This window comes from Chelon labrosus, assembly GCF_963514085.1.
Source record: "Chelon labrosus genome assembly, chromosome: 9".
Classification (NCBI taxonomy): Eukaryota; Metazoa; Chordata; class Actinopteri; order Mugiliformes; family Mugilidae; genus Chelon; species Chelon labrosus.
Window position 1 is genome coordinate 16,635,457 of NC_140359.1, and position 288,358 is coordinate 16,923,814.

The 288,358-nt window shown below is 40.4% G+C and overlaps 15 protein-coding genes, 2 long non-coding RNA genes and 2 pseudogenes across 24 annotated transcripts; 12 read left to right on the plus strand and 7 right to left on the minus strand.

The window, feature by feature from the left end:
- Positions 1–2,523: 2,523 nt before the first annotated feature.
- LOC311493214 (beta-1,3-galactosyl-O-glycosyl-glycoprotein beta-1,6-N-acetylglucosaminyltransferase-like) lies at positions 2,524–4,966 on the plus strand. The gene is made up of 4 exons (XM_084551774.1): positions 2,524–2,727; positions 3,631–3,724; positions 3,894–4,298; positions 4,420–4,966. Exons 1-4 carry the CDS (start codon positions 2,561–2,563, stop codon positions 4,903–4,905), a joined length of 1,152 nt encoding a protein of 383 aa, XP_084407900.1. The 5' UTR covers positions 2,524–2,560; the 3' UTR covers positions 4,906–4,966.
- Positions 4,967–6,154: 1,188 nt separating this feature from the next.
- On the minus strand, positions 6,155–7,364 carry LOC311493215 (uncharacterized protein; the record flags this gene model as incomplete). Its single annotated transcript, XM_084551775.1, has 2 exons — positions 6,155–7,173; positions 7,310–7,364. 2 exons carry the CDS (start codon positions 7,362–7,364, stop codon positions 6,155–6,157), a joined length of 1,074 nt encoding a protein of 357 aa, XP_084407901.1.
- A 2,540-nt stretch (positions 7,365–9,904) lies between these two features.
- On the plus strand, positions 9,905–13,233 carry LOC311492506 (beta-1,3-galactosyl-O-glycosyl-glycoprotein beta-1,6-N-acetylglucosaminyltransferase-like; annotated as a pseudogene). The gene is made up of 4 exons (XR_014699955.1): positions 9,905–11,355; positions 11,443–11,536; positions 11,708–12,112; positions 12,645–13,233. The product of XR_014699955.1 is annotated as a beta-1,3-galactosyl-O-glycosyl-glycoprotein beta-1,6-N-acetylglucosaminyltransferase-like (transcript).
- Positions 13,234–18,595: 5,362 nt separating this feature from the next.
- Positions 18,596–19,212, plus strand: LOC311492522. The gene is made up of 3 exons (XR_014699214.1): positions 18,596–18,688; positions 18,860–18,922; positions 19,134–19,212. It is a non-coding gene; the product is annotated as an uncharacterized lncRNA (long non-coding RNA).
- A 426-nt stretch (positions 19,213–19,638) lies between these two features.
- Positions 19,639–30,122, plus strand: LOC311493412 (beta-1,3-galactosyl-O-glycosyl-glycoprotein beta-1,6-N-acetylglucosaminyltransferase-like). 2 transcript variants are annotated; one of them, XM_084552061.1, is made up of 5 exons: positions 19,639–19,820; positions 27,034–27,649; positions 27,737–27,830; positions 28,001–28,405; positions 28,533–30,122. In XM_084552061.1, exons 2-5 carry the CDS (start codon positions 27,351–27,353, stop codon positions 29,016–29,018), a joined length of 1,284 nt encoding a protein of 427 aa, XP_084408187.1. In that variant the 5' UTR covers positions 19,639–19,820; positions 27,034–27,350; the 3' UTR covers positions 29,019–30,122. The 2 variants fall into 2 exon arrangements, with proteins under 2 accessions (XP_084408187.1, XP_084408186.1); XM_084552060.1 differs by lacking the exon at positions 19,639–19,820 and having other exon boundaries at positions 26,883–27,649.
- On the minus strand, positions 21,035–24,133 carry LOC311492466. The gene is made up of 5 exons (XR_014699211.1): positions 23,855–24,133; positions 23,283–23,359; positions 22,375–22,526; positions 21,826–22,037; positions 21,035–21,336 (listed from the first exon to the last, which is right to left on the minus strand). It is a non-coding gene; the product is annotated as an uncharacterized lncRNA (long non-coding RNA).
- A 65-nt stretch (positions 30,123–30,187) lies between the features above and the next one.
- LOC311493415 (beta-1,3-galactosyl-O-glycosyl-glycoprotein beta-1,6-N-acetylglucosaminyltransferase-like) lies at positions 30,188–40,333 on the plus strand (annotated as a pseudogene). Its single transcript, XR_014699956.1, has 4 exons — positions 30,188–35,981; positions 36,069–36,162; positions 36,334–36,738; positions 37,030–40,333. The product of XR_014699956.1 is annotated as a beta-1,3-galactosyl-O-glycosyl-glycoprotein beta-1,6-N-acetylglucosaminyltransferase-like (transcript).
- Positions 40,334–40,402: 69 nt separating this feature from the next.
- Positions 40,403–50,228, plus strand: LOC311493411 (beta-1,3-galactosyl-O-glycosyl-glycoprotein beta-1,6-N-acetylglucosaminyltransferase-like). 4 transcript variants are annotated; one of them, XM_084552058.1, is made up of 5 exons: positions 40,403–40,496; positions 43,286–47,339; positions 47,427–47,520; positions 47,693–48,097; positions 48,225–50,228. In XM_084552058.1, the coding sequence occupies exons 2-5, from the start codon at positions 47,038–47,040 to the stop codon at positions 48,708–48,710; spliced, it is 1,287 nt and encodes a 428-aa protein (XP_084408184.1). In that variant the 5' UTR covers positions 40,403–40,496; positions 43,286–47,037; the 3' UTR covers positions 48,711–50,228. The 4 variants fall into 4 exon arrangements, with proteins under 4 accessions (XP_084408184.1, XP_084408183.1, XP_084408185.1 ...); XM_084552057.1 differs by having other exon boundaries at positions 40,417–40,496; positions 42,145–47,339; XM_084552059.1 differs by having other exon boundaries at positions 40,436–40,496; positions 46,658–47,339.
- A 1,438-nt stretch (positions 50,229–51,666) lies between these two features.
- LOC311493414 (beta-1,3-galactosyl-O-glycosyl-glycoprotein beta-1,6-N-acetylglucosaminyltransferase-like) lies at positions 51,667–54,241 on the plus strand. Its single transcript, XM_084552063.1, has 4 exons — positions 51,667–52,817; positions 52,905–52,998; positions 53,170–53,574; positions 53,704–54,241. The coding sequence occupies exons 1-4, from the start codon at positions 52,516–52,518 to the stop codon at positions 54,187–54,189; spliced, it is 1,287 nt and encodes a 428-aa protein (XP_084408189.1). The 5' UTR covers positions 51,667–52,515; the 3' UTR covers positions 54,190–54,241.
- Positions 54,242–58,046: 3,805 nt separating this feature from the next.
- Positions 58,047–66,907, minus strand: LOC311493413 (protein prune homolog 2-like). The gene is made up of 9 exons (XM_084552062.1): positions 66,040–66,907; positions 64,528–64,616; positions 63,995–64,216; positions 63,576–63,749; positions 62,903–63,002; positions 62,484–62,615; positions 61,277–61,363; positions 60,854–60,952; positions 58,047–58,186 (listed from the first exon to the last, which is right to left on the minus strand). The coding sequence occupies exons 1-9, from the start codon at positions 66,216–66,218 to the stop codon at positions 58,159–58,161; spliced, it is 1,110 nt and encodes a 369-aa protein (XP_084408188.1). The 5' UTR covers positions 66,219–66,907; the 3' UTR covers positions 58,047–58,158.
- Positions 66,908–72,715: 5,808 nt separating this feature from the next.
- Positions 72,716–86,821, minus strand: LOC311492467 (protein prune homolog 2-like). Its single transcript, XM_084550759.1, has 5 exons — positions 86,407–86,821; positions 85,853–86,019; positions 83,942–84,076; positions 82,090–82,178; positions 72,716–73,278 (listed from the first exon to the last, which is right to left on the minus strand). The coding sequence occupies exons 1-5, from the start codon at positions 86,646–86,648 to the stop codon at positions 73,093–73,095; spliced, it is 819 nt and encodes a 272-aa protein (XP_084406885.1). The 5' UTR covers positions 86,649–86,821; the 3' UTR covers positions 72,716–73,092.
- Positions 86,822–98,261: 11,440 nt separating this feature from the next.
- foxb2 (forkhead box B2) lies at positions 98,262–99,215 on the plus strand (the record flags this gene model as incomplete). Its single annotated transcript, XM_084550619.1, has 1 exon — positions 98,262–99,215. One exon carries the CDS (start codon positions 98,262–98,264, stop codon positions 99,213–99,215), a length of 954 nt encoding a protein of 317 aa, XP_084406745.1.
- A 9,475-nt stretch (positions 99,216–108,690) lies between these two features.
- On the plus strand, positions 108,691–109,941 carry LOC311493664 (C2 calcium-dependent domain-containing protein 4C; the record flags this gene model as incomplete). Its single annotated transcript, XM_084552404.1, has 1 exon — positions 108,691–109,941. One exon carries the CDS (start codon positions 108,691–108,693, stop codon positions 109,939–109,941), a length of 1,251 nt encoding a protein of 416 aa, XP_084408530.1.
- Positions 109,942–110,800: 859 nt separating this feature from the next.
- vps13a (vacuolar protein sorting 13 homolog A) lies at positions 110,801–144,615 on the plus strand. 2 transcript variants are annotated; one of them, XM_084551501.1, is made up of 76 exons: positions 110,801–111,075; positions 111,980–112,023; positions 112,114–112,156; positions 112,292–112,387; positions 112,813–112,914; positions 114,060–114,169; positions 114,370–114,429; positions 114,569–114,628; positions 114,909–114,989; positions 115,233–115,290; positions 115,572–115,699; positions 115,860–115,966; positions 116,049–116,220; positions 116,751–116,813; positions 117,269–117,401; positions 117,478–117,572; positions 117,689–117,831; positions 118,431–118,632; positions 118,717–118,831; positions 119,320–119,456; positions 119,571–119,703; positions 120,042–120,159; positions 120,788–120,926; positions 121,241–121,352; positions 121,479–121,654; positions 121,954–122,110; positions 122,227–122,306; positions 122,407–122,466; positions 122,681–122,873; positions 123,097–123,213; positions 123,341–123,444; positions 123,887–124,054; positions 124,203–124,510; positions 124,642–124,789; positions 124,896–125,067; positions 125,179–125,303; positions 125,437–125,606; positions 125,772–126,028; positions 126,251–126,435; positions 126,525–126,668; positions 126,827–127,039; positions 127,185–127,328; positions 127,491–127,592; positions 127,856–128,008; positions 128,102–128,360; positions 128,620–128,780; positions 128,888–128,991; positions 129,115–129,427; positions 130,055–130,191; positions 130,326–130,620; positions 130,826–130,930; positions 131,034–131,180; positions 131,450–131,581; positions 131,795–131,928; positions 132,490–132,558; positions 133,858–133,990; positions 134,420–134,477; positions 134,668–134,839; positions 135,064–135,217; positions 135,433–135,579; positions 135,709–135,790; positions 135,879–135,948; positions 136,048–136,162; positions 136,271–136,384; positions 136,591–136,736; positions 136,852–136,933; positions 137,055–137,168; positions 137,325–137,400; positions 137,839–138,002; positions 138,090–138,135; positions 138,350–138,473; positions 138,877–138,991; positions 141,902–141,987; positions 142,571–142,694; positions 143,128–143,202; positions 143,401–144,615. In XM_084551501.1, the coding sequence occupies exons 1-76, from the start codon at positions 110,976–110,978 to the stop codon at positions 143,449–143,451; spliced, it is 9,831 nt and encodes a 3,276-aa protein (XP_084407627.1). In that variant the 5' UTR covers positions 110,801–110,975; the 3' UTR covers positions 143,452–144,615. The 2 variants fall into 2 exon arrangements, with proteins under 2 accessions (XP_084407627.1, XP_084407628.1); XM_084551502.1 differs by lacking the exon at positions 132,490–132,558 and having other exon boundaries at positions 143,401–144,614.
- A 159-nt stretch (positions 144,616–144,774) lies between these two features.
- On the minus strand, positions 144,775–154,305 carry gna14a (guanine nucleotide binding protein (G protein), alpha 14a). Its single transcript, XM_084551504.1, has 7 exons — positions 153,906–154,305; positions 147,661–147,845; positions 147,003–147,157; positions 146,184–146,312; positions 145,966–146,095; positions 145,716–145,869; positions 144,775–145,366 (listed from the first exon to the last, which is right to left on the minus strand). The coding sequence occupies exons 1-7, from the start codon at positions 154,027–154,029 to the stop codon at positions 145,176–145,178; spliced, it is 1,068 nt and encodes a 355-aa protein (XP_084407630.1). The 5' UTR covers positions 154,030–154,305; the 3' UTR covers positions 144,775–145,175.
- Positions 154,306–155,050: 745 nt separating this feature from the next.
- Positions 155,051–178,366, minus strand: LOC311493015 (guanine nucleotide-binding protein G(q) subunit alpha). Its single transcript, XM_084551503.1, has 7 exons — positions 176,079–178,366; positions 166,934–167,118; positions 164,203–164,357; positions 163,934–164,062; positions 162,162–162,291; positions 161,252–161,405; positions 155,051–160,325 (listed from the first exon to the last, which is right to left on the minus strand). Exons 1-7 carry the CDS (start codon positions 176,212–176,214, stop codon positions 160,135–160,137), a joined length of 1,080 nt encoding a protein of 359 aa, XP_084407629.1. The 5' UTR covers positions 176,215–178,366; the 3' UTR covers positions 155,051–160,134.
- A 5,002-nt stretch (positions 178,367–183,368) lies between these two features.
- Positions 183,369–188,606, plus strand: wdr31 (WD repeat domain 31). The gene is made up of 9 exons (XM_084551258.1): positions 183,369–183,434; positions 183,695–183,827; positions 184,383–184,457; positions 184,581–184,725; positions 184,972–185,072; positions 185,233–185,300; positions 186,269–186,410; positions 186,822–186,984; positions 187,075–188,606. The coding sequence occupies exons 1-9, from the start codon at positions 183,388–183,390 to the stop codon at positions 187,275–187,277; spliced, it is 1,077 nt and encodes a 358-aa protein (XP_084407384.1). The 5' UTR covers positions 183,369–183,387; the 3' UTR covers positions 187,278–188,606.
- A 2,168-nt stretch (positions 188,607–190,774) lies between these two features.
- bri3bp (bri3 binding protein) lies at positions 190,775–197,110 on the minus strand. Its single transcript, XM_084550702.1, has 3 exons — positions 196,675–197,110; positions 194,851–194,953; positions 190,775–194,390 (listed from the first exon to the last, which is right to left on the minus strand). Exons 1-3 carry the CDS (start codon positions 196,849–196,851, stop codon positions 193,969–193,971), a joined length of 702 nt encoding a protein of 233 aa, XP_084406828.1. The 5' UTR covers positions 196,852–197,110; the 3' UTR covers positions 190,775–193,968.
- A 2,049-nt stretch (positions 197,111–199,159) lies between these two features.
- Positions 199,160–247,636, plus strand: stpg2 (sperm-tail PG-rich repeat containing 2; the record flags this gene model as incomplete). Its single annotated transcript, XM_084551776.1, has 14 exons — positions 199,160–199,619; positions 199,905–200,008; positions 200,259–200,426; positions 201,771–201,929; positions 204,921–205,036; positions 206,980–207,091; positions 210,934–211,041; positions 216,186–216,345; positions 217,912–218,072; positions 218,237–218,329; positions 236,236–236,401; positions 238,283–238,398; positions 246,870–247,039; positions 247,615–247,636. Exons 1-14 carry the CDS (start codon positions 199,514–199,516, stop codon positions 247,634–247,636), a joined length of 1,761 nt encoding a protein of 586 aa, XP_084407902.1. The 5' UTR covers positions 199,160–199,513.
- Between the last annotated feature and the right edge of the window lie 40,722 nt (positions 247,637–288,358).

Consider the following 288,358-nt stretch of genomic DNA (forward strand, 5'->3'; position numbering starts at 1 on the left):
TGCTTGCATTTCATAATGAGGTTGCCAGTTAAGCCCGAAGGGGCGCCAAATAGGTGCAAAACCACGCGTTTAAAATCCCCCACCTTAATATAGCTTTCTGAGAGAGGTTTTTAGGAAGCTTCTAAGGCATTACAGACCCAACCAAAATTTTGTTGTCTGCATGTCACATCACAGATCAAGGATAAATACCCCGTTCAATCATTCTATGTCACCTTTAAGATAAGATAATCCTGTAATTTTTCCCATAGTTTCACCGATATTTAAGATAAAATAAATAAAAAGAGACTTAAACTGCTGTTTAATATTATACTTCAATGAAAAGGTTAAAATCATTGTTCTGAATCTGTTTAACTGGGCATGAAAAAGGAAAACCCGGTTTAGTTGGGTACGTGGTGTAGCAGTCAGTTGCAGGCTGCTGAGAAACTGAAACAGTTCATCGTCTGAATTTCAGGAAATGTTTTATGCTTTAACCAAACTTCCCATTGTACAAAGTTGCTTAATTTACAATTATTGTTTGTATGTAATTCTTTGGTGGGTTATTCAGTTGACTGACAGCATTCAGTGCCAATAGTGTTTCACAGTGTAAATGTAAAAATATGAAATGACGAGATACATTTTGATAGGCAACAGATTTAAATATGAAGTTCTAATCACTACTATTTCCCAGTTGCCTTGTTTAAAATCTACTTTACTAAATGTTCAGTTATAGAATGGAAAACACATTAGGAGCATCTGGAGTTAATAAGCACATGTCATTATTATCTACTGTACATGGAAACATAAGGTTTTGCAGTATGCTTAACTAAATAATAATAATAAAAAGAAAAATCGCAACAAAATCAATAGGGATCCTGCGACGTCATTACATGAACCCCTAATAATACACCTTAAGTCAAAGTTCAAAATACCAGCTGGTCTGACACCATTCCAGTAACAGTTACGCAGTAACTGTCTGGGTAGAGATTATCAGGTTGTTCAGGTTCAGGTATGTGACTATTGCTTTACCGTAATTTCCTCCCAGTCTCTTTTGAAAATCAAACAGCAGGAAGGAACACAGACAAAGAGGTAGAGGACATTTGGATCAGATCATCTATTTACAAAATCTCAGGTAAGAAGCATTATAATAATAATAATGATAATTATTATTTCATGATTTATACCTGTATGTTGCTTAAATTTTATGATGTGATTTTGCTGCAGATTTTCCTTTAATTTAGTCGGATTTCATTTTATTTTCCACAATAAAATAAAACTCTTATTACATATCTGTGATGATTCTCAGTCATCCAGATCATAGTGTGTTTAAAAAAAGATGAAACAAGAGTTTGTGGAGTTACATGAAGAGCCGTCACCACTCATCTAAGTAGAACTGAAGGAAATGCTTGGATGAGTAATGTCTTCAACAAAGTACAGTTGCTCCTGTCTCAGATTTGGTTTTGGATATCTCTTCTTACATATTAGCTGCTAACATTGCAATTTCAACTTTATATTTGTTTTGTTTTAATTAAGATGCATTGAGGGGAGGCACATTATTACACAAAAATAACTGCATAGAAAAATTTAAGGTTTAAGATAAGTTAAGATAATCCTGTAATTTTTCCCACAGTTTCACCGATATTTAAGATAAAATAAATAAAAAGAGACTTAAACTGCTGTTTAATATTATAATTCAATGAAAAGGTTAAAATCATTGTTCTGAATCTGTTACTGGGCATGAAAAAGGAAAAACTGGTATAGTTGGGTACATGGTGTACCAGTCAGTTGCAGACTTTTGAGAAACTGAAACTTAAACCAGTTCATCAGCTGAATTTCAGGAAATGTTTTAAACTTTAACCAAACTTCCCATTGTACAACGTTGCTTGATTTTCAATTATTGTAAGTATGTAATTCTTTGGTGGGTTATTCAGTTGACTGACAGCATTCAGTGCCAATAGTGTTTCACAGTGTATAAAGAATATTACAGCTTGTCAATGTAAAAATATGAAATGACGAGATACATTTTGATAGGCAACAGACGAAAACATGAAGTTCTAATCACTACTATTTCCCAGTTGCCCTGTTTAAAATCTTTTAGTTAAACTCGTTTAGTTATAGAATGGAAAACACATCAGGAGCATCTTTAGTTAATAAGCACGTCATTATTATCTACTGTACATGGAAACATAAGGTTTTGCAGTATGCTTAACTTGGAATTTTACTTTACTGAGAAAGGTGCTGCTAAAGATATGAGGTGTTCATATCATTTGTCTTATCTTGTTTCCAGGAGGGATGGACTAATCTGCCTGGCTCCATAATAAGAGGAACTCATCAACACATCGTCAAACATTACTCAATGCACTTTAAGCTTTAAACGTGTGCAGTCAAGCAGAACGTAGCAACAGTATATAGCTTGTAAATTATCAATAAAATTCATAAAGCAAAACTTGGTTGGTCATTATCCTCTCAAATAATGCGTTTACTGAAACAAGGTTGGCTGCTATTGAAGCTCATTGTTGTACTGGGATCCCTGTGGATGCTGTTGATACTCAGTCAGGTGAAAACAGGCCCGAGTCCTGCTTACATGTTCAGGTACAGGTGGTTTGAGTATACAGATGATGATGGCATCCCAGAGAAAGTGTGCAACTGTTCAGCAATCCTGCGGGGAGAGAAGGAAGCACTGGAGCGTGCCAAATTACTGACCCTCACTAAAGAGTTCAGCAAGACCATTCAGATCCCTGATGAGCAGGGGCACCGAAAAGGGGAGGTAAAGGAGACGGATTCTAGGGGCCCATGATTGAGGGGGGCCCAGAGAGGCCCCTGATGATGATGAAATTATAATACAGAAAAGATAATGACACTAAGTTATTAACTAACATATAATCACAAATGTTTTATTTTCAATGTCCTGGTAACAATAACTTTATTTGTTTTGGAAACTTCAACGCCTGCAGGGCCCCCCTCTATTTATGTAAAATGGTTCAGTCCGACTGGATCAGCTGCAGGTAGCGCACCGGCGGTTTGTCACACAGGGCCACAGCGGGCAATGAGGAGGAGACGGCAGTATGCCTCAAAAATCAGGCAGCCAAAAAAGAAAAGAAAAGAAATTAAGAGAGGAGAAGGAGTTGAAGGGTCGACAATATGTCACCCAGTATTTTTTTAAAAAAAAGGTGGGTTTGTTAGTTGTGGTGGAAAGTTATGGAATATTAACTTTCTCCCAGTCTGTGGTCTATAAGCTAGCTCACTTTTCTCACCATGTTAGCTCAAGAAAACTCTGGATTTTTACATTTTACTGCTATATTAGTTAAATAATCAATCCAGTCAAACATTTATCAAGCTGTTCTTATTCAATAATAGTTGATCTCCCCTCTGTCAAAATGATGTCTCATTGGTAATGGTAATGATAGTCAAAAAATTACCATTAAAATACATAATTATATGTAAAATAGCATCAAAAAAAATCGTCGCTGTGTTGGGGGGCCCTGTAAAGATTATTTTCATGGGGCCCAAAATCCCTAGCGGCGCCCCTGCTGATGAGTATTATATAAATGCGACCCAAAACTGCAGGTGTGTTGCTCTAACCCACAGATTTCAGTTGGTGTGTAACTCTAAATCATAATTTAAATGTACGTAAATTTGTGTATTTACAAACAGGAACTTCAAGTTGAGCAGAAAATACTTAACAGTGCCATTAAGCAAGGAGGAAGAGGACTTTCCTCTGGCTTACTCTATGGTTGTATATCACAAGGTATGCACATTATAAAATTAAAACGCTTTACGTCAATCACTAATTAGAGGAGCACACTTGTCGTAGTGTCCTGTTAGTGGTTAAAAAAATAAAGCAACTACCTTTAACAATGAGTGTATGAAACCTAAAGAACAGGAATTGAAATCTCTCTTTTATTGTATGTCTTTAGGTGCAGAACTTTGAGCGACTACTACGAGCGATCTATGCTCCCCAAAATATTTATTGTGTCCATGTGGACAAAAAATCAGAGGCCTCAGTCGTTTCTGCCATCAAGGCCATTACGTCCTGTTTTCCAAATGTCTTCATGGTCAGTAAGCCTGTGAGTGTGGTCTATGCTGCCTGGCCACGCGTCCAGGCTGACCTTAACTGTATGGCTGATCTCTACAACACCACTACAAAATGGAAATACTTCATCAACGTCTGTGGCCAGGATTTCCCCCTGAAAACAAACTTGGAGATTGTAAGGATGTTGCGGTTGTTGAATGGTGGTAACAGCATGGAGTCAGAAACAATGGTCGAGGGGAAGAAGTGGAGGGTAAAACAAGCTCACCAGATAGTTAATGGGACAATCCAGGTACACCTTTTAGAGTTTATTTATAACCTATTACGTAACAATATTTAATTCAATGATTGACAATGTTTTCTGACCTTAATGACCATAACCATCATATTAATTTATATCCCAACTGTCTCAGGGGACAGGAAAGAACAAGGAGCCACCTCCCTTCAATTTGCCCATTCTGTCAGGAAATGCCTACTTTGTGGCTAACCGAGGTTACATCCGTAGTGTGTTGGAAGACAACCGGATACATGCGCTGATTGAGTGGGCCAAAGACACCTACAGTCCTGATGAGTTCCTCTGGGCAACCATTCAGAGAATTCATGGTGTTCCTGGCTCAAAGAGGCCCCACCCTAAATACGACACGTCAGATATGAATTCAATTGCACGGCTGGTGAAGTGGCAGAGGCATGAGGGGTCACATGATCCACTGGGTGCAGTGTACCCAAAGTGTCATGGCAACTATGTCAGGTCAGTATGTGTGTACGGTGCTGGAGACCTGCAGTGGATGCTTGAGCAGCATCACCTCTTTGCCAATAAGTTTGATATAGACACAGATCCCATTGCTGTCTACTGCTTGGAGAGATATCTGAGACAAAAGGCGCTGGCTGAGGTACATTAGGTGGAGGTTTTCCATGAATCAAAACAAAATATTTCTTTCTTACATGTATTCCTGACCTGTCCAGGGTGTACCCCCGCCTCTCGCCCGATGACAACTGGGATAGGCTCCAGCAGACCCCCGCGACCCTTAACAGGAATAAGCGGGTATAGAAGATGAATGAATGAATGAATGAATGTATTCCTATAGCTAGATAGATAGATATAAATCTTGTATATTTTCATTGCAATGTAATGAGTAAAATGCAAATGTAATTGTTCCATTTGATAATTTCAATCATATAAACTGGGTCAAAAGCCCTGTAGTGTATGGATCTATTTCTTAAGAGCAGTAATACACTCCTCTGTGTTCCCGTAGTTCACCGTATAGGTAATGCGCATTGATAGGAGATGCTCTCTCTCCAACTTCATGCTCAGAAATAAAGCAGTGTGTGAACCGGTGGCTTTGTTTCTGTGTCTGTTATTTTGTAGATGTTGTAGTTACAAACACAACAGACTGGCGACGAGTACGAACCGTACTGGGAGTCATACATCGAAAGGATTTAGCTGTACTGTGTTGCAAATGGTTTGGAAGATGAGTTAAAAGTCCCCACACTCCTCAGCCTCATGGGCGCTAGAATTTACCAGCTGCTACATAACTTATTAGCCCCCCAAAAGCCTGCTACCCAGACTTTTAAAACCATTGTGGAAACATTAGAGAATGCCCTGGGCCCTGAGCCCCAAGCCCCTTCTCATAGCAGAGAGATTTAGTTTTCACAACAGAAATCAGTCTAAGGATGAAAGTATCTCTGATTATGTGGCTGAATTGTGGAAACTCACCCAGTTTTGTGACTTTAATAATGCTCTGTGTGATGATTATTGTTATTGATTGAATCAGTTGTTATTAATCAGTTCATTAGATTAGATTAGATTCAACTTTATTGTCATCGTGCAGAGTACAAGCACAAAGACAAAGAAATGCAGTCTGTGTCTAACCAGAAGTGCAAAAACGCAGAAAAGTGCAATGTATATACAAAGTATAGACAGGTGGTGCATAGACAGGACAAGAAATATAGTGCAGTGTAGACAGTAGTGTACAGTTGGTTCACAGAAGGTGGTTTAGTATGTTACACATACAAAAAAAATAAAGGATGCATCATTTTGAACAAAACTGCTTTAATTGTTCATCTAATGTTTTAGTGAAATCAGTCACATTTCAAGAGAAAAATATAATTAAAATAATATTCATTATATTAAGAATATCACAATTATATTTAATGTATAATGTATTTGCACTCTTCAAAACTAAAAGGTCCTTGATAATTTGCTAGAACACAGCAGTTAAGCCAGATCTGATTCACACTGCCAATCAGTGTGAGCGGCACGGGAGAGTCCCAGATGTGAAAGGACTTTATCCTACCGATCACTCTCTCCACTATAATTCTGAGGCGGGCAATGGCTTGGGTTTGTTCTGTTTCCTCTTTGCTGAATTGAGCTGAACGCTTAAAAGGTGGAATAATGAGCTTAGCTCCAATGTCAGCAAGGAGGTCTTGAATGAGGAACCCTTTGTCTGCCATGATATCATCTCCTGGCTCCAGCAAGGGAAGGACTCCACTGATCCTGGTGATCTCCTTATCTGAGATGCACCCAGTGTACAGGGGTGAGACGAATGTCACCAAACCATTGGGAGCAACTCCAATCAGCCCTTTCAATGTTGTCCTGTTTTTGTAGTTTGAAAATGTTTCTGACTGTAAGGTCAGGGATGAGGCTGTCTCCAGGGCAATTTCTGTGCAGTCCAGTATTACTCTGACATTGGGATAATACTTCTGGAATTTAAGGGGCATAGTGGACTTAACCTTTTCCCTGCTTATCCAGATGGGAAGTGAGCCTAGCATCATAAAAAGATAATTGGCCCAGGTGATGGTAACCCTGCTGACCCTGGCAATGCTCACATTAAACATGTCAGCAATGAGCTGCTCCTTCATGCCAACAGCAACCCGCACGGAATACATCAGGAACTCATCGATTAATGGCATGCTGCGTGGTGGGCTGGGATCTACGCAACCTTCCTCTCCTGCCCTCTTTGCTTTGGTCCAGTACACAAGTCTAAGGGCAGATGGTGCAATCGACTCGCAAAAAATAGTAAAAACCCTCTCGGATGGAAATTTGGTGAAGAAACGAATTTGGTCGTCCGATGAGCAGTATCGGCTGAAGAGAGTAGGGGGTGGTAGGTCAGTCTTTTGCAACCTGGCTTCTAAGTCATGGATGTAATCTAAAGCCTCATCCAGAGCACCTGCAAAGAGTTACAGATGTAGGCTAACGTTAGTTGAATTTCATGATATAGACATATGAAGTTGTTCAGTTAGAATTGCATTTATCCATTAACGGTACACATAGTAGCCTTTGCCTACTGTCATGAACAATCTTACCTGCAGGTGGGTGTGTCACGTAGTCGTGATCCATATTCACTGCCTTAGCCACCATGTCACTATCTTCACAGGGTAGTTGCATAGACTGACGTTTGAAAGTTCTGTCATATACTGACTCCCTCCTCAAAGGAGCAGTAAAATTGTTCCAAGGGAATAGGCTTGGGACAACATCACTCTTCAGGCGACGAACGATGCAGCCACCAATGTAATCATCCGTAGCGAAGTGCCGGCTGCAGACATAAGTGCTGCCTCTTTTTACTGTAAACTTGTTCCCTTCCTCTCTTCGGATCGCCTGTATCCATTTGGGTTTCATGTTTGGATCCACAGGAAAAGAATGAAATGAAAGGTAGGGCTGTTTTTGGGTGGAAGACGAACAGCCTGTAACACAACAGAAATTGCGACTCGTAGACTCTGCCATTTTCCGTATCTGCCGCTAGCCCGCTACGATAACAGGAAGTTCTACAACGCTACAATGACATGTTTCCGGTCGAAAAATGCGGAAGTGCGTAAATTGGCTAATTGAGCCATGCCTCTGCAGAAAGGGAGACTGTTTGGAGATGTGTCTCAGTGATGTTCAGTGATATTGTGTTTTTTCGAATCAATCATTCTCCACTTAAAACAACATTTTTCTTCTTGTTCTACAGTTGAATGTTTGACTTTCACTGTGCAGAATGATGTAGCTACAGAGTTTAACTATAGAATGCCACATTATGGCTCATTTTTGGTGTTTTGCTGCGTGCAGGTAGAGTGGATCAAAACCAGTCTGTTCACCTGGTAAATTCCCCCTACATGGGAAAAGGACCTCTGGCATTTTTTTTTTTTTTACATGATTTCTTTTTGATGTATTGCAAAATGAGGCCATTCAATGACCTTTCACAATGTGTCCACCCTGTTATACCCAAGGTCCACCCTGTTATTTTCATGATCTAAGAAAATAAACAATTTATTTTCACAAGTTACCAAACTCTTTGTGTGATTCCTTTATAAACAAGTGAGGGCCAAATAGTATTGTTTGAAAGTTTGACCAGATATCTTTGTTGTTAGATTTTATTTAAAAAAGAAAGTGCAATTCTCGCTGATTTTATAGAGAAACAAATAGTTTGCCCTAATTTCATTACTATCCAAATATTTTTCCCATTAACTAAAACATAGTGTTGAGAAAGGGACTAAATAGCTTTCTGAAAATATACATTTTATAATCGCTATGTAATTACAATGTATTTATTCTACTTTGAAATTGTCAATGACAGGGTTGACATATTTTGCTGTTTGCGTGTATTGTCTGCTTGCAGTTAACTTATAAAAAGTGTGGGAGCTGAACCAACATGCATTTCTAACAGCATAACATCTACTTAATACAATAAATGTGAAGTTAAATGGAAAATCTCAGCTTTTTGGGGGGGAAATTGGGAAATCTCAAAGGCACCTTATGGTGATATTGACTCGTCTATTGACATGCGACTACTCGCCCTAACCCAAACAATCATAATCTAATCTGCATTCCGGCCCCTGAGCAGCATAACAACCCCCCCAGGAGATCGCTGCAGTGAGACGCTCTGTCCTATTCCTCCCTCCCTTCCTTCACGGACACCTGTTGATGGTTGACTCCGTCTGGGACCCGATCATGGACGCCTCCATGGCAACCTGCTGTGTTTTCGCGATGACATCCTGCGAACTGAGGCACTGATTGGGAGGCTAGACGAAGCGACTCTCCAGGCTTATGTACACACACGCACCCACGGACACTTACACACATTCACATATGCAATACACCTTCCTACCCCCCCAATCCCACGCCTTCGCCGCTTTCACCCCCCAGTGCGACAGGCGGGGTCCGAAGGCGGCGCCGTAGTTGGCTGAGGCCGGGGGATGCCTGTCTGCGCTGGAACACCTCCAGGCCCCTTTCCCCACTCCCCTGGTGCAAGTTGTTTTTGAGTTTTTAATGTTGTAAAGTGTGCTCATATGTGCTTATGTTGCTGAGGTTTTTTCCCCGGTCCCACACTGTACTCCCCCAGAGGAGTGTAGTCTGGGAGCTGCTTTTTTTTTTCTCCTCTCCTCTTCTCTTGTTTTTTCTTCCCTTTTTCCTCCCCCCACTATTGTAATTTCCCCATTGCAGAATCAATAAAGGTTTCATTCATTTATTCATTAAGTCAAAGTTCAAAATACTAGCTGGTCTGACACCGCGCCAATAACAGTTACACACTAAATATAAAGACTGTCATGCAAGGCAAGTCATGTATTAGCAGATTATTTCAACAGTTTGTATGAGTATGCAAAGAATTTGTTAAAACGTTTAATTTTTCTTCAGTTCTTATGTGTGAATATGTTCAGATTCAGGTGCGTGATTAATGTTTTGCTTTGAAAAGGTTCCGCCCATTCTCACCTGAAAAGGAAAGTGAGTAGATCACTTTCCTTTTCAGGTGAAAAGGAAAGTGAGTAGATCACTATTATCAGATAGCAGGAAGGAACAGAGTCAGTCATGTATAGAGGAGACTTGGATCTGATCATCTATTTACAAAATCTCAGGTAAGAAGCATTATAATAATAATAATAATAATACATATTATTTCATGATTTATACCTGTATGTTGCTTAAATTTTATGATGTGATTTTGAGGCAGATTTTCCTTAATTTAGTCGGAAAAGATTTTATTTTATTTTCAACAATGAAATAAAACTCTTTTATTACATGTCTGTGATGGTTCTCAGGCATCCAGGTCATAGTGTGAAAAAAAGCTGAAACAAGAGCTAGTAGAGTTACATGAAGAGCCGTCACCACTCACCTAAGTAGAACTGAAGGACATGCTTGGATGAGTAATGTCTTCAACAAAGAAACAGTTGCTCCTGTTTCAGATTTGATTTAGGATATCTCTTCTTACATATTAGCTGCTAACATTGCAATTTCAACTTTATATTGAGGGGAGGCACATTATTACACATCTTACAAAAATAACTGCAAAGAAAAAATTTACATTGTTAAGATAAGATAAGATAGTCCTTTAATTTTTCCCATAATTTTCCCAGGATTCAGAGCCAATAGTGTTTCACAGTGTATAATGAATATTACAGCTTGTCAATGTAAAAATATCAAATGATGAGACACATTTTGATAGGCAACAGACGGAAACATGAAGTTCTAATCAGTACTGTTTTTCAGTTGCCTTGTTTAAAATCTACTCGACTAAATGTTCAGTTATAGAATGGAAAACACATTAGGGGCATCTTTAGTTAATAAGCAGATGTCATTATTATCTACTGTACATGGAAACCTAAGGTTATGCAGTATGCTTAACTGTGAATATTTACTGAGAAAGGTGCGGCTAAAGATATAATGTGTTCATATCATTTGTCTTATCTTGTTTCCAGGAGGGATGGACTAAACTGCCTGGCTCCATAATAAGAGGAACTTGTCAGCACATCGTCAAACATTACTCCATGCACTTTAGGCTTTGAACGTGTGCAGTCAAGCAGATTGTGGCAACAGTATATAGCTTGTATATTATCTATAAAAGACTTGATGGGTCATTATTGGCTAGGATATTAGATTTAAAACAATTATAAAACCCCTTATTAGCCTTCTGTACATGTCATGATATGGTTAATATTGAATCATTTTTGCCACGTAATGTTTCTAAAATGTAAATGAGTTGTTACGTAAGAATTGCAAAGAGTAATATAAGTTCAGCTAGATTACGTTCAAAAATACCACAGTAGTCACTGTTGTTGAACTCTTCCTCTCAGATAATGCGTTTACTGAAAAGACATAGACGGCTATTGAAGCTCAGTGTTGTACTGGGATCCCTGTGGATGCTGTTGCTACTCAGTCAGCGGAAAACAGGCCGTAGTCCTGTTTACATATTCAGGTACAGGTGGTTTGAGTATACAGATGATGATGGCATCCCAGAGAAAGTGTGCAACTGTTCAGCAATCCTGCGGGGAGAGAAGGAAGCATTGGAGCGTGCTAAATTACTGACCCTCACTAAAGAGTTCCGCAAGACCGTTCAGATCCCTGATGGATATTATATAAATGTGACCCAAAACTGCAGGTGTGTTGCTCTAACCCACAGATTTCAGTTGGTGTGTAACTCTAAACCATAATTTAAATGTACATAAATTTGTGTATTTACAAACAGGAACTTCAAGTTAAGCAGAAAATACTTAACAGTGCCATTAAGCAAGGAGGAAGAGGACTTTCCTCTGGCTTACTCTATGGTTGTACATCACAAGGTATGCACATTCTGAAACAAAAACACTTTACTTCAATCACTAATTAGAGGAGCACACTATTGTCGTAGTGTCCTGTTAGTGGTTAAAAAAATAAAGTAACTACCTTTAACAATGAGTGTATGAAACATAAAGAACAGGAATTGAAATCTCTCTTTTTTTGTATGTCTTTAGGTGCAGAACTTTGAGCGACTACTACGAGCGATCTATGCTCCCCAAAATATTTATTGCGTCCATGTGGACAAAAAATCAGAGGCCTCAGTCGTTTCTGCCATCGAGGCCATTACGTCCTGTTTTCCAAATGTCTTCATGGTCAGCAAGCCTGTGAGTGTGGTCTATGCTGCCTGGCCACGCGTCCAGGCTGACCTTAACTGTATGGCTGATCTCTATAAGACCACTACAAAATGGAAATACTTCATCAACGTCTGTGGCCAGGATTTCCCCCTGAAAACAAACTTGGAGATTGTAAGGATGTTGCGGTTGTTGAATGGTGGTAACAGCATGGAGTCAGAAACTATGGTCGAGGGGAAGAAGTGGAGGATAAAACTAGCTCACCAGATAGTTAATGGGACAATCCAGGTACACCTTGTGGAGTTCATTTATAACCTATTATATAACAATAGGGCGGCACAGTGGCGAGGTGGTTAGCACTGATGCCTCACAGCAAGAAGGTCCTGGGTTCGAATCCATGGGCTGACTGGCCTTTCTGTGTGGAGTTTGCATGTTCTCCCTGTGTCTGCGTGGGTTCTCTCCTTGTACTCCGGCTTCCACCATCCAAAGACATGCTCATTAGGTCAATTGGTGATTCTAAATTGGCCGTAGGTGTGCATCTGAGTGTGAATGGTTGTCTGTGAATGGTTGTCTGTCTCTCTGTGTTGGCCCTGCGATGGACTGGCGACCTGTCCAGGGTGTACCCCCGCCTCTCGCCCAATGACAGCTGGGATAGGCTCCAGCAGACCCCCGTGACCCTTAACAGGAATAAGCGGGTACAGAAGATGAATGAATGAATGAAGTATATAACAATATTTAATTAATTGATTTTGCCATTGCCAAAGTTTTCTGACCTTAATGACCATAACCATCATATTAATTTATATCCCAACTGTCTCAGGGGACAGGAAAGAACAAGGAGCCACCTCCCTTCAACTTGCCCATTCTGTCAGGAAATGCCTACTTTGTGGCTAACCAAGGTTACATCCGTAGTGTGTTGGAAGACAACCGGATACATGCGTGAAGTGGCAGTGGCATGAGGGGCCACAGGATTCAGTGGATGCAGTGTACCCAAAGTGTCATGGCAACTATGTCAGATCAGTATGTGTGTACGGTGCTGGAGACCTGCAGTGGATGCTTGAGCAGCATCACCTCTTTGCCAATAAGTTTGACATAGACACAGATCCCATTGCTGTCTACTGCTTGGAGAGATATCTGAGACAAAAGGCGCTGGCTGAGGTACATTAGGTGGAGGTTTTCCATGAATCAAAAGAAAATATAACTTTCTTACATGTATTCCTATAGCTAGATAGAGAGATATAAATCTTGTATATTTTCATTGCAATGCAATTGCAATTACATGCAAATGTAATTGTTCCATTTGATAATTTCAATCATATAAACTGGGTCAAAAGCCCTGTAGTGTATGGATCTATTTCTCAAGAGCAGTAATACACTCCTCTGTGTTCCCGTAGTTCACCGTATAGGTAATGCGCATTGATAGGAGATGCTCTCTCCAACTTCATGCTCAGAAATAAAGCAGTGCGTGAACCGGTAGCTTTGTTTCTGTGTCTGTTATTTTGTAGATGTTGTAGTTACAAACACAACAGATTGGCGACGAGTACGAACCGTACTGGGAGTCATACATCGAAAGGATTTAGCTGTACTGTGTTGCAAATGGTGTGGAGGATGAGTTATATATCTTAAAACAAGTTGTATAGTTTCTATATTTTATTTTATGCGTAACAACACCAAAGCAAATTCCTTGTATGTACAAACATGCTTGGCAGTAAAGTCTTTTCTGATTCTGACTCTGATTCTGAGTTAAAAGTCCCCACACTCCTCAGCCTAATGGGTGCTAAAACTTACTATCTGCTACATAACTTAGCCCCCCAAAAGCGGGAGAGAGATGCCGTGGGCCTGAATTGTGGAAACTCATCCAGTTTTGTGACTTTAATAATGCTCTGCGTGATAGGCTGGTATTTGGCATACATAGCCGGAGCACACAGAAGGGACTTGTCAGAAAAAGACCATACACTGGAAAAAGCATTGTCTATTGCAGTGTCTATGGAGACAGCGGACAAAGATGCTCTGGAGCTGCAAAAAAAGGGCGTGGACAGTGGTTTGCATAAAATATTGTTGAATGATAAAAATGCAAAATGCAACGCAAGTGTTACAGGTGTGGCAAAACCTCACATGATGCAAATGACTGCTGGTTTAAGGATAAAGCCTGCAGGAAATGTAACAAACCAGGACACAGACAGAGAGCACAAAGAGAGAAGCCACCGCGTGCTAAAAAGTTCAAATATAAAGCCAAACATGTCCAGTATGTCACTTAAGGTGAAAGTGGATCAGAAACAGAGTAAAACAGAAATGGACTGGCTTCTTTAGAGTTACATAGCATAACTAAAGACGAAGACAGAGAAATAATCTGGCTCACTCCAGAAGTGTTAGGTGTCATATTAAAAATGAAGCTGGACACAGGATCAGCCGTATCTGTCATATCCAGTGCTGATCAAAAATGGCTTTCCCCTGACCTACTGCTGTTAAAGACCTCGGTGCAGCTCAAGACCTACACAGGTGAAAAGATGCGACCTAAAGATAAATTGAAGGTAAGAGTAACATATAAAGGCAACACACGGCAACTCAAACTGTATGTGTTGCAAATGGAGGACCACAACTTTTCTCCCGAGAATGGTTGAGGAAACTCGACTGGCACTCCTTTAAAGCGCTACATATGTCACCAGCAGACAGCTCACCAGCAGTGCAACACAGAGACTGGAGGGAAAAGTTGTCAAAGATTGACTTGGCAAATGGAGGTTGAGGAGTCAAGCAGGAAGTTCCTCCTAAAAGGACTGTTTCAGTACAACAGGCTTGTTTTTGGTGTTTCATCAGCTGCAGCGATCTGGCAAAGCGTGATGGATCAAGTGCTCCAAGACATTCCAGGTACACAATTTTACCTCGACGACATCATCGTGACAGGCAAGAATGATGAGGAGCACCTTGAAAATCTCAGTAAAGTGCTCACTTGGCTGAGTGAGTACGGCCTGCATGCTAAATGAAGCAAGTGTGAGTTTTTCAGGATTGAAATTGCATACTGTGGACACGTTATTGACAAGCATGGCTTACACAAATCACAGGAGAAAATCGAAGCTGTGCTTCAGGCACCAAGACCAGAGAACGTTTCTCATCTGAAGTCATATTCAGGCCATGTCAATTACAAATTCCTCCTAAACCTTGCCACGGTGATGCACCCACTGAATGCACTACAGCAGGTTGGAACAAAATGAGAGTGGACCAAGGAATGTGAGAAAGCGTTCAACGAAACAAAAAGACTGATAACGTCAGATGAACTACTCACTACGACCCGACACGACCCATCAGACTGGCATGCAATGCTAGCCCTTACGGGATTGGTGCTGTATTGTCACACGTTATGAAAAATGGATGTGAACGCCCTATTGCATATGCTTCAAGGTCACTGACAAGTGCTGAGCGTAATTACGTGCAGATAGACCGTGAGGCCCTCAGTCTGGTATGGGGTGTCAAAAAGTTTCACCACTACCTCTTTGGGCGACAGTTTACACTTGTTACAGATCACCAACCCCTCGTGTCGATCTTCTATCCTCGCAAGGGGATTCCAGTGACGTCAGCAGCCTACCTTGAGCACTGGGCACTGGGAGCCCACAGTTATGACGTTGAATTCAGGGACAAAACAACACTGCAATGCTGATGGCTTGTCGCATCTCCCATTGCCAATATTAGAGGAAAAAAAGTTGGCTTCCCTGGACCCAGTGGAAGTGTTCCATACAGCAGTGGTGGACGAGCTGCCTGTAACAAATGCTGAAATTCAAAGACTGACCCCAAATTGTCAAAGATCTATGAAATTACAATGCAAGGCTGGCCAGCACACGGTAATTCCATGTTTCAATAGTTTTCAGTCAGGCGTGACCAACTCTCAGTATGTCAAGGAACCTTCGTGTGGATGGCGTGTTGTAGTTCCATCAAAACTACGCACCAGAGTATTGGAGACTCTCCATGAAGGACATCTGGGCATGGTTAAGATGAAGAGTCTAGCCCGTAGCTACGCCTGGTGGCCGGGTATAGATAAGCAAATCAGAACCAAAAGCTGCCCAGGCTGCCACAAAGAGCAGAATGAGCCTCCACATGCACCTCTTCATCCGTAGGAGTGGCCATCTGTCCCCCTGGCAAAGAGTTCATATTGATTTCGCAGGGCCATTCATGAACTCCATGTTTCTGATTGCAGTTGATGCCCACTCCAAGCGGCCAGAGGTGATACAGACGAAGTCAACCACATCCGAAAAGACAATAACTGCTCTGAGGTCCATTTTCTCCCGAAATGGCCTACCTGAACAAATTGTGAGCAACAACTGCCCACAATTTAAATCAGAAATTCTGAGTTCTGTCTGTTCACAAGAAGACATCAAATATTTCAAATCAGCACCTCATCATCCAGCAAAAAATGGATTAGCTGAAAGGTTTGTCCAAACTTTCAAGAAGTCCATTAAGGCTATGGAGAGGGACAGGTCACTTCAGCACAAAGTTGATAGTTTCCTTATTAGCTACCGAACCTCAGTTCTTGCCACAACAAACCAAACCCCTGTCATGTTGTTCATGAACAGAAATCTGAGATCTCGCATAGATCTTCTGAAACCTGACCTGCGAAGTCAAGGGCAAAACTAACAGTTCAGCCACTGACTACCAAGGTGACAAGTGGACAACCTGGTAAGATAGCCATGAGAACAGGGCCCTTTATGTACACAGTGGATGTGGGAGAGCCGGGCACCTGGAGACATCATGTGGATCAGATCCTGAATGCACAGCCCAAGGCCAAAGCCTCTCCATTAACAGAAAAGCCTCCCAGTGTTAATCAGGACATGAACAAAGACATAACTCGTACATCAGACACTCTTGCCCCTGATACGAGGCCTACTACCATTGAGGCTACTCCACAAGTCCAGAGGCGTTACCCTAACAGGCACAGAATGCCCCAGACAAGACTGGACTTGTAATGTTCATATGGACTGTTGTAAACTGTTGAAACGTAACCCAAATGAAACAGAACAGTTGTTTTGAACTGTTTCGTTCCATTAAATCAGTTAAAAAAACAAACAGGTTTTGTTAATTGCATGTAGTAGAAAATGTTGTTAATAAGGAAACCTGTGGAAACCTCTAACCTGTGCCCTATCTTTGTAACACACTATTTTTCCTTTCCACTCCCAAACAATCTTTCTTTCTCTTACACACAACTCAGATGAAATATTGTTAAATATTATCATAACAGTGGACAGTTCTGCATTTGGGTGAGGAATTAGATCAGACTAACCTTTAACAACTGAAAGCATGCAACACATTACTGCAGTTACTGCTTTTTTTTTGCTATATTTTCACAATGGCACATAATGATAACAGAACAGACTACTGATACCCTTTTTTAAAGATTGGACGAGGCACTGAACAATATTGTGACACAGTGTTATACCTCACTGTGACAGGAGGCGTCTGCAACTGTTCACAAACAGCTTGGTCACGCTGTTTCCTTCCCGTACAGTAAGGCTTGTAAAGTACAAAGATATTTGCATCTTTTTGTGTGTGGAATAAAGTTTTGTAAACTTTGATGACCTTAAATTATTGTCTAAATAGAGATTCACTTAACGTTAGAGAGCTACAGTACAGTTTCGTCCAGAGAACAGAAATGCTTATTTGTGAGAACATGGGATGGAATACGTCTTCTGTTTGCATGTATTTGGTTATAAGTTAAATGAATCACGAGCCTCACATTACCCATACCAACTTTATAGTTAGCAATATCATGGGTTAATTATTAATACATAAATACATTCAAAACCGAAGAGTTAACCATATCCTATGCGGTGGGACCATATAACAAGTATTGAAAAAGGCATAGTACGCAATCACTACCTAATAATGCATAACATTGTACATACAACATTGTAGTTGCTCTTGCATTTTAACATGACCTTTTTTGTTATCTCTTTCTCTGGTAAAATTCACAATGCTGATAATCATGACCTGTCCTTTCCTCATTAATGAACTTACTGATTTAAAGGTCAGTCTGGTTTGTTAGTAACTTATTTCGGTGTATGACGAAACAAACCACAAGAGGGCGACAAAACCACCGACTTTCCAGACCACAAATAAATCCCAAGAACAAATAATTAATTCATAATACATATTCCCTGTGACTACTATTCACTGTTTACATTTGCACTTTAGTCACTTTACTTATACAGTCTGTTTACATTCTCCATGGATATTTTGGACAGTCATAACATTTATGGCATGGTAACTTGTATTATATACTTTGTATTTTGTATCTTGTTCTGTTTCTGTTTTTTTGCACCTTAAAATGTCTGTACTTGCACGTTAAGCTGTTCACTTGTGCCTTAAATTGCTCCCCGGGACAAATAAAGTTTTCTGAATCTGAATCTGAATCTGAATTCATTCATTTACCACAGTAAAGTCAGTGTTGTCGAACTCTTCCTCTCAAATAATACGTTTACTGAAAAAAGGTTGGCCCAGTGGAAGTGTTCCCCGGCCCGAGTCCTGTTTACATGTTCAGGTACAGGTGGTTTGAGTATACAGATGATGATGGCATCCCAGAGAAAGTGTGCAACTGTTCAGCAATCCTGCGGGAAGACAAGGAAGCACTGGAGCGTGCCAAATTACTGGCCCTCACTAAAGAGTTCCTCAAGACCATTCAGATCCCTGATGAGTATTATATAAATGCGACCCAAAACTGCAGGTGTGTTGCTCTAACCCACAGATTTCAGTCGGTGTGTAACTCTTAACAGTAATTTAAATGTACATAAATTTGTGTATTTACAAACAGGAACTTCAAGTTAAGCAGAAAATACTGAAGAGGACTTTCCTCTGGCTTACTCTATGGTTGTACATCACAAGGTATGCACATTCTAAAATAAAAACGCTTTACTTCAATCACTAATTAGAGGAGCACACTATTGTCGTAGTGTCCTGTTAGTGGTTAAAAAAATAAAGTAACTACCTTTAACAATGAGTGTATGAAACATAAAGAACAGGAATTGAAATCTCTCTTTTATTGTATGTCTTTAGGTGCAGAACTTTGAGCGACTACTACTACTACGTTTTCCAAATGTCTTCATGGTCAGGAAGCCTGTGAGTGTGGTCTATGCTGCCTGGCCACATGGTCAGAATTTCTCATTGAAAACAAATTTGGAGATTGTAAGGATGTTGTGGTTGTTGAATGGTGGAGTTTATTTATAACCTATTATATAACAATATTTGATTTAGTGATTTTGCCATTGTGAAAGTTGTCTGACCCTAAAGATCTTAACCATCATATTAATTTATATCCCAACTTTCTCAGGGGACAGGAAAAAACATTGAGCCAACTCCCTTCAACCTTCCCTTTTGTCCGGAAATGCCTAAGGAATGACAATGATCTCTCTCTTGTTGTATAAGGAAGAACATTGTCATACCCTGCTTCACGGGCATATTGGAGGAACTCAGGAAATTTTTCAGGAAACACAGCATTGTGGGGTTTTTTTTAAACCAGGGAATACACGTAGGCAAAAACTTGTCCACCCTAAAAACAAAACACTCAGGTTAAAACAGAGTAATGTGGTGTATGCTGTTCAGTGCAGTGAGGAGTGTACAAACTTGTACATTGGGGAAGCCAAACAACCCATCCACAAACGCATGTACCAACACAGGAGAGCCAGCTCATCAGGAAACGATTCAGCTGTCCACCTACACCCAAAGGACAAAGGACACTCATTTGAAGACAACAACGTCCAAATCTAAGCCAGACCGATGGTTTGAAAGAGGGGTAAAGGAAGCCATCTATGTCAGACTGGAAAAACCATCTCTAAACAGAGGAGGTGGACTAAGATTTAATCTGCCATCTATTTACAATACAGTTTTAACTTCTGTCCCCAGAAGTTTCAACCCCTTTCACACCTTGACATGGGAGCCTCTGACGGACAAGTGTCATTAGAGCAGCATTCATAGGGAAGAGGACAGGGACAAAACAGTCCCCCTCCCCCAACTTCAGGTAAGTACCCAACCGTTAATAGAAATTAGCTGCACCGGTTACTTTAAGCAGTGGTCGTGTTAACCGGATATATCTGTCACTGACCATTTTTTCAAAAGGGTGACGAAAAATGACATTTTGACAGATTGCAATTTACACCCCAGACCACTTTGTGGTAGGGTTCTCAGTAGAGGGACTGTTGCAATGGAAGATGAAGGACAAACTCAGCCCTCAGTGAAGCGAGCAAGCGGCAGAGCTAATTTTTATCATATGCTAATTTGTACACTTTTGCTTATACTATTTTTTCATTTTATTTTACTAGATTTTATTTCATTTTATTTAATGTTTCTTTTTTGTGTTTTTTAGTTCTGTGGACTGTGTATTTAGGCCACTGCAGGTGAACTGTTCATATTTTTAGTTCAATCATTTAATTTCATTGTTCGTATGTAGCTACTGGGGCCACAGTCATTTGTTTTTGTCACTGCGGAGAAAAAGTAAGCCTACATATATTCATCTGCTTGATGTGTGTATCCATGGTGTGGATTCTCTGCTCAGCTTGTTTGGACTGAATATTAATTAAAAAAGAATGAAAATAAAATGCCATTGAATGTCATTACCGTTTTGACGGGTAAAAATAGATTATGACAGGATTCTTATGACCCTGTCAGTCATAACGACAGACAACAAAAAAGTCTAGTGCAACCTCTGCTTTAAGTATACTTCAATAAACTAAAATGCGGACTGGAAGTATATTAGTATTAGATGAGTGTACTTGTTGTATACTTGAACGTGTACTTCTGAAAACTTAAAAATGTTCCAGTTTAGTCTGAAGAAGTAAATTAGTATACTTTCTAGTAGAACTTAGTATGAAGTTCTAAGATCCAAGTATGAATTTGGATTTACTAAAACTGAAAAATACAATTTTTTTGCTATTTTACTAGTTGTTATACTATAATTATACTTGTAAGTTTACTTAGGATATTACTTGTAGCATACTATTTATATACTTGAAATATACTTCTTAAAGTATTCCTAAAGTTAATTCATACTGTATGTACACTAGACTGCAATGTATTTACAAAATCACAAGACAGAATGTTGAGAACAAGTTTGATATATTTATAGAATATTTTAAAACACACCATACAGCGTATTTACAAATACCTTAAATTAATTATTTAAATTACAAATAGCTTAAATCATTAAAGATGTGCATTTCAAACAAAGAGCCTCTATGAAATTAAGTCCTTCTTTGGTGAAAAATGAAAGGAATAAGTTCACATTTGCATGTAAAAATGTAAACAAAACAGTGTATCCAACTGAGAACTGAAGTCCTTCCCTGTCAAAAAAAAAAAAAGGAAAAAGAAAAGTGCACATCTTGGAAACAAAAATAGATACCTTGACAGAAACAACAACCGTTACTTTTATGACCTCTTTTCAGATACTTGCTTGGCATCGCTGATATTGTTGCATTTCTTTCTTATGATTTGTCTCACATCTTGCACAGTGGTGTCAGGGAACTTGGCCTGGGCATGGACTGTGAGTGAAAAAACACACATACAAAACAAAACATTACTTCAACAAGGTTCAAAACCTTGTTGGATATACCATGACCTGGATGACTGAGAACCTTCACAGACAAAACATTCACTTCAATGTTGTTTTTATTTACCATCCACAATTAACACACATGTCAAAGAGGCATGAAGGACGGTTTATCAGGTACATTTCTGAACTTAAATGCAATCAGCAAAAACTGCTGTAGATGGATTGCACAAACATCACACCCCAATCAGTAGTCAGTTGTAGTACTGTGTGTGTGTGTGTGTGTGTGTGTGAGTGAGTGAGTGTGTGTCATTATAACTGTATGTCTTTCCATTTTAAAAGTGACAGTAACTGAATCAATATCATTTCCCAACTTTACATTACATGGAACATTACAGTCATTTGCTAATAAAAGAAGGGGGAAAACAATATGTATGGATTTATTTTAGAATGAGTTTTGTCTTAAATTAAATGCACTTACCAAGTATAGTATCAAGCTTTGTGTTATCCAGTTGTGGCTTTGACTCCATATTTTTGTGAGCCCCTGACTGCCTCCCTGTCAAATTTGAACTAGACAGTGTTTCTCCAGATGAGCACAGCGAGATCCCCAATGTACAATGCTGAACTTGCAGTCCGCAGAGACTTCAGCTTTCTTCCCAGGACTTTTACATCTTAGTCTGGCACAAGAGGCACCTGCAAAACATTTGAATGTTATTCACCAAATAATGATTAAACAATTACATACAGTATTCTTTGGAAATCTACTGTATATATTCATCTGTGCAGTGAATATGCATAGGCCTATAGTCTATAGACTAACTGCATAACATGAGAAATCTGGGGGCATCATCATACCATTTCCTAATCCATCATTAATGGTATACGTCCAGCACAAAGTTGATGAATATGCTTTCTTTGTAGCTTATGTGTACAATCAAAAGAAGTAGAGGGGGGTTGTATAGCAAATCTTTACCCACATGAATAAATAACATGCAGTATCCGTGCATTTTGAGGTATTTACTATATTTACCAGGGTCAGACAACACTTGAGGAGAGATAGGTGGAGAAACTGGTGGGTCTAAAGATGGTGTGGGTGTTGACCAGGTGGATGCAGGAGTTGAGATCTGAACTGTGATTTTTTTTCAATGACATCTTTCAGCTGTGTCACTACCGCTGCAAGCTCTGTAAAGGGAATGGAAACAAGGGGGAAAACAAGGAAACAAAAGCTTTGTGTCATTACTTTGAGACCATTTTAAACATTACATTAGTCATCATCTGTGTTATGAAGAGTGTGGCTGGAGGTGGAGCTGATTGAGAAGGAACAGAAAATAGGAGGAGACTGAATTAGCCATAACCTATAAATAGAAGATTGTGGCCAGGTATGGGCCCCTTTCCACACTTGGCAGCAGATCCCAGCTCTCCCTGGCAGCAGCTGTTTGTCTGTGTGATTTGTGAGTCTCTGTGTTCATTTTTCAGATGTCAATGCTTCAGTATTGGAGTATCTATTTAGATGAAACCAGCTTTGATCGTTATCAGCTTACCACATTCTCACAAAGACAATAAAACAAATTAATGTTGTGGATTTCTGGATCTGTGCAGTTCATTGTGCCTGACCGCACACCCACAGTGTTTGTCTGACTTCAGGAATCAGTGTAGACAGTCTTTAAAAGCTGGTGTTTTATAATTTGCTTTATTTAAATTAATAAACAGATTCAGAACAGCTCTTGATTTCTCTCTGAAGCTCTATCTGTTTCTGCTGTGCCACATTCCAGTTTCTGGGCAGCTGCTCCTCATCTGATGACTCCTCATTTGAGTTAGTTAACTACACCGAAAATACATGAAATCAAACAATCAGCCTTCTCAGTGGCAGCAAAATTCACACCATAATTATTGCATCAACTCAAAGTACCTCAGTTAAAATATAGTCAAATATTTTACCTCTGAAGATGATTTGTTTGCCAGCTGCTTCTTAAGCTCGTTTCTCTTTTTTCTGTACAGGTTGCTCTTTTTCTCTTCTGTCAAAATTATAATTCAGTTTTGTATTTTTATAACAGGCATGTAATAACATCCATGTTAATGATTTAGTACTAGTTACAGAATCAACTGCAGCACTGATGGATCATACCTAGATTCAGAAATGTGTAAATAATCAAAACAAAAATCATTTAACTATGGACCTGGCCAATTAAATGTATTTAATTATCTGCTAATACTAATCAGGCTTAAAGAGACTCAGAGGGTCTTAGCATTTTGCCAAATCTATGTTATTGACAACAAGACAATATTCTTTAATGAAGGATTTACAAAAAAAGAAATAACTAATATTCACACATTCATCTAACAGTGGGTAAAACCAGGAGAGACACTACTGTTTAAAACAAAGTGCATTTCTATACAAGTTTTATGCACACCAGAAATTATAAAGAAATGTCACTTCTTTTCTGAATTACAATAGTAATTCAATGCGGACCAAAGTACAGTCATGCGGTGTTATTTATGCAGGCAACTACCTTTTTTGGTGGAACTTCATAATCCTCCTCTTCCACATCTTTCCACTTGCTGTTCAACTTACTCTTCCTTTTCAGTGCTTCCTGCCAGATGTCTTCACCCGTTATGAATTCCTGTCTCTTCTTGCAGAGATCACTGTAGTTGTCTGTGTTAGAAACATGATCAAATTAAAGCTTGACTTTGTTCACATGTAGAATGATAACAAAGATAACCAAATCAACACAGAAGAACACTGGAGTAACACTTCCAACAGTGAAGATGAAGATGATGAACTCAATACTGAGAACCCTACCACAAGCAAATTGGATGTGGACATTTCAGACTAAAGAAGAGATACAACAGTGGAGTATGCTTGAAAGATGATACATTCAGTTTTAATTAATGACTTGGTTATTTAAAAAAAAAAAAAAAAAAAACTTGTTCACATCAAATTTCTGCTTTTTGTTCATGTGCCCAACTATGCTGTGTTTTAGTTGAGGTGCTTACTAAATCAGACAGGCCTGTGTGTAAAGATTCACAAATCAATGTACAAAGTACTTTCATATATGACTAAAAAACTGAAACTGTTAATGCTGTCTGGCCTGACATCATTAAAACAAAATGTGGTCTTGTTGAATCAGATGACGCTGTGTACATAACACCATTGCCAAACCCTTATGAAAAGGACTAGAACTTGATCAGTAAAGTCAAATGTTTCTCTGTTTTTGTGTATGTTTTTAATGTACATAAAGATAATGCAATTAAGCACACTTACTATTTACTATAAACTTTTAAACTCCAGCACTGTATGATCTTGAACATGTACGTTTTTGTACGTTTACCTCAAAGCAAACTGTGTCATGAAAACCATTTTTGGTCCAGTTGCCTTTTTTTTAGATATACCATGACTTGGATGACTGAGAACCTTCACAGACATTGTAGTTGCTCTTCCATTTTGACATACCCTTTTTTGTTGTCTCTTTCTCTGGTAAAATTCACAGTGCTGATAATCATGACCTGTCCTTTCCTTATTAATAAACTAACTGATTTAAAGGTCAGTCTGGTTTGTTAGGTAGTGGGGAAAATAAATATTTGATACACCGCCGATTTGGCAAGTTTCCCCCTCTTATAAAGAATGGAGAGGTCTGTAATTTTCATCATAGGTACACTTCAACTGTGAGACACAGAATCTAAAATAAAAATCCAGAAAATCACACTGTATGATTTTTAAATAATTAATTTGTATTTTATTGCATGAAATAAGTATTTGATCACCTACCAAACAGCAAGTATTCTGGCTCTCACAGACCTGTTAGTTTGTCTTTAAGAAGCCCTCCTATCCTCCACTCATTACCTGTATTAATTGCACCAGTTTGAACTCGTTATCTATATAAAAGACACCTGTCCACACACACAATCGATCACACTCCAACCGCTCCACCCTGGCCAAGACCACAGAGCTGTCTAAGGACACCAGAGACAAAACTGTAGACCTGCACAAGGCTGGGATGGGCTACAGGACAATAGGCAAGCAGCTTGGTGAGAAGGCAACAACTGTTGGTGCAATTATTAGAAAATGGAAGGGACTCAAGATGACTGTCAGTCTCCCTCAGACTGGGGCTCCATGTAAGATCTTGCCTCGTGGAGTGTCAGTGATCATGAGAAGGGTAAGGGATCAGCCCAGAACTACAAAGGAGGACTTGGTCTATGACCTGAAGAGAGATGGGACCACAGTCTCAATGGTTATCATTAGTAACACACTATGCTGCCATGGATTAAAATCCTGCAGCACATGCAAGGTCCCCCTGCTCAAGCCAGCACATGTCCAGGCCCGTTTGAAGTTTGCCAATGGCCATCTGGATGATCCAGAGGAGGCATGGGAGAAGGTCATGTGGTCAGATGAGACCAAAGGTGAACTTTTTGGTATAAACTCCACTTGCCGTGTTTGGAGGAAAAAGAAGGATGAGTACAATCCCAAGAACACCATCCCAACTGTGAAGCACGTGGGTAGAAACATAATGCTTTGGGGGTACTTTTCTGCAAAGGGACCAGGTGTATCAAATACTTATTTTCCCCACTGTTTTTCGGTGTGTGATGAAACAAACCACAAGAGGGTGACATAGGGCCAATCATTCACTAAACCAAGGGTTCCCAAACTTTTCCATGCCAAGGCCCCCCAAACAGCATTAGCTTCTGGCCGAGGACCCCCTTTGCAAATCCACAGACAATGCTACAAAATATGTAAAGAAACATCAACTTTTAAAATGTTTTTTCTTATTGTATTCACTATATAATAATATAATAATGATTGAAAATAATTAGATTATATTTTTTTATTTTTGCAATTATTTTTTTCTTATCTTCCCTCCAATTGTCTGAGCCCCTCCCTAGCGCCCCCTGGCGGCCCCCACTTTGAAAACCACTGCACTAAACCACTGACTTTCCAGATTTATGCCCGTATGTTGCTTAAATTGTATAATGTGATTTTGGGGCAGGTTTTCCTTAATTTAGTCGGAGAGGATGTAATTTTATTTCAGCATTAAAATAAAACTCTCTCATTACATGTCTGTGATGGTTCTCAGTCATCCAGGTCATAGTGTGTTAAAAAAAAGCTGAAACAAGAGTTTGTAGAGTTACATGAAGAGCCGTCACCACTCATCTAAGTAGAACTGAAGGAAATTCTTGAGGAGGAATGTCTTCAACAAAGTACAGTTGCTCCTGTTTCAGATTTTGTTTTTGGATATCTCTTCTTACATATTAGCTGCTAACATTGCAATTTCAACTTTATATTTATTTTGTTTTATTTAAGATGCGTTAAGGGGAGGCACATTCTTACACATCTTACAAAAATAACTGCAAAGAAAAATTTTAGGTTGTTAGGATAAGATAGTCGTTTAATTTTTCCCAGCATTTTCCCAGCATTCGGTGCCAATAGTGTTACACTGTGTATAATGAATATTACAGCTTGTCAATGTAAAAATATCAAATGACGAGACACATTTTGATAGATAACAGATGGATAAACGTTTAGTTATAGAAACACATCAGGAGCATCTCGAGTTAATAAGCAGATGTCATTATTATCGACTGTACATGGAAACATAAGGTTTTGCAGTATGCTTAACTTGGAATTTTACTTTACTGAGAAAGGTGCTGCTAAAGATATGAGGTGTTCATATCATTTGTCTTGTCTTGTTTCCAGGAGGGATGCACTCATCTGCCTGGCTCCATAATAAGAGGAACTGGTCAGCACATCGTCAAACATTACTCCATGCACTTTAGGCTTTGAACGTGTACAGTGAAGCAGAACGTAGCAACCGTATATAGCTTGTATATTATCTCTAAAAGACTTGATGTGTCATTATTGGCTAGGATTTTAGATTTAAAACAGTTATAAAACTCTTTATTAGCCTTGTGTATATGTCATGATATGGTTAATATTGAATTAGTGTTGAATGAGTTGTCACAAAAGAACTGCAAAGAGTAATATAAGTTCAGCTAAACTCTTCCTCTCAAATAATGCGTTTACTGAAACGAGACTGGCTGCTATTGAAGCTCACTGTTGTACTGGGATCCCTGTGGATGCTGTTGCTACTCAATCAGCTGAAAACAGGCCGGAGTCCTGTTTTATTCAGGTACAGGTGGTTTGAGTATACAGATGATGATGGCATCCCAGAGAAAGTGTGCAACTGTTCAGCAATCCTGCAGGGAGAGAAGGAAGCACTGGAGCGTGCCAAATTACTGACCCTCACTAAAGAGTTCCGCAAGACCATTCAGATCCCTGATGAGTATTATATAAATGCGACCCAAAACTGCAGGTGTGTTGCTCTAACCCACAGATTTCAGTTGGTGTGTAACTCTAAACCATAATTTAAATGTACATAAATTTGTGTATTTACAAACAGGAACTTCAAGTTAAGAAGAAAATACTTAACAGTGCCATTAAGCAAGGAGGAAGAGGACTTTCCTCTGGCTTACTCTATGGTTGTACATCACAAGGTATGTACATTCTAAAATTAAAACGCTAAACTTCAGTCACTAATTAGAGGAGCACACTATTGTCATGGTGTATTGTTAGTGGTTAAAAAAATAAAGCAACTACCTTTAACAACGAGTGTATGAAACATAAAGAACAGGAATAAAATCTCTCTTTTATTGTATGTCTTTAGGTGCAGAACTTTGAGCGACTACTACGAGCGATCTATGCTCCCCAAAATATTTATTGTGTCCATGTGGACAAAAAATCAGAGGCCTCAGTCGTTTCTGCCATCGAGGCCATTACGTCCTGTTTTCCAAATGTCTTCATGGTCAGCAAGCCTGTGAGTATGGTCTATGCTGCCTGGCCACGCGTCCAGGCTGACCTTAACTGTATGGCTGATCTCTATAAGACCACTACAAAATGGAAATACTTCATCAACGTCTGTGGCCAGGATTTCCCCCTGAAAACAAACTTGGAGATTGTAAGGATGTTGCGGTTGTTGAATGGTGGAAACAGCATGGAGTCAGAAACTATGATCGAAGCGAAGAAGTGGAGGGTAAAACTAGCTCACCAGATAGTTAATGGGACAATCCAGGTACACCTTTTAGAGTTTATTTATAACCTATTATATAACAATATTTAATTCAATGATTTTGCCATTGAAAGTTTTCTGACCTTAATGACCATAACCATCATATTGATTTATATCCCAACTGTCTCAGGGGACAGGAAAGAACAAGGAGCCACCTCCCTTCAACTTGCCCATTCTGTCAGGAAATGCCTACTTTGTGGCTAACCAAGGTTACATCCGTAGTGTGTTGGAAGACAACCGGATACATGCGCTGATTGAGTGGGCCAAAGACACCTACAGTCCTGATGAGTTCCTCTGGGCAACCATTCAGAGAATTCATGGTGTTCCTGGCTCAAAGAGGCCCCACCCTAAATACGACACGTCAGATATGAATTCAATTGCACGGCTGGTGAAGTGGCCGTGGCATGAGGGGCCACAGGATTCAGTGGATGCAGTGTACCCAAAGTGTCATGGCAACTATGTCAGATCAGTATGTGTGTACGGTGCTGGAGACCTGCAGTGGATGCTTGAGCAGCATCACCTCTTTGCCAATAAGTTTGACATAGACACAGATCCCATTGCTGTCTACTGCTTGGAGAGATATCTGAGACAAAAGGCGCTGGCTGAGGTATATTAGGTGGAGGTTCTCCTGTATCAAAACAAAATATTACTGTCTTATATAGGGGTGTAACGAAACACAAAAATGACCGTACCTCGGTTTTGAGGTTACAGTTTGTTTCATTTTCGGTACAGTATGGGAACAAAATGCAAAACCTTAATTTGCTTGTTATTTATTTGCATGTTAATTATTTGTAAATCAACAATTCATTCTAACATTATAGCAAATATGAAAATAAAATAAGAAATAGAATACTATTGCAAAATGATTGCCTGGTAATGAGTTAAATAAAATATTCTCAAATAAACAAAAAATATATAAAATATTACCAAAACAATTTCCTCACAGCTTGTTAACAGCTTTTAAGTCAGCTGTGTTTGCACCAAGGTGTTTTTGTTTTTGTTTTTTTCTTGTAGCAGTGACGTTCACTCAGGTGGTGCGTTTCAGGTGAATTAGTATGTGTGTGGTGTAAATGCGTTAAAAAAAATGAACACATTTAATAAAATAGTAATTAACCACAAAGCAAAAGTGTTCCCAAGCAGGAGACATAGCGACAAGGGAGGGTCATGAAGCTCCGGTTTATCGCTAGCGGTAGCCATGACGAACGGGCTGCACGTGTAGCTGCAGGCGGAAAATAAACACACACAACTTCCGTTCTGTGAACTCACTCGCTTACAGCCATGTACCGAACCGAACGTCTTGTAACGAAACGGTTCAATACAAACACATGTATCGTCACACCCCTAGTCTTACATGTATTCCTACAGATAATTTAAAGTGATATATTTAAATCTTGTATATTTTCATTGCAAAGTAATGAGTAAAATGCAAATCTAATTGTTCTATTTGATAATTTCAATCATATAACCTGGGTCAAAAGCCCAATGGAAGCTTTTCAGCTTTTGATTTGACAACAGCATTTCCTCACACTCTGGTTTTTGGTTTTGGCTGTACATATACGCAAAAATCCTTCATATTTGATTATTTGTATTCAGGTTCACTTCAAAAAGTGTTTATAACAAACATACAAATAAGGAAACACAAACAAAAATAGATGTGCACCAAACTGCACAGTGGACACTTTCTAACCCGTGCCCTATCTTTGTAACATACACTATGTTCTTCACTATTTTTTACCCTCCACTCCCAAACAATCTTTCTTTCTCTCACACACAACTCAGATGAAGTACCTTCAAATATTATCATAACGGCGCACTATTCTGCATTAGGGTGATGAATTAGATCAGACTAACCTTTAACAACTGAAAGCATGCAACACATTACTGCAGTTACTGATATCAGCTTTTTTTTTTTTTTTTGCTATATTTTCACAGTGACACATAATGGTAACAGAACAGACTACTGACAGCCTTTTTAAAAGACTGGACGAGGCACTGAACAATATTGTGACACAATGTTAAACCTCACTGTGACATGAGGTGTCTGCACCTCTGTAAACTCTTCACAAACAGCTTGGTCACTCTGTTTCCTTCCCGTACAGTAAGGCTTGTAAAGTACAAAGATATTTGTATCTTCTTGTGTGTGGAATAAAGTTTTGTAAACCTTGATGACCTTAAACTATTGTCTAAACAGAGATTCACTTAACATTACAGTCTATTGACAGAGCTACAGTACAGTATCGTCCAGGGAACACAAATGTTTGTTTGCGAGAACATGGGATGGAATACGTCTTCTGTTTGCATGGATTTGGTTATAAGTTAAACGCATCATGAGCCTCACATTACCCGTACCAACTTCATAGTTAGCAATATCATGGGTTAATTATTAATACAGGAATTTTATTAATAGATAAATACTTTGAAAACCGAAGAGTTAACCATATCCCATGCGGTGGGACCACATAACAAGTACTGAAAAAGGCATAGCAATCACCACATAATTGACACTTTCAGATTTGGTTTTGGATATCTCTTCTTACATATTAGCTGCTAACACTGCAATTTCAACTTTACAGTTGAAACCAGATGTTTACATACACTGTGTTAAAAGACACATAAACCTTTTTTCCTCACTGTCTGAAGTTAAATCAAACTAAACCTCTCCTGTTCTAGGTCAGTTAGGATTACCAAAATTATTTCTATTTGCTAAATGCCACAATAATGAGAGAGAGAATTTCTTAGAGAATTTTTTATTACTTTCTTACTTTCTTGAGACTAAACATTTAGTTATAGAATGGAAAACACATCAGGAGCATCTCTAGTTAATAAGCACATGACATTATTATGTACCGTACATGGAAGCATAAGGTTTTGCAGTATGCTTAACTTGGAATATTTACTGAGAAAGGTGCGGCTAAAGAGGTGTTCACATCATTTGTCTTCTCTTGTTTCCAGGAGGGATGGACTAATCTGCCTGGTTACATAGCACATCGTCAAACATCCATGCACTTTAGGCTTTGTATTTGTGCAGTGAAATAGAACGTAGCAACAGTATATAGCTTGTGTATTATCTATAAAAGACTTGATGGGACATTATTGGCTAGGATTTTAGATTTAAAACAGTTATAAAACCCCTTATTAGCCTTCTGTATATGTCATGATATGGTTAATACTGAATCATTTTTGACACGTAATGTTTTTAAAATGTGGACTTTACAGTTGAAACCAGATGTTTACATACACTGTGTACACACAAACCTTTTTTCCTCACTGCCTGAAGTTAAATCAGACTAAACCTCTCCTGTTCTAGGTCAGTTAGGATTACTAAAATTATTTCTATTTGCTAAATGCCACAATAATGAGAGAGAGAATTTCTTAGAGACTTTCTTCAAAGTCAGAAGTTTACATACATTTCCTTAGTATTTTGGTAGCATTGCCTTTAAACTGTATGACTTGGGTCAAACGTTTTGGGTATCCTTCCACAGGCTTCTTGCAATAGTCTGCTGGAATTCTGGTCCATTCCTCCTGACAGAACTTGTGTAACTGAGTCAGGGTTGTAGGCCGCCTCGCTCGCACACGCTTTTTCAAATCTGCCCATAAATTTTCTATGGGATTGAGATCGGGGCTTTGTGGGGATTTTCCCATGATGTCAAACAAGGAAGCAGTGTGTTTGAGGTGTGGCATTAAAATACATCCACAGGTGTGCCTCCAGTTAACTCAAATGTTGTCTGTATCAGAAGATTCCAAGGCCATGACATCAGGGCTATCCTTCATTGTTTAAAGACATTGTAATTTTTGTGTATGTACACTTCTGACTTTGAAGAAAGTAATAAAAAAGATCTGTAAGAAATTCTCTCTCTCATTATTGTGGTATTTAGCAAAAAGAAATAATTTTTGTAATCCTAACTGGAACAGGAGTGGTTTAGTCTGATTTAACTTCAGACAGTGAGGAAAAAAGGTTTGTCTTTTAACACAGTGTATGTAAACATCTGGTTTCAACTGTATATTTGTTTTGTTTTATTTAAGATGTATTGAGAGGAGGCACATTATTACACATCTCACAAAAATAACTGCATAGAAAAATTTAAGGTTTAAAGGTGACAGAGAATGAAAAAACGTTTTTACCTTGTCTTAGTTGAATAACGGTAGTCTGCCCGCATTCACGAACATACGAAAAGTGCTAGACATTCTGAACATCTCCGTTTCATAGAAATTCCTCCTTTAGAAATGTCAGCCAGAAAATGGCCCAATCTGAACAACGGATACATATTACGTAAAATGCATCTCACTGCCCCCCCACTCTCATTCAATTCCCTCCCCTTCAAAATAATTTGCATACATCCGCCCTCTCGCCTCCAACGGGAAGTACATTGCAGCAGTGCTTGCGGAGTTCAAGGCGAAATGGCGAGTCGCGTTCCGAGGTGTGCTCTTCCAGGCTGTGCAAGTGGTGTGCAAACTTTCCATTACATTCCCACCGAAAGAAATGCACGAGATGCGTGGCTGCTGTTCATTTATAATCGGATTCCAACTACATTCAACCACAGACTGCTACTTCGTTTGTGAACGGCAGTCTATGGCGAAAGATAAATTATTTTCTGGTCCCGATCGACTTGTGCCTTGGATTATACATATGTTGTTTTTCAGAATAAAAAATGATTTTACATGTCAAGAATGTCACAGTTTGTCGCAAGATAGTTAAGTAAAACGCTATGGAAAATACGTAATTAAACGAACCACAAGTCCCGCATGCTGGCGCGTACAGAACCGACCAAAACTCCCTTCGGTAAGTAGAGGGGCGGGACTTCGGCTCTCTTGAGTGGCAGCAAATGCAGCCAATCAGCGTCAAGTGCTTGCATTTCATAATGAGGTTGCCAGTTAAGCCCGAAGGGGCGCCAAATAGGTGCAAAACCACGCGTTTAAAATCCCCCACCTTAATATAGCTTTCTGAGAGAGGTTTTTAGGAAGCTTCTAAGGCATTACAGACCCAACCAAAATTTTGTTGTCTGCATGTCACATCACAGATCAAGGATAAATACCCCGTTCAATCATTCTATGTCACCTTTAAGATAAGATAATCCTGTAATTTTTCCCATAGTTTCACCGATATTTAAGATAAAATAAATAAAAAGAGACTTAAACTGCTGTTTAATATTATACTTCAATGAAAAGGTTAAAATCATTGTTCTGAATCTGTTTAACTGGGCATGAAAAAGGAAAACCCGGTTTAGTTGGGTACGTGGTGTAGCAGTCAGTTGCAGGCTGCTGAGAAACTGAAACAGTTCATCGTCTGAATTTCAGGAAATGTTTTATGCTTTAACCAAACTTCCCATTGTACAAAGTTGCTTAATTTACAATTATTGTTTGTATGTAATTCTTTGGTGGGTTATTCAGTTGACTGACAGCATTCAGTGCCAATAGTGTTTCACAGTGTAAATGTAAAAATATGAAATGACGAGATACATTTTGATAGGCAACAGATTTAAATATGAAGTTCTAATCACTACTATTTCCCAGTTGCCTTGTTTAAAATCTACTTTACTAAATGTTCAGTTATAGAATGGAAAACACATTAGGAGCATCTGGAGTTAATAAGCACATGTCATTATTATCTACTGTACATGGAAACATAAGGTTTTGCAGTATGCTTAACTAAATAATAATAATAAAAAGAAAAATCGCAACAAAATCAGTAGGGATCCTGCGACGTCATTACATGAACCCCTAATAATACACCTTAAGTCAAAGTTCAAAATACCAGCTGGTCTGACACCATTCCAGTAACAGTTACGCAGTAACTGTCTGGGTAGAGATTATCAGGTTGTTCAGGTTCAGGTATGTGACTATTGCTTTACCGTAATTTCCTCCCAGTCTCTTTTGAAAATCAAACAGCAGGAAGGAACACAGACAAAGAGGTAGAGGACATTTGGATCAGATCATCTATTTACAAAATCTCAGGTAAGAAGCATTATAATAATAATAATGATAATTATTATTTCATGATTTATACCTGTATGTTGCTTAAATTTTATGATGTGATTTTGCTGCAGATTTTCCTTTAATTTAGTCGGATTTCATTTTATTTTCCACAATAAAATAAAACTCTTATTACATATCTGTGATGGTTCTCAGTCATCCAGATCATAGTGTGTTTAAAAAAAGATGAAACAAGAGTTTGTGGAGTTACATGAAGAGCCGTCACCACTCATCTAAGTAGAACTGAAGGAAATGCTTGGATGAGTAATGTCTTCAACAAAGTACAGTTGCTCCTGTCTCAGATTTGGTTTTGGATATCTCTTCTTACATATTAGCTGCTAACATTGCAATTTCAACTTTATATTTGTTTTGTTTTAATTAAGATGCATTGAGGGGAGGCACATTATTACACAAAAATAACTGCATAGAAAAATTTAAGGTTTAAGATAAATTAAGATAATCCTGTAATTTTTCCCACAGTTTCACCGATATTTAAGATAAAATAAATAAAAAGAGACTTAAACTGCTGTTTAATATTATAATTCAATGAAAAGGTTAAAATCATTGTTCTGAATCTGTTACTGGGCATGAAAAAGGAAAAACTGGTATAGTTGGGTACATGGTGTACCAGTCAGTTGCAGACTTTTGAGAAACTGAAACTTAAACCAGTTCATCAGCTGAATTTCAGGAAATGTTTTAAACTTTAACCAAACTTCCCATTGTACAACGTTGCTTGATTTTCAATTATTGTAAGTATGTAATTCTTTGGTGGGTTATTCAGTTGACTGACAGCATTCAGTGCCAATAGTGTTTCACAGTGTATAAAGAATATTACAGCTTGTCAATGTAAAAATATGAAATGACGAGATACATTTTGATAGGCAACAGACGAAAACATGAAGTTCTAATCACTACTATTTCCCAGTTGCCCTGTTTAAAATCTTTTAGTTAAAATCGTTTAGTTATAGAATGGAAAACACATCAGGAGCATCTTTAGTTAATAAGCACGTCATTATTATCTACTGTACATGGAAACATAAGGTTTTGCAGTATGCTTAACTTGGAATTTTACTTTACTGAGAAAGGTGCTGCTAAAGATATGAGGTGTTCATATCATTTGTCTTATCTTGTTTCCAGGAGGGATGGACTAATCTGCCTGGCTCCATAATAAGAGGAACTCGTCAACACATCGTCAAACATTACTCAATGCACTTTAAGCTTTAAACATGTGCAGTCAAGCAGAACGTAGCAACAGTATATAGCTTGTATATAAAATACATAAAGCAAAACTTGGTTGGTCATTATCCTCTCAAATAATGCGTTTACTGAAACAAGGTTGGCTGCTATTGAAGCTCATTGTTGTACTGGGATCCCTGTGGATGCTCAGTCAGGTGAAAACAGGCCCGAGTCCTGCTTACATGTTCAGGTACAGGTGGTTTGAGTATACAGATGGTGATGGCATCCCAGAGAAAGTGTGCAACTGTTCAGCAATCCTGCGGGGAGAGAAGGAAGCACTGGATCGTGCCAAATTACTGACCCTCACTAAAGAGTTCCGCAAGACTGTTCAGATCCCTGATGGGTATTATATAAATGCGACCCAAAACTGCAGGTGTGTTGCTCTAACCCACAGATTTCAGTTGGTGTGTAACTCTTAACCATAATTTAAATGTACATAAATTTGTGTATTTACAAACAGGAACTTCAAGTTGAGCAGAAAGTACTTAACAGTGCCATTAAGCAAGGAGGAAGAGGACTTTCCTCTGGCTTACTCTATGGTTGTACATCACAAGGTATGCACATTTTAAAATTAAAACGGTTTACTTCAATCACTAATTAGAGGAGCACACTATTGTTGTAGTGTCACGTCAGTGGTTAAAAAAATAAAGCAACTACCTTTAACAATGAGTGTATGAAACATAAAGAACAAGAACTGAAATCTCTCTTTTATTGTATGTCTTTAGGTGCAGAACTTTGAGCCACTACTACGAGCGATCTATGCTCCCCAAAATATTTACTGCGTCCATGTGGACAAAAAATCAGAGGCCTCAGTCGTTTCTGCCATCAAGGCCATTACGTCCTGTTTTCCAAATGTCTTCATGGTCAGCAAACCTGTGAGTATGGTCTATGCTGCCTGGCCACGCGTCCAGGCTGACCTTAACTGTATGGCTGATCTCTATAACACCACTACAAAATGGAAATACTTCATCAACGTCTGTGGCCAGGATTTCCCCCTGAAAACAAACTTGGAGATTGTAAGGATGTTGCGGTTGTTGAATGGTGGTAACAGCATGGAGTCAGAAACAATGGTCGAGGGGAAGAAGTGGAGGGTAAAACTAGCTCACCAGATAGTTAATGGGACAATCCAGGTACACCTTTTAGAGTGTGAATGGTTGTCTGTGAATGGTTGTCTGTCTCTCTGTGTTGGCCCTGCGATGGACTGGCGACCTGTCCAGGGTATACCCCCGCCTCTCGCCCAATGACAGCTGGGATAGGCTCCAGCAGACCCCCGTGACCCTTAACAGGAATAAGCGGGTACAGAAGATGAATGAATGAATGAAGTATATAACAATATTTAATTCATTGATTTTGCCATTGCCAAAGTTTTCTGACCTTAATGACCATAACCATCATATTAATTTATATCCCAACTGTCTCAGGGGACAGGAAAGAACAAGGAGCCACCTCCCTTCAACTTGCCCATTCTGTCAGGAAATGCCTACTTTGTGGCTAACCGAGGTTACATCCGTAGTGTGTTGGAAGACAACCGGATACATGCGCTGATTGAGTGGGCCAAAGACACCTACAGTCCTGATGAGTTCCTCTGGGCAACCATTCAGAGAATTCATGGTGTTCCTGGCTCAAAGAGGCCCCACCCTAAATACGACACGTCAGATATGAATTCAATTGCACGACTGGTGAAGTGGCAGTGACATGAGGGGCCACAGGATTCAGCGGATGCAGTGTACCCAAAGTGTCATGGCAACTATGTCAGGTCAGTATGTGTGTACGGTGCTGGAGACCTGCAATGGATGCTTGAGCAGCATCACCTCTTTGCCAATAAGTTTGACATAGACACAGATCCCATTGCTGTCTACTGCTTGGAGAGATATCTGAGACAAAAGGCGCTGGCTGAGGTACATTAGGTGGAGGTTTTACATGAATCAAAAGAAAATATTACTTTCTTACATGTATTCCTATAGCTAGATAGAGAGCTATAAATCTTGTATATTTTCATTGCAATGCAATTGCAATTACATGCAAATGTAATTGTTCCATTTGATAATTTCAATCATATAAACTGGGTCAAAAGCCCTGTAGTGTATGGATCTATTTCTCAAGAGCAGTAATACACTCCTCTGTGTTCCCGTAGTTCACCGTATAGGTAATGCGCATTGATAGGAGATGCTCTCTCTCCAACTTCATGCTCAGAAATAAAGCAGTGCGTGAACCGGTAGCTTTGTTTCTGTGTCTGTTATTTTGTAGATGTTGTAGTTACAAACACAACAGATTGGCGACGAGTACGAACCGTACTGGGAGTCATACATCGAAAGGATTTAGCTGTACTGTGTTGCAAATGGTGTGGAGGATGAGTTATATATCTTAAAACAAGTTGTATAGTTTCTATATTTTATTTTATGCGTAACAACACCAAAGCAAATTCCTTGTATGTACAAACATGCTTGGCAGTAAAGTCTTTTCTGATTCTGACTCTGATTCTGAGTTAAAAGTCCCCACACTCCTCAGCCTAATGGGTGCTAAAACTTACTATCTGCTACATAACTTAGCCCCCCAAAAGCGGGAGAGAGATGCCGTGGGCCTGAATTGTGGAAACTCATCCAGTTTTGTGACTTTAATAATGCTCTGCGTGATAGGCTGGTATTTGGCATACATAGCCGGAGCACACAGAAGGGACTTGTCAGAAAAAGACCATACACTGGAAAAAGCATTGTCTATTGCAGTGTCTATGGAGACAGCGGACAAAGATGCTCTGGAGCTGCAAAAAAAGGGCGTGGACAGTGGTTTGCATAAAATGTTGTTGAATGATAAAAATGCAAAATGCAACGCAAGTGTTACAGGTGTGGCAAAACCTCACATGATGCAAATGACTGCTGGTTTAAGGATAAAGCCTGCAGGAAATGTAACAAACCAGGACACAGAGAGAGAGCACAAAGAGAGAAGCCACCGCGTGCTAAAAAGTTCAAATATAAAGCCAAACATGTCCAGTATGTCACTTAAGGTGAAAGTGGATCAGAAACAGAGTAAAACAGAAATGGACTGGCTTCTTTAGAGTTACATAGCATAACTAAAGACGAAGACAGAGAAATAATCTGGCTCACTCCAGAAGTGTTAGGTGTCATATTAAAAATGAAGCTGGACACAGGATCAGCCGTATCTGTCATATCCAGTGCTGATCAAAAATGGCTTTCCCCTGACCTACTGCTGTTAAAGACCTCGGTGCAGCTCAAGACCTACACAGGTGAAAAGATGCGACCTAAAGATAAATTGAAGGTAAGAGTAACATATAAAGGCAACACACGGCAACTCAAACTGTATGTGTTGCAAATGGAGGACCACAACTTTTCTCCCGAGAATGGTTGAGGAAACTCGACTGGCACTCCTTTAAAGCGCTACATATGTCACCAGCAGACAGCTCACCAGCAGTGCAACACAGAGACTGGAGGGAAAAGTTGTCAAAGATTGACTTGGCAAATGGAGGTTGAGGAGTCAAGCAGGAAGTTCCTCCCAAAAGGACTGTTTCAGTACAACAGGCTTGTTTTTGGTGTTTCATCAGCTGCAGCGATCTGGCAAAGCGTGCTGGATCAAGTGCTCCAAGACATTCCAGGTACACAATGTTACCTCGACGACATCATCGTGACAGGCAAGAATGATGAGGAGCACCTTGAAAATCTCAGTAAAGTGATCACCTGGCTGAGTGAGTACGGCCTGCATGCTAAATGAAGCAAGTGTGAGTTTTTCAGGATTGAAATTGCATACTGTGGACACGTTATTGACAAGCATGGCTTACACAAGTCACACACTGTAAATTTTAACAAGTTGAGTTTACTTAAAGAAATTTAGGAAACTGATTACCTTGGGAAAAGTAAGTAAACAAACTTAATTGTGTGAAGTGTGAAATTATTATATTTAAATGAGATGTACTTATTTTTGAAGTTGTAAGAACTTAATGTATCTCAGTACAGTTAAATTCAAATCAAGTTGTGCAACTCAAATACTTTGTATCACGTTAAATTAATATATTCTGCCAAAACAAGTGAACATCACTTGAAATTAGGTATCTTAGTGTAATCCACTTCAATAAAGTTGACCAAAACTCAATAAAGATAAGTCACATTAACTTAACATACTGTGCCAAAGTAAGTGAGCAGTACTTAATTTTAAATAAATGCACTTAACATACCTTAGTTTAGCTAACTTAAAAATGGCATTACAAACATGTTTTTTTATTTCAGTATCTGTAAACAACATCAATAATAATCAACATGCTGTTCATTCGGAAACTTGTCTAGAAAGATAGCAAGGTCAAGTTTCCCTCTTCCAGTAGACACTTACAGGAGAACAATAAATTAGACTAAAAGAGACAGTGACCACCTATTGTAATGTGTAATGTTGAAGTATTTGGGATTAGCAACCTGCCCATTGAGATGTTACAAATTATTTATCATTGTTATTATTCGTCATCATATTTTATATTTAAATCTTTTTGTACAGTCTGAATCTGTTTTGGAAACACCAAACAGTTGTCTATATTCTATAAGACAATACTAAAAAACATTTGTCACATTTAGCATCATTTCTTTAACAAAGGTTTTTGTAATAATTTTGCAACGGTGAATTAAACTAAGACACAAAAATAAACATGAAATAAAAATTACTAAGAGTGACAATACCGTCTCGGAAGGATTTTGGTCCAGTCTACTGAGAAAGCTTCTTATCAGCGAAGCAGTAGTGAGGGAGGAGGTGTACTGGGACGAAAAGCTGTGGTACCAGATAACTGTCGCCGACAGTTATCTGGTATCTGGTGGCCAGTACAGTCTTGGTGACCGAGGGTAGCCTACCTCTCTTCTAACTGCCACCAACTTCACTGTCACAGACACCACCTAAGGTAGACTATATGGAAAAAAATTAAAAATAAACATAAAAAATGTATTAAATCAGTACAATTTTAACAGTCATGTGTTACCACATTCTCATGTCCTTCATATCTCAGCAAGATTAAATGATGAATGATTAGTGTATTAAAACAGACAGTGTCTTTGAAAAACTCCTTATTCAGACAAAATGTATTTACTGGGTAAAGTCACTAATCTGTGCCAGGCGTCAGCATTTATCAAAATACTGTCGTTATAAATAAGTGTAAAAATTACTGAGTGTAATGTATGGTTGTGGCGGCTATGATAACATGATATTTATGTGGACTGGCCCGACTGCTCCAGCGCTTCACTCTGACTGTATTTCCCTTTCTCTACTGGGTCAGTTATGACCGCTGTCTGGAGCAGCCCGAGAAGAAGCGCTCAGTTTGAATGTTGTGTCTACAAACTGTAACGAACAAACCTTAACTTATATTACACACACACCGTCTGGACTGACTTTGGCTAATGTTTACGTCCCAGCACGAGCATGACTGCACCCTGACACACTTGTAAATTCTGCTGCGTGGAACTGAAGCACGGAGCCGGAGCCGCCGCCCATATAGCCTTTTAAAATAACTGGTTAACTCATACAGCTAAATTAGCAGCGTGTCGTAATCCAGCAGCTAACAGACAGGAACCGGCGGAGACATGTTAAATATTAACACTACACTGGGGCTCATCCTACGGAAGCATATTGCTGCCACACTGTAGAAAAAAAAAGGCTCAATATTATGTAATTACATGAAAGTTTCTTGTTATAACATGATATTTTTCACGTTTTAACATGATAAGTATCACGTTATTACATGACATGATAATATTTCATGATAATATTTGATAATTTCATGATAATATTTTCACGTTATAACGTTATAACGTGAAAATATCATATCTTGAAATAACATGATATTTTCACGTTATAACATGAAAATATCATTATCATGAAATAACGTGATAATTTCATGTAATAACGTGATAATTTCATGAAATAACGTGATACTTATCTTGTTAAAACGTGAAAAATATCATGTTATAACAAGAAACTTTCATGTAATTACATAATATTGAGCCTTTTTTTTTTTCTACAGTGTGGCAGCAATACTCTTCCGTATCATCCAGACAGAGTCAAAGCACTTTTAATCAGATTCGCTAATGTTGAACTGCTGCTAACGTCTGCTCTGTGAACACGCACAGACACACACAAGCTAACATGCCAACAGAAAGTCGGAAAGTCAGAGATGTCGGCTTTCTTCAAACAACTCTCATTCCAAACATTAAATTATATTGACGAGATTACAAACAAAAGCTTTAAACTTACCGAAATCAACGTTAGTGCCAGGTACACGGCTTTGACCTCTTGTGTTTGAATGAGTTTGGCGCTAGTGGTAGATGTGCGCTAACCGAAAATGGACATGCGCACTGGGCTGCACAGCTCTTAAGTCTCATACCACAAACCATGCTACACACTCAGAAAAACTAAGCTCATATAATTTAATGAAACAAGGAAAGGCTATAAAAAGTGCAGAAAACTCGGTGAGAGAAAGTAAACTTAAAAAACTAGTATGAATTAAGTTAAATGCACTATTTCATCATAAGTCAGGACATTGTTTGCATTTACAGTGCAGGAGAAAATCGAAGCTGTGCTTCAGGCACCAAGACCAGAGAACGTTTCTCATCTGAAGTCATATTCAGGCCATGTCAATTACAAATTCCTCCCAAACCTTGCCACGGTGATGCACCCACTGAATGCACTACAGCAGGTTGGAACAAAATGGGAGTGGACCAAGGAACGTGAGAAAGCGTTCAACGAAACAAAAAGACTGATAACGTCAGATGAACTACTCACTACGACCCGACACGACCCATCAGACTGGCATGCAATGCTAGCCCTTACGGGATTGGTGCTGTATTGTCATACGTTATGAAAAATGGATGTGAACGCCCTATTGCATATGCTTCAAGGTCACTGACAAGTGCTGAGCGTAATTGCGTGCAGATAGACCGTGAGGCCCTCAGTCTGGTATGGGGTGTCAAAAAGTTTCACCACTACCTCTTTGGGCGACAGTTTACACTTGTTACAGATCACCAACCCCTCGTGTCGATCTTCTATCCTCGAAAGGGGATTCCAGTGACGTCAGCAGCCTACCTTGAGCACTGGGCACTGGGAGCCCACAGTTATGACGTTGAATTCAGGGACAAAACAACACTGCAATGCTGACAGCTTGTCGCATCTACCATTGCCAATATTAGAGGAAAAAAAGTCGGCTTCCCTGGACCCAGTGGAGGTGTTCCATACAGCAGTGGTGGACGAGCTGCCTGTAACAAATGCTGAAATTCAAAGACAAACAAAGACTGACCCCAAATTGTCAAAGATCTATGAAATTACAATGCAAGGCTGGCCAGCACACGGTAATTCCATGTTTCAATAGTTTTCAGTCAGGCATGACCAACTCTCAGTATGTCAAGGAACCTTCGTGTGGATGCCGTGTTGTAGTTCCATCAAAACTACGCACCAGATTATTGGAGACTCTCCATGAAGGACATCTGTGCATGGTTAAGATGAAGAGTCTAACCCGTAGCTACGCCTGGTGGCCGGGTATAGATAAGCAAATCAAACCAAAAGCTGCCCAGGCTGCCACAAAGGGCAGAATGAGCCTCCACATGCACCTCTTCATCCGTGGGAGTGGCCATCTGCCCCCCTGGCAAAGAGTTCATATTGATTTCGCAGGGCCATTCATGAACTCCATGTTTCTGATTGCAGTTGATGCCCACTCCAAGCGGCCAGAGGTGATACAGATGAAGTCAACCACATCTGAAAAGACAATAACTGCTCTGAGGTCCATTTTCTCCCGAAATGGCCTACCTGAACAAATTGTAAGCACCAATGGCCCACAATTTACGTCAGAAATTCTGAGTTTTGTCTGTTCACAAGAAGAAATGACATCAAATATTTCAAATCAGCACCTCATCATCCAGCAAAAAATGGATTAGCTGAAAGATTTGTCCAAACTTTCAAGAAGTCCATTAAGGCTATGGAGAGGGAGGACAAGTCACTTGAGCACAAAGTTGATAGTTTCTTTAATGGCTACCGAAACTCAGTTCTTGCCACAACAAACCAAACCCCTGTCATGTTGTTCATGAACAGAAATCTAAGCTCTCACATAGATCTTCTGAAACCTGACCTGCGAAGTCAAGGGCAAAACTAACAGTTCAGCCACTGACTACCAAGGTGACAAGTGGACACCTGGTAAGATAGCCACGAGAACAGGGCCCTTTATGTACACAGTGGATGTGGGAGAGCCGGGCACCTGGAGACATCATGTGGATCAGATCCTGAATGCACAGCCCAAGGCCAAAGCCTCTCCATTAACAGAAAAGCCTCCCAGTGGTATCAGGACACGAACAAAGACATAACTCGTACATCAGACACTCTTGCCCCTGATACGAGGCCTACTACCATTGAGGCTACTCCACAAGTCCAGAGGCGTTATCCTAACAGGCACAGAATGCCCCAGACAAGACTGGACTTGTAATGTTCATATGGACTGTTATAAACTGTTGAAACGTAACCCAAATGAAACAGAACAGTTGTCTTGAACTGTTTTGTACTGTTAAATCAGTTAAAAAAACAAACAAACAGGTTTTGTTAATTGCATGTAGTAGACAATGTTGTTAATAAGGAAATGTGAACACTTTCTAACCTGTGCCCTATCTTTGTAACACACTATTTTTCCTTTCCACTCCCAAACAATCTTTCTTTCTCTTACACACAACTCAGATAAAATATTGTTAAATATTATCATAACAGTGGACAATTCTGCATTTGGGTGAGGAATTCGATCAGACTAACCTTTAACAACTGAAAGCATGCAACACATTACTGCAGTTACTGATATCAGCTTGTTTGTTTGTTTTTTTTTTGCTATATTTTCACAGTAACACATAATGATAACAGAACAGACTACTGATAGCCTTTTTTAAAGACTGGAGGAGGCACTGAACAATATTGTGACACAATGTTAAACCTCACTGTGACAGGAGGCGTCTGCACCTCTGTTAACTCTTCACAAACAGCTTGGTCACTCTGTTTCCTTCCTGTACAGTAAGGCTTGTAAAGTACAAAGATATTTGTATCTTTTTGTGTGTGGAATAAAGTTTTGTAAACTTTTATGACCTTAAATTATTGTCTAAATAGAGATTCACTTAATGTTACAGAGCTACAGTACAGTATCGTCCAGAGAACACAAATGTTTATTTGCGAGAACATGGGATGGAATACGTCTTCTGTTTGCATGTATTTGGATATAAGTTAAACGCGTCATGAGCCTCACATTACCCTTACCAACTTTATAGTTAGCAATATCATGGGTTAATTATTAATTTATGCATTTTATTAATACATAAATACATTGAAAACCGAAGAGTTAACCATATCCTATGTGATGGGACCACATAACAAGTATTGAAAAAGGCATAGTACGCAATCACTACATAATAATGCATAACATTGTACATACAACATTCTAGTTGCTCTTCCATTTTAACATAGCCTTATTTGTTATCTCTTTCTCTGGTAAAATTCACAATGCTGATAATCATGACCTGTGCTTTCCTCATTAATAAACTTAATGATTCAAAGGTCAGTCTGGTTCGTTCGTAACTTATTCCGGTGTATGATGAAACAAACCACAAGAGGGCGACATGAGGCCAGTCGTTCACTAAACCACCAACTTTCCAGACCAAAACTAAATCCCAAGAACAAATAATTCATTAATTAATTTTCTGTAACTGCTTGTCCTCTAAAGAGTTGCAGGAGAACGTATAATAATAATGAACAATCATAACAACAACTACATCAACAACAATAATAATAATAATAATAATAATACCCCTTAAGTCAGTAAGTTCAAAATACCGGTTACTCTGACACCACTCCAATAACAGTTACACACTAAATATAAAGGTAGAGATTGTCATGCAAGGCAAGTCATGCATTAGCAGATTATTTAAACAGTTTGTATGAATATGCAAAGAATTTGTTAAAACGTTTGCTTTTTCTTCAGTTCTTACACCCAATTTGGCAATGTTCAGGTTCAGGTGCGTGATTAATGTTTTACCTTGAAAAAGTTCCGCCCATTCTCACCTGAAAAGGAAAGTGAGTAGATCACTATTATCAAACAGCAGGAAGGAACAGAGACAGAGATGTATAGAGGAGATTTGGATCAGATCATCTATTTACAAAATCTCAGGTAAGAAGCATTACAATAATAATAATAATGACTATTATTATTTCATGATTTATGCCCGTATGTTTCTTAAATTTTATGATGTGATTTTGGAGCAGATTTTCCTTAATTTAGTCGGATTTCATTTTATTTTCAACAATAAAATAAAACTCTTTTATTACATGTCCGTGATGGTTCCCAGTCATCCAGGTCATAGTGTGCTCAGAACAAGCTGAAACAAGAGTTTGTAGAGTTACATGAAGAGCCGTCACCACTCATCTAAGTAGAACTGAAGGAAATGCTTGGATGAGTAACGTCTTCAACAAAGTACAGTTGCTCCTGTTTCAGATTTGGTTTTGGATATCTCTTCTTACATATTAGCTGCTAACATTGCAATTTCAACTGTATATTTGTTTTGTTTTATTTAAGATGCATTGAGGGGAGGCACATTATTACACATCTTACAAAAATAACTGAAAAGAAAACCTTTAGGTTGTTAAGATAAGATAGTCCTTTAATTTTTCCCAGCATTTTCCCAGCATTCAGAGCCAATAGTGTTTCACAGTGTATAATGAATATTACAGCTTGTCAATGTAAAAATATCAAATGACGAGACACATTGTGATAGGCAACAAACGGAAACATGAAGTTCTAATCAGTACAATTTCCCAGTTGCCTTGTTTAAAATCTACTCGGCTAAACGTTTAGTTATAGAATGGAAAACACATTAGGAGCATCTGGAGTTAATAATAATAGTTTTATTAATAAATAAATAAAAAACATTTCATTATTATCTACTGTACATGGAAACATAAGGTTTTGCAGTATGCTTAACTTTGAATATTTACTGAAAAAGGTGCGGTTAAAGATATGAGGTGTTCATATCATTTGTCTTATCTCGTTTCCAGGAGGGATGGACTAAACTGCCTGGCTCCATAAAGAGAGGAACTTGTCAGCACATCGTCAAACATTAGTCCATGCACTTTAGGCTTTGTACATGTGCAGTGAAGTAGAACGTGGCAACAGGATATAGCTTGTATATTATCTATAAAAGACTTGATGGGTCATTATTGGCTAGGATATTAGATTTAAAACAATTATAAAACCCCTTATTAGCCTTCTGTACATGTCATGATATGGTTAATATTGGATCATTTTTGACACGTAATGTTTCTAAAATGTAAATAAGTTGTTAAGAAAGAATTGCAAAGAGTAATATAAGTTCAGCTAGACAATATTCATAAATACCACAGTAAAGTCATTGTTGTTGAACTCTTCCTCTCAAATAATGCGTTTACTGAAAAAGGGTTGGCTGCTATTGAAGCTCATTGTTGTACTGGGATCCCTGTGGATGCTGTTTCTACTCAGTCAGTGGAAAACAGGGCAGAGTCCTGCTTACATGTTCAGGTACAGGTGGTTTGAGTATACAGATGATGGTGGCATCCCAGAGAAAGTGTGCAACTGTTCAGCAATCCTGCAGGGAGAGAAGGAAGCACTGGAGCGTGCCAAATTACTGACCCTCACTAAAGAGTTCCGCAAGACCATTCAGATCCCTGATGAGTATTATATAAATGCGGCCCAAGACTGCAGGTGTGTTGCTCTAACCCACAGATTTCAGTTGGTGTGTAACTCTAAACCATAATTTAAATGTACATAAATTTGTGTATTTACAAACAGGAACTTCAAGTTAAGCAGAAAATACTTAACAGTGCCATTAAGCAAGGAGGAAGAGGACTTTCCTCTGGCTTACTCTATGGTTGTACATCACAAGGTATGCACATTCTGAAACAAAAACACTTTACTTCAATCACTAATTAGAGGAGCACACTATTGTTGTAGTGTCCTGAAAGTGGTTAAAAAAAATAAAGTAACTACCTTTAACAACGAGTGTATGAAACATAAAGAACAAGAATTGAAATCTCTCTTTTATTGTATGTCTTTAGGTGCAGAACTTTGAGCGACTACTACGAGCGATCTATGCTCCCCAAAATATTTATTGTGTCCACGTGGACAAAAAATCTGAGGCCTCAGTCGTTTCTGCCATCGAGGCCATTACGTCCTGTTTTCCAAATGTCTTCATGGTCAGCAAGCCTGTGAGTGTGGTCTATGCTGCCTGGCCACGCGTCCAGGCTGACCTTAACTGTATGGCTGATCTCTATAAGACCACTACAAAATGGAAATACTTCATCAACGTCTGTGGCCTGGATTTCCCCCTGAAAACAAACTTGGAGATTGTAAGGATGTTGCGGTTGTTGAATGGTGGTAACAGCATGGAGTCAGAAACAATGGTCGAGGGGAAGAAGTGGAGGGTAAAACAAGCTCACCAGATAGTTAATGGGACAATCCAGGTACACCTTTTAGAGTTTATTTATAACCTGTTATATAACAATATTTAATTCAATGATTTTGCCATTGAACGTTTTCTGACCTTAATGACCATAACCATCATATTAATTTACATCCCAACTGTTTCAGGGGACAGGAAAGAACAAGGAGCCACCTCCCTTCAACTTGCCCATTCTGTCAGGAAATGCCTACTTTGTGGCTAACCGAGGTTACATCCGTAGTGTGTTGGAAGACAACCGGATACATGCGCTGATTGAGTGGGCCAAAGACACCTACAGTCCTGATGAGTTCCTCTGGGCAACCATTCAGAGAATTCATGGTGTTCCTGGCTCAAAGAGGCCCCACCCTAAATACGACACGTCGGATATGAATTCAATTGCACGGCTGGTGAAGTGGCCGTGGCATGAGGGGCCACAGGATTCAGTGGATGCAGTGTACCCAAAGTGTCATGGCAACTATGTCAGATCAGTATGTGTGTACGGTGCTGGAGACCTGCAGTGGATGCTTGAGCAGCATCACCTCTTTGCCAATAAGTTTGACATAGACACAGATCCCATTGCTGTCTACTGCTTGGAGAGATATCTGAGACAAAAGGCGCTGGCTGAGGCATATTAGGTGGAGGTTTTCCTGAATCAAAACAAAATATTATTGTCTCATATAGGGGTGTAACGATACACAAAAATCAGGTTTGATGCTTACCAGGGTTTTGAGGTCACCGTTTGTTTCATTTTCGGTACAGTATGGGAACAAAATGCAAAACCTAAATTTGTTTGTTGTTTATTTGCATGTTTATTATTTGTAAACCAACAATTTATTCTAACATTGTAGAAAATATGAAAGTAAAATAATAAATACATTACTATTGCAAAATTATGCCTGGTAATAAGTTAAATAAAATATTCTCAAATAAACAAAAAATATATGAAATATTACCAAAACAATTTTCTCACAGCTTGTCAACAGCTTTTACGTCAGCTGCGTTTACACTAAGTTTATTTTTTATTTATTTATTTATTTTCTTGTAGCAGTGACATTCACTCAGGTGGTGCGTTTCAGGTGAATTACTATGTTTGTCGTGTAAAACCAAATGTGTTAAATGAACACATTTAATAGAATATTATTTAACCAGGAAGCCGAAGTGTTCCCAAGCAGGAGACTTTAGCGACAAGGGAGGGTCATGAAGCTCCGGTTTATCGCTCGCGGTAGCCATGACGAACACGGGCTGCACGTGAAGCTGCAGACGGAAAATAAACACACACAACTTCCGTTCTGTGAACTCACCCGCATACAGCCCTGTACCAAACCGAACGTCTTGTAACGAAACGGTTCAATACAATCACATGTATCGTCACACCCCTAGTCTTACATGTATTCCTAGGTAATTTAAAGTGATATATTTAAATCTTGTTTATTTTCGTTGCAAAGTAATGAGGAAAATTCAAATGTAATTGTTCCATTTGATAATATCAGTCATATAACCTGGGTCAAAAGCCCAATAAATGTCCTTTGAGCCTTTTATTTGAAAACAGCATCTCATCACACTCTAGTTTTTGGTTTTGGCTGTGCATATGCGCAAAAATCCTGCAGCATATACCATTGCAGTTTGTGAAGAACAACTGGTTGGAAGACTGTCTACCTTCCAGTAAAACAGTATACCCCCAAACTTCAAAAGGTTAATGTAACCCAGAAGAAGAACAGAGAAACAGTGTTCAAACATTATATACGGACAGAAGGCAAATTATTAAATTGTTGTCTACAGTGGTTTCATATTTGATCATTTGTATTCACATTCAGATCAAAAAGTATTTTGTAACAAACATGTACAAATAAGGAAACGCAAACAAAAATAGACAATATTGTGACACAATGTTAAACCTCACTGTGACAGGAGGCGTCTGCACCTCTGTAAACTCTTCACAAACAGCTTGGTCACTCTGTTTCCCGCCTGTACAGTAAGGCTTCTATATATATGTTTGTGTATATTTTAATTGTGTTTTATTTTAACAATTTTGTACAGTGACTTTGAGTGTCCTGAAATGCACCCATAAATAAAATTTATTATTATTATTATTAATATTACTACAAAGATGTTTGCATCTTTTTGTGTGTGGAATAAAGTTTTGTAAACCTTGATGACCTTAAATTATTGTCTAAATAGAGATTCACTTAACATTACAGTCTATTGACAGAGCTACAGTACAGTATCGTCCAGGGAACACAAATGTTTATTTGTGAGAACATGGGACGGAATACGTCTTCTATTTTACCCACATCGCCCTTACCAACTTTATAGTTAGCAATATCATGGGTTAATTATAAATACATGAATTTTATTAATACATAAATTCTTTGAAAACCGAAGAGTTAACCACGGTGGGACCACATAACAAGTAGTGGAAAAGGTACAGTACACAATCGCTACCTAATAATGCATAACATTGTACATACAACATTGTAGTTGCTCTTCCATTTTAACATAGCCTTATTTGTTATCTCTTTCTCTGGTAAAATTCACAGTGCTGATAATCATGACCTGTGCTTTCCTCATTAATAAACTTAATGATTCAAAGGTCAGTCTGGTTTGTTTGTAACTTATTTTGGTGTAAGATGAAACAAACCACGAGGGCGACATGAGGCCAGTCGTTCACTAAACCACCGACTTTCCAGACCAAAAATAAATCCCAAGAAAGAATAATTCATTCATTCATTCATTTTCTGTAACTGCTTGTCCTCTAAAGAGTTGCAGGAGAATGTATAATAATAATGAACAATCATAACAACAACAACATCAACAACAACAATAATAATAATAATAATAATAATAATAATAATAATAATACCCCTTAAGTCAAAGTTCAAAATACCAGTTACTCTGACACCACTCCAATAACAGTTACACACTAAATATAAAGGTAGAGATTTTCATGCAAGGCAAGTCATGCATTAGCAGATTATTTAAACAGTTTGTATGAGTATGCAAAGAATTTGTTAAAACGTTTGATTTTTCTTCAGTTCTTACACCCAATTTGGCAATGTTCAGGTTCAGGTGCGTGATTAATGTTTTACTTCGAAAAGGTTCCGCCCATTCTCACCTGAAAAGGAAAGTGAGTAGATCACTATTATCAAACAGCAGGAAGGAACACAGACAGAGATGTATAGAGGAGATTTGGATCAGATCATCTATTTACAAAATCTCAGGTAAGAAGCATTATAATAATAATAATAACAATTATTTTGTCATGATTTATACCTGTATGTTGCTTAAATTTTATGATGATTTTGGAGCAGATTTTCCTTAATTTAGTCGGATTTCATTTTATTTCAACAATAAAATAAAACTCTCTTATTACATGTCTGTGATGGTTCTCAGTCATCCAGGTCATAGTGTGTTCAAAAAAAAAAAAGCTGAAACAAGAGCTTGTAGAGTTACATGAAGAGCCGTCACCACTCATCTAAGTAGAACTAAAGGGAATGCTTGGATGAGGAATGTCTTCAACACAGTACAGTTGCTCCTGTTCTTCCTGTTTTTTTTTTATTTTTTATTTTTTCTATATATATCTTCTTACATATTAGCTGCTAACATTGCAATTTCAACTTTATATTTGTTTTGTTTTATTTAAGATGCGTTGAGGGAAGGCACATTAATACACATTACACAAGAATAACTACAAAGAAAAATTTAAGGTTGTTAAGATGAGATAAGATAGTCCTTTAATTTTTCCCAGCATTTTCCCAGCCTTCAGAGCCAATAGTGTTTCACAGTGTATAATGAATATTACAGCTTGTCAATGTAAAAATATCAAATGACGAGACACATTGTGATAGGCAACAGACGGAAACATGAAGTTCTAATCAGTACTATTTCTCTGCTGCCTTGTTTAAAATCTACTCAACTAAACGTTTATAGAAACACATCAGGAGCATCTGGAGTTAATAAGCACATGTCATTATGATCTACTGTACATGGAAACATAAGGTTTTGCAGTATGCTTATTTTTGAATATTTACTGAAAAAGGTGCGGCTAAAGATATAAGGTGTTCATATCATTTGTTTCCAGGAGGGATGGACTAATCTGCCTGGCTCCATAATAAGAGGAACTTGTCAGCACATCGTCAAACATTACTCCATGCACTTTAGGCTTTGTACGTGTGCAGTGAAGCAGAACGTAGCAACGGTGTGTATAGCTTCTATATTATCTATAAAATTCATAAAGCAAGACTTGATTGGTCATTATTGGCTAGGATTTTAGATTCAAAAAAGTTATAAAACCCCTTCTTAGCCTTCTGTATATGTCATGATATGGTAAATACTGAATGAATGAGTTGTTACGAAAGAATTGCAAAGAGCAATATAAGGTCAGCGACACTACATTCATAAATACCACAGTAGTCATTGTTGTTGAACTCTTCCTCTCAAATAATGCGTTTACTGAAAAGAGATAGGCAACTATTGAAGCTCATTGTTGTACTGGGATCACTGTTGATGCTGTTGCTACTCAGTCAGTGGAAAACAGGCCAGAGTCCTGTTTACATGTTCAGGTACAGGTGGTTTGAGTATACAGATGATGATGGCATCCCAGAGAAAGTGTGCAACTGTTCAGCAATCCTGCGGGGAGAGAAGGAAGCACTGGAGCGTGCCAAATTACTGGCCCTCACTAAAGAGTTCCGCAAGACCGTTCAGATCCCTGATGAGTATTATATAAATGTGACCCAAAACTGCAGGTGTGTTGCTCTAACCCACAGATTTCAGTTGGTGTGTAACTCTAAACCATAATTTAAATGTACATAAATTTGTGTATTTGCAAACAGGAACTTCAAGTTAAGAAGAAAATACTTAACAGTGCCATTAAGCAAGGAGGAAGAGGACTTTCCTCTGGCTTACTCTATGGTTGTACATCACAAGGTATGCACATTCTAAAATTAAAACGCTTCACTTCAATCACTAATTAGAGGAGCACACTATTGTCGTAGTGTCCTGTTAGTGGTTAAAAAAATAAAGCAACTACCTTTAACAATGAGTGTATGAAACATAAAGAACAAGAATTGAAATCTCTCTTTTATTGTATGCCTTTAGGTGCAGAACTTTGAGCGACTACTACGAGTGATCTATGCTCCCCAAAATATTTATTGTGTCCATGTGGACAAAAAATCAGAGGCCTCAGTCGTTTCTGCCATCAAGGCCATTACGTCCTGTTTTCCAAATGTCTTCATGGTCAGCAAGCCTGTGAGTGTGGTCTATGCTGCCTGGCCACGCGTCCAGGCTGACCTTAACTGTATGGCTGATCTCTATAACACCACTACAAAATGGAAATACTTCATCAATGTCTGTGGCCAGGATTTCCCCCTGAAAACAAACTTGGAGATTGTAAGGATGTTGCGGTTGTTGAATGGTGGTAACAGCATGGAGTCAGAAACTATGATCGAAGCGAAGAAGTGGAGGGTAAAACTAGCTCACCAGATAGTTAATGGAACAATCCAGGTACACCTTTTAGAGTTTATTTATAACCTATTATATAACAATATTTAATTCATTGATTTTGCCATTGCCAAAGTTTTCTGACCTTAATGACCATAACCATCATATTAAATTACATCCCAACTGTCTCAGGGGACAGGAAAGAACAAGGAGCCACCTCCCTTCAACTTGCCCATTCTGTCAGGAAATGCCTACTTTGTGGCTAACCGAGGTTACATCCGTAGTGTGTTGGAAGACAACCGGATACATGCGCTGATTGAGTGGGCCAAAGACACCTACAGTCCTGATGAGTTCCTCTGGGCAACCATTCAGCGAATTCATGGTGTTCCTGGCTCAAAGAGGCCCCACCCTAAATATGACACGTCAGATATGAATTCAATTGCACGGCTGGTGAAGTGGCAGTGGCATGAGGGGTCATATGATCCACTGGGTGCAGTGTACCCAAAGTGTCATGGCAACTATGTCAGGTCAGTATGTGTGTACGGTGCTGGAGATCTGCAGTGGATGCTTGAGCAGCATCACCTCTTTGCCAATAAGTTTGACATAGACACAGATCCCATTGCTGTCCACTGCTTGGAGAGATATCTGAGACAAAAGGCGCTGGCTGAGGCATATTAGGTGGAGGTTTTCCTGAATCAAAAATATTATTGTCTTAAATGTCTTCCTACAGGTAATTTACAGTGATACACTTAACTCTTGAGTAAAACACAAATGTAATTGTTCCATTTGATAATTTCAGTCATATAACCTGGGTCAAAACCCCAACGTCCTTTCAGGTTTTGATTTGAAAACAGCATCTCATCACACTCTAGTGTTTGGTTTTGGTTGTGCATATGCAGAAAAATTCTGCAGCATATACCATTGCAGTTTGTGAAGGAACAGTATACCCCCAAACTTCAAAAGGTTAATGTGTCTCTTAAATTACTCTTAACCCAGAAGAAGAACAGAGAAACAGCGCTCAAACATTATATGTAGACAGACAGCAAATTATAAAATTATATTTAATCATTTGTATTCACGTTCACATTAAAAAGTATTTATAAGTGATTTCTGTCAAAATTGACGAATTCATTCTATTTTATAAAAAGAAGGAAAAAAGACTTGTTGGGAGGAACACATCTTTATTGAAGTGACTCATTTTACATATTTTACAACAAATAAATACTATGCCAGCCACAAACAAACATATTCAAATATATAAGGAAACGCAAACAAAAATAGACGTGCCCCCAACTGCGCAGTGGACACTTTCTAACCCGTGCCCTATATTTGTAACATAGACTATTTCCTTATTTCATCTCCACTCCCACACAATCTTTCTTGGGTGAGGAATTCGATCAGACTAACCTTTAACAACTGAAAGCATGCAACACATTACTGCAGTTACTGATATCAGCTTTTTTTTTGCTACCTCATATCAAGTTGCTATATTTTCACAGTGACACATAATGGTAACAGAACAGACTACTGATAGCCTTTTTTAAAGATTGGACGAGGCACTGACCAATATTGTGACACAATGTTAAACCTCACTGTGACAAGAGGCGTCTGCACCTCTGTAAACTCTTCACAAACAGCTTAGTCACTGTTTCCTGCCTGTACAGTAAGGCTTGTAAAGTACAAATATTTTTGTATCTTTTTGTGTGTGGAATAAAGTTTTGTAAACCTTGATGACCTTAAACTATTGTCTAAATAGAGATTCACTTAACATTACAGTCTATTGACAGAGCTACAGTACAGTATCGTCCAGGGAACACAAATGTTCATTTGTGAGAACATGGGATGGAATACGTCTTCTGTTTGCATGTATTTGGTTATAAGTTAAACGAATCATGAGCCTCACATTGCCCTTACAAACTTTATACTTAGCAATATCATGGGTTAATTATTAATACATGAATTTTATTAATACATAAATGCAAGAAAGTCACTGAGGAATCTCTCCAAAGTCATTCATTGATATCTCTGAAATAAGTTACCTATGAATAGCCTGGTTCAAACGAAAGGCAAAATCAAATGTAAAAGCACCCTTCTTTCAACACAGTGGCGGTCTCTGCAATACAAACAAGAATACTGTATATATAGCATCCTCACATTTGTATTTTCCTTCATGAAAGAGCAGTTGCCCGATGTTTAGTACCACAGCAACTTAATTTCTGACCCACTGCTAGTTGTTGCCGTAACAACTATTTGCTGTACGCGTCATGCTGCACGCTGACTTTCACATTCGGACATGCTGTAGTAGAGTACAGCAATATGCACGGAGAGCCATCAGCCAGGGATCGTGTCAAACAGCCGAGTTCCCCTTGTCGACTCTGAGTGAGAAAAGAGATGAGAAAGAATAGACATGACTGCAATGCATAATATTAATAATAATAATAACAAAAAATAAATGGAATGAGAGAAATAAAAACAGTGGCCAGACTGTAGATTAAATTACAGTCTTAAAGCGCATACAACACTTCTACAGAAACAGCTCAATTGGTGTATTCATTAACCGAGTAAAATGGCGTAGGAGTCCAATAAATTATACATTTTCCATGACTTTGTAACATTGAAAAGCTACCTCAAAAACGAATTTCCGTCCAAGTAACAATAAAAAAAAGTGAGACTTTGAAGTAAAATAGTTGACTGTTTAAAATGCAGCAAAATTAGTGTTGATGCTTCCATTCAAATTATTAAAAGGAAACAACAAAAACTGCAACTTTTCAATATCAACACTAAACTACTTAAAATGCCTCTATGTAGCCATACCGTGGTTTATCTTGTACTTTGCCACTGAGATTAGTTGACGATATGACATCTGGGCAAAGTTCCACTGTTATCCTTGCAGCAGAAGTTACATATACTATAAAATCTTTAAGTGTGGGTATGCTGTTTGATTGTGCCACTTTTCATGTTGGCAAACTCTTCCCCGTCCATTGAACACTTGAGGATGTCAGCAGTTTGTCTCTGTCATAGTCACTCAGTCACAGAGAACGGTGGCTTACCACTTACGTAGCTTCTGTGTCCTGCAACCTTATTGGTTGTGCATATGCGGAAAAATCCTGAAGCATATACCATTGCAGTTTGTGAAGGAACAGCTGGTTGGAAGACTTTCTACCTTCCAGTAAAACAGTATACCCCCAAACTTCAAAAGGTTAATGTGTCTCTTAAATTACTCTTAACCCAGAAGAAGAACAGAGAAACAGCGCTCAAACATTATATGTAGACAGACAGCAAATTATAAAATTATATTCGATTATTTGTATTCACGTTCACATTAAAAAGTATTTATAAGTGATTTCTGTCAAAACTGACGAATTCATTCTATTTTATAAAAAGAAGGAAAAAAGACTTGTAGGGAGGAACACATCTTTATTGAAGTGACTCATTTTACATATTTTACAACAAATAAATACTATGCCAGCCACAAACACACATGTACAAATATATAAGGAAACGCAAACAAGAATAGACGTGCCCCCAACCGCGCAGTGGACACTTTCTAACCCGTGCCCTATATTTGTAACATACACTATTTCCTTATTTCCCCTCCACTCCCACACAATCTTTCTTTCTTTCACACAATTCAGATGAACCATGGTTAAATATTATCATAACTGCGCACTATTCTGCATTAGGGTGAGGAATTCGATCAGACTAACCTTTAACAACTGAAAGCATGCAACACATTACTGCAGTTACTGATATCAGCTTTTTTTTTGCTACCTCATATCAAGTTGCTATATTTTCACAGTGACACATAATGGTAACAGAACAGACTACTGATAGCCTTTTTTAAAGATTGGACGAGGCACTGACCAATATTGTGACACAATGTTAAACCTCACTGTGACAAGAGGCGTCTGCACCTCTGTAAACTCTTCACAAACAGCTTAGTCACTGTTTCCTGCCTGTACAGTAAGGCTTGTAAAGTACAAATATTTTTGTATCTTTTTGTGTGTGGAATAAAGTTTTGTAAACCTTGATGACCTTAAACTATTGTCTAAATAGAGATTCACTTAACATTACAGTCTATTGACAGAGCTACAGTAGAGTATCGTCCAGGGAACACAAATGTTCATTTGCGAGAACATGGGATGGAATACGTCTTCTGTTTGCATGTATTTGGTTATAAGTTAAACGAATCATGAGCCTCACATTGCCCTTACAAACTTTATACTTAGCAATATCATGGGTTAATTATTAATACATGAATTTTATTAATACATAAATGCAAGAAAGTCACTGAGGAATCTCTCCAAAGTCATTCATTGATATCTCTGAAATAAGTTACCTATGAATAGCCTGGTTCAAACGAAAGGCAAAATCAAATGTAAAAGCACCCTTCTTTCAACACAGTGGCGGTCTCTGCAATACAAACAAGAATACTGTATATATAGCATCCTCACATTTGTATTTTCCTTCATGAAAGAGCAGTTGCCCGATGTTTAGTACCACAGCAACTTAATTTCTGACCCACTGCTAGTTGTTGCCGTAACAACTATTTGCTGTACGCGTCATGCTGCACGCTGACTTTCACATTCGGACATGCTGTAGTAGAGTACAGCAATATGCACGGAGAGCCATCAGCCAGGGATCGTGTCAAACAGCCGAGTTCCCCTTGTCGACTCTGAGTGAGAAAGGAGATGAGAAAGAATAGACATGACTGCAATGCATAATATTAATAATAATAATAATAACAAAAAATAAATGTAATGAGAGAAATAAAAACAGTGGCCAGACTGTAGATTAAATTACAGTCTTAAAGCGCATACAACACTTCTACAGAAACAGCTCAATTGGTGTATTCATTAACCGAGTAAAATGGCGTAGGAGTCCAATAAATTATACATTTTCCATGACTTTGTAACATTGAAAAGCTACCTCAAAAACGAATTTCCGTCCAAGTAACAATAAAAAAAAGTGAGACTTTGAAGTAAAATAGTTGACTGTTTAAAATGCAGCAAAATTAGTGTTGATGCTTCCATTCAAATTATTAAAAGGAAACAACAAAAACTGCAACTTTTCAATATCAACACTAAACTACTTAAAATGCCTCTATGTAGCCATACCGTGGTTTATCTTGTACTTTGCCACTGAGATTAGTTGACGATATGACATCTGGGCAAAGTTCCACTGTTATCCTTGCAGCAGAAGTTACATATACTATAAAATCTTTAAGTGTGGGTATGCTGTTTGATTGTGCCACTTTTCATGTTGGCAAACTCTTCCCCGTCCATTGAACACTTGAGGATGTCAGCAGTTTGTCTCTGTCATAGTCACTCAGTCACAGAGAACGGTGGCTTACCACTTACTTAGCTGCTGTGTCCTGCAAGTCTGTATCCAGTCTGGTTTAGCATTGGGTTAGAAGGCAGAGAGCAACTGTTAGTAAGGGACATTACAGTATGAAGTGACGGGGCAACTATTTTGTCATGCAATTACAGGGGATTCATAGTCTTTATCAGCATTGTCACTGAAAGATAAATAGAAGGAGAGGACAACAAGCATTGGTGCTTTATGGCAACAGGGTTCAAGTTCAAAGGAGTGCATTGCAATGCATAAGGTTCAACAATTCTCCTCAAATAGTCAATATTTGACCATTTAACATTTACTTGTTAGACTTTTTTAGATGCCGGAAGCACTGGGTACAAGCTAGTTGGTGGTTTTCAGGCTTTTTACATGCTCAGTGGTATTTAACACGAAGGTATGAGACAAGGACCCTTTGATAATAAAGAAGACTGAATCTAGAATAACATACTATTTCCACTGTTTCATCTCCGCTCCTATTTCCCCTGAAGTATCTGAGAGGGTGTTTGTGAGCTGCAAGCAGACCCTTTAACCCCTTTGAAATGTAGATTGAATTACTGCAAATTACTGTATTTTCCCAAGACACCACCTCACCAATACTCATGTACGGTACATGCTCTCAGTAGCAAAGTAGCGTGACTCTGTTTCAGCACTGAAAAGAGTCTCAAGGAGGACATCAATGTGGATGGACGTTTGCTCAAAGTGTGGAGCTCTGACATCACTCTGCAGGTCAATGTTGTTTTCTTATCACAATGAAGCTTGTTTTTTTCTAACATTCAGTAACTCAAAATATTGTACTTTAAAGCCAGTATGTGTATGCCTAAAAAAAAAAAAAAGTACAATGTGGTCGTAGTATCAATAAAGTACCCTGCTGACTGCCGATGACTTGGTGCACTTTGCAAAAATGCCTCATGCTAATTGCTATAGCTCGCTTAAAGCTATTAGTTAGTTAGTCAGCTGCAGTTACAGGTTGTTAGTGCAAGCTACCACAGTCCATTTACTACATGTTAATTATATTTAGGGATGCACCAAAAAATTTCGGATCGAAATGTTATCGCCGAAACAACGCGGCCGGAACAGGATGTTGTCATGATGCAAGCAACAACCGCAGCAACTTTCGGCCGAAAATGGCCCAAAAGTGCATTTTTGTGTTTTCAGCCGAAGATTTTCGGTGCATCCCTAATTATATTTCTACTTCTGATGTCACAGATGAAAAATTAACCAGTTTACAGGAAAGGCCGCATCACAGACTGAATCAGGGAAGTCCATATCGGTCTTGTTTTATGTTGTACAAGAAGACAGCCAAAGGTCAGTCAAAGGTTAGTCCCAGCATATGAACATTCGTAGCAGCGTTGAAGGAAGGACTGAATAACATAACCAAGTGATCAATGCAGGCAGGTTAGGGACTTTACCTCAGGCATGCAAATTTGTGTATGCCCCTCTCCTCGTCATACCTTGGAGCAGAGTGAGAGATGTGTAAACATGCCTAATTAAGGCAAAAGGACTAAAGGTTTTGGTCCCTGTTTTCTCTTTCTAGTGTATTTCTTCATTAGGTCTGCCAAAAAATATTTGTCTCTGTGAAGTGATTACAGCATTTATCTTTTACCATGGCCTTTAACAAAGAGAATGTCAAGACAGAACAAAAACGTCTCTAAAGGTACTTGCAGTTTCATATAAAACTTCATCCCTGCTTGTAACTGATTACAAACATATTCTGTAAATGTCAAATATCGTCCTGAAACGTGTTTGTCTGAACTTTTACAGACATAACAAACTGCTTAGAACTAGCAGCTTCAACTGACAAAGCTGGAGTAATAATTAACAGAAGTGCAGGGGGGAGAAGAATTGCAAGGTCACAGGGTTCATTTTCATACTGCATGTTTCAAGATAATCAAACAAGAAAATCACAAACTGAAAATGCCACAATGGAGATATTGTAGATATTTCTATATTTCCACCTCCAAAAAAAGTTTGATATAGTCTCACTCACTTGACGATGCTGGGTGGAATGTGGACGTACTCCATGGGGATAATTTCTCCAAGCTCTCGCAGACTGTTCACATACTTGATTTTACTGCTGAACTTGGAGCTGTAGAAAATAGAAACCATAACCTTATTTTTTTCAGTGATTTCTGTTTAAATGAGCTGATTACAGGAATCTGGTGGGATGAGTTGACTCATATTCAAACTGACTCATGTTATCAAACTGATTCTCTGAGCCATAAAGTTAACCGGTTTTGTTCTGTGCCACTGTCAAGTGCTAACAGATAAGAAAGCTGTGATTAGGGTCAGTGTGTTCAGGTAACATGGACATAGTTAAAAAAAATAAATAAAAAAATCATAAAGTCCTTTGATGTCTGAAATGCTGTCAAAGATTGAAAGTATGATGCTGAGTGAATCACAACAACGTGACCTTATGAAGGGCCTGGTGATTCCAAGCAAAGTCCGTATGAACCAGGAAGGGTGAACAATGATGAACATCTTCAGGTTTTTCTTCAGTCTGTGAGACAAGAGGAGAGGCAGAAGGGGTAACTAATTCCTAAGTAAAAACGGTATGTCAACACCAAATGGAAGCAGTTTCTACTGCTCACAAGCTCTATTGACTTTTAAATGTACACTTCCTGTATATATACGTCAGATCTGCCAGTCCTTCGCCTGTATATTACTGCAAAAGTGGAAACAGTTCTATGTTGTGATTGAAAAAACAAACTATGGTAAACAGTAAATTTTCAGCAGTAGCAAGATAGCATTCATTTTACAGTGGTAACTGTGCAGCCAGATCTTTACTGCTTCTTTGACAGTGTAGTATTTTTAACTGGAATAGAATAACAGTAACAGGTACAGCACATAGTTTTTCACAATTTAGCTGTTAAGTGAAATTAGATGCTGCTCATGGTAGTGACATATTTGAGGTCAGAAAGAAAGGATTCATTTACATTATGGCATCAACATTTCAACTGGACACTGGCTTTGTTGTTACCATTTGTTACCATTAAGAGACAAAAGTTCAAATATGCCATAGACATAGTATATGTTAATATTTTTTAACTCCTTTTTTTAATATATACATACATTTGTGAAACTTTCTCCCTTTATATGCCAGTGTTTGTGATGGCATCAGTTTTTTTTTGCAAAAAATAATAATCAAATCAATAATCTAAATGCGGAGTGTATTTTTCTTGAGGGGATTATTAGAGCCTTGGATATGTCGATGATTAGTAACAACACTGACTCTGATGGATTTCAGTTTGAAAACATATGCTAACATTTGACTCTGACTTAAATATTATGTATTCACTTAAGCAGTACTGCAGTATTAACATATTAGCAATATTGAGAAAATACACTCGTACCTTGGTTTTTAATGACAACTAGTAAGGGTGCTGCTGATTTAATTTTTTCTTTTTTTTTTTTTATTCTTAATTATAATAATAAATAATCTGCTTGCTGGAGAAAAACACTCATCATTCCTGTGATATCAAATCAAATCAATTAATCAGTGGACAGGATGAAACTGTAGGAGAAAATATTACGTAAAATATTATAAATATTTTACGATGCCATAAAACATTATAAATATTTTACGTAAATTATATAATTTAATAAATTGTAAATATTACCTTCTGTCTATCATTTGGTAGCACCTCTTCATCCAAGTAAAGCCAGGCATTCTCCTGCGGGGTGTGGCGCCATTCAGGTAAACAATCATGTAATCCTCTGCCACCATTAGTTCCAAGGTGCTTATTACATACCTACACATACACACAGAGACAACGGAGAACACTGTGTTAAGACTGGCATATGTTTATACATAATGACTGCAACAAAATAAAACTACTATCTATATTTTGCACAGAGCCTCGAACTCAACCATGCTTGAAAATCTTAATAAAATTCTCCCTAAAAATTGTAAAAGAGTAAAGATTGTTAAATGAATGTCTATAGTTTAGAAGTGAGATGTGAGCGTGACAATCAGGAGTAGACGTATTTTGTTCAGCACGTCCACATGCATTTGAGCATGCAGTGAAACGTTACTCACAGAAAAAGGTTTTCCATGACATAATTGTAATTGTCACAGTCGCTGTCCGGTAAGAAGCATGCTGCAAACACTATGATGGCGTTCTTCTCAGCATAATAACCTGAAAACATAAAACACAGACACAAAGAGGACAGTCACACTGGGACTCTCATTGCGGGGCATATGCACAAACACCCGTGCTTTAATCTTGTGAATCTTCTGCAAAACTTGTCCCGAAAACATTTGCTTGAATTTGCAAACAGTCCTTATCTGATCTGCCACGTCAGTTTGTTGTTGTTTTTTTTTGTTGTTTTTTTTAGAAGAAAATGCTCTGCCCGAAATTAAAAAAAATAATAATAAATTCCTGTCATAGTGTCTAAAATGAACAGTTTGACTTCCTGTCACCATTTAAATTTCACAATCAGAATCTCGGTGTATAAAGACACAGATGGCTCAGCAGTGTTCAGGAAGATAAGGAAATACTGATTAAGTTAAACCACACAAAAACTAAAAAGGTGCTTGCCTTTAAAAGAATACAGCTTAAAGCCATAAAGTCATTAAATAAATATACAGTAGGATTATACTAAACAAAACAAAACAAAACAAGATACAACTGAGCGGGGAGAAGAAAGAGGGCACTTGCAGACTTCAAAGCTAAAAAACATAAAGGAGAAACCGCTTTGTGTTTGCACACCTCCATGAGAAATGACTCTTCTGTATGGCTCGATGCACTTCATGTCAATGCGATGCTCCTGCTCTCCAATCACCACGCTCCTCCACAGCCTGCTGTCCCTGCTCTCCTCAGCTGCTCTGTGGCCTGTGGCACTTGACGCTGCTCCTGCACCTAAATTAGACTCATCTGAGTCCCCTGTTTGATGACACAGCAGCAAAACAAAACAAAAGAAAAAGGTTGGTGCAAAACAACCACATCTGTCTGCTCTCTTTTCACTTTTACTTTTTCTCGTATACTGTAAGTCTGCTGCTAGATCATGGATGCTGCTGCAACAACTACTGGAAAACTATATAAATTTACTACCATGTGTGTTTTTTCATCCTGTACAAGTTCAAGCAGGTGTGTTTGTGTGCCTGTCTGTGGTCTTGTATATTTTTCACCATGTCTGTTGAAATCCAGCGAATCAGCCTCATCCGGCGTGTCCAAATCATCTATGTTGACATCTAGGTCATCCCCAGTGTCCAAGGCCTCATCCTCTGTGTCCAGGGCATCTTCTGAGAGGAGAGACCCCTCACTGTGGTCCAGTGACACATCCAGTTGCGGAGCCGGCAACTTTCTCCTTTGATTAGAGCCGCCTGATACATCTGCTGAGGAGAGTTGCTCTGTCCAGAGAAAGTTAGTTTGGTTGTGTTTAGTTTATGACAATGGAAGAAGACAGAACTCAAAACTGTGCAGTTTTTATACGAAAAAGAGGAATACAGATATATGTCTCTTAGCCTTGGCCGGTAAAGTAATCCTCCTATTTTCTTTCTATGTGCAAAAAATGTCCTAAACAATAAACACAAAATAAAATTTTACTAAACCTACACAAACCTACAGTGATATTCATCTATTTTATCTTGAGCAACGTAACCTAAAGTTTAAAAGTTTAGCTTAAAACCAACACATTTTGTTTATCTTTCTGTTTACTTACCTTCTCTGTTTTCCACCTCCTCGGCAGCTTCCTCACTGGAGGCCATCTTCATCATCATCCCTGCTGCACCAACTCCTTGTTGGGAGTGTCTGCTCAGAGGCACAGAAATACAATAGTGATCCACAACATAAATGATCATTGCTATAACAAATACCACCAGAGGCACAACCACACATAGTATTGGGCCAAACAAACCAAACACAATCATCTACAAGGTCGAAGGATCTAACTTGCACCATGACACTGAGTCGGAAAGGCTTTACAGTTTGACTCCGGCTATAAAAGTCTACAGTAGTGACAAAGCAGACAGAAAGAAGCAGACTCACTGCTTCATTCCGAGGCTGCACGTGTGGGCTGAGGAAACAATACTGAGCAGTGTTGCCTCCTCCCCCCAACCAAAGCCCCTCTAACAGACTCTGATTAGCATAAGGCCCGCTAACAATAGAGGGAAGCAGTACAAAGAATCTAGTACACATGGTTATAGACACGAAGACACACAGGCACGCAATGTTTTTCCTTTTTTTAAAAAAATCTTTTAAGGGGACCTACCTTTCCCTCATCCTGTCTTCGCCCAGCATGAGTGACTAAACCGCTCTTTCCACAATGAAGTCACATGACCACTTAATTATGGAAAGATCTGTTGTGTATGACAGGGGAATACAGGGGAGGGTCTCTTGTATCCCAAAGAGGGGGCAGGACATCAGAATTACAAAGTAGGGCAAAACAAGCACCGTGATGCAACCGCTAGCAGGAACAACTGTTCTACAGTACATGCACACACACGTACAGCATATGTACATGTAGGTTGTAAACCGATTCCAGAACATGACTTTTGTTTGGGATGTTTGACTTGATATGACAAAAGCCTTTCTTTGAAACTAATCACTTGCAAACCGGAACAAAGACTTTGGATTTTGTACTCACCTCTACCATTGTAAATCACCGTTACATGGGGATCTGACCCACGTGGTCAGGGGACATGATTACAAAATAAAATACAGTTTAAATCTGGGTATGTGAGTATCGTCAATTATCGCTCTAGTTTCATGAAGTATTCAATTTAAATGAATTGAAGTCTGGACATAGGAAATGTCACCAATCATGTTTCTTGTAACCTTTGTGGAAGATACACGTGTGTCCTGTATTATATGACTTCCTATTCATTAATTGACTTTATTGCTCTATTGCAGAAATAAAACGGTAAAATAGTTAAGAAACTAATCATTTAAACTGAGCTGCTTCCTTAAATCATCCACTGTCGATGTCTCACAATTTCTCACAAATAGAAAACTCCCATCATCACGTTTCATCTTTTTAGAAAGGACAGTGAAAGAAGATCTTTATCTGTAATAACACTGTCTCGCAAAGGGCAGCTTACAAAGGAGATCAATTATTAGCCAATAGGTCATATTATGAGATCCCAGACAGCAGTGACAATAAAAGTTTTACACAGTGGCGAAGCCCTTAAATTTACAGAGGAGCAAAACTGAGTCTGCAAGAGTGAAAGCTCACCTTGACAGGAGGAAGTTAACATATCCCTCCGTCACATATTGTGCATGATCTTCTGTCTCAGAATGGACGTCTGATTGGTAGAACGGCTGCCCGTCAAACTGAGATTGACCGCGGTCGGACTCATATTGACTCTGACCGTCAGTTTGATACTGAGAGTACTGGAGTTCAGAGGTACACATAGAACTGGAGTCACCTACATACTGGCTTTCAGCTACATACTGACGACTGAAGCCTGCATCATCCACGCTGTACTTTGCATTAACTCCCGCTTCAAAGTAGTCCTCAGACTGCTCAGATCTGTACTGTATAGCTGTGGCATCAGTTGTAAACTCAGCATAGACATCTGTGGTATTCTGGTGACTGCTGGATTTGGCATCTGCGCAGGCTGGGTAGCTACATTGGTTTTCAGTTCTTTGGTCAATGTGGTGGTAGTTGTAACCGTACTGGGTTTGACCCTGAGTTGTGTTCTGACTTCCTGTCCACTGGTATGCAGCATTTTCGTTGGTTGGCTGGGATGAGAGCTGTGATGTCACGTCTTGGTGTCTTCTTTCGTGGGAATGCAGAATTGGCAACGAGCACAGAGAGAAGGAAATAGGCAGAAAGCATTAAATAAATAAATCAAATTATCATTGTGGAATTTCTTCAGCTTCTTTACATCACTGGTATGTTTAAATCACTGTGGTTTACATTAGAGGCACCCAGAGGAGTTTTTAACTACTCGTTTTACAAGCCCCCGTTTCGTTGTTCAAAGACTCTCGTGCATGTGTGTGGGAACGTGGGTGACATGATATGAGATCTTACAACTATTCCACCAATCCAGAGGTGGCAGTAATGCACCAAAAACACAGAAATCCACCAAGAAAAAGGGGAAGTGGTGGGTATTAAGCAACTTTCACTACAAAACATTCACTGTGTGACACGTAATGTCAACAAAAAGTTTGTTTATCTAAGTAAAAACTCCACAGGATGTTTAAATTCCAAAAAGTATAGGGATAATATAATAAAAATTGAAGGCCACTCACTTATATAAACCCTATTAAATTATTGTGTGCAATATTAAAAGTATATTTAAACTAAATACAAAAAAACAACTACACTAAATGGACTCTACATGGACCACTTTTCTACTCTGTTCCCTGGGTATTACATATGCACACACTCTCACACAGAGTTGCATAGACATACACACTCAAACCAACGAACACCTTGTAAGAGAGCTAGGGGAGCTGCTTCCATTAGCTGTGGTGGGGCTTGAGCTGTAATGAGGCAGGTAATGCATATTTAATGAGGCATAAACAGATTTATAAACACACACGCGCGCACACACACAGGGCTGCAGATCAAATCTTCCTGCTGAACACACATAAAACAACACCCACAAACACATCTGTATCTTATTTACACATACAGTAACATACAGACACAGAATCTCCCAATCTTAAACTACTGTCACACACACACACACATTTATATTCCTTCATTCTCTCATCCTTTCTGTCACTCACTCATCCGTCCAACACACATACACAGATAGGATCACTCAGTTCCTCTAGAGGGCCCTCTAGCTTGATTCATTCAGTAATGCTAATATTCCTCTGACAGATACTATTTGTGTGTGTATGTCCATCTACAAGTATGTACATGTGTACGGAGTATGTATGTACAGATATACTGTATTTACATATTATTTATTTATGTATTAATTTATACATGTACAGAGTTATGTAAATTTGTATATACAGTATGGAGTGAGAATGTATGCACGTACTCTACATGTATGTTCCCATTATGTATGTATAAAGGAACATGTGGATATGCCCCATAATGTATATAGGTTGGCATGTGTGTTGTATTTAAGTTTAAGCTGGAAAGTATGAGTGTCCCCACAATGGACTTTGGTAGATGTGTCCCCAAATGGTATGCAAGTAGGAATTTATGCTTATGCATGTCTCCAAAATATATGTACGGCACAAATATGTGTGTGTGTGTGTGTGTGTGTGTGTGTGTGCGCGTGTGTAGGTAGGAGTGTGTGAATGTCCTCAGAATGCCTGTATGTGTTGAGAGTTATTAGTGTACGCGTTGCTTACCTTAGAGCAGGCGAGTAACTGTCCAGTTCATGGTCTCCAGTCTGTTGTTCACTAGTCCACTTATCATGTCCATCAAGGCCATCAGTCCTCATAGGTTGTAAATCACAGTAATCCACTCTTTCCTGTATACACCCATCCCTCTTTGGCTCAAGTGTTTGTAAATCTGTTTGCTGAAACGAACAGCCTCCGATCAGGTCCTCAGTAAAACTCAGCAGGTCAATCGATCTCGACTGTTTTAGGAAGCCATCTGTTTCCTCGTCCTGTTCTTCCTCTGCATTCTCCTCTTCCATTAAGTCTCCAGAAAATGGTAATGCAAGCCCTTTGTCAGTAGAAATACACCCTTCACTGACTGGGGTGGCAATCAGAGAGCTGGTGTGGGAGACTGAACTGTTGGTAAGGTCAGGGGATTGTGGTTCAGATGTGGTTTGAGATGTCTCCTGTCTCACTAACTGATCCCCCCAGATGTGAAAGTCACCCAAGGAAGTAGGACATGGTGGAGGTACAGATGGTGACTGCCCACCCTCATCTGAATCTTCCATTGAGATCTGTGAGTGGACATATACTTCCTCTCTGGTTTTCAGGAAGTGATCTGATGGATACCTCAGTGATGGTGATGCACTTCGGGTCACGATACTTGATTCACTATCATTGTCCTCTGCCGGTGCTTGACTGCAACCTGTTGGCCTTGAATCAGACTGATGAAAAGCTTCAGAGTTATTTGTTGTTAGGTTGTGACTGGTCACTTCTGGCACCATGTGATACTCGTTGGCATTATCAAGGCTTGCTTGGTAATGAGTGGATGAGGGAGCTTGATTCTGTTCCGTATCTGCTATAGGTGCACTCTCAATTCCTCTGATTTGGTTTGGCCTGCTTTCCGGCGCCTCCTTCTGGTCTTGATGCACACTCTGGACCTGAGTTTGCAGTACTTTAGCAGCATAGGCCAGCATACCAAATGTCTCCATGGTCTGTCTTGTTCCTTTTGATGGCCTGTCACTCGGTTTAGGCCTATCATTCCACTCTGTTTTGGCTTCTTTTACTGTTCCAGATACAATGATGTATTCCATTTCTGGACCTGAGAATGAATCAGAACTAGACCCTAATTTATCTTGGCTGCCGGTGCAAAGGCTATCAGGGCTGTTCAATGTTTCTTTCTCCACCCCAGGACTGGAGCTCAGGGATGTGGCTTCTGTTACTTTATGATCCATATTTCTATTGCTTTCGTTATTAGCCTCCCTTTGGCTTTCAACAGCAGGCTCATCTTCTTTATCTAACATTTTTATTGGTAGATTGTGTGATGATGAAGCTGTTTTTGAGATATCATGTTTCTCTGAAATAAGACCATCCCAGCTCACACAGCTTGGGGATAATAACTGGTTACTTTGGATTTGAGTTTCGGCAACTTCTTCGGCACTTTTGGAAATTTGTTGCGTGGCAGTGGGGCAGTCCACCAGAAGAAATGGGGAGTGATCACTGGGCTGCTCTATCCACTCAGCCTCCTCTGATCCTTCTCTTCTTTTGTTTTCATACTCACTCTCAAGCAAACTTTCCAAACTTCTTGTCATATGATCCAACTCACTAGTTTCCTCAAACAGGAATACCTGGTTGCCTGACTGTTCTTTATCTGAAATATCTGCTCTGTATTCAGTCTTTCTCAGACTATCTGCCTCCTGATTATGACTGTTCCTCTCATCTGTCTGAATGGGTTTGGACACAGCTATAAAAGGGCTAGACTGCCCCTCTAGCTGTATCATGTCTATGACAGGGCTGCCATGTGTGTCCGGTGAGGATGTCAAGCTCCATTCACCAGCTCCCACATTGTCATATTCAGAGGTGGAGGTGACCATGCCATGGACAGATAGGTCCCAGGTGTCAGTGCCTTGGTAAAGGGCAGCCTCATCTTCTGAACATTTAGATGCTGAGTCCTGCAAGACAGATTGTGGGCTCTGAACACTCTGCATGTCATCGTCCCCTGTTTCTTCACTCTGTGTACTACTTTCTGCCGCCTCTATGACAATTTTCACATTGTGTTCATTACCTATCCACCCAGCTTCCTCAGATGTCTGATTAAGTACTTTCTGCAAACTGTTCTCTGCCTCTACACCTTTCTTTTCTTCTGCCTGTTTGCTTGCATGTGTCTCATCAGAATCACTGGCATCCAGTGATCCCATGCGACTAAAGTCCTTTCCATTATCAGGTCCTTCTGCGCTTGCAATTGTGGAAGAGCTGTCTTCCCGTATAGTAGTATTCCACATCTCCATTCCACCATTAGAGTATCCTTGCGGACTTTCCACAGACGTGCCACTCCTAATATTGGGGGTTAGCCCAGAGAAGGAACCCGAATTATCAGACAAGTTGTCAGGGGTTGTGAGAGGCGATAGACTGTCATCTCGTATTGTCATATTCCACATATCTAGTGATTCAGGATAAGATGTGGTGGTTCCGCTATCAGATTTGAGAAATCCCTTCTGGGCTGAGTATGTCCAGAAGTCCAATATCTCCGTCTGTTGATCTCCTTTTTTTACTTGGACCCCTTCGTCGTCTTCTTTAGATGTGTCTGGTGTCAAAGTGTTGAGGACCGTTTTCTTTCTTGACAAAGAGGACATTCTTTCTTTTGGTCTGCTGATACCAGCTTTGTATTTTCCATTTACTTCATCCTCTGGCGGTGTCAACTGAAGATCAGCAAAGGTAACAGGATTCCACTGATCGCGAAGTACAGCCTCTGTGTTCCAGTTGTCATATGATTCAGTTTGCTCAGTGATCAGACTGAGCTGAGGTTCAATACACTTTACCCTCTGGTGGGCATTATCTGACTTTAAGATTTCTTCTCTGCTTTCTTTTTCTGTCATATCACCATCTGAATCTTTGTCTTTAACTACTTCTACAATATTCTGTGGGCTTTCAGAGTCTTTGGCTCTACTCCAGACATTATTTATATCACTGGAGAATCCTCCATGTGTGTCAAAGCCAAGTTCATCCCAGGTCTCTGACAAAGATGATGACACACTGTCTTTGTGCTGTAGGCCATTGATTCTTTCAACAACATCTTCTGGGAAGAACCTGACCCCACAACTGCTGGGTGGGCGGCTGCCTACCAGACTGTTAACTGGGGTTGGAGGAACCACAGTGTCAGTCATCTCATTTCCATGGATTTGACCGTGCTGGTCCACAGACGAATTTCCACTTTCAATCCCTCCCAATGAATTGGGAGCAGAGAAATCCAGTAAACTTAATTCGTCAAGTTCTGATAAGCTAGAACTCCCTGCTCTACTTTTGCCTTCATCTGCTCTCTCTCCAGAAGTTGGCAGTTCCCCTCCTGCTGACAGAGAGTGGTCACTGCTATGTAGTGGGTCAAAACTAAATAGGTCAAAGTCACTCTTGTTTCTGTGGGAGCGGTGCTTCCTCCTCTCAGGTGGCACAGGAGGGGAGAGTGATGACAACCCCAGTGGAGAGAGGCCTCTCAGGAGGCCTCCTGGTCCCACTGCTGGACCTCCAGCTGCAATGACCTCACCGACTGGACTGTCATCACTAAGGAACACTGAACTCTCTTTGGAGGACCGGCTGCTACGAATGGTGGTCATACCACTGTCAGGGCTAACTAGCTCCCCTCCAGTAATGACTCCTACATCTCCTGTGTCCTCCTCACCGTCTGCAATCACCCTATTAGAGATGAAATAACATTGTCATTATGTCAGTGTATGTCTAAAATCGAAAATCAATAACTAATCTCTGGTAATTCATTTTATACCTTGCTATTGCTACCCCATCTCCATTGCCTCCGTCGGTTCTCTCTATGTCAGAACCATCCATGTCATTGATACCAGATGATCCCTGGGAGAACTCCACGCTGCCTGCTACTCCCTCTGTGGAAGATGTCCTACTGCTGGGGTGGCAGGCTAATACAGAACTCCGTCGATCGACAAAGTCCTTGAGGAGGCCTCGGATCTCTTCCTCCAGTAGAGGAGAGGTACCGGAGAATGCAGAGGTGTTTAAAGGAATGTGGTACACTTGGAGACTCTCTCTAGTCTCCAGTTCACCAGACAGAGACCAGCTGGAAGACTCCTCCAACTCAGAGCAGATCTGCCATAAGAGACATTGTATTTTCAGAATCAGAATCAGAATCAGAATCAACTTTATTGCCAAGCATGTTGAACATACAAGGAATTTGCTTTGGTCCTACAGAAAAGACCATGTCACCATTATCTGTGCCATTTTTAGGAAAATTGGGGGCAGGAAAGAGGAGAAAAACAAGAGGAGAGAGGAGGAGAAAAAAAACAGCTCCCAGACTACACTCCTCTGGGGGAGTACAGTGTGTGACCAGGAAAAAACCTCAGCAACATAAGCACAAATGAGCACACTTTACAACATAATAAGTCAAAACAACTTGCACCGGGGGAAGGGAAAGGGGTGGAGGTGTTCCAGCGTAGACAGGCATCCCCGGCCACAGCCAACTACGGCGCAGCCCTGGGACCCCGCCTGTTGCACTGGATGGGTAAAGCTGCGAAGGCGTGGGATTGGGGCTAGGGAGGTGTATTGCATATGTGCATGTGTGTGAGTGTCCTTGTGGTGTGTGTACATAAGCCTGGAGAGTCGCTTTGTCTAGCCTCCCAGTCAGTGTCTCTGTTCGCAGGATGTCGTCGCGATAACACAGCAGGTTGCCATGGAGACGTCCCTGATTGGGTCCCAGACGAAGTCGACAATCGCAGGTGTCCGTGAAGGAAGGGAGGCAGGGATGGGACAGAGCGTCTTTTTAATATTCTTCTTGTCATAACAGATTTTTTTTTTTTTAATCATGTATTTTTTTGAAAGGTTCATTTTCAAACAGTTTGCCTTGTCTGGTTTCTAAGGATCACCTACTAAGGAGTTTTTCCACAGAGCTTTCACCCCTTCCAGTACGTTCCACAAACCTCCTGCCGTTGGTAATTTATCACTATTTATAGACCTGCACAGAGAAATACTCACGTTTCACTTATGACATAGTTGGCTGGTGATTCAGCTGATTTACCTGGTTTAAGAAATCTGTATTGTTTGAGTAGACAGCCACCTGCTGGCGGGGATGATGAACTGAATCATTGATGGACAGGAGAACCACAAGACCATCATAGCCATGGTGATGACTGAATGATTTTAGCCCATCCACATAACCATGCCAGTCCTGAAAGTGAGAAAAAAGGCAAAACATTTCTTTACAAACTTGGTAATCAACATTTTGGTTACAGCTGTATGGGAAACTTTGTTGGACCTTGCCTTTTATTGCACATTTGATTTATTTTTATTTAGTAAAGCTGAAGTGGTTTCAAGTAAGTCTTCATCTGTAGCAATGAGAGACGAAGCTGTCAAAGCGCACAGAGGGGTAGAGAGACACTTTGTGATTTATTGTTTGGAAATTAACTGTTTGCTCTTAAAACAGCCACCATGCACAGATTATGGTAATTCAGTGACACACACAATGATTGATGGATGGAAAGTTGCATTAATTAATTGTTTTGTTTGTCAAGGGAACTTGTTTTTTCTTTCTCTCTGAAATGATTAACAACAATGTTATGGCAACCATAATTTGCTACGCAGGGTTACACATAAAATGTGCAAAGTGATACTTTTGAAAACATATTTGCTTGATTAATCTCGATTTGTTGTACAACTGTTTGTTTTTAGAAGTTCTCAAAATTGTTGTTGTGCTTATTTAAGTAGAACTTCTAAACTAAAGAGATATTTAAAGTAAAACTAACAGCGGAGGTTTGACATTATGTCTAACATTCATGACCACATTTCTATTCATGTTGCCCGACTTGCCCAAATAGTCCAATGGATGTTTGAGCATGTGTTTGCTTTTTTGCAGTGTTCTTATAGTGTTTGTGTGTGGTCCTTTATACTGTTTGAGTCTAAGTGTGTGCGTGAGTGTATTTGCATGGGTCCAGTGAAAGTGATTGATGAGCGCTTCAGGCGTTGTATCTGCCCAGGCTCTGTCAATATTAACCTGTGAGGATGAGGGGGCTACAATACCCCTCCCTCTGTTCTTCCCTCCATCCCTCCATTCTGCTCTCTCTCCACAATATGGCTGCTGTCAGACTCAGGCCCATCAATCCTCACACACACACACAACTGTCACTTCACTGGCACTGCCATTTCTCAACACTGATATCCTGATGAGTGCAATGAAGCCTCCCAAGATTCGTTAAAACACACATATTCACTCACATGAGTACAAACACACAAGTAAGGGCACTTGTATCTCTAACTCTGCAGTTACACACATAAATCCACCTGCAGTCAGCAACTGTAATCTCGTTTTATGAGCAAACACGTACCAGTATGTACACATGAGATCTAGGAGAGCAATAAAGTCTTCATAATTTACAATGCAATATACACATAAATGTTCAGATGACGCTGGTACTAAAACTAAAGCTACTACCCAACTGTGTGCATGTGCACACAAAACTACACACACACGGGCAGGGAAATATAGTCAGAAAACGAGCAGAGTGCAAATCTCTGTGATAACACGCAGGGCGACAGTCTGTCTGCCATTTGGCTCTTAACTGAGTAAATTACTACTCATATTGCCTGCCCCTCCTCTTTCTCCCTCTGCCACCCCCAGATACACAGATTGCCTTTTCTTATAAATTATCAACATGTTAGACATAAAATCCACTTGCTAACTGTCTCCATGAGCCTCAGTATCTGGACACACAAACCTGTATCTCATTTGGTGAGCTTCTGGCTAGCTGAGATATCACTGACAAACTTCAGTTACCTTTTTTTAGCTTTCATTTGGACGCTCAGTCATTAAAATATATTTTACTATTGCAGACACGTTGAATATTATCCGATTTCTTTATGAGCTGTTTAATGCACGCTGTAGTTTATTCAGTCAGTTTGTCTTTCTAAGTATTCTTAGGCTCTAACATAATATAAGAGAGACTAGTGGCCGTGTGAGCTCGGCTCACTCCAACTTAAGAAAACAAGCAAACCAATGTGCCGCCAGTGAGAGAAAACATACACAGCATCCCTATGCAGCACTGCAAATGGAGAAAACCCAATGTTTCCTGGCAGGCAGTAAAAACTGATAAACATGATGTTACTAAAGTCAGTGTTGGAAAAATAGCTAAAATGTGCTGTTCATAAATGAATCATTGTTTGATTTAGATGTTATTTCGAATATTTTCAGTCAGTGGTGTGGCACTTGTTCGTGGTTGCGTTTTCAGTTTTTGCTGGAAAATCACTCTGAAAAACAGACAAAAACAGAATGACAGTGAAAGTGCTAAAACAACAGACATCTCTAAAAACTACGTTAGCGTGATTGTCTAACTTTGAATTATGGATTAATGAACTTGGAAGTGTTGCAATATGATGACTGTGACAGCAACAGAACCACTAAAAAAGGAAACTTTATTTTATCTGAAGATATTATTTAGAGCTTGGACGCGATTTGCACTGAAATGACAGTATTACCTTTCATAAAGTGTTGAATACACAAAGTATGAGCTCTGGAGCATTTACTTGTACTTCTTTCTTTATTAACTTTTCCAAAGCTGTTTTTAATGGCAAATGCTAGGAAAACTACTTATTTACTGAAGTAAATTTACCTCCTATTTATTTACTTACAGCTGATGACTAAGGTCCTTGAGGACCAGGTATAAACTTATGTGTGAACAGGAATTTAAACATACTATCTCTTCAGTATAATGTTGTCATCATTCTTGCATAAACTTCTCTTATGTTCCCTTTATCCAAACCTTCTGTGTTCTCTCCCTCACCTGCCTCCATGTTTTCCTGTCAGACTTTGCCTCTTCGTATCTTGTTCTCACAGTTTGCAGTTTCATCTTTCTCCCACACTTGGTCCCAATCCACACCCCTCACTCACACACGCGCACACACGCGCACACACACACTCCCTCCCTCTCTCATTGGTTGTCTTTGCTCCACAGGTAGCAAGTCTTTAGCGGCTGCTTGCAGTTCTCCCAACCTGCCGTCATTATGCACAATAGCCTTAGGTATAAAACTCAGGCCTCATAACTCACGCCCCGCGTGCGTAAATTCCCGTGCAAACACAGTCAAAGCAAAAACACATTTCCTGCTGTCGCCAACATCTCCGGCAAAGAATTAATCAAGCGTTCATCCATTTAGGCTCTTTGCATACCCTTTCCGTCAGAACACAGAATGCTAAGAGAGTTGCGAGTTCTTCTCAGGCGATCGTTTCGCCACCCTGATGAATCCATCAAGCGAGGTTTGATTTATACATCTGTCTGTGATCACAGCGGTACAGCTACAGTAAATGGGGTGGCAAGGAGCGAGCTGACACCACCCTGCTCAAACACACACATGCAAATGCACGCACACATGTGCAACATATACACATGCACTGCTGAACTCACACACACACATGCATGTGTTCACATACTAACAGCCATTCGCTCTTGTTCACACACTCCTGCTCACACACACGTACACAAGAGTATTAGTGCTTACAAAGTTTTGGGAGAGACAGAGGGAAAAGGGGAGGGTGGTATAAAAGTTTGCAGAGAAAGAAACCCAAATGTCTTTCTTTCTGTCTATCTCATTTGGACCTTCTCCACATGCTTCATTCACTCAGCTCTAAGTGCAGGGATTTGGGGGCCCGAGATGCAAGCACTGAGTCTATAAATGTTTTGTTTTGTTTATTTGTTTGCCCTCAAAGCCCAAGGAAGCCACAGGGGGAGGATGAAAATGGAGGAGAAGAGAGAATCAGAAGGTTCTTTCTTCAAAAAGATGAAGAAAGAGCAAGATACTGAAGATAGAGATAATGACTGCCTTGTGCATCAGTTTTCCAAACTTGTTTAAATGAATACCATACACATTTGTAGATGAAACAAACAATATCCTGTGTGTTGCAGCCAAACAAAATTAAATCTAAATATTTCATGGGTCACATTAAGGCAGTATCAGAATCCCGTAAATGTGTTTATACCATGAGTGTAGTATATGCGAAGCCTCAACGTAACAGTGAGTTAGAAAATAGCATCAACGAATCCCAGGCAGCTGTCAATAGACTATAAAAGTAGTATTGGAATATTTGATAATAATAATAATATATTTGGAGTACTGCCACACAGTTTAACATGTCCACAGCAGTATGTGCTTTATGAATCGCTGCGGAACAAGAAAGAAAGAAGCAGAAACTCAGAGAGTAATAAAAAAGAGAGGGATAAAGGGGAGGGGGCACCCTGGCTTCCTGGTCTTCAATCTTAGTCCCTGGGAGGCCCACCCTGCACCTGCTGTCTCCTAGTGCCTCTCATCAGAAAGGCATTTACTGAGTGCCGTGGCTGCGGGCCCCTTCATTAGCAAGCATAATTATTTGTGCAAGTGGCGTAGGGCAAAACTGGCCCTGCATAAACAAACAGAAGGGCCAGAGGACTGTGAACAAACAACGCATTAGAGACAATCAACGTCGCCAAAAAGAAACCTAAAGCATAATTCAGATGGAGAGATGGACACAAGAAGACTTTGAATGAAAAGACCAAAAATAAATCTGCCTCAACAACACAAAACACCAAATCAGAGAACAGAGAAAATAAGTAAACAAGATCCAAAATAATGTTGTATGCATTATTGTATTAGCACATGTTGGACTCTAGCATTGGGGACAATGCTTCTCTGCTCTTTGCAGGTGATGTGTTTCTGTTACCGTCATCAGACCGCGGCTTTCAGGACACACCGAGAGGGATTACAGTCAAGTGTGATGCAGCTGGGATGAGAGGCAGCATTTCCAAGTCTGTTGACAGACGGTGGATTGCATCCTCCAGGATTGTGAGTGGGCTTGCACCCCAAATGAAGGTCTTCCTCACGAAAATGGAGCGAAAGATTAACAGATGGATTGTTGAAGCATCAGTAGTAATGCACTGAAAATAGAACTGTGCCGAAAGATAAAGTTACTTTCCGGCACTCATCTATTGCCATGAGCTTCGGAGAGTAACCGAAAGAATGACACTAGCAGCCTAAATGAACTTCCTCTGTTGAGGCTCAGGCTTGAAACAGGATAAGGAGGTCAAACATCTGGAGGTTTTCCAGGTTTTTACAGGCACATCCACCTAGAATGAGACGCATAACATGAGGGAGACATCATATATCTCTTTTGGATTGGGACCACCTTGGGATCCCCCAAGAGGAGTGGCAAAACTTTGCTGGTGAGATGGACAAACTTGCTCAACCTGCTGCCACTGGAACACGGCTGAGTGTAAGTGGGAGAAAATGGATGGATGGATATACTGAGATGTGTACAATCACAAACACACACAGTCACATTTGGCCATGCTCACACAGACCAAAAGATGATTGATTTTGTTTACAATGCAGAGAAAACAAACATCATTAAAATTATTATTGTCTTGTTGGAACACTGGATTAGTGTGTGTTTATGGGAGAGGTCAAAATGCCCCTCTCTACTATCTCGTGTACAGATAGCAGAGGAAACAGTTTGAAAAGGAGAACACACAAAGAACCATAAAACATACTGTAGCACTTAGATGTCCATATTAACACAAGCTAAAAACACATTATTCACATATTCAAAGCTGTGTCTGTGTGGCTGTGGGCTCCTGTCCTTCCCACAGTTCATCAACTCCACAGCATGACAACGCTTCATCCGACCGAAGCTTCATCTGCCAGCGCTAATTTTCTGAGCTGTGAAAAACTGAAACACACACTTACTGGCATGCAGTGTAGGGCCATCATGGCCAGCAAAGCCTTCTCTGCTGGCCTACACGTTATCAAAATCACTGACTTACATTTTAATATTTTCCCATTTATCTTATTAAATTATTGCCTATTCTTTTCATTTTATGGCTTAGGTTTATTTATACAGTCGGTCTCTCAGCTGCAGTGCTTGTGGTAGTGTAACTTTGCATTAGAGCTTTTATCCAATCATATTTCAGCCATCATGTGTTGGAGTCAAATAAATCTATCTGGGCCTTCAAAAATTGCAGACGGCTGAAGCTTGAAACACATCGTAATGACGCTGTTTCTTTAACCAATCACATTTCAAGTTCGTATTGTCAGGCATTCTCTGTAGTCTATGGTAGCATACGTGCGCGCTGCACAATAATAATAATAATAATAATAATAATAATAAATTTTATTTATAAAGCACTTTACATCAAATATCTCAAAGTGCTACAGGTTAAAAAGAAGAAGAAAAGTTAAAAAATAAATAAATAAAAAAAAAACGTTAACGTTTTGAACCCACAATGGCAGAAGGAGGAGAGGCTATTGATTTGGTTGCAGATCTTCTTAGAAAGTAATTTTCACAGCGGACTTTGATGGAGAAGTTGGATATTGTGAGGAAAGGCCGCCCAACCCCTGAGGTAGCTAGCCTGACCCAGCCCAGGAAAGGCTACTATGAGCTAACCTTGGTTGACAGGCTCCGAGGAGAACTCTAAATTGTTTCTCAAGTTCTGGTGATTAAAATTAATTATATTTACATATTTTATGAATATTTTCTGCCATTTTATTGGGTCGACATTGATGCTTCTGCTGGATTCGACGTATGTGGCGCTGGTGCACAGCTGGGGCTGCAGTGAGTGAGAGGAGACTTTTTGAATTGTTCTAAGTGAGTTTCTTGGTTTAGTAATGACATTCATCTCGCTATATGAGATACCCGTCTACGATGCAACGTCCTATTTTAGGATAATGCATGGCCCGCCACTGCTGGCATGAATATGTGGTTTACCAATTTACCAATTCTACACAAAAACTTTTCCTATGAGCAAGAAAAGTTTGCTTGTACTAATTTAGCACCGAGCTCTCATGCCTTCACCATCTTCAGGTGATGCTGCACAGCAGCTATGGGTCCTTGGGCTCTCGACCCATGATGGTTCCTGTACAAGCTGATACAATGCTGCTACTGCAGGTCATTCATGCTTTAATAATAAATGCAGCTGATAAGGACTACATATGCAGAGCCAATTGTAAAGTACTGTTTGTGAGCTACAGTAAAAGTCAAAGTATTCATACAACAAATAAAACACAGACTGTGTCAGATATACTGAACACAACTGTATTTGCAATAACCAATAAGGCAAAGCTGACACGATTGCATATCAAATATGTTGCTCACTGCTTTTACAGATTTATCTCCACTGGGCCAATTATATGCAATATGACACATTCAGTAAATCGGTTTTAATATGGTGAATTACCAAAAACATTGCATTGCGTCACATGAATATTCATGTATTTTTTTGCTCTTGTGCATAATTAGATACTTCTTTGTGATAGTTACAGTTATATTTTGTGTTGTTGTAGCACGGAAATATTGTTTGAGAAACGTCTTAACAGTTTCAACTGTAGCGAAGGAAACTCATCTTATTTGCACTTCCATAGTAGAGGAGCACCCAGACTGACTAATGTATGTTTGTACAGTATACAAAAAATACATTAGTCAGTCTATATAATGTGTCCATATCGTTACACCACACCCCACAAGCTTCTTCTTCTGCTAACTAGGCAATCACTGCCATTTTTTTTTAGCCCAAAATCGAACTCTTTCCGCTTTATCTGCTGCCAAGCGCACACACACACACAAAGAGACACACTTTGACAAACGCATAGCACATAAACCATTATAGACTAATTGAATCTAATTTATTTAGTTTTCTGGAAAGAATCATTTAAGGCAGAACTTCCCTAAGACCCCTCAATAAATGACTCTCATACCGTTTTACTCTCTTTTCAAACACAATTAAAAAATAATATATAAATATATACACACTGCAAATGACATGCATATAAGGAGTTCATTTTGGAGCCCGATCTCAGGTCATTAGTAACCCACCATGACGCTGTGGAGTTGGGGTCCGCTGGCGACACGCAGGCCCCTGGCCATTTATTCTATATTAAGTCTTTAATGGGCCCTCTCTCTCTCTTTCTCTTTCTCTCTCTCTCTTTCTCTCTCTCTCTCTCCTCTCTCTCTCTTTCTAAATCTCTCTCTCTCACTCACTCCTGACACACAGCATGTAGGCACAGCGCTGGTAAAATATGCACAGAAAGTCCAGTGCGCACACACAGACAAAGCCATTCAAATGAATGGTTATTTATTCGCTAAACGAGGATCTGGGTGTTTAATGTTCCTTGGACGTTAGGTAGTTTTCTGGGGGAGGCAGAGCCATACCCCTACGGCTACAGACATCATTTATTTTACACATAGCCTAATACCGCACGCTAGGCAGCCGCTGAGAAAAATGGGCTTTGGGAGTGAGAAGGAGATATAAAAGAAATAATGAATGATTTTTTGGGGGGAGGAGGGGGCGGTTTTGGGTTGGGTGGGGTGAACACATTAGAGGTTTTAGCAGGGAGAGAACGGAAGGGGTATACTTAAAGGCTTAAAGCACCCCGTTTGTGTGTGTACGTGTGATTGCAAATGTGAAGAGGAAGAACAAGAGAACGACAGAGACGGAAAGAGAAGTCAGCACCAACATTACACAAATGTGTGCGTGTCAGGTTTTTGGATATCAGTGGGGAAGGCAGGTGATACATGATTGTGTGCGAGGCTCTCGGGCCTCCATCTACATCTCATCCAAATGCAGAACGTCGGAGGGGCTCCTCTACTACACAACTTGACACAGCGCAGGTCTGATGTATAGGATATATTAAAGCCATCAAAAGTTTTTGAAAAATGAATTACGGTATCCTCCTTTGTTTGCAAAAGTTTTTCTCTCTTCCATCTGTCTTTTAAAAGACAAGTGGACAGCATTGCATCGCAGTATAATCAATGTGATGCAGTCAAGTTAATGGAAGTAATAATTGCATTAATAAACCAATATTTCTTGGTTAAATAAGTATGAACTTTGGATTCTGAAACATCAAATACACATATGTATATAGTTATATTATTTGCTGGGTGAAATTAATACTTTCTATTTAGTTACCATTTAGTGGTTGCATAAAGCAGACCCACTGAAGACGAGACGTAAAACGGATGAAACTCTACCTCCTTATCTGTGGTCAGTGAAGTGAGTGCTATGGTCATCTCTCCATCAGAAAACTCCTTCAGCTCCACGGTCAGCCGCTGCATCAAGTCTACATCCAGTCAGCACACACACAAACAGACTGACGGTTATATGAAACACACAAAAGGATACAAAACAGTTTCACAACAGACAGAAGAAAAACACAAGCATGAATGTCCTCTCCAGAAGTGAAAGGCAACTGAAAGGAAGTTGCAGTACTACTTTTTTGGTACAAAGGGATTAGACTGATCTTTACTGTTTATACTTTACTTTTACTCGCAGAAATAAAAAATTATATTAAACAAGGGTGGTTAACGTGTCCACTTTTTGATTAATGTCCTGTGTGGTCTAATTAGACCTGTTTATTCGTACTGCATACACAAACTGTGTTGATTGACAGCTCCTTCACCTCCTGTTAGCTTTGTTGCGAGATTAATTGAAGAGATTTTATTGTTGCTAGTTTTTAAGTTTCATGACATTATATAATTCCCAGCATAGCTCAAATTCCCTGACTAGAAATTAGATTAGACTATAACTGTTTTCTCCCCTGTCTGATATATAGTTTTTTTTTGTGCATCGAAAACATCTGTAAAAATCACACCACACCACAGGGAGTTACTCCGCTTGCACACACTCCAAGCAGTTGACCAAAAACAACAAAGTGAGGGGGCTTAAAGAGGTAGACATGTTTCAGAAATAGGGTGGAAAAAGATACTGTACAAATGTTAAGAGCAAGAAAACTAATGTGAGCTTTGAACCCACAAAATACAAATATGAATTTGTACATGAGTATAATACAGGCTCTTTGACTGAGTGGTCAGGCCAGTGGGTTAGCAGTGCTCTACCATGGACCGAGCATATTTCTGCCATGTCAGAGCAGAGGTAATTAACTCAAACAATGGCTCCATTCCAGGATTCCTTCACGCTTTGCCTTTACTTAAATCGCTAGGTATATTTGTTACAAAGTTAGATGAACTGAATGGCAAAACTAATGTTATCTGGCTGGTCCATACAGGTTGGAGAGTAAAGGCTCATTTAAGGTACTGCGGGACATAGACGCCATAACCTTTACACATAGCCTACGCCTGTGTGAGCCATTTATACTTGTGTACTCATCAGTCTGGCTTGCTCTGTAACAACGCCATCAAAACGCTAGTCGGCGCTGCGTCTTTTCTGCCAGTGGGGTTCATTTTTGTTTCTACTTCCTGCTTCACTTTCAACAATGGCGACTCAAACTTTCGCTCTGAGCCTCCTCAGTTAATTTTCCCTCGATGCGGTAAATTTTTACTGATCCAAAACAATCAATTTGGAAAATGCGGAGATGGAGAACCAGCCGGAAATACTAAAGCGAAAACACGCTACTACCAAGTGGACCAATCACAACTCTTGCGGGCTGCGTCGCCGCAGCGCGTAGTTACATTTCTGGGGAGGTGCACGTCAGCTACAGTGCTAGGGTCTGCGTAGGGTCTGGGCTGCAGAAGTCTAAACCGCCTATTAGGGAGCTTGTCATATCTGGATAGAGACAACAGACTCACTGGATTTCAGATAGTATGAAATATGACCCATCCAGTTTATTCCAGTGGCCTTGTAGATCTCTTGTAGGCCAACTACTACACTTAATATTATGTGAGTGCACATAAGATGCACGGATGGATGGATGTAAAGGTTGACCAGGTGGGATTAATATTTTCTGGGTTTCGATTTCTTAATATATGTATGCTTTAATTGTTTGTAGTCATGTCAGATGCACACTGAGGGAAATTCCTAACAAATTACCTGTACGGCAATAAAGAGTTCAACTAATACAACCGCCCCGCGTGTTTAGACACACACCTTGCAGCTTCGATTCATCGTGTTGACCAACAGTGACGTCACTCCATCGCTCCATTGATCTCACAAGCTCCTCCAGCTGTGCTGACCGGCGGCCGTGTTTCACCCACAAAGCTTCCCTTTGCAATCGCAAGGCCTCTGTACAGACACAAATACACGGAGGTGCAATCAATATGTACATTCTGGCTTTTGTTCATGAGATTGTGTATCTTCAGAGTTTCAATTAAAAGCACATCGTGGCGATTTCTAAAGGGTTGTTGTTGAATTTCTGCCTTTCAGAAATCAGCTTACAAACCTGACCTTCGCGTGTAGGAAAAATAATCTGCACTACAACACACTTTGGTCTCATGCCAAGAAGAGCACATATTGTCTCAAGATATAGTATCACATCTCCAGATTTTACTTTGTTTGCCTTTTTACAATGAAATTGTACCTTTTTAGTCAAGTGCACTTGAGGCCATGCTATGTTATCCTTGAAAACCTTGAAACTGCCAATACTGATCAATAAAAGCTATTAATTACAGTTAGTGAGCTGGACTTAATTAAACTAGACATACACTGTCTGTTGTCACACTTTTAACTAGTATTTGTTATTGAACACATGGTTATGTGCCTGTTTTTGTAAATTCAACTTCAGATTAGACTTTATACACTCTGTACACACAGCAATCACAGAGGCACCAGAGCAGAGGTGAATCATTCACTTCTAATGAAAGGCAATAGTGACATTTGGGACTATGAATTTGTGATTGTGATTAAATATTTATACGAATAAATGTATCAGAATATTTCCCATTGGTCTTCTTTCCATTTATTGGATACACAAAGATATTTTGTTTAGAAAAATGTAAAAATTATTACCCTTTTGTGACTTCTCAGTCCCTGAATAATGGAAATATTTACATGCTAAAATCACAGATTTCACATCCTCTTAACAACAGGAGTCTCTCACACAATGTGAGGCCTCTGTAAATCCAGTTATAGGAATGAGAGGATATCAGTAAATCAAATTATATTAGAAAAAGCCATAAATAGCTAATGGGTATATAAGATAAAAAGTACTCCATAACCTCTTGTAACGTTGTTCTTTGCACAGACCTGATGAAGTTTAGAAATAGAGTTGAGCTACTGGCCTGTTTAGGAATCAATGAACTTGAAAATGCACTGTCCAAAGAACTCTCACGAAGAAATATGAGAAGTGGGCTGTTCACAGTATAGTACATCGTTCTCCTGCTCTATTCCTTTCTGTCTCTGCACTTCACTTTTCTCCTCTCACTTTCCTGTTCATCTTCATTGATCTTAAATCACTTTTCCTCTGTCTCTCTATTCTGTCTGTAAATCACAGTGTAAGAAGCAAAGAGGAAAAAGGCACCAGAGGACTAGCGAACGGATTGTTGAGACAAACCTTCACAAATTTGGAGTTTGACCGGCTGGAGATTATGCACACACATACAGCACATGTGTTTTATGTCAAAGATTTTTAAGTAAAGCTGATTCTGTGGTATGGCTATGTAGTTTTACATCTAGTACATACAGCACACACGTATCGGTACACAGTTTTTGTTGTTTTGCCATCTCCCCTTTTTAGCATTTTTATTATTGACTTTCTTGTTGCTACTTTCAAACAGTCACCAATTTGGCTCTGTTTTCTTTCTTCTCCCATTATAGTGTAAAACTACACCTCCCTGGCTAAAGAGAAATGACAGACTAACTTAAAAAAAAAAAAAAAAAAAGTCACATTATGGGACTTTGTGTGTCTTTCTGAGCTCTTCCTTACTCACATTCACCACCCCTCATCTCTCTCTTTCTCCATCTCTCCTGGTGGGTGTTAAGCGAGTCATGTCAGGGGATTTGTGTGTGTCCTCCTTCATCGCCCCATTACTCCCCCTGGGGGGGCGCCTGCGCCTCCCTCACCTCCAAGAATCTCCCCCAGCGCTGCTCTGATGTGCTCCGCTGCCTCTTGAAGAATCTCTCTGGTGACTGTCGTCACGGCGGACAATGCCCCATCATCCCCTGCGTCCCGCTGCCCATCGTGATGGACCACTTGCAGTATGCTGGACTCCAAAGTGCGGTACTCAGAGCTAGGAGAGGGAGGGAGAAGATGGGGTAAAGGAGATGTGGATGGCTGCTGGGGAAGGAGAGATGATTGTGGGGCATTTGCATAAATACAACTCTCCTTTGGGTCATAAGGGATGAACACACACAGGCCTGAGATCTACAGCCAAACAATCTCATTTTCACATCAACAAATAAGTCTTCTCAGCCAAAACCCAGAGCGCCTGTATATATTTGCGATTTGCATGTGCGTATGTGTGTGTGCTCAAGTACTGTCTGTACACAGTACTTTTAGGTAACATTTTAATAACTTCCCTGATGTCTCATCTATAAAGAAGTTAAACATTAGCTAAAGTTTTCTACAAACTGACCTGGGTCCCGTGGTCTGGACGTGATTTGCATAATGTGTTCACCTGTCTAGAAGCCCGTCTCTCAGCAGTGTGAGTGTGAGCCTTCCGGTGTGGTGAAGCTCCACGAGATCTACGTCCTCCCTCCAAAGGAGCGAGCTCTCAGAAATTTTCACACTCCGCAGATACTCCACAGTCTCCTCGGGTAACACAGTGTCACATCGCTGGCTGCACAGCACCGGCACACACGCCCCACCTGACGGCTCCTTCTGGAGCACACAGAGACCCACACAGCACATGGAAGGCATGGCATTTTAATGATACAAAAAGTAATTAGATACAAAATATAAAAAATTCAATCCAGTAAGTTAAGAACATGTTGCAAACTCAAGTGCGCCAAATCAGAGAAATTCTGTTACTTTTATATAATATTTAAATAATGTTCTGATCACATATTTTTCTAACATATATACGATAAGATGCCAGACAATTTAATAATAATAATAATAATATAAAGTTTTATCACTGCTGTAAAACTATCTTACACACAGAGACAGAACATGAAGTTGATCAAACTGAGCTTCATTGGAGCAAATGAATGTCTACAGTAAATTAAAAGTCACTTTCATAGTGCACCATTTTAGCCTAACTTGATGCATTTTGTTGTACATATAAGGGACATGTGGACTTTTTCCATCACCATTTGCCATTTACATTTGCTTATATAGGCCTTATATTCTTGAGTATTTCCATAAAAACAGGGGTTTACAGGTCAAACAGCCGGAAAAAAAAATCACAACAGTGTTCCTAGTTTTGAGCGAAATATTAGGGACAGTGGCAGAATTTATCTCTGTACATGACACAATAACACAAATCAAACCATAATATCTAAGGTTTGTTAACCCAGCAGCCATAAAAGTATACTCTTTACTTTGCATACTGAATAATGTTGATGACTTAGCGTGTCATCAATGGACACTGTTCTCCCGAAAAGCAAAGGAAAAGGAGGAGCTTGAAAATAACTAAATAACTTATGAATGGTGGTGGGACAGCTTCAGAAAAAAATTATTGCATTTAAGGAAAGATGTTTTGATGTCTTTTTGGAAAACTGGTGAACGACTGGTTTGATGCTGCGTGAAATTGATATTTTCACAAACATGCACAATTCACGTTACCTGGCTGAGGTGAAGTGCTAAGCACAGTGTTGCAGCCACAGTGTCAACATCCGGCTCTGGTCCACCTAAAACAGCATGAATGGGACCCTCCGATACATCTGCCTGAAAATACACACACAAAGAGACAAGGTTTTAATTTCTAAACATACTTGGAGCGACATCATTGTGTGATGCCTAGTCTCTGTTTCTCAACATTGAACACAAATCTGATAGTACCGAACATTTATTGTTTGATCTGATAGCTGATATACAATACGTAATGTACCAGTACAACCTCACTGAGCCGGCATGACTGCGTTAGATGACTGCAGCATTTTCAAACGGGCGTTATGCATTAATAATGAAATCATGTTGCTGCAAGGTTTAGCTCATAAATATAATGCGCTACAGTCCACGTGCCAAAACCAGTTACAGCAACAAACGCAACAGTCTAAATTAGTGAGAGGAACTTTTTCACTCATAACGGTTTATTGGAGGAGTGATGACTTCCATTAATTTCAGTAAACAATGACGACAAACACTCCTCATTTAGGTTAAGTGGACATTAATGACAGCTCCATTACAGAGATTAAACATCTATCTCCGGGTGAAAAAAGGCAGAAAATTGTGTTTCTCCCTTCATTTGTTTGCTGCAAACTCTTAGTAGTAAATTGTAATATAATAGTTATTTAATGGAACCCTTCCTGAAATGCATAACCTGATTCCATTCACTTTATTTTGTGGCAATGTAAAATAAATAAATAAATAATTAAAAAAAGTTATAAAATGCTTCCACCGTGATCTTTTTGTCTAACTGCATTTACTGAAATTAAATAATATACACACTGTCTTTTGTAATATTGCACAAAGTCACCTGCAGCAGTCCAAAGCCTGGGTGTCCTCTCTCTGTCAATCTCGAATATTTTATCTAAAACAGACGAGCTGAATCACCAATAGTACACGGCCGGCCTGCAGCCTGCTCCATTAATCACAAAGCAATATGTGGATACAATGAATATCACGTCTATCAGTAGCTCATCTTAATGGGATTGTTTGATGGGAGGGAATGGAGCAGGAAGGGGAAAGCAGCTTTGCAGCGCCAACGACTTGCAGGAAGACTTGTTTATTCATGCTCCACGGCTGAATCCACCACGTAACGCAAAGCACCAGCATTGCAGCCACAATGTCCTTTAAGCGTCACACCTGCTTCCTGTATCAGAAAAGACACCTTTGCATCTAAAAACTGGGATGGAAGCTGTATTTTTAGGCAGATTTCAATGCTCTACAAGTCAACGGCTGTCCTGAAAGTGGCAAATTAGTGCACAGACTTATGGTCTGCTTTAGAAAATGGCCAGCATAATGTAAGTGTATACTTAATGGGCTTTAACATTCAAGGCACGGTGTTGCACTACGCATTGCTTAATGATTTATTTTATTTTTTTTACTTTAATGTAACTCTGTGCTCCTGCTTTCTTTAACATCACCCTGGACAACACTTAGCAAATTTGTTGACATATCAAATATATAATGGGGTCAATTTAATGGAGCTTAATGCCACAGCTAGATTAACTAAGCATTGGTAATAATGCATAAGGAAAGGAGCCAGCGTCTTGTTGCTGTTCATAGAGCCTCGCCATAGAGGCCCAGATGGATAAATGAAATGAGGGGTGAAGAGCTGAGAGACCAAAGCACAGAGAGGGAGGGCAGGAAAAAGGGTTAGAGGCTGTTGATTAGATGGAGAATGAGAAAGGAGGAGTGTGGCGAGATTGGAGGAAGGAGACCAAGGAGTCTAAAGAGGCTTATAAGGAAGTGGGGCTGAAATATAGACGGTATGTCAGACATGTAGAAGAGGTGTGTGGGGGGAAAAAAGGTGATACTGAGAAGAAGGAGGAGGAGGAAGAAGAAGGAGGATTAAAGTAAGCAGAAGAGAAGATGCTAAAAGATGGGGGAAGAGGACGCCATGAAGACAAACTGAAGCGAGGAATGAACAGAGGACAGGCAGCCAGTTCCTTCATAGGAGGGAGAGAGAGGGAGAATAAATCAATAGCCAGAGAAAAGGAAGCGATGCATTAGCAGGAGAAAAGGGCAGTGTCTGTGCCACTGCAATGGGAGAACACTGGTGTGTGTTTGTGCATGTGTGCATGTGCATGTATAGGCCATCTGATATCTTTCAATCTGTACTCTGTCTCCCTGAGCTCCATCTCCATGTCCTATTAAACTCCTCTCATTTTGGCCGTTATGGTTTGGAAAATAAAGTACAAATTAGCATATTTATAAGCACAGTAGATGCTCCTTCTTTAAACAACGTGAAACAATTCAACACAACCATTTAATGTATTCTGAAACGAAGCGAAGGTTTACACTTATGGTTTTGCGGAGATCGGAGCAACAGATCCCTCACTGGGCTGACGTCTCTATTAATTAGATCTACAGGGGACACGTTTTTTCACCTGAACTACATGTCCGTGGAGGAAACTGAAACCCAGAGGAATCCTTCTTAATGCAGAAAGAAGATAAAAGGGCTGGCTGAGAATGGGATGCAGTGTCTTCCTGCTGTGTGGTCCTTGCCACCGTGCCACAAAGCCATTATTTACACAAATGTGTACATACAATACATTTCCTAGCAATCTATCTTTTAGTAGCAGTGTGCCCTGGAGTATAATCTAACTCAGAGTTTTGTTATCCCAGAAGAAAATAGTGATATTTATGTGAAATGACCACAACACTCCTCAAATGTTTAAGCCTTATTGAATCAGTCAATCAATCAATCAATCAAAGATGCTATATGCTGAAACAAGCTGCAGATTTTTTAAATTTCCATTTTAGTTTGGTCATTAAAAAAAAAAAAACACATTTTAGGTGATTGCAGGCTCAAAGCCAACCTTCATTTTTGAATCAGTGCCCAGAAAACACTGAAGCCAGCGTTTTCTGTCTCACCAGTTATGTGAGGCTGTGTAAATGTATAAAAAATGAACCGTAACAAATGTTAGCGCACCCTGGACACACATATAGAGTTTAAAATGGCTCTCCAAGTAGTCTTAAAATCCAACTTTAAGGCTGTGTATGTGTGTTTGCGTGCAGACTGGGAAGGTCAGATACTGGAAGTACACTAAGCAGATTGCTTCAGCTCTATGCCAAAAGAAAAAACAAGAGTGGAGGAGCAGAGATGTGGAGCTATCCAGAGAAACTGAGTGAGAAGGAAAGATGGGCTCAGTAAGTACTCAGAGCCAGGCCAATTAGAGGTATGGGTGTTCTGGATCGAGGCCATCCAGAGAGTGGGGAGGGAAGGAGACACAAGGAGAATGACAGAGAGTGGTCAGCAAAAGAGCGAATCATTCAAGTGAATATTGGAAAGCTAGGAGAGAGATAAAGTGCGCCCATGTGCACGCGCGCGTGTGTGTGTGTACGCATGAGTGGGAAATGGCTGTTAATCATGACATGTGTCACACTTTATCTGAAACCTCCATGACACTCATCAGTTGGCCCCCTTATCACTCAATTACCCCGCTGTGCTCTGATCTGCAGATTTCCCTCTCGGATCTTTTCTTCTTCATCTTCTTCGAAGCTTTCCTTATGTTTATGTGAAGTACAGCCCAGACAAAAAGCTCTTCATCTCCTTAAAATTTCATAGCGGTCAGGCTGTTCAAATGCAGTTTTGTACTGTGCTGTACTAACAGATATATGTTTGGATAAATAAGCTAAATATTCTGAATTCTGTAGCATGGATGCAAATATAATGCAAGCCTGCATGTTGGGTTGTATCAACAATGCATGACAACTATAAGTATCTAAATGGTCGGGAAATGTACAGACTTGACCTCTTGTGAAATATTTATTCCAATCATGATGTGCATCACAGAGTTCAGACAATATCTGAATATTATCTTACACTGTGTGACAAATACAACATTTTTATACGCTGATGCAAACTGTATGATTTGACTGAAAGCTACTAAATGGAATATAGTACACATTAGTTAGCTTGTCCCTGTTCTATTTGAACAATAAGAGAAAAAATAGCAATCACGTGTGTGGCCATATAAAACTTTTGTGTAATTTATTGTCATGCTTTAGGTGATTGTAATTTTCAAGCCAGCTTTCATTTTTTTTAATCAGAAGTGCTTAGAAAACACTGAAACTGAAGCCAAGTTAGACTTTTCTGTGATGCTCTAAACACTTGCAGAAATTAATAGTAACAAATATGAGCGCACCCTAGACACACACATAGAGTTTAAAAGGACTCTCCAAGTACTATGTGCTATTCCCAAGTGAATAAACGTTCATCGTCTCTTCTTGTGTATGTGTAACACAGCGTTAAGCTCAGCCAAAATACAACGGCCTAAAAATGCAGCAGATCTCACATCAACTGGAAACAAACACATGTGCCGGGGGTAAGGCCTATGTTGACACCCTTCCATGAGACAACGTCATGCACTATAAATGTGTTCATGTCATTTAAGAAGCACATGTAGAAAGAGCAGCTTACAGGGGCCCATGACCTCAAGGCATGTGCACAACCCATGAAAGGCTCCCCTCGTGTGAACGTTTGTGCAAGGGTTACACTGCTAAATGTACACAAGCAAAATGCATACTTAGTACACACAAATGGAAAAAGAATACGGCGTAAAGACACTGCTCCACAGCGGCTTTACTGTCATCTAGTCTATGTGAATTAGGTTATTTAGTATTTGCATGAGGCTTTTTTGAATGTGTGAACAGATATCCATTCCTGGATCAAATGCAAATTGTGAGTCAGTATCTGCAGAGCAGTCAGATAGCAGGGAAGGACAGCCTCTGGCTAAACTTGTTGATGTCACGCCTCCCCCTCATTAGAAATTAGCTCCCATTCAAATCCACACACTGATGTTCCTGTCAACACAACGTGTTTATTGTATGGGACAAAACACGCCTTTCTCTCCCCTGTGCTGTCGTATTGGCGATCTACAGGTGCTTGGGGGACCGAAGGGACGTGAGAGGCTTTCACCGTGCGCTTTTTCAGCAACAGGAACGCAGCCTGTAGCACAGCAGTAGCAGCTTTCCCCGTCATGGTCTCATTCATTATACCCACAACCTGGTGTTAACGCCGCTGACGGCGCTTTAACTCACCCCGAGTCTGCCCTGGACCCTCCGCAGATACTCTTCCATGTCGGCCTGCGTCGCTACGGCACTGCTGCAGATCTCTCCATAGACCAAGTTTCGGCAATAAGGTTGCTGATATGTGGGTGTTTTTTTTTTTCTCTCTCCCTGTCTTCGCTTCCGAGTCCCCCGCTGCGCTCGCACACTGCAGCACTCTCTGCTGCTGCTGTGAGCCGTCGGTCCTCCCCTTTCTCAACGGGGTGAACCCACAACACCGAGCAGTGGGTGTGACGGTAGGAAGAGGAGATCCGACGGAGGCGCGCTCCGTGATTCAACCGCGCTCGCCGCTGTAGGAAGCCAGCCCCCTCCTCCCCACCACCTCATCTACCCCCCACCCCCCCATACACATTACGCATCCTTATCCCATCGCGTACCTTGTCGCAGCGCCTACCAGTGGTAACGTACGCTGAATGTAGTGAATGATGAATAGTAGCGCACCAGCATCACGTACTAGGCATTTTCATAGCCGGTGGCTTTTGTGTTGGTTCCAGCACCTTCACACCGATGCACTGATAGAAATGCCGCAGTATAATCAAGGAGCAGGGCCATACCTATCTGGTACGTGAGGGTTGCGACAGGAAGCACTTTAATTAATCTGAAAGATGGTCCTGAGAGATGGTCTCTCTCTTTCTCTCTCTCTGTCTCACACACACACAGTCCTGTTTCTATCTTTGTGAGTACCTTCCATTGACATACAGAATGACATAATGCATTCCCTGACCCTTACCCTCTACCTAACCTTTTGTCCAGCACAAAGGGCACACAGACACGGTCAATCCTGAAACTTTAATCTTGCAATAGGCTATCTATATATAAATTTATCCATCTATTAAATCTATGGATTAAGTAGCTTTTCCATCCTACTATCCTAAATATCACTCAGGCCTCTGTGAGACATTTAGTTTCTCATAATTAGACTGAACAATACAAATGTTGTGAAATAAAAAAAAATAAAATAAACACATGATTATGAGTAGGGCGCTAGACCGATGTCTAATCTACCCGCTGACAGAACAGAAATGGAATAATAATGACTTCATAAAGTGGATGCACATGTGTGTCCTCATGTATGTGGCCTTTGGCTCAAAACCACATTTGCTGCAGTCCACGAAAGAATAACTCTTTTGGTTCATTGGCCAACAGAGCAGCTCCATGAACACCACTGTTTACCATTTGTGGTCAAAGCTGTGATATTCTGGTGTAAATGTTAGTGCACTGTCGCAGCACAATGCCTAAAGGTCTCCTGAGAGTTCCAAGTCCGACCTAATCGACATGAATCCCAGCCAATCTTTTAAAAAAACAAACTCTTCCTGATTATTTAGTGAGTAATGCAAAGTGATGGACCAAGTGTTAATACATATCCAAAATGGGGCTTTTTATTCAGTTCAGAATTAAATTTGATAAGCTTTAACTTGTTAAATTAAAAAAGAGTGACATTAGGCAAAGCAGAGAACACAGAAATGATCACTCTGTCAGCATCTTGCCAGCAGGATTTTGTGGTGAACGTAAACAAAAAGCTAATGTTTTGCTGCAAGTTTCTTAAGTTAAAATCTCAAAACTTATAAATGTTTGAAGAACAGTAACTGTAGGGCTGGTTATAAATGTGATATTTTTCAGCTATTTGGCCTATTGTGGAGAACAATAAAAGGAAATTGGAAAAAAAAAAACAACTTTGCAGTTTTAGAGCAAAATATCCAAGAAGTGAAAGGGGTTGGTTCTTCAGGTTTAAGGCTATCTTTTGAGATCTGAAATTAGGTTTTAGACTATGAACAGAGCGTATGAAATTCGACTGACAGTGGACAGCTAGGAGTAGACCTCAGTAAGGTCACCATCATACAATTCAGTGGATACTTTTAATACCCTTGTAATCACAGAAAGAACATGGAGAGGAAGAAACTTGTGGCTGCCTCAGTACGAATTTCTAAAGGGAAATAGTAAGAGAAAGGTCACCTCAGTGAAGTTCAGTTTAACATTATAGGCTACAAATTCTTCAAATGTGTCAGGGCTGTATTTACTCAAGTACTGTGAAAGATTTACAACTTAGGAGGACACAAAGCATCCACTGCAGCCTTTCCAAATAATAAAACTGAAAATAAAATAGAAGCAGTCCTCACATAGGAAGCATGAACAGGGGAATTATGATGAACTGCACCTGAGATTTATTACTAAATGTCACTTTCATCACAGCACATTCAGTTCCTCAAGTTTCTTGCACGTTGTTGTTGACATAGTTTGCGTGTACAGTATGTGAATGTGCACGAGGCAGAGACAAAGAAAGGCAGCAGGACAAAAATACAAACTGGGGTTCAAAGCACGGTGTTGCTGATGCTATTGTCTCCTCCATCTGCAGGGGCAGCAGCTATTGTTACAAAAATCACCATGAGAACTTTTGAATTAATTAAGAAAATTAAATATAACATAATTTCCTTTTCAGGTTTCCCTTCATAATAATCAAGAAGAGATTTTGCTTTTTTATTTTTATTTTTTTTGGCATGTGCAGCTATTGAACTTGTCCATCTGAGAGCTGGGAAACACTAAGCCCATCAATACTAAAGGACCGATGCTTTGAGTGGATACCTTCCAACAATATGAAACAAATTACGCAGAAAATAAAAATATCTAATCAAACTCTGTCTGGTTCAGTTAAAAGAACGGATCTGGTCTAAAAAAGAAAAAGATAAAGGCTCTACTGCAAGTGTGTTGAACTATATTCTTTGTCACTCCCAGTGTAACATTTGCAACATCTGATGGTTTAAAATGATGTTGGAAATTCAACATTAATGTAGACACTGATTTACAGGACAAATATATTCATTTTATTCAGGAGATTCTTCTTGGAAGTTTGAACTGGGAGAGTTTGAGGGGGGAAAAAAACGCCCAAAAGTTTTATTTTTGTCTGCCACTGAGTAAAAGGATGAGGATAGTTTTACCTGAGTTGACTGAGATCGCTCTTGAAGGCAACAGGCAGACACACTGCAGCTTTGATCTCGCTAATGTTCTCGCTTGCTCGCTCTTTTATGGGCAAACTGAAAGATCTGTCGTATTTTGCCTCTGAATAATTCCCCATTACACAAGTGAGCCTCACAGCGTCTGCACTGCAGTCCTACGCTGGTTTAATTTTCCATTGAAAACAATAGGCCTCGCTAATTGATTTTAATGGCTCTCTCCGCGACGATGCGCCCCTTATGACTTGGAGAGAGGTCTTTAAGATTATTATTATTAGTATAATTGCCATTACCCCCACACTTTCCCTTTGCGAATGGGAGACAGAGAAAGAATATCTTTGCCCTTAAGCTGAACAAATAATTATTAGAGACTGGAAACAAACAGACGACCGTCACTCACACACGCGCCTGCACGCACGCACACACATACACACACGTAAAGCCTCCACCTTGGAGCAGACCCCCTCCTGGCGACCCTCATTCCCTCCGCCGCCCTCTCCGTGCAGCGTGCCGCTTGTAATTTATGCAAAATTAATTGATACATCTTTTATAATTGATGTGCTGTAAACTTAATGAGTAATTTATGTAATTAGTCAATTAAGGATAATTCCAGCATATGTTCCGTATGCCCAGAAGGTGTGCTTTACAACTAGTTATTTGTCCAGGAGTTGGGTGCAGGCGAAGACTGCCGTAGACTACCTAATTAATTTTGTTATGCAGATCAGCCACGGTGTCTATTTAACGGCCCCCTTTGTGAAAACAGATTTAATATTGATCTTTCCCGGGCGTTTTAAGAGGATGCTTTTTACCCGCGTTGGCCTCTGAGGGCCTCGGAGTTTCAAACCTCATTTTTCAGGTGCCTGGAAAACAGTTGCGCAAGGAAAACAAAAACAGAAGCAACAACGACGACGACCGCCTTTATTTGGTGGTGAATGTATAAATGTTCACCGTTCGTCAAGCGAAGTGGCACTAAAAAAGTAATTTTCCCTGCAATTACACGATGTCTTTAAAATATGCTCTCCGTTGACACAGTTGACCTTTTGAGTGGGCTTGAAGGACTGAGACGTAACGGGAGAGATACACTGGCTAATTAATTGACACAGTTTTGAATATTCATACCTAATACAGTGAGCTTGCCCTTAATTACATTGTTGGACTTCTCTCCTAGGAGGCTAAATCACGGAAGGCTTAATTATTGTAATGTATTCGGGGGCCCACCGGGGCACCGAGGAAGACAGGAGCCGTCAAGGACCCAGTCATGACACCTGGCCAGAGAAAAAAAATGGAGGGAAGGGGAGCAGCTTTTGTTGTTCTACGCTGAACAGAATTCAGAGCAGGGGATGAAGTTTGTTTACATCCTTGTAGGATTCACCAGAGAGTGTTTGAACAGACAGACAGCCGCCGGACTCCCCTCTCAGCAATTAATCAACAACAGCTCCTCTCTCTCCCCTGCTCTCTCGCTCGCTCGCTCGCTCCCTCTGTGTGTTTTTGTGTGCCTCCGTGCGAGCGCACGTGTGTAATTGAGAGCAGAGGAGTAGCGCACTGATGATGGTGCGCAAAGGAAGACATGATTTATTGTTGGCAAAGTCTGAAAGTGCAATCGAGCACATTTAACAAAGAGGTTGTTTTTATGCATCCCATTCTTTCTGTTTATTTCCTCAAGTGAAATGAGTTGGGTTTGAATTCAGATGCGTCTCCTCTGTCACAGTGATTTCAGTCATGTGAACTTGGACGTGTTTAAAAAAAACTATTTTGTTCTGCAAATCAATTTGACCCATATCACCCCAACTTTACAGCATGTCGAATTCAAACTTTTTTCCGAGAGGTCAAAGGTCAGGGTCAACTACAGAGGAGCAGTCTGCTGACATTTCACAGCACTGTCACTTTAAACACAGATTACTGGTTGATATCATTCACTGCACCTCTTCACTTTACGCGGGACTCTTTGATTGGCAAACAGACGATTAGAAGCAAATGCGCGCGTTAACGCACCTCCCCTAATTTTTATTCATTTCTTTACTCCCATCTCTTTTCTGTCTTGTACCACTCCCCACATCACCCCATCCCCAGCACCACCTCCCTCTCCCACTCCCTCTCTCTCTCTCTCTCTCTCTCTCTCTCTCTTTCTCTCTGTCTCTCTCTCTCACACACACACACACAACCCCCTTGCTCTCTCCTGACGTGTCCCCCAAGTGTCTGAATAACAGATAATAGAGCCGGCGACCTGCGGGGGTCTTACAAAAACGGCGCTCGGCGAGCGGGAGCATCTTAAAGAGGAGAGGAGCACATCACACACAGGCAGGCAGCGAAGCAAACCGGCCCCTCTCATCTTTCAACCGCCGCGGAAACAAGGGGAACTCAGAGGACCGCTGAACTTTTACGCACGGACACTGACTTTTACGCACAGCTTCTAGACTTGTATTTGGCGAAGAGACAGACAAAGAAACTTTACTCGGATGCAAGAACCTCTCAAGGATCTTACCTGACAGCATTGGGCCTTTGGTTGTATTAATCGATAAAAGGCAGGTTAAAATCTGATGGCACAGATCTTTGGAAGAGATCAGTCAAATGGAGACTGATGGGAAGGCTATTACATTAGCTCCGTAAAAAAATAGCATTAAGAATATAACTTTAAAAGTTTTTTATTTAACATTTGAAACTTCAAGAAAAAAAAAAGTGACCAGTTATGCCACGTCCTGGAAAGAACTCTTACAGCGACCAGAAGCCTCCATACTCATACATATCACTGACAGCGATGGCTATCCAGAACTCAGCCGAGAAGATGCTGCCTCTGAGTGACATATACAAGTTCATCATGGATCGGTTTCCATACTATCGAGAGAATACCCAGAGATGGCAGAATTCCCTACGACACAACCTCTCCTTTAACGATTGCTTCATAAAGATTCCCCGACGGCCTGATCAGCCTGGAAAAGGCAGCTTCTGGGCTCTGCACCCAGACTGCGGTGACATGTTTGAGAACGGCAGCTTCCTGAGGAGACGGAAGCGCTTCAAGGTGCTGCGTGCTGAGCTGGCCTGCAAAAGCTCCCCGATGATGCATTACTTCCACCATCACCACCACCACCCTGGCAGCAAGCTGGGCACAGCATCCGGCCACCACGACCACTCAGCCGCCCCGGCAAGCGTGGGTCGGCTCCCTCACTTTCAGGGTTACGGGGGCATTGCTTGCGCGCAGCCTGGCGGGTTTAAACACCCATTTGCCATCGAGAACATCATAGGAAGGGACTATAAGGGTGTGGTGGCCAGCGGGCTTCCCCTCACCTCAGTCATGCACCACCTGGGTTACCCGGTTCCTCCACAGCTCAGCAGCGTGGTCAATTCTATGTGGCCGCACGTCGGTATGCTGTCAGAGTCCATGGGTGGCGTGTCTATGCCAGCATCATCTGAGTACGCGCCGTTCAGCGTATCAGCAAAGGGCATGTACCACAATGCCAACGGGCAAACCTTGCCTGCCGTCCCCGTGCCAATAAAACCCACCCCGTCCCTGGGTCCCGTGCCAGGGTTGACGGGGCTGCAGTCCGGCCCGGCCCAGCTCTGCTCACCGTCCACAGCGATGGAGAAAAGCGATCTGCTGGAAGGGAAAGGCAACCCTCTACACCCGGCCCTCCTCCTGTCCTAACCTGGTAATTTTTTGATAAAGTTCTACAAACAGAGAGACATTGTGGTTACGTGAAGCAAGACAAAACAGGCCCATCAGAGCCATCATAGTTTAAGTTAAGTGAAGCTATAAGAGGGTTGTAAAAACTAACATTGTGCCGTGTACTGAAATTTTCATTAGACCCATGTTGATTGAAATCATAATTTATTTGCACACTTTGTGAGGGCATTTACCACATACTGTAATGTGGCACTGATAAATACAATCAGACAAGTTGAACCCAAAGAAGGCTCTGATTTAGGAGACAGTCTAAAATTCTTTACAAATGCAAACTGTTAATATTTCTTTTGCTGTTATTCTACTTATTTCATTTCCATCTATGTCAGGCCTGTCAGCTAAAGTCAAGTAGGCCTTCATGATTTTTTTTTTTATATATATATAATTAGGCCTGTTGCACTTTTTTTGTGTATTACTTAGCAGTGCATTGAAAATGTCATGCTTGTATTATAACACTATTTATCTGAAGATATTTATAAAGAACTTAAAACCTAAGCTTTGGTGTTGTACTTATTTAAATACTCATTTTAATTATATTTCCCAATGTGTCCGTGGATTACTTTGTACGCAATAGGTGAAAGATAAAAATAAGATAAATTGTGTGATAAATTAGTGCAAATTATTGTGACCTGGAGTTACTTCTTGAGTATCCTCGCTGTTACAATTCAGTTGTCCTGATTTTAGGGTGTGGAATGATACACACATATCGGCCACTATAACAGCACAGTTTATTTTACATGCAACCACCAGTTGCTCTATTAAATGCACCATTTATGAAAATGTATTCATTTTATTTTTACAGACAGTCGTAGCAGATGCAACAGATGCCTAATTTTAATTTTTTTCTCATTTATTTTTACTACAACAATGTGAAACATCTGATCATGCAGTATTTAGGACATTTTTACAGGATCAAAACACAACAACATAGACATAATTTGAGCCTTTTGCACGCTCAATAAAAGAATATTTAAAATCCAGCTAGAATATATCATTTCAAAATTAAATAATTCAGCAGATGATGGTACAGATGGTAAAATTTTCACGTTCACAATTTGAGCATGCAATCTTCAAGTTAATAAATGTGTATGAAAAATGAGAAACGCAAAAGCATTTTAAAAATAAACTTTGCCTGAGCTGCACTTTATTCAGCGAGATTAGATTAAAGTCTTGCGATCACCTTAAATAAATCATACTGATGTGCACACACTCGTGCAAGTGTGGGCATTATGACAGGAAACACATCTGGAATGGCGCACTGTGTGTGCACAGGCTGCGTCCAGGAGAGGTCTGTGTGATCTTCACAAGATGGATATGAGCAGTCAGCGCTCGCGACTGCAGCTTCACAACTTCAAAAGCAGGCAGGGAGATCGGATCAAGTTTGCTCTTTTGTTTGCTCTGTTTAAAATGAAGCTTTGAAGCTTCTCCTCTCCAGCAGCACAAAGCGCCAGGTTCAGCCCACTGAAAATGACTTATATTTAACCTCCCATGCCCTGTTTAGCATCCCAAAGGCTCCCACAGCCGACACTATTGTCACACCAGCCTCTGAACAAATAATTGAGATGCACCAGTGGAGGAGAGGCGTGGGAGTGAAAAATTAAAACCTATTTGGGTGTCATTGCTAACGAGCAGAATACACATAATAGTGATTACCCTTATCTTTTTCTTCTTCTTCCTGTCTTTTTTTTATTCTGTGTTTTGTCTTTATCCATTTTCCCTCTTCTGCTGATTTGTTAGTGGTTCTCTGTAGTTTTCTCTTCAAAAACACCTCGTCTTTTATACTTTATGTCTCATCTGTACACACGCACACACACATATACTTTCTCTACAGGGTTTCTGTAATTCCTAGTTAAAGGGAACTGAGATTTCTACGACACGACAAAAGTGTCAGCGTGAAAATCGTGCCTGTGCCTGTAGGTGTGTGTGTGTATGCGTGTGTGTGTGTGTGTGTTGCTTTAATTCCCTGATCAGCAGGCCTCAATGTCTTTAATAGCCCTCACTGCATTAGTGCATAATTAAATGCCACTAATTAAGACACAATAAGAGGAGTAATAATGCAGCCATTACTACCCTCCATGATCCTCTGTCTTCACAACATCAGAGTTGGATGCCTCAAGAATTATAATATCACACAAAGTCTCCTAATGCGCACATGTGTTTATGTGCATGGTAATAGGAGGTGTGTGTGTGCAGTTTAATTTTCTAAGGGTAGAAACTGGGCTGATTGTGTCAGAGCAATTAAGAGGGTATGCTAAATGACTGTCAGTCTCAGAAGCAAGTTGTAAAGTGGAGATACACATCTTAGATGCTATTGTTTCAGATCACATCATATGCTGTGTTGTTGTTTTTTTTTTTTTAAATGAAGTGACAAGAAACACGACTGCCGGATTAATTAAACTTTCTCTGCACCATCAACAAGGTATGCACATTCTGGACCATCTATCCAACTCAACTATATATATCAGAACTAAATTTGAATCAGGAGCTGAATGTCTTCAAACTGCATTTTAGAGAAATCATTGTAAATAAGAGAAAAAGGACCAGGTTGTTTTATTGTCTGACTCCAAAATGGAAACCAAAGAAAACACGTGTTCTATAGTCTGTTGGCTGCACATTCATCGGGTTTCATGTTGAGATAATGACAACATAATGTACCACATAATTTAAAACAGCATGGACTAACTGTAAAAAATATAGAAAAAATAAAATCCACATTTTCTCTGGGATGATTTTCAGGTGACTCTAAATGTGTAAGATCTGTAAATGCAAAGCCAAGAGACTTTTCCTTTTGACTCTTAAAAGCCACAGAGAAGCTCCTATTAGAGGCCGCAGACACTGACAATTGATGGCAATTTAAACGACTTATAAATTCAGTTAGAAATATGGTTAACTTATAAAGATAAAGCTCTGTAGTTGGGGGTTTGACAGTTTTAACTGCTGACTGTTGACATGTATTTAATTATTTAACAGTTGAGCAATATATAGATATAACATTACAAAATACAAAATACTTTTAGCATTGACACGAGAGAAACTGACATGAGCGAACTCGTAATTCATGTAAAAACAGTTCATCATGTGAAATAAGACTTTAAAATGAATAATAGGAGTCGCACGGATGAATAAAACATTTGGGTCAGAGGTGTTTCACTGTCAGCCCTCTGAAACGTAACGTGGTCGTCTTGAATAGATGATGATACATTAGTGGTAATTACCCACACTTCATAGGGGCCAGGGTGGCAAATTCTACATGCGTTTCTCTTAATGATCAGCAAGTGCAGGCCATCATGATGAGCAGCTTAATTCATCTGATCTGATCTGCCGCTCACACTAACTCCAGCACAGACACACATGGACACACAAACCTTAAATATTATTCTTTGTTCCAGACAGTAGTCTTTTATTCAGCATATTGGGAACATCAGAAATTTGTTCTAATTTCTTTAAACCTATAATTGCCATACAAGGATTCCTTGTTCAGTCACAGCTTCACAGATCATTAACTGCATCCGCAGAGTCGCTCTAACTATAGATGGAGGCGTAAAACTACATTACAGCAACTATTCACTTTGTTAAGCAGTTTTACCACGGAGAGCCGAAGCCAATCAGGACCTCATTATTAAAAGTTAACAGGCTTCAAATTGTTTCATATTTGCAGGATCGGAAAGCACATTAGAAAAAAATCCTGTCTCAAGTCTACTCACTTTACTGATGACATATGGAGACATAAAGGTAATGAAATGGAGAACGAAAAGAGACTAAGAGCATGATGATACTGTGATTAAAAACTGACATCTTCATGCAGTTTCAGGATTTCTTTTCCAATGAGATACATTCAATGTGGCAATGCAAACTGTAAGAGTGAATAGATAAATATACACACTAGATTCCTATACTGTATCCTACTGAAGTTGGAGACTGCCATCTGAGTAATGTTGCATTTAGTCAGCTACATGCACAACACGCACACACGTATACTGTGTCATTAAATCAAATTATTAACTTTTTTATTCTATTTTATCAGTCAGCTTTATCTATTTAGAAATTATATCCACTCACAGTTTATTTGTCCTTTTCATGGCCAAACACCACATTCAGTCTGTGCACCCATAATCAAGAAATAAAACTCCAAAAGGTTCAACTCTACACAGTAATTGTGAGCTTCAAGCTTACAACACAAAAAACAAGAATTATTGTCTGATGAAAGACCTCTCTTTATGTTTTTTCTTTTGTGTTAAGGTGTGATTCCAGTACAGATAAAAATCAACCACGGCCCATAATCACATGGGTATACTAATTTTCTCATGTCCTTTATTTTTTATTAATTAAAAAAAAACTGTTTCCAAAGATCCCCGCGACCCTTGACAGGACTAAGCGAGTACAGAAGATGAATGAATGAATGAAAATGTTACCAAAGACCGAGAGATCGATCATTAATTCAGGGATGTTTTCATGTGGACTGGGATTTTTTTCTTTTTCGTCTCACCTTCAAGCACCTCCCTGCAATTTAGTTCTCAACAGAGCAGTTTGGGGATGATGATTCACTTTTGCTAATCAGATTTATTCATGTTATCCTTTTCCCCTATCCTTACGCCACATGCACAAACACACCACATGCTTTGAAGTGTAGTGTTTTCCAGCCACTATAAGGCCTGAATGGTACCGCTGTGGTCCACCGAGGTAACTTATTGTAATATTAAGTGTGATTCAGTGTGAGCAGGCAGCCGGCATACGGCTTTCTCTCCTCTTACCTTTAAGTAATGGTCGCCTTGCCATATTCATTGCTGTGGTCAGGGGAGGGGACAGTCATCTGGCACGTGTCGACGGAAGTCAGCAACGGCCAATGAAAAGACCGTCTGAGGGGAATTAACGCGCTGGCATCAGGCCTGGAGACAGAGAGAAGCTGTCAGGGGAGTGAATCCTAACGACAGGTCACTCTGGACCACCGCACATTATTCTAAGTCTTCTTCTTTGAATTTACTCCATAATGTATCACATTCTCTTTCCAGTTTGACCTTTTTCACTGTCTCTCTCTCTCTCCCTCTCTCTCTCACTCTCTCTCTCTCTCTCACTCTGTATTATATTGATTCTTCTACTAGTCTTCTTTGTCTCTTGATTATATCTTATAGTTGTAGAGGATTTGTCTGTTTTTCTGTTCTTCTAGCTCACAGGTGTCAAACATATGGCCCTTGGGCAAAAACGGCCCGCCAGAGGGTCCAATCTGGCCCACAGCTTGAATTTGCAAAGTGTGAAAATTACATAGAAGACCGCAATCTTTCAATTACAATAGCCGCTATTCCTAGCAGACAGCAATGAGCCCAAATTGCACTTATTTTTCTTTCTAAAGGATAGCATATTAAATGTAAACATTCTCCTAATTTACTTGTTCTTCTTTCCACTAAAACAAATGTAAAAAAAAAAAAAAAAAAAAAATCTGGAGTTGATGTTATTTAATTTAAAGGTTATTATGCTGTTTTGTTTGCTGGTCTGGCCCGCTTGAGATCACATTGGGCTGGAACTAAAATGAGTTTGACACCCCTGTTCTAGTTCATAATTTTATTGTCTTCTAGTCTTTCAAACCTCTCCAAAATAGTTTCAACCCTCTCGTTCCTCCATCCACCCATTTCTTCCTCCTAAATAATTACACAATGATTCACTGATCTGGGGTCAAATTTTTCCTGGCCCCGTGGCTGAAGTGTATTGTCTCTGCTCCGTCCTCAGTGTAAGGTCTTCTGACGCAGCTCATATCATATTCAATCTGCCATCTATCTTTATTGCCCCAAATTATTGCACCTTATTAGCCATTATTACACTTTATTATCAATTCAAGACAGGTCAGCGGATCAGCCGTTCTGGCCTCCTTCCCACTCTTGCTCCCCTCCGACTTCCCTACTTCCTCAATTTCTCCGAGGAGTTCAGACAAAGAAGTTCCACGGCCAAAAAACTTCATCACTTTCATCCGAGGTTAAGTGCTTCGTGCGAGAAGGAGGCTCATTTGAATCTTCAATAATAGAGATTAAAAATGGAAATGAACAAGTATGTCATCGCTTCCTGCTGAGTTTGTACTTGAGGTTTTTAATCTGGTCGCGCAATGTCAAAACATAATAACTGGCAGCGTTACGGAGAAAACCGTATAACAAAGGTTTGACTTACACAAACTGTCTTGGATCTGGACAGGCCTTGTTTGGTTACAGGACGACTGCATTTTAAGACATAATAGGGAGACAAAGAAGCCTGAACGAAGACTTAACACACTCAAAAGAAATGTGTTTCTGATTTGCTGCATAAGCTTATGGTACTTATATTTGTGCAAGCCTCTAAAGCACCGGAGTTTAATTTAACTGTCTTATACTGACTCGTCTTTAACTCATATACTGTATGTTATTCTATTCAGACTTTATTATTTATATACAGAATAAAGAATACAGTTTTACAATGTGAGATAAAAAACCAAACTGTTCCAATTCAGCAACAGTAAGCATGAAAATGATTAATTCTTTGAAACTGGAACAAGGCTTGCTTTGAAGAAAGAGTAACCATGGAGCACACAAAGACTTGTTTGATTGATCTTTGATCATGGAGCACCAGAAGTCTTTTCTGCCACATTGAGCAACTGAACTGAATCAGCAAAGAGCACTTGAGAGTCATTTTTCTTACTGCGCAAGTTTGAAAGAGTCAGCTTCCATTAAAACAGAGCTGAAGTTTCCATTGTTCCTTCCTTGTGAAGAAGGAAGGCTAAAGGGTCACGTTTAGCCTCGGGCAGTTGGTCAGGAGGATGAAGTTACAGTGAGGGAAGAGGTGCATTGCATCAGTTAAAGTGTACTAGGAAATATAATGACAGTTTTCTTTTCTCTTTTATTGGCTAATTCCTGTTGCAGTCGATATTCAGCAACAGCCGCGAATCAGTTGGCTCTTCGATGCTTGCTCTTTAGTTTAGGGGAATAAGGCTTAGACTAGACTGCACATTTATCTTTGAATAAATGTTTTCCCGATGCGACACAGTGTACGTGCAAGGCCTTTAAACAAAACAAAATACAGGTTTGTATGCGGCAAGAACGCGGGAAATTGCATAGTGATCGACTCCAGTGAGAGGGTGTTGAATTACAGAGCACTTCGCACAGATTCACTCTTCTTCAGGAACCATTAATGTGCTTTCAGAGGCTGCGAACAGAAAAGAGCACGGTTCAATAAAAGAAGAAAGCGTTGGTCTAAGGTTCTGTGTTTAAAGAAAGTGTTCACGGCGAAAGTTAAACTGGATAAAATTTCACAAAATCATTTTACTAAGAGCTTTAGAGCATTTTTGGCTGTCAGTTGACTTATTCCACACACCGAATTAACAAAATGAAGCCCGCAAAGTAAAAATGAATGAATTATTATTTAAAAAAACGTGTAACTCCTGAATAAAAAAGGTTTTAACACTAATGCACTTGACAGCGGTGGAGTGTTTTGGCAACAATGTGCCGTTCTCTCGTTAGCGTTAATTGCAGCTGTGACAGCAGTTAAAGGCAAGGTCCTCCTCTGACTCCCAATCATTTATCTCTCCATTACACAGAGCACTCCAGGTTTTTATTGGTGTAATAAAGTTGATCTTCACTACCACAAAAAGCCTCCTGACCTCTGGGTGCTCTGAAGGCACCGGACTGATTCATTCATCATCTTGATATTCCATTCTTTGTCACACACACACGCACACACACACTACATGAACAGGGGCAGGCACACATGCACAGATGTTGTTTCTCACTTAATACGGAATAATTTTATTCAAGCAAAATATAGACGCCCTGTAAGTGTGGGTAGGCATGTTATTGTATTATTGTGTCTGTCTGACTAACCTTTGGATTTCCATTTTGTTTTTAGACGTTATAATGCCAATGATGCAATACCAGTATATTAACTATATCACACTGATATCTTAACTCACACAAACGGAAGTTTAAGGTGGACCAATAATAAATGTGACCCATGCATGCCCTCTTGTGGTTGAAAAACGTAACAGTCGGCACTTCCTGTTTGGCAACCTGGCCTTAACTGTGAGTAACTGAGTATAAGATCCTAGTGTTTGATGACATTATGTGGATCCCTACAGGAGTGGCACTCTTAGATACAAATAACACCGCCTTACAGATAAATCAGGGAGCATCAAGACTCGATTAATGAGTTGTTAATGCATAATGATTGCTGTGCTTGTCGGTGGAAAGACATTGTCATAGTTGAATTATACTCAGTGTTTGTATATTAACTAAGACGAAAATCATGTTACTGTGTAAAGGAGAATGTGTTGAATAAAATGTGTTGCTGTCCCGATCTCACATTTTATTGTTTCAGCTCTGTGCAAAGAAGTGAAGTCAGCATATTATGAAATCATAAGTATGACACTGGTCGGAGTATATCTTAGCAGTACTGGTCTCATTTATATTGGTTTAACTTATCAGTGTAAGGATCGATGCAAATTACAAAATGTTCTACTGGAACTAATTTGTGATTATTATTTTTTTTTTGTGTGTTGATCAACATCGATTCACATTTTAATTATTATTACCAGTATTTCATTGTTTTTCATACAGCAGTTTTATTTTAGCGTGACCTACAGTACAGCCTTAAAGCGGACAGCAGGTCAGTTGTGTGTCTGAATCTCCGGTTGTTTAAAGGTCAGAGAGTCTTTGAGGTGGTGGGTGCTGTCTGCAGGCCTGCAGAGCTCCTTTGAATCAGAGGTCAGCTCAAAAGCAGATATCATCATCACCACGGCATCATACATGTCAACACTTTTTTATGTGCTTTAATCTATCTGAACTTCATTCTAATAAACACTTTACTACTGATAGATTTAGTGTGGGAGTCATACATCTCCATGTAGTAGAGTATAAAAATGATCATTTTACCCGAGATATTTAATGCAATTGATCAAGCTATTATTTTTCTATTTATAATTTAAAACATGTCATTTTTTATTTGTGGATTGTGGCTCCTTTCATTTACAGAACGGCAAAACACCAGGTCAAATACTGACGTCAAAACTTTATTCACATCAGTGCACCTGAGTCTGATTTGATTCCCACCCAGTTTCCAAGAGACGCTACAATGCTTGTGACTGTAATGTGTATTCTTGCGTATGAACTCTTGCAGAATGTTTTCTGATGAAGGCAGGGGCGGCAGACCGGTGACGCAGAGCCTTCGCTCACCTTTAAAGTCTGTCACTGACTCATCTGTCACACACATGCAAGTCCGTCTTCAGGGAAGGGCACATCCCAGCTTCACAGGTAAGAGCAAAATATTTGATTAGCCCTGTTATCATTTGGAAGAACTTAAACTATCTGTGAAATGTGCATTTTCCTGTGCAGGCTTTATTCATTTGATTTTCCTAAATAATAGATTTTATTCTTGTTTTCACAGGAAAAAAATAATAGATTTTTATGTGCAAAGACATCAAACAATAATTATGTGGGTGCTTGGAAAGATCAAGGAGAGCATGGAGAACATTCCTCTAGAGCTGAGTGCCTACATGGCAAAGTGTGAAGAGGATATCTTTTCACCCTCTAAGACCAGCCTCACCCAGAATCTGCACATCAACATCCTTACCCCAGATAAGATCCCGGAGTTCTGCCTGCCCCCGCGGCTTTGCAAGGAAAGCCCACTGCCAGAAGTCGAGAAAACTCTGCAGAACCTGCACGATCAGAGCCAGATACCCAAGAGCAGCCCAGCTTCAAATGCAACACATGTAAAGACAAAGGATGTGAAGACAGAGAATGGTGATGCAGCTGTGGTTTGGAAGGCTACAAAGAAACCGATGCCCTTCTCTGCAGAGGGTTATGGCCTGGCAGGGATGTATGAGAGCCCCAACACGCGAAGGAAAGAGTCTTTGTTTCACTCAAAGCGCCCCGTTTACGTGTTTGATAGAAGCCCTCCTATTACAGCACCCAGGCAGTCAAAGGAGACAAAACTGCCCAAGAAAGGCATTTCTGGGTTTCTCCCACTGTTTTCCTCCAAAAGTCTGTCAGATGCAGGAAGCACAGAAAGTGAAACACCTTCTTCCAGTGACTCCTCTCCCCTCAGTTCTCCTTACAGTGGCAAGGCATTCCTCTATGTCCCATCAAGAAGTGGCCGTCTTAAAGGGGCAGTGTCATGCCCTTCGTTAATTGACAGCAAGGGGGACAGATGGAAGAGAGGGTGTATGAGTTTAACAACCTCTCCCAGCTTAGAAGAAAAAACACTCACCCTTGCCCCACCCGTCCTCTTCCCAATGGATGTTCTGCAGTGCCAGGAGAGACTTCAGCGTGAGCATGTCCTCCCCTTGCAGGGCCGTGGCAGAGTGCGCATCTCTGCTGAGCGCTCCACAGTCCCCACCGACACACTGTCACACCTTTCCACGGTCAGAGTGCGCGTGGTGTCCGTGGAAGGCCTATGGGACGGCACTGACCGACAGACCCTGAACTGTGCCGTGAAACTGTGTCTGACACCCGGGAAGCTGCAGCAACAGGAGAGCGCCACAATCAGGAACAGTCACATCCCTGTGTTCAATGAAGATTTCTTTTTCACAGAGCTGAGTCACAAGGCTCTGCTGGAGCTGCAGCTCAGAATAAAAGTTGTGAATAAACCTGCAGCTGGAACACTGAGGAGGGGGACAGTGATTGGAATTAGCACTAAACCACTGTCTCAGTTGCTCCCTTTTAACAAACAAATAGAAGAATAGCTTTTTGTGTATTATTTGAAAGTAGGACGAGCACAGCAATTGATATGTGTATGCGATAATAGCGTGATGTTTTTCTGGCGTGTTTAAAAAGGCATCTAAGAGATATATTGCGTAGAGGCATGTGATTTCAACAACCAGTATCACAGTACCTGATATTGTGCTCTGATGTGTAAATATTGAACTTACATTAGTCAGGTGATCCAGAAACGTGACTCTACAATGAATGTGTAGGCTGGCAGTAATGTCACCTGTTGCATTCGTCACTGAGATACAACAGGGCAAAAAAAAAAAAAGAAAAAGAATATCAGTGTTTACAATTAGACAGACAATCTACAGAAAGACATTTTTGTGTATTATTGTACTCATAGTGTATGATGAAGTCATGCCTTCATAATGCTTCTGTAGTACTAATTAAGATTAAGATTAAGATTAAGATTAAGTGTCTATCGGCCAAGTATACTTGGGTATACAAGGAATTTGGTCTCTGCATTTATCCCATCCGTGAATTAATCAATGTGTCATAGAGGTTACCAAAGTATTCTTTGTTGTTTTAAATAATTTGTGACAATGCACTTTATGTTTATTCACAAGATCATGTGCTTTAGAAACTGTGTGCATGTTCGAGTTTGTTTTTCTTGAAATATTGATCTTATTAGAGTTTATTTATCTTGTCTCGTATTTATTCTGTTCTGGACACAGGATTACTACCTTATATGAAACGTGAATAAAGCATATTTAATTTGTGAACTGTGTCAATATTGTCTTATTAAACGTGTTTGGAAATGATACAATGATTAAACGCAACGCCTTTGTTATTCATAATGGATTTCGTAATATCTTCCGATGAAATGCGTGCACTCATTTCTTTTAACTTAATGATACTTACAGTATCCGGCCTTTTCCCGGAAGTAATTAATAGTGTTGCAGGTACGGCATGACGTCAAGCGCCGCCCATCGAAGGACGTCCTAATCTGACGTTGAGTCAAACGAGTTCGATGTAAACATGGTGAAAGAGAGATGAGAGAAACGCCAAAATGGTCTTCGAAAGCGTGGTGGTAGACGTCCTCAACCGATTTCTAGGGGACTACGTTGTCAACCTTGACAGCTCACAACTAAAGCTTGGCATATGGGGAGGTAACCGAACTTGAGTTTGTCTTTTTAGTTGACAAGCTCGCTCGTCAAAGCTGCTAGCTAAATGCTAACAGACGTTAGTCACTAAGCGTGCGAGAGGAGCTCCCTCAGCTGTCAGTGTCAGTTTATCTTTGCCCGAAACGTTGTTTAGCTATCCAGCGTGAGCGAGACGGTGCAGGGAAGCTGTAGTTTCTGTACCGATAAGGACACGTAGTTAAGTTTGAGACGTTTACAGTTATCGCTTGGTGCCTTATTTGCTGCTGTCACTCTGTTTGCAGTCATGCGAGTTTAAGACCTGTTCAGGGTCACACCCAGTCACACAACCGGGTTATGACTTCTTATAGAGTGCCTTTATTAAAAGGTGTGTGGAAGGGAAATAATATAATTACAAAAAACAGTTGTAAAAGTATCTAAATCATACCACAATGTCCTTATTAAACGTGTATTATCTTAGTATCTGATCAACAGATGTAATGAATGTTTATAGTGTTGTGTTTTAAGTGATCACTTATAAAATAGAGACAGGCACTCACACTGCTTTTGGTAAATGTTGTTAAACCTGCACCATGAATTGCTGTATTATCGCAAAGCCCAAAGACTACAGCTTTAGATTAGGCTAGGTTTCTGTGAGCCGCATCTCAACACAGTGGTAATCCATTTGGTTTATCAGATTGTAGATACTGTAATAAAAATCACTGGCAGTGCTAGGTTCTCCCAGGCAAATGTATGTGTGCTATCCCCTGTCCGAACTAGCGAAATCGGTTGTAAGTTGCATAGAAGTGGGCCCCTAGGCAGGGCTGGGGAGCATAGATGATGCACTTCAGGGCCTTCATGGGTTTTAGGAGGTTTATGGTTGTCATTGCAAGATATGCCAGTGATTGGTAAATAAATATTCCTGTCATTGCAGGTGATGCTGTTCTTAAAAATCTGGAAATAAAGGAAAATGCCTTGGTAAGTTGTAGTTAAACGTGTGTGTAAGCAGCACTGGTCCGTTATTACATTCTGACATTCACGACATGATTTATTGTTCCTTTGTTGCAGAGCCAGTTAGACATTCCCTTTAAAGTGAGAGCTGGTCATATAGGTAAGATTGTTAACTACTGACCACATTTGACACTGTTTGGTGTCTTTGACAGAATATTTATATTCATTTATATAATGAAAGAATATTTTATGAAAATGTGTGTTGTTTTTTTTTTTTTTTGTTTTCTTTCAAAAGGACGTCTGGAGCTAAAGATCCCATGGAAGAACCTCTACAACCAGTCAGTGGAGGCCACGCTGGATGGTGTCTATCTGCTTATAGTCCCCACAGCAAGTGAGAACGGCATCTGTATTAATAAAATTACATTTTAAACAGCTTAAGCATTCATAGACACCACTGTGTATGCTATTGATTCCCACCATAGACTGAAGAATATTAACCTGTGTCATGTCATGTGATAAGATGACTAGACATTTTATCTTCAGCATTTAAATTCCAAAATTCAAACTGTATTTTAGTTATATCACATTTTATTATTGAATCTAGTCTATAATCTTAAAACATTTAAAATGCTGGTAGTATCAGGTTCATTTTAATGAATAACCCCTTTCAATGGCAGACTCCACATAGTGTAGCACAGTAGTCGGACAAAGGAGGTCTCTCAGTTATTCATGACCCTGGAGCACTGACAAGTCAGTCGTGAACTTTAAGACTCCTTCTGTACAGTTTATTGTTTTCATTTTCGTGATTTTTTCCAGGTATAAAGTATGATGCAGAAAAAGAAGAGAAGCAGCTCCAGGAGGCTCGTCAGAGGGAGCTCCAGCGGATAGAGGAGACAAAGCTGAAGGCTGCTGAGCGAGGTCAGGGTTCACCTTTTATTTTGAGGCAGCTGTGTGTGTGTCTAAACATCTGAGCCCAGCAAATATTCTGTGTAACTACGCGTTTAACACGTTTCAGAGACATTCTGAGTCTAGCCATAAGAGAGAATGGGCCGTAGTGGTGTGGAGTAGTAACACTGCAAAAGCATAAAGTGTGGAGTAAAAGCAGAAAAGATTTGACACCATGTGGTTGTGGTTTGTCTAGTTGTGATATCCTGCGCAGACCACATTTTTGACGCCCTCTACATGAGTTTACTTTTTTTTCCCTCTGTTGGAAAATACTACAGTGGTGTCCTATTTAAGAACAACTAATGTTTGTCACTTTAACTATACACAGGTACACTAGTAAAAAATGAATGCCTTCCAGTTAAATCTCTCTTTCTTCATGACTGACTCTGTTATAATGTTGAATTTATGCTGAAACAGCATAAGAAAGGTGGTGATTCAACTGCAAGGTCCTTTTGGAGGATGTAGTTTGTGGTGATGTTAAACTGGATTGAATGATGCACTCAAGTGTTTCTGTTATTTAAACGTTATTTCTGACTGAAGCAGGGTGGTCAAGACAATAGAAACATGTGTCATTACAGCACAAAATATTCCTTAGTACTACAAACCAGACTCTACAATACAAACACAATTGATCCAACAACTCTCTAATAACAAATTCTGAATACCATAACCTTCATGAAGCCAACATTTAGTACTGAGATGCAGTGCTTGTATTGGAACGCATTCCTTTTCAACAGTGTACCTAATGAACTGGCAAGTTAGTGGCATAAAATCTATATTCTTTGATATTGGACTAATGCATCTGTTTAAGTGATGCTTGTTGCATGAGTATAAAGCATTCAGATTATGAGATTCAAATTAGACTGGCAGCTAGGGCTAATTATACCTTAACATCTGCATGTAGGTGCAATAATTACCCCAGTCAAAACTAACTTCTGTAGTGAATGTCAACTGAGCACTACATATAGTTGTAATATACGGCATGCTGTAAGTGGTTGTGGAAGGTCCTTCAAACGCTCACTTTGATGTCAAGGAGCAAGACATTAAATCCTTGTTCTGAAAAAGAAAGAGCTCCAGGACAAGTTTGTGTCTCATTTATATTTGTTTGTGCTCGACAGAAAACCCCAAGATGGAGAAGCAGGACACCTTTGTGGAAAAGCTTGTCACTCAGGTCATCAAAAACCTGCAAGTTAAGATCTCGAACATCCACGTGCGCTATGAAGATGTTGTAAGTATTGAAGCTGAGCTGGAGCTACCTTAGTGATGTGTGTATACTGTATACAACCTATGGTTATTTTTGTGAAGTAATTGATAAACAATCATCAGTTGAATTTGTATATCTCCCCCAATGCTGCCACCGTGTTGAATAAATATAGCTTTGATTGGTTTATATGGTTAGCTTCTATTTTTCTCATTTGTCTTCCACAGGTCACAAATCCAAACTGTCCTTTGTCATTTGGAGTCTCACTCAAAAACCTCAGCCTTCAGGTAATGTGTTTTAATGTCACTCTTGTCAGATTATATTGTGCCGAATGTAATCTGTTCTTAATGATTAATTAATGCTTAATTAATGTGTCAGGTTATTTAATAAAGACCTCTATACTTTACTCCTTGTTTGACCTTTCAGACAGCTGATGAGAACTGGAAACCCAGTCTTTTGGATGAAAATTCCAGGCTTTTCTTCAAGGTAAGGATTAATCTGAGAGCTGTGGCACGTTTGATAGAAATGATCAGCTGTATCCTGTGAAGCACTACGTTGTTTTTCAGTACTGCATTTGTTCCCTCAGTTAATCAGAATCTTAAACCAGTTTCTATGAATTGCGAATTTAACCAGTCGGTTCAGTTCTATGAAATGTTTCTGTCAGCTGTTAATTTTCACATAACTTTGGGCCCTGATCCAAATGTAAGAAATCGCTGTACAATGTTAGCTCTTACTAATAATTGCTCTGTGCCTTCCCTCTTCTCAGTTGGTAAAACTAGACAACTTGTTTGCCTACTGGAATGTCAGCTCAGTGCTCTTCTCCAATCACAGCCCAGATGAGGCCTTGGTGAGTCACCCTATGATTGCTATTTGGTACCTGCTTGGATTTGATTTGAAGAAGTAACGTCAATATTGTGGGCACACAGATCTTAAAGACACAGTAATTACTTTCCAGCTTCAAAACAGTTTCACTATGAAAAGCCCTTTTCGTAAAGCCTATAGTTTTCTTCCAAGCATACCGTTGAAACAGTATGGCAGAAAATATTGAGCAAAGAAAATAAAAATTCTCCTTCTGTTCTTTTTTTTATAGCGATGTCTCCAGAGTAGCATGGAAATAAACCATACTCATCCTGTCAACCACGACTTCAGTGAGTGTCTCACTTTCATCCTTTATTCACATTTTTGTCTAAACCACCTTGTGAAACTCACCTAAAACCACGTGTTCCTTTATATGCACGAAGAAGTGTTTTGTAAATAGAAATGAATTGGTACTGGACTGCCTGGAAAAACAAAAGTGTGAATCACCCAGCTTGAATCACCACCACCAACACATTTGAACAGATTTTCGATACAAACATAAAACCATGTACTCCCCATAAAATCCTACCCACGTTTACAGTTTTTAAAATATTCTGTTTCTGGTCCACAGTTTTTCGTCCCATCTCAGCGGATGCTAAACTGCGGATGAATCCTAGGTCAGATGTTGATTTCTCCTCTCCTAAAGTGGACCTGATGGTCAATCTCAGGGAGGTGGCCATTGAACTCAACAGATCCCAGGTACATGTTTCTGCAATGTGTCTGTGTAAGAGCCCGGTTAAAATGTGTTTGCTGTGAGAGAAAAAGATAAAAAGAGAAGTTAAAGATGAACAGTGTGAGATGGTAATTGTGCTCCATTAGTCAATGCTACAGTGTAACGGCGGACTTCCTGTTTTTCTAGTACATTAGCATCTTGGAGCTGCTGGGCTCGGTGGATATGATGTCAAGGAACCTGCCGTACAGGAAATACAGACCCGTAGTCCACGTTCACAAGAATGCCCACATATGGTCAGAAAGCGCCACATGACATTTGCATTTCCCGTCACACATCGCAAAGTTGATTTTAAGTAAGTACCTTTCTGAATTCCAGGTGGAAGTACGTGATCACAGGTGTCCTGGAGGTGGATGTGAAGCCACGTCTCCACATGTGGTCATGGCAGCACATTCGCAGGCACCGGGATATGGTGAAAGGCTACAGAGAGCTCTACAAGACAAAAATCACCAGCAAGAAACCCAGCGAGGAGCTTCTCAAGCAACTAGAGGTGGGACAGGGCTGAACTGAACTGAAAGAGGAAGTCAGGGGTCCTGCTTTGCTATTTTGGAGAAATTTGCTTTCCAACTTTTATGTAATAAGATCTAAATATTTGAACAACAGATGGGTTAATATGATAATATTAGAGGAGTCTTTGATTACTCTAGAAATATTCATCCATCTCAAATCTTGTTGAATGCTAGTGCAAATACTTTATTTTTTTTTATTGCACATTGGCATACACCTACTTGACATAGAGTATCTGTAATTCTAAGATCACTTAATATCAAATGCCATATGTATTATAAGCTTAATTACTTATTTACATATCCTGAGTTCATTATCACACAGGTATTGATTGAAGTGCGTCAGAGATGAATGTTCAGAGAAATAATTCAAACTAAAAGGTGCATTAACGATTTTAGATGTGTCTGCTCCTCTCTATTCCTCAAATGTGCATTTAGTAATTGCTGTGTTCCTGCAGGGAGTAGGAAGAGCCCACTAGAAGCATTAATCAATTTGTCTGGTGTTCACTCTCAGAAACCTGAGAAGACCTTGGATATATTTAACATCACACTGGCAAGACAGCAGGCTGAAGTGGAGGTGAGCATTTTGTCTTACACTTCACATCGTCACTTGGGATACTCACCTTGTTTCTGTGGTATGAATTGTATAAAACTGAGCTGCAATACATTTTATGCCCTGTGTTTATCTTACCATAGCTCTTTAATCGCTTAAAAGAAAATCCATTCATGCCTATAGATACAAGAAATCTGTGAACAGATATGATACAGAGGTGCTCCTTCCAACAGACCACGTATGATCAAAGTGACACAAGATTAAGCCCAAAACAGATAATGTATATAATAAGTTGATGTTTAGTGGTTTAGGATCGGGTTCTGTCATCTGCACTGTGTCTCACTTGACATCTGGATACGCACTTTACATATTTCTCATACAATACTAATAAATATTGGTTGACTGGACAAGAAAGTTTCGTCATTTTTTTCATATGTTAAGTCCGTTGGGTGTTCTTAAATTTGTTTTTCCTTTCCCAGGCAAGCAAGGCAGGTCTGCGCATTTACCGTCCAGGGCTAAAAATGGAGGAAGAGGAGTCTCAGGGTTGGTTGAGCTGGATGTGGAATTGGGGAGGAGAGGCAGAAGCACAAACAAAGGAGGTCAAGACTGGAGGTAGGGTGTACAAAATAATGTGTAGAATACCTTATTCTTGTACTTTCTTAAACCTCATAATTTATCTTTGTCTCAGGTTTTGATGAGTTGTTGACCCCTGCTGAGAAAGCCAAACTCTACACTGCCATTGGATACAGTGACACAGCTGTTAATCCCAATCTGCCAAAGAATGTGAGCTACTTCCTTTTCTTTTGCCACATACTCATTAACTAATAATATACTTCCTCTTCATCCCGCTGAATCAATATTACTGAGGTGCGATATTCTTTGTTGTCATTTGTTCTTAGTTTGAGGACATGAAGGTGAATTTTCACATGGAGAAGCTGTCTGTGTCCATTAAAGATAAAGAGGACAAAAATGAGATCATCAAACTGACTGTGGGAGAGCTGAAGTCCACACTCACACAGAGACCTGGAGCACAAGCCATCAAGTTTGTCATAATGCTTTGTATTTGACCACCTATGTTTTTAATAATATTAGTACTGTATGTTTTACAAATACAATATTTTTCCGTTTTATGTGAAAAAAAGTGTGGAACCATTAACGTGGCTGAAAAGTTTCAATATCACTAGAACCAGTCAAAGCAGATATTAGTTTTATTCAAGTCTACTCCCAAGTGACAACCTTGGGATTCGATCACCCAGACCACATTTGAAGGTGGGACACAGTGTGTCCCGGGTCACATTAAGGACTGCCTGATCAACTGCTTCATTTGTTAAGGAAGAAACTTCAGCCAGTATTGAAAATACTGCATCGATTAGAGACAGCAGTTGTTAGACTATTCAGCTACACTCCAAGCGATGTCTGTGTTTATTTGCATACAGAGCGCGAAGCTTAGATTGCATCTCATATGCTGGATCAAGGCGCATTTGTGGAAACATTTTAATGCCAGGTGTGACCATAGATACTTAAAGCTGAATTACTCAGAACGCATGTTAATACCAGGTCTGATTTGGCTTTCTTGACTTTCTTGGCTACAGTTAATAATCTTAGGATCCTGTCACTGAATTTGTTTTCTCTTTTTGTCAGGGTCACAGCCCAGCTTACCTTGTTTGAGGTCACCGGCCTGGCCAGTAACCGACCTGCACCAACCCTCCTTTCATCTAGAAAGGCAGCCACAGCCACAGGGACCCCGCTGCTTTGCATCCTGTTTGAGACCAACCCACTGGATGAGAGTGCTAACCAGCGGCTTCACGTTGAATCACAGCCCTTGGAAATCATCTATGATGCTGTGAGTGAGTCTGTCAGTGTGTATTTGTGAGTAATAAATATAAAAGGCGTACGTATCAAATTCTCTGTTTGTGTTTCTGTGCAGAAAACAGTAAACAGCATGTCAGCATTCTTCATGCCTCCTGACGACCTGCAGCTGGATGAGCTCACCAATGCGACCTTGATGAAACTGGAGCAGTTTAGAGACCGCACAGCCACTGGTTAGTTGCATCGACACCCAGAAACATGTGCAAACTTGTACAAACTTGCACCATCAGGGATAATCTCAAGGATCTCAGCTCTCTGAATGGGCAAAATGTTTACATTCCTCTGTCCTCGTTTTCTCTCTTTCATGTGCTTAAACTTAGCCAGCATGTCTTATCCACAGAGTCAGTCTGATTATAGTGTTCCTGTTTACTCTGGTTGTTTCCTTGGGTTGTTTGCTGCAGTTTCAAGCTCTTTGCTTCTCATACTGGCCTGATTTCATAATAGCTCATTAGACCTGCTATTAAAAAAGCAATATACATAATGGAATACATTCCTAACCTGGTTAATTAAACTAGTATTAGTAGTAGTTATTATGATCTATGGTCATCTGAAAGTGCAAGTAATAAATGTATAGTATATAGTTGGTAATGTTTTCAAGCATATTGCAGAAATTACGCAGTATTCGTTGTGACTGCTAGCTTTACAACATTTTATTTTTCAGGTTTGATGTACGTGATTGAAACACAGAAAGTTCTCGACCTGAAGGTGAACCTGATGGCCTCTTACGTCATCATTCCACAGAGTGGCTTTTACAATGGCACTCAGAACATCCTGTTGCTGGATCTTGGTCACTTCCAGGTCAGAAAGAGTCAAGTGTGCAAACACTGCCCCACACGTCTCAACATCTTTAACCACTTCTAACCATTTGATTACAATTAGAACCAAATCTGAAGTAATTTGTTGTCTTTCCAGATGTCCAGTCAAAGCAAGAAGCATCTGCCTCAGCTGTCAGTGGGCACCAGCAACATTGAAGACATCATGTCCAGAGCATACGATAGCTTCGACATACATCTTAGCAATCTACAGTTCCTTTACAGCAAACCAGGTACAAACACACAAGTGAATATGTGTCACATGTCAAAGGTTTTTTTACTGGAAAGTAAAAAAAATGAAAGACAACAACACGCTGCTTTCAGTTATTTGACTTTGTTCAGGTTTGTAAATCAGTTCAAACTGTTGACAATGAAAAGATTTTTTACACAACTCATACAGACAGCTTAGAGGAAATGTCTTTGAGGTAGAGGTTAGCAGTGTGTTGCTGTGTCTTAGCCAAGAACATGTTAACACTCACTTCAGAGTGAACATTCACTTCAAACTTTAAGGATGTTTTTTTTTTTTTTTGGTGAGTCATTAGAAATGTTAAACATTATCTGTGTTTGATAGATCATGACTGGAAGAAGGCCAGGAAAGAGAAACTGTCACCACTCCACATCCTTGAACCAGTGGATCTAAAAGTGGTTTTCAGCAGGGCGATGGTTGTCTCAGACTCCCGCATGGCAAAGTAAGTTTACAATCTTTATGCCTCCATGGTGATGGCAGCTGGAGGTGTTATGTTTTGGGGTTGTCCGCCTGTGTCGCCAATTGTTGTGAAAGAAAGAGGGACTTAGAGAATTTGACAAACATTCACTTGGATGAAGTGATTCTGACCTGACAGCACCTGTTTTTAGCCATAACTCAAGAAATCATGATGTTTTGCACAAAAATCCTCTAAATCTTCTCTTCTTCTGTACCCGCCCATTCCTGTTAAGGGTCTCTAAATCTTCTCATATTACAATATCATCAGTTACAGTATATCTGTTATATCCGTCTGCACATATAGGATATAAACTGTGTATAGATGAAATGAAATTACTACAATTATATTTTCCCATTTCCTTTGGAAAAGGGAATGAATCAATACTATAGGAAGAGCACACAACAATCCAGTACAGTGCAGTAGTGTTGTACTGTGTGAGTTTAATACACAGTTCAATTAACCAATTACTTACCTCCTAACAATTTGTCCTTCCTTTTAATTTGTCATCCTTCAGTTGAAAGAACCTATTTTAAGTATGTTAAGTAGAGTAAAATTAAAGGTCATGCGTTGATGTGTGCAACTTTGTGCTTACATGTTTGTGTATTTGTTTTAGGTATAAGATGTCTGGAGAGCTTCCTCTGTTGTCCCTTCGCATTTCTGATGATAAACTTCGAAGTGTTCTGGAGCTTGTAGACAGTATCCCACTGCCTGAGAGCAGACCTGCTGCACGAGGCCAGTCCTCCACTGGAAAGGTAAGAACAGAAGGACGTGCCTAGATGGACCTCTTCACAGTTTGTGAGGATAAGAGAAATTGTCTAGAGGGAATAATAAAAAAGTTTTGCGGCAAAATCCAGGAAGAAAGAGATATTTATTCTCTGGTTTCTTCTATCGTTTACTACAGTCCTTAAACCTTTAATTAATTAAGTTGTTGTTATCCTAGAAGATATAAAATTCTATGTAAATACATAATTAACCAATTAGTCATTACAGTGGACATTAACAGTACAGTCACATTTTGATCATTCCAGTGTCAATACATTCATGTGTTAATGATCTTTACATCTAGGCAAAACAGTCGTTCACCCCTCAGCTCACCCCCAGAAGACGTCTGAACTTAGCTGACCAGCGCTCCTCTCTCATGTTCGAGTCATGTGAGACCATCAGCATCACCTCATTTGGTGAGACACAAATGTGTACATAAGTGCAGCATACGACTGTCTTTCTACTGCTAAATGTACTGAATGTGTGTATTCCTGTGATATTTGGATAAGTGTATTTATTTATTTTTTTAAATCATATCTCAGGGTCAGAGGAAGATTTGTTCTATGACGCTCCCAGCTCTCCCATTGGCGACAAGCCATTCTTCCCAGACAATCCCATGCCGCTGCGCTACGCAGATTTAAGCAAAAGAAAAAGTTGCTTTAAGGAAGACTCTAAGAAGAACATGACTGACTTCATCATGAAGTTTGAGATCAGTGAGGTACAAACACTGAACTATCTGACGCATATTTGTATTTGTAATTTATGTATTTCACGTTTAATATGTCATCCATGATGATTTTGCAGAAATGCAGAATGATAAATTATGCATGTATGGAAACATTTAAATCTTTTTATATAACACATCAGTTCATACATTTGTCCATTGTTTCTTCTTTATCTCAAACTGTACTTTTTTAATTTTGTCTTCCGTCGTTATTTCTCCACCCAGTTGTATTTCCTGTCATCCTAACATATATTTCTCTTTTGTCTGTCTCTGTGTTCTCTTTGTTCATCCAGTTTTCTGTTCAGTTGTGTCGTCTCTCTGGAGATCAGGAAGTCACAGTGCTCCACTTGGACATAGAGGGCTTGGGCACTGAGCTGAAAATCCGCACCTTTGACATGACATCCAACACCTACCTGCGAGAGATCTGCCTCAGGTGTCCAGAATACATGGGTCGGTAGATATGAGCAGTCACCTCACTGTTATTTCAGCTACTTCATGAGACAGTCTTTCATGTCTTTACTATTTGTCTTGGCTGCAGTTTTTATTTAACATGTTTCCTCATTTAGATTCTGAAGACAAGCAAGTTCAGCTGATAACCACTCTAGACAACACAGAAGTTGACCTGCTCACTCTGGAGTACATCAAAGTACTTGTCATACATTATATTGAAATAGACTTATTTAATATTCATTCTAGTACATTTTGATTAAATGGCCTTGTCATTAAGTCTTGAGTGTCCTTTCTAGGCTGATAAGAACGGTCCAGAGTTCAAGTCTCAACACAACAATACAGAGCAACTCATCAAGGTGAGGAATTTTAAATACTTCTTTTTTTTAATAATTGTTTGTGTGTGTTGTTTTCTTGTGAAGTGTGGCGTTAGTGCTGGAATATAATGAAAATGCCTTTTTTTAGCTTTTTCTCTTTCTGTCAAATCATTAATAATAAGTAGAAGAACAATAGAAATTGTATTGACACATGTAATTAACAATGCTAACTAAAATTTCTATTCTTCCTCCTCAGGTGACCTTCTCATCCCTGGATGTTCATCTCCACACGGAGGCGCTCCTCAACACTATTAACTTCCTCAGCAACCTCCAACCTCCATCAACTAAGAAGGAAGGAGGGCAGGACGAGCTCCCCACCATCCCTGAGGAGGATGAGGGAGAGAGGGAGGAAGAAAAAAAGGAGGAAACCACTGTGACCAGGAAAAAACGTAACTGATATTATCATTTCATTCTGTTATTATCTCACAATGTAAAACCTTGGTTAATAAACTTGGAAGGTCAGCATGTAACTAAGGCATGTTGTTATGATTCATGAAATTTAGCACATTCAGAAGGTAAATATTACACTGCAAAGGCATGTCTCTAGTATATATCTTCAGTATCTGTCTTTGCATGTCCCTCTTCTCACCTGCCCTCATCTTATTTTCACAGCTTCAAAAAAATCAAAGTTTGCAGATGTGGTTAATCTGCATATCAGAGCTGATCTCCGCTGCCTGAAAGTTTTTATTCGAGGACAGAAAGCCAGGATCTCAGAGATCAGGATTGAAGGTATGGTATATCATATCCAAGGTGCTCTGACAGTGCTGCCTGCAACACATTTGTTGCCACTGTTATTTGCAGCAGTGGGAAATGTACATAAACGTATTCTCGGTGTATGACTTTCTCAACTCTCCAGGTCTGGTTTCTGAGGTCCTGATGAAGAAGAAGGAGATGGAAATTCTGGCCAACTTAAAGAACATTGTGATCCTGGACTGCAATAAGGACGCTTTTTACAAGAAGGTACCAACTGCGAGATATGTGCTTTTAGATGTGCTTTTAAATTTTAATGCAGAAACAACATGGTCGCTTCAAATTAGATGTTTTTGTTTTGTTTGTTCTAGGCTTATATGTGTTGATAGCTGTTTCCAGTATTTGTGTGACAACAAAGAGCAAATATATGTACATGTTAATCATAGAATTGACTATAATTGCTTTAAAGGTTTGAAGTTAGACACTTGTTAGAGATGCATATGCAGCTTGTTAGTGACAAAACTGTTACACTTCATGCATGCTTGCATGGTTACTGTACTGTTTCAACTGCGTGTATTCCCAAATGTTGACCTCTTAGTAACTTAGCACAAGTTCCTCTACATAAGAGTTGTAGCTGACTGATGATACTGATCTCTGTTCCCATACAGCTCCTCTTATTTGAACTGTTTTGTGTCTCTCCTTCCTTTCTCAGGCTGTTTCTATAGCAGATAAGGAAGTGTTTGCTTTCCGCATGGTTAACTATACGGATGCGACAGAAGGAGACGCCTATCTGGACATGTCTCAAGTTGACACCTGTGTCACGCTGACAGTGGGATGCATTCAGTTCATCTTCCTCAACAAGTTTATCTCCTCCATACTGGTAAGAATCACATATCTGTCACAGTTGCATAAATCATGCCCATGCTATCTCAGTTTCTTAGATAAGGTATCGATAAAATCACCAGCCAGAAAATAATTATTTTACTTTTCCTTGTTCCTTATTATTCCTGTATTTCTACTCCTCCCAGGCATTTATCAATAACTTCCAAGAGGCGAAAGAGGCGTTGGCTGAGGTCACAGTCCAGGCTGCAGAAAAAGCAGCATCAGGCGTGAAGGAGCTGGCAGAGCGGAGCACTCGGATCGCTCTTAACGTCCACTTCAACGCACCCGTCATTTTCCTTCCTCAGTCCTCCTCTTCCTCAAATGTCATCGTAGCTGACCTGGGTCTACTCTCTGTTAAAAACCGTTTTGCCAAGCAACCATTTAAAAGTGATGCCAAGATCCCGCCTGTTGTGGACATAATGACCGTGAGACTCACTCACCTCAAGATGTACAGGTCAGCGACCATACATCACCATTAATTATGAACACATTTTTCTTGTCTGTAGCGTATGATTAGTTTGGATTTACAGTCATCTGGTCTTCTCTCAGTAACTTTTGTTGTTTTTGTTGCGTTGTCTCTTCCAGAACCACGTATATAAATGAAAGTTTTCAAGGAGAGACGCAACTGTTGAAGCCAGTTAGCCTGGACCTGGAAGTCCAGAGAAATCTTTCATCCAACTGGTACCACAGCATACCTGACATAGGGATCACTGCTCATCTAAAGCCCATGAGTGTAAGTAGTGATGTATGGCAGCATGAGAAGGAATTCATCTTTTTTGTTAAAAGATTAAAGTTTTACACGTATAGTCTTAACCATATTCCACATCTGTTACCCACAGCTAATCCTGTGCCAGGAAGACATGACCGTGGTTCTGAGGACTCTGAGTGAGAACCTGTCAGAGAAGTCAGATGCTGTTCCGGCTCCAGCTGCTCTGCCTTCAACAGACCGCTCCTCTGACTGTGTATCCAACAAAGAGTCCCAAGACTCTGGAGCCACCGGACCAGGCAGCAGTAAGAGTTGTGGTTATGCATGTTGACTGGAAATGTTTTAGTCCATTTTAACCAAACATCAATAAATCTTTTCTCCTTTCTGTGATTTGTGCACTGATAATGTTGTTGTAGGTAACACAGTGGTGACAGCTGCTGTTGTGGAGACCCAGAAAAACGGAAAGCTAAAGAGCACGCTCAAATTAGACTTCAAGTTTGACTCCATGACGCTGGTCCTGTACAGCCCTAATGAGAATGAGGTAATGCATAGGCATAGACGTGTATACAAACAGACATACAGAGTCAAGTACAAGTAATGACTACACAGTAAAAATAGCCTTTATTGTATGAAGCATATGTTGTGAACAGAGGCTGTTCTATGTTGTTTAATAGATACAGCTGTTAGACCCACACGATGAGCAGCTGAAGCTGGCAGAGTTCACCCTGGGCACCATCTCCACCTCTCTCCACATGTTCTCCGACAGCTCCATGAAAGCCTCCGTCCGTCTCGCTGCGTGCATTCTAGACGACAAGAGGCCCAGAATCAAAATGGTCACTCCAAGGTACACATGCAGACTCTTAACACATAGAAATGTCTCATATGTACCACCATGTACCATAATAATCATGTCAAATAAATTATTATTATAAAAATGTCATGGCTAGCAAACCACAAATCGATATCCACTACTCGTTCTTCACTCACAGCTACTTTGTACTTTTCCCAGGATGATGGCGATGCGTCCTGGTGCAGAGCAGAACATGATGGTGGAGGTGAACTACCGACAGGGCCGTGATGGTACCACTTTAGACACTGTGGTGCAGGATGTGTACCTGTGTGCCAGCATGGAGTTTCTGCTCACGGTGGCAGATATCTTCCTCAAGGCCAGCCAGCAGGGATTTGATCAGGTGCCACAACCCAAGAGCTCCACCGGTGCAGGAGATAAAAAGAACATTAACTCTTCTGTCACATCTAAAGAGTCCAGTGAGTTTAATTTAATTTTCCTGACACCAAATTACAAACTACTTTTTGATTACGTCTTTGTTTTGCCATGAGTTTATAAGTTTAATTTAGTCCATTGTACAGGCACAGTTTATGGTTAGTACAATATGATATAATGACATTTAGGCATGACTTGAGTTAATGAATTACTCTGCCTGATGATCTAAATTGATGTTTTACTGTGCTAATCTCTCCTGCTCTCAGCCACAGCTCCCCCCGTGGTGTCAAAGACAGTAATGAATGTTGTGGTGCTTAACCCGGAGATTGTGTTTGTGGCCGACCTGACGCGTGCTGACGCCCCGGCTCTGGTGATGACCACACAGTGTGAACTGGCCATGGAGAGTGGGGCAGAGCTGTCAAAGATGACGGCTACTATAAACGACCTCAAGGTTTATATTTTAATGGTTTTAACGGTTAAAAGTAGGTATGATATATAAACATAAAAAAGGAATAATCATTATAATTGTGGTTATTCCAGGTAGTGGCGTGTCCCTTCTTAAGAGAGAAGAGGAAAAACAATGTGACCACAGTGCTGCAGCCGTGTAGGGTGTTCTTCCAGAGCACTCAGCCCACAAACTCCCCTCAGGCTATGGAGGTCGTCATCAGTGCTCTCTCACTGAAGGTATTTGTGTTTGTATTAATTCTGAGTCTGATAATTAAATGAAACGAATAAAACTGATATTAAATGAAAGCAAATCTTCAAACAAACTGACATTTTACTTTGACATGTGGACTAAGTCTAAGCAACTTTATGCCCCTGCTCTCTGATTCTCTGCCCAGGTATCTCCAATCATCATCAACACAGTGATAACCATCCAGTCGGCGCTGACTCCCTCTCTGGCTGAGACCCCAGAGGAGCTGGACACCCCCGTTCCCGTGGATTTGTGGGAGAAACGAGGCTGGAAGGAGTTCAAATTCTGGTTCCTAGAAGACGACAGAGATGAAGACATAAAGTCTCTAATCCCACTGATACCAAAGGGGGAATCCTTAAAGGTATTTGGCTGCATTTTCTTCTGTTTTACTTTTTAACTTTGTTATTTGCATATTTTAAATCCTTCATTTCTCTTGAAAAGTTTATTCTATCCCATATAAAAAATACAAGGTATTGCATCATTCCATTGTCTCTCCGTTACTGCAGGTGAGCATCGAATCAATCTGTCTGACTCTGGAGGCTGGAGTGGGACACCGAACTGTCCCCATGCTTCTGGCCAAGTCCTCCTTCCAAGGAGACGTGACAGACTGGACCACACTCATTAACCTCCACAGCGAGCTCAAACTGGAGGTAACACACACGCACACAAGCACAGACAGAAGTCACAGTAGAAATCTGCCACAATATCAGACCAGTTTCATTGACATTGTACTCACCCAGGAATGTCCATAAACTCATCATACTACAGGCTGTTTGTGTTTTACTGTATTTTGTAATGTGCTTTGCCTTAAGGTTCACTATTACAATGAGGTGATGGGTGTTTGGGAGCCACTGCTGGAGCCTTTAGAAGATGAAACTAGAGACGGTTTCAGATCATGGAGACTGGGACTGAAGGTACTCACACACACACACACACACACACACACACACACACACAGATGTAAAATAATTACACATGTGCTCATAAATGCATATGGGGTGTTTCTTGGGGGAGCTATGGTGTAGTGGTTAGAGATGCAGCTTGGGACCGAAGTGTCCCAGGTTCGCCTCCCTCTCCTCCGAGTGTACACATTACTGTGTGACTGAATGGATGGGTCCAATTTGAATCAATGAGGGAATAATAATTAATTAATTACATTTTACTGTCTTGTAACCAGATGAAGAAGAAGCCAGTGAAGTTCTCAGGTTTGTCAGACGAAGTGGACTGCAATGTCCCAGAGTATAAGACTGTAATTGCAATCAGCGGTAAAGACCAGCTCAACATCACGCTCTCCAAATGTGGACTGGCCATGCTGAGTAACCTGGGCACGGTGAGAGGAGAGAGTTGTCATTTTTACAGAAAGTGTCTGAAGATTGACTGAAAAGGATGCATGTAAAATGTGTACGTTTTTTCTTTTTCCCAGGCGTTCGCTGAAGCTGCCAAACAGACAGCAGAGTGTTTTCAAAAGGATGAAGCTCCATTTGTTGTGAAAAATCGCCTGGGCTTGGCAATTTCAGTCCGCCACAGTGACATGTTTTGTCCCATTGGAAAGGAGAGCACCAACCACACTGTCATGCTGGAGGATGGTGAAACCCTCGGGATGGACTATCTAACCACAATAAACTCTGATCAGTTCTCAGCTATGACCTCACTGAGTGGAAAGGACTACTACATAGAGCCTAGTAAGTGGCACTAACAAGTGCTCTATGCTGTGCAAAGAGAACAGCCACTTAGTTGTTGTTGCCGTACAGATGCAATCAAAAAACACATCTAATGGTTTTAAGTCTTTGTCCCTTGTTCTACAGCCAATTACTCAATTATACAAGAGTTTAAGAACATACAACACATGGATCTTCCTCTTATTTCTATTTGTCTTTTCTTAGTAATTTAACAAAAATTAAGACTTGAAAAGAGCTAACAGACTGTTTTTATTTCCTCCAGCGCCGGTGGGCCACACTTCAGCCAGTGTGATCCCCCTGATCAAAGTGGGCAGGGGGATGTACAGTGTAATGCACAAACAATCAGGAGTCACTCGTTTCCTGGTCTGTCAGATTTACTCCATGGAGGGCAGCAAGTACGTGAAGATCCGCTCTCCATTCCAGGTACATCACTGATAATCTTCCATTTTTAGGAATTTAATCATGTCACAATAGGGCGGGCATGCCAGATTACCTTGAAATTAATTGTTTTTGTGTCTTTTTTTATGCAGATCATCAATCATTTCTCAATACCATTCAAAGTTTTTGAAGGGTCAACGTGTCTGGGTACGGCTCTTCCCACTGAGGAGTTCAGTGTGCCTCTGGACTCATATAGGTGAGCGCAAACACAGTCCCGTTTATTTGTGCACAGTTCATAATGGACTCACTTATTTCTCTCCTTTTCCCTTTGCCTATATTGCACAAACATCACACATCTTCTCTTTGCTGCCCCCCTCAGGTCTGAGCTGAGCCTTCAGCCAATAACAGCGGACGAAGCAGACAATCAGGGAGACCAGTTTGAGTGCTCAGAGGGCTTCAGTTACGAGGATGTCAGCAACCAGCAACCCGAAGCACCACTCCACCAGACCTGCCGTCGCAGTGGGGATCAGGGTGGCGTGATGATGATCAACATTGTGCCATTAAAGGACGCAGTGACAATCAAACACACTGGAGGTGCTGGGGAGAACTTCGATGTGCCCTTTGTGCTGCACCTGTGGCCTTCCGTTCTGATACGCAACCTTCTGCCTTACCCCATCGCCTACAAACTGAAGGTAGGAAGTGTCTTGTAATCAGTCCCAGGGTTTACCATATTGGATGGAAAGGAACCATTCAAGTAAAACACACTGCTCTACACTCAACGGCCAATTCATTAGGTACACAAGCATTTAGACGATCTGCGGATCAGGCCTCAGAATGAGGAAGAAAAGTGATTTAAGTGATTTTGATGTCAGTTCTTAATTGTAATTTATACCGCCATCAAATTTAATTGCATTTAAGCTTGTTTGTGAGTTTGTTTCATAAGACGTCTGTCATATCATGAATGTTTATTCATCATAGGATAGTTTCTGGTTAGAGCTGCATGGCTGTGCAGCAGTAATGTAAGAGTCCAGGTGGTTGTATTATAAAGGTGGAATGAACTAAAAAAAAGGAATGTAAACATTTTAAAGGTTAAAAAAAAATATCAATTTTGAAAAAATGGTCAGTAGTAATGTATTTGATTTGCAGCTAAGGCTTAAAATGATTGAATTATTATGGTTCTTCCAATACAAAGAGTGCACATAAACATAAATACTACTACTTGAACAGTCACCATACACACACAAAACAACTTTTCTAGCATTTCCAACTTTGCTCAGATTCACTGTATTAATTGCTCCTTTCGGCCTGCTGCTCAACAGGACAGTGGAGTCTCTGTCCCTGAGGCTACTCTGGACCCAGGACATTCAGCCCAGCTTCACACTGCAGTCATCAATCAGTCAAGTCTCGATCTCCGCCTGCTGGACTACTTGGCTCAGGATTGGTCTTCTGAATACAGGTTTGACTTTGGTCTCCCTTTGGGACTATTTTACTGTTATATTTGCCCTGTTTGTCTGCATATTGTGAATATATAGGTCAAAACTAACATGTTCTTACTCTTCACTGGAATAAACAAATTATCCTGTTGTTCAGTCTCTGCAGTGACCAGGAAGAGATCACCTTCATTGTGTTCCAGTCTCAACGAGAGGATGAAGAAGATGACGTAGAAGGGCCAGAGAGGAAGAAGGCCGAGTTGGACATAGCAGTGCATGTTAAATATGATCTAGGACAGACCGTGATTGCCATCCACTCACCATACTGGATGGTGAATAAAACGGGCAGGTTGCTGCAGTACAAGGCTGACGACATCCACCGTAAACACCCCTTGGATTATGACATGCCCCTGCTCTTCTCCTTCAAGCCTCGCTACTTTCTGCGAAACAATAAAGTAAGGGAAAAGAAATGCGTGTGCCGTCAATTTAAAGTTATTTTTTCTGCACATTTTCCAGATGCCCCTTTATGTGTAGGTTGCCTTTCATTTGTTGAACTGGCTGTATAGTTTATTTGTTTAATAATAATGTTTATTTTAGATTTAAGCCCTGTCAATAATAACACTTTTTTACACTATCTTTATGTGCGATTTCATCTTTTAGATACGTCTCATGATCTCAGACAGTGAACTATCAGATGACTTTTCTCTGGACACAGTTGGTAGCCATGGAGATGTGAAATGTAAAGGCAGATTCAAAGATTACCTGGTAAGATGCGGACATTCAGACATTAACTTCTTTGTCTAAAGAGCCAGATACGTTGGATGTATTTGATAGTTTTTCTGTTTTTGCGGCGTCTGTCTGACCTCAGGTTGGTGTGAAGATTGATGCGAGCAGTTTCAGCCTGACTCGCATGGTGACCTTTGTGCCCTTCTACATGCTGGTCAACAGCACCAAGCACAGTGTCTTTATATGCGAGCAAGGGCAAGATAACTGGACTGAGGCAAAACCCCTACAGGTTAGACCCAAACCGATTTTCATTGTTTTCATTTGTATACTACAAATGTACACTTTTTATACTACAGTGTTTAGTGGCAGTAATTAATGACTACCAATCTTTGGGTGCATAAGTCAAAGTTGATGACAATTTATTGATTTGCTAGCGATATACTATCTGACCTTTTTGTGAGTTGGGGGTTTTAAAACACTGAATGCCTTACTGTGCAACATTTTGTTAGCCCATACCATGATATGTCAGATCCTGTTTGTTTTCTTTTCTACATTTAGTCAGCCATTCCCTTCTGGCCTGAGAACGACACCAAGCAGCTGCGGATCAAAGTAGAAGGATGTTTATCTCCTCCTCAGACTATTGACTTTACTCGACCAGAGAACTGCCTGTTGCTGCATCTGGACAACTCTGTAAGTAGACACACACACACACACACACACACACACACACAGGGGTACTGTTTGTTTGTGCACATTTACGTGTTGTATAAAGACTTTAACTCCACTGTTGTGAAAGCTGATTTGATAGATAGGTCCAGTCCTGCTAAAATGTACTCACATAGGCTTTTTATTTAAGAAGACTTATTGCATCATTTATGTTGTCGTTTGTTTATTTTCCTGCAGATGGGTGGGATCATCGTAGACGTGAATCTGTCAGAGCATTCGGCCACAATCCGATTCTCCGAGTACCACGATGGCGCAGCCCCTTTCCTCATCATCAACCATACGAATGACCAGACAGTTCAGTTCCAACAAAGGTATGAGACACTTCTGTGTCAGCTCTAAGATCTTAGTAAATTGTAAAATGCAGTTAGTGTGTCCAAAGCAGGAGTTACATTTCCTACTGCTTCATTTTTAATATGTTGTCAATAAATGTTGAAAGTGCTTTTTTGTCACTGGAGTTATGTCATGGATGTGCCACATTCACCTGCATTGCAGCGCATCATCAAGTGAAGATCCTGTGAAACTAATCAGGTTGTTTTTCCAGCTGTGCCGTACCTGTTTATTCAATTATCCATGTATTATTTTCACTTTTAGTATTTCTGTGTATTTCTCCTGTTTATGTCTTGTTTCTCATTTCTGTCTTCACAATGTCTGTTTTTGAATGATGTCTTTTCATATTATTTATTTCGTAAATGACAGGTTTCAGTTTTGCCATCGGAGTTGAATTTCTTCTTCGTCACGTTCTCATTTATCAACATTATTGATGTGCATTGATAACACTGTTCTCCTGTTGCAGATGCCTTAACAATTTTAGTGAATAACAGTATTTGTTTTTGCTTATAGCAATTTATGTCTGTTTGTTGTGGGTCATGCAGCGTCCGGAAAGAAGCCTCGTGGGTGGCTGATGAGCTGCTCGACCTCTCCTTCTCAGGGGAGGAAGACAGGTAGAAATATGTGGAAAGAGGAAATTCTTTTGACACACTCTGGACTCAAGATAGAGCTAGACAGGGAATAAAGAACAGGACAGGGGAATCAATCACAAATGATAACATGAATCGGCTGCTGCAGTTGCTGCGGGGGGAAATAGTTTCTAGATTTCTCCTCCATTAAACAAAATGCACTGGACACTAGATTCACGTTATTCCCCGTAGGGAGTAATTGATCTATTAATCATACATTTGTGTAAAAATAAAAAAAATTACAGTACAGAGAACTAAATTAACAGTTATTTTGAATGGTGTGTTTGTCTCACACAAAGTCAAAGAGGGGCTGTGGATGACACCTGGTGGAAGAATGCAGTTTAGCATGAAAACACCAATTAAATATTGTTTAAAGACTTAAAGAAACACACAAATGATGTGGCACTAATACATGCATTGGTGTAACATCATAGAGCTAATGTGACTCTGATGTGGTAACACATTCTGAGTGCAGAGTGTGGTCAGATGAAGAGTGCAGGTAAAGATACATAGAAGAAAACTCCCTCAGCTCTGATTGTGGTTTGTCTGTGTAATCTGCTCACTTATTGGAACTGATCTCACATTATTGTGCAGTAATCACTGTACTTCAAATACTCAAGACAGTGACATCAACTATGACACACTGATGAAGTCTTTATCATAGAAAAGATCTACTAAATTACACACTTATCTTTTTTCACTGATTACTGGAATAAAGGGAAAGCAGCAGGTTAGACGCCTAAAGCCATTAAATGTTTCTTTTCACCTTTACCTGTAGAAACGCTAGTATTTGATTCTGCCAAATGAATCACACCTTCTCCTTCTTCCAGTAGTTCTGTTGCATCGACTAGTATTCTCCTACTTTTTATCTCCATCCGTAGATTGTGGCTTCCCCACTTCTTCTCCCTTTCCCTTTTCTTGTGTCTACGTTGTTTCAAGAGTATGAACTTGTATATCTCAACCTTTCCAGGTGAAATACTGGGGACCTTTGGATGTTGTTTTTTTTTTGCCCTTTTGGAAATTGCTGTCATTTACTTTTGTTTGTCTGTTGAGTTGATTACTGTATGTACTCTAAAAACAGGTCCTTTGGATTGGACTGTGGTGGATTTTTGGTGGACGGGTGCTGTTACGTTGTCCTCTGTTACACTATACTGTCATCTTTAATTACTTCCTTACTGTCGTGTCAGATCAGTAGAAACCTTCTCCTTTTTTAGAAGTGTGCACCTAAGGTTGATGATAAACTCAGTGTGCGTTTGTGTCTGTGTGGGTTTAATGTGCGTGCAGCTCTCAGAAGGAGGCAGAGCAGGAGGAGCTGGAGGCAGGGAAAGCTGTGCACTATACCTGGTCTGAGCCCACGGGGTCCCGAGAGCTCTGCTGGAAATGTGGAACTTATAGCGGGACGCTAAAGAGCGAGGAGGTACTGTATAATGTTTGTGCCTTAATCAGTTCTTCTCAAAAGACACTCAGATTTCTTACTTTAAAGCAAGTATTTGTTATCTTTCACACTGACCTTTCCTTCAAGATATTGGATTAGTGTAATTATGCTCAGTCCATCAAATATAAAAAAGGCTGAGCTGTTACGGCACAGTAGCTAAACAACTAAGTATTGATCTCCTTTAGTAAATGCATTTCCCTTAAAGACTGAATTCACTTCGCCACAATTTTTATTTGTGATAAGAGACTTGGTGCCATAGTTTCTTTTTTTTTTTTTTAATGCAAACTCAGCAACTGCTTAATATCCTCCAGTTTTATTGTTGTACAATTTAACCAGTGTTTTAAGTTTAAACTGTAATCTGTATATCTGAACTGTCTAAACTGTATATCTGTTTGTTCTCTGCATCTTTAGGACCTGCATGAAGACATGAAAAAAGAGGGAAAACTTTTTGTGATCTCCTTTTATGAAGGTAAAGGACCTTGAAAGTTAATTTCCACCAGTTAATTCACTTAAAATTATATGTTGCATATTTATATTACCATGCAAGAAGAACAATTGCTAGAACTATACAAAACTTAGGCTTAATCGCTTGCGCAATACTTTTCTACGTTTACCATTTTTTAAAAACAGTCTGATTTTTGTTCGTTCTTGATCCACAGGTCTTCAGCGCGTTGTGTTGTTCACTGAGGATCAACAGACCTATAAGCTGCTCTGTGAAAATGAGAAAGTGCAGCTGGCTGAACAGGAAATCATCCTGTCGCTACAGAACGTGGGCGTGTCTCTGGTCAACAACAGCAGCAGCCAAGAGGTCTCCTTTATCGGGATCACAAGGTAAACAACAAACTCTGTGTTGCTGCTGAGACTGTCATGTAAGAAAACACCCTGGCTCAGAAAATGAAATACAGGAATAACAAAAATAGAATATTAGATGTATACATTTGCCCACTTGTACTCGAAAAAGGTGCATGGTTACATGTTTGCTGAACTTTTCATGTATGAATCATGTAGTCAGTTGATTAATTTGACGCTCTGTTGTGTCTCTTTTCTCATCTTAGTTCTGATGTGGTGTGGGAATGCAAGGCCAAGAAGAAGAATCGGTGGAAGACTATGAAAACTAAAGAAACTGAGCTGTTGGAGAACGCCTTCAAAAAATACATAGAGTCGGGGCCTGTAGACAATTGTATTGCTGACCTGGAAAACAACTTCCAGGTTACAGTCTAAATATTTTCTATTACGTGCGATTAATTTGATTTCACACTTGCAAAGCAACACAAATGAAAGCTGACAGTTTCATTTTAGCCATGTAAGGTTTATATTCATTATTAAACAGGCTTAAAGTGTTGCAGCTGACTTTGTTATTTGAATATACGTGTCAGTTGCAGGCCTAATTGTTCAATTATGCGTTGTTGGTAATTGTCTCCCAGGTGTGCTTTACTCCCACCGGTACGGATATGCTGATGATGCAGCCATGTGACGCTGCTCTCAGGAGGCACTTCCTGCCTGGGGTGAAGCTGGAGTACAGGGTCTCACCACGACAGAGAGCCTACCGTGTCCAAATCCACCGCATACAGGTGAGAAAGTGCAATTTGAAAGCAGATATTTCTATTTTGATCAATGTCTGTCAGCCAAAAGGCATCCCTTGAATACATTTTCTGTCTGTACTTTAGTTTTACACATACATCTTAACTTTCTCCATCCAGATCCAGAATCAGCTGCCAGGGGCCATCTTCCCCTACGTATTTTACCCCGTAAAACTGCCAAAGTCTGTCGTCATGGACTCAGGTCTCTTTATCCAGCTTCTATGTTGTCTTCTGTTTTCTGAATTTTATTTTGTTCTGTAAAATGATTTCATTCTCATGTTTTCTTACAGAGCCCAAACCTCTAACCGATATCAGCATCATTACCAGAGCGGCAGGGCACTCTGACATCTCTCGTATCAAGTAATTGTTTTTTCTCTTCCTCGAACGTTGAGTTTAATTTTGTTTATGTTTGTTTTCATGTAATACATCTTGGCTGATTAAAATGTCTGTTGACCTCAGGTACTTTAAGGTGTTGATTCAAGAGATGGATCTGAAGCTCGATCTGGGCTTCCTGTATGCCATCCTGGACCTGTTCACCCCTGAGGGAGCCAGCATCACGAGCTCAGAGCAGGAGGTCAGCTGCACACATTCACGCGCAGTTACCACAATCTATATTTCTATCAGCTCTACCGTAAGTGTGCTTTATGTTCCTTTTGCATTTGTGCTTGTGTTACTCTTCTAGGTGGAACTGTTTGAGAAGGACATAGAGTATATCAAGACTGAACTAAACCACGCCTCTGCTGCTGACACATCACCTATCAGCCTCTATGAGTACTTCCACATTTCCCCCATCAAGGTGTGTGACTGCAATAATTCTCAAATATAAGCAAGAAATGTGAGCTGAACACCATCAACACTGATTAAGTAGATCTTGAAAATCAGATCTTGTGTGAATTTGCTGTCTAATTAAAATAACGCATTATGATGAAAACAACATCAATATTGGATTACAAGACACAAGTTAGGGCGCATATTTCTGACCCATTATTTTTGTGTTTGCAGCTGCACCTGAGTTTCTCTCTGAGCACGGGAGGAAAAGATGGCCTGAAGGAGAAGAGAGACACAGAGCTCATCCCTGTCCAGTCCCTCAACCTGTTGCTGAAGAGCATCGGGGCAACTCTCACTGACGTGCAGGATGTCGTCTTTAAGTACGAATGCATCACACAAAAATCACATACAGTAGCATTTGTTTATTTTTGGATGTGTGACTTGTCGTTAGAGGAATCCGTGTCTCATGACTGCTGTTTATGTTGTTTATTTCAGATTGGCCTACTTTGAGTTTTTCTTCCAGTTTTGTACCACTCAGCAGCTACAATGGGAAGTCATCAGGCATTACTCTAAGCAGGTAATACAGTAACGCACAGACCACAGAAGTAGTTTTTTATGTAATGTATGCTTTTCATTCCTGCATTTAATGTGAAACCATTTGAGGTGCCGGTTCATGTTCTCGTATCTGTATATTTCAGGCTATTAAACAGATGTACGTGCTTGTACTGGGCCTGGATGTGCTTGGAAACCCTTATGGCCTGATCAGAGGATTGTCAGAGGGGGTGGAAGCTTTCTTCTATGAGCCATATCAGGTAGGAATGATGTGCAAGCCAACATGACCATTAAAATATTGTATCGGTTTTGGGGCATTAACAAAACTTAAGTGCTTATATTTATATTTATAGTATAGCTGTTTAGATGGTGTATTTTTGTCTTCTTCATGTTAAACTATTATCTGGGGTCCACAGGGAGCCATCCAGGGTCCTGAGGAGTTTGTTGAGGGTGTGACTCTTGGAGTGAAGGCTCTGGTGGGAGGAGCTGTAGGTAAGGATGAAACGCCGTTCAGAGTACGGGGAATCACCAAAAGAGCAACAAATAAAACTGCTAACTAACAAACTAACTAACCATATACTTTTCGAATGCTACAATTAATGACCAACAAATTTAACATCAGCTTTAATTTAAATCTCCACCTTGGTCTTGGTCGCTGTCAGTAACATCTGATGATTGAGTTGCATGGCTGTTGTACAGAAGTGTATTGTGAGCTGAGTGTAAGTGTTGTAACTGCAGAGCTGGATGTCTGACGGTTAAGAATATAGTGTTTAAATATAATTGTAATTTAGTTACCTTTAACAGGGGACTTTCTGATGTGCATGTGGGAAATTTTTACTTATTGCAGATCCAAAATGATGTGAATTTGCCTTGAGAAAAAATACTCCCACGCCGTTTAGTACTTCATAAATATTTGTATTTGTTGTGCAGGGGGTCTAGCAGGTGCAGCATCCAGGATAACAGGCGCCATGGCAAAAGGCGTCGCTGCGATAACAATGGATGAGGAATACCAGCAGAAGAGACGAGAAGCTATGAACAAACAACCCAGTGGTCTGAGAGAGGGACTGGCCAGGGGTGGGAAAGGATTAGTGTCTGTACGTAAAACATTAACTCTTTCCACTATTTCTTACTATTTAGTAATATATTTGTTAATATGATGATTTTTCTTTTTTTTTTTTTAGGGATTTGTCAGCGGGATCACAGGGATTGTTACCAAACCTGTTAAAGGTAGTCAATCAAATAATAGCATAATATTATAACAACTATTAAAGGGGACCTATTATGCTCCTTTCCAACTCTGTACGTTTATTCTGGGACTCCCCTACAGAAGCTTTGCATGATTCACCGTACAAAGAATCCTATCCGGTTTATAATGCAGTGGACTAGCTATGGAAATGTTCAGATCAATTTCCATAAATGTTTTTTTTTTGTTTTTTTGCAGGGGCCCAGAAGGACGGCGCAGCAGGCTTCTTTAAAGGTGTTGGTAAAGGTTTGGTTGGCGCAGTAGCCAGACCTACAGGAGGCATTATTGACATGGCCAGCAGTGCTTTCCAGGGGATCAAGAGGTATGGTTATTTCTGTCTGTGCTATGTGATCATTGTTTTACAGCAGTGCATATGCAGATATTACAGTTACACTCTTGGCCTCTGAACAGAGTTCATTTTAATTTGATTTGCTGTTTTTAGATTCAGTTTGACTGGTTCTGTGGTGGAATGACACTGTATGTTTACTGTATGCCTGTGTCCACATGTACATGTAAATATTTGTGTGAAGTAGTCATGCTATGTGAATACATGTAAATGTAGCATATAAAACAGAGTTTTGTGTCATGTAGCGGACTCTGCACACAAGTGGGGACGCAATTCCTTTGAGAGAGAGTCTTTTCAGTTCATGAGCTAACGAGGTTGGAAGTAGTTACGAGGGTTTGTGTCTAAAGATTCACGTGTCTGTGTCCTGTCTTGTTTTCAGGGCAGCAGAGACTTCACAGGATGTTGAGTCCCTTCGTCCTCCTCGCTTCATACACGAGGATGGTGTCATCCGACCATATAAGGAGAGGGAGGGCTTCGGCAGTCAGATGCTCCAGGTAGGACAAAAACCTCTGCATTATCGGATTTGGGTGAATAGCAGCAAGTTAATGTTCTTCTTTTAATCTAGATGATTTTCACATTTTACTTTACCCCCAAAGAACCCTTTGGAATCCCTTCAGTCTGCTTTATTTCAATTTTCTTTAAACCTCTTTATCTTCCCTGAAACTTTTAGAAAGGACATCGGCTCAATTCTGCATGTTTTCTTTACTGCAGCGTACGTAGATAATGCGCAGTGTAGCTACATTACTGTTTTGCTCCAAGCGTTTACTCACACAGCATGGTTAGTTTAGTGCCTTGTGATGGGTGACGTTGATCTTTCTACCTGTTGCAAGTGTGGCCCTCGAGGTTTCATCAGAAATTATTATACATTTGAATGCGAAGGCTTGGGCACCCCTGGGCAAATCACAGATTTTGTTGATTTTTGACATGAAAAGAAGTAACGATTAAAAGGACCACCCTCCTGCTACGTTAATTTATTAGGCTTTAATCTACTCATTAGGTTGTCAGCGGTTGGCAGTGCCAGAGTTTGATCAATTGTCAAATAACCAAAGACTCCTCTTAACCACTGACAAATAATGTGAGAAGGAAGCTAATTGACGCTTATTCATCATATAAAAAGATATTAAAGCTCTACAAGTTTACAGTTCCCACCGTCTGACTAGGAAGTGATTAGGAAATTGAACGAGAAGATAACGTTCAGATAAAACTGCATGTCTGCTGGGCACTGAACCCCCCAAAAAATCCTCATTTTACTCCAGATGAGCTGCATTAAGGTTTAGCTCACACAGGAGTGGTTGTGCACCGTACAAATGTAGAGCGATGAAGAAAAACAATGAGCTTTTATTAAATGTTAAGCAGACGGCCGGAAATGTTCCACTCTGGGGCTGTGTAGGGGCTGAGGGCACAGCAGACATTGCACAGGTCAAAGGATGAATGGATTCTTGCCATGCTTGCAGCCAGTCAAGAATGCGTAACTGAGAAGTTGTCGACTCTAATAGGTTAATCTCAAACATACATCACAATCCACCTTAAACCCAAGCTGAGGCTTTTGGAGTAGCACCTGCACTTCTCTGACCTGATCAGGTAGTTAAATCAAGCAGTATTACCTCTGTGTTCTACAAATAAGTGTGGGTTGTCTGGACAGGTAAAAGAAACAGGCTTGGATTTACTTCTTACTTACAGATTTCTCGAACTTCTTCATACACGTTGTTGAATTAGCACATTAACCCGAAGGTGTCTCTGAGCCAGCGTGTCAGTCGGTCTCCTGGGCTTCTCACATTTGCAGCTTTTGTGTTTCAGTTCTGTTTCACTTAAGCTTCTTTTGCTATGACATTGTCTAGCTGTCGTGCTGGATGGAGTGGGTGGAGGTTTCTGCTTATGAGACTCAGGTCAGAGCTACACTCTTTTGGCTAATAGTGAAGATAGTGAAGACAGGTGACAAATTAAAGGTCATTCGGCCGCTGAGAGATTTTAGAACCATTTAGAAACATTTTTTTTCCTGTGTAGAAGCGTTTTACTATTTTTATAAATTAGTTTTCCTTCAATTTGTCACCTGTCTCTTTCACCGCCTTTAGAACTAGTTTTAGTTTAGTCCCCAAATTAGGTCTTAGGACAAATACAGAATTATACATGTAATAAATCAATAGATGCCACATTTACGTTTCTGCTTTGAACTGGTTAAACAGGAGTCAGGTACAGTGTTCTTGAATATAATTAACTTCATACTATGACAGAAGTAAACTCCACCAGTGCTTTTCACTTGAAATACCTAAATTATTATGTTGGGGCATTGAGCTTCATCCCATGTACAAGCATTTACACCCGGGCTAAGGTGCCAGGTGTGTACTCTCTGTGTGTATAAATACAATGTCCATGGCTGTGGGGCCTCGATCAAGTACCTAAAACTGTTCAAAACTGCTCCATGGGAACCTTACATGGCTGCTCACTGCTCGCTTGGATGAGTTAAATACAGAGAAAAATTCCTTGTTTGTGCACATACTATCAAAAAAGCTGATTTGATTTGGTCTGGAAAAGTCGAGTAAGACATTAAAGCTTTACATTAGGAGGTGGTGCATTTAGAGGTCTAACTAAATCAAAGTTCCTACAACTCTGAGGAAACTTACACAGGGCTCAAATAGTACAAGAAAAACAAATATTTATTAACTCCGCTTATTAACTCCGCTCTGGTTCTCTCTGCGCTGACTGTGACTCTTCTCTCTTGTCATATCCACAGAGGCGATTGGCCTACATTGAATGGCGTAGAACTGGCTCAGAGGATGAGGGTGATGAGTAAAACGGCTAGCAGCTAGACGTGGCCGCTGTAGCGTAGTGTGGGTGCTTTGTCTGTAGTTTGTGCTTGAGAGTGTTGGAAGATTTAATCAAACCAAAGAAAGGCCTTTGAGCGTTTGAAGAATTGTTAATTTATTTATTCTGTGTTTCTTTTCAAGAGTCTGTATTTTTTTGTGTGTGACTATCATCCCTTCTTTCTTTTATTTCCCCCTTTTTTATTTTCTCCTTTAGAATTTCATTAATTTTTCCAAAACCTCATAATCTTGGGGAGTTTTGTTTTATTCATTCATGTTTGTTTCATAGTTCTTTCATTTAACATTCACTGCCATTATGTTCTCAATAAAAGCTTTACATTTTAAACCTGTACCTGCCATCGTCTTTGTTTCATCCCATCTTTCATCAACATTTTCCATTTGTTCCGATGTTTTGTGCACATATTCATTCACTCTTTTTCCAAAGGGCCATCATGATTACTTGCCGTAAGCAATCATTTGAAAGTGTTGGAACACCTTTTTGTTTAGACTTTTTGCAACATTGAAGTTTTAGTTTAATTCAGAAATCGAGTTTCTTTTAACTTTTGCCATTCTACTCTTGTTTTTCTTACTTTCTTCTTCCAGAAAATTGAGAATGGACGCTTTGCCAAGTACAGATACTTTGCTCACGCCAAGGTCAATGACTCCGACTTCCTCATGATCACAAAGAGGTGAGTGTTTTTGATGTCTGAACCGTATCCCCTCCGTAGGACAAGACAGGGCACCAATGGAAGGAAATTACTGAGGGGAACATGTTGCACCCATTGACACTGTCAAACAGCCTCAGTTTGTTAGGATGTTGAAAACAGTCTATCCCGACTGTGAAACCACTGAGGCACAAATATTTCTGCCTTCGTCAAATTGCCTCGTTTATACAAAGAAAGACGAGAGAAGATTGCGTTGCAGCTGGAGAAGGCTTTTTTTTGTTTTTACTCGATGACAACAACAACAGATCTTTGGACAAGCAGAACCACGCAGCCTGATATGAACCTTGAGTGATAATGATCAGCATCTGTCTCCAGACATTCTCCAGTCATTGCCTTCTGGTTGTTAAATGTTCAGTAATGCACATTTGAAGTAGTCTTCGGATAATCCACACTGACTCTCCTGAAAGTGTTGCTTTTCTGTTTTTATTTATCTATTTTTGAAGCTTGTGTCTTTAGCCACCAGCGTCCCTGTACCTGTTGGTCCAAAATGTCACTTTCTTTATGATACATGACGTCCTTTAAACCCACTTTTTGTTCCGTCTTCCAGGGGAATATTTTTCGTGACCAAAGGCACATTTGGCCAGCTGACCTGTGAGTGGCAGTATCTGTTTGAAGAGTTCACCAAGGATCCAATGATTGTAGAGAATCGGCGACTTCGCATTGAGGCCAAGGTACAGGCTTTAACCAGCATTATAATCAGTATGCTGTTTTAGACCTTTATATGACACTCATTAAAATACTTGGAAATTAAAAATGTCAACCCTAGAATGTTATTGTAGGGCATAAGAAGACTTTTTTACTGTTGACAATCAGGCACCTGTCAACATACTCATTATCACGTGAGACAACATCAGGCCACTTCTTCGTGGTACCTAATAAAGCCGTTGAGCGCAGCGTTCATGCAGAGGTGGACCTTGCAGACCACATTTGACCCGAGAATGTTTCCTTGATCTTCTCTGATTGGCTGGTTGGAACCACATGCTTCTGAACCTCACTGAGAGGCACGGGGATGCAGTTTAAAATGTGTGCTGAAGTTACAGAATATGTTTCCTCGCCCTATAAATGGTTAAAATAATTCATTTTTTTTTATTGTTACTATTGCAGGAGAGAGTGAAGTCGGTCTTTCATGCTAAAGAATTTGGAAAGATCATAAACTTCAAGACTCCTGAGATAGCCAAGGTAAGCTTACTATTTGGAATAAACAGCTTAGATTTATGTATTTTTTTTGCACAGTATATGTATTTGTAGTGTTCTTACATGTTTAATACACATAATCAAATTGAGCCTCTCTTGTTTTGCTCCTTGTATCATGCAGGGCAACGTGCAGTATATTATTGTAGTGAAAATAACTTGTTCTAACCTCTTATTTATTTTCAGTGGGTTCTTGCCAAATTGGAGGATGCCAGAGAGAGTTTACCCAAATACTGACTCGAACGGAAATAAACACACACAAGGTCCATGTGTGTCAGTGCCTTTGTTCTTTAGTGCATGCTAGTTTGATTTCCCTCCATGTGCGAGTAGCGCACAAGCGATGCTGTGAGTCCACTGCGTGTGCATCGGGGGGGTGAAAGACTTGGAGCGAGTAGTTTGTACGTGTGCATGCAAACAGACGCCGACTTAAATTCACTTCATGTAACACTGACTGCATCGCTTCGAACCGAGCGCCGTCTCACCATGCATCCATTTGCACACGTCCAGAGTTTTACTGTTTTCTTTTATGAAAAAAAAATGTCTCGAGTTTACAAACGTGTTGTGATATCTGAGTCTGAAATGCTGGTGAAATTGGAGGACTTCCCATTTCCTGAGTCGTTAAGTTGCCATGGTTCTGCTTGGTACACGCATTTAACCACTGATTTAATTTCCATTGATCACAATTCAACTTGGGTGCAGAGATGTCATGTGCAACAGCTACTGGTAGAAAACCACTTGAGTAACACAGAGGCCAAATTAACCATTGCTGTTGTAGCACATTTAATATTGTACACTGTTTATTTTACTGGATAACATAAAAGGGAAACACATTGAAAGTAGTGTGGCTTTATAATACACATGGTTAAAAATGTGCATCCTCAGAGCCCTCGATTGCTTTTACTCTATATTTCCTCTTTTTTATACATTTCTGCAAGATAAAGACTGTTCAGTGTCATTTAGAGACGCATGCTATTTTTATACTGTACCCACATGTATCAATCTGCTGTACAGTGATCTAATATCCTGTCTGTATATATATATAGCCATCCTCACACAAGTCTATATTACGGCGTTGCAGATTGTAACCTTGTGATTTTTATGTTTTTATACCACACATATGCAATGCAGACTGCGTCGAGACGGACTGTGCAAAGAAGAGAATATTTAAAAAAGAAAAGAGGAATGTTATAATTACTACGAGCTGCTGTTAACACTGATGTATATTTAAAAGGTTTGGTTTGGGGTACAACACACTTTAATATGACTAAAAATAAATATGTCTGTTGCCATTAATCGTGTGTCATTTAGTTTCTCGGGGGAGCAAAACGTTCAGAGCAGTGGCTTGAATTTTTTCGTTCACGCTGTTTTGAAAAAAATAAATAAAATCCATGTTTCAAGTTTCAATGTGTTTATTTCTTGTGCTAAAAAAAAAACAACAACTCTAGCACACCAGGTTTCCTCTTCATTAAATAACTATATATATATATTTATTTTTCTTTATTGAAAATGACCATAAATATAATTTCCAGTCAAGTAAATAAGGCACTTGCAGGTGAGTATTAAAACAACCATCTCTATACATTGTGAAAGCACAAATCATTGCTAAAAGGAACTCAACTATTGCATGGGAACACGTTTTATATAAGTTAAAGCACTCAGATCGTACATATGTGGATCAAAATAAGCAGTTCACACAGTGGGTCAGTTATTGACTTTCACATTCTCGTTTCTATTATAATTTACAGCACACGTCTCTATACAGTGAAGACTAGAATGGAAACCTATACAAAATTGCATTTTAAAAACAAAAACAGCGACCTACACAGTCAGCATTTTGTTACAACATGTTCATAATCTCTTTGGCTGTACAGGCACACGAGATCTCACGCTTACTTTTAAGTTTCGTTAATAATTAGATGACTTATCTATTTTGGCATTCCTCCTCTTCGTCTCCCTCTTCCCTACACCAGATTGAACTCCTTGAGGTTGTGTCTGAGGATGGTGTCTTTGACGGCCACGAAGACGAAGCGGATGTTTTCCGTGTCCGTGGCGCAGGTGAAGTGGGGGTACAGCGTCTTGTCCTTGTCCGGGTTTTGTTCTTGGTACATTCTCAGGATGAACTCTTGAGCTGCTCCAGGATCCTTCTGAGGTCCTGCAATTCAGGGTTCATGTTATCTCGGCCTGTTTTTTTTAGCAAATGTGGTCTGTCCTTTGTTATTTGAAGACAAATACTGATCTAGAGATTGTTTCTCGGGGGAAAATGCTGTGTCTTCAAAACCCTTTTTTCCACAAAGTGGCAGAAATTGGAATACACAGTTTACCACAACATCAATGCATAACAGCTCCGGTTTTGGCTTACTACCGTGATTGTTTAAATGAAGGACTTAAGATACAATCCATTTAGATGCAATTGAGCAAATACACACTCATATCTCGGCATCCAAGGCTGCCAGTGTGCCTGAATCTGGATCCTATACGAGCAATCAAACCGACTAACTCACCTGTGAATTCAGGGAAGTAGGTGGCTAAGTGAGAGTACATGATCTTCTCCTGCAGGATGTCGGTCTTGTTGAGGAAAAGTATGACGGAGGAGCGCTGGAACCAGGGGTAGGTGATGATGGTTTTGAACAGGGCCTTGCTCTCCTCCATGCGGTTCTGAAATTAGTTTGCATTTGAGGCAACGTGCGTTATAAGCGGTCAAACTCCCGTCTCAACGCTAAAGCCTGAGCTTCTCCTCAGCTGAGCTCTCACCTCATTGTCACATTCGGCGAGGACCTGGTCGTACTCGCTGAGCGCCACCAGGAAGATGATGGAGGTGACATTCTCGAAGCAGTGGATCCACTTCCTCCGCTCTGACCTCTGACCCCCCACATCAACCATCCTGCAAACGAAAGAATGATGTAAATGATGCATCTCTGTGACGCCTAATAGCAACTCTATAAAAATGATTTTGTTTTACTGCATCTCACCTGAAAATTACATTCTCCATGTCGAAGGGATACTCGATGATACCCGTGGTCGGCACTCGGACTCTGAGGATGTCCTGAAGGTCGGGTAAATAACTGGGCTGAGCAATCCGATCCAGGTCGGTGAGGTAGCTGAAAATATATGTGGAGAACATTGAATCAGACAGGAGAGGAGAGAGAAAGGGAGATAATAAAAGCATTTTTTGGGGGGCTTTATAAAGAGACTGTAAACTTACTAGCCGTGTCATGGTTCATTTAGTCTGGTTACTTCCTCTCCCACCTTCTTGCCCTTTCCTAACAGCTGTCTCACCTGACCACACAATCATCCCCACTGGAGGCTATACATATATCTACTGCAACACTGTTTTTCAGCCCAGTGCCGCTTGTTTTTGTGGAGTTTTTGTCTCGTCCTTGGTTGCTTTTTGAATCTCACCATTGTTTGCACATTCCTTGTGGCCCTGTACTTAGTTTGCTAGGCTGATTTATGTAACCCTGAGATCACATTCTGTAGCGTCATGGAGACTTTAAAGAGAAGCTGAAACCATAAAGGAAGGGCTTTACAGTGCGGAGCTACAAAATATGTACGGTGTATTTTAATTCAGTCCAAATTTGAACTTCCCAAAATAGCAGAAAGACAGAAAGCTAAAAATAGCCGCCTTTTCTTTTTTTATGTTGATCATCAGTAGCAGACTACAGAGGGTTTATTGATGCTAATTTTAGTTACTCGTCTTACCCGTTACAGTTCCTCATAAAACATTTGTCACAGCTACGAATGCAGAGGTGGGGAGAGCGACATAAAAGTCATGTGCGTGTGATTCTCACTATTTGGTGGAGTCGGACAGCTGGTACTCCCTGCGTCGCTCGTAGCACTCTTGTACTCCCGCATCGTTCCACAGATCCCTGATGGCTGCCGCGAGGCTCGGATCTAGCTCCTCCACCTTATCCACCTCCACCTCCAGGACTGAGCTCGCGTTGCTCTACGGAAACACAGAGGGACACGGAGAAGGTCAGACGGCCGTGGTCGAATCCCCACAGTTGCGGAAGCAGAAAAAGAGGAAAACAGGACACAAGTTTAGGTTCAGGTAACATGCAAAACTACATCTTTATTTAAATATGATGTAATAAATGTTACTCCTTTCTTTTTTTTTTTTACAAAATAAAATAACTTGCATGTGAAGAAAGAACAGTCTGAAAAGTGCTAAAGACAATAGAAACTAAAAAAATGTATCCGAGCGAGCAAGTAATCAAAAGGAAATAATAATTATGATCATTTATTTAGCACCTAATACATTGTACATATGCAAAACTTGTATATTTATTTTTTTGCTTATACTACTGTAGTTTATTTCAATATTTAATTTTTATTTTTATAGCAGTTAGAGTGTTTTTATGTGCAACCGAGCTACTGTGGCCAAGCAATTTCCCTTGTAAATCAATAGTCTATGTAAGTCTGGAGCAGGGCCACTCTGTTCGCCTGTACCTGGTTTTGGGAATTGCCGAAAGCAATACCGAGCGTCTCCATGGCTCTGATCATGGTCTGCATTGACGTGTAGATGTTCTGGAAGACCAGCTTGGCGTAGCTCCTCTTGTCCTCATCTGTGTATCCTCCTCCGTGGATAATCCTCATTTGTTTGATAAAGGTGCTCTTCCCACTCTCTCCAGTGCCTGGCGGACACAGTCAGAGTGAAGGTCAATAACATAACAGACTCCAAATAATCACCATTAGGAGAAAATGTACCTCTGGAGTATAACCAGCAGCATTTGTTTTTAAGGTTGCAAACCATGGAAGAATCACAGTAACACTGTGACTCATGTAGCATTCATTGTGATTTGTTTCCGTTGATTCAAATCTGTTAAAGTTGCAGTGACATGATGTTTAGCGACTCCTTATTATAAGGCTCACTCTCTAATTTACAGCTTCAGTAAAAATGGCTATTTTTGCTGGAGCTTTCAAAGCTTCACTCTGGATTAGTGATGAAGATAAGGAAGTTTTGTATCTTAAATGTTTCCTAACTGTCATTAGAGCTAAAGATTGTTCCTTTTGGCCAATTGTGGGGGTGTAACTGAGTGAATTCGCCGAAGGGGCTGTTAAACATATGGCCCGTGGGCCAAAGCCAGCCTGCCAGGGGGTCCATGGTGGTCCACGGCATGAATTTGCCAAGTCTGAAAATTACATAGAAGACTTTAACCACGTTCTTTCAACAAAAGTAACTGCTACTCCTAATGTGTTCAGTGTTTTATTCAGAGTAGTGACAATGAATTACACTTATTTTTCTAAAAAAAAATTCAGGTTGTTCACAAAATATGTTGTAAAAGGATCGTTCATTAAATGTTAACCAGTTTAATCTGTGTATCATTTGTTCTTTCCATTTTCAAATGGCAATCAAAAATGAAAAAATGAAAAAAGTGACTGGTTATTTTGTTATTTGTTACACAAAAACGAGAAAAAAAGCCTAGTTTTTCATATTTCAATTTTAGGCTCATATCAAAAATACGAAATGAAAAAAAGGGGCCACAGGACTGAATTTGATTTTAATTTTTATAATGCCTGTCTAAAGTATTATACAGTCTATGATGTGACCCCTTAATTAAAATGAGTTTAAAACTTGACTCCTGCCTAAAGTGTTACAGACTGTTCTGTCTGTTTTTAGGTTCTTAGCTCTCATGTTCCTGGTTTTGAAACAGGTTGACAGTTTTTAACTGTCTTGACTGTGAAACAGACGACAAGCTGCCATGTATAATTACAGCTACACTGTGAATCTGGAAATATTAAAATAAAAGCATCAAAACCACAATTCAGAAATTACTGTTACAGTATTACAGTGATCAAAGCGGGGCAGCACAGTGGTTAGCCCTGCGATAGACTGGCGACCTGTCTAGGGTGCACCCTGCCTCTCGCCCCGATGACAGCTGGGATAGGCTCCAGCCAACTGTGTGATCATTTTGGAGGACGTAGTTTGTTCTTGTGTTAAATTGTATTAAACACAAAAGCATTTCTGTTATTTAGCCTAGCCCACTGAGGGTTGTCAAAATAATAGAAACTGTTATGGTCCTGGTTGTTCCAGTGCTGGTGTTCTTGTCCTTTTTTCCTTCTCTCTCTCTCTCTCTCTCTCTCTCTCTCTCTCTCTCTCCCCCTCGTTAGGCTCACCTGGGCAGGATTCTGACAGGAGCACATGACACAGCTGCAACCACTCTTCAATCAAACACTCTTTAAAAGGCTGGCCGAGGCGTCCCTCCAGTGCCAGATAATTCTGTATGTTACGGTTTGTGCCAGCTCGCCAGTGTCGCCTTGTGCCTTTAGGGTTTAACCTTTTCAACTTTTTGACTTATCTCTTGTATTTCTTTTTCCTACCTTCCATTGCCTCCCAGGGAGAGCCAGAATCTTTGCTTTTAGTTTTCGTTTCTCCTGGAGTTTCCAGCGCCTTTTGTTCGTCTTTTGCATTTTCGTTTTATTTCTGGGACTTAACCACCCAGTCGAGTTTTGGTTAATAAACTCAAAATACATTGACTTTGATACGTGGTTTTGTCTCCTGCTTTGGGGTTCCACCCAACGACTGGACAACCCTCACGAGAAACACTTGTCTGTACAACACAACTCAATTCAATTGCACGGCGAACCACAGCCTCTAATACGACTCTCTGTCTGTTTCTGCACAGCTTGTTCCTAGGAGTCAGGAAAATACACAACAAAACAAGTAAAATTGCCATGACAACTCTTGATTGCCAACTTGACCAGGCGGGGACACAAAGGCAAACTGAGCTATTTGAATGTGTATTTGACTGCCAAAGGGACACCTGTCAATATCTGGGTGCGGAAAGTGAATGGCTGACATCAACCGAGCTGCATTTTGCTTTTATACCGAAACTTGGCTTCCAGAAAACGTTTAGATTATTAAAACGCGTGATGCAATTAGTTAAGATTTGGTTTACTGAGGGTGTCTTACCAGTACGTGATTATTATATCTCACAAACAGATTTACCATACGCCAGTAAATAATAGAGAGGAGAGTTTTTCTCTGAGACATCTGTAGTTCTTGCATGACAGATCAATATGTGTGTTTGATAATCTCTTGGAGCTCAGGGCTGTATGATCGGACATAGAAATAATTACACAAAAACCCTCTACCTAAAAGGTTTGTCCACTAACTTCAAGGCAGTACACTCTTGTTGACTGAATCTCTTATTCTTCTTAGAAACTGTGTGTTGGGTAAAGACATTGTTGGTTTTTGGGCTGGTGACTGTCTGCCACATTTCTCTCAAATTCTTACCGCACAAGCTTCAATTTTCTCACTCAGACCACATGACACTGAGCCTATTTGTTAAACAAATGTGTTTGTTAACAGACTAGAATATCTGAATATTGGAGTTTGCAGTGTGCGCAGTGCGCGGGGCTTTGCGCCATGTGAGCAGCCGTACCTCCCTCGGCTGCGATCGGCCTCGGTGGTGCCATCACTTTTCTGGTTTCCTGGCTGCTTTGCATGACGCAATGAACGCTCTCGTCTTTACATCTTAACAAACGAGGCCTACACAAATTGTCCGCATTTGAATGTACCTTGTTTACAAGTCAAGTTTCTTGGAGACGAGGCGGGTCTGGCCAAGGCAGGCAAATCACATCCAAGTTGACCCGTAATGAGCTTGGGGGACCTTGCTGTCAAAGGTCGATTTTGGCTCTTGACCTTTCGCAAATCACAGTCCAACTACGGTGTTAGCAACCAAGAGGTGAATACCCTGATCAGATCCATATTGTTTAGATGCAAGAAAATGAGTTAGGATAAATAAAAATGCATTACTAGTAGTTCAGATGTGAATAAATTTAACATCATCCTGTTTTTTCCTTCTGGACTAGATCTGTGCTGATAAGAGTCTTATCATTATTGATTATTCAGATAACCTGATAATAAACAAATGCTTGAACTATTTTCACTCAGTGTACTGTACTTGCTATAAAAATGACTGATAATTATAAAACTGGCTTCATCCTAAACAGACTAATGACTCTGGCTCTGTTGCTGTAGCTTAGCGCACTTGCTGAATATCAATCAATTCCTTCTTTTTAAAATGAATAAAATCAAATCCACAACCCAAATTGCAATATGTATAAGATCTATTGTTTTTGCAGCACGCAAAATATAGGTTAAGGGTCAGAATAGGTTGCATCAGTTTTGATCAACGACTCACTGAGTGAGATACCGTTGAATGAAAACATGTTTATTTGCCTATGTGTGTGTCTTCATCTACATGTTTGTGTGTTGCAGTGCTGTGTTTCACAGTTTCCTTGTGGGTGATGAATGCTGACCACAGATGCCTCTGCCGGCACAGACAGACGGCCGACATGAGACATTTACACACACACACTAACACACACACCCTTTCCCACAAACACAACCTCACACTTCCTACGTACACTTCCTCGATGGGAGAGCGCGTTGATGGGATGCGGTGCTGGCTGGCATGAATGAATGTGGTGTTGATGTTGCTGAGATAAGAACTACTACCACCTGTACTCTCACTTACTCATCAGGGGGGGACTTTGTAGGCAAATACGGGGCAAAAAAGAAGAAGTAAACTATGACAAACGGATTTTCTAATGTATTAACCGTCACACTGTCTGTTTTGATTAAGAAAATAAGTGAAACTGATGCTCCACCGGTCATAATAAAATAAATAAGAAAGAACCAGTTGTGCAAAAATAATGTCCTTCCCGTTTGTTGTTCCTCCCGTTCTACTGTCCTGTGTTACAAAACACTGACAATCTTCTGTTCTCGTGTTTTGTGCCTGCATTGGTTTTTAGTTTAGTCATTTTAATACTGATGCAACATCTGTGAAAATGTGTATTTCTGTGTGGCTGATTACTTCCATGGCTTACACGCTTTCACTCACTCGTCTACATCTTGTCTTCTTCTTCTTTTTTTCCACATCGTCCTGAACTTGCAGTCACACTGCAGCCTTAAATCTCGACACATACTCATACACTAAACCGCGTTTGAGCCGCGTCGACACTCGGATCAGGTTGTAAGGCCGCAGAAGAGAAGCAGAGCGTGAACCTGTTGATCTTTCTCTCTGCTTCACTCCCACTCGTTGTCTCTGTAGACCTGGCTGTGGCCGTCCTAATGAAATCCACTGAGGACTGAGTCACTCTGACCGGGTAAATTATTGTTACTGATAAAATGCTTTCCGGATTACTCAGTATCTAATTGCTAGTATTATTTTGAGCTACCTGCAGAATGATCCCGTCTAAATGATGAGGTATTTGACACCTATAGTTTGGACTGAAATTATTCTTAAAATATTGTGTTCTCCATGCCAAACTTAGTGTTTGTTCACTGTTTATTTCTAAATATTTTTGTGTTGTTGGGGGGCAGCTACTTCAACAGCTTGTTGCTGTGTTTTGTCACTCCTCATTTCCACTCAAAATATCCCACTAGCTCATATGTCCAGCTTTGAACTGGAGCAGCATGGACTGTAACTATCCATCCATGCTGTGTTGGTGATCGACCACAGTGGCCAGAGAAAAGAAGCAAATCTAATGGGATTTACATTGAATATGATTAAGCCGTTGTGGGCCGCCAAGCCCATTCTAAGAGTGCGACAGCCTTAACAGTGGCTGCAAACCTGTGGCTCATGTTCTGCTTCGTGATGGATTTGCATGACTTTTGCATGAAGCGCGCCCGCAGCAGCTAGTTATGGCCACCACTGACCGAGGCGTGACAGCAACTCGAGTCCCTGAAGTGCTCCCACACTGCAGTAGAAAAAAGAACCGTCTAGCCAAAGAGCAAATAAATGTTTTTTGGGAGGTGTGGAAACTCCCCCGTAAATTAAGGAGCATCTTGACAAACTGATATATTTTCTCATTCATGCCTTCTAGTTAAGGCCGAGTTATGCTCACATGACACTGGAGTTTATCCTAAACGAGAAAACGCCCTCATGGATCCAGCTCTTCCTGGAGAAGACTCATAACACAGACACACAGCGGCCTGAAATAGTTTAACAGGACATCCTTGTGCTGCCAGTAACAAGTGTCGGTTTATGAATGGATGAATATCATTTTAAATGATCCAGTTTATCCCTGCAGGGGGCTGTTTATCCGCATTTCTGTGACAGATGGCAGCTAAATAAGTCAAGCTAGCAAATTAATTCAAACAGCTCACAGTGCGCAAAAATCAATGGCACAGCCACGGCGCGCAGATGCGCACGCCCTGGATGTGTTCCTGGAAAGCCAGTGCGCACTGAACTCGGAGGCTAAGCCAAGACACAAGAAATATGAATGAAAGGAAAGAAAATGTAGAAATTCTCCTCAAATTATTCCTGTATGAATTCAATCCTTTGATTAAAATTCATAAAGTGTTGATTCTACTTAGATTATGGAAATGTATTATCATTTAAATACAGCTTAGTCGACAAGTTTCAGAGTTGTGTCCATCCTGCCATGATATATGCGTGTCCAGGTGTGGTCAGGAAGCAGGAAAGTACTCGCAAACTGAGGGCTGCGCTTGGGTCACCAGATTAACCCAAAAAAAGCAAAATCACACGTATGAATTATTCCATCAGACGAGTTAAGAGATCTGACCGATTGTTTCTATGACATTTGCAGGAAAGGAAAAGAAAACATCATCTGTGAGTGAAAGACACACCCTTATATCTATTTAACAGTGCCGTTTTACCTATAGATGTGTACTTATTCTGGGGTAAGAGTTTCCCTCCAGTTCACTGTTCAGTGATGCTCACCTAACAGCAGCAGCTTGAGCTCCCTGCGAGAGTCCTTCTTGTCTCTCCGCAGCTGCCTCTCGATCTCCTCGTTGATCCTCTGGTTCTCCTTCTCCTCCGCCGACACACAACACCCAGCCATCATTTCAACTCACTCTCCAATAAGCCCTCCGCCGACGAGGTCAAAATGCCGCAGTCTCTGGTTAAGAAATATGAAACAGTGTCGAGTCAGCCGATTCTTCTCCCCTCTCGCAATTCACAAATTCAGAAGGAAAAGGCGCAGAGCATCTTCAGACCTCCTTCAAGTCCGAAGGAGACAAGCAATTTGCTGAGGGAGAAAGCTGAAGTGCTCAGTGGCACAGAGAGAAACTCGGTGGATTGGGAATTAAAAATCCAGAGTTGCTCTTTAGGAACAGGAGCCTTTTGCCCAAGGTGCTGCGGTTAGTCTGAACCTGGAGGACACTTGCTGAACTTTATCCTGGTGAATCGTAGGGCGTGGCACCCACTGGCTACAAATAGAGGAGGATAAAATGGGAAGTGCTGGTTTCACCTATAACCTGTGGCACGCTGGATGGGGAATGAGGAAGTTTAAGTAGTGCTGTTGGCAGCTTTTAATGACAAAAAGTACAAAAATGGTTTAAAAACATAACAGCCGGTATATGAAATAGGCTACTTAAATGGGCGTTGGTGCTCGGTTGCCAGTTGGAAGTAGCTACATTTTCATATTACATAAAGTTCAGGACAGGAAACACTATTGGCTCAAACGCAGTTTAGGAGAGTGGAAGAGAGGCATCCTGCTTCATCTCCTGACACTGTCTCCTATCTGCCGCTAGGGGGCATGAAGGACAACTGTGACGGAATATTCATATTGAATTACATCCTGGCTTGATTAATTAATTAATTAATTAATTAATTATTATTTTATGATCTTTTACACTTTTGATCTTGTAAGAGGTTAGAAGTTTTTTGTTTAATGAGATTGAAAGTAACAGCACTGGTTCGTAGCATGATCAGCTTGACTTTTGGTGACCAGTGCTCATCAGAAAGCTCAAAAGAAGAAAAACCAAATACAAGGCAGTTGATTTTGTGGTTAAATATGCTAATATAGATGTCAAATGAAAGATTGCAAGATATAATGTAAAATTATATGGAAATCGTAACAATAATACACCATGCCACTCATCCAAGTGGCTGTTGTTCCCAGGTTAAGTTGAACAATTTAGACTAGTAGCAGATGAGCACCTGGTTGTTGACAGACCCTCCTTGTTCAAGTATCATGCGTGAACCGCCCACAGATGTTTCAAATTAAAAACCTAAACTCCTCACCGGTCATTTAGAACGGAAAAAGCCACTTGAACGAGCGGTGAAACGTCTTCAAGAAAACTCAGACAAGTCCAGATGCCTCGGCTTCAGCTTTGTTTTTTATATATATATACATATATACTATGAAACACTCGTCTTGTTTTTCAGTGGTGTAATCTGATTTTAAAAGGAAGTCAATTTTTTTTGTATAAATTATAAATCAACAAATGATCAGCCACCTAAATAAACCAGCAGTTACTCTTCTAATGGTGCTTATAAGGAATAATAAAGTAGAAGTTTCTCAGAAAACATCATCTTAGTAACACTGCTTGCTTCTTTGTTCAACAAATATAAAACATAACTCACTGAGAATGAGAGGATGATACAATAAATGTGAACATGTGCATGCAAAAGTTTGCAAAAATGGAAAAATTAACCAGTCATTTATTCATAACAAATGAAGGTTGTCACTATCATCTTAAGGCTTTTTGTGTAATTCCCTTTCTGTCTACCCACTTTTATCAAAGTCCAGTCTACTCTGTATCACTGGGATTGACTTACAACCTGAACAGACTGACTGAACACGTTGTTGGGAACGGTTAAGCACAAAGATTCAACTTTGTTGTGTTGAGTCAGTGAGGAAGGACCTGCTGACAACTGTATTCATTTGCAGGCTCATCTAGGTTCAAGTACAAGACTCCCAGAGTTTGTGGATTAAGACTCTCAGTGTTTTCTCCCCCTCTTGATTTTAGGGCTTTATTGGCCTTGATTCAGAGTAATGTCTTACATTTAAACAAATTTACTTCAAAGTGCTCAACTAAGCTGCAAACAAAGCCAGCTCTATGGTCTCCTTTCCTTTTTTGAGGAAGTTTTGGTGTGGAAATAAAACATCAGAGAAAAATAACTTCATCCTGATTCTGGCTAACAGTGTTTTACAGTGTTTGCAAACCGTGAGACTTTTCCCTGAACTACAGCAAAAAATAACGATAGGAATCAAATGAACTAAACATCAGCTGCTTCACTAAAATGAAAATGAAAATCAAGAGTCGACAAGAGTTGAAAAGAAACATGTTGCTTCATTCAGAAACATGTTGAAGGAGTGCGAGTTTATGGATACAAGAAACATTTTATACAATTATGATTGGAGATCATCGTAACACTATTTTCCAAAACTGATTCAATAAAACTTCCATTTCTCCAGGATTCGGAGGCAAATAAACCCAAAAGTAAGCCAGCTGAAAGCAATCGGGCGATGTGTCTGACAAGTGCAGTATGCAGGAAGTCCATTTTCCAGGCCGGTAGTTTTCAACATGCAACACTTGAACCGCTCTTGAACGTACTGCATGAAACCTGAACAGCAGCTGGAGTCTTTGCTCTCCTAAAGGGAAAATCCACCCTCAAGTGCTCAATGAATACTGTTTATGATTAAATTCAATTGTAATTTTCATTTCTTCAAGTAGAACATAACTTTTTTTTAGTCTACCGTCATTATTGTACAAAAAACAAATCATTAATATCCAATCTTATATAGGATTTGTTATTTCAGCTTTGGGAACTTTTATTCGGCCTCACAGCTGTAGATGTGAGTCTCTCTGTGAACCGTTTAAACAAGGATTTCCCCTTTAAGTGACAGACACGGTGTGAATAGCCACTTTACAACAGCAGGGAAACAAGTTACTGATTACTGCAAGTCTACAACAAGCAATCATCAACACTGATAAGATGAAACTATAGTCCAGCTTCAAAACATCTCCCGTCTCAATGAGCAGAATCACATGAACACATTCGGTAAAACTGTGCGACGAGGCCCTGCTGTTGCCGAGTGGTTACTCTAAGGTCTTCATCTGCTTCAAGTGCACAGCAAATCGGACTGGTAATGAACTTGCTGCTGCGGTTGTTGACTGTCAAAATCAACTATGCTTGTGTGCAATTTCACCTGCCAGCTGGAATATCTGAAAACAACAGGGCCTCCGAGCGAGGCCTGGTTACCTGCCAGAGCATCTGGTTGACGCCAAAACACTCAGCAGGCGGCCCGCTGGCGGCTCCGAGTCCAGACTGCGACATGCAGCAAGAGCCTTGTGCACAAACGCAGTCGCCTAGCCGGAGTCACATCAGACAGTTCAGCGCATCATAATGCACCGCGGTATGGATTTTAAGACATGAATCTGAAGTGACAACATTATGAGATCATTGGAGGCTACGCTCCAATTACAATTCACTCGTGATGTGCTTATAATGTCCTGTAATTGTGTCTTTTTAGCTACATGAGCTACTCTTCAAAGCTGATCCCATGGCTTCTTATAGCACACAGTTACAAAGAGAGAGACCACCAAGCCAAGACCAAAAAACAATCCTCCAGCTGCACAACGGGGACATTATTGGCTGCACTAGCTTCACTTCTCTTAAAAACACAGGTGCCTCACGTGGGACTCTGGAGGCACAGCTTATTCAATAAGGCAATATATACATGTGAACTGTTGCTTGTTTTTCCTCTTACGTTGTCATTTCATAAATAAAGTCTAAAATAATACTGTACATTCTGATGAAATGGTGGCAATGAAGTCAAAAACCAAAATAAAAAGTTAAAAAAAAAAAAAAAAAAGCACCTGTAAATGTCCTAATTAGACCAAATGGTTGAGTGTGTTTGTTTTTCACACTTGTCAGTCACAATACTGAGTTTTTATCAGTATTTGGGAGGAGGGCAGAAAAGGGTGATGGCTTTCCCATCTACTAACAGAAAGATAATTACAACTCCTTAATAAGATTATCATCCATAATCACAGCCAAAGCAACACTTTACCTGCCTGCCACCCACAAGGGTTTAGCAGTATGTGTGAAATAAAGCACCTTGCTTTAAAAAGGTGGTCGGGGCGGTGAGGAGTGTTCAGGATCACAAGGTGTGCAGGAAGTGAATCAATATTTATGGAATAAGAATCAATGAGTGATGTAATTACACATATATGACAAGTGCTCTGTTCCTGAAGCCAGTTAAGAACTAAACTATCACAATTAGCCCTGTAGATAAGATTCAGTCTGCATTTTGTTTTTGTTTTTTTGTTTTTTTTTTATATAAAAATCAATTTAACAAAACTGGCATACCAATAGATCCGTTGTTGGTTAATAATATTCCTCTTTACGCAGTTCTGAAGCTGAACAATGTTTCTCCGCCGAGAAATAAAAACTGGCAAAACACAAAATTACATTCTCCTCTTAAAAAAACAAGGAACCAAAAACAAACGTGTAAATAATATTTTTTTTTTCTTCCAAAAATGAATTAGCCATAGGACATACAATACAATTACATAGATACATATTTTCAATACCGCACATTCAATCTGCCAAAAAAGTTATGATTACAAAGCCAACAAAGATGCTGCCATATATATATATATATATATATATATATGTAGAGAGAGAGAGAGATATCATATGTACAATGATTATAGCATTCATAATTGCACTATGCCTCAATAAATGTAAATTACAGGCTTATGTTCTGGGAACCGTTACAAATAATAATAGAAAAAATACTTGGGAATGAGGAATTGCAAATCAGAGTTGCCAATCAGATACAGAGGGCTTTACTTTGGTACAAACTGAACATCAACACTCTGCCCTGGTACATACTGTAGGAATTAGCCAAATTTGCCTCCACTGCCACTCAACTACAACAGTCAAGACAGCTGGGCTGCAATTGGACAAATGCAAAGGTACGGCTAAAATGTGACTGGACCGTGTTCAGGCCAAAGAGAACATGTGTGTATGTGATGTGTAGCCGTGCGCAAGGCTGCAATCCGACAGTTCAGGCAGTTCAACGCACTGGGTGGCTGCCTCCTCTCTGACGGCCTGCTCACTAACTGTAGCTCAAAGTCAGTCCGAGCTGTGTGGGTCGGGTCAGGGGGAAGAGCAACACTGACTTTGTTGAATACTTGCAGGAACCAGTCACTCGGTCAGTCGGTCTCTTCAGCCCTGCTCTGACCTCAACACTTTTTCATTGAAGTGGCAAACAGCGCAAAGTGGAGTCTGGTGCTAGTTTTGGCATTTGGCAATAAATATACGTATCACCGTGGTAAAAAAAAAAAAAAAAAAGCGTGAACAGAATCACTGAATAATATCACCTCATAAATAACTACCTCCTCGGGCTCCCTTCAGTCTGCGTAAAGTGACCGCCGCCGTCGGGATTCGCCTCCACGTGTCAGAGTGGATCCCTGCGTGTGGCTCAAAGCTCAGAAAAGCGTGTTTAACGACAAATTCTCTCACATTTCTGAACTTTGTGGTTCTGTCGATGTCTATTACAAGACCTTCCCTCTGCATACGACTCGGGCTGTTTAATCCCCCCCAAAAATATGGGGAATGTACTTCCACAGTCACACATGCTCTAATCGCTGACCGGTACCAAAGTCAATGCAATAATAGTAATAATAATAATAATAACGATAAAGATTACGGACAATCAATATCAAATCAATCGGAAATAATTTAAAAATCACAGTTTATGCCTACTTAAAAAGAGACTTGCCAATCAGTCAAATAAAGGAAAAAAGGAAGCTGTCAATCAGAGATCCGTGTACACCGTTTCCTGTTGGTAAACAGGTAGACGCCTGTGAAGAAGATCCAAAATGTACTGGCAGGTGAGGAAGGAGGGATAAAAGAAATGAAAACCTTTTTTCTTGTTTATAAAAAAAAAACCCAGGAGGCATGGCGCACACTGCATTCATTCCCCAAATATCCTCCCTATTTTCCATCGGCTCCTTAAATAGCAAGATAACCTTGACTTTGCTCACCCCTCGGGGACCAAGAGATCAACAAATGACAAATAAATTAGTATTATGCAACCTTTTTTTTTTAAAGTGTGCGTGTGTGTGTGTGTATATGATCTATCTTTTCACAGATTGCGTCAGTCAGTGTGTGTCGAGGGCCTGAAGTTGGAAGCCCTGCCCGCGCCGCTTTACACCAGGTTGTACTCCTTCAGGTTGAGCTGCAAGATGGTGTCCTTGACGGCGGCGAAGACGAAACGGATGTTCTCTGTGTCGGTGGCACAGGTGAAGTGAGAGTAGATGATCTTATCGCTGTCTGGGTTCAGGTCCACGAACATCTTGAGGATAAACTCTCGCCCTGCTTGGGCATCCCTCTGTGGACCTGGAGAGGGGGAAATGATGCTCCATCAGTACACAAGGTACACTAGGCTTGTCTATCAGAAAGGTGAACAATTCATTTTCAAATAGTATGTATATACTATATTTTTTCCCCCTAGGATATTTTTACTGAGTGCAAAATTATTTCCTTTTCTTTGACAGACAAAAAACTCTGTCTGCCTTAGCCTTTCTGCTCTGAGACAATAAAACATTTGCCTGAGGATGTGAATTGAAGGCCGACGTCTTTAAACACAAACGCTGAACGAACCCTTTTACCAAAGCCTTTTATTCTAATGGTTTATGGTCATTATTTATCCTGAGGGAGTTGCCATCTGTAAAGCACTCCCATTAGTAGTAATATTAAAAAGGACACAAATAGAGTTTGAAACACCGATCAGGCATAACATTACGACCATCTTCCTAATATTGTGTAGGTCTCCCTTGTGCCTCCAAAACAGTTCTGACTCATTAGAAAATGGACATGGGCCTTCTGAGGGTGTCCTGTGGTGTCTGGCAACAGGATGTTGTTAGTGGGGGCCTTTGGGTCCTATGGGTTTAGGGGAGGGGCCTGTGTGGATCATCTTGATTAGTTTGGGATCTAGTAAATCCCAATTGATGACGCTATTTCGAGTTGTTCCTAAAGCGTTTTGTGTCAGGCTGCATCCTGCTGGGGATGGCTGCTACCATCAAGAAGTGTCATTGCTATGGGGTTGGGGTGCCTGGTCTGGTCTAGTTGGGTGGTACATGTCATCCACATGAATGCCAGGTCCAAAAGTTTCCCAGCAGAACACTGTATTGTCACGAGGTGGTAAATGTTATTCACTTCTCCTGTCAGTGGTTTTAATGTTGTGGCTGATTGGTGAATATGTGGTATTTATGAGGTTCTATCTACGTCGTTCAAATGTTTGACACCATGCTGCCGACACTCACCGTCATACTCTGGGAAGTAGTCGACCAGATGAGAGTACATGATCTTTTCCTCCAGCAGGTCCTTCTTGTTGAGGAACAGAATGACCGAGGAGTTTTGGAACCAGGGGTATGTGATTATTGTCCTAAACAGAGCTTTACTCTCCTCCATCCGGTTCTACACAGAGAGCGTGAATGTGTGGTGTAGCGAGGGAGAGAGAGAGAGACACACACAAGGATAGGGAGAAAGAAAGGGAGAGAGAAAGACAGTTAATCACTTAATTAAACCTCAGTCTTTCATGCTTATTAATTACAGATTTTAATAAACGCTTTACCGCACCAGAGGGAGAGCAGCGGAGACGAGAGAGAAGAGCGGCCATGTCTTTAATTTCTCCCTTGTTCTTGATTTCAGTGTTTAATTGAACGAAACAACCGTACTGAAAGCAAGCCTCAGACGTCGCTGCTGCAGTCTGTTAAACACAATGTCTTCTGCGTATTGTGAAAACTATCAGTTTGGTCAGCGCTCTCTCCCTCAAGTATGCGGGCAACAGAAGAAGGAAAACACGGACGACTCACATATGAACGCACACCTGCTCATTAATACACTTTAGCGAACCGACACACATGCTATATCCTCTCAAGGAGGAGATGTGGCCTGAGGCGGCATTCAAAACAGCTGGCTGATCATTTACAAATGCTTTCCAAGGGAAAAAGAGGTGGAGCGCTGCCCAGCAGGATGACAATCTGATTTCCATTGTTTTAACTAAGTGAAGCTTTTCATCTTCAGCTCATGAGAGAAAACTCATCTTCAACAATGTATGAAATAATAAGATATTTTAAAAAGGGAACTTATTCTTAGCATCCCATAACTGATGCAATCAATTAATAGAGTATTTATATTAAGTTTCTTTTCTCACAAATGAAGATCAGTCACCTCGTTATCTGATTCCACCAAAACTTGGTCGTACTCGCTGAGCGCTACCAGGAACATGATGGACGTGACGTTCTCAAAGCAGTGGATCCACTTCCTCCTCTCCGACCTCTGGCCTCCAACATCCACCATCCTGTTGTGGCATCCGAGAGGGGAGAGAGAACAGTCACTGTAAGCTCGAAAAGTGTTTGCAGATCTGTTTGGATTTCTCCTCGATCTACAGACCAGGGCATTACGTAATAAAACGGAGACAAAAAGGTGAATCTGAGGCCATGACACTGTTGAACATGCGGGTGAAACTTAAAGTGAATCTAAATTTCAGACGATTTAAAGCAGAAGTATTATGATCACGAGTACTGCTGCCAAGTAAGTTGTCACCAAGGGGAATTTGCTGGAGAATATTTGAGAATCAAAAGTGAAACCTCTACATTAAGCGTGGTGCACTTTCAGTGCCTCAGTAAAGCTTCTTGAGTTAAGAAACACTGTTATAACAGAAGTGATCATGGCTTGGGACATCATCGATACAAAGAAACAACAAGGCTGGTGCATAATACGAATGTCAGTTAAGCATAGTGTATAATTAATGTAACTGTCAATTGTGCTTTTTTCCATCAGTTTGTTGTTCTGGATTAATTATCTTTAGTCTTATTATTAACCTACGGTATTTCAGTCGCTGGGGCTGCACATGGCATAACTCCATACTGCTTCAGTCTAGAAACCCTGTTGAGTGAGGATGGTGTCTGTCCACTGGAATGCTAGTGGGCTTTTAATTTGAAAGGTTTGAAACAGGAAGTGTTGAGTTGGGATGAATGGGGTAGTGCAGTAACTTTAACAACTAGTTTAACAGAGGGGAATTAGAAATAAAGACCTGCCTCTAAGACAAGCCTGCTTGAAGTAAAGAAAGGACATGGTCACTATTTGAGGAAATAATAATAATAATAATAATAATAATAATAATAATAAAAAGTAAAAACTGTTCCATAACATATTTAGTCAAGCTTACCTCATAAGCAACGGGTAGTGCTTTTTTTATGAACATATCATGCTCCCTGATTATAAAATATTATGCAAATGGTATTTGAGTTGGAAGTGAAATTTGTGAAATGACACCAGTTCACATGTTAATAACTCATAACAGAATAAAACCACTCGTGACTATGTTTAAATGCACAACAGATTATGTTTTCTGGCCTTATTCTGAAATGGGCAACATCCTCACTAAGCTCGTCATATGGAAAAATGAAGATGAATATTCACTAACACTCCTGTTTGCATGGAGCAGGTTTTTAACAGTATTTTAACAGGTGGCGAATTAGTTCGACCGTGTCAACGCACTTTCCCTCTTCCATTCCTTCAACCAAACCAAACCAAAAGGTTGAACTGAATATGGTATGTTTTTCATCATGTGTGAAAGTAAGTGTGTTTCTCCTTTTGTGAGGTTTCCCTTTGGCCATGCGTGCCAACCACACAGACGTGACTGTAAACAGGCAAGACTCCGTGTATCCCGAACTGCAGTAAAAACCATAACTGAGTTGCACTTTCTGATTCTTGACCCGATTAATAACACCTGTTTTTATATGTGAATATTATAGTGCACATGAATGCAGTGGTTATCTTGACTCTTTTCTCCTTTTCATGAAGTCAGTAGCTATAGTTGAAGGTTATTATGATATTATCATACACAGTAAAGGGTTAAACAACGTTTGAATGAAGACTGAGTGAAGTTATAAACTATCGATGTTTATAAAAATCCTGATTTTCAGATCCAGTCTCACCTGAATATGACACTCTGCAAGTCAAATGGGTACTCAATAATCCCTGTGGTTGGGACTCGAACCCTCAACACGTCCTGCTGGGTGGGAAGATAGGACGGCTCGGCGATCCGGTCCAACGCGTTCAGGTAACTAAAGAGGTAGAGAATGCAAACAGTCAAGGGCTGGTCATCATGAAAGCGTACGACAATATAGCTTTGCTGCTTAAGTTAGTACTGAATATTCTGGGATACGTTTAGAAAAGCCTTAAAATGACTTTCCACTCTACTCACTATTTAGTGGAGTCCGAGAGCTGGTACTCCCTCCTTCGATCGTAACACTCCTGGATGCCTGGGTCATTCCATAAGCTCTTGATTGCCTCTACGTAGGGATTCTGGAACATGTACACCTTTTCCACGTCCACCTCCTTCACGATGTTGGCGTTACCCTGGAAGGAAACGTAATGAGAGAAAGTGCTGTGAGTTACGCAGACTTGTGTCTCGGTTTAAACCCAAAAAACAAGAATAAAACTTAATTCATTAAAACTTCATTGTGCAAAAAAACTATCCCTGTACAGGTTACACAGCCCTAATTATCACTGGTTTATTTTCTCATTGACTCACATATTTCATATCTAGACTTTTTCTTGCAGCCCCAGGCTCAGCATGGACCTAATATTTGAGGTCTAATCCCACTGGGCCTATAAAGGAAAAAAGTTTTGACGCCCCAGATTCCCATTAACAATCTCCTGTGTCTCATGAGATGATTTCACAGACATTGAAGCGCCTGTATGCTTTATGATCAGGGTGGATACTAAAAGCTAGCACTGTGCATGCACAGAGTAGGCATGATTTCTAGCTATTCACAGCTAACCGAATCACAGTCCTGATGATGCAGAGTGTGTCAGCGTAATACATTTGAAACTGACGTTAAATCTGATTTTCACTACAATTCGAAAAACTCCCACATGTGCATTAGCAGATACTTTGCAATGGTGCAGTATTGGATTCTGACAGGCTGTTATGAAATGGCCCGGCTGTTACGATAACAATGCATTAACATATGGATTTATTCGCATTTATAATACATGAAAGTCCTCCATACAGTCATTAACTAACCCTCTACCATCAGCCTCTCATTAAACTACACGGGATACTTTAAAATGCAAGCACAGCAAAATAAAACAAGCAAACTTTGTCTCTGAATTAAGCTAATCAAGCTATTAGTTTTTAACTATATTAATTCTAGATAAATTCATTGTTGGCCACTTCCCTTTCTTTTCTCATGTGTTGGTTCTCTAAGCTGAACAATCGGAGTGATTCCTCTAAACTAAAGACAACTAAACATGCTGAATAGGCTGAAAAATCAAGGTCCAAGTATAATGGCATTGGTGTGGGACACAGCGCCAAAACTAAGGCCAGAGGCGCTCCCCATGTGTCACGGCCTACACAGTAATGTTAACCTGGCACTACAGACCCTTGAACGTCTGGAGACACAGCTACGTGGTCTCAACGTGACCGAGATGAGACGTGCAGATGTAAGACGTGATCTGGTCTGGGTACAGCGACCAACTTTGTATCGCCTGCCATCGTTGAATTTCAGTTTCAACTTCACCACTTGATGAACCTAGAAGCCCGTCATAGCGACATTTACTCTAAATGCAGAGAAAGAAAGTATAAGCATGATCGACGGGTTTCTTTTTCACTTGATGAACCTAGAAGCCCGTCATAGCGACATTTACTCTAAATGCAGAGAAAGAAAGTATAAGCATGATCGACGGGTTTCTTTTTCACTTCCTTTGTGATGTCAGTGAACCCCTTTGTCAAAGATAAAACACTTCCCATTTTGGACTTGCTGTGTGTACGCGAGAGCGGAGGGATGTTGGCTACAAAGTGTGGAAGGAATTCAGTAGTGTTGCTGTATGCTTTCAGTGTAGATGTAATTCAGACAGATAATTAATTCAACTGAAGATTTTCATTGTGGTTCAAGTGTGTGTGTGTGTATGGGGGGGGGGGGGCATTCATTGTGGTGACAATGAATAACTGAAACAGCACATTCGGTTTCATGAGCATGCACACGTGCGTCAGGAAGCAAAAGCAAAAAAAATTAAAAAAATGGTCTGCCACAACAGCAGAGGTAGAAGGCCATGTCCAGCTCAGATCCATTATGCATTAAATATTATCAATACACACCTAGTAGGTGAGAGACACATTAAGCCAAAGATGTGTTGTTTAACATCATCAGTGTGATGCCTGATGAAGGTTATTGCCCTAAATGTTAAGTCACTGATAAACTCACTGCTCAACCCACTACCCTTTCATTCACAAAACCCTTAAAAAAAAAAAAAAAGCTCCAACCATGTATTGAGTAGAACACACCTTTCTGTGCCTCTGTCCAAACTTGAGGAAATGAAAGCGCTAACGAAACGCGACTGACCAAGACTGTCCATTCATTCAAAAGAGGGCATCAGACAAAATTTGAGGCCTCCAAACCAGAATCTCTTCCAAATCTTTCAGTAAACAATGCCTGGCTAGACTGTGTCTGCCGTTTCTGCTTTCACCTGAAATGGTCTGACTGATAAAAAGCGCTTCCAAGGTGATGACTCCTACACTCCGTTTCCTGTCATTTGTCTGACTCTCACGGGGAACAAACTGAGAGTAGGAGGTCACGGTAACGGCTGTGGCTAACTACAAGGTTACAAATGAAAAAGGTTGAGGGGAATAAAAAAAAAAAAATGAGGTGACAGTTATGGAAAGTGAAGTCAAATTTGGGTGAGTAGTAGGGCAGGTCTCTGTAGTCTATTTGTATGTGTGTATTGGTGTGTATATAAACAGGGTGTGATGGAGCGCTGGAGTGCTTTGAGGACACAGGAAGTGTAAAAACAGGACAGGAAATGATTATGGATGGCTGTTCCAAATGAGATAGACAGCGCTCTAAAAATACAAAAGCATGTCTTTTCTCAAACCGTTTGTCAGAGTTGATTGCCGCTGTCATCTCACGCTTGATTGAAAGCATCTCCCTTACCTTGTTGTGCTCGCATTTGTAGGGGATCTTGAGCGTCTCCATGGCTCGGATCATGGCCTGCATGGCTGTGAAGATGTTCTGATAGACCAGTTTGGTGAAGCCCCTTTTGTCCTCGTCGGAGTAGCCGGCGCCGTGGATAATCCTCATCTGTTTGATAAATGTGCTCTTCCCACTTTCTCCGGTGCCTGACAAGGTAGACGGGAAAGGGGGACAAAGAGTTGTTTGTTTATTGTGAAGGTGTGCACAGAGTTTCATTCAAGCAGACAACAGATTTTAATCTCCTGTGTTAACATATATATACTCCCTACATGGGCATTCAGGCATTTAAAATTTACCTCTACGGCCGCAAACAAGTAAAAATCCAATAAGCAATAAAACAATAAGCACTTAGACAACAGCTGCACCAGCCACTGGCCCAAACACAGAATACTGTCTTTACTATTGATCAGTGATGATTCTCTTATTTCTAAATGACTAATTGATTAGTTGTACATTATGTTGGATATGCCTTCAGATTCTTACATTGTACACCAAAGAGGCACAACATTATGACGACAGACAGGTGAAGTAAATAACCTTGACCATCTTGTGACAATACAATGTTCTGCTGGGAAACTTTTTGACCTGGCATTCGTGAGGATGTATCACCCACCTAGACCAGACCAGGCACCCCCACCCCATAGCAATGCCACTCCTCGATGGCAGCAGCCATCCCCAGCAGGATGCAGTCTGACACAGGCACACATACAAAAATGGTTTAGGAACAACTCACAAAAAAAAAAAAAAAAATGAAAAGCAGCACAAGGTGTTGACCTGGCCTCCAAATTCACTAGATCCCAAACTGATCAAGTATGTGTGGGATGCACTGGAACAAGCCTGATCCACAGAGGCCCCTCCCCTCAATCCATAGGACCCAAAGGCCCCCACTAACAACATCCTGTTGCCAGACACCACAGGAGACTCTCAGAAGGCCCATGTCCATTCTCTGATGAGTCACAAGTGTTTTGGAGGCACAAGGGAGACCTACACAATATTGGAAAGTGGTCATAATGTTGTGGCTGATTGGTGCATATAGTCATTTGACCCAATACGGAAATATGATCAGTGATCAATGCAGCGCAGCAAAGCAAGACCCAATGAATCCCATTGCGGAATAAATTAAAGGATTATCTTATCTTATTAAAAACGTAACTGTGTGCGGAGATTCTTCCCGAGGGAGAAAAGGTTAATTGTGTTGTTTTCTTTTTCTTCAGCAACATCCTGTCTTCGAAGAAACATGTGCACGCTCACTCACTTAGTCACTCACACACACTCTATTATGTCCTGGCTTCTCTCCTCTCAGCCTGTTTGCTTGATCTGGTGACAGACCAAGAACAACATCGCTCTCCTCTCAGTGGTGACAGGAACTATTTGGGTGTGAAGAACTGGGGGTGTAGTTTCTCTTTGGTTCATTGAGAATGTTGGCAGACCCACCGAACGGTCCCACTCCACGTCGCTGCTAACCCTTGAAATGTGTGTGTGTTGTGCATGTCTCCGGCCAAGAGATGCGTGCCGCAGTCCAGCGTAGCAAATGGTCTCTCTAACAGACTTTCACCATATAACATAAACTTCATCCAAAGTCTCTAACGCGGGCTGAGCACCTTACAAAGCTAAGATCCAAAGCAGTGCTGAGATACAAAGAGTAACTGCTTCTCTGTTGTAGACGTGCCAGAATAGAAACGGGACATAAGGAGGGAACGCAGCGATAATGAAACCTGGCCATGAAGTGCTCTTGAACCGCTCACTTGACCCCTAAAATCCTGCTTACAAATTATTAACACAAGGCAATAAGTAAAAGCTAATACGCACACAGAAGCATCGGAATATATTTTATCATATTGTTTTCCTATTCTTCATATGGTTGGTTGAGGATTTTCATGTGGCTCAGTTATTTGATGAAATACATCTACATGTTACTGTCGTGTACCATCTACTTTATGAAAGCTAATAGATGCTAACAGAATTTTTAGCTAATTCATGCTAATGTTATGAAAACACATTTGCACTACCCTTGGGTCACTTTGACATATTCACCTTGTGCCAGTGGGTGAGAGGGAGTTTTATTATTAACTATTTCATATTATTAACTATGTTGAATCCCCTCTGCGTGCATGGTTAAAGTGCCCTTGAGCAAGGCACCCAACTCCCCCCCACCCCCAAACTGCCGCCCGGGCGGCACACATGCTCCAAGTGTGCTCACTGCTCCTTGAGTGTGTACTAATGAACGGGTTAAAATGCATTCTTGGCCAATAAAGCTGATTATACATTTAAACATTAACCTCAACAGCGAGTAGAATTTGTTGCAGCCTTAAAATAGCGTTAACAAGAGTGAACGCCTTAAGACATCCGCTCTGAAAATAGAAACTTTCTGGTTTTTTTTTTAAGTGGAACAGTGAGTAATCCAAAAAAAAAAAATTTAAATGTACGAATGGGTTCGGGTTTGCACAAGCACAAAGGACATGGGTAGCTCTTGTGTTCCCGATTTCCCGGCTGTTCAAACAGAGGTAAAGGTGAGGTACTCGTTTACATGACGACAAGAAAAGACAGCCTTGATGGTCAAACAGTACTGTGCAACGATTTCTCCAAAGTGATTCAGGATTGCTTGACCACATCTGGGTCTTAATGGGTTTTCTTTGTTACGAGAAAAAGATAGAGACGCGCTGGCCATTAGTGGCTGCTGAGTCACTTCTCAAATCAATGCATTGACCGAGGATTAACCTGTGTTTGAGGTTAGTGTGCATGGAGCGGCATCACATCTGAGGTGAATGTGTCGACTCGGACAGGAGGGGGAAAAAAAAAAACACATCTGAACATTTGAAAGTTGACCCTTAAACCCCCACTATTCACACCCAAAGCAAACAATAAGTACAAAGGTGATTAAGAGGATCATTTAAAAGGGTTGTTGTTCACTGTCCAACAGAAGTGTCGTGTTTCAACAGACTTGAATACACCAGAGCAGACTTGCAAACGCATCCGGTTGCAAGTCTAAACAATTTAAAACAATTCGAGAGTAAAAAGAATCCACCGCCAAGATCTTGGCAGCACCTCTGGGAGAAGGTTGAGGTTGAACAGAGTACCACTTTCACTTTTGCTAATGCCTTCTTCTAAACTGCATCGTGTTTCTCTATTTAGATTTGACCCCAATCAAGGAACTTGAAGCTTGCAACCATAGATTTTCCTTGTCAGCATCTGAGTTTCTGCATTAATTTTGAATTACGTAAGCAAATAAAGAAGGCTGCCATGCTGAATACTAGAGTAAACGGAAAGTGTACAATATGAATAATTACCAGTTATGATTACTGAATAAATTCAGTTAGAAATCAAGGGGTTGTGGGAGTGGAACTACAGTAGCAGACCAGAGGTTTAACAATGTTAAACTCCTTGATCTTTAATTAAGTAGTTGAAACTGCTGAAGTGGAGTAAGTGGAAATAATCTGAGGAGTCGCTTTTGATTTTCACCTTGATAAAGAAACTCACTCCTGTGGGTGTCAGATCTATTCAGTGTTAATGGGAGGGCAACCTCACACCGGCAAATTTCAAGACAAAACACAAAGAAGAGACGTGAAACTGGCAAAATTGGTAACAATGCCCCAGTACCTGATTCTACTGCATAGTCATGCTCTCCAGCTGCCCTCTTCACGGTGTTAATATATTTCATAAGATGTCAGAAATGTTAAATTGTAAGTCTGAAACACATGCCATTTATATCCAGCTATAATCCTGCTAGTGTCAAGAACTGATTTTTATTGGAGTGTATGCTGATAAGGTGTTATCAGTTTATCACCTAATAGTTAAAAATTAATAGGATTGCTTGACCTTGTCCGTCCTATCAGATGTCCTATCTGATAGGACCTTAATCTGACTGAAAGATACAAAAGTTACAATAACTTGCTTTGAATCTCTCACCCAAACTCTGTTAACTTGGCTGCAATTGTACAAGAATCAGATAACACCTTCAGTGCTTCCTCTCGCAATTACTCTCACAATTACAACCATTCATTAACTGTAACCGCTTGTCTTGTGAAGGGTCGCGGGGGGGTGCTGTAGCCTATCCCAACTGTCATTGGGCGAGAGGCGGGGTACACCCTGGACAGGCCGACGCAGAGAGACGGACAACCATTCACACTCACATGCACACCTACGACCAATTTAGAATCACAAGCTTGTCTTTGGATGGTGGGAGGAAGTCAGAATATCAGGAGAGAACCCACGCAGACACAGGGAGAACATGCAAACTTCTCCAGTCGGCCTGGATTCAAACCCGGAACCTTCTTGCTGTGAGGCATCAGTGATAACCGCCGTTCCACTGTGCCGCCCACAATTACAACCATGTGTTTGTTAACAGCTTGTTAAAAGCTAAGGTGGACTTTGTTCAGCCGCAGCCTTGACAATGTTCCCACAGCTTTCGTTTGTCTGATAAAAGCAGCTGATAGATCAACACTTTAGCTAATGTTTTCATGTGTAACTTGAGAGTCCCCGTTTTTGGCCCTGCCATCCCACTTCTCTGTGATTTTTGTCTGTGTATGCGACTGTGCCTGCGGGACAGGCGTCATAAACTAGGTCCAATGGTCTCTAAAGGATTGGAGTTGGGCTGTGCCACTTTTGTAATTGATTAACTTAATTTAGGGGATGTAGACGAGTCTGATAATTATTCACGTTCAGCCCATTTGACTGAAGACAGGTGTCCCAGACATTGGTGCCAAATCAACAGGTCAGGTGTATGCAGTATGCACCCAGAAAGCCTGACTAGTGGTCCAAAACAAAACAATATCCAGTTTACTATAATACAGCTTCTACCGGTAATAACTGAGAAACTGTAACTAGGAAGGAAGTAATTTTCTGTGGCTTGATTATCAATTAATTTTTACACAACAAACTTTTATTATTTTAGTACAGGTGAAAATCTTGGCCGGGTATGTTTGGCCTTGACATCTGACCACTATGTCGAATCTCAATAAACTGTTGAGTTGTTATAATGAGCCACTAGGTAAAATCTACCACCTTCCTGTGAGACTCCAACAATGTGAACGTGTGCTTTCTGTAGTTTCAGTTTAGTGGATTCAGTATTTACAGTAAATACCTTTCAATGAGGCGAAAGTAGTATTGTATTCAATCCACACAAACATTTAGAAAAACTGAATATAACACAAAGAACCAAGAATTTCTTCCATAATGTTCCTATCCTGCAGCTGACTGTCAACTCTTACATGTCAGAGCATCCTTTAACACGACGAGAAGAGTTTTTATAACCTCTCTGCTCAAAGCTCCAGTACCAAGCTTCCACAGAAATGTTGAGGAAGCATTCAGTTTTGGACGTTGTCCTGTTCATCCTCTTGCATTCTGTTATAACGGTAATAAAGTTAACTTAGTAACTTCTGGTTAAGACTGGAGGCAGAAGTGCCCCGATATGCAAATGCTGGTGTAAGGTATACCCTGGATGTTCAAACTAGACACGCATTTCTTTTGCATGTGATCAACAACCAGTTTTGCTCTTCTGCTCTGCTGGAGCCGATACTGACCTCATGAATTTATAAGATAATAACTGTACAGGTATGGAACTTTTTTGTCATATTCCCCTTTGATGGAGGCATAAAACAGAGCCGACACAGAAACCATCTGGCTCGTCCTGTCTGATCAGGCTAGTGAGTTAACAAAGAAGGCAGCATAAGGGTGACACACCTTTTACTATTATTAGCAATCGGCATGAAAATAAAAAAGTTTTCATACTGTACTTGAAGTGAAACCATAGCTGCTAAAATGTACAAAACTACCAGTGTTGTCCAATTTTTTTTGGGAGGGAAGAGATCAATTCTTAAGATATGTTGCGTCCTACACCTACTGCATATTAATTTACCTTGAAAGTCTTACAATTTCACACATCTGATATCTCAGCTAATTCGTATGTAGGCCCGGTGTTTGCCTTTCTCCAGACTTGTCAGAGGAGTTCACTGTCACAAATTGACTTTTCTGTATTTGCTTAATCTTTCCAATGTAAAACTTTCACTATAAAACGTAGAATGTGCTCTGGCGTACTTAAATGAGTGAATTCGTTTGCACACCACAATGTCCATGTGTTTGTCAACTGGACTCTTTCCTGAGTTGCACACCTTAGCGGACTCTTAAATACTGCCAACTTTTTAGCTTTCAACTTTCAAAGCCCTCTCCCCCTACAGCAGTTCTGCTACACTAGTAATGTACAGTATTTTTGCTCGTCTGTCTAACATCGGACGAGTATTAATTTCAGTGCATTTCCATTATTAGTTTAAAACCTCATAATGTTTATGGAACACTCGACGTGGACGGATGGACTGGATGAAAGTGCTTGGAATGTTCTATTATACGCATGAAAGTTGTATTTTATGTGTTTCTACATAAACAATCTCCATTTCTGCAAAACAATTAGTGGCTTTGAAAGCTTATCAGTGAAGTATAATAGCCAAGACGTTCTGCAAAAAAAAAAAAAAAAAAACCTTGATGGACATTCTGAAAAACTTCTAGACTTGACTGGAGCGTTTTGTGTTCAAGTCCCAGAGGACTCAAAGCAATTAGTGAGTCTGAAAACCCACAATACACTCAGAATATGGGTTACTGGAGCCATAGGGAGCACACACCACTTCCTCTGGTTAACTCGACTATTGGCAGTAGAAGCAGTGGTGGTGTCCATGTGAATAAACCCAAACAGAAACACAGGATTTCACTGTGAATACAGATCTGTGCTGTAAAACAAACAGGTTCAGGTTCATTTAGGCCTAATTGTTTTTGAAGCTCAGACATGTGCCAGCCTATTGTGAGTTACAATGTCTTAACTTTCCACAAGGATTAATACGGTCTATTGTCCCGGTTTAGCCTTGACCATATTACATTTCCTATTTATACTCCAGTTAGCCTCTCCTTGCCAGGCCTTAAATCTTTCTTACAACACATGACAGCACCACACAGCAGGAAACCGTTTATACCGCCGACCAAAATCTACACAAATGAAGAGTGAAATCTACGCCCTGTAACTTTCTCATTCGTGTTAAAGAGAGATCACACGTATGGTTTACCATCACAGGAAACGTTTTACTTAATGGATCTCACTGTGTGTTTTCAGGAAGTCCATATTTAAACACATTAATTGTAAGGATCCTGTCATTTGAGAACACCAAACCGCTCTGAAATATGATTTCACTACGTTGATAGGACCCACTGACAAAAAACTGTAGAATAAGGATAGTGATAATAAATTCTTAGACTTGGAGGTTTTAGACTGATCAAGCAAAACATTAAAACCACCTTCCTAATGTTGTGTAGGTCTACCCTTGTGCCTCCAAAACATTTGTGACTCATCAGAGAATGGACATGGTCCTTCTGCGGGTGTCCTGTTGTGTCTGCCAACAGAATGTTGTTAGTGGGGGCCTTTGGGTCCTATGGGTTGAGGGGAGGGGTCTCTGTGGACCAGACTTGTTCCAGTGCATCCCTCACATACTTGACCAGTTTGGGATCTAGTGAATTTGGAGAACAGGTCAACACCTTGTGCTGTGTAATGTGTTTTTTTTTTTTTTGAGTTGTTCCTAAACCATTTTTGTGTGTGTCCCTGTGTCAGGCTGCATCATGCTGGGGATGGCTGCTGCCATCAAGGAGTGTCAATGCTATGGGGTGGGGGAACCTGGTCTGGTCTAGGTGGGTGCTACATGTCTAAGTAACATCCACATGAATGCCAGGTCCAAAGGTTTCCCAGCAGAACATTGGATTGTAACAAGATGGTCAATGTTATTTACGTCTCCTGTCAGTGGTCCTAATGTTGTGGCTGATTGGTGAATATCACAAGAGGATAATGACTAATAATCTGATGAATATACAGTCTACTGAGAAATACAGGTCATTGGCTGCTTTTGTGTTTGCATAATGAGCAAATTGTTGGGTATTTAGAGAGATTAAGGGGCAACAACAACACAGCTATTTGTCCATATTTAACAAGGGTGGTGGCACTAGTCAGCTCCTTCAAATCCTGTTATGGGTGATTCATTTAATCATTTTGCGCTAACAGAAGGGCAAAGGGGGAAACTATTCTTCACTCTACCCCTCTCCAAACATGCTTCAGGATACAAAACTCGGATCTAAACGTCCACCTCTCTTTACATCTCAACCGGAGTGAGGAGATCACGGTTTCTGGCAACCACTCTCCAGGACCACAGTCATCACGTCTAATGGGCTTTTCGGTGAAAATCTAATTAAAAACGGGATGGTAAGTAGATGACTTCTTTTCCTCACATTTCTCCAGAGTGACTAATACTTCTCAACAGGACTGCCCACACCCCCCTGCCCTTCTTCACAACCCCACACTAAAATGCACAGGTACCAGCATTATTACTGAACATCAGGGAACTGCGATTCTATCATCAAGTTTTGACGCAATGGAAAATTAGCAGAAGAAAAATCAAAGGATCGTCTGGTTCAACTTATTATATCTTTCTACACACTGCACCGCTGCGGAGTTGGGCTTTAGTTACTTTGATTATGGTTAAAATGAATGCATATATTAAAGGAAACATGAGCGCATCATCACACACACGTTTCTACATAGCTCCCAGGACCTCCCTATATCCTGACACCTGTGATATAATCATTGCCAGGGTGTAAAGCTGCAAAACTGTCTTGATTACGCCCAATAAAGTGCAGACTTTGGCCCAAGCAACATTTAACACTCTCGTATAAGCACACCACCTGGACGGGGGCCTGTAGGCCTGTTGCTGTTCAGGATAGTGGAAGCATGGAGAGGTAAAAAGGTAAAGGCCATGCCTGGTGGCGTATAAGCATTTGTTTCCTAGACACTAACCAGACACAGTTATTCAAATCAAGTGTTTTTTTCCAACACTGGAAGCCACACAGGCCTTTGCTGGGCAGCATCTCTTCCATGGGCTGCCAATCTGTGCACTGGACTCCCAGCACTGACATATTTCAACCACCCACTCCCCAACTTCACTCAGGTGCCACATCAGACCCCCACCCTTTCCCTAAAAAGTGTTTTTTTTTTTTTCTTTAGTGAGAGAGGAATTTGGGCTCTGAAATCTCTCTCACTCCCCACTCCTCTCCCTTCCCGTGTTTTTGTCCCTGCTGAGCTTACCGAGAAGCAACAGTTTCAGCTCCCGGCGTGAGTCCCTCTTATCCCGGCGGAGCTGCCTTTCGATCTCGTCGTTGATCCGCCTGGCTTCTTTCGCCTCCTCGCTGAGGCAACACGCCATTATGGACTCCAGGGTCATTCTCTCTCCTTTCTTTTTTAATTTTTTTTTAAAGAAAACGCGCACTTTTCCACCTTTTTTCCCCCACTCCTCTCACTGACTCATCCAGATTTCAGATTTTCGTCAGGGTTTTAAAACAACAACAGCAGCAGCAGCAGCAGCAGAGGCCCGTGTGAACGCCAAATAACGTCCTCATACAGGCCTACGTGGGGTGAAATAACGCGTGGACGCCCTTGTAATGAGTCTGTACAGCGCACAGATTGTGGTGGAAAGGAAAATTAGATATTTGAGAAATTATTGACCCCCCCTCCCCCCGTTTCGGTTCGCTTTCTGTGCCTCCCGACAGCCTCGAAACGGCGTCCAAAGCGGTTTCGTTTGGATATCCGTGCAGTCTTAATTGGCGTAATCTGCTTTTGCGTCTCAATATGATCAACAGATCCTTTTAAGACACATCCTCCGTGCTGCTCCCGTGTGTGATCTCGTTAAAGCATTGTCATCCGTGGCCGGCCACCCTCTCCGTAAAGTCTTCAACGTTGAAATCTAACAATCAAAAAAAAAAAAAAAAAAAAGAAATGAAATCCTTGCGTTCAAGTTTGCCGTCTGTGGACGAGGGGGCGACCGCAAAACAACTCATGAATAAAGCCTGTCCGTTTGTTTTCCAATGGCTCGGCTCCCGGGCGTGGTAAGGCAGAATATGGCGGACTTTCACTCCAATCCGCTAGGCTGGGATACAGTACAGTTATCTCTCTCTGTCTGCTCGAAAAACCAAGAAAGCCACACATAACATTTCAGACGGAGCTCTGGACACAGCCGGGGGTAGATGTGGATCCCGGTTTGGCTCGCAGGGCGCACACGTCCGCGGCTCGGCTCCTGGATGAGGAGATAGGGACAGACGGCGCGCTGTTGCCTTTTTCCCCCGGACCAATCTTCTCCTTTTCCTCAATTCTCTTCATGTATTTTTATTACAGAGGCCATCCACTCCTCCGCTGGCACGGTGACGTCGGCCTCCCATCGACTAGGGGGGGAGTGTCACGTCAAACAAGCGCCACACAAGTATTTAAACCCCAACCTGTGGAATAGAAAATGCGTATGAATGGACATGTTGAGTCCATTACCTCCACATTCAGCTGTACTTTAATCACGGCTGTGTCCTGTCAGTTAATGTTAATGGGAAACAATATATAAATATATATTTAGAAAAAAGCAAGTAAATCTGTGCTTGTTATAATGTCACGATGACCACATGCACTGGGTTGGTTGCACAGTCTGATTTGGCTGCAGTGGACTCGCTATATGCGCACAGCAGTGTGCAACCAAATAGCACTGCAGTAAATTGTGAAGGTCATTATGTTCTATTTTTATTGCGACAGAGAGGTGTTAATTTAACTGCAGTCAGTTCTGGAGCTGTTGTGCTACTAATGTGGTCTCCCTCTGATATACAGTATTGTAATCTGTGGTGGAGGAAGTATTCTACCTGTGCTTAAGTACTGGTGGCACAGTGTGAAGGTACACTGTGACATTAGTAAAAGTGCCTATTATTCAAACATAATTTGGAAAATGTCATTTAAGCATTAAAAGTGCCTTTGTAGCCTTTGTTTTGCACAAAAGGCAAAGATAACAAACTAATCTGCAATGCAGGGAGAGGCCTAAAATCCACGTGAACTTATTGGAAACTTTCACCTTAATGATAACAAAATCTCACAATCTTATAGAGAACACAAAATGCAACATAAATAATAATATAACTACATAATACTGATAGCTGACTAACTAGTAACTTAATAAAGTGCACCTCTTGGCCGTCTACACACCTGGATTGTCTCCTGAGTGAAAAACAAAAATAAAAAACATGGATATGGACGAGTCTGATCGTTATTGGTCATGCATTAAAGTAAAAACAGGATTTCACTGTTATATTTGGCTGAGTTGGAGCTCATATTGAACTATTTTGTAAGTAATTATTTGCTAATTTTCTCCATTAATCCATCGATTGTCATATTTCTCAAAATATAAACATAAAAAGTGCTATGTCTCCCTCTGAGGTGTAGTGAAGTTGAAATGGAAATAGAAAAGTACATGTCACCCTAGTGCAAAGACCTTGAATACTGAATTTAAACACAGTTAGATTCCTCTGCTAGTTTTATGTACACCTAGCTGAAGATGATACAAATACACCAACCCTTGTTAAAGAACAAATAAAAATCCCTTTGTGTAGGTTGCAATGTTCAGATTTGTTGTTGCTCTTAAGAGTGGCACTGATTCAAGTTTAAAGTCACTTTGGAGGCTGTAGTGTGCATTTGAGTCTCTGTATTGTACCGCATTGCATTAAGCTAAGTGCAGCTAGAGTAGAATTAAGTCTGTCTAGCTGTGGTCATTAATATGAATTCATCTGCTTGTAAGCAATTGTCCCAGTTTCAGGTGGTCTGCAAATGCAAACCATAGGTTGAGTGATATGTTGATCCAACATATCGACCTTAAACTGTAGAATATCACATACAGATTACAGATTAAGTTTGGCTCTCAAGTGTTGATCTGCTTTATAGGGCTTCCTGTGTTTAAAGGCTAAGCTTTTTTTCTTAGTGGATCACATGTCATGCTCCACCTGTAACACTGACTCAACTACAAATCACTTCACCCCACTGGTCTGCTTTGCTTCCTACATTGGCAAACAGCCGCATGCTACTGTTATCTAGAACCTTAAAATGCAAAACAGAAGTCTTAGTAAAATTGGATAAGCAGATCTGCCCAAAACGTTAATGACTTTTTAATTTCATCATAAAACATTTGTTGTACTACAACATACAGCCAACTCTACAAGACATGAATGAATGGGTGAGGCAAACAGATCTCCCAAGACCAGGTCTGAGTTAGGGTTTTTGGAAAGTGAAGTTACTTTTTTTGTGTCTTATTTCAGTGAAACATTAAAGTGAGCAAAGAACTGTGCAAGTAAGTCAAGAAACATGATACCAGATGATGTAGTTTGTTTTATTTTCATAGACCCTTTACCAGACTGACTTTTTTTTTCAGTATGTACAGTACAGTACATCATATGCAGTGGAGAAGCCAGGCACATAGCCAGACAACGAGGTGTACACAGACACCATGTCCAGATACAATGCTCTTCTAGACTGCAAACTTAAAGCACCCAAGTTGCTTATCTTGCTGTCAGTTCATTTTCAGTGTTTTGTCAAAAAGGTTCAGAGGTATTTGCTGCCATTTTGCATAATCCAAAGAGATCAGGAAATAGTGAATGGAAGGGTTCCATGTTTTTGCTCTTTATTTTAGAGATCTAATGCAAAGCAGCTTGTAGTTGAGATATTACAGTACACCATGTCCTTCTACTCTCATGCTCTGTGCATTTCTCTCTGCATTTTTGCTCTTGGTTCTCACACAACATTACATTGTTGGCAGTGTCTTTCCGGAGCTCTTCACAGTGAGATTCATCCTGTACTTAAAGCTTGAATCACTGTTTGAGGACTGAATAATGTCAACGAGACAACTTGCGTCATCAAAAAGCTTGGTCAACCAATAAACTGCTGTCTTGTTACTCATAAAAGACACGCGATAGTATAGTCACTTTATTACAGTGCAGCAGGCAACGAGTCTGCATGCCACCTTTATGTCACACATGCAGTCCTCTGGGTGTCCCTGCAGACATTTCTTTCTGTACGTATCTACTTGGAGTAAAGAGCCACACATAAATACATACAGTTTATGCCAAAACAGAAAAGAAGCACTGTGTTTCTGGGATTGCTTATATAATGTCAACAAAAGCCAAGATTAATAAAATCATAATTACATACACACACCACACATTACAGTTGCACCAACACAGACATCCCCAACTGGATTACGTCTATATTCCAGGCCATATTTTACAAGAATCTGTAATATCTTGTTGGTCAGCCCCACAGCATTGAGGGGTTCCACAGTTTCAAAACCCCCTTAGCAATAAAATCCAATATAGCCAAGAAACTTTTATTGGTGGGTGGGTGAATCAGCCGTCTCCTTGTAACACTGTTGCGTAATATTTTAGGATGCAGTAACCAACAAAACTTGAGCTATATTTTTAAAATTGCTAAGATGTCTTTGTATTTGTCTGTTGTGTATATTTGTGAATACACTCATCTTATAGCAGACAATTTAGTCTGTTCTTCCACAGATTTCCTCTGAACCATTACTGCACCACTTTGCTCGGAAGATGATCTCACTGTTGCACAAGTGTGTGTTTGGAAAATCTTTAATGTGTGGCTGGGCAGGTTCTTCACATCTACATCTGGAGATGTCTTCTTTTAGTTCTCTAACATATGGGTTTATATGAGTTCATTTCTATTTTATAAGCAAATTTGGGGAAGGCTTGACAACTGCTACATGTGGAGGTTCAGAATTTAATGCTTTTTCGTGATATTCTGTGTTATTATGAAGAACAGCTAAGATATTAGGACTAGGGGAGTGGGAATTACCTGGACCGCAGCTTTGATGAGTCCCCTCTCTAAACCTGATTATTCTTATACTGACTGACAAAAACATGGTTATGTTTCAGGTCTTCTTTATATTTTTTTAATTTCCCTCCTCCAAAAATATGTCAATATAAAGAGCACCTCGGTCTGAAAAAAACAACAACAGGCGGGTTATCTCTAAAACTTTAAAGAACGTAGGCGTAACAGCAACAGGAGAATAATAAAAGGCACGTGTGCGCAACTATAAAGGGCCCCCCGTGGTACAATGTTCAGCGTAACAATGGTTCCGCCCACTCCGAGAAAAAAAAAAAAAGGAAAAGAAAAAAGCATTAATGGCTAGTGTCGCTGCCAAGTGGTGGTCAAATAGTCATACACTCTCATATTTTAATATATTTTTATTTTTATATAACATGTTATATTTAACTGATACAACATGTTTCTTTTGTATGAGTTGTGTAAAACTCCTTTTCACACTCAAAAGTTTGAATTGAGGTCACCTCACATAGGTATTGAACAGTGTTGATTGTTGCTAACTAAGTGGCCCATTGAGACCACTTAAACTGGGGCGTCCCAGTAACTCAGCGCTCCATTGCATGTAATGCATTTGTTAAATCCCACTCATGAGGTCTGATTTTATCAGACTATAGCAAGAATACAAAAATCAGAGCTTCACTGGAGAACCTGAAAATATGACATGAGAAGAAAATGGTAAAATATTTTCAATAGAGTTAATGTTAGCTGCCCAGGGACCTGTCTGATTTGTCCCAGATTTGCAGCTTAGGGAATCATTGAGCCCGTGCCTGTAATGAGGGTCAACCAGTCAGCTCTCTAAAGGGACACTCGTCAAGCCACACAGGTCAGTAACATTTTAACCTGTTAAGTGTTTTCAGCACAATCATGTTTAAAGAAGACATTCATCTTTAAACAAATCATGGTCCATGCTTTAAAGCTAAATACCGCAGCACCACAGCTATTAATGTTTTATGAACTAAAAGCATACAACTTTGAAATTAAATAATTAACTGGTTGACAGCAGTGATGTGTGCCATTTTAAACGTGCCATGTCCACACTTTGTAATATCTTCATTTTGGACTTATATTTCAACCAAACAAAACTTTCTGGCATCCTTCTGTAAAATTGGACACTTTTGGGAATATGAGTATAAAATAAAATAGATACTAAGTTGTCAGATAAGGTCAGAGATTTTTAGTAAGCAGCATGATGACAGTAGTCAGGGTATAGTGTCCGTGAGAGTGTGCATAAGGCTGGACTTCAAAGTTACTGAGGTATTTGTGTCAAGGAATATAATAATATGCATTGCTGAAGCACAGTATCAAATCATGATGATTAGGGCCTTAGGGCGGGACCTAGTTTTGAGACCCTGTTCTCAAAAAGGTCCCTTTGACACAGTTCAGTTATAAGACCTTCATTATTTCATCTGACATTGTGCTGCACTGTGCACATGACACAATTCCACAGCAGAGACAATGCACAGAAAACAGGAGGGTGTTAGTCGGGTCCCAGCATTTTATTTTAGACCCATTTCCCCCCGAAACATTAATTCAGAGGTGTAGAAACAACTTCACGTGCATAAATGTTCTGATTTGAATCTATTTCCAGTGGGAACATGGTAATGGAAAGTGGTACAGACAATGAGGGAGAATGAGGTTGGTTATGAAACAAAAGTAAATCAGACTTTTATTTTGGAAGAGAAAGAACATCCAATGACTTCCTTCCCTGTGTCACGTGACCGCGCCCTCGCCTGGATACGAGAAAGCGTCGCCCCGTGGTCGCTACGGAGGGAGGGATGGGTCGGTTGTAGTTAAAAAAGACACTTTCCCACGCAGTTCGGACAACTTACTGTCATGGCACTCTATGGGAAACGATTCGTCGTCGTTTCTGTAACGACTATACTACATTTTAACGTCTGTACATCCACGTTTTAGTGGCACTGTTGTATTAATCTAACTTAGCATGACAGGTAAAGATTAGTTAGCATGCTAGCGAGCTAGCCGCACAGCCTCCGCATCACCCAGCGTCCACACCTGCCAGTGACAGGTAAGTCATTGTGCTCTGGTTCTCTACAGGGGTGTGCGTACCCCGATTCATCTGGCTTTTTCCCCCCCCCTATTAATCCCGCGGGTGTTGTTACATAATGATTGCCAGCATAGTTCATAGCAGGTGTTTTCGAGCGACTAATTCCTTGTGACAGTAATGATGCGGCTCTAATAGGATTTGAGCCCTCGCCTTCCTGTCGCTTGTTTGAGGAGAGGAGTACGCCCGGATGGGGAGGGAGGAGCTTAGCTGTGCGTGTGAGAAAACAATGTTTGTGTGGTTTAATCTCACTTGGCACAAGTCCGGTGTTTGCAAGATATTTTGAGGCAAAATGTGTGTCAGCACTGATCTCTCAGTTTGATGCATTATAATTTAAAGCAATAACATAGTATTTAGCTGCACTGGTAGACTTAACATCAAATCTGCTGCAGATTTCTTCCAATAGGTTTGTGTCTAATCAGTTAATTAATTGAACTGAACAGCTGAACTGTTGCAGGGCTGCAGTGAGGATTGAGTTATTGCCCTTTACCGTTACCACTTACAACGGGGAGTCACAGGCCTTTAGTGGCGTGTGTGGAGAGCCCGTACACCCATGACCTTCCCAGTTTAGTGCATTCCCATGGTTTGATAGCATTTCTTTCTGTGTGCATCATTGTGGCTGCAGGTTCTTAAGCAGACATGGGCAAACTACAGAGCAAGTTTCGCAAGAGGTCTGATCTATACAGGTGAGATGTGTAGAACACTTTGTGTCCTTGTAAGCACCTATGATCACAGTATCATTGCTGTAGAGGTAAGTACAGTTAGCATGCAGCCTCTGGAATAACTCATGAAACAAACATTTATTTATTTTATCTGAAACCTTGAAATTACTGTATAAAATATACATGATTGATAGTCATCCAAAAAAGTGTTGGTGAGGAATGTTTTTGTCTTAATAAGGTCTTGAGGAAAAGTTTTGTATGATCTGATGGTGTTTTCTGTGCAGGGCATCTCAGGGAGAGAAGGGAGATAATACCTTCGACAGTCAGGTTTTGCAGTATGAACCTGCCCATCATGGATCCATCAACACTGTGACCAATCTCAGCCCAGATCTGTGTGTTTCTGGTGGGACTGACCAGGTGAAACGATGCATTTATTAATCCGTTGATTTAAAATTATATTGCTGTTGTGTGCTGTTGCTGTTGTTAATCTGCCAGTATTTTTGCCAGCTCTTAAGAAACTTTCAAATCCAAATTTCCCTTGTGTAATGGTTTTAAATAGAGTCCATCTATGCCTTATTACCCATACTTTAGAGGGTCATGATACTGCACTGCGGCCTATCCAAGCTGTCATCAAGCAGAATGCAGGGTACAACTTGGCAGGTCCTCAGTCTATCATAGGGCTAACACAGAGAGACAAACAGCCGTTCAACAACCAAATGGCTCCGAATGTAGACACCTCTTTGTGACCAAATAGATGGTTTCCATTTAGAGAAAGAATTTCCCCATGATGGATCAATAAAAGTGAATTAAATAAAACATTTAAATTAAATCACAGCCTACAGAGCAAACTTTCCAAAACAACTTATCCCCAAAACATTGTTCAGTTAAAGTATTTATTCAGACAGTTAAAAAAAGTATGATGGACCTTTTTGTGACTAGTGCCTGTGTGTGGGTGTCCGTTCATCAATGTAGGCTGTGGTGGTGTACGACTGGAAACAAGGCCGGATGTGTCAGTCCTTCCAGGGCCACAACCGGGAGGTTACCAAGGTAACGTCAATATTGTGTGCGCACAAACTGAAGGTGTGACGCTGTTCACAGCTCTTACACGTTTCACATTTACGCATCCTCCGCTCTTATCTCCTCTATATTCTCCCTCTGTCTATCTGCCAGGTGGTTTGCTATCCTGGTAGCACATGGATCTTTAGTGCCTCCCGGGACAAGACTGTTCTGATGTGGGACCTAAACCAGGGGGATGAGCCTATTCAGGAATTTTGTGGGCATGAGCTGGTGGTCAATGGATTAGCTATCAGCCCAGGTACATATTGCATACGTGGACACTCACGCGCAATAAGTTATCTGAGTCATGAGTAAACTTGTCATAAATCTTTTTATATTGCTTAATATAAAGTTGCTTGTCTGACAGAATGCAGCGTAAAACCGTTACCAAATGTATTCTATTATATCTCTGTGGAGACTGCATCTTATTTATCCCACAACATGGCTTATTACCGAAACAGCATAATTATATTGTATCTGTATCTGTTTTTATTGTGGTTTGTAGATGGGAGAAAGCTGTGCACCGGCTCTCGTGACAACTGGATGTGCCTGTGGGATATAGAATCCGCAAAATGTGAACAGAGACACAACATCTCTAGAAACCTGGTGAGAATGAGAGTTGGCGCTTTCGTGGTGCGCACTTTCTGAGAACTGTGCACCCTAGATCTCCTTAGGTGTATGCCTGAGGATGTAATCACAGTTTTGTAATCCTGTGTTCATGACCTGCAAAGTACACACTTTTCCACTGTCCTGTCCCTCTGTTCAGGTGACTCATGTGTGTTGGGTCCCAGCCAGCTCCTCTATAGTCCAGACCTCTGAGGATAAGACCATAAGGTACAGAGAGATTTTCCACTGCTGTTTATGCTGCAGATGCATGTGTGGCATACATACAAATTCTGTAGAAATCCTTTTTGTTTGCAGTGAAATATACTGATCATTGCAGGGCCAGTTATTAGAGTAGTGATGCCAGGGATACTTCAAAAAACTAAACCACCAGTTCAGACACTCATTTAATGCTTTTATCCAGATTAGACCAGCCAGAATCTACCTGCACCTTGCCAAGCAGGACACTGCAGACATTTTGACTCTTGGGATTGTGCCTAAACTCTCACATAGCAAAGCAATGGTTTTTTACAGGTGGTGTAAAGAGAATGAGGAAAGTCTGAAAATGTAAATCATGTAATGTATGTTTAAAAAAATATATAGCAACAGATACTTTTTAAAATATTCTGGCAGAATGAAGGGATCACACACGCCAACACTCAGCTAATACCTCCCCCACGCCTTTGACTTCTTCTTCACGTTTTCTGCAGTTGAATAATTTATAGGACAACGGATGTGTCGTATTTATAAGTTCTCAGTCATCCAGGTAATGGTATGTCCAAAAAAACAAAGCTAAAGCGACAGCTGGAGTAGCGGCGGTGAAACTTGGATGCGGCGGATCGTCTACAAGAAAAAAACCCAACAAGTCCAGATGCCTTTGCTTCAGTTTTGTTTTTTTGGATATTCTTAGATGATATTCAGTCGAGCTATATATAAATAAATCAAGGTGTGCTGAATTCCTCATCTGCTTGTAGGAAACAGATATATTGTCCTTGTTAACTGTTAATTCCTTTAGTGCCACAGTTCTGCTGTACTTGCCGTTTGTTTAAAAAAAATACATGACCGTAAGGGCACTGAAGGTTTCCAAAACACAGGGCGTTGTTGAGCTTCATTCTGGTCCAGAATATTTATATGTGAAAGAAAAATATATTGCTGCATGTGTGTCTACATTCATGTGTACCGTTTGTTAATGTGTACAGGGTGTGGGACAGCCGCACGTGGCAGGTGACAAATACATTTCCAGCTAAGCAATACATCCAGACCCACTGTGACGTCTCTCCAAATGGTAACTACTTGGTATCCAGCAGCAACGGCTTTGGTGGCCAGGGTTGTGAAGCCACGGTGAGATCATCGGAGTTGTTTTTTTTTTGTGGCTGTTGGCTGTAAAGGTGTACAGATTGTGGATGGGCGTATCGGTTTTTAACACTAGTTTTAGTTATGGAATGGATGTTAGAATGCATTTGTTTTGTGGGAACACCGTGTATCCGAGCTTTGACATTTTGTTTTCATCTTGCTTTTGATTAATATTTTATGTCATGTCTGTTCTGTTGTTAATTTTAAGATTTTCTGTCCTCTAGCAGATAGACATTGTGGTTATGTGGTCTGCTCCATGATGCTTTAAGAGTATTCTGCCATCATGAAAATCTTATGTGCCATTTTTTTTTGGCCAGAATATCTCCAGATATGTTTATGCAGATAGTTCTAATGCTACGATCATTTGTCGTCAGTGGAGTTGTGTCTTTTTGTTCTTAGCTCTGGGACCTGCGTCAGCCTGGCTGTAAACTCGTGGAGTACAGAGGCCATCTCCAAACCACAGCCTGCTGTGTGTTTCTACCTGTGCCTCCCGGTGGCACGGCTCGGGTAGCAACATCCTCCCATGACGGCTCTCTCAAAATCTGGGATCAGAATACAGCAGGTAACACACCCACTCGTGGATTCAAACGTTAACGCTGAGACGACTGCACACATTTCATTTTCACCCTCATCCCTGCCTTCCTCCCTTCAGTCTGTTTAGGGACGTTGCCTCTGGACGGTGCTGGTCCACTGGTTTCTGTGGCTCCCACTGATTCCACCGATCTGCTGTGTGCCAGCTTCAACAACGGCCTCCACCATGTTCAAGTGAGCCAGGGATCACACCAGGCTCAGGGTCCCGGTGCAGGTTCAGGTGGCGCAGGCGGCCTGGACATTAAAGTTGTGGCTCGTTTTTGACCGCTCAGAAGAGCCTGTGGACATCAAGTCAGTCTTTTGTTGTTTTTTTTTTTTGTTGTTTTTTTACATTTTTGCTTCACTAGACTGCCATAAAGTGAAGAATGACAGAAGAGATATGTGAAGGGGGTGATGCATAAAGAATTGTTTTCCAACAGAAGATGCTCGTGGATACCCAGCTACTCTTCTAGGAGGACGTTTTACCTTTTAACTCCAAAATCAATTTGCTTGGAGTCACCATCAGGTTAATTTGACAGAGGGCAGGCATTTCCCACTGGGCCCCTATACTTTGGTGATTTGATAAAATGACACTTGATTTAGATATATGTATCATGTGAGAAAATGTCCAAAAGATGGACTACAGCTCACCCTCTTGGTTGATACTATAACTGAGTGGTTCAAATTCTTACAGAGTTTATTACCAAAACAATTATGCAGTGATTCTGGGGGGTTTTGAGGCCCTTGGTGGTGGTGGGACGCCCCCTGTGCAGTGGCCCGCTTATAGTATTGCCCTCATGGAACAAGGGAGATAAACTGTGTTTTTTTTATGTTTTAATACTAAAAAAACGTCTTAAGCTAGGTAGAACTGACTAGTGTGAATACAGGTTCACAGTACATGCTTATGTTTTGTACTACTGATAGTATTTGGTGTAGTAGTTGTACACTACGGGCTCTTGTGGCACTCATTGGCTACAACAGGGGTTCCCAAACTTTTCCATGCCAAGGCCCCCCAAACAGCATTAGCTTCTGGCCGAGGACCGCCTTTGCAAACCCACAGACAATGCTACAAAATATTCACTATTTATTCACTATATAATAATATAACAATGATTAAAAAATAATTAGATTATATTTTTTTATTTTTGCATTTTTCTTTTCTTATGTTCCCTCCAATTGTCTGAGGCCCCCCCTAGCACACACTGGCGGCCCCCTACTTTGAAAACCACTGGCCTACAACACAAAGGCAAAAGCCCCAGATTCACTTGATGTCTGTTGGTAATTTCCTTGATGCAAGAACTTTAAGCACTAACTTTAGTCTTAGAGCAGAAAAATCAGCTGTTTCAGTGACAGAGAATTTTTTTTTCCTAAATAATGTTTAGGAGGTACAGTCAAGACTTTTGGTTTTGTTTGTCTGACAGGTATAATAATAATATTGATTAGTCTGAACTAGGTTTAACCTTGTGTGTTAGATTAAATGAATGACTATCTGCACCGTATTAACATGCTCTGTTTTTTAATCTACTTTTCAGTTGATAAAAGTTTTTCTAATCCAGATTATGATATCTTTAAACAGAAGCTGTTGATAGATCTTGTTTTGTGCTGCCAATATATTTACATTTTTAAAATTACTATGCAAAACACCAGAGTAATTCCATTAAAAACAATTTTTTTTTTTTTTAAACTAATGGGAATAAAACAAAATCCAAAATAAAGATGTTCTGCAAACTGTCGGCATAAAACACACTACCTGTCGCTTGCTTCATGAATATTGTTTTATATAAAACTATTTTGTTTTGTATTTATCAACCACTGGACTTATCTTAATTCCCACTGATCAGTTTTTATTCAAGAGAAGCAGGAGAATAAAACTGTCAGGATGTGAATAAAAAAAAAAAAACATTTTAAGGGTAATGTTTCCTCAGGAGGTTGCAAATTCAACCTGTGCATGCTAATCTGATGACACATTTTGGTTCTATGTGGACGAGGATTAGGATGAATGGCAGTAAACTCAACTGTGATTGATAACTTTGCTGAAAGCTGCTAAGAAGTACACAATATAATGATTTACTTTTCTAATATTTAGGGAACACTGCCAGCAGTAGTAATCCAAAGGTGATCAGCCATTTGTATTTTTTGACATTTTGTTTTATTTTGGTATTTGTCAGTTTTAATGTCACCAGAAGTTTCTGTATTTGTTACTTTGATAAAGCAATAAATAATACATTTTATAATGTCACGAGAGTAAATCTTTGTCATTGCTCTTTGTTTCTGCTGAGATTTAACTTGGTCACCGCCTTTTACTGTCATATGCCACTTACACCGATCAGGCATAACATTATGACCACCTTCCTAATATTGTGTAGGTCTCCCTTGTGCCTCCAAAACAGTTGTGACTCATCAGAGAATGGACATGGGCCTTCTGAGGGTGTCCTGTGATGTCTGGCAACAGAATGTAGTTAGTGGGGGCCATTGGGTTCTGTGGGTTGAGGGGAGGGGCCTCTGAGGATCAGGCTTGTTCCAGTGCATCCCACAGATACTTGATCAGTTAATCATCTAGTTAATTTGGAGGCCAAGTCAACACCTTGTGCTGTTCATGTTTTTGAGTTGTTTCTAAACCATTTCTGCTATGGGGTGGGGGTGCCTGTTCTGGTCTGGGTGGGTGGTACATGTCTAAGTGACGTCTCCACAGGAATGCCAGGTCCAAAAGTTTCCCAGCAGAACATTGAATTGTCATAAGATGATCAATGTTATTTACTTCTTCTGTCAGTGATTTTAATGTTTAATATTGGATCCGCTTGTTTTCCAGAAACAACTTTCTCCAGAAACATAACTTTCTATTTAGCTTTCACTGGAGCTGATTTGACAGTGGCGAGGTGGTTAGCACTGACGCCTCACAGCAAGAAGGTCCCGGGTTCGAATCCATGGGCCGACTGGGCCTTTCTGTGTGGAGTTTGCATGTTCTCCCTGTGTCTGCGTGGGTTCTCCCCAGGTACTCCAGCTTCCTCCCACCATCCAAAGACATGCTTGTTAGGTTCATTGGTGATTCTAAATTGGCCGTAGGTGTGAGTGTGAATGCTTGTCTGTCTCTCTGTGTTAGCCCTGCGATAGACAGGCGACCTGTCCATAGTGTACCCCGCCTCATGCCTGATGACAGCTGAGTTAGGCTCCAGCAGACCCCACGACCCTTCACAGGAACAAGTGGTTACAGAAGATGAATGAATGAATGGAGCTGATTTGAGGTTAATTGTTTCGATCAAGGGCACCAAGGCAGTCAAGAGAATGGACATCTCCTGCCCAGTGTTTTCCCCGTTGTTTCTGATCACTTCTATGGTGCCTTTTCCTGACGTATTAATCTTAACAGAAGCATAGATTTATTTTTCAGCACAATCTCAATCCAATAAAGCCACTTTGGGATGTGGTGGAACAGCAGAATCATTGATGTGGGATGTGCAGTAACTGTGATACTGTCATGTCTATATGGGCCAAACTTTCTGAGGATTGTTTCCAGCACCTTGTTCAATCCATGCCACCAAGAATGAGGACAGTCCTGAAGACAAGAGGGTTCCAGCTTGATTCCAGCAGGCACACCTAATCAAGTGGTTAGTGAGTATTAATTGGCATGTATTTCTAAACCACTATGGGTTTTTAGGACCATCTAGTGCCAGGAGTAGTACTGGTTTATACTATAATACTATAATTAGTTACTATTGATTGTTTAAAGATACTCTGTCACAAGTTTTTCTTGCTCAGACACACTATTTTTTATGTCAATCCGGATGAACCGAGCATACACCCCATGCTTTCTCTCTCTCTCTCACACACACACTGAAGAGAAATCACACCTCCTTGAAATTTATCAACCAGTACATTCGGTCATACTGTGGTGTTTAATGTCTTCAAATCTGGACCTCATTTTCACTCTGACACAAAAAAAGAACCACTTCTCTCACTAGGAGGTTCTAGTAAAGACACACACTCAAACACAAAGTGGAAAACAGCAGGCAGAACAGTTCGGCTCTTGCCACATCACGGGAAAAAGTACATAAATATTCAGATAGAAAAAAAGGTAACTGGTGAAAAAACAAAGAAAATCCATCTTCATCTACTCAAAAAACAAGTTACAGATAAGTGCAACAGAAAAAAAAAAACATACATTGGCACGGCATATTATAAAAAGCAGGCTACACAGAATAGAAATAGACAGGATACAGTTCATTAAATGAATGAATTACAAGTCATTCAGAAGACACTCTAAACACATAAATAGAATCTGAAGGTAGCATTCAGTCTAATGCTGAGAAGGATCCACTGACATTTCTCAGCATCTAAGTGGTACATGAATAGACCTACAGCTAGACAGTATTCACCGTCTCCTCCTTAATATCTAAAAGGAAGGAAAAAGGCCTCCATCTTGGATCCTTTTGAGTGTTTTCAAGATCTCAGAGAACTTATGTGCCATTTGAAGAGAAACTTTCAGTGTTTAGATCTGATATACATCCCCCTCCAAATCTTCAATCCTGAAGCAACCGAAGTACAGTATCACACAATGATCAGTTGTAAACTGGCCAACACCTTCCTTCAACAACACACACGATTACTGTTACTCACTGAACACCTTCATATATTAATAAACGTACACATATCAGTGGATTAAGACTGTTAGGCTAACCACCCACCAAGGTCAGCCGCTCACCCAAGTCAGCTGCACCTCTCTGAATTAAGAAACGCACCATTTTATTTTTATATATTTTAAAATGTGCCCACAAAGTGATAATGGCATAAGAGTCCTGTCTAGTCTAACAATGCTGATACTTGCAAGTGTTATAAATTGGTCAACACAGTTTAGGAATGGTACGTAAAAACAAGACTCTGCGCTACTTCGTCACATCCCACATCACATTCTGTAACGGTTCTCCACCTAGACAGTCACCAACATGTTTACACTGTAAGGTAACCTAATATTAAAAGGTACAAAAGCAGAGCATGCAAGAAAATCCCAGATTACAATGAATCTATGGGGGGGGGGGGTTCACTGAAGACTGGGCACGTCGGGGCAAAATTGTGATATTCACAAGCAACTGATGCAAATCCTGTTTTCATTTTAAATTTCTCTAGTATTAAGTTATTATTCCATGATAAAGTTGCACAATAACAAGTCTGATGACTCTGTGCTTAACACGTCCAAAAACAAAATCCATTTGTAATAATAAGACTGTGCTGGGACTAGTCAAAGAATCCAAACCCTTGTTTTCCAGTAATGTTTTTGTTGCACTCTTGCTACTGAAACAACAAAAAAATGATCACACATTCTGGTAGTTGCTGAGGGTATGAGTGTAAAGGGCTTGTTCTTCGACCTCGTTATTATCATAAATCAATGTTAGAGTCATGTGACCATCAATAACTTTGTTATTTCCATAAAAAATGTGTTTAGAGAAAGTGTAAGGATGTGGACAGAAATGAAAAACAATGGCAGAAATAGTGAACATATAATAAGTCCGATCACACTAATGAGGGCTACAGTGATGCACTTAGAATACGCCTAAAGCACTGGTGTAACCGAGTATTGTTATACTGCGTGAACCAGTCAGGCTGGTTGTACACTATCATTAAAATATCGGTAAGAGAAACGATCACATGCAAGCAGGAAAAAAAAAAATAAAAAATTCAAATTATGTTTTTCTTTCCACGTGATCAAAGGCACCAGACCTCATTTAAGCTTGATGACGTTTCACCGCCTGTCCGCTTCCCTTTTATCTTAGATATAGCATGACCTAGATGACTGAGAATCTTCACAGAAGGCTTTAACCGAGAAAATGATCCCATCCATGTCCGACTAAAAGGTCTAAACCCATAAACATGCAACAACAAGTTTTCAGATCCCTACAATGGTTCTGTGCTAATAATGAAGTAATGAGATAAAAGCTGGGTTTGTCTGGACATAAGACAAAACTTTACAGTTTTAATACATTTCAAAAACATCAATTATAAGTTACTGAGGAATAAAAAAAAGAATTAAAACATGTCTGAACAGTGGAGAGACTCAAAGAGACCAAGACATGATTTTAATGTACTTGATGTCTGATTTCACTTTCGACACATGCGCTGGATGAGTCCCTGAGATATTGCTGCCTGTCTGCATTTTCTCCAAGTCTGATGGTGACTTTTTAATACAGTGCTTTTCCATTTTCATGAGATCGCCCCCACACACACGCACACACGCATATTCAAGTAGGTCTCTGAGATGCATTTGCACACGCTCTCACATTCAGACAAGAAAAAGAGGTCCTGATGTCAAACTACTGTCACTATGGAATGGTGACTCGATGAAACTGGACTAGATCTACATGATTTCAACATTTATGGATGGAATAAATAAATCTCACCATGAACAACTACCCCACATTTTGATGATTTTACATATTAGAAATAACAACTGTAGCGGCCCCAGGCGTCACACACCCCACCCCTTCCCATTTCAGTAGTTTCAAAAAGGGGATAAAGGATCTTTGCGGACAAAACTGAGTCTTCAGCCCCCGGGGTATTTACAAGGATAAAAATGAACAAAAAGACATAAAACAGGTTTTTCTTTTAAGCGCACACATTAAGAGTGCTTCTGTAAAATTTAACCTGCTTCATGTGGGAGTTTCTGAAGGTGCAAATTAGGACCGGGAACTAGAAAAACTTCACCTCTGAGATGTAGAAAAGCCTTCCACAGCTTCGAGAGAAAAATGAAAGAACTGTTTGATTTGTGTAAGCTCCAAGTCAACTGTCCACACCTTACTTATTGTGTTACTAGTTGGTAAAATACTGTGTTCAAATGTAGTTTTGTCAATACCTGACAAAAGCCGTTAAGACTCAGTAGTTGTGTTGATGCAGGTGCGTGTAGGAAACCGGATTCTCTTATCAAATACATCTGGTTTTAAACCCCCAACCCTCCCCCCAAAACCCACCCTTGCTTCAGCCTACAGTAAGTCTACTGATCCCCGGGGCGTTCCAGGGTGTCTATGACACGGCTCAGCCTGATGTTGAGCAGCCTGATCTGAGTGTCCAGGTGGTCGATCTTCTCTTCCAGTGAACCTGCGCCTCCACCCCGGCGCCAGTATGCTCCCACGGGGCCCGTCATGAAGTACACCGCCATGATGAAGCACAGCGGCAGCACGGCGCGCTCCGGGTCACCCTCAAACTTCTGCAGGATGTAGAGGCAGGACAGGGCGAAGAGGGTGACACGCGCTAGCCAGAAGAAGCGTCCGAACACAGCGTGCAGCAGGTAAAAGAAACCCCCCAGAAACATAGACAGGAACCAGTAGGCCAAGAGCACGGCGGCAACCAGGAGCAGGGCACGTGCCGGGGAGTTGGTGAGGGATGTGGGGCTGAAGTAGTGGCTGAGGTTTGAAGCTACACAGGCAAGAGATGGAGCGGGACAAGAGAAAGTTAACATTGTAAACTGGTTTTAAAAATTCCTACAAGATGTCATTGATGCAGTTGATGCTTAAGTAAGGTTTATTCTCAATGTAAGGCCTACACTAGCCGGCGATTAGTCAGCTGCGTTAAATTTCTTTGTGGCAACTGGAACTGAATGTCTCATGTTGGAGTTGAAAGTTCATCAGCGTAGATTAACAGTTATTTTTTCTGAAATCACTTCAACGCTAAATAAAGAGAGGCCATCTGAGAACAAGGAAATGCATTTTTGACCAGTCACAGCGGTTACGGCCTACATCACCACGGCCTGTAGTTACACTTTTCAGGAGGTGCACATCAGGCTGCAGCCGGAGCTATGTCCAACTCCGGCTTGTGACATTTTACACTTTCTCCCTCCATCACTTTGACAGTTTCCAGTACATGTTTAAGAACTTACAGTCGATGCCCATCACGTCCAGCAGATCTGACCAGATCTTCCAGATGGTGTCCAGAAACGAGTCCACTCCATGGACGAAGCGCTCTGTCGCCTTGGAAAAAAACTGAGATGAAAAAAAAGTGGGGAGCGTTAGTGTGTCTCTCACAGAATGAATTATCTCATCTTTGTAACTGTAGCACATCTACAGCGAAAATGTCCATGACTGTGCATCCTGAATTACATCAGCTTAAGATAATCGTGATCATGTTAAATATCTTGGCCATCTGTGACTGACAAAATGCTAATTAACATTTCACTATCTAGCTATTAGTTACACACATACAGTAGTTGTCTTCAGAAGCCTACAACATGGAAAATAAGACATGGCAAGACAGTTACTGTGACTGTGTACCAGCTTTCAATCTGGCGATTTGCTAAAATGGTCAAGAATCATGTTAAGATATCTCTCTGACTCTACAAATTATTCATGTGGCTACAATTGAACTATTTTTCAAGACTTTCTTTTTCAACATGGGCAGACAACCATAATGTTGATATAATATGCCAAAGCAACTGATTAAACAGGTGCCTTTAATACAATGTGAAAGTAGAGTCGTTATTGTAACTAAATCCACTTAACAACTTCCAATAACCCTTTCTGACAGCAGATACAGTCTGCTACCTGTTAAATTCAGACAAAGGCTATCACTTGCCAGTTCATTAGGTACACTAGTGAGAACAATGCCTTCTAATATAACAGTCCTGCACTAACTCTTTGCTTGATAACGGTTATGGCAGTCAGCATTTGTTTAAAATAACTCAGAGCGGTTGATTCAACTGTGTTTCATAGTACTACTGAATTGTATTAAGATATGATAGGTTAAGTCGACGGTCACATGACTCCCCACAGTGAGGAAGTTTCCACCTGCATAAAGTTTAAGGGACAGTGCACACAAGAACGTAAACACAAAACACATACAGAAAATAGAAAATTAAATACAAAAGATGTCGTGTGTATGGACATTGCATTTGAGAGAATTAAAGACATGTAAGCTTAAGTAGGTTATTGCACAGATGTTACAGCTGTGTGTGCGTGCGATGTTTTGTACCAACATATGTTTCTATTATTGCTGCAACCCTATTTTAGTCAGTGTGTGAGGCTAAATAACAGACTTTTGTATTTAATTCAATCCAGTTTAACAGCTGCTTCCTTCCCAAACGACCATACGGTTGAATTATCACCTTTTCTTACACTGTTTCAACATAAACTGAACATTACCACATACCTGTTATATTACAGTGGACTAGTTTTCACCAGTCCACCCAATGATCTGAAAAGTGAGTGTGTTACTCACGCTGATTACCTTATTTTGCTTTGGCGGCTAAAAGCAGGAAATAACGTTGTATTTCAAAATGCAGGAAACGCAGCTGGACCAATGAGAACTTACACGCTAAACCAGTACTTCCTCAACATGAGCTGCTTTCTAGTATTTGACATTTGAAGGTATATAATGATAATGGAGTCATGGCCTGGTCCAGTGGGGCTGTATTTCATTTATTGAGCACAATGAATGATAAATAAGTATATGCTGAAACACGCTTTAGGCTATAAACCCCACCTTTCCCATGCATACACCAATGCTGCATGGACTGGTTGTTTCTATAGACTGAAAATAAAGCGATAAAAGGCAAATTTTTCAAAATGGCATCCGTGAAACTGATAGCCAGGCCCGGTTGTTTCCTGTTCGCCATGCTTAATACCACAAACCGCCTCAGCCGCCAGCTACTAGGAGCCACTCCAACAAAGCCATGGGCTACCTTTGACTCGACACGCTTAGGACTCACCTTGTATAGCCCTCTGATGTTGTCCTCCCCGAAAACACTGCTCAGAGTCTGGTAGATGCCATTAGCTGCCCGTCGGAAGCTGTTCTGGTTGCTGGTCCGGCTCCTGCCCGCCTCGGTTGTGCACAGCAAAGACGCGGAAAGCGCCAAGAAAACCACGAAAAACCTGATTCCTTTCATGGCTCCAAAAGCCCCCGGGATGTCAAGAACAAGTGTGTATCAAAATATCTTAGTTAAATAGGTAGTTAGCTGCCGAAAGCGACACCTTGCTGGGGATGTGCCAGACACTGGCTGTGATGGTGGTGGTGATGAACCGCGATGCTTTCAGGGACACTTCGTAAACTTCCCTTTCCGCGCCCTGTCCTGTCTGGTCCATAGACTGCGGTCTGGTCTTGCTGTGCCTTTGGATGAAATCTTCAAATAACATTTATTATCACAGATACTAGACAAAAAATACATCATAGCTGTGTGTCGTTACATAACTCGTGCTTCCCATTTGTTTTGATTTTTTAAACAATATTTTATGCTTGTTCTTGCTACATTTCCTGTGTCAATGAAGGCACCACTTGGCTTCATGGGAATTTGAGGCATGTTAGGCTCATCTAAGCTTGCTGCTGCCCTCCACTGGTGAAGTAGCCTTGTCTTTCTCCTTGACAGGGTTTCTCTCAACCTAAAAGACCCATTCTAATGAAAGCATCAGCATGCTGGTACATTGAATACATGCATGTGGAATCTGTACCGGTTTTCTGCACATCTAAATACTTCAGGTTTTGGTGTCTGGATTATGCAGCGTTTGTTATCGAAGTTTATCATAAATCAATTAGAAGCCATATTATTACTTTGTTGGCATTACTTTTCTAAACTTGGCTGACTTCCTCATTCCTGGGCAACCACTCTTGTTCGACATAAAGTTTTGTTTCTGGTCGTTATACAGAGATGCAAAGAATCTCACGTGTTAAATTTTGGGCTAAACGTGAGTTTTAGGGAAAAGGGAGCATGTGTGGTTAATGACACATCATTTTCCAGAACTTTAAAACATTATTTGTCTTTGCCTTATATAATGGTCGTAATGAGTTAACGGTCTTTGTCAGATCATAGACCAGTTTGCAAGGCAAATGTGCAGCTTATGAGACGTGATAGGAAGGTCAAATAAAGATGCCGTTTACTGCCACACCAGAGAGGCGGTTGTTTCCTGCATAGCTTCCCCCTGAGTTCTCATTATCCAGGCCTTAAGCACACTGCTGGGCAGACTAACAGTGCAGGTGGATGTTGGTCGAGATTGCAAATAAGCAAATAATAACAAGAGTAATGACAACTGTGGCACATGTAGGCCAAATGCAGGAACAGTTTTTTTTTTTTTTTTTTTTTTTTACCACAGATGCATTGTGGGGAAAGAAATAACCACATGATAGCAGTTAGCAACTCTTCTATTTGAATGAGCTTTTAAGGAAATATAAATTAATGGTGACTCTGCTGCATTTTGTTCACCCACTAGATGGTAGGATTGGACTATGGTTTCTTCTCCACAATAACTACAGCTAAAGCAGATACATGTGTAACAGCCTTATTATAAGGCATTCTGCTGTCTAGGAAAAGTTATTTTTTTTTTCCTCAAATATCCCATAATGCTGACAAGGGCTACATAATACTAGATAAAAATACAAGCGCATTGACCTTTAAAATCTAGAATAGCTCCAGCATATCTTAAAGACCCATATTATCCCAACAGTTCACTTCGATCCCAAAGTGCAGTTCCTAGAATTTCAAAAAGTAGAATGGGAGGTAGAGCCTTCAGCTATCAGACTCCTCTCCTGTGGAACCAGCTCCCAATTTGGGTTCGGGAGGCACACACCCTCTCTACTTTTAAGGTCAGGCTCAAGACTTTCCTTTTTGATAAAGCTTATAGTTAGGGCTGGACTGAACCATCCCTTAGTTATGCTGCAATCAGCCTAGGCAGCTGGGGGATGATGCTCTGAGCACATGTCCTCTTCTCGCACCAAGCTCCTATCCTCTGGCACTGAGCACCTCTCCTCTAGTTTCTTATCCAATTTCTTCTGTGATGCCAGTCATGCAATTCTGTGCTGCTACTGTATAGCATGTTAACTGCTGTGCCCCCTCCCACATCTTCTTGTGAGTGTCTCTGGCCTAACCACTCCTACCTGAATGAACTCAAACTTTCATGTTCATCAGCTATATCTTGTATTTGTATCATCATCAGATTCTACATGTACGCTTGTAGTCAGATGTATGTATCTATGACAGATGTATGTTTATCTTGTTCCTCCTATCCTGTCTCTTCTCTATCTTTTCTGTCTCTACCCAGCTGGCCTTAGGCAGATGGGTCCCTCCATATGAGCTGCTAAAGGTTCCTGTTTAAAATGGAGTTTTACCTTGCCACTGTTGTCTTCATGTTTGCTCTGGGGAATTGAATTGAATAATTAGTTGAAAAATGTTCAGGTGGTTCAGGTGTTAAAAAACGCCACCACAAGAGATACTAAATTTCTGCCTAACATTTCTTTTTCTTCTTGTACTTCTTCTTCTTGTGTTTTATTCTTCTTGTTCTTGTTCTTCTTGTTCTTGTGTTCTGCTCGTTCTACTCTGACTGGAGTCGCCGTGTAACGTCGCTGTGTAACGTCGGTGTGTAACGCAATGCGGTATCCAAGCAACGGCGCACAAAAGTAAGGAGAGAGGACAGTAGTACAGAGAGAGGGGAGACCACGAGCATAATAGTTTAATAAAGTGACACATCTATAGTTTTTGGAGGGTTCGAGCGGGTACATTTTTCTGTACAAATGAAGTTTAATTGAGCTGCCTGTTTGTTTTGGTTCAGGCTGAGTTAAAAATGTATGGACGAACTCCAAGAGTAACCTTCGAGTCAGCAAGCGGTACTTCACCCACTGTTGGTCCCGGATCATACGATGTCAACCAGAGCATCTGCAAAAAATCAGGTAGCAAGACTGAGGTGGAAAACTGTGGGCTATGACAGTCTCATTTTGAATCGACAAGTTCACTTACTTTTTCCTTTTTATTTCCCAAAACCTGCTGCCAATATGTATATTTATAAAAATGTACCTTAGTTTCACTCTAGCTTGCTCGCGTTACTTGAAATAGCAAATTTTGTTTTCCTTCTGCTGTAGTAGCTTCTCATCCTGTATTATCATACTTATTGTTGTTTAATGAACAAGATATATCGCTTATGTGTTTTTTTTTCTCTCTCTCTCTTATTATTGCAGATGGCTTTGCTCCATTTCTGTCCATGACCGACAGGGAATCAATATTTACTAAATTCAATGGGAGTATACCAGGACCTGGACAGTATGACCCCCCACCCGTCAAGGTGCTGTAGATTAGAGATTAAATAAGTCAAAATAAGCCAAGTCAAGACCTGAGTGTGTTGGCTTGAAATAGCTGTATGTTCACCTGAATAAAAGGGTCTGCCACTGATGTTTTTGCCATTCCAATCTAGGAAAATGAATGGCAATTGAAGATATTTGCAAATCAAGTTTTCAAAACATACTTTCCTCTGAGCATATATGCCGTCTTATTCTCTCTTTGCTTGCTTTTCTGTCGAACATTTGTCTCTTCAGCAAAGTATCCATGGTGGCCACAGTCTCAGGAACCGCTCCAAGCGTTTCGAGGACGTGGTGTCAGACGTTCCCGGCCCCGGGGCCTACAATGTGCTGCCTGCCTCAGAAGAGAAGCTCAGGGCCATGATGGCAAATGTGGGACAGAATGGGAGGCCTGGCAGAAAAATGGTAGGCATATGGCTGATGATAAAAGGGATTTATTTTACATTTGCCCCTTTTATCTTATTGTGCCATTCGTTTAAGTTAGTTTTCGAGCGGTGTGTCTTCTATATAACGCTTCTGTATTACTGAATCAATAAGTCATCTAATATAACAAAACAAATATAGAGTTTGTACTTGTGTACCGTTGCATGTCTCCACTCACACGATCCATGCAATTAAATGCTTTTCTACTATGTATTGTAAGCTTTGAATGCAAAGTGCGCCTCAAATCCTTGTCAGCACAACACACACGCATACACAGTAACACATACATATATATATATATATATACCAGACATAACATGTATATGTGCCATTCTTTCAAACAATAGATATAAATAATGGAGCCTCCTCCATATGTAATAACTGCCAACACTTGCAGCGGATGTGCTATCAGCAGACTGCTCAACACATATCTATTGGAATTAGGGGTTGCTATTTTAAACCTGTTAAAGAAAGCACTTTGTTCCAATTTAATTCTCATGTGGATAAATGTGAAAAGAGCGATATCATGGTTGACGGTAGCTGTGTAAGGCTGAATATGCCTACTAAAATGTAATCAGAAGCAGTAAGCAGTGTCAGAGCTGGACCTCATTCCGTCTAGGGATGATCTGGTTCTTACACAGTGGTAGTAATTAAATTCTGAAGATACCAAGATGTTTAATTTGGGGTAATGTAGTCTATCCTGTTAGCCTCTAGCATTATCAGCAGTGATACTGTAGTAGTAGAAACCTTGATTTTAGTCTTGCTGTGGGTGATGATTACGTTTCCATCCCCCTTATGTCTCGGGTATACACATTATGCAATATGAGTCTGTACCGTGGTAATGCCTTTCCTCTGTTATAGTGCAGTGTCAGTGATTAAGTCACTTCTTAAAGAGAATGGAGCTGTTGAAACCAGTAGACCTTACCATAAAATAGTCTCCACAGACACACTTCCTCCGTGCTTGCTATAATAATATGAATAGCGTAAATGCACATGGGCATTACTTTCAGATGTAGAAAGTTAGTAGAGTAACTTCCTTGCATTTTCTCTGAGATGTCGCTGTTGATGTTCCATCAGCAGACACTGTGCTTTTCCACGCACTTCTTTTTCCTTATTTTTTCCCCTCAGTTTTCCATCCTTTTTTTGGCTTCTTATTTTCTGCATCTCCTCACACTTTCTCTGTCTCTGTCCCTCCCTCAGTCTCACACCATACTGGCCCCAGGCAGTGCTCAGCTGCTTTGTAATCCGGGGCATTTTTTCCATCAGAAACCCAGAGTTTTCACCTCAGTCTCCCTGCCTTTCTCCTGCTTTTTCTCTCTGCTGCAGGCTAGAAGTCTCCGACTGGTTCATCAATCCGCTATCCCATCCATTCCTTCCCCAGGCCAGGCCTATGGCTATGAGAAGGATGCCCAGGGTGAGTTTTGCAAGAACCGGCCACCTCCTAGGGACACAACCCTGGGGCCAGCCTACTACAATCCACTGCTGGTAAGGACAAATACACAAAAACACAGTCCCGTTGAAGACTCGATGTACATCCATCAGAAAGTGTAAAACGCACAGTTGTGCACGCGTGTGTGCTTTCATTAATCCATACGAGTGTGTGTCTGAGTGTACTTACTCTGCTATGAGGCGAGCTCCATTAGTGTTAGGCAGATCTAATGCACCACTGGACCCACACCCCACCTCATTCAGTTGGCCCAAAACCCATTTCCATAGCTAATGAATGCAGCTCCACTTTAAAAAAGCCACAGCGCACCAACGCTCATCCATTTTACATGCCAACAAAGAGAGCCATTAGTAATTATTCTTCAAGCTATATTACAATATTCACTTAAAATAATGCACACGCCCGCTGGTCTAGCTCTCAATTAAGTCATTTTTCATCTGTTAATGACCAGAGGAAGTCAACAGCGTCCTTGAGTGTTGGCCGAGGTTGTGTCAACACACCGGCGCAGGCACAGAGGCATGCTGTGATTTAGGGCTATCAGCAATGCATCCATCCATGGCTCCTTTTTTTTTTTCATCTCAACTTCTGTTGTTCTCCCTTTGAAAGTTCAGCCCCAGTTTCTGTCTCTCTCCTTCCCTCTGTTCATCCGTCTGACACGCTCATTTCTTTAAACTCAAACACCCCCGCCCCCACGCCCCACGCTCTGAGTGAGTTCAAGAGTGTGGAGAGGCGGAATTAAGTGGTTGTCTGAGGACGTTACTTCAAAGTGTCTGGGACAACCTTTGAATGATAAGACATGAGACAGAAATCTAAAGACCATAATTATGTTTTCTGTCTGGGTGTGATTGAGAAAAACAAAAATGTCTTAAACGGTTTTATCCGCTGACCCCAAACTTATGGTTCAAGTCTGTATTGACAAAACAATGACTTTACAACATTGACTCATACTTATTAGCACACAGATTTAGGTTATTTCTCATAAGCTGCAGTGGTAGTAGTATAGTTTGTGGCCAATACAGATGTAATACAGACTGGTTAATATGTTAACATATCTGCAGTAAGGAGCAGCTATAGTATATTTTATATGGTATCAGTTTATACTGTGTGGTATTAAAGTAGATAGATCATCATAACACAGCCAGTGATATGATGATGTAAAACCTACTGTGTTAGTATTAAGGAGACGGAACATATTAATCTGGGTAGCATTGGCACATTTGAAAGGTTAAGATTGCAGCATTTTCTTTTCTTCTAGACATTATGCAGTGCAGGATAGGACAAAACAACATAAGGTGTAAGGTTTTAGGCCACATCTTCACCACTTGATTTCTTCATTCACGTATTTTGAGGTTTTTAGCAGTAGGCAAAGTGTATATGAATAATACTCTTTCTGTTTATCGGTTAAATAGCCTACAATACTGGCTTCAGACTTCAGGAGTTAGTCAGTCTATTCAGCCTCCTGCCCACTCTCAGCCCTCCTAATGGAAACTTTTATTTCTGCTAGACTTTTTTAAATTCTCATTTGAATAAAAAAATAATCTGCCATTCCGTTTTTATCACAACTGAATGAATATGTTTATACTTACTAGCTGGGTTTTTGTTGTGCTTTTAAAAGCTCTCCTTGACATAAATAGGCAATTTATGCCTCTGAGCTCAGTGCCAGCTGCGATACCATCGCGATGCTTGTATGTGTCTGCATGCAATGCCGAACAGTTATGCTTTCCTTTTTAACTTTAAGCATCTGAACATCCTTGTTTCCTATCTCCCCCTCTCCAAACTGGATTGGCAGATCACAGGGGACACACGCTCAGATCTCGTCCTCCAGTACCGTAAAAGTTGAGAACAGAAGACAGGCGCCACATGGAGCTAGAAACTTTTGGAGATTCACTGTCAGTCCTCCCATAACCTGCCTCACAGAATAGGCGCATACTTTTAGGTCAAGAGAGAATTTAGATACAGGATGAAAGACTTTTAGTTGCTTTGATTCTTTAGTGTTTTATTCAGCCTGTTTTTATTTTAACAGGCATTTTACAAATTAAGGGACAAGCAGCAGATGTCTGTCAGTGTCTGGCGTATGAATAGAGGCAAACTGAAACTGTTAAAGCTTACTAAGAAAACTCACCTTACTCCTGTTTTTTATGTTTTTAGCATGAGAACTATAAACATACTGGAATAACATTTCATTTATGATGTCTTTATTGGAGATTTACTAATATTACATTTCAGTGCTTACCAATACACTAACTGATAATGTAAAAATCATGTAAGCATTAACTTTAACTCTACTCCCTAATGTGTAGAGACTCAATGCTGGTGCAGAAGGAGGAGGTGACCTTCTGCAAGAATTAAACTAAAGTTTAAGCTTAATATATGGAGCATTTATTATTTAGCTCATTCACAAATCACTCTTCGCAAGCATTTTAAGGCTGTGAAAAGTGTAAAACTGGCCCTGCTGGTCAAATAGGGAGCGTGAGTTGAATACTGACACAGTGATCGGAACTATAGATTATTTTTTATTAATTGTGTACTGCACCAGTGTTTTAAAAATTGCTCAGACTCCTTATATTATAGATTGTGTTGCATGTATGAAGTACAAGCAATGTTGTTGTGAGTAAATTGCAACCAAAAGCCCGTTTAACATTTTCCACTGTGGCCTCAGCACTGCTCAAAGTTCACCATTGTTTTTGAGAACGTCTTATACGGTTTAGGAGTGGACTGGCCCCTGTCTGAAAGGCTGGAGGCAAAGAAAGCCGGCTGTAAAACTTAGATAGATAGAAAGGAGGGTCTCCTCCTAGATTTCTGTCATATTGTGACATTTGGCTGAACTTCACATTTCATCCAGCCCCAACTTCACAAGCCTGGGCTTGAAGAGAAACCAGATACTTCTTGGTTCATCAGTTTATCATCCCCTTATATCATTGTCATCCAACTCTCATTTTCTGTCTCCTAATTTCTTTTTGGCCAATCTTTCCTTTCACTCACTTCTTGGTGGCTTTCTTTTTTCTCTTCTGTTCATTCCCTTCCTCCAGTCAGAAGTGAGTTCGGGAGAGAAGTATAAAGGGATTCACTTTGGCAACAAGACAGGGAGGAGAAGTGAGGCGACAGTGCAGCTGGGACCAGGTCCAGGACAATATTACACAGAGATGTGAGTATTACATACACTAATGAAGAGTCTAATGAGTACCCAAAAAAGACAAAATACAACATGCTTGCTACATCCTGTTTGTCTGCCACTAATTTAAAGGTTACAGTAGTGTTATTCAACTTGGCATTCAACAAACAAACTGTAAAAGTAGTTTTCTCTTGTATTTAGTTCCATTCAGTGAAATCCTCAGAAAGAAAAAGGTTAACATTTACTGTAAGTTCTCTGCAGGAACAGCTGAAGTTAGCAGTACCCTTCCTAAATAAGTATGTCGCATCATCTGTACTTTTAAAAAATTGGAATTTAATTAAACTTGATGGCAATGTATGCATTTGGAATATAATTTTCATACAGTCACATTTTGAAGCAGGGATAAAGAGCCAAGGGTGATAGCTAGATGAGATGCTCCGGGGCATCTAATCTCAGAAGTTCACTGCTCTTGAGCTCTTACCGAGATGTGTGCTGAATAGGAAAGCCGTTCCACCGAAGTTAAGTATTGCTTTGGTCCTTCGGCCAGGGCATTGTGTTTGACACTTTTTTAAATAGCATTTCTATTGATGGCCACGGAGTATCGGGCTTACTAATCACTGGGCACACATCCAGCTGAGCTATTCAGAAAGGAGTTGACTAACAGACAGGGTTGGGTAGTAACTGATTACATGTAATCTAGATTACGTAATCAGATTACAAAAATCAAGTAACTGTAATCAACCCAGACTACAATACAAAAATGCGTAATTAGATTACAGTTACATTGTTGGGGATTACCTGATTACATTTTATCATGCAAACAATGCAACTTTTTTATGATAGCCTAGCCAGTGTTTTCATTTGACAAGCAGCCCATTTGTTTGTTCACTAGATGTCATTATCATCCATTTGCCTGTGTAGTTTCTTGACAAGAAAAAGGTTCAAATCAAAACCCAAGATGGAGGAACCGTCAACGTCAACCAACCCAGATAGCAAAAAAACAGATTGGCAGATAGCAGACCGCTGGTGGCATGCCACTTGTGGTCCACCATCTCTTGAAATTTAACTTATCATGAATATTAAGAAAATACATGAAATGTTATTAAAGTGATGGATGAAGTATAACTGAATAAATGAAAAAGGTTTTAGACCAATAGTGACAAAATATTGGGGCATTTGACGACAACTCGCTCGCGGACCGCCAGTGAACCGATGAGCAAAACTCCAGCGGACTGCCAGGTCTATCCCCAGTGGGCTGACGGTGGTCCGCCAGCCTCTTGCTATCTGGGAATAGACCTGTTCCAGTCGGCAAAAATACGTTCAGTACTTGGCAACATCGCCACAACTTTGAATTAAAGACAGAGGAAAATAAGATTGTGTATGTCTTGTACAAGTTGTGTAAAAAGTAATCCTAAAGTAATCAGATTACGTTACATGTTTTGGGTAATCCAATAGATTACGTTACTGATTACAAAATTTGCCATGTAATCTGTAATCAGTAATCGATTACATTTCAAAGTAATCTGACCCAACCCTGCTAACAGAGGAGAAGGTTTACATGTTAACATACTTTTTACACACACGTGAAGGCAGGCATTTACACACCAACACAGACATGTCTGTGATACGCAGAGAATCGTTTAAAATTGGCTCAAAATGTCAGTTTTTACTCCTGGTACATGTGTTTCAGATTTCATGATGAGAAGAAGACTTTTTTCTGTACTGTACTATTCTTTCTTTCTCCGGTCCTCTGCTCCCATCTATTATTGCTTTGTTTATCTCTTCCTATTTATTTTTCCATTACACATCTCTCTTCACCTCTCATTCAATATATTTTATCTCACCACTTCTGCTGTCTCCTATGGTGTACGTTTTTTTAAACACTCCTCTCTCTCTCTCTCTATTGTTATCTCTTGCGTTTGTTTGTCTGTGTTGTCTATTTTGAAAGACACTGCCATTGCCTCTTTCTGTCTCAGACTCCCAGAAACACACTACGCGAATGTGAACCTTCAAAAGGAACAGAAAGGCAAAGCTGAGCTTATCATCCCTCGCTACCACGAACTGGTGCCCAAGCAAGAAGAAAAGAAGGCGAGTATGTGCTTGTGTCAGTGGGTGTCTGTGTGCATGGGATGCTGTACATAATAGTTTGATCAGTGATGATAGGTTGAAAGGACGGGGATCAATGTCAGCTTCGCACCTGGGGGCGGGGGTATCCCTTTAAAGTGAGCCAAAGTAACTCCCTGAACGGCGAGGAAAGTTAATATGCAGAACGTGTTAGCAAACATCCAGGAGGCACAGAGCAACATTCATTCAGCATTCACTTCGTTTTAGCTCTGTTGCTGGTCTCCACCAGCTCTTGAGGAAATAGCTGTCACTGTGTTCTCCAGTGAGTTCCTAGCAGTGCTTGGTTCATCAGAGCTTTTCTATTACAACCAGAACAGTCAAGGTAAAGTCCATAAAAACCAAAACAATCAGGTGAAAGACACTAAAATGCTCCGTATAGCTCAGAGAAACTTTACAGGTTGTCACTGTGTGTTTGTCACCGCTTTTCCATATTACGTCTGGTTATCTAGTCCACTGAAAGACAGGTTCTGGGTATACCAAATAAGGCTGTTGCAGGAACCCCTCCCCCGAGAGAGTACTGAATTATGGAAAGTTGTGTTTTGTAAACTATAAATTCAACTTTTGAAAGAAGAACTCTGTGTTCTTTCAAATATTAAACAGCTGTGCTTCCCAATAAACATTGCACGCATAAGTATAACTCTATACTCACATAAATTATTTGAGCAGCAACTATTTTCACATTTTGTTTTTTTTTGTGATGGCAAATGGCATTACCTACTATTTTGCACATCAAGCACCCAAGAGGGTCTCCAGTGCTAACCACTACGTCATCCCGGCGCTTTGGTATGCTTACATATAACATTATAATGTTTAGTTTTATTTGTCTTGGTGTCTTGTGTGAGCAAGAGATGTAGGTCAGTAAGAGAAATGATAGCCCCGTGTTTTCCCCACAGCAAATAAATTGTTAACCCGTGGGAGACACTGAATCATAAAAAATGATCCACTGCTTCTGCCTACAGTTTCTGAATTCTCTGACCTTCAGATTTGAACGCGGCCTCCCCGTGGTAGCATGTAAGATAATGTTGTTGTAACTTCACTACCTCATGTGTTGTGGCTTCTTTAAGCAATTAGACCAGCTACATTTCCTAATCAGTTAAAGAACTTATGCCTTTTCTTCTCTGCACTTTAAAGATCACTCCTTACCACAAAGGTATTTGAAAACTGCTGATTCAAAATGAGTCACATTAGAGCATGTTGTTGTAAAATGAGCGCAGAGTACTGTAATGTATTCTGAATTCAAACAGACAAGTGTAGATGAAAGCGTTCAACCCCCATTCCCCTCTCCAGTTCTGACACACCAGTTCATCTTGATGCCCATAGAGGGCAGTAAAACATCAGCTTTAATCACAAGCTGATACCGACACACACATCCAAACACACAGTGGTGCACTGGAGCTGGATGAGTGGAGCGAAGATACTCACCTGCATATGAACTTGACTGTGCTGCCAGAGTAATGCTTTGTGATGCCTTATTTCACTGATCGGTGGGTAAGAGTGGGTGAGGCAGAGTCAGAAAAATGTGGGACTGGATTTGATAAATAAAAAAATATAAACGTATCTTTTTTTCTTGCCAAGGCACTTTCACATTTTTCTTCCCTGTTTTAGATCTTACTTCACTTTTTTTGTGCATTATCCATTATACATGACATTTTAGTTCATGTGTTCTACCTCTCTTTGCATAATATACTGTATATCACTGCTAAAATGTGCAAAATATTTTCTAACATCGTATAATTTATCCTGTGACTTTGCCTTCTGTGGAACCTTTTTTAGTGGACTGCTACTATGATGGGGCTGCACCTCCATCCGTCATCATTAGCACCTGGCACCTCAACACACATGTTCTCCTACACATAACAGTCCCTGACCAGATGGGTCATTTCCCACAGTGGGGACACTCAGGACAAACACCTTTACAGACAGTCTGCCTGTAATGGCTCGGGGCTCCTTGTGTCCCATTGAGTTTAACGGTCTGTGTGTACATGCAGGACTTCCCCATTAAATAGACATTCTGACATGACACGGAAACCACTTTAACAAACCATTATTGTGTGGATCTCTGTAAACTTAAGCAAAACAGAAGGTTATCATGTATGATGTATTTGTGTTGCTGCACATGTTATTTATAGAAAAGGGGAAGCAGCACAGCTCCCAGGGGGAAAAATGAAGGAGGAAAAACAACATGGCACAGCACAACATATGGAATTACAGGTTACATAATACATATTGGTTGCACAATATGTTTATTTAAATGATTTTAGTTGTAATATACATACAAACAAGGGATCATTGTGTTTCAGAAGTATTGTCATGGCCCGTGGTTGTAATTGGCTCCTAGTAAATCTGTGGGGAAAACATAAAATTGATGAAAAATTGAAAATTGAAAATGATGTTACACAAAAAATCTGAACAACTGTATTCAAACAGACACCTTTCCACTGAAGTTACACATCACAGCACACACCTTGTTTTATTTTACCCCTTTTCTTAAAGTATTCTATTCGTCTAACTTAAATGTAACAAACAGTTTGGGGACATTTTTTTTTTACCTGCAGTAATAAATCTTTTCGACATATTCACAAACTTTAATTACAGTACTGAATGGTGAAAGACAGTCTCTAGCTCTAAATCTTGTTGACCCTTATTTGAGTCCTTATATTTGCACAGTGCAGTGATAGAGTGAAATCTACTAAGCCTGTAGATTTATTTATGTATCCTCACGGGTGATGAAATGTGAGTAATGAACCCGTTCAGGGATTTCTTGCTGCATCCACAGGCTCGTGTTAAGAGCTTGCCGAATGAGTGTCCTTAACATTTCAGTAGGTGGTGAAAAACAAAATATATGTGACGCCAAGTTGTTCCAGTACAAGGTCGAAAATGACCGAAACAAGGACGCCTGCTGTCTTTTTCAAATGTCTTTATACTAGCAAACTATATAGTAAAGCAGCCACTAAGAATGAATTTAAGGATAAACTATGCACCAACATACTGTATGCGATATACCTGATTCTGAGGCCAAGAAATAGGTTTCTTGAGAAAGGGCACTGTAGTCAATGTTCATGAATAAAGACTTGTCCCAAGGAACGGGGAAGACATATTGTCCTGAAATTCACTGCACAGTGCTAACAGTCACCACAGAAATCCATGCTGTTTTACTGCAGATCTAGTTAAATCACCTCGGGCTCTGAAACCTTGTGGTTTTACCACAAATACAAAAATGTCCTGGCTCCGCATTAGGGAATGTGGAAATGTGCTCGAGTGTGAGAAAGTGTGTGTGTGTTTCCTTTCCTCTCAGTGTCAGCATCTCTGGAAGTGTGGAGTCTAGTGCTGTTAGCTGGTTTGCTAGTTTCAACAATTACTGCAATTACTGAAAGTAGTCTTGAGTCTTGAGCATGCACATGACATAGCTGTCTCAATAAGATGCACAAACACACAACACATTGAGCTTAGTTTTTCTTCCAGTGTCTTTTTTTTTTATCATAAATTACTTAACTGCAGAGGAGCAAAGAAAGAACAGAGGCTTTCTTTGCTCCTTCTGTTTGTTAAAGCGTGTTAGTCAGCCATTGTGTCCTTTTTTTCACTTCTTATAGTTCATCTTAACAATACCTAAACCTCTTCTCCTCAACCTCAACTTTCTGCCCTTTTCTTATCTTTGCTTTCAGTATTTTTTCCCCTCGCTCAGACTTTCTTTTTTTCTTATCATCTATACAGCTGTTTGAAATTGTGAGCCTAAACATGTACAGTAAACGCATCCCAATATAAAACTCCTCTTTGATTTACTGTATATCCTTTCTCTTTCTTATCAGGGAGTTCCTGGTCCAGGCCAGTACCACATCAGAAGTCAGTTTGAGAAGCCTGTCAAGTCCAGTGGCAACCTGCCAAAGTCCACTTGCGCCTTCCTCTCACAAACTCAGGTACAGCTCTGTGTGCAGCCTTGTTTTGCACTTTGGAGTGAATGAGGTTGTACACTGCAGATTCTGTAGCAGTGCTTTTGTCCTCCTGTGTCGATTTCAATTCTATGTTTTTTTTCCCCCTTCCTATTGCATCCAGTCGTTGTCTGCTCACATTCATTAGTGTCTGACTCTACAACAACAGCAATTTAAAAAGAATGAGACACATTGCTTTTGTCAATAATCATTTTAGTCATGCTGCACAAGGTCTAACTGTATGATGGTATTCGTCAGTACAATGTTGGCAACCTAAAAATCCTCTGTTATTTAGACTGGGTTGGTCGAGTGTCACATTCTGCCAGAAAATACTGTGGATTTTGCAGCACTGTCATTACTATGATTAACACGCATACACGTTTTGGTTTTATCACACGCACAAGAAAGATCTATTTCCCAACGTTTAAGTCCATGGTCCTTAAACGTTTATGAGTGGTGGTTTAGAGTTGACAGCGCATGACATACATCAGCAAGACAAAACAATGTTCTCTAAACCGAAATGCGTGGGCTGTCTGAACCAGGTAGAGACTGAGGTAGAAAAATTGGTACCAAAAAAACAAGGGTGTTGCTTCTGTGATTAGGAACGGATTTGGCTATAAATCATCTGACACGGAAGAGCAAATGGGCTGAAGGGAGCTGTGTCTGCAGGAAACATTGTAAGAAACTGTTGTGTAGGGCGACAGTGGCTCAAACAGTGCACTTTACGGAATAAAGAAGAGGCCAGGTACAATGAAATAATTTTCGGGTCATATTAACCCACCACTTATATAATCCCAATAGCACCGCACAATGCTACACTATATAGAGCTTTTAGTGTAGTTTTTCTTTTCCCAAACAAAACTCATAGCGTCTGCTCTGCTGATCCAGTACCATTCAGGAAAAACTACTGATCGAACTTCTATACTTTGTTCATTACTCTACATAACACCCTATGCACAGAGAAAACCATCAGACCACGCGGAAATGATTTCTTAGACATGATCTACAGGAGACAAATATATTCAATTTACAGTTTCTCAAAGGAGGCTGGATTTTAATATGAAATACTTAAGATCAGTTTCAGATCCACTACACTGATCCGTTCTTGGCTTCTTTAATTGATTTGCAGGGTTTGGAGGATTTCTTCAGATGGCGGCAAAGATGAGTTTATTAAGAGGCTCAGAGGAGGAAAGATGAAGGATGAGAAAATGTGTAGTTTTACACTTCAGGAATAGCTCTCCTCTCTCCCTCTGGGGCAGTGGCCCGCAGATTCACTCCTGTGAAACTCTGACTGATGTTTTAATTATCGCTGCGACACACACACACGTAGGCATACCCACAGTGCGTTAGCATATGCACACTCACACACTCACAATCACAAATTCAGACATATTTGTGTGTGAATTTTAGCTGCAGGCAGATGTAGACCCAAGACAGGTTCACAAGTAGTTTTGACATGCAGGCAAATTTACCCCCACTTTTTTTCTGTGTGTACCACACACACACACACAAAGATTCCCTAAAATTAACTTTATGAAACTTGGAATATAAAATACTGTTCTTGTTTCCTGGTGAGAACAACCAATGCAAGATTCTGGAGTTTATTTGATGTGTGTGTTCATGTGTGTGTGTGTGTGTGTGTCAGAGTTTGCTCTGACCTAATTTCCCTGGCCACATGCTGTGTAAGTGCGTCGACCCTGTGATGTCGTCACTGACAGCCACCAAGGAATGTGTGTGTGTGTGCGCGCGTGCGTATCGCGAGTAATCTCCTCTGCAGAACTAAGAGCGACAGTTTTCTTAGATCTTCGTCTCCCTGTGAGTCCAGTTCCATCTGACACTGTTATCCTGTGGAGGGATGTAGAGGAAATGAGGGAAGGAGGCAGAGAAGGAAGGAGGGAGGGAGGGGAAGATAAGCGGAACAGTTGGAATCTTCCACTTCTCACCTCTCCTCCTTCCTTTGGCTTTCCAATTTCCCAATATCAAAGCATCAGTCCAACCCTTTGTGAGAACATGCCTTTTCCTCCGTTTCCCTTTCTCTCGCTCATCTACTCGCCCTCTTTTTCCCTTTATTGTGGATTCTTGAGCTCACAACACTTCCTTCCTTTGTTCTTATTCCTTCTCCTTATTTGTTCCCACATTTTTTCTACACTCCATCCCTTCCCTTCGTTTCTTGTTGTCCACACAGTTCCTGGAGACCATTTTCTCTCTTGGTTTGTCTCTTGTAGGTTAAAACAAGCATTGTATTTTGTTATTTGAGAGTAGAAAATACAATTATAGTATATAATATTCAGTGCTCTGACATATTGAGAATGCAGAGAAGATTCAGTAACATCAAATACAATACAAACAGAAAACATGTTAGGTAAATTGTGATGATGATGATATATGTGAGAGTGTCTGTCCAGGTCATCGTATATCCAAAAACAAATGAAGCTAAAAACAAGACAATTGGACTTGATGGCTTTACAAATACTTTCACCTTGTCCACACCTTGACTCTGACCAGTTACAAGTAAGTATCTGGTCATTAACAGACTGTAAATAAATAAATCAGCAATGACATCGTGACCTACTAAACATGAGGGCTTGAGTACAACGCTAGACAAATTGAACATCATGTTACACTATTTATGAGATCTCGCCAAAAGGATGCAATTGAGGTAAACATTCGTTGTTGACTGAATACCATCTTCAGACTTATTCTTTAGGGAATTTTTAGTCATGCAAATTTGACTGCCGGAGCTTTCGTTTTGTACCGTCTGAACAGACTTTAGATTGTAGCCTGGTGACACGATGACAGTGAAGTCTCTGGATGATGTTAAAATTTATCAGGAACTTTTATCCATCGTCTCCAGTTTCCCTCCTTTTTCTTTTTTTACGTATGACATGTTTACATTCGCCATAGACTCTTTATACTGTCTATTATATGCACATATAGTCTCTTAATGATGATATCATGTGGTCAATGCCCAAACACAAAGAAACTGGAGTCACACAGCTTCAGGATGAGCGTACATTTTTTTCATCCATCTGTAGAGATGCATCTCTGCCTTTTTTTGTGCAGCCCAGGGGTGACTGGTGTTTTGTTTTCCTTTGGTGCCAGAAGTACATACGAGCAATTAAACCACCACAATAGTGCCTTCTATCTGTGGCCTCATTATTCCACTTTAACAGTTGTTAAGACCTTATGTCGCTGAACTCACACAGTGAAAAATTACCCTTGCATTCTGGCTTTGGTTGTGATTTTCAACAGTATTCCTCTGCCATTTCTTATCATATGTGTTTGAAAGTAGAACAACAGGAAGCAGAACAAAGAGTAACTTACCCTTTAGCATCCATGTGAAGTGCCAGCAAACCTCAGTGTGTCAGTTCAAGAAAGAAAATGTGCCCATTAATAAGACTTTACCAAAGCCAGTGGGGCAGAACGGGATTGACAGATGGCCACAAACCCCAACGCCACAACAGACTTTGAAATATAACATGGTTTGGCCTCGGAACAGCTCGTCTTGTGATTCCTGCTCGTCTCCTTTCTTCTCTCAAATAGTCACTCAGTCTCCTGCCCAAACGCTTTGTTTCTCTGTCATTTTCCCCTCCTCTCAATTTCCTCCTAAAGCCATACCTCTTCTCTTTTCCTCTCATTTCTTCTGTTGCCTAAAAGCTCGATAACTCCACTGTGCATTACTAACACAATATTCATTACCCCACAACTAATTTTCCATAGGCTGCATCCTGATTAAATGGAAAGTGAAAATCAATGGTTGGCATGCTTCCAACATATATGTTATAGTTAAAGCCATTCTTTTAGATGAACATAATCTTGGGGAGCTGGCTCAGTGTGTGAGTGGTCTTGTTTTCATTAAGTTGTGGGGCGGTGGATTTTTTTCATGGAATACTATACTATGTGGGTATGTTTTGATGTTGTGGGTGTATTTTGGCTGAACCTCACTACATTTTGAGGGTTAAAACCTGTTAGGACTTTAGGTTAAAGGTTACGATTAGGGTATTGTAAGAGGCATCATGTCAATGGAAGGTTGTCACAAAGATACACAACAAAAGTTGTGTGTGTGTAGGCATTACACTGGTAATGTGGTTTTACTGCCATTCGAAGGAATCAAATTCTTTTTATCCGTCCATTGTGTTCACTAACAACCTGCTGAATGCTTTTGTCAGGAGAGGCTGAAGAGACCTTTAAAGTAACACAGAAGCACAGTTCGCCTTCAGTAATTTTGACTGAGAAGACAACTTCTCAACTTCGGCCCCTTGATTGCTTTTCTCTTTTTATAATAGGCAATCAGATGAACACATTTGTACCCTGGAAGTGCAGCTGCCAAGCAGTTCCAGTGCTGAATCAGCTCTAATATCAGCAAAATGGTCAAAGAGCATTACATACCTCATTGTGTGCATCATTATGTTTGCAATGAAGTTGCTGTCTGCCCCATCTTTCTGTCAACCTCACCACTCTGTTCTATCATTCTACGCAGATGTTTTGTTCTTTTCAAAGTAGGAGTATGGTTTCATAGATAGCAGTGTCCTGATGGTATATCTAAATAATTATTAGACTGATTGTCATGAAATGTTAAGGTTACAATTTTAATATGTCCAGTTCTTTGCTTTAGGTCCAAATATGTTGTACAAGAGACGCTGAATCATTATCACTCATCTTAATTCCCTGTTGTGCTATAATTGAAAGTACCTTTGCATCGTTCCAATGCTAACAAAAGTGCATCTTATTTGTAACAACTTTAAACCATTTCCCTCAGTATAATACTGTAAATTGCAAAACATAGCCTTTATTTGGAATACTGACGGGCGTTATTAAAATTCGTCTTCAGTGTTCGTGCAGCGTTACCATGGAAATCATACCCTTCATCCCAATTGACCTGGACCAAGCACAGCTGTGAGAAAATAAAGACAGATCAAAAGTTGAGTCTGTGGATAATGCGGACATTCACAGCTGGATTTGTTTTTATGTTCCAGATGGGCGATGGGTTGAGAAAACCGTGCTGATCTATGTTTGATTAATGGAAAGTGCTATTCATCATTGTATAGCAAAATGTATGGTACCAGTGTATGGTAGAGACCTCACCTTATGTTTCTGTCCGTTATCTATTCCCTTTCATCTCTTTCCATTAGAGGTTTGGTCTTGTGAAAGAAAAGTCACCACCAGTCGGTACGTATAATGACCCACGCTGTGCGCTGGAGCTGCTGAAGAGGGCCAAAGAAGTGAAGAAAAGCCCATTTGGCATCAGTGCAGCACGCTTCCCCTCTAACCGCAAAAAAGTCTCCACACCAGGTCAGTGCGTACGCAGTTGTGTGCGTGCACACATATGTGCATCCTCTCTACTTTATGCTCTGTCCAATTTGGATGCTGTTCAAAGTGATTTTGCTCTTTGATCCACGCAGTTATATTTTACAAGTGCTATCCAGTTTTCTCTTTTGCAGAGACGTAGCATTCATCTGTTTAGACAAAAGGCTGAAAATGTTGCTGCTTTGCACACGTTTCTTTAATAGATTTCTTAACATGGATCCGAGTGAATTATTTTCTGATGCTTGTCTCTTAATATCCATTCGATCTCAAACCTCACTGACACCTGATTTTTTGTATAATATAACAAACCATGTTTTGTAAAAGGTCAGATTTTAACCTGACATATCCATTATATTAAATCTAACTCGAAATAATTAGGCCCAGTGTACTATGCAGCATGTATTAGCATTTTGAAAGGACATGAGAGGGAATTGTCTTGTGCAGCAGTGTGTGTTTGTGTGTCCCATGAGTGAACCCTTACGTTGTTGTAGCATGAGTCATTTCCTATATGTGGTTTTGCATTAAGCCTTTGAAATACAATACAAATGATATTAAAACTTAATGTGTTTTGTATAGGGGAGACTGTCCACTAGTGGCATGTGACTGATTGTAACGACCTCACTTTAATTTTGTTATAACAGTACATACTGTACAGATGATGCACTTTTGTGTTCAGTTTTTTTTTTTTTTGTACAAAGAACTTGCTTTACATCTTATTTTTGGTTTTGCCAGAAAAAAACTTTTCATTTGTGTTTCCTTTGATATTGGTGACCTTCTTTGAGTACATTCTGCAGAAAAAGAGGTGTGAAACTGATGAAAAGGTTTTATTCAGTGATTGTGAGATTTTTGTTAAGTTACTGTATGCCATTGTATTATAAGAATGGGAAAATCTTTCTTATTTTTCTTCTGAAACAGGTGTTCACACGGGTTTATAAAGAACGAATAGCAACTGGTTTGATGAAATTATGAATGTCCTTGCAATTTATTATGCTAAAATTAAAAAACAAAAAACAAACTTACAATAAGGAATATGCAACTTTAGGGTTTAGGATCAGGAAAATTCACTGTTACTCGCAATTTGAATTTGCAACAGTTTGTATGACGCTGGAGAAACGATCCGACGGCAAATATTCTGCTCTTCTCCGATCATCTGATAACAGTTCAGGGCAGAAATTTTGACCCCTGACTGCTCAGTAGATTTTATTGTTGTGTTTTCCTGCAAATGTGTTCAGTTTGTTGCAATAGTGGTGACAGGTAATTTAATTAATTTAATTTTAAAATAAAACGTACAAGACTGTAATGTCAGAATAATGTTAAGACTCAGACAACTATGAAAATTCACCGTGACGTATCACGACTGGTATTCCGATTCCTAGTCAAAGATTTCAAACCCTATGCCTTGTTGCTCTGTTTAAAAGAGCCACTACTTAGTTGAGAGCACTCCTGAACTAAAGGGAAGAATCAAGGGGGAAATTAAGATTGGTCTTTACACCATCTTATCTCAGGTCAGTGAAAAGAAGAAATTTGTGAACTTGTCTGTGCTCTGTCCAGGTCCAGGTTCCTACAATGTGTTTGAGCGAGGTTTAGCCCGTGAGAGCTTTAAAAAGGCATTTTTAGGGCAAACCAGGAAGGGAGGCTTTGGCTCCACCGTACAACGCAACATTTTCGACAACAAGGGATCAATAGATGCCCCAAGTCCAGGACAGTATGAGGTAGGAAGATCCGTCAATAGTTAATTAATGAATTTTCTTTCTTAAGATGTGTAGTACTGAGGTTTCACTTAAAAGTTTACTAAAACGTTTACTTGAGCGGTACATAAAACTTCCATATCCTTATCACAGCATGTGCGTGTGACTGTTGTATGTTTTTGTTCCAGAGTGAAAAGAAGACAGAGGAGAGCTACGAAAAGCAGCCCACAGCAGTTTTCAAGTCAGCAACAGAACGTCTGGTCTTGCCACTGCTGGCTAAAGTAAGTCTCTTTTTGTCTACCTTCCGTCTTCTTTTCCCCAGTTTCTCCCACAGCTGTCTTTGTCTGACTCTTTCTCATCCAGACACCAAGTTTGTGTTGCAAATCTTCTCAGACCTACTTAACTGAAGAGTCTGAGCTCAAGTAAAACAGTTTCACATGCCAAGTTTTTACTTTCTTAAATGGGCCATCACAGTGGTTAATTTTCTCTGACTGCTTTATTTCTATTTTTTTCCTTCCCCAATCCCTTTTCATCCAGAAAACAGGTCACTTCTGTAACAATTGCTTTCTTGTACCATTTCTTGTGATGTTCCTCATTCCTCTGCCGTGCACTGTTCTGACTTTATACTTCTCAAACTTACATATAATATCTTTACATACCTGACTCTTTAGACCCTTTAGTATTAAGTTAATTCTATTTCACAGTTACTTTCCTTTATTGTTGTGGGCAAAATGGTTTGAGTATGACCCACAACTTTAATAATTATGATTTCAAGTGCATTCAGTATTGAATGCGTTAATGTAATTGCTGCAATTCAGACATTTTTTATTTCTCATATTTTTGTATTGGAGTAGCCACTGGGCATCTTAAAGCAATGTCACACAAGTGCAGAGACGCATTTATCTAAACCCCAGGAAAAGGTTTCATTAAACTGTGTCATTTAAAAGTCCCCCTCTGAAGTCTCCCTCTGGTAATGTGTGAAAGTAAAAAGAAACAGCAGTATTAATCAAGTCGTCACAAGTCTATTCATCTATTAGATCTTCAAAAATCCAAAAATCATATCCTGCTGCTTGACTGAATTTGTTACAGCCTTGATCAAATGAACACTGAACACAGTGTAAATGATTTTATGATTGCATCCATTTGTATTTGTAGCAAAAACATACTTTTGCTAAAACCTGTGTCCATAGAATTCAACATTAAATTACTGTAGCGTTATGTTTCCAACACATTTGATTGTAATTTGAACAAATACATCATAAACAAGAGACAAAATAGTGAGAGATGGATTTCTTTGCCCTGTACGACACAGGGTGGTGTTTACTTGCTTATAACTAATGTGCTAATGAAGACGAACAGAGAGAAGCAGCTGTGAAGATGTGAAGGTTAGCAACGAAATATATCTTACTCTAGTACTGGAAAAAAAACTAAAAAATGTTCCAGGAGAAAATAATGTGACTTCCTGCTAGAACATTTAAATATTCAAAATACACAGCTTGTATTTTCAAGTACACTTCTGGATACCAGCTGGTGTTTACTCTGATTAACTCTAAAGGTTAGAAGTGTTATCTGCATCTTGAGGCAAAGGTCTCCAGAACTGATCTTAATGTTCCAAACTATGCCGTTTAAAAGGTAATTTGGCAGCACAGAATAGTAGATGCATAAAGAGTATTTTGTAATATATGGCGTTTACAGATATGCTCTTAAACCTCCCGGCACAGGCCTCAATCAATATCAGACATGTTCACTTTCTCAATACCCAATGAGAGAAGCTAGTCTACAAAGAACCAGAGCAGCTGATGTTGTTGTCAAGCAATGGTAAACATACTAGCGCTTGATTAGAGAGAAGAATGATTTTAAAACTCCTGTAGTGTGAGCCATGCTTACCTCAACATTGTTGAGTCTATTTTTACATGATATTTACAGTTACGCTCCAAAAAAATGATTATTTTTTCGAGAATGCATTGACATCCACGGTACTGACTTGCTCAAGATACAGTTTTCTGCTTGTTCTGGCCTGTATTTTGAACATTTGTGATGCTGCCTCTCAACTTTTTCTATTGTGTGTCCGCGCCTGTGTTGAGACTAACTCATGGCACAGTGAGGAGTCAGAGCAACTGACAGCGCACAGCTTTTCCTCACAGTGGGAATTTGTCAGACATTTTTTCCAAATGGTTTGAATGGTCAGGACTGGAAGTTAATTTATTATTTTCAGTCTAAGTTGGACTTTGGATGGATTTATTTCATGCAGGAATATGCATTTTATGCAACTACACATGCAAATAAGTCTTCTTTCATTATCTCAGTGTGCTCTCACGTGTAACACCACATACTGTATACATAAACAAACATCATCCATCTCCAAGACAAACCTAGGAGGAGAAATGAGGTTGCTACTTTTCCCTATGTGATTTTTACCCTTTGTAGTCCAGTATTGAATGACTATGAGAAATGTTACTATTTACTGTTAATTAATAAAAAGCACATCTGTGGAAATAGCGTTTCAAAAGTAAAAGTACTCTTAATTCTCATTCAGGCCCCGCTGTTTTCAGTCCTCAATCTCGGGACACATACAGTAGCCCTGCTGGGTTTCATTCTTGCTGTCTACTCAGGGAGTAATTTACACCCTGGACATCAAGTTAATGCAATTACCTACCTGGTAGGACATAAAATCAGCAGGACTCTGGGTACAGAGGAGCAGGATTTGAAACTGCTGCTGCACTGTATGAGCAGTGAAGCCTGAGAAGTCTACATGCGCTGCACATGAAAATCCTCAAATGCATCTCCATTAGTAACTGCGCATACTCGTGTTATACATCAACAATCTCCACAGGGAAATTCTATTGCTTTCCTGTGTAGTGAGATCACAGATCATGGTCAGCTTCATCTGGGCTTAGTATGTTCACTTAACTCCTTTTTACTCCCTGCTGTGCGCTGTTTTTTCTTGTGGTACTGTATGTCTCTAAGATGGTACCTGGCATCTGTTACAGTTTTTATTCCCACAGTAATTTCTGTGGCAGTTTTAGTAAACGTTGTCTCCACGTGATTAAGTGGTGTATATGTCAACATTTACGTTCTGTTGTTTATGCATTCAGATAATGTGGATCAGTCGCATTTTATTGCATATCACAAATGAACCCAAGTGAGTGTGATGAGACTAATTAGAGAGTGATCTATTGAGCACTGAGGTGCTGATCGCCTATTTAATAGTCTCTTCCTCATATTACTGTCTGCAGTGTTTGCCATTTTCTATGAATGTGGCTCAGTGTAGCTTTCTGTTAAGCAGCAGTATACTGTGTTGATGGTTGATCTGGCTCACCTTATGTTGCTATATCGCAATTCCAACACTGAAAATCTTGACAGTCATAATGTCAGCGTGTTGAGATTTGTCATGCACTAAAAGTTATGGATATGGCTATTGGAGGGCTGCAAATTAATGTAACCAGCAGGAGAATTTCATTACATGCCGGACACATGGAGTGATTAAACATTTAACAATTGTTTGAACTTGGTTTAAATCCCAGTAGCAGTTACCCCAGCCTGTGTTCCAACAACCTGTTTGCAGGTGGGGAGTCGCTGATGTCGAGGTGAAAAGAAGCGGCCGGTGGCTCCGTATGTCATGGAGGTAGCATACGTCTGTCTGCGGCCTTCTTCAGGCAAACTTTAGAATTACCAGGGGCAAGAACTGCAGTAGGGCGGTACAGTGGTTTGGTGGTTAGCACTGATGCCTCACAGCGAGGAGGTTATGGGTTCGATTGCCTTTCTGCGGGGAGTTTGCATGTTCTCCCTGTGTCTGCGTGGGTTCTCTCCAGGTACTCCGGCTTCCTCCCACTGTCCACATGCTCATTAGGTTAATTGGTGATTCTAAATTGGACGTGGGTGTGCATTTGAGTGTGAATGGTTGTCTGTCCGTCTGAGAGAACAAGAAAGCAAGAGGAAGAATAATTGCATATTTGACTGTAGCGTCACAATATTACCTCTGATTTTTACGCTGCACACATTTTTTCCCCCATGGTAGAATGTTTGAGTGCTTTGTGCAGAAGATCTGAAGCCTTGTGCAATGGCTCCACACAGAGCCTCCTTTATGACCAGTTAATGAAAAATCACCTGGGGACATCTTAGCTGTAACAGTTAGCCACATGCTGCGCTGTATCCGAGGCTGTATCCCTGGCAACGGCGCCCTGCTGGGACAGATATTAAAAGAGTCTAATCAGGAAATAATCCCGATCATGAGAAGAGAGTTAGACAAGAAAGAACAAACAAAAGAAGAAAGGCAAAAAGTGCATCTTTATTGTAAATTTCATGTAGGGGAGTTTGAGTTCTCTGTACTTTTACTTGAAAGCTTCGTCTAGTGGTTGTTTTTGTGCAGCGCATTAAACAGACCGGAGACCTGTTATCTGACTTCCAAAATATGTTTATTGCATGAGCTGCACTATTTTCTGTTTTCCAGGTCTTTTTGTTTTTCTATAATTTTGTCCAGTTTATTTATTCGCAGTTTCTGATCATTTATTCTGTCGACACTGTGAATATCCAATCTGTCCGATCCACTCCATACAGATTAGAAAGCCAAACAGTGGTTAAATATCTGTTGAATAACAGCCATCGTGTGATTTATTTAAGTTGATCTTGTGGTGTCTTATCTTGTGGTGTTCCCTCAAAGGATGCTTAAATTTCTGACAGTGCAAATCAAACACATGTCAGCCTGTTCAAATATTTGACGCCATGACAGATCTGTACTTTAGCTAGAGGTCTGGATCTGATAGGAGTTGATTACCTGTCTGGGGGGAAGAAAGAGTCAGACATCTTGTTGTGAAATGGCAGATATGAAAGGAGGGATGATTATGAGCAGAGCATAGCTTAAATGAGAGTTTGCTTTTCTCTTCCACTCTAATCCAGTGCTGTTTTCAAGTATTATTTCTCCAGATCCCCAATCCTTCTTTTAGGGTCCCCCTTTTCCCTTTCATCCATATTTTCTTTCCCCTCCCATCCCACTTTCCACGTTCCCTCATCATCCTGACCAGCCCTTTCTGATACTGACCTTTCTGTTGCAGAGGTCGTGGGATACCCTCAGGGTGTGCTGGGAGAGAATAAGGACGGAATTTAATTTAGACCCCTGTTCCAACCTGAGGCAGTGGAATTCCTCTCTTTTCTCTTCTATAAATCAGTGAGGTATCGCCTTGTCCCTTGAAGCGACAGGAGAGCAGTTTGATGGGGCATTTTCTTTTTTTTTTTGGTATTTTTAAATATCATCTCTGCCAATTTTACGCTGCTTCCATTAGATGCTGAGATTAATAGAGGTCCCTTTTGGATGCTTACTGTTATACGGAGAGTGAGGGGTTGTCAGTTGAAGGGGCACTGGTTCAATAATAAGGTGGTAGTAGTTGGTTTACTGAGAGGTGCATTTTCACTTGCTCTATTAGATTAGAATGCAGATTAGAATGCGACTCTAATGTTAAGTTGTATTTGTACACTACCCAGAAATATTTGTTTCCACTTATTTTGACCGGGAAAGGGGGACACAAAAGTGAATTACATCTGGACTATGCAGAGCCTGCTAAAATGTTAGGTGGTGGCTAGTCACATGTGTTGGGGTTCTCTGTATGCTTGATAAATGTTGATCAACAGCACTACAACACAGAAGTAGACGCCAGACGGAGGGATCATTTTCTGTTATTTTGCAGCCAGTGAAACACGTGAACGAAGAAATGCATTTGGGACCAATCACAGCTTTTACAGTCTGCGTGTTGCAACGTGCAGTTTAATTTCTGGACAGGTGCATGTCAAACTATGCCGTAGGAGAAACCCACGAGTATTAATCTGGTTTAACGTAGACCGTGTAAAGGTCTCTGTTTCTCTGTATGATCTGCTCCTTGATGTTTCTCAGCTCCTTCCTCTTCCTAAATATGGTTACTTCGACTGTAGAAACAAACATAATATGGTCAAAAGCCAAATTTGCAAACAATAGCCCACAAATCAATGGCCGATGCCACTGTGGCTACGTACAGTATATTCGTTCATTCATTCATTCATCTTCTATAATTACTTGTCCTGTGAAGGGTCGCGGGGGTGCTGGAGCCTATCCCAGCTGTCATCGGGTGAGAGGTGGGGTAAACCCTGGTCAGGTCGCCAGTCCATCGCAGGGCTAGCACAAAGACACAGAGAGACAGACAACCATTCACACTCAAATGCACACCTACGTCCACATACAGTATATACTGTATATATTTGAACTACACATAATATGATTCACACTACAGCCAAAATTGCGACATACTATGTGAAATCGGCAGTAAGAACCCACAAACTGACACCTGCCAATTGTGTGATGGATGAGATGTGCTACACCAATGACATGATGACCCATCAAACAATCATAGCTGTGTATTTTGTTTCACCAGTAAGTTGCTCAACAACTTACCTGAGCAACACTTAATGTGGGACTCAGACAATGTGGCTGGTCACTCTTGGCCGACTGTCGCAGAAGACAGAAATCCACTCTAGAAGAGCCAGTACAATTCAGTTTTATTATTTATATAGCTGTCTAAAGACTCTTCACAGTACCCTGAACCCAAAAACAACAAACACCAGAGTGGCAAGCATGGCTTCGGTATACTTGTTTGTTTTCAGTATGACTTGTAGCTTAGTGTGTCACCAGGGCAAAAAGAAAGAAGGTAATGTAATTAGTTAGCTGCACTACATTAACTATGTCATATTGCTTGCCATTTCCTTTATTTATCCTACACTCTATCTGGCATTAAAATTAGAGACGGCTGCAGTCAATCCAAAATAAGTATGAATTCAATCATTCTTTAATTGTTCAACTGACGAACTTAACAAACTGTGTCTAATAATGTCTCATAACTTTCCATAACATCAGTGAACAAAAGTGTGTTTTCAGTGTTTCTATGATACAAAAGCCAAATACATGACAACACATAGCTCTGGTTCAAGCAGAACTCTTGGCTTCGTGCTGGTCTTTTGAAACTGATGTAACCAAAGCAATAAAGTCTCTGCCAGTCAAACAAATTTCAGTTTATCTGCACTAATATCTGTTGCACTGACAATGTAGAACACTTCATAATTCTCTGCTCTCAGCTTGATGGAATCAGACAGACAATATTAAAGCATGGCTTTTATTACATGTACCACTGACAGTGATTGGAAGAAGCAGGATTCATAACATATCAAGTCCAAAATAATAATGAAAACAAACAGAAAAAGAAGGCACTTTGCAACAGGAGGCATTTCCATCCTTTGCGTAGCAACACTGGCTTTTGCTTGTTAAGGTAACACAGTGACTGCTCCCATCTTTCTAATACATTATAATTTTGCAGTTGTTACTAGGATTGACAGTTAATAAGGCCCATGTGCTGGGATTACTGTAATTTACTGGCATAAACAGTTAACTGTGAAGGCTGAACTGAGCATCTGTGGTGTGCTTTTGTCTACAGTATGTGAGGTACAAAGAAACTTTTAAAAAATATAACTTTATTGGGAGCTACTGTATATGAAAACTTAATTTCTGCGTTTTCATGTTTAATATAAAACTCATACTCAGTATTCAGCGTTTCTGGTTAAATGACACAGTCACACATCATCGACTAGGACTGGCACAGTCAAGGAAAATCTAATTAATGTGGACGACAACTGCAAAAACAACATATTGCTCTAAGAAAAAAAAAAATACCACACATAATGGGCTTGAGAGAAACAGAGCATTAAAGGAGAGATGAAACTGGATGGAAGAAGCAGTGGGAGGGAATGAAGGAAAGACAAAGAACACGAGAAAAAGAGTCTGTGTGTATAATGTGTAATTATCTATCCTATTAGCTCTGGTCGAGATAATTAGAGTGTTTGCTAAACACACATTTATCTAACTGAAGAGCAGCATCAACCCCCAACCCCGTACAATGAACTGAATGGCAAAAATACAACAGGTGAAATTATACTACGAATGAAGAGAGACAGAGAGATGGAGGAATCAGGAACAAAGAGAGATGGCGAGAAATAAAAAATAATGACAGCAAGAGAGAGTAACAACATAGAAGGAAGAAAAACAGAAATGGGGAAAAGAAGTAAGCCATTAGAGGAAGATGATTAATAAATAAATAAATAAATAAAAGCCATGTGAGTCAGACAAAGAATGGGACAGTAGCATAGAAGGAAGGTAAAGCCACGGGCAATCTTCTTTAAATATGTGGTGGGGCAAAAATATGCAATGGTCCAGTGTTTTTCACTTATTGACTTTTTTGTCTCTGTGTTTCATTGCATTTTTATGATATATCCATGGACAGCTAATGGCATGTCACGGTGCAGCCTCTGTTTATTGGAGACAAGGGAGTCGGGTGATGAAGGAAAAGAACAAAAACAGGGAAATGGACTTATAGATTTGATATGGATTTTACTGTCAGCTGTCAGGGTAATGATGATGACGTGAGTTCCTGCGAGAATTCAAGCATGGTCACACACACTGGCACACATACAGAGAAAATGACTCACTCAGAATGCACTCCGAAGCACATGAATGCAAAAATATTAATTCATTACGTCCCAAAATGTATATACAGTATGCGATCCCTTAAGAATTATGCAAATATACTGTAGAAGTTGCACTAGAAGATAGATACATACACAGCAGAGAGGCTGAATGAGAAGAAGTGTTTCCACCTCGATGCTTCACACACTAACATGTGCCATGCTGTAGTAGAGAAGGGTTTTAAGAGGGGGTAGTGGGACAGACAAGTTGTATTCAGTGGGTGTATTGACTAGTTTTTCTGACGAGAGATTCACTTTCTTTCTCTCTTTTTTGATTTCCCCTGCACCTTGCCTGCTCTCTTTCATTCGCTTGCAACTACAAACAAAATAAAAAGGGAAACGACAAGCAATGCTATGGATTTTTGTGACTCAGTCAGTTTGCCGATGCGTAGCTGTGGCCGTGCACCTTTTTGTCAGCTGATTACCCCACCTGCCGGTCCTATCTGCTTCTGCTTCAGCGCTTTCCTCTACACATAAAGTCTCACTGGATGATTCGGCTATTGAGAGGACTATTAAGGCAATTAAAATTACCACATTTAAAAGCAGCTCCATATGTATTAACTGGGCATTCGGACTGGAAACAGGGGTGTTTTTATAGAAACACAAGGGGCTGCAGTGGTATGGGAGGAAGGCTGATTTGATCACTGCTGTAGATCCACGAGTCTGAATGCTTAACGGAAGCCAGAAAACTGTGTATGAGTTATCATGGCAACAATTATTTTATCCTCCATCTCAGTGGTTTTGATTTAAACTCTAGCAATGTGCTCCAACAAGTACATACAGTATTCTCCAACAAGAATATGTACTTGTACAAAGTGCTAGGTTCAGCTTTTTTGACAGAGCAGTGGTGTCAAAATGTCCGGCCAAGACGTCTTGTACAGTTTTGATGTCTTCACACGGCCTAAGGATGTGTGTTGTGTCATTCACACTTGTTGCACTTTGCTGTCTTTATTCACCACATCAGCCAAGGTACCAACTGAAGCCCGACCGACTTCCGTGCCCACAATTTGTTTGTGGCAGAACGTTGGTCAGGTGCCACTCTGTTGGGAACTAATTATGCTCAGCCCAATCAAACCATTTGGCCAAGCTTTAATGCAATGATGGACAGAAGAGTGACAGTGATGTAGTCATTCACGTCACCTGAGAACTAAATGGCTCTGATTGATTGTAGGACCATCCAATTGCGTGCAGAAGTATTTGTTTTCTATCAGTTGAAACACCCCCCATAATGAATGCATAATAATGTTACCAGGCTCTTATTCTGATTAGAAATTACTCTAACTACGCCAGGCTGCCAACAGACCATTAGCTGTAGGCTAGCTAGCAACAGTTGAAAATATTCTCAACTTGTGCTGACTCACTCATGCAAAATGTCACCTCTTTTCTAGCTCTGCATTTCTATGATCTTCCTGTGCAATTTCTTCTACCTACTATTGGTAACTGGGACTTGATCATTTGTAGGATTAGGTGACAAACTCCTAGGTGCATTCTTTGATGTGACACTGACGCCATCAAAAATGATCAAAAGCCTGCCCAGAAGAATCCTGCTCCTTCACACCTTGATTGAAAATGATTTTAATATTAGACACAAGAGCCAACAAGTGCTTGCTGCATCAACCCAGTTCTCAACCCAGTTCTCACTTGAGGAAAAGGCAGAGACTTTAATGTATAAAAGCAGAGATGTCTTTTTTCCTGTAAAACATGATACATAAAACACATCATATTCATATAATTGATGTACCTTGTTCTGCTTATTCTGCCCCATGTGTCTCCACAGTCTCAGAATGGATTTACCCTTTTACAATCAGTGTGTCTTAAGTAAAAGCTCCAGGTTCAGTGCTTTAGCCCGATCTACTGTATTTCACTTGTAGCTGCACAATTTAGAAACTGTTTTAGGCCATTTTCTGGCCTCCTTTTAGTGCCTCTGTTGGGGCTCTCTCTTTGTGCTTTACCTTTTAATTCAATGTGAAAGCCCTCGACTGGTCAGATTCAAACTATTTGCTTGATCTAAGTGAAGTCTGATGCTCCGATCATGATAATAACAGAGAAAAAGTGACAGAGAGATAAAAGGACGAGACTTAAAGTCCTGCTGGTATTAGCTAGCCCAGATTTCTTAGTGTCTCCATAACAGAGCATGTTATTATGAAATACTAGTACAGGCTTAAAGTGAACAAACAGCTTATAATTTATGATCTAACTATTCATCTTTTACAAGATTTTTAATTTGCCACTTGCTTAATGGTCTGATGCTCTCAATTGAGACCTCACCTGTTCTCTAATTAAGGTGTGGTAAGCTTAATTTCCCTTGGGACGAACGTATTCAGTTATTCATAGCTAATGAAAGTATAGTGTTTAATAGGGCTAGAGCATATCTTGATATATAAAGACTGCAGAAGGGGTGGTAAAGTAGAAGAGAAGGTGGAAACCATGGAGACAGTAAAAGGGAAGCGTCAGAGGTATTGGAATAAATGTGGAAAATGAGGCTGCATGCATGAGAGACCAGAAAGACAGAGAATAGAGTGCAAAATAAGTAAGTCTCAAAGTGGGTGTTAGGGCACAGATGGGGAAGTTGTCTGTGTAGCACTTTCAGATTTTATGATGTGTGGATGCTCTCTAAGTTATTGCTTGAAGGAAGAGATTCACATACGCTCGGTGAAATTCGTTTCCTCTTCTACCTTCTCTTCCCCTCTTGCTGTGAAGTCCTGGTTATTGTTACCTCCCTGCTGTCTTTGCTGTCATAAAACAAGTCAACTGAAAAACAACCCCTCCTCAGAAACAGCCTGCAAAAGACACTCTACCAGTGTAGGTGGATAAACACTACATGATTTCCCGCAAGTTTACAAAACTTTGCAGCAAGCCTTTGTGCAACGGCGACCTCCAGGCATGGAAAAATAATGATGCAGAGGTGCAGTTTTTCGAACGGCCACTTCAGGCTCCCTCCAAAAGTGACTTGATCTCTGTGGACACTGGTGTTAAAATGCCCAACCTGAAGAAGCAGAAAAAAAACATGTTTTCATGCTTATTTCCCCATTTATAATATTTTTTTAAGTATTAGGAAATTAGGCAAAGTCAGGCAGTCTGTGTAAGCATGCATTGACCAAACTATCCCAACTCACCTTGAGCTTTTTTCTCATAATAGTGTTACCAAGATCAAGAAGAAAGTTTAGTTCTCAAAAGATTGTCTTTTATTTGAACAACCAACAAAACTGCCATCTTCTTTTCCGGTGAGGAAAGTTTTGTCCGTATTGCAAACTGAATTTATTGCATTGCTGAAGCGATGTTTTTTTTACTTTAGCTTTCAGTCTTGAAAAATAGACTGGCTCATACAAAAAAAAACAAAAAACGTTTCCCTTCATGTATTTCTGGTCTGTTTCTTTCTCTCTTTCATATCTGTAACACAGCAGATTCAAATTAAGAAGTATAGTCTGGTAACGGCTTTCATGAGCATGATGTAAAATACCGCAGTGTTGATAGATGAAGCCCTTCAGGTGCACCTTTCACTGTCCAGCCTCAGAACGATGCTCTGTCTGTCAAATTTCATTTGTATCGACCTGCTTTTGAAAGAATCATGTGAGAGATTGTATTTATTTATCTGAGAATAATGGAATCGTCAGCAGATACCTGTAGACCTATGACACTGGCCAGAATAGAGATCGGCGTTTAAACAAATTAAAAACTTATTTTCCACTTGTAAATTGGATTAGGGGAAGTGAGATGTGACCAGGCCTGGTTCTTTAATTTGATCCTGTCTTTGTCCATTATAAGAACTGTGTTTTACCTACGCTGCCAGTTTTCTTAACTTCTTTTTTTTCCTTTTAATCTTAAACCATCATCTTCTGGCTTGTACGTCTCTTGTTCTTTTGTCTTCCCTCTCATTATCTCTTGCTGCATCTCCCCTTTTTCTCTCTGCCAGTTAATTGGTCTCTTTTTGTTTCTCCCGCTCTCTCTCTTTGCCCCTCCTCCCCCCATATTGTTGAAGTAGACACATGTGGTAAGCAGCTGTGTCCAGCGTGTGCATGCGCATGCCTTCATGTATATTTTCTCTGCCCAAAGTGTGGGCACCAGCTGTGGCCAGCAGCTGTGTGTATAGTGCATTCGTGTGTGCGTGCAGCCATATGCAGATGTGGTCATGTGGCCGATTTTATGCAGCAGCTGTGTGTTTTGTGCGTGTTTGGCTATTGGCAGCTGCTTAGTAGCAGGTGATGATTTTGGGAGCCAAGCAGATAGTTAACCAGGCAGGTGGCCAGGGGGACGACAGAGAGAGCTAAACCCAATAAGGGTATAAGGTGTAAAGCCTGGGCTGGGTGTTTACTTGACCAGGCCCTCTGGACTACTGCCCAATGTATGGTAGAACAGGACGGCCCCAGCTGTGGGTTGTCACTGTTTATACAAGTATCTAAACCTAACCCAACACTCTACATACAGCTTACTGATTACTATATGAATCAAAGGAAGACGGTTAAGTCATGATTTGAAAGTAGTCTGGGCTTATGTTTAACGTGGTATATGTAAACAGAAATCTTATCCTTCCTCTCTGTTGTTCCTCAAAGTCCGATTTGCTATGCACATGTAAATGTGACAGGAGATGCTGTAAAGTGAGAGAAGTGAGGCTGTTAGAGCAGACAGATGGGCACTTATGAGATAGAGAAAGAGAGCATGCAAATAAGCACATCTGCTGGAATACAATTGACACGGCAGACGTAAAGATAAGGAAAGATGTGAAGTGGATGCAGTTTTTTTAACAGGATAAGCGCAGTGAAAAAAGAACGAGAGAAAATAGTTGCACAATAAGAAGCGAAAAATAACAGACCGGGGAAAATACGGGAACAAGAAAGAGAGGATAAGGATAAAAATAAAAATAAGATAAAGATAGAAAACTGTAGTTGTTAGCAAATTGTTAGACTAACAGCAGCCGATAAAGTGCAAATATGCAGCAAAAGGGGCCATGTGTTTTCCTTCTGTCATTCCATCTATATTGAAGACCTGTCTTAAACCTCATTAAGGCCTTATGACACCAGCCATACCTCTGCTACTAAAATCAGACAGATGGTTATCAGGCTCTGAGATGAGACAGCAGCTGTGCTTCTGACACAATGACATGGATAGTCTCTATTCATTTAAATATTAAAACTGTATTTTGTTACATAAGACAAAATAAAACAGCATCTGTTAGAAGTGTTTTTGTGCACAAGGGCTCCGAAGAACGTACATCTGAGCCATGTGGTCTGATTGGTCTGCTCAAATGACCGCAGAGTGGGGAGGGGCACAAAATGTAGTGAAATTTCATTGGACAGAGAAGTTGTGTACGCCTCCTAGTGCAGGATGAGTCAGTAATCCTGTTTTCCAGGAAATGTCAAGCTCTCAAATACCCACAAAATACCTTATTTGTTATTGTCTGGACCCTGTTGTATGGGTGACGTATAGTGCAAGGCATATTTTACAGTTTTATATACAGAAACAAGAGTCTGTGTAGCTTAAGCACTCCAGTTTTTTTCTGTGTTGGTTTTTCTTTGACTAATTCCAGGATCTCTCATTTATAGGACACGTTAAAGAAGCTGAATATACACAGGTTAGATAAAATCTCAAGTATTGTACTGTAAAAAAGACAATACTGACAGACATCACCTCATATGTAAGCTGTGTGTGTGTGTGCTGTGACTGTACGTTTGTATGGTGTTCATTATTTAGTATTTGTCCAGACTTTTTAAAATGCTGGACCTCTTGTCTGTCTGTAAGTGTCACTGCAATCAGGAACAGATGAACCTCAAGTGTCACTGGTTTTAAGAGCCTAAGAGCCCAAGTAACCGTTTCTACTTATTAGACTCTAAGTTGGGATCTTATGACGGAGTAGCAGACTGAGGGTAAAGTGCAGATGCAGGTCTGAAAACAGAAGCTAGTTGTACATTTTTAGCATCTCCACAAGGGAAATACAAAGTTGGAGTCAGTTTAGTCTGTAGTGCACTTTTATAGTTAGTTTTCAACAAGATGCATAATTAAGCCTCATAACTGTGTCAGCCTCTCAATACTTTAGTGTCAATAAGCCAAAGCCAAATATTCTCTACCAACCTTATTTTTAACCTGAGAAGATGAAAATGTCACATGAATCAGAGTTTACCCTGACAGAGCACAGCAGTGGTGACGTTTTCTTTTTTTAATGAATATGTGAATGTGTCACAGGTGCTCGTGTACATACTAGAGATGTGTCACACACACGCATACATACGTACAGCATGTACACACTCAGACACACACACAAACAGACACACACACATTAGCACGTATAACCAGTCAAAACATATATTATATCTAGTACGAAGATCTAAAATATGGAAATGCAGAGTCTGAAAATAGCATTCTGCTCTGCGAGGAAGAATGAAGGGTTTTAAGAGTAATGAGGTGATGAAGAATGGGATGTGGTGGCACGCCACACACACACACACACGTCTTGTGTGTTGTGCCTGGCCATTAGTCAAAGCTGTCACTATACATACTGCCAAATCATTAGTATTGCTGCTGTCAAGTGTATTTGAGTCATTAGTGTGTGAGAACATGGTGCGGAAGAAAGGCTGTGCTGTAAGAAGATAATAAGAAACAGCTCACTTTGTGAGGTTTGCATTTTGTTTCAGTTAAAGTCTTTTGAGGCTGGCCACATAACCAAGAATGTGCTTTACATTCAGTGTAATCCTTATATTCTGTGCAGGAATAAACAGAAACGAAAAAAAACACACCTTTTGTGCAGAATATTTGATAAAAACGATTAGAATACTAAATAATCACAAGTTATTACAATCACATCACAGTACTGGACAATTTTAAAGAAATATAATTGGAAAATAAACCCACATGCAAATTCACCGTACATGCCGTGGTAACAGCTCGGACTTGTGTATTCCAAATACTGAGTAAGTAAATAAACTTGCAACAGGGAAAATCCATGGGACTGTGCAACTGCATTGTTTAGAAGAGATTTACTTTTTAAAAACTGGCAACAGTGAGCTGATACAACACATGTATTACTGATTTCATCCATTCTAGAGTAGCTCTACACCGATGTCAAATCCAGTCTGTAATAACAGGGGTGAAGGTGTACATGCATTCATTCAGTTGTTCTTGTAAGCCTTCAGAAGAAGACGTCCATTATGTCTTACATATGTCATCAGATGGTCTCAATTCAAGACGTATGCAGTCAATAGATGCATTTCTGCCGCAATGCATCCTATTATACACCTTTACGTAATTTAGTGTTTACCCGTTAGTTTATTTAATATTTTCTCCATGTTTTAGTAAGTGTGCTGAGTTTGCTTGGCTACATTGTCTAAATGAACTGTGACTATGGCTGGCATTTTATACCATGTTGCATGCGTCAGGAATGTAAGTTAAGTTATCACCTTTTCTTAATTTCCTTTGCTTTACTTTTATTGAAAGATACTGTCAGACAATCTGTCCTGGTGCTAACATCAGGTCAATATTTAATTTCAGTTTTTCTGTGTCGCTGGCTGACTGCTTGCCACCAGTGTGTATGTGGCTTCCATAATATATATGAATGCACTCAGAGATGTTTTTTCAGACAGTCAAGGGCAATGTGACAGATCATTAAGAAAAGGTGTGTTTGTGTGGGTGTCTCTGTGTGTATGTTGGTAGGTAAGTATTGAGCTGTCTAAATGTCGAGGGTATGTAATTAAAGTCAACCTGAGTGCTGTCAATAGTTGATGACTACTACTGGGAACAGTGGTTCCATATTCGGGTGTAATTATGGACCACAGGACTCCGCAGATGTGTGCCTACAGGTGTGTGTTGTATTAAATCCACCATGAGACACACACCCAACCAAATCATGGGAGACGGTGATGCAAATTTTCCTCACTCATCATTCAATTTCATTTTTCTTCTCAGCAATTCCACAGTGGCATTCAACACCACACAGAATCAGTTTGTTTCCGTGTGCGCCCCTAAATTGACTTTCTCTGCGAATGTGTGTGAGGGTGAATTGTCGTGCACATGTTGTGCTTGCTTCCTTTTCCTTCCTACTGTGCCTATAATGAAAAGCTAAATGGCCTGGGTTTGCAATGATTAAAGATGGACGGCTACCTAGGAGGAGAGGGGGGAAAACAGCGGTCGGGAAATGACAGTTCGAGGTAAATGACAGGTCTGCTATGTTTAGGATAAATGGATTGTGCAGCTATATTCAGCCTTCGACATCTATTATTCAAAGACCCACCGACAAGACAAATCCCCAGTAACTGAGATTCCTCTGCAGCAGTGGTAGTGAAAGTTTCTAACAAGGTGACACGATTCGCCCGCTTCCTATTCCTGGGATCCATTACATGTTCATATCAGCAAGGGTGCCTCGATGAACTAGCGCTTAATTATTAGCAATTCATTAAGGGGTGCACTTGTAATGGCCTTATATAGAAGCTATTTATCTGAAATTACTTACGATACGATGGAAATGTCACCCATGTTTCTGTCACTGCTCTTCCTTTTGTGGAGACCTGCAAGCCATCATTATATCTGTGTGTGTGTGTGTGTGTGTGTCAGCATTTGCATGTAGATGATGTGGCATGTACTGTATGTCCTTGTATTTGTACACCGACATTCATGCGTGACTGTATGTACATAGGTGATAACACAGTATCACAGGAAGCATGTGAGGGTGTTCTGATCACAGATGGCTCAGTGGGTCATTTCTTATATTCTTCGTTTCATATATTTAGTGTGTGTCTGTTATACCGCGAACATGTCAGTTGTGTAACGTAATAAGGAGAAACACCACATTTTGTACGTGTAATTGTGTCAGATCAGTATTAGAGGTACTATCATCGTGACCTTACCTTTTTTTTTCTTCTTTTTTAGCTCTTTCCAAATTATATGATGTGTGATGTGTGTCTCTGTTTAGTCTCTTGATTTTAGTGTCCCTCTGGCCTTTCATGTCCAGCTTTTAATTTTAGTTTTTTGATCAAAATAATATTTGATACAGAGGTACATTTATTTTTTTTCAGAGAATGAATACTGAATGACTTTGAACTAATCATTTTTCATCTGCTTCCACGAGCAGGTCAGACTTGCTGCAGCAGGTCAAACATCTACTATTGTTTTGTAAAAAAAAAAAAAAAAAAGAATCACCAAATCGGCAACTTGTGCAATATGGATCAAATACTTGCTGTTTATATTCCACTAGTTTTGAGCCTGGCTAGACTTAGATCCTTTCAGCATATCTAAATCTGGTCACGCCTTGTTTGGATTTTGTCATGGGACATTTTTCAACTGATACAAAGGAAAACAAATACCTCTGCACAGAACTGGATAGTCCTACAACCAATCAGAGCTCTTCTGTTGTAAAAAATTCAACTCCTCTGCTCTCAAGTGACATTTTGACTGTTACTGTTACTCTTCTGTCTCTCTCCGCATGAAGCCCACCGAAGCAATTTGATAGGCCCAGCAGATCTTTGCTGGATATAATTAATTCTCAACGGAGCGATTCCAGGCTAATTAGCTTCAGCTGTACTGTGTCTTTAGAGCTATTAAGCACACCTTATGTGAGCATTTAGCTCAAAGCGTGCTATGCTTAGGTGTAATCCCCCAGAGCCACCAGCATGGTTGTAGGCTGGTCCTGTGGCCATGCGATCTAATGCTCTCCTCTCCTCTCTTACAGGACTCGCCTCCACCTAACAGATACAATGTGATTGAGACGTTTGAGAAGGTTAATGGCCGCTCGTACTCAGAACCCCAAACTGAGGGAGCCAAGAAAAGACAGAGCTGCTTCCTGTCAGCTGCACTGCGAGATAATTTCTTCCTACGACGAGATCTCAGCGTGCCAGGTGTCTGACACAAACACACACACATCATATAAATAGAAAGTGACTGGTCAGTCCGTGCGTCTGTCCGCCATTTATATTTCTTTTAAGTGTTGACCATTTGGAAACCGTACAACTCCCCCATTTTCATCATTGTGCAGTCCAATTAGCTCCGTCTCTGTGGGCTTCTAACCTAATATTTACCTCAGTTACATTCCCATTGAAAAATGTTGTTTCAAAATTGATAGATTCATGACTTACTTGGATAATTTATGACTAGCCCCATTTCACCGTGGGACTCAACCCATGTGGCACCCCAAACCGTTTAACCAAAATCCAATTTGCATATAAATAGATTTGGACTGTTTGCAGAAGTGTTTCTTCTTTGTACACACACACACATGCGCACACACAAACAGAAACTCATAGATACACACACATATATGTGCACACAGTGACACACACATACAGTCTTTTTTGTTCATTATTGAATTTGCATTTATGAATAGGCCTACAATATATGGAACATTAGGGGACATTATATTCCTCATCATGCTGGGTCCCCAGCAATCATATTTCTCATAATGGTAAGAGCATTTAACTATTCACTACTTTTGCTGCACACACACACGCACACACTGACTCTGTCTCATAATGGTGTGTGACATTACCAATTGCTCAAGGTGTTTTAATACGCCTTATTTTTGAATGTGTTTGTGCATAGCTTTAAAAAGTCACCTTCTGTTTGTGCAGTCATAAGCCGACTGCATTTAGCCGCTGGGTCAGACAAGGACCTACTGCTGCCTTACTGTAAAACCGTGTTGGACCAGCGATTAATTATTTTTCTTGTTTTCCTTATCGCAATTCAAACTTGAACAAATATGATCCATAGCCCAGGAGTCCATTAAACCATTTGAAAAACTGATCAGAAAAGTTCTTTCCATAATTCCTAAAAAGGCTGCAGTTGAGGTTTTAAATTTAAAAAAAGTTGATAGAAGCAAAACTGTGTAATGGATAAATCCATGGATTAACTTCTTAATTGTGGGATTTTCTTTTGATTGAGTTTGTAAGTTCCTTATTGGAAAAAAAAAGGAAGATGTTGTAACAGGTTTGTTTTTACCTGCAAAACTGTGAGTATATACTGTATGTGTGTGGTACATTTATATGTGTTTGTGTTTCCAAGTTTCAGTACACATCCTTCTGAAAGCTCCTTACTCTAAAAAAAAAAAAAAGAACAAGCGTTTCACGTTTGTTTATCTTGCAGTATACATTATGTATGCCATGACTGGATGCTTGGAGGCAGGATGATTCAGTATTCTGGTACCCTGAGCTTTGTTCGTAGTACAAAGAGTTAAAGTTGTATTGTGTATCAACCACCTCCTGTTGTCAGTTAAGATCTATCCTGCACAAAGCAATCCACCTGCTTTTGTTGTCCAGTATGTGAAGTAAAGAGCAAAACGAGTATCAAATGGGGTCATATTTTATAGCGGGAAAACATTATTAAAATCATATTTTAACCTGCAGCAAAATATCCTTATCTTAATGTCACGGCTTATTCAAATAAACTGCATTTCTACATTATCTGCCAGAGAAACTTTGGTGTAGACACTGCTCAGGGCAGGATGTGCAGGCAGTTACAGAGGCCACTTTAGCTTGAATTATTTGATATATCTTAACCCCCCCCCCCTCCCAAAATATCATAGAATTAAAGCTCAAAGCTTGTGGCGTACTTGTGTACTTGTGTACACTGAATATCAGAGAAGGCAGTCTAATGAAGTACAAAGGATGTCTGGAGCAATAGCTTGTTTGCATAATTTTGTATTGTTTGTGAGGAGACTGCTGACTCTGTTAAAAGGGTGATTATATATTTGAAGCTAAGGTTGTGTGTGTGTGTGTGTGTCTCAGGGCCTGGTCAGTACAACCCCAGTGTGAAATCCGCCCCAAAGATGGCTCTGATATCCTCTACAGATGATCGATTCAAAGTCTCCAAAAACACCAACCCTGGACCTGCCACTTATCAGGTAACGATGCTGTTATAAAGACAGTCAAACTTACTTACTCCCTACCACACTCCCGTTTGCTCCAACAGTCAATATTAGTGAGGGGACTAACATAAGCATGTGTATCGTTGGGTTTTAATGTGCCTCTATATAACTAAGAAGGAGACTGTGCTAAGATGAATGTGGACACAGACCTTGCTCTGTGTGTGTTTGTGTGACTGGTGTATCCGCGAGATGCATTATGGTGTATGCCTGACATAGCTTATGTTGTAATCTTCTGAGAATCTATCATATTTCTCTCTGTGACCTTGAGCTGTGCAGAAGAAATTGATTGCTTTATAAAAAATAAAAAAAAGGGAGCCAAACTTCAGTATGCTACTGTGGTTTTTGACCAATCTCCACAAATGCAACACAAGAATGAATGATGCGGTTTCCTTCCCAAGGCAGCTTTTCACTTTGTGGGAGATTTTCTTCTTCATTGGGCTCCGTGGTTAAATTAAACTGCGAGTGAAAATTAAAGTGCTTGGATTTCTATTAAGTGTAATGTTGTTTAATGCAGCCACCATAGACTACTGACAGAGACAAATGCACTTTGTGATTAAAGCATATAATAGCTGTAATGAGACCTAACGAGAGCCTAATCTGTCTTTGCTTTACTTTAGTGTGTTTTAATAGGAATTACAACTTTGTGTCAGCCGCTGATGAATCTGTGAGAGGATTAAATGAGAAAATGTTGCTTCCAGTCTCTGCTGACATTGACTGGTCGAACATCAAAGACAAAAACCACAGAGTTTGATTCGCAGCTCACTACACAGTTCATCGTCATGTCCATGTCCATGGGTGTAATGTTATCACAGAGCTCTGCCTGCCTCCCAGTCTGCCTGCAGAATCCTCTCTCAACTTTGTACTGTCTCTTTCACCGCAGTTCACTGTCTCTCTTCTCTCTGCATTGCCTGTTTCCTCTTCTGCGTCCCTATTCGCTCATTCCCTCTGATATCTGTTGGTTATTTAGCCATGTGGTTTGGCTGTCACAATCAATTTGGTTCAATTATTGAGTGCGTGGTGTTGTCCCAGATTGTCCTCTGATCCATTTGCTGCTCGTCATACCCATGAAGATGATTTTAAACATATTTAATTGTTATGATGGGATTTGTGACCTTTAAAATAGTGGAAGGAATAATTTGATGTAATTTATATCCACCGGTTATACAGTCGCTGAAAAGGCTTTGCTCTTTGAAGAAGCTCTCAAAGGACAAACACAGTAATGAGGATGAGGGAACCAAACCAGCCTCGGTAAACACATTGACGCTGAAATTTAGTTGAATCAACACCATCAAAATGATAGCACAGTTGGAAAACAATGCAGTACTGGTGTCTGAGATCGCTTATAGTGGCCACGCAGGCTTGAATATGACTGGACACAACTCATTATAATGCTATAAGAGTTTATATAAGAGTTTTCACCTCTAGTTAAACTATGGAACAAGTTTTCTATGAGTGGGTTGTGTTTGACCTGTCCTACTGTATTCACATGTATGTACACAAGCAATGCTGGTAATGTCCCAGAATATGCAGCAGTGTGCTGGCAACGGCAGTGAAGAAGAAGACATCTTGCAAGTAAACACAGATTGCATTGTAAACATGGAGCGCTAAACACTAGAAATGTAATCTTCTGTGCCCATGTTTAAGAATAAATGTCTGATGAGTACTATTTCTTTTAAAATAATAATTTAATGTAAAATACCCCGCATAAAAAGTAATACCCCGTAAGGCTCTATAAGGCCCTATGATTCATTCTGTGATCCCTTTCTACTCAGGTCAGGTGTCAGTACAGAGTCAGAGCTCGCTGCAAGTTCAGCTCCCCCTTATGTAGTCTAATCTACCAGATTTGTGAGGTTCATTAAAATTCACAACGAACTTAAATCAGCATATCCCAGAGCTGGAGTGTACGCCACATGTAGGCACATGGTTTCTCTTATACACACTGTATTACCGTGAATATTATGTTTGTATAAAGTGCAGAAAATATGGAAAACTGAAACAAATCCGTATTTATTGTGTTGGTCTTTTTGCTTTTAGAACAGCTGTAGTTTCCGAGGTGTTTCGCAGTTAGGTTGTTCCAGTCTTCATGAAAACTTAACCACAGCTCTTCTGTCGATTGAGCCTGTCAACTGCTTCTGGAGAACCCTGCGCTTTTCTTGTCTCTGAAGATTTGAAACTTCTGATGAAGTTTTCATGACTTGTGGCTGTATGCCCGGGGTCATTATCGTGCTTTAGAATGAATCTGGCTATAATCAGGCACCTTTCTGCTGCTAATGTGTGGCGGATAAGAACTTAAACGTTAAAACTGTCTAAACATTTTACATATTTGTACAGTTTTATTACCTCTATATCCCTATGTGGATGTGTGCTTGTTGAGGTGCTTCTCCCCCTGCTCTACCTGTCCCTTTCTGCCTCTTACCCTGTCTCTCTGCTCTTTGTTTCTGTTATAAAGGGAACTGTAGCTGTGGGAATATTTCCACTGACAGTAGCTAGTAAAACTGTTCAAGTATCTCCTCTCCTCTCCTCTCCTCTCCTCTCCTCTCCTCTCCTCTATTTTCTAGTAAGGTCGAAAGTTAAAGAAAAAAATCTATTCAGACATTCAGCTTAAATCCTGCTGTTTTTTTTTTTTTTGCTGCCACTTTAGTCATCCCAGAGAGCACTAATGCTGAACAGTTGGCTGATAATTGGCTCAATATAAAAAAGAAAATGGTCTTGTTTTATAAAACTTTGAAGCGCAGTAGTTACATAATTAAATCTCCAGTACCAACCTGAGGTCCAAAGACTTGCAGGTGAATGGTTGAGTGGTTGTCTGTTGCAATAAGCACATATGTCAGCATCTATCAGCATAAGCACATCATGTGTTGTAGTGGCTGCTGGACTGAGAAACCGGATCCCTTGTAAACCTCGACCAACAAAGGTTAAACAGGGGAATAGAGTTAAAAATGGACATTTTCAGCACCCCTAAACATAACCTTTACACTGTACAGTACTAGTACAGATTTCAGAAGGGGCGGCGCTGTGGGGTGGTGGTTAGCACAGATGCCCAGCACAGCAAGAAGGTTCTGGGTTTGAATCCATCGGCCGACTGGGGCCTTGCTGTGTGGGGTTTGAATGGTCTCCCTGTGTCAGTATGGGTTCTCGCCAGGTACTCCGGCTTCCTCAAACCGTCCAAAGACATGCTTGTTAGGTTAATTGGTGATTCTAAATTGGCCGTAGGTTGTCTGTCTCTCTGTGTTAGCCCTGCGATAGACTGCTGACCCATCCAGGGTGTACCCCGCCTCTCGCCCAAAGACAGCTGGGATAGGCTCCAGGCCCCCATTCAACCCTCCAGAGGACAAGCGTCTACAGAAAATGAATGAATGAATGATTTCAGAAGGAAAATGCTGTTGAATTTCCGGCACTGAAAGGCGTTTGTGTGTGGCGAGAATGCGGCGTGGCATGGTTGCTTAGACCGGTGCTCATTTTTGCTTGACATACAAGAGGTGGCGCAGATACGAACAAGAAAACTAATCAGAAAGCAAAGCTCCGCATTTGAAAGCACACATGGCTGAATGGAGCCTGTCCAGATAAAGAGACAGCTCTCTGCTGTCTGTCCTGTCGCTGATGTTTTATTTCTAGTCTGGTCCAGTATTCTAGTTTTGTCTAAAACGCCTTTGCTGCCCTGCGTTTCCTGGAAATATATATACACAAAAAGGCAGTCCTGCACAGAACGAATATTAAATATACTTTACATACAGCATAAACTTTTATATGGGAAATAATATAGTTCAGTGTAGCCACTTTGTAATTATCCATGTTTTGATTAGTAGCTTTAGTTTAGTCACATATATTAATATTTTCTCTCAGTTGTTATTTCATTGCGTTACAACATAACGTTACATGTAACCGGTGACTCAACACTGCTACTAGCTATTGTGCTTCCATAAAGTCCAGATGTTCTTTTGCAGTTCATGCATAATGCAGACATTCATTCATTTTCTGTAACTGCTTGTCCTGTCATTGGGCAAGATGTGGGGTACACCCTGGACAGATCATTATACAGACATCTTTTGGCTCATTTTAGCTTTAGAAATGTCAGTTCTTTTTTTTTTTTTTTTAATGAATGTAATTAGCTATGTGATCGTAAACTGTGTTACATCACAGACCGCAAAGAGTTAAGGATGGCGTGATGTGCTGCCGGGAGGGAAAGAAAAAAAAGAGAGTGGGGAAGATAAGCAGGCAGAGAGCAGGATAATAGTGATGAGAGAGAGACACGGATGGGTGGGAGAAAAAGGTGAGACAGTGGCAGAGGTGAGACAGTGCTGAAAAGGCGGCGGAAATGCGCAGAGGAAGAGAAGCAGAAAGACAGGAGCAGCAAATTGAGCTGCTGAAGAGGGTAGTTAAATTCAGCAGCTGAAGATGTGTTCTGACTGAAGCAGACGGTCGCGTAATGGAACTGGAGCTGGCGCGGCATCAGTGTGTGTGCATGTGCGTTCATCCATATGTGTGTATAATGTCGCAGAGCTATCTACTAGAGTGGCAGTAGTCCACAGTGAGGGCTCATTTAGTGTATCCATTAAATACGCCATGTGAGGAAAGTAGGCTTGATTACCTTTCTCACACGGAAACTGTTCTTATTGGTTGAGCTTAATTTAACAGACAGAGCAGTGCGTACGGAACGTGGGGATATAAAAAGACGCAGGGAGCAGACGTCAAGCAGAAACAAATATTAATTAAAAGCTGTGATCTTTGCAGAGATTTATATATATATATATATATATATATAAACCTGCTGAGTACAAGGCACACACGGCACCAAATTGAAGGAGAAATTCAACTTTATTTGATATTCATTATGAGCCAGACCAGAAGGTGTTCTTAACACTGCTGACATTTTGTCAAACATTTCTCGTGGGTGTCTGTTTATGCCTTTACCTGGGCTGTTTCTGAGAGTTCTCGCTTTAATTATACTTTTAATCCTTAATGCCTCATGTGAAGTTTGCACGTTATTTAGAGAACTGCGTGCTGCAGCTTTCAGTTTGTTTGACTATACACTATGTCTATGTGTGTCTATGCCTGCGGAAAGCATGCTCTGTTTCTGCCTGTGGGGAGGAAATGTTTTGTACACCGATCAGGCATAACGTTGTGACCACCTGCCTAATAGTGTGTAGGTCTACCATGTGCCTCCAGAACAGTTCGGACTCATCAGAGAATGGACATGGGCCTTCTGAGGGTGTCCTGTGGTGTCTGACAACACAATGTTGTTAGTGGGGGGCTTTAGGTCCTATGGGTTGAGGGGAGGGTCCTCTGTGGATCAGGCTTGTTCCAGTGCATCCCACAGATACTTGATTAGTTTGGGATGTGGTGAATTTGAAGGCCAGCTCAACACCGTGTCACTGATATGGGGTGGGGTTCCCTGGTCTGGTCTAGGTGGGTGGTACATGTCTAAGTAACATCCACAAGGATGCCAGGTCCAAAAGTTTCCAAGCAGAACATTGTATTGTCACAAGATGGTCAATGTTATTCACTTCTTTCTGTGAGTGGTTTTAATGTTGTGGCTGATCCAGGTATGTCCAATGTACCCATTTTTTACCACTGTTTCCTAAAGCTATCAATACTCTGGTAACTCCTCCTACCTGCTGCACACTGCTCACCCAAAAGTCATGCTGCCAAATTCACAAAACATTTCAGTAGCCCCACCTCCACCCCAACATCCACTTGAGTCAAGTTTGAGTCGACGTCCCTTAAAGTGGGAAATTATCCGTGTCACTTCTCACTCCGGCTTGAGTGTGGTGTGTCTGAGTGGGGAGTGATGTAGTCAGAGGCCAGACCCAAACACTGATGCCGTCTACATTGACGCAATTCTAAATAATCTTGTCCTTGATGACTCAAGTATTCATATCAAGCTGCTTGTTGGAACCAAGTAGCTTTAGCTTTTTATATTCAACCAGCCCTTATCTAATATAAATCGGTTTATCTATGAGGACTCAGTGTCTTTGTAGTAATATATGTGTGGCCTTGTATGTGTAGGAGGATCGATGCATCGCTTTGTGTCAAGTTAATGTTCGAATTCTTTCGTGCACCTATGTCTAATCAGCATCGTTGTGTTGCAGTCATGTCTATGCTGTGTTCACGTAAGGTGCTTGTATTGCTTTTCTGTGTGTGGCATGTGTTGTATGTGTGTTGTGGGAAAGACTTTGCATCCAGCTCTCCTTTGTCTGGGCCTGCACGTACGCTTGAATATGTCTGCATACATACTGAGTAACATAATCACCACCTCCAATCGCCAACTCTGCATAGATCCCATTTCCCTTCTCCCCTCTTTGACCTAGTGAAACATCCCATAATCTCCCGCATCATTGCCATGCCGATGGTGTCGTCACTTCCAAGGGCTCTTCCCCATCTCCTCGACCTCCAGGGTAACCCCGAGGGTGACCCAGAGTTGAACCTGCAACCCTTTTCCCATAAGGATCAATACTGAGATCTGAGCAGCCCCGCCGATGTGCCTAAATCCTGCTGTGGCACCTCTAGCATACTGATGTGTGTGTGTGTGTGTGTGTGCACTGACAGGGTAGGAGGAGGTAGTGGGGGAAGAAGAAAAGGACAGTGAGAGCTTTGATACCATAGAAAAGATAGCCTCCCCAGGCAGTACCTGAGTGGGGACTATGGTGGATAAAATATGTGTACATCTGTGTATGTATATGGCTTCATCTTTTGTCTGTTTGCGTGCACGTGTGAGAGGATTGCTGGATTTTTTTTTTACATTTTTTTTTGGTGAGACTTTGAAGTTCATGCTGTATTTTCTTTGGGCTGTAGGATCTTTTTTTTTGTTCCCCTGCTAACACCTGGGAATGAGAGACTCATTATTCGTGTGAACTCCTCCTGTATGTGAATTCAACTTTAATGACCTCTCTCTCTAGAAGCATATCAAAAAGTGTTGCAACCTGCTGTTCTATGTAGGAACAGGGGAAAAAAATAAATAAAAAACTCAAATGGTGCTAGAAGCTGTGTGCAGGACAAGGTCCTGAGCTGGGACAAGACAAAGAAGACAGAGAAAGAAGGTCAACAGCTGTATATCTTTCAAGGTACAAAGTCCCTGTGCACAGCCCTTCTTCCTCCAGGTGCTGATGGTGTGCAATTTGATTTTGTGATAGCTGTATATCTTTGTTAAAACTAATACATTATATCTTATGTGTTAAGACACAGATAAGACATTGAGGATCTGTAGGGCGGGTACAACTGTCTACCCACTAAGTTTTCTACAGTGATACTTTAAATAACGGCTTGTCCATTCCTTTTATCCACTACTAATCTGTATCATGCACCACCAACTATCATGTACTCATGTTTATTTGCTATGTATACTTTATCCAGGCGCAATTTATCTGCTTGCTTCTGCTGTTCTCTTCTCCTCCGTCCTTCCCCTCTCCTCTGCCCCATTGCCCTCTTCTCTTTCTGTGTCTACGTGGCTGCCTTCAAGCACGCAGGTGCCCACATATGAGCTGGGCTCTGCTCACGGTTTCTTCTCGTCCTGTTAAAAGGGAGTTTTTTCTTTGCCGCCGCTGCCTTTGTGCTTGCTCCGTGGGCTCCGGGCTATTGCTTCTGCGGCCTTGAGACACTACGAGTGGTATTTGACGATTCATAAATAACATTTAATTGACACGGACATTAAAATATGGATGCGTAGCTCAGCATTAGACCGAATAATTATTTCAATGCAAAAAAAAAAAATGAACAGGGTGATTGGTGGAAAACACAAGCAACAGTGAACAAGTCTACAGTTTCTTTCCTGTTTCCATCTTTACATTAATCCATTAATATTAAAACAACGCCTTCTGTGTTGTAAGTATTTGTCTATAAGTAAATTTGTATCCACAATTCCAGACCTGTGTATTTGCATTGTGTATAAACTCAGGCATCAGGCATAACATTATGACCACCTTCCTAATATTGTGTAGGTCTCCCTTGTGCCTCTAGAACAGTTGTGACTCATCAGAGAATGGACATGGGCCTTCTGAGAGTGTCCTGTGATGTCTCACGACAGGATGTTGTTAGTGGGGGCCATTGGGTCCTATGGGTTGAGGGGAGGGGCCTTTGTGGATCAGGCTTGTTCCAGTGCATCCCACAGATACGTGATTAGTTTGGGATCTAGAGAATTTGGAGGCCAGGTCAACACCTTGTGCTGTTTTTCATGTTTGTTGAGTTGTTCTTGAACCGTTTTTGTGCGTGTGCCTGTGTCAGGCTGCATCCTGCTGGGGATGGCTGCTGCCATCAAGGAGTCTTTGCTATCCACACGAATACCAGGTCCAAACGTTTCCCAGCAGAACATTGTATTATCACAAGATGGTCAATGTTATTTACTTCTCCTGTCAGTGGTTTTTATGTTGTGCCTGATATATCCACATACTGTTTCACACAGACACACAGTGTTGCTCTTACCATCATACTTCCTCCCTGTTCTGTTTGTGCAGCTGAGTCCAGGTATCATGAACACAGTCCTGAAGGGCACCTTCAATGTGACACTCCACAACCCTCTGAGCCCCTGCTGTTCCCCCCGCGCCGGCTCTGAGCCTTACGCAGAGCACAAGCCCATTAACATCATGGCACCCAACACCTTCATCAGCAAATTCAGAGGTGAAAGGTGAGTGGGGTAAAAGTTCAGTCTTGAGGTCAACACGGTTCGACTCATATTTTAGAGAAAGCTGATCTGGTTGTGCATGAATATTTATGATTCTGTCCATTTATGTTGGATGTATAATTGATAACGAGAAAGCTTATTTTCAGCGATTAAATTGTAACTTTATGCAATTTAAAGGAGGCGGTTTAGTAAACAAGTAGTTTTTAGATTAACTGTGATAATGACAATATTCACAGAAGCGTTTTATAGGTACTTTCTGTTTGCATTTGGCATTGTTTCCACTTGGAGCCAGTTAAAAAGCTTATTTAAGTGCTCTGTTCAACCTGTTTGTTTTATTGTGCGTTTATGTGTAAATGTGTGCGTGACAAAGCCCAAAACTTGCTATCAAATAACACCACAACGTCGATCCCTAGAGCTATTGTTCTGGTAATAGTGTGTTAGAAACTTCCCACGGAGTAAATTTCACAGTTAATTTGCTAATTAGAACAGCTAACAACTTGTGACTTTTTGAACCTAAAATTAAACAGAGTGAAATCCTGACTAATTCACTTATTAACTTTTTTCCTCATTGTTTTTAGGCACCTGTGTGGAAGTATATGACTGCTCTTTATCCAGCTTTGCAGGGTAAAACACCTACAGCGGACCATACATCTACAGCCTTCGTTCATGACTATCCTGAGTGATTCAGCTGGTTTCGTGGATCAGTTTCCTCTGTAAAACTGCTTTCTTAATAACATTTATAAAGCTATTAACACGAATATTGCCTGAAGCCCTTTAATAGCAAATTGCTCTTAAAAACGGCACGTTTTCTTAAAGAAGCAAATCAAAAGATCCAATGGGACGTACATGGGACAAAGATTATGATGAGAAGGTTTGACTGCTTGTTTGCTAGTGACCGGAAAGCTGGTTAGACCGAAACACGGGCCTTTAGCTTTATTTGAACTCACAGGATGCGTCTTAATTTCCTGAAGCCCAAAAGGCCAGAAATCATGTTTTGTTTAATTCCAGTGAACCGGTGCATGGGACAGTTAGTAAAAATGCTGTTTTATTCCTAAAGATTTATAGCTATACATTATTGCTTAGCATGCATAAAACATGAGGCCGTGTACATAATGCACATGGATGATGGCCACCACAGAAACGGCTGCGAAGGCCATATAGAAGACTTATAACGTACTGTACAGTGTGTTCTAATTGGTTTGCACACTGACATGCTTTGCTCATTAATCAGAGTGGCTTCGTCCGACTGTTTCAAAACACACCCAAACTAAAAGAAACGGTGAAAGTACATTCTGTTCATAAATACAACACTACAGCTCATCTGTTGTGGAATTATTTGGTGCTGTAGACTTGGTTTTACTTGTTAGAAGCCGGAGAATCGAGGAGAGGGTTGAACAAAAACGCACTGATGGAGAAAACTCTACTTTAAATAAGCAGTTTCTCAGTTTTGGATATAAACTTATATGCAAGGAGAGAATGGCACGACTCTGATATGCCTGTTTAATATTAAGCATTCAGCTTGCCAGCCACTTCACTTGAGTGCTAGTTAGAGGGAGTCTCTACTTATTTCATGGCAAGCTAAGGGCTGTGACTTACCAAGCTGGTGGCCGGCTGTTTCCTGACATCACTGATTGGCCGATCACAGTAGAGAAATTAAAATCAGACGTGTCAAAACTAAACAAATTTTCATCTCATCTGACCATTCAAATGTACAAATATTTTCACAGCGACACAATCAACTAGAATGAATAAAACTGATCAGCATGATTGTGTAGAGGTCAGCTCTGTACGATGGTTTGTGGTTCTTCCTTGCCTGTCATCCAATAGTAGCTCTTCTAGTTTCCCATATGGGTTATTTGTCTTTTACACAGGTGCAGAGTCTATGTGCCAGCTGGCTGTTGGCTGTAGTCTTTGCATTGTGACACGGGAATCGTTACAGTAGGCCTTTGTTGTCAGTATTTCTTTTATGTAGGTTTGGTGTGTCCGTACTTAAAGATATACTGCTGACAAGCGGGGATACATTTTTCTCAAATCTCAGGATTTGCCACAAAAACTGGAACGGGGAGGGAACACAGCTGAGAGGTGAACTGACATAAGTTCCTGACCTTGTACAAATGGTAGCAGAGAGGCAGCAGTGTGTGGCTGTCATGGGGTGATGCAGACTCTTAATAGTGTCAGGCAAACCGCTTTTACTGGCCATTACAACTGGAGAGTGCAGATTTCTTCTTCTTTTTTTCTGGCGATTGCTCACCATAAATCAGCTATTCATCGCTGAGGGTGAATGTGTCTTCTCTGCTGCCTTACAGACAAAGAAAGGAAGAAAGAAAGCAACAAGAAGTACTGTAAGAATCTACAGAACAGGTGGATTTTGTTGTTAGGAGGCAGTTTGGTCATCTGATTTGAAATAACCTTTTCCGTTGAATGACTCAACCCACCACCCACCACCCACCCCCCACTCCCGATTCCTCCTTGTCCTGCTGTGTTCAAAATGTCTCTGTGAATGTTCAGAGTAACAGGTTAGACGGAGTACCATGTCTCTGATTGTTCCTGTGGGCCTTTTAGCCTAATGAGGTGTTTACCCCCTATCATTATTCAGCTGGGAGTGGAGCAGAGGGGAGAGGGGAGGGGGAGGAGGACAGGGGAGATAGAGGAGGGTGAGATGCAAAGTAAAACAGAAGAAAGCAAGAAAGGGGATAGGGGTGAAGGAAAAAGAGACCAGTGGAAGTTGGAGAAAAAGGAGAGATTGTAAATGGGCAGAGAAAAGATCAGAGGGTTGAAAGCAAGCGAGAGGCAGAGGAAGGAAAAAAAAAACGCAGAGAGGAAGGGGAAAGAGCCTGGTGTTATTTATGCCTCCCTCGGCACTCGTTTTTACCTTTTTTTCCCTGCGAGCTGTTTTACATCGGCGATCTAATTAAATCAAATAAATCACAGCGCGCGCGCACACATACACAAGCACGCACACACGCGGCCACAGCGGCCCCTTTGATTCTCGGATTGTGAACATCTCCTTCCCCTACCCCCTCCGCCCAAGATTGAATAAATCTCGATTATGGTGCATTACACGGCACATCATTCATGTTGTTTATTGGTCTCAAATATGCAAACAGACCACGGGCATAAAAGTGATCGATGCCCAAATACATCCTTCCTTTTTTCTGTTCGAGCCTTGTCTCTCACACGGCACCAGAGCACTGTCACTTACACATGTCTTATATGGAATGAAGACATATTGTATTGTGTCCTTACGCTGTCCCGTCATGATGGCTATTTATATTGTCTTTATGAGACAAAGGCATTTTTATTACCTCATTTACTAAAGCACCGTCTCTTCTTTTGAGCCCTTATTAAATCTAATTAGCTCTGGCGAACCTTGAAGTCGTCCCTGAGAGATCTCTTGATAATTGTAAAATAGAGGTGAGTTGCTCAGTGTTTTTATTGCTTACAGCGGGATTCTGATACATGAAACACACACAAACACCTAGCAGCTGCTAAAGCTGCAGTTTGTTTCCAGGAAATAGGTTCCTCTGGGAGATAATTGTTTGGGCATATGTTGTCCAACTATGTTGTTAGCAAACATATAATTTTTTGGCCAAATCAAGTGTGAAATTAATATTCATATACCGTGGTAAAAACAGTTTTGCGAAGGCATCTCAACATTTCATCTGTTCAAAAAGAAAAAACTACACAAATGACTGTTTAGGTCCATTACTGTGATGGCTTACTTGAGTAATTTTATTACTTTTATTAATTTAATTTTTTTACAGTAGCTATTTTCTCTTGATGGGGTCATTTCTTGTTAAGCGAAATGTATTCCCAACAAGGATCATTCAGTGGATTGTTCCTAGCTGATGGCATTTATTTCAGTACTTTTTCTCTAACTCTGATTTGTTGGGAGAATGTTTTACCTGAAGTGTCAAAGATAAATAGACTTAATTTAAAAGGATCTTTATATATTTTCTTAATAGATATGGTTTCTGAAGTCATATTTTCACATAATTTTTGATGAAAAAATTTTTTGTTTTGGAATTTCTTTTACTGTGAGTAACTTAAAGTCCAGCTTCAACCTAAAAAATACTTTGAAAATGTGTCCATATCATCAACCGATAACTAAAAGTGGGTTTTAATAACATTATATGTGTAACACATTGCATTGTTAGCGTCTGTGGGTGTGTTGATGCTTATATCCACTGTGGTGAGCCCAGGTTATCGTGCGCTAAAACGTGTTTCTGCTAAACGTGTAAGTCTTTGGTGAAACTTACCAGAGGTCAAGCTAGTTTTATCAATCCTCCGCTGACCTTATAACGTCAATACATGTAAATGTAACGGGCTATATTTAGCCAGAATCATGACAGCTATGCACTCACAAATACAGCTTGGTGGAAAGCCAGATTAGCCACTGTCTTTAATTAAAGGAGATGTACAGTAGTGCAGAAGAATCGATGTGTAGGTTAACAAGTGCTGACAAGGGCAGAGTCGACAGTGAGGCTTCATTAAGATACAGTGAGAAGAACAAGACAGAGCTACAGTCGGTGGCAGTTGCTGCTGAAGTCCTCCCTGCATATGTCTATTTTTATATGCATGGAGCTGCTGTGGATTGTTGTTTTTATTAGTGCAGTGCTAAATATCTGATGATGTCTACCTGAGCCTGAGATAAACAAGGAGGGCGCTATCGATTATTGCAGACAGACAGACAGACAGACTGGGTGTCCTCTTCAGCTCTCTTTTTAGAACTCACTTTTGTGGTGTATGCTCGATGGATAGTATTTGTTGTAGCTATTTAAATAATTTTCTTTTGTTATTTTTATGCTTTGGATTTTATTTACTGCATGTCTAATTTAAATACCCATTGTAATTTTTTTGAAAGGTCCTATATAAATAAAGTTATTATTACTACTATTACTCTTCGGTGATTATGATGTCCTGCTTAGATTTAGGTCAAGAACATTTGATGTCTTTACTGTTCCCTGTCTTTGTCATCTTTTCCAAGACAAAATGTTGTCTCAAAAAGCTGTGGCATAAAAATACAATGTAATGGTTTTGAATTTTGAATGTTTTGTGTGACCTTGTTTGGTTTTCCTTGTGTTTCCTGTTTTATTTCGTAATCACTTTTCTTGTTGGATTTAAGGTTTACTTCCTGTCTGTTCCTGTCTCCGCCCCTCGTTTGTCTCACCTGTCTCCTGTTATTCCATCAGCCCTTGTGTTCGAGTGCATATACTGTATAACCCTGCCTTTGCCTTTGTCAAGTTGTCTGTGATATTACGCAGTTTGTTCTACACTTGTGCTCCCTCGTTGGCCCAAGTTCTTGTTTTGGTCCTCAGCTGTTGTGTTCTTGGATTATCCTGCTATCCAGCAGCACATTTTGTTCCCGTTTTTTCATTAAATTTCACTTTGAATTCCTATTCCTGCCGGCTGTGTGTCTTGTATTTGGGTCCTCCCTTACTATTTAGATTTGCAAGTAACTTTAGTTTGTGTCCAGGACAACCATCCTCCTCTTTTGCCACTCATAATTTAACACTATCTCAGGCACAAAAGCCATGTATGCCAAATATCTCTCTCCTTAGACAGCAGACATTTTGTTGTTAACAAAATCGACTACTTCACAGTTGCTCTGCCGTCCACCACCACATAAAAACCCATCCAAATGATTTGTCTCAACAGCTCTTCCCAAATCTCCCACTGAAATTTTATGGGCAAATTTGTTTTGTTTCCCCCATTTTGTCCATGAAAAGCCAAGCATGGTCACTTGTGCTACACACTCGCACAGGTCAACACATTTCAGAAGAACAGCCACAATCCCAGCTTCACTTGAGTGCTCAAGGACTTGGTGAGAGGCAACAGTTAATTCGTTCATTTCACATGCTCACACGTTCAAAAATAGTCCCGCAAATCTGTCTGATGAATATTAGACAATAGATATTATTGAATAAAACACTTGTGATGAAAACTGAGGCGCTTTTCCATACTTTTTATTGTATTTATTTAGCTTTTCTCCCCTTCACAGCTTCAGAATGTGCGCTTTGCCTTTTTGCAGTTTGTCAACAGATGTGTCAAGCTTGTGTTGTGATGTGACACCACAATAATAAACCATTTCTCCAGTGAGGTAATTATCTTATCATCAAAACAGTAAAAACCTCTTTGTAACTCAAGATGCAATGATTCATTGTTACACTTCTTGATTTCCTTGTCTGACGCACTGGCAAACATTATGGAGTGAATTGGTGATGCATGGATATTAATGCAGTAAGCCATTCATCATGTGAGGATTTTAACTGCATAATGTAATATTATAAATTTTATAAATGACTGGCATTTAAAGCCTATCAAATTAAAAATTGATAAGGACACACTTGAGGAGAGTCACTAATAAGAGAAGAGTGAAACAGCGCCTCTCTGCGTTGTAACGGCAGACCAATGTTGGCTAATGTGTGTGGTCAAACGCGGCATTGCACCTTCACCAACATCAACAGGTGAATCTGATTAAAGCTCAATTGAAGGAGTCAGTCGCAGGTTTTTTAAATTTGTGGCTCCTAAAGAAACTCTGAAGTGTATATTAAAGCCAGCTATACTTTCACAAGTCTTATACTAGTTAAAAGTCAACTAATATAATTATTTAAACGAATTATGTTATCACAATGTGTTATCACAGCTATGTTAGTAGTTAGCTTTAGCAGCTAGCAAACTAAGAAAATGGGCTGTGGATATGGACAACTACATCTTCAAATGGATTTATTTTCTTGATGGAAGGAAAATGGACTTCAGCGACAAATAAGTGAGTAAGATGCGCTCTTTGTTTATGTGTTTTGTCTCTTTCCTGGCCTCGCTGCTTTCTTTCCTGAAGCTTAAGCAAACGTCTCTCGGTTGGATAATGTATTGTTCACGTGCCCCGTTGAGATATTATCATACCTGCTACTTTCAGTGACTTTTGCAAATTTCTCAAAATGTTGCACTGACTTTTGAGGTCACCTGTTGAATGTGTGTGAATGGGCCTGTGTATGTCTGCTTGTGACTTGTTGGGCTTTGTTGTTGTTGTATTTCACCTGAAGGCTTTGCAGGACACTGTTTGTATAACTAGCTTACACTGACTAGCTTACACTGATCAGCCACAACATTACGACCATTGAGACCATCATATTCCTTCCAAAACAGTTGTGACTCATCAGAGAATGGACATGGGCCTTCTGAGGGTGTCCTGTGGTGTCTGGCAACATATTGTTGTTAGTGGGGGCCTTTGGGTCCTATGGGTAAAAGGGATGGTCCTCTGTGGATCATCCCACAGATACTTGATCAGTTTGGGATCTAGTGAATTTGGAGGCCAGGTCAACACCTTGTGCTGTTTTTCATGTTTTTTTTAGATGTTCCTAAACCATCGGGAGTGCCTAGTTTGGTCTAGGTGGGTGCTACATGTCTAAGTAACTTCCACATGAATACCAGGTCCAAACGTTTCCCAGCAGAACATTGTATCGTCTCAGGATGGTCAATGTTGATTTACTTCTCCTGTCAGTGGTTTTAATGTTGTGGCTGATCGGTGAATCATGTAGATACGACTGACTAAGTCATGTGTTTGACACATGCATTCCCACTGTTTGACTGTCAACAATGACTCACACATTTTATTAGAAACTTACTATTTATATTTATGTCATGCCAATATTGAGAACATTTCTGAGATTCCGCTTTATTCTGTTCAATTTTATTTATACAACACAAAAAATCTTAAGGCTCTTTACACAGCAAAGCCAAAACCTTCCAGTATTATGGAGAGAAGCACTATATATCAACCTTGAGCAAGCACTTGGCAACAGCGGGTAAGAAAACCTCCCTATTAACACGAGGAACCCTTAGACAGAAGCAGACTCTCTGCAGCTGAAAAAAAGATGACCATCAGTGCTGACATGATTAAATCATTGCTGAAAATATCCTGTTCTACCCTATACAGTGACGGCAGAGGCCATTAAGGACAGCTGAACTCGCTGCTATGTTCGTGAATACAGTTTGAGACGACTTTGCGCTTTGTGACGTGGTAGCTTCTCACGCACAACCTAGCTTTTAGAAGCTGGATAAGTCGAGGCAAATTGGATTTACGTTAGATTTTACAGGTATTCCTGCAATGTGGTCATTAAAAGAGTTCGACTGAATGTCATGTGGTCTGTCATAATGCAGCAGCTTCAAATGGCATTATACAGTAGATATGAAGTTATTAATTAGTTGGCAAAATGGCACATTGTCCTACTTAATGTATTTCTGATTCTGCTTCCAAATTCCTCCAGATAATTTGTCTGCTCCTTTAAAAAGAACAGCTGCTTCTACAGGCCGTTGTACAAGACTGTATTTACATTTTCTTTATTAATAATGACTCACATTTCCTAAATTCGTCTAATAATACCGTAAAAGAAGTTGGTGTGTATTTGATTCAACAGAAGTGAGTTCAGGATTCATCAACTGTTTTAGCTGCATCCATATCTAAAATGCATAAAAGATGCATCCATTAACTGGTTAAACTCATTAAAGACGCGTGGCAATGAGGTATTTTACCACCAGCCTCTTTTAAAGATGCTGGATGTCTGGTTGGATCTACCTAAAATGTCCAGAGCAGAGTCAGATATGCTAAGAGACATTGTTGACTTTCACTTCCATATCCTTCATTATTGGAATTGCTTTAGCTACATTTAGTGCTATTTGAAATATGCAAAAGAGGTTTAAGAAAGAAAAAAGCCTATTTTGCAGAATTCAGAAGCACAAACTATGCAATTATTATGCTTAGTATTTATTTTTTTTTTTAGTCCGTTTTATGGGAAATTTTGGTCTATGCCACATAGTGCAAAAAAGTTTGGATAATACAGTGCTACATGTTGTTGTTTTTAGATTATTGTGTAATGAAGGACAATATGACATGACGGCATGAGTGTTTTTATAGTTTTATTGTGTTTGAGGTGAGATTGACTGTTGCTGAGCTGGTTGTACATAAAGGTATTTGTTGTTTGATCAGTCTTGAGGAACTAAACTTGGAACAGAGAAATATTAAAAGTGAAAAACGGCTGTGCAGTCCCATGAGTGCACAGTGTGCTTGTACATGCCTCTGCGTCTCCTGTGTTGTGCATGTATGAAAGAGAAGATGAGAAAGAACAACTGTCTCTGTTTCTGGCAAACACCGCGAGCATGTGTGTTGCTTGCAACACGGCTTTTTTCACACATGTGTGCAGGAGTGTGTGTGTGTGTGTGTGTGTGTGTGTGTTATTGTGACATATTGAATCTTTCCCTAAGCTCTGTTCGCTCCAGTGCAGCGGAGGCCTCCTGGCCACTCATCTATCTTCCTGGTCTTCGCTTCTGGGCACAGCTACGGTGATCCTGATTGGCAGTCATTACCAAACCCCCGGTGGGAGGACACGCCTCATTGGTTCAGAGCAGATTTGAGGGTGGGTTAAAAATGAAGGATAAAGAAGTGTGTGTGTGTGGGTTTTATCGATGAGGGTAAGGTGTACTCTGGCTGATGTGTCACTTTAGGGTGATTCATGGACATCTTTGAAGAAATTACCAATGCTCTTGTGTGCAGTTTGCTTACACGTGGTTACCTACACACAGGGGTATGCGCCTGTGAATTTTTTGGGCTATGGGGCTATATGGACCCTGTGTGTGTGTGTGTGTGTGTGTGTGTGTGTGTGTGTGTGCGCGGCCTGGATGTGCCTCTCATCATGCCTTTTTAAGTAGCAGGGTGCTTTAAATGGAAATGTACTTGACATTTAGGAGGAGATGTAATCAGTGCCTATTAGAAAGCAGCTGATTTCCTCTTCAGAGCTCACTCACCGCCATCCCTCTCACTGCCTCCCCCTGCTCTTTTCTGTTTTCCATCTTACCACAGTATATCACTTCTTTTTCACACTTTTGATTTATTTCTATTTCTTCCACATTATGCTGCCTAGCCCTTCTCTCTCTCCCCTTCAATCTAATTTACCTGTACACTCTCTTCCTCTCATCCCTTCCCTCCGCCTCCTCCTCCTCCTCCTGTGTCTTTCCCCATCAGGGCATTGTAGTTCAAGAATAGATGTCTGATTTCATTTCCACATTTTGCTGCATTCGTCTCGGCGTCATTATCCGGGCTCATTTGGATAGCGGGAGCATTGCATCATGGCAAATCATGTAAAGTAGTGAATCACGGGAGAGATGTTCTGTTTGTAGGTGTGAGGTTGAGGAAGAAACATGACACGTAAACAAATCTGCATGATTACTGAAACTGCTGCACTTGTCGTCACTGTTGTCATTACATGTTGTTTTCTGGATGTTTCAAAAGGCTACTCATCTGCTGTCAAGCAATATCCGTTGCATTATTATGCTTCTGTTAAACAGACAGTGCTGTAGACTTATAGATGTGTAAGATGCATCTCCTAAATGTAATTTTTTTTTTTTTTTTTGCTATGGACAAACTTATTTACCAGGTAAACAATGGCTACGAGCTTGGTTAAGAGCAAGGCAAAGTAATTTTAGCAGCACTATAAAACTAAACGGGTTGAATGTAAGGCTGCAATATGACAGTTTTCATGATTGATTAATCCATAAAATAAGCAATTAATTAGTCTTAATGTCAGAAAACACACCAAAAATACACTGCTCATACACTTGTGGGATGAGCAGTAAAAAAAAAAAAAATACAAAAGATTATTTTTGATTGGAAAAAAAAATGGCAATTATGAGAACTGTACTGAGTTCTTGGTTTTGTTGGCAGCCCTGAGAAAGAATGCTAATCTTTGCTTTTAATTTTTCCTCACACAATTCTTCCTTTTAATGCTGCATCTAACAATAATTGTCCTTAATCTGCAATTGATTTGTGATGAATTGGCTAATTGCCATTAGAAAATGGTGAAAAGAAGCTTTAATTGCGTCTTTAATTGCCTTGGTTTTTCTCTCCAGTCGTCTAAAGTCAAAAGAAGATACTGGAGATGCTGCAGTCAGAGAAATGCTCTTTGTTTATTTACTTTCAGTTGACTAATTAAACCGGTAGTGCAAGACTTTAAAAAAAAAAAAAAAAAAGTCTGTAACATTAAAGACCTTGCCAAACAAGTTCACACAATGCTGATTAAACTAATCAGCCTCTCTGTATCACACAGCGGACCAGAGATTTAAATCTGTTTTCTGTGGCAGCGTTCCCGCACATCCGCAACGGTAGCAATGTGTTTCATATGAATCAACAGCGATTGTTTGCCAGAGTAAAGGAGCAACTGCAGGGACAGAGACGTAGTGGCCTACAGCAGTTAGCATTATGACGGAGAAACAAGAGTTATGAATGTAACCAAGATTCTATGAATTCATCATCTCATGCACAAGGAAACGTCTGATGAAAGTTTCTGATGCTCCAGATGAAAATGAAAGGCTGAGTTCAGAGGATTACAAAAAAAGAAAGTTATCGATGGTATGGACAAGCTTTGGTTATTATTGGTGCGGCTTTTCCCTGTTGGAGAGCAAAGAGAGAAGAGACTGAGGGAGTGTAGGCTGTTAAGCAGGCGTTAACAATATTTGTGTAATTACTGTCACTGCCAGGGGAAAGACAAAACCTTCACACTGCATCTAACTATTTCTTGCAAGAGGTGTTTTTGTTTAATGTCATTTTTCTTACAGTAAATTCATTTACAGGGTTGTTGTCGTGACAGCAATGAAGAAAAAACGAGCTCCTGATTAACATATCCCAATTAACACTTTGAATCCCCTGAAAACTTCTCCTCAGAAAGTCAACCAACTTCTGTATCTTCAGGTTCACTGCGCCCTCCTCACTAGCGCAAACATGTCCTTTTATTTTGGGAAAGTCAAACGTCTCATTTTTTAACATGCCCGTGTGCATGTGCATTTTTGAAGTTTAATATATGTCTGTTCCCCTTTCAACACAACTTTCATCTTCCATCCGCCTTAAATGCTCGTTTTACTCTTTCAAGTCAGACAGATGACAGACGGAGTTCTTGAGTGAGAACCTAAGTTCGCTGTAGTTCACATTTGGAGTCAAAACAACAAACGACAGCGGTGCTATTTGCCGAGGGATGCTCAGAAGACTGTTTGAATAATAGAAATTATGCGAACAAATCATATTAATTAATGATAAACAGCGTAGAGGTGAGCGCGTGTCAGCGTAGCACGGATGCCTCAGTAACGGTGTGGATGCACTGTTTGATTTCAGATCATAGGGTGAGAAAGAGTTTTATGGAAACGAGCTGAATATGAGTAGGCGTTGGAGGGAGCAGTGAGGGCAAATGCACAAGGGTAAAGGACGGTAAAATATCTGCAATATCTGTAGCTTTGGAGGAGGAAACGCAGCTCTTTTGGCCTCTGAAATAATGAGACTGAACCAGCGAATAACATTGCTCTTTGCAGGCGTGAACTGTGAAGACAAAACATCCCGCAGAGAAAAAGTGAATATTTATTTGCTTTATGTGGAATGATCGCTGCAAAAGGTTGATTTGATTTACAATTGTATGTTCACCCGAGTTGTGTCCAAAAGTGACTTTACTGTCTATTTTCTGAAGCTTGCAGCAGATTACCAGATAATGATATTTCTGTGGAAACGCAAAGAAACATGTACTTACAAAGAAATATGAAGTTAATCCATTCTCTGTCTCCGTGTGAAATTGATGGACAGAGATGACAGAAAGGGCTTGAAAGCACCAAGCAGATTGAAGGTCAAGTGGATTTCATTATTTCACGTCCAAGCAATGTTGAAGATGTAATTTTCATTTCACCCTTTTTGATTGTTTAATTTTTGCTGTCAGCAATCAGGTTATTTATTTTTTTTTCTTCCTTTCAGCTACACTGGGATTTTATCCGTGCACATGCTTGTATGTGTATATCCAATCATGTGAGGTTGATTTCAGGATTATCGGTAAATAAACAATGCCTTTGTGACCATAATGACATAAGCCGCTACATAATTTACATCAGTGTCACAACAATGCCCTTTCTAACACTTGAGTTTTGGCAGATGCCAGACAGATTTCTGTTTGAAAAGATGTGCCGCCACAGAGTTATTTATTTATTTATTTATTTATTTACTGGCTGCTGTTGTGTTGGGAATGAGATGAATGTTGGCTTTCATCTTAAACAAATAAATAAATGGATGGGATTTATTCAAAAGCATTAAATAACAACTTCATTTCCCCCTTACAACAGATCTCTGAGCCATCACCTTTAATTTGTACATGTATTTATTTCTATTTTTCCTGTCAGTCTCTAAGTGGAAACACCACTTTCTGGGGTAGAAATATTCACATTTGTTTAGGTTCAGGAATGCCAGATGAGTACAGCACGAACATGCTGTAGTATCGATCAGTGTTGGGAGAAATTTAATACATCATTTGTCAGTGAAGCTGTGCACAAGCTCTATGAATAATGGAATGTGTCTATGTGGTTGGTCTACGCAAGTAGACATTTTAAAGTTTGGTGTGGGGCTGAAGCAAACAATTATTATTTTTTTCAATCTATTAATATATTATTTTTCGACGAATGGATTAATCCGTGTTTATTTTTTTAAAATCCATTGACTATTATGACCACCTTCCTAATACTGTGTAGGTCTCCCCTGTGCCTCCAAAACAGTTGTGACTCATTAGAGAATGGACATCGGCCTTCTGAGGATGTCCTGTGGTGTCTGCCTTTGGGTCTGTGGGTCAGACTTGTTCCAGTTCATCCCACAGATACTTGATCAGTGAATTTGGAGGCCAGGTCAACACCTTGTGCTGTTTTTCGTGTTTTTTGACTTCTTAAACCGTTTTTGTGTGTGTGTGCCTGTGTCAGGCTGCATCCTGCTGGGGATGGCTGCTGCCATCAAAGACTGTCATTGCTATGGGGTGGAGGTGCCTGGTCTGGTCTAGGCAGGTGGTACATCTAAGTAACATCCACATGAATGCCAGGTCCAAAAGTTTCCCAGCAGAACACTGAATTGTCACAAGATGATCAATGTTATTTACTTCTCCTGTCAGTAGTTTTAATGTTGTGGATGATCTGTGTATTTGCACATGGCAACTGTGAACGAAAGACCCATTTCAAACTTTAATGTTTAATATTGAACAAACAAAACCTTATTAGTAAGTCCTGTTTATTTTGTCATTAATTAGCATGCATACTGTTGAATAAGATTTAACTTCCGTGACTCGTGCTGATTGAAATTGAAAATGCAGCTGTATTACCCTGTAGTGGGTCACCATTCACTCATTCAATCTAGGATCACCAATTAACCTGCATGTGAGAGGAAACCCATGCTGGCACAGAGAGAACATGTAAACTCAGCATAGAAAGCTGGCAGACATGAACCTAGTTGAAACCCAGTACTTTCATGCTGTGATACCACTGTGCCACCCTCAGCTGTATTGTTTATCTGCAAAAGGCTTGCACCGACTTGGAGCATAATGGTAATGGAAATCTATGTTTTATGCGTAGAAACCAACTAATTACAACTTGCAGATGGAATAGAGAGACAGAAGGCAGCACTCATGTGCCAGCACTTAGCATCAGCTCTAGAAAGTCTTTCTAAAGCATGACAGACGCAATAACAACTTCCAGTCCCTGATCACCAACCAACAATCAGACAAAACTCACCGTAAATGTCCAAATATTGATGCTGCTGTCTCAAAGGAAAGCCATTTGAAGATATGTTGGCTGTGGATGTAAGACCTTGACCTTCCAGGCTGTGGTTGCATAGAAATCCCCTTGTATATTTCCTACCTCAAACAAGCAGAACATGAACCAAATAAGGTTTTCTTGTCTTCATCCTTTCCTACTTGAAAGTGGCAATTCTAGTGTCTGTGGGCCCATAGGAAACATTTCCACACTAGGCACACTGCTCTGTTAGCTAAATTAACTAATGTTTTATATTAAAGAAAGAACAAACTACTGGGAAGCTAGTAAAAAGTTAATTCAAATGTCTGTCCCATGCACATAGTAAAGACTAGTAGCATCCATCTGCTTCACTTACCACTTTCTTTTTTTCCTCTTCTTGTTTTTTCACTCTCAGGGGAATAAGTTATTTTCATTTTGAATTGGGAGCCATACTCAACTACTTTAAAGAGTTATGCACATGACTTATATAACAGGATTAACTGTGCAGAGTTGTGCCGGTTGGGGGCCCCTTAGGGAGGTCTCCTGCTGTTATTGAAAACTTGGCCACTGCTTAAGTTCAAAGTTTGTCACTTTGACACAGAAGCTACGGCGATAGCGCAGACCCTATACCCTTGCGCCGTAGCTGACGTGCACCTCCCCAGAAATGTAACTACTCGCTGTGACGACGCAGACCGCAAGAGCTGTGATTGGTCCGCTTGGTAGTCACGAGTTTCCGCTTTAGTATTTCCATCTGCTTCTGTCTCCGCAGTTTTGAATTATTTTTTTTGGATCAGTAAAGATGGAACACATCGAGGAAAGGTTAACCGAGGAGGTTCAGAGATGCAAACATTTGTATGACTCGTCTTTGGCGAAATTTCGGCGAAAGTTTCAGTCGCCATTGTTGAAAGTGAAGCAAGAAGTACACACAGTGCCGACTAGCGTTTGGATGGCGTTGTTCCAGACTGACTTGTACATAAGTGTAAATGGCTCGCACTGGCGTAGGCTACGTACGTAGGCTGCGGCGTCTTTGTCTCGCAATACTCTAAAAGAGCTTTTAGTGCCCCATACTGGTCAGGACCTGTTGACAGTTTGCCCCCGTGCCACTGTTTCCTCTGACGCTCCAAGCCTGCTGTCAGCATGTTAAGTTCTATGGCAGGAACCAAAGGCGTGCATGGTGTTTCCTTGTGGGGAAATGTTTGGGGAACTCTGCTGTATCAGTGCAATTTGCCGTTTCATTTTAGAGCTTTTTGCTTAAAACAGCAGCCTGATGAAGCTGGTAATGATGATAATGATGACAACGGTGAGAAAAAGCGCGTGGTTGCAGATTGTGAAGCCAAAACAAGAATCTGCACAACGTTAAAATGCTCCACAGAGCTGCCAGGTTCTGCAGAGTTGGGCTCTGACGAGCCGCACCTATCACATCAGTCATGCTAGTGAGTTATTAGTCATCAGTTGGTTTGTATAAAAATACTGAATTTGTGTGTGATAGCCACAATACCTGTATGTGGATGTGTTTGAAACAGTTGAGTAGTTTACAAAATGACATTTTCTCTTTTCCTCCCTGGGCAAATTACTAGTGTCAATATTTCTTGACAGCTGTATTGATGTTTGACTCATCTACAAAGTGACTGATTCATTTATCAAAAATTCTGACATAAGTATAATTGATGACATGGAACACTTGTCATAGGAATATTCCTTTAACAGCACTGAAACAAAGCTGTCCTACATTCAGAAGTCACACAAGGATCAAGTTAAGTAACCTCAGATTCTTTCTTAAAACCAGCCGTCAGTACATGGAATAAGGTTGTCTTGAATCTACTAACTATGAAATGTTTGTTTCTGCTTTCAGTGGTTTTGCTCATATTGTAATCATTCGTTCCAGCAGAATAAGAACAGTTGAAAGAAAATTACGAGGGAATCAAAGAAAATGAGGCCCGTAACAAAAAAGACTTAAAAAAAGAAACAAACAACAGATGTCAATTAAAATGCTGGCATGACTCACACAAATACGTGTCTGCTGAGGCAGAAGCAATATTTCTTTTTCTTTATTAAAGTATGACTTGTTTTTGACTTAATGGATGTGAAATTATCATCTTTAATTCCGACTGCAGTTGCCATTTGGCTGACTTCAATATTTATTTAGCTAACAAGACAAGATATTGATTGAGTATTGACAACTCGTATATCATCTCTCGGACTGAGAATCGAGGACAGGCGCCATGTGTGTCTATGTGTGCATGCAGCTGATCTTATTCTGGGAGAAAATGGATAATGCAGCTTTGTATCGCAATTTCAAGCTGCAGTGTGTTTGTATAATACTGCATTTCATCAATACTCGCTTGGTACTTTGTTATTTCATACTGATTTCGTACAAATGTATTGTACAGACAAGCGTACTGTATATACAAAATATGATGTATACCCTATAAATGTGACTCATGTAGGTTTGTCCATCATACTCTCCACCTCCCATGTAAGAATTCATCGAAACGAAGACTTGTCTTAAACGGAGTAAATCAGGACATGCAATGAGAGTTTTTTAAATTATGATTTTTATATGGATCACTATGAAAACCTCTGATGACAGTACTGACAGTAAACCCATAAAGTAGCCTCCTGATTAACTGCGTCACTGTGCCGGTGATAGATTACCCACACAGACAAGTTTTTGAAATGCAAGAATAAAATGAGAAGAAACAGTGTGTGTAGTTTTCATTGACTAATGCCGTCTGTGAATGATAGAGTAGGCTCCCGTTGTGACTAATTGCTCGGTAAATTACTTTTACCTGGGGATTATTAGGGAAGATAAAACTTTATTGATCCCCCACAAGAGAATTTCATATAAAACGCGACAGCCGCTTTTCTCTAAGCTTCTAGTATGTGGTTGTGAGTCTAGGAACATAACTCAATGCTTGTGTGTCTCACATATCGCAATCCTTTAACTTTTTCTTACTGCATGGAGAGTGTTGGTCCAGCTTGCCTTAATGGTTTCCAAGATGACAAGGTTGATAAACCAAAAATAATGTGTTGTAGTTACTCATCTGAAAGTTCTCTCATTTGTAGACACATTTTCCAAGTCTGGCATCAACGGGTACAATGATTTGTAGCAAAACAGTTGGCTGTGCAGATCAGTGCCTTTAGAAACACAACTGGTTTCCTGAGGTATGATGTTTTTCTATACCTCGACCTTCTGTTTTTGTTTTTTTACCCCCTCTCATCTTCCATTTAGTTTGTTGTCTGTGTGTTCTAGCTTTAATTAATACATCAAAGTGCAATGACTTTGAATTCTCTTTATAACAGCCTGTAGGATAATCCACCATTGCCTATAGCATTTTGAATTTTCTTTGGACATGGGGTAAATGGAGTCGCACATATACAAACAGTGTTTCCTGCACAATGTTAGTACTATGGCGGACCGCCAGGGTTTAATTTACTCCGCCATGGTCTCACAACAAATCGGAAATATTTTTGCACGTTTCAAACAATGCTATGCTTGCCTTCCATGGGCCCGGATTCATCTTATAGAAGGTGAATGAATAAAGAGAGTAGGTCAAAACCCAAAGCACACGACTTCAGACCAAGATGTAATATAAGCACTAGCTAGCAAAGTTAGATTGAAAGTCAGTTGTTTACTATTGATTCGATTTATTCGCTGATACTTTATCTTACATACATGTGCCCAAAGAATACCACGTCTCAAAAGCATTTTGTTTACTATTCCTGCACAGACTTCTGCTATTTGTCGCTAAATCCAATATCGAGTTGATAGAATAGAATAGAATAGAATAACATCATGCATTTTTTTTTTTTTTTTTTTATGTGCTATATTCAGTATAAATAGTTTTAACAGCTGGGATAGCATCAAAATTAGGGTCTTATACTATGAGAGAGAATGCAATCATTATAAAGCACAAGTCGCAATGTTTTCAATTTACCAATTTTCTCACAAACTCATTATGGCAAAAGATTATGCATGGACGTACACCCTTTTTGGAAGCTGTTCCCACATCCATCTATAGTGTCATATAGTGGAAGGGTGTTGTATATGAGAAGTTTAGAATTTGTGCATGGCCAACGGCACTCTGAACTGAAAGTGACGTCCAGTATGATGTGTAATTGACTAGAGCACCAGTCTCCAGAATAATGGAAGACGATGTGGAGAGACTCTTTTATATGGGTAACACACCAGGCCCCTAATGTGTTCCATTACAACAAATGAAAATCCCTCATTTGTCTGTGCTCGGCTGCAAAAATAAGTAAAAGCCGGACAGAGGGGATGTAATCTTACTGAAGAGCTGCATATGGTCGGAAGTTGAGAAGGATGTTGTGTTAAATGCTTTTATCCAGGGAAGAGATGCTTCTGGTATCTTGCCAAAAAACTCTGGTAAAAGCACAATCTGTCAAATAGCATCACCTGCGCGAGGACATGAACAGAGATAGTCCTGTTTGTGATAGTGGTGCAGAGATAGTACTGTTTGTGATGGTGGTGCAGAGATAGGACTGTTTCTTATGGTTGTGTCACAGCATGCAGTGCTCACTGGAAAGAACAGCTCTGAGTCAGTTGAGAGATTGATATTTCGGATTAGAGTTGTTAAAAGGAGTGGTCACAGATAACTAATAATCATCTAAAACATTAATTATCTAAGTTGAAAACTGAAATTGGTAACATGTACCAATAACCAAATTAATAAAACCAGAATCAGTTATTCTTTTAAATGTGAAAAGTTAAGATGTGAGAGCAAGCGCGGACTCCCTCGACCTGCCTTCACCACTACATGCATACAACATGGTGGAGTATAGAGAGTGTACAGATCCCAACTGCTTTGAGGAGGTTTTGAGGTGTTTAAAAAGGTGTGCGCCGACACAAGATGGTGCACAGGTCTCGGCTGACTTTCTTGTTTTCTCGGACCGGAGTGCACGAAGGGCGGCTGGTGTTCCAAGGCCATTGAGGTGAACGTCTCCAACCATATGGACAATGGACAATGCTGCATTTACGTTCTTGAAGGAACAGGCAAAAGACTTGTGATCATGAAGAAGTTTCTGATCTGACACAGCAACAAACAAAACTAGCACTAGCACAGTTAGGGCTCATGTATCTGTTTCACATTAAAAGGCTTGCAGGGGATTACAGGTTTAATAATAAGAGTTTAATAATAAGAAGCAGCAGCAGCAGGCAGTCTGTTTAGCATTAACAGCATAACATTATATGGACTAATCACAGCTTAAATTAGTCAATCATAAAATTGTTTGTTGTAGCAGTTGGACCTTTATTGCATATTTTGTCCTTGATACTGAAGCATAGGTGTAATATGTGTATAATTATGCACACCAAACCAGTAGCAGAATTTCTGACAAGTTTTATTTTTTATTTATTTCTTTTTTTCTAGAGAAATGCTTGATAAATATAGTTTTTCTCCTCCATTGCTCAAATCACTGAGCGTCTTTGGGATAAAAGATTTGGTTTCTCTTTTCTCTAAAAAGTGCTTGGTAATTATTTCATTATTCCGAGCACAATAGCATTCTTTTAAACACTGGCGGCATGTGAGTAGCTTTTACAGACGGAGGGGTTGTAATTAGAGTGAAGAATGTGGATTTCTTCATTAGAATGGACTGTTTTGTTGCTTTGCAAAGTTTTTCATTCCTAAAAGCCCATGCATCAGAAGATGGAGGAAGATAATGAGACAGAAGAGGGTGCTGGTAGAAAGAGCTTTTACTGGAAGCCTGAAATACAGAATGAATGAACAATCAGAAATGAGAGCTGAGTGAAAGACCTGACAGTAAAACAAAAAGGATGTGGAAACTTTCATCTGCCTGGTCATTAGTAAAGATGTCTTGGTATGAAAGGCCCAAGAAAGAAATGGGGACAGAAAGCTCTGGCCTGCATGGGCTGCTTGTTACTTTATTACAGCTAGAAGAACCGATTAATCAACATAATGCATTTAACCAATTATGCTAGATTTGATCTGGCTGCAGGGCTAATTCAATAGAGATCCTTGGTGATTTACGAGGGCCAGTTTATTGTAGTGCTGGGTTGGAGGTCTGATATCGCAGTGGGAGATGACTTAAGGGCTTTAAGGAGACTCGAGAAATCATGTAAACTGACATATTTCAGCAGAACACGGCATTACAAGTCTCTGACAACCTTCAAAGGTCTTCTGAACTTGTTACAAACTTTTACATTCTTGTTTTATAGTTTGCCTTTATTTGTCTCTTAACCCAGAGACTCATTGATCGCATCCAGGCAACATTCTGTAAAAAGACAAAACTATAGATAAGAAAAAAGAACTGGGGCCAAGAAAAAAAAACACTGTAATAAAAATGCTCTTCTGTTCTGTTTTCTCTAGATTGCTTTGTCTTATGTTGAGATTAGTTGATTCAGCAGCCATGTGTAACCATTTCAGAGGTAATGGATCAACTCAGAAAGCCAGTGTTAACGTATAATCATAAGTAATAGCAGTAAGAGTTCAGATTTTTTAAAGTCGACTGTTATGTGATGAAAGTCAAGTTACTGATGACGTCACTGATAAAAACACAGTAGAATGTAATGCTGTGCAACAATAAATCTTTATTCTTGACCTGAATACAGATGCTGAGAAGAGACAGCTCATGCACTACATACTATGTGCTGCAGATTTGTATTGTCTATATAAACTGGCACCATCTATAACATTTAATAGTACTCCACAGTGTGTCATGAGATAAGATAGGTGTAGCTAGGTTAAAAAAAAAATAAAGTGGTATTTCTCTGAAGCCTTCTCTGTGTATAAAGGTCAAATAAGTTTGCGGCAACGACCCACTGGGCTCCTCACCTGTCTTCTCGGAGGCATCCATGTTGTTATGGTCACGTGATCAGTGACTAGTCGACATAATGCTTAAAGTGTCATGGCACAGCAGTAAAGTCGACAAACCGACCAGTCTTTGCAACCATAGACATATATACATAGACGCCTCATTGAGCGGGTTGGCCCGTTGTTGCGATACGTCAAAGTCGCCGCCATATTGGAGGAGGCAGCTCTGTCCCGCGAACCAATACGAGTCAATGGAGTGAACTTTATTAAGCGTCTTCTACAAAGTGCTGTAAGTTAATGCCTCTCATTTACACATTCACACACTAACGTATATATTCAGGAAACCGATAGGAACCAAAAGCAACGTCTGTAATATTCTGAGTAGTTAATGTTACAGACGCTGTTTTTGGTTCCTATCGGTTCCCTGAATTTATACGTTCGTATGTGAATGTGTAAATGCTTCTAGTACTTTGTAGAAGACGCTTAATAAAGTTCATTCCATTGACTCTTATTGGTTCACGGGACAGAGCTGCCTCCTCCAGTATGGCAGTGACGTTGACGGACGGTCCAGCGCTCAATGAGGCGTCTATGTATATATGTCTATGGTTGCAACCACTTATAAGTCATATGAAATATGGCCGACATATTTGATTTTATTTGAAAGGCTGGTAAACAGTGATGTGAATGTGTGAGGATGTTTCACAAAGTCTAGCTTTAAATTGCAAAACTCAAATTGAACACGAGACACAATAGCATGAGTTGCCATTGATATTACTAACTGTGGGACACACTTCAACAAACATCTTCATCTCAGTTTATGCTTGTCAAGGACTGGTGAGTTCAGTCATGTGCAAAACAGCAACTTGACTTCTGTTCACATAGGTGAAGTTTTAATTGGACAGCGCTGCAAACGTTTCCCACCAGCTATCCACACGATTTCAGTCTTGGATGAGACAATCGAATTTGGTTAGTCTAGTTTGAAATAATTGTTGCTCCTAAAAACTCACAAAGAACTTTTATTCACAAACTTGGTAGCTGATTTAAAAATAGCTGTTGCAACTTAATTCCTAAAACTAACTATTAAGAGCATTGCTGCTTGTCATCCACACAGGTGTTTTAATTTATGCAGTGGAACCATGCTGGGACTTGTGAGACAACCAAGCTGCATTTTCTAATTGGCCTTTTTATTGGGAGACATTTTGATGTGTCATTATAAAATTAATAAAGTGTGGCATCAATTCAGCTGCTTTGTGTCAGTGTTGTTATTGTGCATGCTGGCTCAATAAGCCTTTTTTCCACTGCAGACATTACTAGGACACTTAATGGCACTGAGCCATCATTAATACACCTGTGCTGTCCCCCACTCTGACAAGTGAAATGGGTCTATCTCACGCAGACGTGGTTTACTGGAACACTTGAATATAAAAGCCAGTATCGCTTATCTGCAGTTTAAAAAAAAAAAAAGACCTGTAATGAGGGTGGTATTCTGTGCTAACAGATGCAACATAACAAAAAATGTGTTAGGAATACACACACTCCAAGGAAGTTGTCTTATCACACATAATAATTAACACCTTTTACATGCACATAGAAAAATATGAAGTAAAAATGACCAGATTATGAACACCAAACAACAGCTGTTCAAAGATTTGAGATGAAAACTGTCGTTAAACTCAGTCTTGGTGCTCCTCATGTATCTTGTCCTGAGAGCTGATGGGGACATTTGGATGAGGATGAATTTTTCAAGTCTGTGCACCAGCATGTGAGTTAAAGATCAAACTAACATGTGTGTACCTAAAGTATTTCATATGTTTTTATCCCTAAAAAGTGGAAGTGAGATATTCATTATAAAGTACTAGTACTTATACAGCATTGCTGCTAATGTAAAGTGAATCAGAAACATAAAGAGAGAGACATATGAGTGGCTGTGGGATTTTTTATATGAAAATGTCTAGTCTCAGTGTTTACTAACCCACCACCCTTTTTCCTTGACACACCGGTCTGACTTGCCTTTCTTTCTCCCCACCCTCCACACTACATTATCCATTTGTTTTGTTTTTGTTTTTCATTTCCTTCTTTCTAACTCATCTTTACCCTGGCTAATGTGCCCCCTCTACGATAACACATACTCATACACTCGAACCATCTCACACACATACACACATGCACGCACACACACACACTCGCTCTCTCTCTCTTTCGCTAACACAGACCATTCAGTTCCGCCAGCTTGTCGGAGTGTAACTGATTGATTACTACCCAGAAGGCTTGGCTTTGTTGATGTCAGAAACAGGACAGGTACCCCAGACCACAGGGGGCAGAGGCAAGATTGATGTCTCTCTCTTTTTCACAACCCTCTTTTCTTTCTCTCGCTTTCTCTCTCTCTCTCTCTCTCTCTCCATTTTTATCGAAAGTCATTCACACTTCCTCACACGCACACTGATTGCCCCCCACTGATTACTGCAAGTGCTGTTTGTATCTAAAATTTGTGTAATTTTTGTGTAAATCTGTGTTTTTTGTTGTGAATTCAACTGTTAGCTGTAGCAGTCTTGGACATAATGGAAGGAAGTGTATGTCAGGCAGTCAATTATATGGATACATGCATGATTGGTCAATTTTGTTTCTTGCTAAAAATGTGTAAAACCGAAAAAATAACACAGCCATCACTGACAGCATTGAAATCGGGTTAGATTTTTGCCTCAGCACAACATTGCGCTACATTTCCTGGGAATTGTCGTACAGAAATATAAAATATAAAATAATTTTCCAGTAAGTAAAATTCTGCCTCTTCTGTGCAGTGTTTTGGAGGCTGAGAGGCCTAAAACCAGATATGCTGTGTCTATTTAGAGCATCAGTCCTCTGAATTAATGTTTAGACTTCATGTACATACTCCAGAAGCAGTATATTCATCGACAGCAGGAGCAGTCTGGAGATGTTACATGTGGAAAGCAAGGACAATTTTATCGGACAAAACCGCAATCAGCCACATCTGTATAATGTGACCTTCTGGATTCAGAAGAGTCAGTCTCATTGACAAAGTGTGACTCTACTTTTATTTTGTTGTGAAGGATGTGGTGATGAGGTCATCTGCAACCAGCCAGTCATATTCACAATCCTGTACTAGATGGATAAACGTCTTAATCGTAATGAGCCCTTTGCAGCTACACCAGAAGTAAGAGGATATAAGATTAAAGGAGAGGAGTGAGGAGATGTTTCATGTTGAATCACCTTCTTGTCCATCTGCCTCACTAGCTCTCTTCGTTTCTCCACCTTGCCTTCTCCCGATCATTCTCTGCTTTAGCACTGCAGACGGAATTAATGACCTGATGTGGGATCTGCCCTCTACTACCCCAACCAGCTGTAACACAGTATTTGCAATAATAATAGCTGATGTGGGACCAGTTATTGTTCAGGCCCAGCCAGGTGTTCTTTGGCATCTGGAAATTTAATGATCTGACCAGGGAAGCAACCCTTTGACACCCTGACCAGTTGTCTAGTTCAGCTCCACCTCTCATACCACCTACAGTATATCAGCTGCTTCCTGGGAGTATGATAGAGGCAGATCCACGAGCACGCTTGGAAAGAGCTGAAACAAGCAGTGTTGGCTTTAGTAGATGGTTGGTAAATAGGAAAAATGAAATATGGATCCTTACAGTAACTGGTCCTATAGGGACAGCAGATGTTTTAGAGACTGTTTGGTGCTTCTACTTGTGCTGCTATAAATACCTCAACCATTACTGTTGTTATGCTGCTCCACTACTGTTGAAAGCCAAGTTTTCATCGGCTGCCTCAGCTGGTGGCCTTTGTGCCTGCAATTATTACAAACATATATGTTCACTGCCGTTGATCAGGAGTGGACGGTGTCTTGGTTCGTCCTTCTAATTTACATCCCTTTCCCTCGACTAGCAACATCTGTGCTAATGATGCTTACTTTACTGTGTGCGCATTGTTTAAATTCAAGCATAAAAAGACATGAAAGGCTAACTCTGCCACATTTACCACATTGTTATTGCTTTGTTTGAAGCTTCAACTGCAACATGGGGTTCATGATTGAAAGCATGGCAGCACTGGATGCATGAAGTACACTGTGTCTGCTTATTAGTGTAGTCTGCCTGCATAAAGTACATACATATATTCATTAGATCTACAGGACATTTCATGAACTGGAGGGATATGTTTCTGTTCAGTCACATCTTTCTATTTTCTCTCTCTCTCTCCTGCTTACCTACCATACTTATATACTAAGTCCAAATGTTCCTTTTCTGTTTTTTATCATTCGTGCATACATTACTTTACAGTAAATCAGACTCTCAGTGACTCTATTACAGCATGCATTGCAGTGCTGAATTTATAATGCAGAAGTAAAGCATCAAATGAGGTTTGCATGATAAAGTAGCCAGAAGAGAGAAATGTTTCGCAATTTGTGGAGCTTTTTGTCATGAACAATAAAGTTCTTCTTCTTTACACACTTTTTGGGCTGTCCAGTTTGCTGCTGCATATTTCTCTAAGAAAAAAAAAAATGTAACTTGAAATTGCCTGTTTCATCATGACCAGAGGCGCTGCAGTGAGTCTTCAAACCCCCCTGCAGAGCTAAGCTCAGTTTAGAGTAAATCTGCAGACCTATCTCTCTCAAATAGATTATGGTGCACACATGATCTCTTACTCTGTCTCCGTGGCACACCACACAAAAACACACACACACATATCTTCCCAAGGCTTTTGATTGCATGCTGTGTAAAGCTTCCTTAAGATTCCTTAAATAGAAAAAAAAAATAGAAATATACCGTGTCCCCTCTTGTTGCTTGTCTGAGTAAATATGCAACATATTTCATTTATATTTCAACATTAAGATGCTGCCCTTTGACTAAATCCAGCTCCCAGACATGAGCCAATTTATCTATAATAAAGTCTTTTACTAATATGAAGTAAAAATCATAGTTTTTAGTTTTGCGCATTAATTAGCACCAACCAAACACAAGCCACTAGATGGCCAGGATTGAAGATGACCATTTTGTCACGCATGTTCACCAAACAAATCTATATTGTGCAGCCTAGGCAATTTAAATGCCATTTCAGGTCATATCTTTCTACTGTCTCAATAAGAGGCTCTAATTATGTTGCTATCCCAACTATTAGAAGCTATTTATGCAGCATGTGCCACATAAAATCAGAGCATGTGTTTTGTATTAGTCCATCTTTAAACTACCATAATAACGCGCATATTCAGAGGCTTTCGGGAGCAATAGGAAAAACAACCCAAGCAGAACATTGTTGTTGAAACCTGCAAAAAGATTTCTGATTCGTTATGAGACCGTGGCGTAAATTGGAGTAAATTAGACCCTGGCAGGCTGCCATAGTGTTAACATCGTATAGAAAACCCTGCAGTCTACTACATCCTTGAACATATCTTAAGAGAGTTGCCAAGTTCGGTTCAAGATCAGAAGAAAGAGAAAGGGCTTCTGCTGTCATCCTGAAGGACTAAAAAAGGTATCTGAGGAATTTTCCATCAATGGCATACCTTACTCTTTCCCAGTTATACACTGTTACATGGCAAAAATAATTTTCAAGCCCATGAAACATTCGTTTATCCTTAGATGAAAAGATTATTAATAATAAATGCTGTCAACCATTTCTGTTGAGTGTGTATGTAGGTATGACACTTGAAAAAGCTTTTAAAAGTAACCAGATCTTCTTTTAGTATAGGATAAATGGTGTGAAGCCTCAAACAACCATATGTGAATGACTGGAGGGATAAGATGCAGAAATAGACTCAAGGTGTCATCCCTGAGGGCTGATGAAGGAGTATCCGAAAACTGTTGCTAGAAAAACAACATATTGCTTCATGTTTTAATTGGAGCAACTTAATGGTCCATGAAGATGTATTAGTCAGTAAGACAAGCTGTTCTGATCACAAATATCTGTGTGTATGTGTGTGTCATCGCACACCGCGCTCGGTTTTCTGCGTCTCTTTGGCCAAGTGCCTGTTTTACGTCAAGCCTGAGGGGGGAGGGGACTGTATTAGACTTTTTATCGTCTTCTCTACCACCAAACTTTTTTACTTGCTAAGGCAACTTTTGCAGAGATATGCTGCGTGCACACATCATTGCTTTGATAAAAGAAAAACAACCTAATAATAATTAGATCGCATGATGACATTATACCTGTGTTACTTTAAATAAGGGCAGAGAATAGAAAAACATTGCCTCCGTTTAAGAGGTAATTTCAGGGCAGAGAAAAAGTTGTGTGCGCACTGAAGGTGTTTGTCTTAATTAAAAGTGTGTTGCATGTGTGTTCATGTAAGGGAGCGGGATAAAGCTAGTGTGATATTAATAAAATGCGCCTATTATCTTTATCAGCTCTCCCAACAGTTAATGAGGGAGATGGCTTTCTAACACACAAACATACGCACGCATGCGCACGCACACACACTCAACCGTGAGCGGGAAATGAGGCAATTCGATTAGGCTGATATATATCTCCTCTTTACGGGGCAGTTCATTTTACCACTCAGTCAATACATTATCAAGTTATTTCATTTCTTTGTGTGTGTTTCCCTGAAATTAAATGAAATCACTGTTTTGTCATCGTTGCAGGCATCATTGCAGGACTTAACGTTCAGAGATTTCATTTCTTTAATGAAATTACAGAGCGCAATGAGTATTAATTGTTCTGAAAGGGAAATATGCATATGGATCTTGTGAATATTTGTATGGAGGAGAGGCTGCAGCTCTGCTAGGAGATTTTGAAGCTAAATGCACAACAGCACTTTACGTTTAACAGCATGTTAAAAAAACGACATTGTTTGCCATTAAAAACGGTGCTAATTAGCACCAGTCTGACTGCTGTAGAAACCTTACATTTGTCCTGCAATAAAAGTCAAGAAGTCATCAATATGATTCATCCTCAGGGTACCATAGAGCTACGCTCCAATCAATAGTTATTGATAAATTACAGTGATGAGCAAATGAGCCACATGCCGGCTGGAGAAATAAGAACAGAAGATGAACATCTATAAGATTAGGTTAGAACATTTCTAATGCAGCAAATGTTGATGACTGAAGGTGATTACCCATTTTGCATGGCCTCATTTGCCGTTTAAAAGGTTTTAACTTCGAGGAATTTTATGCATCATGCTCAAAGAAGAAAAAAAAATAATAAAGAAACGTACACCAGACCAGAAATTAGACGTGGAGAAAAAGCGGCTTAGCTGTTTGTATTTTGAAGAAGGCATTTGAAGAAAAAAAAAAGGCTTTGAAAGATGTGAGGAAAGAGAAGCGCCACGGAGTGATAAAACCAGCGACAGAGACACAGAGAGCAGAAGAAAGGTCCAAGGTTTGTATTTAATCCTCCTGCTGTTTGTGTCTGCGGCTCTCACAGGAGCACTAAAGCTTCCAAGGCAAGACGTCTTTATTATGGTGTATCCCCACACCACATTTAACCTGCCCAGCACATCCTCTCCCTTATCCTCTTCTCTGCCTTTTCTATAGCTTTTTTTTGTGTTTTTTTCCTCTGTTTTTGTTTCAGTCTCCCTTCTCTTATTGCAGCCTTTAACGTGTATTCTCGAGTCATTTCATTTTAACAATAGATTACAATACGTGGAGCTGCAGATCGACTTACTCTGATCCATTCAATTCACACAGGGTATTTATGCTACTTACGCTCTCACTTGCCAGTCATCCTGCTTTCTCTGTAACCTTGGTGTGAGCCAAACCTGGCAGGAGTACACAAATAACTCACATCTGTTATCCATTGTGTCCATGTGTGTATTCATCTCTTTCCCTTGCTCAGCAGTGTGTTGTCTTTGTATGTGCTACGTTTACATGCGAGTGTGTTCTTATGCGCAATGGTGAGTGTTACTGGCTGGTTTAAGCTGCTGTGTGGTGTTTATGGGGCGCGCAGGGATCTGCCTTTATGCGAGTGTGTTGAAGTTGAAGTGCATGCAGCAGAGGTTTCTTTATTTGAGGTTGAATGAACGCTAGAAGCTCTATTTGTCCTCAGCGGTCAGTGTCGGCCAACAGGCTTTTTAAATTCAGATCGGTGGTTTTTAACAGGTGGACTGAGGATGTTTAATATGAAATGGAGTTGGCTTTAGTGTGCTCTAAAAAGGCCAAACAAATGACCCCTATTCAGCTTAAATGATCCCAGTCCAGTGCAGGTTTGACCCTACTAAGGGGCACTTTACACGGAAACGATTGGAGGTGAAAAGCGCAAAACATTTTATCGGATGTCCTATATCGTTTAGATGGTGACGGCGTTTTTGGGGGTTGAAAACGCAAAAAAGTGAAACCACCCTCCAGAGTGGAAATCTTAAAAACGCTCCACCCTCGCGTCACCGTGCAAAGGGTGAATAACGCAAAACTGCGTTTCTCGTCGAATAGAAATGACGTGACAAGCATGCGACAGGACCGGAAAAACAAGTAAACAACATGTCGAGCTCCGCGATGGAGGTTCAACAGGCCCTAGCCGCAATAATTTGTATCCAAGTGGTTGTTTTGGTTAATGTATTTCGCGCGCTAAGCGTGGAAAAGTAGAAGAAAAGTAAATACCTCTACGCAGGCACTATTGGGAGTGTTGCCACCTAGCCATCTGGCGGTATACTGCATCTATGTGTATGAAATTTCACACACTTTTGCGTTTCCGTTTGAACACAGATTTGTTTCAGAAACGCTCGTCTAAATGCGGAGTTAAAAGTGAAAACGAAACGCCACTTTTGCGCTTTTGGTTCAGATAGTTTCCGTGTAAAGGTAGCCTAAGAATGTCTCTGTATTTGATGAGAAACAGATTTAATGAAAAGCATGAAATGAAGTTTCCATCGCTATGTAAGTAATATTTGTTGCTGTTATAAATAATTAAAAATTAAATTTCTATTCATTAATACATTAATACACATTATGCTTATATTATGTTCATGTTTTCCTCATTTAGCTGGTTATAGATATATCTTATCTTCTGAAGCTGTAATAATTGGCTGCCAGTTAAAATTAAAAAAGAAAAAAACAAGATTTGGCTCTACATTGTTTAACTTCCAAGAACTGGTTGGAACAAAGACACATTTTTCACATGAACACAGTTGCACACACTCCAATTCAGTTATTCATTCCAATTTTATAGTGTCAAAAACAATAAAAGCTGCCTCAAGACGCTTTACTGTTCCCAGCCCAAAACCCCCCAGAGCACACATTAAGGCAACAGCAGCAAGGAAAAACTCGTCATTCAACAGAAAGAAACCTTGAGCGGAATCCATCTCATATGGTGGGAACCTTCTGCCAAAGGCTGGCGAGAGAAACGCAAAAAGGAACAAGTTGAAACGGGGGAGAATGCAGGAAAAGACGAGACATTTAAAAGGAAGCGGATCAATTCGTCCAGACACAAGCATGATGAGGACATGATACTTATGTGTGACAATGGATACGCTCAGTGCTGTCAGTGAACAATATAGATGGCAAGTCAAGTACCAACTTCAGAATACCTTAGTTCTATACAGTATATAAGAACAAATAAGAAACATGGAAATAAATGTCACCATAAGCAGAAAGGGAGAAAGAAATTGGACAAATGTGGCATCATGCTCATCATTAAAATATATACACATAGACCATGGGCCGTAACTGTTAACATGACATCATTTCTCCTGATATTTATGTATATGTAGCTTTAGTAATTTTTAATAGTAGTACAACGCATCCATTACATATATCTGTGTAAATATGTAATATGTTGATGCGTCAGTGTTTACTGTCTTTCTGTCTCACTGTCTTTGAGTGATCACTGCAGCAGTAGTTGTTGAAACAGTGACTGACCCTGATTTTCTGTCATGTACAGCTGATACATACGGCACAGTGGTAAAAAATGCACATGCATGAAAAGCAAGGGAATGGGAGCATTTTCACACACACATGCACACAAAGACCTTTATGTAACCCCCTCAGATAGTGTCCTTGCCCTTAGCTGCCACTGGCTAATGTGTCACGCTCGGAGGTGGTGAAGTTTGGTCACAGATGCTGGCACTAGCCTCAGGTCGCACTTAAGCACACGCAGACACATACGCAGAAATGTGCTAACTTGTCCCCGAGGGTGTGACAAGAGGACAGTGAATCAAAGGACGCTGAGAAACCGTCATCTCTGACATAGATTGACTCAGACAGCCCTGTTCTTTTTTTCTCTTCGCTCCAACTGGATTAACACCACAGACAATAACCTTTGGGTTACGCTGCTGCAGTTGTTAGGACGAGCATTGCGACCGCTCACAGGTTGAACGTTGATTAACTTGTAACAACGATGTGATGTAATAGATGTCAAGCGACCCGTTGGTTCTCATGGTCAGTGTGTTGGGTGTGAGAGAAATGGGCAGGTGTAAAGCAAGATGCCTGGGTCCCAAACAGTGAAACATGAGGGGTCCTCGCGGTTAGCACTGGTGGTCTATTGGTGGATGTACAAGCACAAGTCTGAGACGATGGCTAAGGATCTTTTGCTCAGGGATTGCTGCCAAATAACACAGGGCACCTTCAGAGATTTTATAAAGTCCACAACGTAGCAGGTCAGAGCCGTTTTGGCAGTGCCAACGTCGGCATATTAAAGGTGACGGGCAGTAATGTAGTAGAATGCAAATGGCATTAATTGCTGTTTAAAACTATTTTACAGATTTCAAATACACAGTGCCCACAGGCATCAACTTTGTACCTCTGTGTCCAGTATCTATCTCCATTGCCCTATATTTAAATTACTTGCATGTATTTCATTATTTGCTTTACTTGGACCTGTTCCTCTGACTAGACTGTATGTCAAAATGTGATGTTTAATTACTGCCACATTCCCATCCGGTGACCTTCAGGTGTGCAGCAGAGGATAATATGTCCTGGTTGTGGGGGTGTGGGTTGATAGAAACTGTCCCTCTTTGTCCTGGAAACCAATTATTTGCTTACGAGGCCCCTTTTGAATAATTGTACATTGTTGGTTAAGGTCACGGCTAGATAACTTGAATTCATCATGACTCCATTTTACTTTGTCTCTATACCAACAATGTTATCATTACAAATAATAACTGAGGGTAAATAACTCACTATCTGTCCTTTTGAAGTCCTTGAGAATTCACACACATTCACTTAACTGAAGCAAAATCGCCCTGCGAGCACATAAACATAGAAAAATAGCAAACCAATTTTCAAACCACTGATGTATTTTTCCATTTGTTTACTGTGGAGGAAACCATCGAGTGGTGAAGAAAAATGCTCCAGGGAGTTCAGTTCGGCATTCGTGTGTCCTATCTGAATGAACTAAGAGCAGAAGGTGCAGGTGTAGGTACTGCCACTCCCCGTATCACCCCTTTATCCAAATGTGTAGAAGGAAGGTTGTGCAGACATCAGCAGTTTAGTGAATCTCTGCATACGCTGAAAAATAGAAGGACCTGAGGGAAAAGGTCAAAGCAATATAAATTTGACATGAAGATAGGAGGCGGTCTTCCAGCTTCTGGGGGTGACGGTGTTCTTTCTCAGAGTTTTGCCCATTACACAAGGCTGTGCGGCTCTTATAATTTAAACCTATATTTTGTACTGTGTGCATGCAAACATAATTTGGCTTACTTGCTTGGTACACTGATCAGCCACAACATTAAAACCACTGACAGGAGAATTAAATAACATTGACCATCTTGTGACAATTCAGTGTTCTGCTGGGAAACTTTTGGACCTGGCATTACTGTGGATGTTACTTAGGTATGTACCACCCACCTAGACCAGACCAGGCACCCCCACCCTATAGCAATGACAATCCTTGATGGCAGCAGCCAGACTCAGACACACACACAAAAACGGTTTGGGAACAACTCAGAAAAACAGCACAAGATGTTGACCTGGCCTCCAAGTTCACTAGATCCCAAACTGATTAAGTATCTGTGGGATGCACTAGAACAAGCCTGGTCCACAGGGGTCTATAAGACCCAAAGACCCCCAATAACAACATCCTGTTGCCAGACACCACAGGACACCCTCAGAAGGCCCATGTCCATTCTCTGATGAGTCACAGCTGTTTTGGAGGCACAAGGGAGACCTACACAATATTAGGAAGGTGGTTGTAATGTTATGCCAGATCAGTGTGAATGTCCCGACTCAACAGCAAAATACATTTTAACCAACTTAAAAAATCAGTATCTGCTAAAGTTTAGACTCTTATTTAGAATATTATCACTGCTTTAGTTCCACATCAGAAAAGGCTGTGTGTCAGCAAATTAAAGCAATTATATCCTGAACACAACATACACCTATACTGCACACTGTGGTTGGTGGGCCTTGTTTTACATGGCTGGCTGACCCCAATACTTCATTGCTTGGCACATCAGGTACTCCAATCTGCTTCCAAACCGAGGGTGCGCCAACCACCTTTATTAATAAGGTGGTGCATGTTCATGGGAAGCATGAGTTGCTGCAATAGATTTTTTTTTGCCCTCAGCAGTTTATTGCTTGACTTTGGTGACTTCTTGGGTGTGTCAGCCATGATCTACTGAAGGTAATACACTGACCATGAATACGTACCTCAAACAGGACACATCAGAGACATGCCTTTAGCCTTTAAGTTGTACATTTACCAAGTACATTAAGTATGAACAAAAATATCATATCATAATACTTTACACTTCTTATCTCTTAATTGGTGTGACGAAAAGAAGAAAATCTAGTGTCCATACATTGATCCACATTCAGTGTAGCATCTAAAAAGTGATAATGAGAGTTGAAGCTAGAGGAACAAATGGGATTTATGAGCTAATGTAATTATATTTGTGGAATCAGAGGGGGCTACTGTGTAAAATACAGCTGCATCTAAGACTTTAATGGCAAATTACTTATACATGAGCACAAGTCATTTATCAATTAATACCTGGCTCTAGGTAATACATTTATGATTGTAAAAGTTTGCTAAAACCTTTTAGTCCTTGACAGTTTTTTTTGTTTATAAATAACTGGGGTGAAAGGCACCGTATTTGAACTCCTGCCAAAAGTGTACTTTAGTGGATGATAATTTATCTGGATGGTTCAGCACATGATTAGAATTAGAAGATGAACATTTGTTCTTGTCCTTGGAAACAAAAATCAGCCAAACAGCTTCACCACAAAGTCCATTCAAGAGGTGTCCTGGAGCCTCTCTGAGACATCGTTTGTCACTTAGAGGAACATTTTCAAGGTAAAAGGTCAGCTTTTAACTTTTAAATTCAACTTTAAGCATCAATAGATTCCTGAAGTGCCCAAATATAACTGTACAATCACAGCTGCACTATGCAATCTAATGAAAAGCTTTAGTAGCTGTTCAAATGTGATGCGCTTGCTTTGTTTTTTTATTGCTGTTAATTGAACATCTCTCTAGTGCTAACATCTCAGGAATAAGACAACACAAACTCACAGGAGCCCTGGTCCATACATGTGAAACAAAGACCCACACAGTGCTGGTGGCAAAATATCTATTCCCACGTTCCCACAGTCGGGGAGATGTTAATAGGAAGGGACAGCTTCCCCCAGGCGCCAATCAATCAGCATGTCCTCACGCTCTAAGACAGCCTTCATGTGGGACAGCCTTGGTTTTTGCCTGTGTGCGTTTGTCAGTCTGTGAAGTCCAGTTTATGACTGATGTATAAAAGCGGGTACAGTCTTTGTGTAAATCGCCACGTCGGTAATTGTTTTGATCAAACCGTCACAAATCAGAAGCAGCAAGATAAAAAGACTCGCCCATGCTGAACACAGGATGGGATCGCAGTTTGTTAGTGTGACTCTGACCTTCCTGGCTCTCTCTCTCTCGCCGTCCTCATCATCTTCACGACACAGGAAACAGGCATGTAGATGCTGATTTCTCACAGCTGTACTGAGAAGTTCATTGCACGGATGACATTACCTTAAGAGACGAGAGCGAGGGACTGAGGGAGAATGAGCAGAGGGAGGAACCTTTTTGAAGTTTGCATGTTGAAGCTGGTGTGTAGGCGTACGTGAATGTTTGTTTAAGGTGGACATTTGAGTCTAGGTTCCTTACAACAGTTAAGAGAATGGGACATTTGTGCAGTTTGACCAAACCCTGTAAAATCACTGTGTTGTGCAAGACAGAAACACTGCAGTCTTGCTTTCAAGAAGATGAAAATGCCATTTTTTTTAGTGCACACAGTCATTTTCCAGTGAGGTGGATTGTGTTAGCTCCTGACATATTAAGCTAAACTAACAGGCGGCTAGGCTTAGCGTCATATTTTGCACACAGATATAAGATCACTGGGGCAGGGGAAAACAACCATCACTCCAAACATCCAAACCAAATCCACCTGCAGCTCCAGAGCTCATTAAAATGGCAACCTTGATTTTGAAGCGAGGATGCACAGGAGGTGATGGAGCAATCTATAGCTATGAAAAGTGCAGGAAGCTATGTGAATGGAGGGTTCACAAAAGGTAAAGCGCTAAAGACGCCATCATTTTTTCAGTGAAAACACTAAAATGGCAAAGAATAAGAAAAGTAACTGTTTGGACTCCTATTTCTCCATCCACTATGACTGATCTGCTTACATCTGAGTGACTCCTCTCCATCTGGCTGGCTGCTCCTCCTCTCTGTCTCCCTCTATCCTATACTTTATCTGTGCCCTACTTCCCTTTCATCCCTAGACTCTTCCATTCATCTGTCTGTCTCCCCATCCCTCCATCTTTGCCTTGTTTCATCTATTTTATATCCAAACGTACACCATCTCTTTTATCCTCTATCTCTTCCCTTCCTTCCACCTCTAGAGCTCATCTGAGTAGTTTCTAACTTTCTCTCCCTTTAAGCCGGGCTTTCATCTCTTTGGTCACCTTGCATCCCGCTGCCTCTCACCTCAACTTCTAACCCGCTCAGCACGCCTCCATCCGTCCCTTTACTGCGGCCAGCTTCCGTTCCATCCGCTCCATCCTTCCCCGCCGGCTTCCATCCTCCCCTTTCTTAAAGCTTTTTATGAGTTCACTCCTTCCATGTTCTGTATCCTCCTCGCAAACCTCCGTTCCTGTTCAGTCCCTCCCATTTTTCACCTATCTCTGCATCTCTGCCTCCTTCCCTCTGTGCAACAGATCTTCCTCTGCAGGTCTTCATACACCTGAGAGCACACTGCCATCTGCTCATTGCGCTCTCTTCCTCTCCCTTGCATAGTTTCAGTACCGCATCTTTTCTTCCACTCTTCATTTTGCTCTGCTGTTCTCTTCCCTTTCCTTCCGTGTTTACTATGAATAGATGTTCATGCAGCAGCATCCCCTCAGGATGAGTAACACCATCTTTAGAAATTGGGAAAAAATGGGATTTGATATACTTTCTATGTATTTTAATGTGAATGGATCTTATTTTTTTTATCTATGTACCCTAACAAACCCTGGAAAAACAGTGCATAAAACAATACTTACACAAGGAGCTAAATGGCAATGGACTTCATTTTAGTCTCAGTTGATGCATCTGTGCTATATACAAATTTAAGAGGAAAACCTGTGTTGCCTTTTAAGAGCGAAAATGGTAATTTGTCCATTAGCGGATGCAGACGCTGTTTAATGGTTACACCTGTCTATCTGTGCTTCCCTGGTTTTATTTTTTCACGCTTGTGACAAATTTAATGGAAATCCAGCTAAGTTCAGTCTGTGTTATTCACCTCAGGTCAACTTGTACAATGTCTATCTTGTAAAACGTTTAGATGATATATAAAAAATAATTCTCGGCAAAGTTCTCGCTGTGGGCTGTAAGTGGCAGAGCAAAGAGTCTTAACCTCATTGTAAATGTCTTCATCCCTCCACATAATTTTATCTCCACCTTGTTCTGCTCCTGATTTCTCGCTTTGTTTCTCCACAATATGAGATGGCCATTTTTTGTTATGAGTCACTGCTCCTCTCCTGTTGAGTTACAGTTGTTTCCTGTGAAAGGGATTACAGACTAAAGACACTCGCTGTGTCTTGGCGCTCTCTCCTTTTGAATCTGTGTGAGTGGGATTGCATATGATAAGGTGCAATATGTGCTGCGTTAACAGACCGTTTCCATGTGGGAGACCATGTATGGTGGCTACAATGAGGTGTTGTCACTTCAGATGATGTGAAGGAACTGAAAAGGAGGTTTGCGTGTTTGAGAGTTAAGTGGGTGTTTGGCACCTGAGTCTGAAGAATCAGGAGATGTGCAGTTCCTGTGTGTGTATAGATGTCTGCGCTCGCGTATGGTTTTGCCTACTGATTAGTCATGTTTTCATTGTCATGGTGGTATGAATGCACATTAAACACATTGCAAAAGACGGTGATGCAAAGAAAAAAAGTAATTTCATATTCATGCCGCAAGCATTCACACCGTTTGGCCAATCAGATGAGGAACTCAGGTAGCCATCAGCTACCTTCAGATTAATTAGTGTCAATTCTGTGGTGAGGTTACCCAGTGGCTGAAGGAGGAGAGAAAGCACACTTCAGTGTTACTTTATTTATCTTCATCACATTGTTGCACTGCAGATTACATAGTCGTATGTCCACCGATCAGCCACAACATTATGTCCGCTGACAGGAGAACATCTTGAGACAATTCAATGTTCTGCTGGGAAACTTTTGGACCTGGCATTCGTGTGGATGTTACTTAGACATGTACCACCCACCTAGACCAGACCAGGCACCCCCACCCCATAGCAATGACACCACAGGACATCCATGAAGGCCCATGTCCATTCTCTGATGAGTCACAACTGTTTTGGAGGCACAAGGGAGGTGGTATGGTTTTAATGTTGTGGCCGATCGGTTTATGTGGTATCTTTGTGGGGACTTATTTTATGGTTAGACGTTAGGAGTGAGAGCATCTCATTCGCTTCTGTCCTGAAGGGACATTTTTAGTCTGAGAAGTAGCGAATCGTGCACATAGCACAGTACTAGAACAAAACTTTTGGTTTTCAAGAAGACTGCAGACCCGGAGAACAGGCTGAAACAAAAATGTAGTGAGGAAAAAAGCAGCTGGGAAAATCAAAAAGAATGAAAGATGGGGCAATCAAAGGTGAAACAAAGGAGCGTTATGAGGTGAGAAGGCAAAGGGAAAACAAACCGAGGGTTTATCTTGCCAGTTTCCCTCGTCAGATTGCTAGGTTTGTGATTTCAGTAAATTGTGTGTAAACATACTCAGTCTGATAATAATCAAACCGACTCAGCAGCAGCTGCCCGCTACGATCCATCAAATCGAGGCAGCACCCTGGCAAGGCCGTATTAAGATTCTCTCAGAAACCGTTTTTTCTCCTTAATTATGCTTGCTACATGAATATTCCTTTTATAAGCCTTCTCATTTGATTTCAGAAGCAAAACACGCATCTCCGTTATGCACCACACAAAAGCTCAGCTCAAAAAGAATTGATTTACCCAGCCCTTCACCCTCTGGACTTTATCACTTTCAGCATAGTGCTTCTGAAAAGATTAAAAGGGAAAGTGGGTCTTCCTCTGCATGGGGCGCTCACTCAAATGTTCCAGTCTTGACACTCAGAGGGCAAACAATGTGTCCATATTGTGGAGCGTGGACTCTGTGTCAAATTTACGTCGGTGTGGATCTCAGAGTGAGAGTGCACACCGATTTACAAACACGCTTAGGAAAGGAAGACGGAATTAATGGGCTCCATCTCCGTCCGTCTTGCACTGATGGTTTATTTTTATTTTCTCTCAGTTTATCTCTACATCTTGACATGTTGGCTACTAAGACCGGGAGGCTGAGTTAGTAGGTTGTATCTGTTCCCAGGATTGCCACAGGTGAGGTTCAGTTGCTCTGCGTGACAAAAATGTAGCATGATCGCTTTTTAAAATGTGAGCAGACATTCGGTGTAAACAGTACCACCACGACTTGCCGTTACATGATGGTGTTTTCAAAGCTTTGAGCGGCCTGGCGGGGTCCGACATTAATGAGGTTGCAGTGGCCCGCCTTTATGTTTCTCTGCGTGTGCCCGCTTCCTTTTCACACTCTCTCTTTATTTTTGCTCGGCCTCCCTTTTGTCCTCTCCTCAATATTTCTACTGGTCAAGTTAATGGGTCTTTAACCTTGTGTCAATGAGCTAGGGGCTTTGGCGTGATCGCCCACACCGCAACTATTCCCTTCCCAATTAGGCGGAGGTGCAGGCCTGAAGACGGCTTTGGTGCGTGAGTGCGCAGGAGATCCTCAAAACATAGCCCGAGGTGCCCGCAATGAATGCCATTATTGTGGTTAATGACAAAGATAATGGGATACAGACGCACGCACACACACATACACGCACACACACACACAAGCAACATGCACACGTCGTCTCTCTTCCTCTCTAAAAATCAGCTCACCCCTTCGCCTTCCCAACCACAGACATAAACATAATAATGACTATTATAATGCACGCAGATTCCCACCGGGGGCTCGTGGAGATAATACGATCAGGAGATTATTAGCATCACCAGACTTGAAGCGATTATTTTTACCAACAGATTGCCTGATTTGATACCGTACACTTCCATTGTGTGCGACTGATGTCTGGGAGATTTTATTAAGCCCGATATAAGTCTGATACATTATTAAAAGCCTTGAACATATTGTCTACCGGGATGAAAGTCACCCTAAATGAACTAGAAACCGGTCTGTTGTATGTTTCGTGGCCTCTTTGACCCAATAGCCCCAGGGACAAGATTAAATCAGAATCATATGATCAGTGAAGCTAAATTATACCCATAAAAGATTTACAAAAGATGGGTTTGCACACAATAAGAGTTTAATATTTGTATGTAATACATACGTAGTAGAAATTATTTTCTAACTGGCTAACATTAAAAAAACGGCTTATTATACCATTTTTTTCTGTATCTGCTTCTGGATGTACTCCCACTGACTCCCCAGTGAAGGTTTGAGTCTCTCAGTTATGTGAAATCCATTCTTTCTTTTAGTCTCTTTTTCCGAGTAAGTCAGATACAATACTTTGTTAAAAGCAGTTCAACCTTTTTTAATTCATTACACTAGGTGCGTCAAAGTCCTCAAGGTCCGCTACCCGTCCGTTTTGTGCGTACATGCAGTACATTGCTCTGTTAGTGGAGAAACATAGCTTGGACCGAATCACACAAAACATTTCCTCAAACCAGCAGCAGGAGTGTCTCTGTCCAGAGTTTATTTGCTGGTTCTGAGCAATCATCTCGTCCTCCTCTTTGCAAAAGATGTAGCAACGGTGTGCTTGAACCACTAGCTGTTTCATCGTTCGCTCGCTCTTGTTAGTGTCGTTGACTTGAATCCGCGAATTTGAGTGGCCAAGCCTCTGAAGGAGCACAGCAGCGTTTGTCTGGATGCTGAGTCCAAATATCGACAGTCTTTCTCAGGAGTGGCTTACTCCACCTTTAAATGTCAGCAGCCTTCATCTAATTAATTTAATTCTTCATTAAAATTCTGAAGAGAGTTTCCATCCCAGGCCTTAATATTGATACTACCACTGATACCAGTGTCAATACTTGCTTACAGCTTGCGTGAATCCTGTAAAGCAGCAGCGGTGCCAATGTGAAGCTTGAGAACTTGTGGGTTTTCTGCACCGTAACTCCCAATTCTGACAGTAATATGAATTCAGACATTTCCTAAAGAGCAATGGCTCAGTCACCAAAACTGCAACTGCTATGGACATTTACACGCTCTATGTTACTCTGAATGAACCATGAGGGCAGATTTTCCAAGTCGGCATTGGCACATGCATCTTTTGCCAGGTCAATCATTATAAATAGAATTTTTTTTTACACGCGAATGAGTTGCTTGTGTAAATCAAGCGTAAACCAAATCCTACAGGCACTCGAATGGAAAAGAGAGACAGTGTGTATCTGTGTGTGTGTATACTGTGGTTTGTTTTTTTGTGCAGATTGCCTGAAAGTGAGTGTTTATTTGTGCGAGTTGTGAGGTTGGCATCTTGCAATGTGAGCAGCACTCCCCACCACCGCAAGCAAATCCAATGTAAAGCTTTTCCCCCCTGCAGAGAGTGCGCCGGAGGAGGAAGGGA

Bases quoted from the DNA above. Each gene is read 5' to 3' on its own strand.
- LOC311493412 (XM_084552061.1), top strand. From the start codon at position 27,351: ATGCGTTTACTGAAACGAGACTGGCTGCTATTGAAGCTCACTGTTGTA. The intron at 27,650-27,736 runs GTGTGTTGCTCT...ATTTACAAACAG, and splicing joins AATGCGACCCAAAACTGCAG to GAACTTCAAGTTAAGAAGAA. The intron at 27,831-28,000 runs GTATGTACATTC...GTATGTCTTTAG, and splicing joins CTATGGTTGTACATCACAAG to GTGCAGAACTTTGAGCGACT.
- bri3bp (XM_084550702.1), bottom strand. From the start codon at position 196,851: ATGAAAGGAATCAGGTTTTTCGTGGTTTTCTTGGCGCTTTCCGCGTCT. The intron at 194,954-196,674 runs GTGAGTCCTAAG...TTTTCATCTCAG, and splicing joins ACATCAGAGGGCTATACAAG to TTTTTTTCCAAGGCGACAGA. The intron at 194,391-194,850 runs GTAAGTTCTTAA...TTGCCTGTGTAG, and splicing joins GGACGTGATGGGCATCGACT to CTTCAAACCTCAGCCACTAC.
- LOC311493413 (XM_084552062.1), bottom strand. From the start codon at position 66,218: ATGTGTACCTCTGAACTCCAGTACTCTCAGTATCAAACTGACGGTCAG. The intron at 64,217-64,527 runs GTAAGTAAACAG...TTCTCTGGACAG, and splicing joins GGAGGTGGAAAACAGAGAAG to AGCAACTCTCCTCAGCAGAT. The intron at 62,616-62,902 runs GTGAGTAACGTT...GTGTATGTGTAG, and splicing joins GTCATGGAAAACCTTTTTCT to GTATGTAATAAGCACCTTGG.
- LOC311492467 (XM_084550759.1), bottom strand. From the start codon at position 86,648: ATGCCTTCCATGTGCTGTGTGGGTCTCTGTGTGCTCCAGAAGGAGCCG. The intron at 86,020-86,406 runs GTGAACACATTA...TCCCTCTCCTAG, and splicing joins AGAGACGGGCTTCTAGACAG to CTCTGAGTACCGCACTTTGG. The intron at 73,279-82,089 runs GTAGAGTTTCAT...TCTCACTTTCAG, and splicing joins CACTGACCACAGATAAGGAG to GACTGGCATGGTTATGTGGA.
- gna14a (XM_084551504.1), bottom strand. From the start codon at position 154,029: ATGATGGCTGGGTGTTGTGTGTCGGCGGAGGAGAAGGAGAACCAGAGG. The intron at 146,313-147,002 runs GTGAGAATCACA...ATATATTTTCAG, and splicing joins CTGTCCGACTCCACCAAATA to CTACCTCACCGACCTGGATC. The intron at 146,096-146,183 runs GTGAGATGCAGT...TTTCGTTTGCAG, and splicing joins ATGGAGAATGTAATTTTCAG to GATGGTTGATGTGGGGGGTC.
- LOC311493214 (XM_084551774.1), top strand. From the start codon at position 2,561: ATGTTCAGGTACAGGTGGTTTGAGTATACAGATGATGATGGCATCCCA. The intron at 2,728-3,630 runs GCACCGAAAAGG...ATTTACAAACAG, and splicing joins CAGATCCCTGATGAGCAGGG to GAACTTCAAGTTGAGCAGAA. The intron at 3,725-3,893 runs GTATGCACATTA...GTATGTCTTTAG, and splicing joins CTATGGTTGTATATCACAAG to GTGCAGAACTTTGAGCGACT.
- LOC311493015 (XM_084551503.1), bottom strand. From the start codon at position 176,214: ATGACCCTGGAGTCCATAATGGCGTGTTGCCTCAGCGAGGAGGCGAAA. The intron at 167,119-176,078 runs GTAAGCTCAGCA...CTACCTTGTCAG, and splicing joins GCTGAAACTGTTGCTTCTCG to GCACCGGAGAAAGTGGGAAG. The intron at 160,326-161,251 runs GTGAGTGTCGGC...CCCCCTCTCCAG, and splicing joins CTACTTCCCAGAGTATGACG to GTCCACAGAGGGATGCCCAA.
- vps13a (XM_084551501.1), top strand. From the start codon at position 110,976: ATGGTCTTCGAAAGCGTGGTGGTAGACGTCCTCAACCGATTTCTAGGG. The intron at 131,582-131,794 runs GTAAGTAGACAC...ATTTTCCTGCAG, and splicing joins TGCTGCATCTGGACAACTCT to ATGGGTGGGATCATCGTAGA. The intron at 137,169-137,324 runs GTAGGAATGATG...TGGGGTCCACAG, and splicing joins TCTTCTATGAGCCATATCAG to GGAGCCATCCAGGGTCCTGA.
- LOC311493411 (XM_084552058.1), top strand. From the start codon at position 47,038: ATGCGTTTACTGAAAAAGGGTTGGCTGCTATTGAAGCTCATTGTTGTA. The intron at 47,521-47,692 runs GTATGCACATTC...GTATGTCTTTAG, and splicing joins CTATGGTTGTACATCACAAG to GTGCAGAACTTTGAGCGACT. The intron at 48,098-48,224 runs GTACACCTTTTA...CAACTGTTTCAG, and splicing joins TAGTTAATGGGACAATCCAG to GGGACAGGAAAGAACAAGGA.
- wdr31 (XM_084551258.1), top strand. From the start codon at position 183,388: ATGGGCAAACTACAGAGCAAGTTTCGCAAGAGGTCTGATCTATACAG. The intron at 183,435-183,694 runs GTGAGATGTGTA...TTTTCTGTGCAG, and splicing joins AAGAGGTCTGATCTATACAG to GGCATCTCAGGGAGAGAAGG. The intron at 185,073-185,232 runs GTGAGAATGAGA...CCCTCTGTTCAG, and splicing joins ACAACATCTCTAGAAACCTG to GTGACTCATGTGTGTTGGGT.
- LOC311493414 (XM_084552063.1), top strand. From the start codon at position 52,516: ATGCGTTTACTGAAAAGAGATAGGCAACTATTGAAGCTCATTGTTGTA. The intron at 52,999-53,169 runs GTATGCACATTC...GTATGCCTTTAG, and splicing joins CTATGGTTGTACATCACAAG to GTGCAGAACTTTGAGCGACT. The intron at 53,575-53,703 runs GTACACCTTTTA...CAACTGTCTCAG, and splicing joins TAGTTAATGGAACAATCCAG to GGGACAGGAAAGAACAAGGA.